Source organism: Myotis nattereri (assembly GCF_964212035.1).
Source record: "Myotis nattereri genome assembly, chromosome: 6".
NCBI classification, from domain to species: Eukaryota; Metazoa; Chordata; class Mammalia; order Chiroptera; family Vespertilionidae; genus Myotis; species Myotis nattereri.
In genome coordinates this window covers 9,996,092-10,284,449 of record NC_138081.1, presented here as the reverse complement: position 1 = coordinate 10,284,449, position 288,358 = coordinate 9,996,092, and the positions used below count along the sequence as shown (strand labels likewise).

General features: G+C 45.5%; 5 protein-coding genes and 1 pseudogene across 12 annotated transcripts; 3 read left to right on the top strand and 3 right to left on the bottom strand.

The window, feature by feature from the left end:
- Positions 1–3,589: 3,589 nt before the first annotated feature.
- On the top strand, positions 3,590–20,507 carry CCDC167 (coiled-coil domain containing 167). The gene is made up of 4 exons (XM_081094436.1): positions 3,590–3,674; positions 18,556–18,650; positions 18,818–18,870; positions 20,183–20,507. Exons 1-4 carry the CDS (start codon positions 3,591–3,593, stop codon positions 20,284–20,286), a joined length of 336 nt encoding a protein of 111 aa, XP_080950562.1. The 5' UTR covers position 3,590; the 3' UTR covers positions 20,287–20,507.
- A 1,544-nt stretch (positions 20,508–22,051) lies between these two features.
- Positions 22,052–86,095, bottom strand: CMTR1 (cap methyltransferase 1; the record flags this gene model as incomplete). Of its 3 annotated transcripts, none has more annotated exons than XM_081094477.1 (24): positions 22,052–23,419; positions 24,127–24,235; positions 24,789–24,901; positions 25,778–25,825; positions 27,221–27,289; positions 28,087–28,178; positions 28,809–28,931; positions 30,047–30,178; positions 31,108–31,176; positions 31,660–31,717; positions 32,455–32,511; positions 37,484–37,663; positions 38,337–38,469; positions 38,790–38,886; positions 40,859–40,977; positions 41,976–42,174; positions 48,442–48,514; positions 48,623–48,717; positions 50,069–50,140; positions 52,361–52,453; positions 55,229–55,387; positions 65,714–65,856; positions 83,588–83,725; positions 85,943–86,093. In XM_081094477.1, the coding sequence occupies 23 exons, from the start codon at positions 83,718–83,720 to the stop codon at positions 23,287–23,289; spliced, it is 2,499 nt and encodes an 832-aa protein (XP_080950603.1). In that variant the 3' UTR covers positions 22,052–23,286. The 3 variants fall into 3 exon arrangements, 2 of the variants coding, with proteins under 2 accessions (XP_080950603.1, XP_080950602.1); XR_013996177.1 differs by having other exon boundaries at positions 22,054–23,419; positions 27,444–28,178; positions 85,943–86,095; XM_081094476.1 differs by lacking the exon at positions 85,943–86,093 and having other exon boundaries at positions 83,588–83,735.
- Positions 86,096–127,795: 41,700 nt separating this feature from the next.
- On the bottom strand, positions 127,796–176,196 carry RNF8 (ring finger protein 8; the record flags this gene model as incomplete). Of its 4 annotated transcripts, XM_081093815.1 has the most annotated exons (11): positions 127,796–128,270; positions 138,357–138,561; positions 140,658–140,765; positions 142,763–142,852; positions 145,066–145,128; positions 147,796–148,536; positions 160,217–160,345; positions 170,215–170,283; positions 172,989–173,096; positions 173,221–173,332; positions 175,910–176,196. In XM_081093815.1, 9 exons carry the CDS (start codon positions 173,061–173,063, stop codon positions 128,254–128,256), a joined length of 1,497 nt encoding a protein of 498 aa, XP_080949941.1. In that variant the 3' UTR covers positions 127,796–128,253. The 4 variants fall into 4 exon arrangements, with proteins under 4 accessions (XP_080949941.1, XP_080949938.1, XP_080949939.1 ...); XM_081093812.1 differs by lacking the exons at positions 170,215–170,283; positions 172,989–173,096; positions 173,221–173,332; positions 175,910–176,196 and adding exons at positions 131,507–131,663; positions 168,535–168,726; XM_081093813.1 differs by lacking the exons at positions 170,215–170,283; positions 172,989–173,096; positions 173,221–173,332; positions 175,910–176,196 and adding an exon at positions 168,535–168,726.
- A 1,622-nt stretch (positions 176,197–177,818) lies between these two features.
- TBC1D22B (TBC1 domain family member 22B) lies at positions 177,819–253,482 on the bottom strand (the record flags this gene model as incomplete). 2 transcript variants are annotated; one of them, XM_081093917.1, is made up of 14 exons in its annotated part: positions 177,824–179,750; positions 179,876–179,942; positions 191,415–191,510; positions 191,781–191,908; positions 194,713–194,788; positions 195,190–195,296; positions 214,071–214,185; positions 218,480–218,545; positions 219,876–220,004; positions 221,352–221,422; positions 221,939–222,118; positions 224,771–225,075; positions 234,335–234,391; positions 253,279–253,334. In XM_081093917.1, the coding sequence occupies 14 exons, from the start codon at positions 253,332–253,334 to the stop codon at positions 179,569–179,571; spliced, it is 1,635 nt and encodes a 544-aa protein (XP_080950043.1). In that variant the 3' UTR covers positions 177,824–179,568. The 2 variants fall into 2 exon arrangements, with proteins under 2 accessions (XP_080950042.1, XP_080950043.1); XM_081093916.1 differs by lacking the exon at positions 179,876–179,942 and having other exon boundaries at positions 177,819–179,750; positions 253,279–253,482.
- Positions 253,483–268,505: 15,023 nt separating this feature from the next.
- On the top strand, positions 268,506–269,969 carry TMEM217 (transmembrane protein 217; the record flags this gene model as incomplete). The annotated part of the gene is made up of 1 exon (XM_081093524.1): positions 268,506–269,969. The coding sequence occupies exon 1, from the start codon at positions 269,400–269,402 to the stop codon at positions 269,967–269,969; it is 570 nt and encodes a 189-aa protein (XP_080949650.1). The 5' UTR covers positions 268,506–269,399.
- Positions 269,970–282,155: 12,186 nt separating this feature from the next.
- LOC308521565 (RING1 and YY1-binding protein-like) lies at positions 282,156–283,015 on the top strand (annotated as a pseudogene). Its single transcript has 2 exons — positions 282,156–282,232; positions 282,376–283,015. The product of its transcript is annotated as an RING1 and YY1-binding protein-like (transcript).
- The last annotated feature ends 5,343 nt before the right edge of the window (positions 283,016–288,358 follow it).

The following is a 288,358-nucleotide window of genomic DNA, read 5'->3' as shown; positions in this document are numbered from 1 at the left end:
AAACATAAAAATCACCAAGACATAAAACTGATCCAAGCAAGCCATAAAGACACTGCCTTTGCCTCAGAACTTGGACTATAATCTGCTGCCCTGGAACAAAATTCAGACATAAATCAGCCTCCACTATATTTTAACCACCTACAAAATTCTTCACTTCTTGCACGAAATGTTTCTGACAGTGAATGATCCCACTCTCCCCACTCCTGCTCTGAGAAGGAGCCCTCAGGGTGGCAGTGGGGGTCAAGGTCTGGATCCCACCGGTCAGGCAGGCCCAGGATGGGCCAAGGGATGGAATAACTGACCCAAGGGTCTTCATGACGGGTGCGCCAGGGCTGTGGCTAGCCTGCACAGTGCTGTAGTTGAAAAGGGAGACTCCTGTAGGCATGGGAAACCCTCTGGGTTCCCACCTGGGATGCTCTCTCCCCCCCCCCCCCCCCCGTCTGCACCTGATCCAATCTCGATTATCCTTCAGGCCTCAACAAAACCCGCAGCATTCTCTTTTTCCTGAGCTCCTAATTCATCCACAGTAAGTACAGACAGCTGGCATTTAATTATATGATGTCTGGTATTCACTATTTCATGTTGTCAGTCTGTCTCTCTAACTAGATTGAAGATATCTTGAGAGTAATGATTGTTCTTATTTTATATGTTTACCTTATAGCCAACAAGGGTGCTTTATGTCTGGGCACTTCAGAAATAACAAAGTCATCAAAAACAGAATTTGAGGGTGTCGAAGCCGACGAGTTCTGCCCCCATGCGTCCATTTCACAGACAAGGAAATGGAGAGCCAAAGAGACGTGGCCCACCCAGGAATAAACCCAGTTCTGTCTGCCAATGTAGTGCTGGCTCTACTTCCCATAAACACTTCACCCTAAAACTCCTAAATAGAAAGTTCAGAACCACAGCTCACTAAAGAACAAAGACAGACAGACAAACAGACAGCTGGGCCACAGTAATCCATCTGTGCGCGGGCAGAATTTCCAGCACAAAGCCAGGCCGAGCTGCAGCAGGCTCAGCAAACAGTCCTCGTGGAAATCAAAGCCGGTCACTGTATGTACTGGGATGAAAGGACCTCTGCAGGTTACCTGGGCTCTTTCAGCTTCCCCCGGCACCACAGGAGTCAGCACCGTCCGCCACGTCTGGGCACAGGAAACCCATGACTGATGGTCTCAGCAGGAGGGACCAGTAGAGGTGGAAAGGGCATCTCCTTTCTAGGGAGAGACACTGTGTATGTTGGGGGCTGCCTTTTGCCGTGAACTAAGAGCCCTTGATAGCAGGAAACAACCCAAGCATTTGTCCCTAACTCCTAACAACAGCTACTGTACCGTAGTGTCAAAGCCGATAGAAACCAATATCAAAACAATAATCAAAATAAGAATGACGACAATTGCCAAGCGAAACCCTATCATGAAAAACTGGCAGCGGGCCCATCCGTCCTGCTGAATCTCCCCTGGTGACTCACAAGCCACAGCACTGGCCGTTTAGTGGTCCTCACAGCAGCCTACAAGCCTGGCCCCTCAGCTTTGCTCTACAGACCTGGGAGCTGAGGCTCAGCCAACTTAAGTACCTGGCCCCCAATCCACCACTGCAAGTGGTAGAGCTGGGGTTGGAATCCAGGTCAGACTCATTCCACAGCCCCCCTCCCCCTCCCCGCTTTCACACAACCCACTAGGGTTCTCATTCCAGTCCCATTTCAAGTATTGGTCCCATTATGAGAACCAGGGAACGAGCCTGATTTGGAAAATCTGAGGCTCTTGAGGGAGAAGGATGACAGCTCACCCGCTGTTTCACGGGGAACGGGGGAGAAAGACAAAGCACTGACAGGAAGCTCACCACACCGCCGTGGCTTTTTTGTGGTGCCAAACACATGCGGAAGGAACCACTTCTAAAAGAACACAGTGTTTTCCCTCCTCTTCTCGCCTCCCCTGGGCCCGAGCCTGTGATAATTGGGAAGCACGGAGTCTGGTTTTTCTGGGGTTGGAACCAATGCTGTGAAGAGTGTTCCGACAATAAATGCTGTTGATTGACAGTTGATAGACAACGATCTTGAGGAAGTTTCTCCTGTGCTGGATGTTAAACTAAGCTCTGCACTAAACAACTGCTCAGCAGCCTGCTGACTGTTCAGAGAGAATTTACTATGATTTTCCTCTGTGGGCCTCAGGCAGGCGGCCAGCGGAGATGAGATCTCAGGTCGCCTCCAGCACCATCACTCAACAACTATATCAGGATGAGAACACAGACCTGGACACATTCACACACCGAACCCACAGGCTCCCCCAGAAAGATAACTGGTCAGAAAATAAGGAGCTTCGATTCCGGCCTCATATTCTTTGACCCAATAATTCCACTTCTACACATTTATCTTAAAAATTTCAGAAAGACAGAGCGATGTGTGCAAAGATGTTTCCTTAGCATTATTGGGAGGTGAGTCCAACGCAAGAATGGCGGCATTCTCTTGGTGGCATTTGCCACCCTCACAAATAGTGATTTCGAGGACAGAGGGAAATGACAGTGTTTTACAAACTGCAGCTCAATATCCATTAATGGGTCATGAAAAAAACTTAATAGGTCTCCTGCCACCAACTTTTAAAAATATATATATATAAAATAGGCTAGAATAGAACATGTGAGCGTGCACTGCGGGTGGTAAAGGTGTTTGTTTATTGCAGCGGTTCTCAGCCTGTGGGTCGCGACCCCTTTGGGGGTCGAACGACCCTTTCACAGGGGTCGCCTAAGACCATCGGAAAACACATATATAATTACATATTGTTTTTGTGATTCATCACTATGCTTTAATTATGTTCAATTTGTAACAATGAAATTGGGGGTCACCACAACATGAGGAACTGTATTAAAGGGTCGGCATTAGGAAGGTTGAGAACCACTGGCTTATCGGGAACGTTGGTGGCAGTTTCAGGGGTAGCTGGGCCGAGGGACAGAAGCGCATTTGTACCAGGGGGCAGTCAGAACATTGCAAAGCGCTGGGTCTGCAGTGTCTGTGCAAGAGGGTGACAACAGAATGGAACACCCGGCCGACAGGAAGCCTGGGGGGATGCACAGAAACGTGGTGTTAGGAGGGGCAGGACGAAGGTTTTCCGTGATGTGTGTGAGCAAAATAACACCAGACAAAAAGGAGGAATAACAACAGCAGGTCGTGATCAGATCCCAAAAGGCCAAGGAACTCAAGAGAGGGCTTCTGGAGCAGCGGTGCCTCAGGATGGGCCGTGAAGGTTGCACAGGATTTAAATGGGGGGGGGGGGGTGCAGGCTGGCCTCAAAGTGTGCAGGGCGGTCACTAAGGGGATGACGGGCAGGAAGAAGAGGTGGGAAAGGCCTCTCGGTGCCCTAAAGGGGCTTTGAATGTGGAAGGCCGGGGGCAGCTCTGCCTGCGGCAATTGCCCCCACGCCATCTACCCGCCCCCCCCCCCGCCCCAGGCTAAGGCCAAACTAGAGGTTGCCCCGCACAAACATGGCGGCGGCGCGCTGGCCACGCCCCTCAACAAGATGGCGCCCGCCTGGAGCCCCACCTCCCGCCGCCTTGGTGGCCAATGAGGGGGGAGCACGAGTGCTTGCGCATGCGTGGTGCTGCGAATGGGCGCGTCCAATGATGACTGGGGGATCCCGGCGAGCAGCATGACTAAAAAGAAGCGGGAGAACCTGGGCGTCGCTCTGGAGGTGAGGGTAGGACGCTGGATGAAGCGGGGTGGGCCACGTCCTTCGTTGTCTCTCCCCGCGGCGGGTGGTGGGTCGGCCCGGTGCAGGTTGGAGGAGGGGCCTAGGGAGGCGTGAGGGTAAGGGCGCCGCGAGCTTGGGAGACGCAAGGGTCTTGGGAGGCCCCTGTGGGTACCGGGCGCTGAGGAGCCTGAGGAAGGAACCGGATGCTGGAGAGCCGGGTAGGGGGTGGGGGGCAGCAGAGATGGGAGCCGGGGGAGGGGATTCCGGAGGGAAGAGACGCGGAGGTAACCGGGGCCCTGAAGGGGGCGGGACAGGGAATGAGGTCCTGCAGGGAGACCTTCATTGAGGACCCAGAGGGGCGCGCACAGAGGGGTCGAGGCCTGCAGGTGAGGAACCCCTCCAGGTTAGGGAGCCCACACGGTCTCGTGTGTCAGTAGTGGCTTAACTTTGCTGCGATGGGACATTTTCCCTCTGGGGCCTGAAGCCTGTAATGAAACTTGCCTTGGGAACCTGCGGGAACTTGTAGAGGATCGTGGAGTGGCGGTGTCCCCAAATGGCTTACAAATAACTTGCTGCGCCCTGGCGGGTCGTTCAGTTGCCGGGAGAGTCCTCTCCTACAACAGAAGGTGTGGGTTCCGTCAGGGCCTGTCATGGGAGGCGCTCTCTCTGTCTCTCTCTCTCTCTCTCTGTCTCTCTCTCATTCTCAAATAAGTTTTTAAAATCCTCAGGTGAGGATTTAAAAAATAAAAATAGATGCATATGGATATAGCAGCAGCTACGTGCTACTTCGTTTGCATCCTCAGTTCATCCTCAGGACAAGCCTGTGAGATTTTTAAAGACGAGGAAACTGAGGGTTCGAGGAGAGCCTAGTTGAAGCGTTGGAGGAGCTGAGAATCAGGTGATTTCTCTTCTAGTGCATCTTGTTGCTGATGCGTTATAGTCCCTCAGGTCACCTCCCAGAGCTACAGTCCCTCAGGTCACCTCCCACAGGTTACAGTCCCTCAGGTCACCTCCCAGCGGTTACAGTCCCCTCAGGTCACCTCCCAGCACTACAGTCCCTCAGGTCACCTCCCAGCGGTTACAGTCCCTCAGGTCACCTCCCAGCGGTTACAGTCCCTCAGGTCACCTCCCAGCGGTTACAGTCCCTCAGGTCACCTCCCAGTGGTTACAGTCCCTCAGGTCACCTCCCAGCGGTTACAGTCCCTCAGGTCACCTCCCAGTGGTTACAGTCCCTCAGGTCACCTCCCAGCGGTTACAGTCCCTCAGGTCACCTCCCAGCACTACAGTCCCTCAGGTCACCTCCCAGCGGTTACAGTCCCTCAGGTCACCTCCCAGCGGTTACAGTCCCTTAGGTCACCTCCCAGCACTACAGTCCCTCAGGTCACCTCCCAGTGGTTACAGTCCCTCAGGTCACCTCCCAGCGGTTACAGTCCCTCAGGTCACCTCCCAGCGGTTACAGTCCCTCAGGTCACCTCCCAGTGGTTACAGTCCCTCAGGTCACCTCCCAGTGGTTACAGTCCCTCAGGTCACCTCCCAGCACTACAGTCCCTCAGGTCACCTCCCAGTGGTTACAGTCCCTCAGGTCACCTCCCAGCGGTTACAGTCCCCTCAGGTCACCTCCCACAGGTTACAGTCCCTCAGGTCACCTCCCAGCGGTTACAGTCCCCTCAGGTCACCTCCCAGCACTACAGTCCCTCAGGTCACCTCCCAGCGGTTACAGTCCCTCAGGTCACCTCCCAGCGGTTACAGTCCCCTCAGGTCACCTCCCAGCGGTTACAGTCCCTCAGGTCACCTCCCAAAGGCTACAGTCCCTCAGGTCACCTCCCAGCGGTTCCATCCTTGATTGGGCACCTTGGGAAGCAACCAGTCGATGTTCCTGTCTCACAGCGCTCTCTCTCTCTCTCTCTCTCTCTCTCTCTCTCTCAGAATCAATTAAGAAAACATGTTCTCCAGTTAGGATTAAAAAACAGAGAGGGTAATAGTATTCTTGAGCTTCCTATCAGTTCAGTGCTTCTCACAGTTAAGGCTGCATTAAGAATCATTTGTAGAGTTTTTTACGATGGAGGGTTGAATTCTCCCCTGCCTGGAGTAATTCAGTAGGACGTGTGTGTGTGTGTGTGTTTTGGGGGGTTGGGGAGTGGTATTTTTAACAAATAATTTGATTTTTTCTATTGATTGATTGAGAGAGAGAGAAACATTGATTTGTTGTTCCACTTATTTATACAATCATTGGTTGATTGTTGTGTGTACCCGGACTGGGGGAACCCACAACCTTGGAATATTGGGACGATGCTCTAACTAAATGAGCTACCCGGCCAGGGCCAAGTCAGATGCTTTCAACAAGCTACACACACCGTGCTGAAGCAGGAGGTTTTAGTACCACCTCTTGAGAAACATCAGCCTACTTGGTAGAAAAAAAAAAAAAGGTTGATAGAAATAGGTATCTCCTTCTGAAAGAGAGTAATAGATGGTCAAATGAGAAGGCACTGTGTAGTGGGACGAGAATAGACTTTATAGTCTGTGTTAGGACATGGTAAGCTGCTATAACAGGAACCCCCAAAATCAGTGGTTTTAAGAACAAGAAAAGTTTTTTTTCTAACATGCTAGAGCAGGGATGGGCAGACATTGTTTCTAAGGTTCAGATAGTAAGTATTTTAGGCTTTGTGGGCCATATGGTCTCTGTTGCAACTACAGTTGATCCTCATTATTCATGGAGTCTGTATTTGTGAATTTGCCTACTTGTTAAAAAGTATTTGTAACCCCCAAATCAATACTTAGAGTGCTTTTGCAGTAAGTCACAGACAAACTCAAAGCAGTAAAAAAGTTGAGCACTGGCTGGTGGTGTTCAGTGATTACAGCATCCATCCACGCACCAAAGGGTCACGGGTTCAATTTCTGGTCAAGGGCATACACCTGGGTTTTAAGTTCGATCCCCAGCCCCAGTCAGGTCAGGTGCTGAAAGCAACCAATCAATGTGTCTCTCACATCGATGTTTCTCTTCCTCCCTCCCTTCCACTCTCCCATGCTGTTCCTCCCACTCTCTCTAAAAACAGTGGAAAAAGTATCCTTAGGTGAGGATTAACAATAAAAAATTGTGGTCACTGGAGGCCTACAGATCCCACTAAGTTTGTACAAGGTAGTATTCTGCCTTCTTATTTTTAGTTATTTTTCTTTTTTAAAAATATATTTTTATTGATTTCAGAGAGGAAGGGAGAGAGAGATAGAAACATCACTGATGAGAGAGATCCCACACTGGGAATTTAGCCCACAGCCCAGGCATGTGCCCTGATTGGGGATCAAAACATGACCTCCTGGTTCATAGGTTGATGCTCAACCTCTGAGCAACACCAGCCAGGCCTTATTTCAGTTCTTATATAGTAAACAGGTGTCCTTTTTCTGGTCTATTTAGTGCCACATTTTTTATAATTTTGTGCTTCTTGCTGGTGATTTTGCTGTTTAAAATGCCCTCAAGTGTAGTGCTGTCTAGTTTTCCAATGTGCAAGAAGGCTTCATGCGCCTTACAGGTAACATGTGTGTGTTATTTTGTTCAGGTCTGAGTTACAGTATTATTGACTGTGTGTTCAATGTTAATGAATCAAGAATGTATATGACAGTAGGTCTTTTTAAACAGAAATACACACAAAACAAGGTTTTTTATTGATCCATTGATAATAATGATGTGACCAGAGGCTCACAGGGACCTAACCTGGTTCAGTATTTGCTTATTCATTTTTGGTAGCAGCTTTATAGAACGTAACTACCACAAATAACATGCATCAACTACACTCAGATAGGCTGTCTTAGCACAAAACCAGCCATAGACAGTATATAAATTAATGGGTGTGACTATGTTCCAATAAAACTTTATTTACAGAACAGGTCCACAGGCTATAGTTGGCCAACCCCTGGTATAGAGTTCTAGGACAGTAGTGGTTCCGCTGTATTCCTTCCATCTTGTGGCTCTGCCTTCCCCTAGGTCCTTGTTGTAACCTCATGAATGAAACCAGGCCACACCCACTGGCTGAGAAAGAGAGAATGGAGAAGCACACCAGCTATCTTAAGAGTCCTGGGCCTAAAGTGCCCATTTTCCATTGGCCAAAATGCAAGCTAAGAAGCGAGGCCTCACCTAACTGCAGGGGCAGGCTGGGAAATACATTCATCAGTTAGGAGGCCACATGCCCAACTACAGCCTGATTGCAATGGAAGAAGGAGCTAGTGTGTTTTAGTGCAGCGGTCACCAACCTTTCGGACCTCACGGACCACCAGTGGTCCACGGACCACTGGTTGGCGACCACTGTTTTAGTGGACATTCCACAGTCTACACCAGGGGTGGGCAAACTTTTTGACTCGAGGGCCACAATGGGTTCTTAAACTGGACCGGAGGGCCGGAACAAAAGCATGGATGGAGTGTTTGTGTGAACTAATATAAATTCAAAGTAAACATCATTACATAAAAGGGTACGGTCTTTTTTTTTTTAGTTTTATTCATTTCAAATGGGCCGGGTCTGGCCCGCGGGCCGTAGTTTGCCCATGGCTGGTCTACACAGATTGCAACTTACCTCACAGTGTGGTTTTGTGGATTAAATGAGGAAATCTATTTAAAGTGCCTAATAGATGCTTGGCAGTGTTATCCTATATAATAAAAGGCTAATATGCAAATCAACTGAACAGTGGAACAACCGGTTGCTATGATGCGAACTGACCAACAGGTGGCAGACTCTCAATGCAGGAGCTGCCCCCTGGTGGTCAGTGTGCTCCCACAGTGGGGAGCACTACTCAGCCAGAAGCCGGGCTCACAGCTGGCAAGCGCAGCAGCGATGATGGGAGCCTCTTCCGCCTTCGTGGCAGTTGGACATCCCCTGAGGGCTCCCGGACTACGAGAGGGCACAGGCAGGGCTGAGGTCCGCCCCCCCTCCCCCCCCCCGCCCCCCAGTGCATGAATTTTGTGCACCAGGCCTCTAGTTATCAATAAGCAGTGTTCTGTATTAGCAGCCTTTGTGGTTCTTGTGGGTGTTTTTTATCATGACTAAGTCAACCCCCTTGTTTGGACTTTAGTTTTCTCATCTGTAACTTCACCAGGGTTTACAGACTCACTATGGTCAAATACAGATGACAGATGTCTTTTGTTTGGCTGACATGGTTTTAAAAATGCTTTGAATTTGGGGTGGGTGGGGGGAGATCTAATACCACCTTATACCAGTCACATTTGCCAATATTTTTTTTTTACCTGTCAATACCAATATACTAGTAGATATTTACATTTGCCATCTTGATCTCTAAGGTTACTTTTTGCTTGGATATTCTAACATTTGAGATCTGTAACTGTGCACCTTAGAAAAAGCTTGGCATCTGACTGTCTCCTCCCCTCATTCGTCCATTGCCCCCGGCGGGTCTGAGTATTGAATGTGCACTGATGCTCAGTAGCAGTAGATATTGTCCTCATTAAAAGTTGTGTGCTTAGAGCCAATGAAGTGGTGATTTAATCAGAAATGTTTGTTAATCTGACCAGGGCAATAAAACCCCCACAAGTGAGTGAGCTCAGCACCTGCAAACAGTCCCCACTTGTTGTAATGAAGCAATTACTGAGCGGGCAGCACTCACCCCGAGGGCTGGCTCGGGCCAACTGTATGGGGCAGTCACCTTGCAGGACAACCCATGCACCTCCTTGCCTCCCCCACTCATGGCTACTCATGAGACGCTTTTATCCAACTCATTTGCCACCTTGTGAGATTTCAGAGTTGGAAAAAACTGGCTATGCGTTTTAACTTCTGAGAGTTCATTCTGAAGAGCAAGAAAGAATTACAGTTCAGATGAGAAATCACCATTCTCTGGTACTGATTTTAATGCTGTGTGGGAGGAGGGGGGAGTTGTATTTCAGTCAAAACTGATAGGTGGGTTCTGGCTGAGGGAAAGGTTGCATTTCAGTATAAAGTGATAGGACTTTGGCTGGTGTCAAACCTGTTTGTTTTTAAACCTCTGGTAGAGATGAGCTGTTACTTGGTCCTTGTGCTTTTCTTTCAAAACTGGACCCTTCAGCTTAATGTCTGTAGATGTTTTAGCAGACAGCTGTCTTAACAGATGTGCAGTGTCTTAGTTGACATCTTAAAGGAGATACTTGGTTGGATCTGTTCCCTAATACAAAAACATATCAGTTTGTAAAGCTTTTGGCTACAGGTTACAGAAAACTGACCTCAAGTGACCAAACCAGGACGGGAATGTCCGACCTGAGGGCCGGATGAGGCCCATGAAATCATTTGGTCTGGTCCGGCCAAGGCATTAGGGGTGAGTTAATTAAATGTTTGACCAAATAAAGCAGGCTAATTTTTAAGTTGATAATTTTGAATGGCCCACAAATGATGTTTATATATCCAGTGACCCTTGGCCTAAACAAATAGGAGTATACTTCTCCCCCCACCCCCCCAAAACAGAAAATTTGGAGATTGGTGGCATTGGTTCTAAAGCGCAGCTATGTCAGGGCTGGTATTTCTGCTTTCTCTTAGCTGTTTCTTCGTAGTCACAAGATAGCTGCCCAAATTCCATTCATCATATCCAACTTCAAATAAAGAAGAAGGAGAAAGGAACTACAACACTCTTTGTGCCTTTTATAAGCAAAGCGTAAGCCCTCCCCAGAGTCTCTTAGCAGACTCTGGGACATCTTATTGGCCAGAACTGGGTCAGGACCACTCCTAGCTGCAGTGAGGCTGGTAAACATCTGTTGATCTTTTCTCACTTCTGTAATGGAGTCAGACAAAGAAGGGGGTTCGTAATCGATGCTGTGTTGGCCAACTAATAGTATCTGCTGTAGGGAATAAAAGTTAATGGTAGTCGTTTAGAATTTACTGGAATCCTTATCAGAAAAAGAGGCCCAGATCAGTGACAATTAAGTTGAGGTGGTAGGTTGAGAGGAGAAAATGGCCTAGACAGGATGAGCGCCAGCGGAAAGGAGCCTTGACACTTACAATTATCTGTTTCATGTCAGTCCCGCTGTAAGCTCCCTGAGGGGAGGAGGGGCGGAAGCATTGAGAGTGGATGAAGGCAGCCTCGGCTCTGGAGCTGACAGAGCCGACCAGTTTTCTGAGACAAGGGCTACAAGCAATAAATATCTACCCAATTGGCTTGAGTGGCTGGAGGAGGCACTTGAACCCGTGTCTCTGATACCTGGGCCTATCTGAGTGGTTTGCTGGTCAGAGGTTAGGAGGCCACAGTGGAGCAGGCAGTTGGGTACTGCCCAGCCAGGGGCTGAAAGGCTGGCAACATGTGGAGACTGTTCAAGGGCCGCTGCCCATTAAATGAGCCTCACCTGCTGCCAGGCACAAGCGACAGGTCAGCAGCGAGCAGGTGATTTCTCTCGGCAGCCTGTGTCTGGCTCCGCTCCACTTGACGGGGGTCAGGAGACTAAAACCTCATTACCTAACACGGCTGGATGTCAGCATGTGTGGAGTGGCTGTTTGCCAGCATCTTAATTAATGAATTCATAAGGCGCGGGGTAGATGCCAGTTCTTGAAAAATGCTTTCAGCCTTTCAGCGATGAAGAAGCTTTTGCTAATTTATCAAAAAATATATTTGGGGAAAGAAGAGAAAACAAACTCCAAACAACGTTCTGGCCAGGGACAGATGAAGGCTGCAGGCAGAGCGTGGCATCTCTCCTGGCAACTGCTCGGCACACGAAGGTCTCGGGGTGTCTTGGGGCTGCGTGGGCTTCAGCAGGGACCCTCGCGTTCCTGACCCAGGGCCAGGGTGACTCTCGAGAGAAACAAGCCCCTGGGCACTCTGCTTCTCCTGAAAATTGTTCATTGATTAAAATTTGGAAAGGTTACCTGTCTTCATTGGCTCAGCCCCGGAGAGGAGCTTCTCACAGGGCCTGATCTTTGGGGAGCCATGGGTGGAGGATTTTCTGCCCCCACAGAGCCCTAGGAGCCTCCTCCACAGGAAAACACCCCTTAAGTAATGCCAGAGTAATCAGCCCTTTGAGGGTTGAAGCCACTCACCGGAAAAACTGAGGCCCCAGATGGAAAGCCCAGGGCTCTTGCCAGAGACCATCTGGGCAGGTGGTGCGGCTCCTTTGCCGGATATAATAAACACCCGGGGCCTCCGGACTGAAATGGGGGGATCTCCAGAACCCAGTTCCCAGGCTGCGGGGCTGGAGCTGGGACAGCTCACACCACTCAGCTGTGAATTAACTCGTGAAAAGAAAGACTTTGATGCCTATGGGGAAGGAAGGGCACATCAGGCCCACAGCCCACCTTTTCCTTCTCCAAACAGGGTCTGTTTTTGTTGTTTTTAAGTTGAATTTATTGGGGTGACATTGGTTAAGAAAACCATACAGGTTTCAAGCGTACAACTCGGTAAAACATCGCACACTGGACGGGGTGGGAGAGGTGGAAGTGGGCACACTGGGTCTGTTTTTGTGGATTTGGGAAGGCGCTTGGGCAGTTTACACAGTTTCGGGGAGGGTGCCTGGGGTGCTGCAGCCGGCAGGTGGAGGGTAATTGCCTTCATGAGGGCAGATGCTCGGCTCCCATCTCAGCGTCTCCCAGCAAATGGATCTCAGTCAGGTTCTTCCCTCACGGAACGTAGCTGTTATGTGGATAGAGACCAGCAAAGCCCTGGACACGTTTACTCAGAGAATCTGTGGAGGCCAGATCGCAAGCTTGGGTGGACTTGGACCAGGACCTGGAATGGTTTCCACAGAGCCCTTCTTTGTCATGAATGTTTTCACGAGGGGTTTTAAAGGAGCATGAGTTCTGGAGCAGAAAAACTCAGATTCCTGACCCCACTTCTGCCACTTCCCAATCACATAACCTTGGGCTGGTTGCTTAAAATCTCTGTGCCGGGTGTTAGCTTCTCTCTACAATGGGGGCAGTCCCTTCCTTGTAGAGTTGATGTTGACCTTGGGTAGCATATATGAAGCTGCCCACAAACTGGCCCAGGGTGTAAGGAGTGGAGGCTGCACCCAGGAGCTAAGAGTGGCTCAGGGCTTTCTTGATGTAGGCTGGTAGCTAGCAGCCTGGACTCGGACTGCCTGGCTCTCCGTGGACTGGCTGTGTGAGCCTGGCAGATTCCTTCATCTCCATGGCCTGAGTTTCCTCAGCTGCAAATGTGGATACAAATAACACTGCTCATTCAGGGTTATTGTGAGCATCCCACGAGGGGATCAAGAGGCGCCTGCTGCCGTGGTGCCTCTCCTGGGCTGTGTGGTTTAGTTTGTGCGGACCGTTGGCCTCCATGAGGCAGCTTTGACTCCTTCTGTGCCGTCGAGACACACAAAACTTGGTGATTTGAGTTGGGCTCAGATACCCCAGCACCATGGTTTTTAGTAGATCTTGGTGCCCAGCAAGGACCTGGCCAGGCAGGTGCAGGATGTGCCCTGTAACCACTGCCTGGCTCCTGGGGTGAACTCATTCCCAGCCACTTTTCTCACTCACCGGTTGGGAGCTCCCGAGAGCAAGGCCAGCAAGACCGGAAATGACTTCCTGAACTAGAAAGCAGTGGCCAGTGCCAAGCCCTGAGGGTGCCTCTGCCCTTTCCCAGAAGAAAGCTGGGCCCTAAACAGTGGCAACTTAGGGAGCGGGCAGGGAGCCCCTCCCAGAGTGTCAAGATGATCAGGGGAGCACCAGTTAGCCACCTTCAAGAGGGGAAGCTTCCATAATGGTGCCACAGCCTCTGGCTCATTCTTGTCAGCAGAATAAAAGCTGCATGCCAGGCCCTGGTGGCAGCCAGGCCTGGAGCTGGCCCCGTGGAGCCTGACCCGACCAGTGTGCTGGGCAGTTTGTGTGTGAGCTGGCACTCATGTTTCTTGCCCCCAAAAAGGTCTCATTGAGGACTTTAATTCCAGGAGGCTCCATACTCCTGAAAAGATGCCTCACGGGGATTTGAGACGAATTTTACAGTTTCTCTTAACACAGTGGTTTTATAGCATATAGGACCCCAGGGAGACTTCCCTAAAGCTCTGAGAATAAGGTGTTATTCCCCAAGTCAGGTGGCAGAGGGGATTTTGCTTAGCTGCTGGGGGTTACTAAGCTGTCATCAGAGCGCCTTGGAGCTGCATCTGAAGGAGGGGCCTCGAAGGCCACCGGGAGCATCGCTGCCCCTGAGGACTGAAAATGAACAGCCCTTTCTCTCCTTGGCATCTGCCAGCAGGAGCAATGGCCGCACTTGCCTGGGGTCATGGCCCATGGTGACCTTGACTGCTGGACTGACTTCAGATCTTAACATTCTTCTGCAGGAAGCATCCCTGCGTCTGTGGAGGATCCTTGGCCTCATACTTCTCGCTGCGCCTGCCCCTCTGCTCACTCTCAAAGCCACCCGCCAGGCACCCCGTCCTCAGCCTGTGCTTGGATAGGAAGGCAGTGGTTCTCTGGCAGAATTACTCGTGGGCCTTTCCCATACACTACAGACTTCCTGGCTCCTGGCTCCAGGCCTCCTCTAGATGGTCAGCTCCCTCCTCCTTGAGGAATGCTCCTTCCCACTTCCTACCGTATTGACCTCGTTTTCCCTCACATTACAGACTTACCCACCAGGACACCCTGCATACTCACCACTGACTGCTTGGTCCTTTAACTGCTTGCATATGAGTTTCCACAACACCTACCGGGCACAGTTTGCAAACTTATAGGGAGCTCACACCACTGCCTTTTTTACTTCCTTGGGTTCCTTTGCAGCCATGCTGCACCTGCTGTCATCTCAGTGACTTAAAGTGTTCATTTTCCTGTATAAAAACGGGCACTTGGTCTTCTGAATATAAACGTAATGTATGGACACTTCTTAATGTTATTGTACATCGGGTGCCCCCCGGACTGTCTGAATGAGTTCCCTGTCTCAGTCCCCTCCTTGGCTGTAACCACTTTGCCTGTGACAGTCATAGCCAGCATTGCTACCCACCTACAGCGCCAGGAAAATCCCAGCACTGGAGCCAGTCTTGGGCCGCCACACTCCTCCTGCTAATTATCCTGCTATCCAGCATGTGTCCTGGGAGTCTCCATGGCCTCCAGAGTGTAACTCTCCCCACTAGTGTTGGTTGGATCTCTTATGATGGAGCCTCTTTCTGCCTTAGTCCTGGGGCTTCGCATTCCTGCTCCCAGCTTAGCTGGGTGCCAGGACCCATAGAGCCATGGTGTGGGTGAACCGAGGCTCCCCCTGCCATTCCATGCCTCCCCAGAGTGCCCAGACCACATGAGTCTGTTTTGCCCTTAGCACTGCTGTAGGCCTGTCTTCCTTGGGTTCCACCAGGCCCAGCCTCTACAACCTGGTGCTGGCTCCAGGGCCCCAGCCCAGCTTCTCCCCAGGCCAGTCACGAAGTTCTGAGTATGCATGTCCTGAGCCAGCTGGATGGGCTGGCCTGTGGAGGCCTTGCTGTCCTGGTGGCCTACCCTGCAGTCTCCACCCCTGAACTCCACCCTGACTCAGAGGATGGCCATATCCAGCCAGAGGGGTTCCTCTTCCCACTGCTACTGGCCAGTGGCCAGGGCAGATTTGTCCACCAGCCCCACACACATCCAGCTCCTTCTCTTACTCTTGCCACAAATTAACTTTCTTTTTATTCCCCAAAGATCCAGTGAAAACTTCTCTGATGATAATGGTAGCAAATACTTCCTGAACTACTGTGTGCGTTGAGTACTGTTCAAGCACCTTACATGTATTGCCTCACATCGTCCTCACATCCTTGGGAATATGAAACATGATCTTTGTTCTGCAAAGATAGGATTAAGGAATATGGCATGTGAGTGACAAGCTGAGGCACCTGGGTGCAGGCCCCACGCCATGTGACCACACTTTTCAGGAGCCACAATTTCAGGTTTCTAGGCACTTGGGCTTCCAACTGCTTGCCCAGCTTTGACTCTTAGGTTTCTAGAATCTTCTTGCCATTTGTCTCCTTATTCTGGTCCTAACCCCTGTGTCTTCTCTCCTGAGCCTTGCTATCTTCTCTGTTGCCTTCAGCCTGCCGGCAGAGTGAAAGCTAAGGACTGCAGATTTGCAGGGACTCTGCAAAGAGCATAATCCACGTGCGTGTCATTGAGAGTTGACTGAAAATCTAACTAGGGTCTTCTTTAAGGCCCACTTTCTGAGTCTTCTCCCCCACTTCTGGGCCCATCTTGTCAGCTCTACTCTGTAGCCACCACTCCTGACCCCAGTCACAACTAAATTATGCATCCTGACCCTCCCTCCCAGCCTCCTCTGCAGCCAGAGGTCACGTGGAATCTCTGCACCCATTATTACAGCTGCTCGAGAGCCAGCTTCTGCTTCAGCAAGTGCTGCAGGGGTTTGCCAGCAGAGTCACCTTCTGCGGATGGGTTAGCGGCCTTCTAAGAGCCAGCCAGCTGCCTGGCAGCCTCAGCCTCCCCCCACTCAGCCCACATCCAGCAGCTGGGTTACAAAGAAGGGGAACTTGCTATTTAGAAGGGAGTCAGAAAGAGCTGTCAGCAGGACATAAATATTCATAGAGGGAGGTTAGAACTTGAGTCCCTAAAACCTTGATTTGTGTTAGTCTGTTTAAGCCTCATTAAAAAGTAGTAAATGAAAGTGGGGATATTCAGTGGAACTGCAGAGAAATTGGGCTTTTTCAGATAAAGGCCTCCGACTGCCAGCTCCACAGGCCCTGCCCGGAGCACAGCGGCAGATTGGCTTGGCCACTTGCAGCTTGCCAACCTCAATTTAAAGATTTTGCTTAGCATGAGTTCCTGGCCTTGCTCCGGGCCAGTTAGTGCTTGTTTGGATACCTGATAGCCTTCTAGAAGTGTTTAGGGATGGAAATCCCCAAACTTTTCCTTCCCAGAATGACATGCAAACCACGGCCTGGCCCAAGGGGTGGCAGGGAGAAATCTAACCAAGGGCTAATACTGCACCAGGTGATCCACAAAGGCCCTATCTGTGCGCATGACAGTCGCTTCTCCTAACTTCTCCCAGCTTCTTCGGGCACAAGTGGAGGCTTTCAGCGACCATTGCTACATGAGGCCTGAATCCATCCCAGCTCCTGGGCCCAGCCATGCCCAACCCTACTCCAGGGCTACAAAGACTGCAGTGGGCCAGGCCTGTGGTCACAAAGGAGACAAATGGCCAACATGCTTCTAGGGCAGGAGCTACAACGTCAGCCCTAGGGGCCAAGCAGGCACATATATGAGTGCAGTGGGTCCATCTGGGCCAGACTTGAACCCCAAACTCCAAGTTTACACCCTCTGCCCTCGGGGCTCCCAGCATTTGGGAAGATGAGGTTTGTACACACGAAGTTGGAATGACAGGACATGCTCAGCCTCATGAGAGGACTATTTGCTGGGGGCAGGAGGCAGTACCCCTCCAGCAGAGGCCTCATGGAGGAGGTAGAGCTTCAGGAATTAAGCTTTGTGTAGGACCCAGCATGGAACTTGGTGTTCTGATTGAGGTTTCTACACCATGGAATGGAAACAGCAAATCTCAGGGTCCTGAGGGGCTGGGCTCTGTGTGTTGGGGGTGCTGCTATCAAGACCAGGCCTCCAGCTCTGGTTCCACTGACGGTCGGCATCAGCCGTGGCTGTTCCTGGAGCCTGGCTCCCCAGAGCTCATCTCCCTACAGCGCCTATTCTAGGATGGCCTTTGGCCTTCCCAGGCACAGGCCCTGTCTCCTGGTTGGGGCTGTTTCCCAGGACAACCGTCCCTTTGGTGCCCATTAGCAGAGAAATGACACAATTAACCAGGCAATTAACTCAACCCGATGCAGTCGCTCCCTCCCACAGGACCCTGTTTCCGGAGGCAGAGTTGGCAGCAGGCTGGGCTGCAGGAAAGGGGATAGATGGTGCATCGTCTGTGCCAGGCACTGGGATGAGGGAAATGGCTGACCCAGGATGGGTGCTGGCCAGGGAGAGGGGCAGAAGGCCTAGGGACTTAAGTGCAACTCTGACACTGGCCTGACCACGGGCCTGGGACTTGGATTCGTACTTGTGATCATTGGTCCCGCCTCTTCAGGGGCCACTCTAAAAGGGACTGGAGCAGGGAATTGACTAAGACCGCTAAGAGGGGAGGAGTGTTTCGCTCTGACTCCTCAGAGAATTCTGTTTGGGGGCCCTTTCTCCCATTTGTGAAATAGAGGTCATAGTTGCTATCCTTCCCAGGGATGTGGTGAGAATGAGTTAAGTCAGATGGAAAATTGAGCATTACCGGGCCCTCTGAACCTTCCCATCTAGGCTCCTGTCAGCAGGGCACTGGTTCAAGACGAGCAAGCAGGTCCCAGGCCCAGAGAGGTGGCCATTTAGACAGACATCTGAGGACAGATGGGCACAGATGAGCTTTCAAGGCCAAATGCATACCAGGACCCAGGGTTTATTTTATCAAGTGTACATCTCTGAAATTATAACCAAAACAAATAGGAAAACTGATAACTTTGGCAACCAACCTTTCAGAAGCAATTTCGCCCCACAGGTTACAGCTACCTTGATGATGGGCAATACTTTGCCTCAAGAACCCAATCAGAAAGAAATAGAAGTTTTTGAGCTGCATTTTCTTACACTCAATACTTTGTATTGGTTCTCATGGTAAAATATATATTCTTACAACTTAGACTAGCTGAACATCAGTGGGAAAATACCTCTGGTTCTGCCCCTCGGTTTCTACCACCCACCCCTCACGTGCGTGGGGTGCTTTGGAGAGGCCGAGCCTACCCAGAGCATCTCGTTTCATTCCAGGATACCCTTGCGTGGCTGGCGTCTGCCATGTTCAGGGCGGCTGTGAGGCCCTGAGCAACACCCCCAGCCATTTCCAGTGGGGCTCAGGCTTTACCACATGGAGGCCGAGGACAGCATAATAGAAATGTTAGGGATGACAGGGCTTCCTCCTCCCCATCCCAGAACCCTGCCTATTTTGGAAGTTGGAAGGCTCTGCTGCCCTCTCCAGCGGCTGGTGTGCTGTGTTTCAGATCGATGGGCTGGAGGAGAAGCTGTTGCAATGTCGGAGGGACCTGGAGGCGGTGAACTCCAGGCTCTATGGGGCGGAGCTGAGCCCAGAGGCCAGGTAATGCTCCTGCCCCACCTCCCGCCCTTCTTCAGCCCCTCATATCTAACCTGGGCCCCGCCACCTACCACAGAGACCTTGGCCCTTGTCCAACTTGCCCTGGAATGCCAGCTGCCCCTAGGGTGGGAAGGAAAAGGCTTGAGCCACAAAACTCCTTCCCCTCACAGGAAGTCTCTGGAGAAGGAGAAAAACAGCCTGATGAACAAAGCCTCCAACTATGGTAAGAAAGTCCCCTTTTGTAACTAGCCCCACCCTCCAGTCCCAGGGTCAGGAGGGACAGACAGCCCAGGGAGCCCATGAGGTGACAGGGATCCAGGGGGCTCTTCAGGGGGGGTCAGCCCCCAGGAGACTATAGGAACCCACTATCAGCCCAGCAGCCTGGGAGAAGAGCAGGTCTGTTCCTATGTTCCAAGGGAGATAGAGAGGCCTGTGAGTCTGTTCTTCCTGGGACGAAGGGGTATGACAGTAGCCAGGCCCAGAAAAGATTCTCACATCCACCCAGACTTGGGAGGGCTGTTTTCCCTGTCCCCCAGCCCCCACCCCACCCCCTTACCCCCCCCCCCCCCCCAAGGAAAACCCTGTGATGGGAGTCAGGGCCTTGGGGACCTTGAAGGAGGATGAACTTGGGTGCCCTGAAGGGCTACTGGAGTGGAGCAATGCTGCCACCTTCTGGGTGCTGGGGGCACAGCTGGGTAGAACCCTGGCAGGGCACTGAGCTAGAGGGAGGGCAGCTGCTGGGCCCACCACCACCCCTTCCACCCTCCTGCCCCTGCCTGCTGATCCGCAGAGGCTCATCCAACTTATCTGTTCTGTTCTCCCTGAGGGGCCAAACCTGGCCTAGAACCAGCTCAGAACAGGACACATGGCAGGGAACCTTCCAAAGGGACCGATTTTGAAGAAACACTCCGTGTGTGCAGTGCATGTGCACACACCCCTGCCTGAGCCTGGGCTCAGTCTGGCCTGCCCAGAGCTGGTCTGCAGGATCTCCCTGCTCCCTCTCACAGGCAGAGGCGGGACATCAGTGCCCCCCACCCTAGCAATTTTCACACAAAATCACAGCGTCGCCACTGAGACGGTGTGGCTGCAGAGGACTGGCTTCTGCCAGAGGTGAGCCCGACTACCTCACGGCAAACTGCCTCCTCTTCGTGTCCCTCGTTTGTTGGCTGGGCGCCCAGCAGAGGGCACGGAGCCGCCCAGTGACAAGTGGAGGGACTCACTGGTGACGCCATGCCACCACATAGCTTGGCTTTCATGTGGCCTTTTGGTGACCCTCACACATTCCGTCCTCACCTTCACCTGCATGTGAAGAGAAATGGTTGAGGAGCATTGTGTTGGGGCTTTTGGAGGCTGGGTGGGATCTGTAGCCAAAAGGCTGTGAGGATCAAGGACAGAGTCCTTTCCATGGATAAGGAAGTGGCCAGCAGGGAACAGCTCGGCCCTCAGCAGTGTGTGTACCCACTTGTGGGAGAGGCAGAGGCAGCGGAGAATAGCAGATGGGCCTAAACGACCTGTCCAACACCGTTTCCTCCCAGAGAAGGAGCTCAAGTTGCTTCGGCAGGAGAACCGGAAGAACATGCTGCTCTCCGTGGCCATCTTCATCCTCCTGAGCCTCATCTACGCCTACTGGCCTATGTGAGCCTGCGGTTTCTCCAGTCAACAGCCCAGTCACAGCCAAGCAGGCCCTTTAGGACTCAAGAGGACCAAGGTACAAGGGGCATTTCTACCCCACCAGACACTGAGCAGGGCTTCCTGCTGGCTCCGCCCCTCCTGCCTCCGCTCCTGGTCTCCAGGACTGTGCAGGCTCCTCCCTTAGCCCAAGGGAGAGGCAATAAAGAACACCCAGGCGGCTGTGTGCTGAGTAAATGTCACGTCTGACTGCGGCTGGGGGGGCGGGGGAGGGGGGCGGCGGCACTCAGGAACCAAGGAAGAAGAGATGTTCAAGGCAAAGCTCTTGGCTTAGAACTCAGAAGGGGGGTTGTGAATGTGAGCCCTCAACTTAAGTAGGGAATAAAGACAGCAGGAAGCACTCCCCAAGCCTGAACGACACTGAGAGCCATTTCCAGGGCTTGGGCATCGTGCCATGTGCCCACCACCCCCACCAAACACGTTGTCATGCCCTGCCTGCACTTATGGCAGGAAAAAGGTAGCCTGTGCAGCGAAGGGCAACTGGGGACTGGAAGTGGTCGCTTGGCAGTCCTACGGAGGCAAGGAGTTAATCCGTCTTGAAGAGGCAGCCAGGCTGGCGAGGTCTGGCGGAGTGAGTGGGCTACAAGAGCCATGGTAATGACCAGACTGACTTATGGTGACAGTGGGCAGTAAATCAGGCGGGGTCTGCTGGGAGGAGCGGTAGAGGTGGGGCCGACAGGATGGGGAGGCCGGAGCCGCCAACACAGACATCACACGCTGCCTCTGAGCACATCCCCCAGCCCTAGTCCCAGCACAGGGCCCAGGATGCCGGGGAGGCTGGAGCAAGGCAGACAGGACAGGGCAACCAAAAGGGTGAAGGGCTTAGGAGCCGAGACCGCCCCAATTAGGTAAGTAAAACATGGGAAGGAGCTGCCCTGGGAGCTCAGGAAAGGACCAGGAGGCTAGGGCGAAGGAGCCAGGTAAAGTGCAGGCAGGCTCTAGGGCAGCCGTTCTCAACCTGTGGGTCGCGACCCCTTTGGCGGCCGAACGACCCTTTCACAGGGGTCGCCTAAGACCATCCTGCATATCAGATATTTACATGACGATTCATAACAGTAGCAACATTACAGTCATGAAGTAGCAACGAAAATTATAGTTGGGTCACAACATGAGGAACTGTATTTAAAGAGCCAGAAGGTTGAGAACCACTGGTCTAGAGGAAACCAGCAGTGATGGGACTGGGGAAGGAACTAGCCTGGACCGGAGTGGGAGGTGCCCTCAGCACCTGCGTGTCTCCCACCCCAAGCACAGCCCCCAGTGCAGGCACATGAAGGAGGGATGCTGGCTGGGGGTTGGCACAATCCTCTCTCCCTCCCTCCTTCCTCTGGTCTAGTGGTACTAATTGGTCTGACACCTCTGTTATTTTAGTCACAGACTGATCCTGGATTGTCACAGTATCACCAGAGTGAGCTGTGTGATTTATGTAAGGGGGAAGGTGCCTCCCTACCCTGCTGGGCTGTAGGTTCATTCATCCTCCCATCCTGGCTTCTAACAGAAGCTGCATAATTTGCCGACTTCCTTGGGCCGCTCTCTGGCAGCAAGTAGCAGCTCTGAGAGCCCTGAGCTTGGACGAGGCTCCGATTAAACAAGCCCTCTCTTCTTCCAGCACAACTTCCTCCCCTTCGCCTTCAGCCCAAGCTGTTTTATCGAAGCCAGTCCCAGACCAAACACGGAGGACAACCAGCAGCAGCCCCAGCACAGAGCCACACAGGCATTAAAAATATGTTTATCTTTAATGATCCAAGATTTTGCAAGACACACATATACCCACAACTGGGTGGAAATACAACATTTTAGCAGTGCTGCTGCCAACCTGGGGGTCGGGGAAGGGGGGGGAAGCACGAGAGCTGGGTACTGGCTGGAGACACACCCTCACCGCAGGGTGGAGCCAATTCCAACCTGACAGGGAGCCTCAGTGCCCTATCTCCATGGAAACCAGTCTAGCACTGGGAGGGGGCCCTCTGGAGCCTGTATGAACGTCTCTGGCGGGTATTTCCCATTAAAAACCACCACCAGTGCCATCCCTACCCAAAGCTACTGCCCGGCTTCCCCCTCAGCCAACACCACAGAATGGCAAAAGTGACTGTACCCCCTACGGGTAAGAAGGGAAGGGTAGCAAGGTGGCTGAGGCAAATGAAGTACCCTCTGTTGCAGTGGGGCCACTGCTGCTGGGGCACAGAAAAAGGCAGGGCTCCGAGGGTGCTTCCTCCCCTTCTAGAGCTGCCCAAGATTTGGGTCAAAAGGGGATGGGGCCCAGGAAGGCTCTACCACCCCAGGAGGCAGTCACATCCACTACCAGACAGTGCGACCTGCATCCTGGTGTGGTGTCCCGGCCTGCGGGACTGTCAGAGGCCTAGGCTGAGAACTCCAGGGAAGACCAAGGCAGTGGGGGGACAAGACAAGAAAATCTTCTCCAACTTGGCATCAAAACAGAGCAAGTTCAGAGAAACACAACCTTGATTTGTACAGCAGGTGCTCCTGGCCAGCCCCCGACAGTGGCCTCACCCACTAAGGGTTGGCCCAGTAAAAAGTTGGGCAAAGCTGGGGCAGGGCCACCCTCAGGGCAGTCACAGAACTCAGAAAAGTGAGTCTATAGGATACAGGAGAGAACAGAGCCAAAGCCCTGCTGCTCTGACACGTCCTCCGCAGCCCCACGGACCCTGGGCCCTGACCGCACACCACGTAGGAGCAGCGTCTTCCAGGCCGAGTCCTCGCAGGGGAGACAGTTCCCAGGCAGGTCTCCGGGGAGGAAAGTCTGAAAGGTGTCCCAGAAGGAACATGTGAGTGTCCTCTGATGGCCCCCGACTAAGCTCTTCAGGGGAGATGGAGAGGAGACCATCCACCCCTCATGGCCAGGCTGTGCTCTCCTGTCCCTTTCGAGAGGGGCCCAGGTAGAGCACCCTAACTCTGAACAGCAGGGCGGTCAGTAGGAGTGGGCGTCCCCGGGTCCTCAGGCGCTGTGCGTCTGGATGAAGGAGAGGACATCCTCCTTGGATAGCTTGTCCGGGTCCTGGGGCTTCTGGGAGTCATGTACACGGATGCCATCCCCCCACTCCCAGAAAAGCCGGCCATAGTAGCAGATGCTGGGAAGGAAGGAAATCAGAGGGCTGTAGCCAGAGAGCAGGACCAAGAGATTACCACCCACCCCTGGCAACTGGTTTAGGGGATGAACTTAAGTGGGGAGGCCCTCACCCAGGACCCCAACCATCACAGCAGGTCCTGGCATCACTATTAACGATGCCACTTGAGGGTCTTCCTTCTGGCAGCCAAAACCCCAGAAAGCTCCCACTCCTCACTTCCTAGGAAACCACATTTTCCCAATAAACAGCTGCTGCTGCTGTTAGCATCCATCGGAATGGCTGCTTAAACCTACAATCAACAACCTGGCAAATGGACACTGGGTCCCGACAAGGACAGTTGGGACCCGGAGTTACGAGAGGCAGGGCTGTGGGCACTCAGCGTGTTCGCACCACCAGGACAGTGTCAGCAAGTCAGGGAAGCAGTAGCTGCTCCATGGGGCAGGTGCCCTAAGTGGGATCCTTCCCGGAACCCAGGACCCCCAACCATCCAGCAGGTCCTGGCATCCCTCTCCTCTCTCTGAGCTTACTGCCCAAGCCCAGCCACGCCCTGGAGAGGCCGCCCTCCACACCCCTGTAGAGAGGAGTCTGGTCCTTGCTCAGAGGAGCCCCTGCATTGGCAGCAGTTGGTCCTAGTACCTGGGCTGTGCCCCAAAGGACTGGCTGGCATCCTGGCAGCAGTGCGGGGGACTGCTGAGGGGCAGGCTACTTACTGAAATGGGGCAATGGCGTCTGCAGGGAGCTCAAAGGTAGAGCTCTTGGTTTTCTTGTTGTAGAAGAACTTCCTCTTAAAGCTTTTGCTGAATGCCATTGTCCAGGGCTCTGAGGAGAAGAAGAAGAGCCCAGGAAGGACACAGTGACCAAGGGGACAGGGCAGCCAATGCAGGGTGTGCCCTCCTTCACTCTGTTCTTCCTTCCCTCCCCAAAGTGCAGGCAGAGACCAGCCTGTGAGGACGCAGCCCTCGTCTCCAGAGGACAACTAAGAGGCTTAACCAGCCCCCCCAGGCCTGCTAACCTGCACCAGGGCAACATCTGTGGGACCCCAGCAGAGGCCCTGAAGACGGGGGTTCTACAGGGCACGCAAATGGCCAAGCCGGACTTTCTGGATCTGCCAGAACACCCCCTTCCTGCCATGAGGACACCACATGTATATACGAGTTGGGCTCTCTTCCCAGCCCAAACCTAACCCCAGGACCCACCACAGAACAGAAGAGGCTCAGGGCACACAATCCCCCGCCCGCCCCCATGTACCTCAAAGAAATGCCAGCCTGGCTGCTACCCACATTCATAGGGAACCCCTAGCTCTGGCATAGGCAGGACCTGGGCCAATCACCCTGAGGGAGGCGGGGACAGAAAACAGTCGCTCATCACCCACCGTTCACTGTCCTGACGATGTAGAGACCAGTGGGCACGAAGTGCCTGTCGTCCCGCCCTGTGTAGCTGAGCTTTGGGGTGCCGCTGGAGCCCTTGATGATCTTCATCTCCAACCTGGTTCCCAAGCAGGCATGCGGGCAGGAAATGGAGTGTGTGCATGAGAGAGAGGAAGCCCTAGCCATAGTTTCTTGCTATCGTCAAAATCACACCAACCACAATAGTTTATCTTAGTTCAACTAGGAAACTGAGGCAGAGACATGAGTGAATTGCTCCAAGCCACACAAGTGAGTCCAGTGCTGGGTTCGGAGCTCAGGCTTAGGCGCTGAACTCCCAACTAAGCAAAGGCAGGTGGGAAGGGACAGATGCCCCCAACAGATTGCTGTTGCTGGAGTTTCAGGGTGACACCACTAAGGATAAGATCTGACACCACGGTTGCCACTGGTCTACTGACTACCACCCATAACATCACTGAGGCCAGTACAGAGTTAATGCAAGAGCACTGAGAGCTGAGGCTAGAGCAGGTGCACGTCCAGGATGTGACCCACAGGTCTGAGCTATCCTTCCCACCTCCCCCCACCACCCCCTCCCCACCTTCCGCAACTAAAAATCCAAGGAAGCAGTTATGCCTCCCTCCCCTCCAGGCTCCATCTCTCTGTCAGCACCAGGAGCTGGGATTTATGGTGTTTCAAGCAGCTTGCTGCTCTGCCCTCACAGGGACAATCGTAACTATTACAGCAGCAATGAGCCCGTATTTCTGCCTGACACACACCCACCTGCTCCCCTCCTGACAGGGTGCTGAATCAGCTCTCAGCCGGGCTCCTGGCTGCAGTGCAGCCACGCTGCCCGGAGGCAAGGCAGGCGGGGTAAAGGCAGGCTGCCAGGGCCAACTCACCACCCACCCGATCTCCACAAAAGACAGCAAATCCTGGCCACTGCCATGCGCCCACCTCAACTCCCCAAATCCTCAGCTACCCTGCTGGAGTCACTCACCGGACAAAAATCTTCTCCATTTCCTCCAGCCTGTACACCTCCTTCACCCTGAGGGCAGAGGGATGGAGAGAGGACAAAGGCTTCCTGGGGGGTCATTCTTGTCCAGCAGCAGCTGATAGGCAGGAGGCTGTGCCTGTCCTTGCCCTCTGCCTCAGGCCCTGCACCACCAACCCTTCAAAAACATGCCCCCCACCCCCCCACCCCCAGCGTGGCACACTGCTATCCTACACAGACAAACACTAGCTTTCAGAGCTGCCCAGCATCCTCTGGGGCCCACCCCAGGGCAACTGGGGAGTGCAACTATGGTTATGGAAGGCGGGAGAGAGTGGAAGGGGCGGGCAGGCCAAGAGGTCTCTGCCCGCATCCCACCCCAGCTCGTCATTACCATTACAGAGGCTGGACACCAAGGTGCCGGCGCTAGCCCACATCTGACCACATGGGATTTAGGCCTTCCTGGAGCAGTTACTCCCCAATAGTCCTCACAGGCCCGTTACACAGGGGGCAGGGGGGCTCCTACCCGGGTGCACGACTCCTGGAGAGCTGTTTGATGCCCAGCTCTCCACCTCTGGGGACCCTTGAACGCACCCTGGGAACTGCCCCTGGGGAAGGTCCCCAGAGACCCAGCAGCCAGGCCGCAAGCAGCAGAGGCAGGGTCCCTGGGAGCTGCCCCTCAGGACCAGGCAGATAGGACAGGGCGAGCACAGGAAGAAACCGCTTTTAGACTTTCCGAGGACATCTATAAAGTGCATTCTCAGTCCTGGATTTAATTTTAAGTGAATTCATATTAAAAATAATGATTTTGATAAAGTATAAATAGACATCTCAGTCTCTAATCAGATGAAGTCCCAGAGGAAACAACTTCAGACCCTGGCCCAGCAATGGAAAGCCGGTCTCCATCGTCTGCTCCCTCAGGACCCTGGGGCTCTCACACGGCCCAACAAGGCAGCGCACCCTGGCCTTGTTCCCAAGCAGTAAGGGTCCCACTCCTTCAAACCATCCTTCTCTTTTTCACGTTCAAAACTCCCATTCTTTCTGGGCCCTTTTCTCACTGGAAAAGAGTGAAAAGGCCAGGTGATATGCTAATGCTACCCGTGTGAATGAATGCGTGACTCTCAGAGGTGTGAGCTCGCAGAAGCACGAGTGTCCAGCGTCGACATAAATGAGGACAGAGCATCGTCGCAAATGAGGACATCTCAGCCCTCGGCAGGAATCTTGTGGAGGTTCACTCACTGTGACCGGCAGGATGGGGAGTTACTCTCGGGTGAAGGAGCCACCTATCTAGCACCCCCAAACAAAGCACTCATCAAGGGCAGTCTGATCGCTAACACCAACCTCGTCTGGTCCCGACACTGGGCCCTCCCATCCCCTTCAGGACAGGGAAGGAGGCACTGGCCAGAAAGAAGCAGTAAGGAAAGGGTTTGGGGAGGAGGGAGATATGCTTACCTGATGGGATTCATGTCAGGCCGACTAGGCTTGGAAACAGCTTTCACAAACTTCTCAGCAAGCTGAATTCTACAATCCAAACACTCACTCAGACCCAAGCCCGGTGCCTCCAGCCAGACCCCACCCAAGGGCATTTTCACGGCTCCAGGCTCCAATGGACAACACTCCTGAATCTGCAGCAAACTGCTCCAAGAGGCAGCTCTCATGTCCCCTGGGAACTCACCCTGCCCCTGTCCACTGACGTCTGTCTGCACGCCCTCTCCCTCTCTCTGGATTCTGATCTCTAATCTCGCTACATCTTGGTTGGTTCCCTGAAGTGTGTCCTCAGCTGCGCCCAGGCACTGCCTCCAGAACTTCTATGTCATCTGTACTGGACATGTCCGTTCTATCACCACAACGACAGGTGCCAGATGAACCAACTCAGAGTGACATCAGCATCCTGGTGCAAGACGTCGCTGCTTTTTGTCCCTCCTTTCAACAAAAGTGCTTCTGGAGTGGTGGGCTCCTGATGAACTGGCTTCAGTGGGACCACCACACATAAGACATGTTCTTAGAGAAGATCCTTCTCCCCATAAGGTTACCCTCTTATTCAACCTGAACACAAATCTCTCCTGTGATCTGAACAGCTGTAGCAAAACAGGAGTGTGCGTATCTACGAGCAGCAAGGCCCAAGCCCTAGCAAACTCTGAAGTGCCAGCACCAATTCTCACCCTGCCCTTGGAACCAGCCCATGGGTGGAGGAAGGGAACTCTAAGGATGCCCTTAAGCAGAGAAGGCCTGGTGAAGGGCCAAGGCCTGGAGACTGCTGCCACAGAGGACCCCTGGCCCACCCCCCCTCCTCCCCTCCCCCAGGGCCCAGGTCAGACCGCTGGTTAAAGTGCTGCTCCCGCACGTCACTGCCATTCAGCACGAGGACATCGAGGATGTGGATGGCACTGATCTTCCGCTGGGCCTTCCCCTAGAAGGACAAGTACACTGCCCACCTTGCCAGGCATCGGCCAAGGGGCCCACTCCGCCCACCACTGTACCTACAGCCGGGGAAGGGTAGGGCTCTAAACACAGGGTATTTCTTTTGCCTCCCTCCCAGCTGATTCTCAGCCCGGACTGGTGAGGCTCCTGAGCACAGAGAGCTGAGGCTCTGGGTGATGACGCCCATGCATCTCAAACCGGTGAGGCTGCCACCATGGTGCTCCAGCCAAGGGCCTACCTTCCCACCCTTGTCAACTGTTCCCACGGACTGTTCTGAAAGTCACCCATCTGCTGTAACATCCAAAGCTCGTGGGAAAGTTGCTTCTTTCCGAAGGATTCCCTGGTTAAAAACTAAATCAGCAGCTAAAAAATACCCAGCAGGCCCACCAGGCCTCGATGCAGAGATGACCAAGGTTTCCTCCTTCGCACACGGAGACTGTGGCCCTTCCTACCTGAACATACCACGCCAGCTGCTTCGGGGGAAGGAGTAATCAGCAGGCCTTCCCCGGCCCTGGGTGGGACAGTCAAGCACAACATACACTATAGCCCCGCTAACTTGGGAGAAAGGCCAGGCTCAGCTGCGCCAGGGCCAGGACACATGAGCAGAACCACCTCTGACCTCCCCTTTCAGCTCATGGACAATCTCCACAGAGAGCAGGGTGTCCCGGGGCAGCTCTGTCTTCAGGTCCAGCTTGACCCAGCGGTCTGACTGGCGGCCGTCCCACGTGTAGATCTGTGACTTCTACGGGTAGAGAGAAAGGGCTGGGTCAGGCAACCATGGAGATTGAAGGATGAGAGGATCGGTTCTAAAAGGGCTTTTAGTTGGTGGCTACAGCTGATGTCAGAAGAAAATGTCTAGATCAGTGGGTTGTACTTCAGTGATAAGACACTGTGTCGTCCTCCACAGCCTCAGTACTGGTGTACAGACCCAGGGCACCATTCAAAAGGCCTAAGTCCATGATTAGTGACCCTCAAGAAAGATCTGGCTTAGTGTATATGTCTGAGGTAGGTTTGGTAAAGGGTCCAGACAGCAGAGGGGAGAAAAGAAAGTAACAGAAAAAAAGGTAAAGTGTGAGAGGACATAGAGAAAGTAAGTGAGGAAGGAGAGAGAAAATTATATAGAAAGATAAGTCGGAGTGGAAAGACAGCAAGGATGACTTGACCCATCAAGTAACATACAGAACTGCCAAAGATTTCCCTCAGCTCACCATAGATTTCCCTGCTCACACCTGAGGGAAATCCAAGGCCCCAGGTAAGTCCAGGTAGTGTCTTTGCAAGAAGAGATGACATGGGGTGGTGGTGGTGTTGCAAAGAAACGACTACATAGCCCTGGCCAGTTTGGCTCAATGGATAGAGCATTGGCCCGTGAACTGAAGGGTCCTGGGTACGATTCCGGTCAAGGGCACATACCCTGGTCAGGGTTTATAGAAGGCAAACAATTGATGTGTCTCTCTCATGGATGTTTCTGTCTTTCCTCCTCCCTCCCACTCTCTCTAAAAATCAATGGAAAAATATCCTCAGGTGCAGATAAACACAAAAAAAGTAAGAATTACATAGGCTCAAGCCAGATGGGCCTGCTGACCATCCTACTAGCTCAGGAAGCTCCATATGACAAGGCAAGAGGCAGTGTTCCCATTAGCAATGCAGAGATGAATAAGCAAATACATACATAAATGAAAGAATGAATGAAAACAGCTAACTCAGGAAAAAAGGAAGTGAAGTTTCATGAACTAGCTTCCCTGGGTTAAAGCCCAAGTTCCTTGGTACCAAGAGAACATGCACTGAGTGGCAGGCAGCTGTCCAGATTCCCAGAGGCAAGTCCCTGCCCTCGCTGGGCAGGAAGCCCGCTGCACTTACCCCCAGGCCCAGGAGGAACTTCTGCTCACTGCCAGACACCATGCAGCGGTAATCGAGCACTGGGCGGATCTTCTCCAAAGTTTTGGAGGTGAGCAGCGTGGGCTTATAGCTGAAGATGTCGATCTCAGTGCCCTGCAGCCCCGGGTCAGAGAAAACACGGCTGGGTTGGGGGAAGGGACAGGTGCTCAGTACGGGTGTGGGTGCCTGTACAGGAGTGGGGCAGGCTGGGAAGGTGAGGGGCAGGAAGCACATGCTCTCTGAAACATCCCTTCCACCCCAGCTCTCCCTAACCAAGCACTAACTGCGATTCCATCTGCCTGGAGTGTTCCTTTAGGACCGGTTAGGGGAGGCTGGGAAAGGAAACCACACCAAGTCTCCAAGTACAGACGGGTTTACCTGAGCTACAAGGAAACGTCACCAGAATATAAGTCACCCTTTCAATAAAGCTGAAGGCAAGGACTTGCCAGCATTCAATTTGAGAGCAAATAAGTGATCTCTCTGGCCCATTCAGAAAAACGGACACATGCTATTCTTTTGAGGCCATCTTCAACCTCATTCTCGAAACCAGTGCAATGGCCCATGACCTGGGCCAGATTCAAATGAAACCCAGGGAAGAGCCGGAAGGCGGGTGGTAGAAAAAAAGGCAGAATTCCAAGGACCAGGTCATCAGAAACAGGACAGGGAGCCTAGGGTTAGGCCAGACCCATTACAGAGCTCTCCTGGCAGCCCCTCCGCGCTCTGCCCAGCTCCTCTGCCCCAGTTCAACCCATAATTCATTTCTCCTCTGCAGGCAAATCTCACGGGACCCTATATTTGCCAGCACCATCGCCTGGTCGGCAGGAATGCTGAGCACAACATATCTCAGGACAAGAATCTTCAAGGAGCCTGATGGATTTTCGGGGACTCAACACACTACACCCCAGGTTCCCACTCATCCCAGCCCCCGGAGCCAGTGGTGCCTGCATAGCCCTCTGGAAGCCAGGCATCTGGGGTCTCAGTGAGACCTCCCACATCTAGAGTCAGGCCTCTCTGACTTTATTTTCATCAGACACCAAACTTACCTGGATCAGCTCAAAGAACTTAGACTTCGGGTCCGAGGAGGAAGGAGCCACACGCGCCTGGTCCGGGATCTGAAAACAGGCAGCAGAGAGCTTTGGTTTTCAAATGGACTTTTGACCAAGCCTGTGTTAGTCTACGTGAGTGAGGGGGTAGGTCAGACTGGGGAAGAGCAGACGGCATGTAGCACAGGAGGCTAGAAAGAAGGGGCGGAGGTGGGTAATGCAGTCACCGCTCCCTTTCAGGCCCTGTGGTAGCACACGCCATGTGCCACTTCCCTTTCTCTGGGGCTATGGTCACGGTTGCTACACAGAGCCACCAGCGGCAAAATGAGGCCTGTTCACACACCACCTGTGTCCTTTATGACCCAGCTGTAGGGCCCGACTGGCAGTGAAAGGCCCAAGGAGGTAACACCCAGCAATGCTGAGACTGCCAGCTCTGGAATGCTGTGCGGGTAGGCAGACATTTTCATGGGGCGATTGGGAATCAAACCTATTCTTCTTTATAGCTTCCCTGCCCTGGAGCACCCCCCTGGGGACTGGGGTCAAGATGCTCACCCCCCAAAGACGGAGGCACTGTTTCCGGATCTCTGCCTGCCGAGGCTCACTCAGGGTCCTGGGAAAATGAAGCCAGCAAGTGATTGGAACTGCGTGAGGTACAGGTGTGCCTCCTGTGCGCCCCTCAGAAGCCCAGAGAGGAGCCCATGAACGAATGTGTGCACACGCACGGAGGCCACGCTGCCGTCAGCCCAGATGCCTGTCACACTCACGTGGCTCTGCCTCTTGCAGATGGGAGCTCAGATGTACAACATGGACAACCTCCTCTTAACACCACGAAGGGAAAGGAGGAGGCCACCCTCCTGACCTCTGGCTGCCAGGGTCCCTCACACCCTTCCTCCAGTGACCAGCGCTCCATTTTGGCTCCTCCTCTGCTCACACAGGCCAGTGAGTCCATCCCAGTGGACATCACTAGGCCTCAGAAAGCTGAATCAGCTTATGCTTGCCCCTGCCAGAGGTCTTCCCTAACCAGCCCACCTTTCCTCTCTGACCACTCTTTATTCTGGGTCTCCTGAGTTATGTACTCTACACCCGCTGATACACTGTTAATAACTTCTGCATCCTTTTCCTAGGACACTCCCACCTTCCCAAAGACATCATAAAGTCTCTGAGGACAAGTTCGTGACAGATGCTTCTCTAGCATCCTTCACAGGCCACAGCCGAGTAGGAGATAAAAGAGCACATATTTTTCATTTCATTTGTTGAAATGAAATAAACAAAGAGCTCAGGGGGAGGAGCAAAACCGAGAGCGCTTCCCTTGGAGTAGATGAATCCTGTAAAGGGGGCAGGACTCACGTGTCTTGAACAAAGGCATGGATTTTGGCCAGAGCTTTGATCTGCAGACTACAGTGGCTAGAAGAAAAAAAATCTTGATCTCAGAGGATTACCAAGAGATAGCCAAAAGACATCAGGACAGAGACGTTTAGCAGGAACATTAACCATCTATATTTGGGGGAGGGGCTAGAGAGTTAAAGAGGAACCCCTCAACCGCACGCCAAAATACAGTTACATGGGAGAAATGAGTTCAACCCTTCATACAATCAAACCCCAAGTCCTGCTAAAAGCAAGGTTTTGATCCCATCCTTACTAACGTGAAAGTGGTGAACTGATTCCAAATAAAGCAACAACAAAGCCCAGGCCCAGTTTACAGACTAACTGACTCAACCCACCTACACTAACAGCTGCCCTTTCTACTCTAGTTTCCACTGTTCTTTTACATACACTTTCTGACATTTTAAAAAAAAAAGTACGAGACGTGATAAAGCCAGAAAGTCTGACCCATTGGCAAGAGGGAAAACAGTTCAATAGAACAAGACCCAGAGATGGTTCAAATGTTGAAATTACCAGACAGGGCCTTTAAAATAACTGAAAACCATGTCAAAAAGATCTACTGGGAAAGGTATATAACATTAATAAGAAGATGGAGAATATCAGCAGAAATATAGAAACTATATTTTTAAAAAGGAAATAAGGGCTGGCCAGGTCTTTCAGTTGGCTGAAGCGTTGTCCCGTACATCAAAAGGTTGCGGGTTTAATTCCAGGTCAGGGCACATTCAATCCCTCAGTTGTGGAGCATACAGGAGGCAACTAATTGATGTTTCTCTCTTTTTCTTTCTCTCTCTCTCTCTCTTTCCCCTTCCTCTCTCTAAATCAGTAACATATCCTTGAGTGAGGATATAAAGAAAAGCAAAAAAAATAATAATAATAACAGACATGAAATATATATTAGAGATAAAGAATGATTTTGATGGGCTCATCAGCAGACTGAACACTGTAGAGGAAAGAATCAGTGAACATGAGGGAAGACAGAAACTCAAACGGAAACATAAAAAGATAGAAAAGTGAAAACTATAATAGCTCTGTGGACAATAACAAGCAGTTTAACATAAATATTAACTGAAATCTCAGAGGAGAGGAAAGAATAGGACAAAAATATTAAGTTAATAGCTAAGAATTTCTCCAAATTGATAAAGAAATCAATCTTTAGACTCAAGGTAAAAACCCTAAGCAGAATCCATACAAAACGCACACAACACATATAATCCCATCATGGTCAACATGCTCGAAACAAAGTTCATCCTGAATGCGATCAGAAGAGAACGGACACTGACATACAGGCACACAATGGTAAGAAAAATGGCTGACTTCTCATCAGAAGACAAGGAAAGCAGAGAACAGTATCTTTAAAGCGCTGGGGGGGAAACATTGCCAACTTTGAAATCTGTATCTAATGAAAATATCCTCAAAAAGTGAAAGGGAAATCAAACATCAAAAGACAAAAGCTGAAGGAATTAGTCTCCAGCAGACCCATTCTACAAAAACAGACTAAAAGGCTCCTCTCCAGCCCGGCCTGGGACCTGGTCGGGGCGCATGCAGGAGACAACCAATCGATGTGTTTCTCTCACACTGATGTTTCTCTCTGTCTTTCTCTCTCTCTTCCACTCTCTAAAAAATAAATGGAAAAATATCTGCGGGTGAGGATTAATAACAACAATACAAAAAAAAAATAGACTGAAAGAACTTCTTTAGGGTGAAAAAAAACGATTCCAAATAGAAACCTGGTTCTGCAGGAAGGAATGAAGAACACCAGAATGGGTAAATATGTTAGTAAATATCAAGGAACCTTTAAAAATAATTAGATGTACAAATATAAGAGCCGTGTTATCTTTAAATCTCTTTAAAAGATTATATACTGTTTAAAAAAATAATGGCAATGTAAAATATGGTTTTCTATAAAACCAAAGCACAAAGGAAGGAAAACTGTAAATGCATGTTTACTGTGGTATGGTTTTTACATTGTTCATGAAGCAGAATACTTTTTGAAGATAAACTATGATAAATTAAAGATGCACACTGTGATCTCTAGAGTTAACAACTAAAACATTACACACAAAAGGCATAAAAAGAAAAAATCCAAGGAGATAAAAAGAATTACTACAAAAAAAATACTGAATTCACTCCCCCAAAAAGGAAGGAAGGAACAGAGAAACAAGTAAAAGGCAGGATAAACAGGAATCAAACAACCAAGACAGAGGGTTTAAACCCAAACAAAGCAATGACTACTGTCCCTGAAATGCATTAAACACCCTTTAAAAGGTAGAAACTGTCACAATGGACAAAAAGGTAAGACTCAACCATATGTTATTTACAAACACAAAGACAAGCTGAAAAGAAAAGAACATAAAAAGATGAACCATGTAAATACTGAGCAAAAGAAAGCTGATGTGGCTCTACTGATATCACAAAGTAGACTTCAAAACAAAGAGTATACTACAAATAAAGAAGGACATTTCATAACGACAAGAGGTTAATTTATTAAGACAGAATAATCTTAAGTGTGCATGTGCCTACTAATAACAAAGATCCCAAATATATGAAGCAAAAACTAGCAAAACTAAAGAAATAGACAAATCAGCCCTAACCGGTTTGGCTCAGTGGATAGAGCGTCAGCCTGCGGACTGAAGGGTCCCCAGGTTCGATTCCAGTCAAGGGCATGTACCTTGGTTGCAGGCACATCCCCAATAGGGAGTGTGCAAGAGGCAGCCAAAACGATGTTTCTCTCTTATCGATGTTTCTAACTCTCTATTCCTCTCCCTCTCCCTTCCTCTCTGTAAAAAAATCCATAAAATATATATTTTTTAAAAAAGAAATAGACAAATCATAATTGAACAATCATAACTGAAGACTTTAACAGCCCTCTTTAAGCTACTGACAGAATAAGAAGTGAAATATCAGTTTAAGATGTAGAAGATTTGAAAATCACTATGAACCAACTTGACCAAATTAACATTCAAAAAACACTATACTCAACAACAGCAGATGGAATATTCACCAAGACAGATAATATGATAGGCCATAAAAAAAGCCTCAATAAATTTCAAAGGATGAAAACCATATTGAGTATATTCTGAGTACAATGGGACAAAATCTAATAGGTATCTTGGAAATCCCAAAATATCTATAGATATTAAATTTCACGTATCTCATAATCCATATATCAAATAACAAGGGAAATTTTAAAAATATTTTGAACTGTACAATGATGAAAAAAGATATCATACCAAAATGTGGGAGCTAAGCAGTCCTTAAAAGAAATTTTAATATGGTTACATTTAAATGCTATACATAAGTGATTAATTAAATAGAATAAAAGAAAATTATTAATTCCTTTATTCTTCTTACTTTTGGGGCTTATTTTGCTCTTCTTTTTCTAGCTACTTTGATTTTAGACTCTTTCTTTTAATATATTTATGTATTAATATATACATAAATATACATTTATACTATTAATAATAGTATAAAGAGAAATTTATTTCATTTAAATATACATATATATTTAAACCACTTAAGAACGTCAAAAGAATACAGATTTAGAGACTGATATCCTTTATAAACATAGACACAAAAATCATTAATAAAAAAATTAGTAAATCAAATGTAGCATTATATGACTAACTCGAGTTTATGCAAAAATGCAAGAATTGGTGCGGCCAGCATGGCTCAGTGGTTAAGCGTCAACCTATGAAGCAGGAAGTCATGGTTCGATTCCCAGTCAGGCCATTTGCTCGGGTTGTGGGCTCGATCCCCAGTGTGGGGCGTGCAGGAGGCAGCTGATCAATGATTCTCTCTCATCATTGATGCTTCCATCTCTCTCCCTCTCTCCTTTCCTCTCTGAAATTAATAAGAATATGTTTTAAAAATAAAATAAAATAAATGCAACATTTGTTTGCCATCTGAAAATCACCAATGTAATTCACTGTAAATGAAAGAAAAAAATAATTTCTACAGATACATAAAAATATCTGACAAACATCTATTCATGATAAAAACTTCAACAGACAAAGAATAGAAGAAAACTTGGACAATCTGATCAAAGGCAACTACAAAAAACCTAAGCTAACATCATACTTAATGGTTAAACATTTTACACTTAAAATCAAGAACAAGGGTAGGATATTTGTTCTCATCACTTCATCATCATACTGGAGGAGCCAGTAAGTGCAATGAGGCAAGAAAAGAACAGAATTACCATTAGGATCCAGCAATTCCACTTTTGGTATTTCTCCAAAAGAATTGAAACCAGGATACTGAAAAGGTATCAGCACCCCATGTTCACCATAGCAATATTCACAACAGCCAAGATGTGGAAACAATCTAAATGTCCATTAACAGATAAATGGATAAAATTACCCTATTTGCCCTCCCCCGAAGAAACTACTACTGACTCATTGCTGCTATATAACTCTCCAAGCTACTTCAAAAAACTTTTTTCTAATGCTTGCCACCTAGAAAACTGAGCCAACTGTCACAACTTTACAGTATTACCACTAGTGAGATGGAGGAAAATAATTAAACAAGGTTAAAAACAAAAAACACCAGCATTCAGATCACCCATCTGGGGAACTCATGAACTGGCAAAAACTTTGGTACCAGAACCTCCAAAGCATGTTGTATCTTACGTTCCAGCCTCCTCTTGCCTCCAACAAGGCAGTAACCATGATGGCCTTTTACAAACAGAAGCAATTAAAGGGAAATTACTGCTGCCTCAGGGACACAGAGCTGTTAGATTTCACTACCATACCATCAGGCTCCCATGGGCATGGCTATGGCAGCCAGGCTCCCACCAGCCACCCTTTTGACAGGGCACGGGAGCAGGATGAGGGTCCCCAAGGTATTCTTAAGTCCTAGGGAGCCCTAGAACAAGCAGACCAATCCCAGTTACCCATTTTTCAGGGTTGACACATGATACCAAGAGCCAATCATTTTAGTCCTTCATTCTCTGATCTTCCTGGTGGTACCAGCAAAAAACACCTGGTTTGCTTACCTTTCATTGGACCGTATCATGTAGTCGGTAAATTCATGGTCTCCCTTGATCACCTCCAAGGGAACCACAAGGCTGACATCGGAGTCGGTGTTCCGCAGCTGGTTGAGTTTAATATTGACTGAGAAGAGGTACTCGCGCACGTCATCTATGCCCACCTTCAGGCCCTTGCACACCACATACCTGGCAGGAGAAACCCTGTCACTCCACTGAGCAGGCGCCTCCCTGCCAATCTTCCTCCTCTCCAAGCCCCTTGCTGAGTCATGAAGCTCAACAGCCTTAAGTCTATTGCACAAAGAACAGCACAGACTCTGTGCTGCACAAGTTCACCTCAAGTTCTTCCTTTTTCTGTTGGGCTGTATTTCCTACTCTTTACGACAGTGGTTCCCAACTGCCCTCTGCCAGGCTGGAGGGGTCGAACTTAACAGACTCATCCATTAGACTCTAATTGATGTTTAACAAGCCACCAACAATTCAGATTGGCCACATCTCTCATATTGTGCATGGGCACTGTGTCCCACCTGGGATGCCAACAGAGCTCCTGACTGGTGACCCCCCTGCCCTGACCCAACCCATGTCTCTCCAGGTTTCCTTCTACTGACCACCTTCTCCCTCCTGGGCAAGCCAAGGATCCCCCACATAAGGTTGGTGAACAGGCTGTGGAGAAGGAGGCAGAGGCTGACTGGCATATCACAGGGCCGGTAAGATCCAAATCCTGACCGCCCTTGACTCTAATCACTTCTTTAAAGCCAAGGTTTTTAATGTAGCTTGAGTGGCCATGCCAGAGAGATGTACCAGGTCTTGTGTTCTGACATTTAGCCAACTAGTCTGATGAAAATGGAGAGGAAAACCTCACCTCTCTGAGTTGGCAGGACGGCTGGTAATCGGCTTAAAGAGACATACTCGTTCAAAGCAGCAGTACAGCAGGTAGATAAGCCCCACGCTGAATGGTGTGAACAGGTCGAAGGTTTTACAGATGAAGTGACCTCCTGGATTACAGAGGAAACAACAAGAGCAGTCAGTGGTTCTAGTCCAGGAGGTGGGTGAGGTAATCTCAGGGAGTAAATATGACCAAGTCAGGGACTTGGAACCTGGGTCCATTGAAAGTCAGAGGCAACTTAAGGGGGAGACTGAGCTTTAAAGGGGACTTGGAGGATTCTATAGCACTTTCTTCCCTAAATTCCTCATTCAGCTACCTGTCACCTGACATAGAACTTTTTTTTAACTTCCAAGCCAACTCTTATGCATGCTCTTATCCAGCAGGGCCTCTAGTGGGTCCCGGGGTGGGGAGACAGCAGAGGAGTGTCACCTGTCCGGACAACAGAAAGCGCCATGAGGAACTGGCAGAGCAGCAGCTGCTTGCTGAGGATCTCCTGCAGGTTCTCCTGGCCCTCCACGGAGAAGCCCTGAAATGGAGCACAAGGATCGGGGTGGGAACCAGAGTGATGAAGACTGAAAGGCATCCCTACCTCATCTTCATGATTTCTTCAAGTGTTTTCATTGCTCTCCACCCCCTGACTGATAGAGACACAGCTCGGCATTTGAATTACTTTGGCCCGGTCACATGGCTCATTGCAAATAGGACCCAGGCCTGACGACTGGACCAGTGCCATTTCCAGGGGGTGGAACCAACTCTACTTTTCCAAGAAGATGGTCCAAAAAATTATAAAACTCGTTTAAGAATCCAAGGGAAGAGTAAGACAGAACAAAGGCAAAACACTGGCTAGTCACAGGCCAACTGCAGGACAGGAAACGGAAAGCTCGGTGAGTCTGACGAGGCCTGGGAAGCACGTACGGCATGAATGCTCTGCCTGGGCTCACTCAGCCTCTGTACTGACCGCTGGACAGGCCCTTTTGGTGACAGGAGAAAAGTCAGCAAAACTCTGACAGACAGTGACCTCTCTTTCTCTGCTGATGAAGGATTTTCTTACAAAACCCATTCTCCTGTCCCAAGACCATGAAGCCTCTACTTCTAGCTGGCAGGATCTCTGGCCAGGGTGTTTGTTTAAAGAATGCAAGTACTTTGCTATTCCTGGAGTGGTTTCCCTCCCTGTGAGAGCCCAGCAGGGAGCAGAGAGCCAAGCTCAGAGCAAGGAAAGGAGGCCAGGGGCTGGGGGCCTGGGATAGGGCAGATCTTTAAATGGGCACAGTTTCAATTCTGCAAAATGAAAACACTCTGAATATCTGTTTCAGGACAATGTTAATTTATTTAACCCTACTGAACTGTACACTTAAGAATGGCTGAGCTGTTCAATCTAAGTTAGGTGTTTTTTACCATAATAATAATAATAATAATAATAATAATAAGTAAATGAGGCTGTCATCTGTGAAGTTGGCCCCAGCAAGGCCAGGTCTCCCTGACTCAGTCCTAGGAAGGTAATAGCTAAGTGACCCAAAATAAAAAATGTTGAGCAATGTATTCCAAATTTATAGATGCTCCTCAAAATGCATGCCTGTTTATGGGATAAATAAAAAAAAGAAAACACATAAAAACCCAGCCCAGGTCACCAGCCTACAGTGCCAAAGCAGAAAGACAATCCCTGAGTTGCCCCTCTAGCTGCCAGAGTGCAACAGCTGCCTCCCACACACTATCAGACCCCTGCAGCTGCTCACCCGGAGCAGCCCCCCACCTCCCCGCCCCCGCCCCAGCCTGTCTATGTTGTTCCCTGCTGTGCACAATGCTTTCAGACTCTATGCTGACATCCTGCACATTCCTTCACCTTCACACAGCCAATACTTGAAAGGCCACCCAACTTGCTCCAGAGCTTTCTCTCAACTCTAGCCATGTGACCCTGGAGCAACTGCCACATTCTCTGTCCTTCCTCTAGGCCAAGCGGTGGCTCACTCAGGAAAGACTATCTGCCACGTCACCCACTAGGTGGGAACGCTGCAGTGGGCTCCCCTCAGTGCCTCCAGCAGCTGCCCAAGGAACAAGGCTCCTTGAATATTCACTTTAGCCCAGCCACTGGCAGCCTCCAGTGGGTCCCCCGAGCTGCTGCCTTTGTTAATGTGGTCATCTATCGCCCATCCCCAGGCCTCTGCCAGGAGCAGCGCCCAGGTGACAAATGATGGAAATGTGCTTCCCAGTTAGTTCTGCGTAGTTCGTCTCCTTTGCTGTGTCTCACAGCCGACCGAGACCCTTTGAAGAAATGAGCTGAGAAGGGCCACCTCCTCCATGTAAACATCCCGCCTTGGCAAAGTCGTCATTGAAAATATGTACAAAAAAATAAAACTTACATCATAAATCCCCTACTACCTGAACAGTGAGCTAGCACCTCCAAGGGCAGTTAAAAGGCGAATAAAACAAAACAAATGCAATTCTCAAGCCTCTAAGGAGACAAACCCCTAAAGCACAGCCTTTGGAAAACGGTCACCTACCCCATCGGCCATCAGGAAGTGGACACCCTTTCGATCTGTGTTATCCAGGACAAAATTCCGAAAAGCAGTGATGTTCTCTGGGCGGGTGATGTCTCCATCTCCATCGATCCCACCCTCGCCTGTAGGACACAAGATCCAATTAACCTCATCGGGACTGTGCATTCCAAGAGCAGGGACATGAGCTCTCTGCGGCTGTGAAAAAGGTACCAAGTGGGCCTTGAGTTCCAGGAGAAAAGCCCCTGTGAGGAGCAGCTCCCCGCAGGACCCCCCTGCAAAGCTGCCTTACAGTGATGGACAGGAGGCAGACACGGGGCCCTGCTGTATGGAATAAAGCAGAGATGACAAGGAGTTAACCAGCCAAAAGTCATCAACTGAACAGAGAGCCTTCCTCCTCAAGCCCAAAGTTGTGTTTAAAGCACCTACATTTCAGAACCAATTTTGACTTTATTTTGGCTAATCCTCACCTGAAGGTATCTTTTCCCATTGATTTTCAGAGAGTGGGAAGGAGTGGGGGAGAGAAACATGGTCAAGAGAGACACACATTCAATTGGTTGCCTCCTGCATGCGCCCCAACCAGGGCCGGTGATTGAACCTGCAACCCAGGTACGTCCCCTTGACTGGGAATCGAACCCAAGACCCTTTGGTCCGCAGGTCGATGCTCTAACCATTTAGCAACACAGGCCAGGGCCCAATATTGTCCTTTTACTAAGGACTGTTAAAAAAGGACTTGGGATCTGGTGCCAATCACAACAATCAAGCTAGGGTGGGTGAGGGGACTGCTGAAGGGCAGCTGAGCTGTCTGTTATCAGTACTTTTCACACCCCCACACAAGGCTGGTATGTCAATGACCCTGACAGTTCTCGGCCAGAGATCAGGCAATTTCATTATCTCCTGTCATCAGAGAAGAAAGGAGGAATGCATATGGCCTGGATGCAAGTGTAACCTGTACCCCACAGGCCTAGGCACAAAGGGACAGACTAGGGGGAACCAAGATCTTCATGACATGGACTGGGAGACCTGGGAAAGAAAACATGGCAAGTGGATAATAGCTGCTTCTGACCTACGTCTCCACAGAGGGCTGTCCCATAGTCCCGAGTGCCCTCCTCTGTGTCCCTACCGTAATAAGGTTCAAAGAGTTCACTGGAGGCCGAGTAGAAGTCCTCCAGCTTAAAGTCATTCGGGCCCTTCAGAGTCATGCCAAAGCCCTTCGCGTGCCACTTCTTCCTCCACAGCACATACTCCGAGAAGCCACCGGGGCCTGCACAGACGTCAGCAAAGTACAGAAGCTCTGCTTCCCGGTCCTTCACCAGTGGTCTCTGCAAAGGCCAGGGGAGGACAGGAGAAGGGGAAAAAGATGGCTCAATGGCAGGAAGGAGAAGGCGGGGAGTGAAATCAGCCCTTCCCCAAGCACAACGCAGAGTCCCCGCCAGGCCACACACCCAGCAAGTGTGTCTGGGACCATCACCCCACCCCAAAATACCCGGATGCCTTGCACACCACCAGGCCTAGCTCAGACTCCTAATGAAAACATCTTAATGGGCACCTGGGTGTGCACTTTTTGTTTCTCATCATCTTCACCATATCCTGCCTTACACGAGTCCTTGAGCAGAATAGACGCTACATCCCCCCATTACAGACAGGGGGAAAAGTCACAAAGCGTGCTGCTCCCAGCCATCTGCAACAAAGCTAATCAGAGTCCAGTCAGCCTGACTGCTAGACTCAGGTCTTCCTGTCCAACCCAGCGTGGGGAGCCCTGCCGCCCCCCATCTCAGCCACAGTGCCCATCTCTCCAGACCACCATGTCCACTTCCCTGCTCCCTCCCCATCCTCCTCGGCACTCCCTTTTTTACAATTAACTTTTTATTTTGGAATATTTTTAGATTTACAGAAAAGTTGCAAAGACAGAATTCTCATATACCCTTCACCCAGTTTCCAGTTTTTCTAATACCTTACATTGTCAAAACTAAGAAGCCAACACGTACACTGCTATTCACTAAGCTCCAGGCAGGATGCCGATTTCACTAGAGTCCTTGTTCTGTTCCAGGATCCAATGCAAAATACCACAGTGCATTTAGTATACACCCCTTTCTCCTTCTCTACATCCCTTTCTTCTCCTGCCTTTGCCTCTCTGCTAGCCAGAGGCCTGGGACAGTGCACAGCTGGGAGTTGACAAAAGAGAGAAAAGGAGACACCAGAGTGCAGCTTCCAGGCAGCCCTCGGAGCACCCACCCACCTCAGGAATAACTATATTACAATAATCATTTGAATTTGTATTGGATTATAATTTTGGCCACCTGAGTAGCTTTAACTCTTATTAATATAAAATTCATCCTGAGCCCTAGCTGGTTTCAGTGAGTGGATAGAGTGTTGGCCTACGGACTGAAGGGTCCCAGGTTGTGGGCTCTATCCCCAGTTGGGGGCATGGAGGAGGCAGCCAATCAATGATTCTCTCTCATCATTGATGTTTCTATCTCTCTCTCCCTCTCCCTTACTCCCTGAAATCAATAAAAATATATTAAGAAAATAAATAAATAAAATTCATGCTGAACGAAGCATGGACCTGTATTGTGTGTTTACACTTCCTTTTAGACACCTGGGCCCTAGATGGTGAATTTTACTTGCCCAGACCCTCCACAGCAGAGAGGAGGTACCATCTATACCAGTGACAAGAGGCTGAACTCTAGAGTGGGTGGCAGGAGGACACTGATGACCATCAGCAGGGAGGGGCTCAGGCGGCTCAGCCTTTGCTCGCTACAAGCTGCCATGGCTGGGTGCTTGTCCAGAGCTCTGCAACTGCTAGATCCAGACCAGAAAGCTTTAGGGAAAAGTTATAAGAGAGAAATGGAAAACTAATGTGCACAACCCAGTCCATTTCTAGGTGACAAGGGCCTTCCCTCTGAGGATGGCTATCTAGCTTTATCAAAACAGTGAAAAAAAGTTTTTGGAAAAAATAGCTTGAGCTAAAAATAAACATTGTCACAAGCCCAGGCAGGCATGCTGGGATGCATCAATTCTTTCTCTCCTCCCCCACCACTCTACCCCAGCATTCTTTGTTCCTGAGCTATCAATTGTTTATATATTTGGATTTTATTTATTTGCACACAAAAAAAGGCCAAATGGCATTTGCCAAGAACATTATTTTAGCACTTTCCTGACAGCGAGGTAGTAATGAGGCAGGGGTCACAAGCTGAAGGCCTGCAAGGATGGAAAATGGGAAACTAAGGTTCCTCACTGCGGGGTGTTGCCCCAGCCCCCAGCCCAGGCTCCAGCCTCTCCAATGAGCCACTGGCCCAAAGGAAAACTAGGGGAAGGAAGAGGAATGAATCAATAAAAGCATCTCACCTTTAACGAGGACATAAATATGATCTCATTTTGTGATTTCAAGACATGTGGCCCTCACAGGCCACAGCCAGATCTTTCCATAGAAAGGACAGCTGGGGTTCTCACCTCTTCCACCTACTGGCTGTGCAGTCAATGGCAAGCACACAATTTATGTCTTTAAGCTCAAGCTTCCTCAACTATAAACTGGAACTAATATGGGTTATTTCTCTCTTTTTTTTTAATCCTCATCCAAGGATGTTTTTATTGATTTGAGAAAGAGAGCGAGAAAGAGAGAAACACAGATGAAAGAAACACTGACCGGCTGCCTACTGTACATGTCCTAATTGGAGATTGAACCCGCAACGTAGGTATGTGCCCTGACTAGGAATCAAATCCGCAACCTTTTGGTGTATGGGACGATGCTCCAACTAACTGAGCCACCAGGCCAGGGCTGTAGGTTATTTCCTAAGAGCGTTGCAGGGTTAAATAAATTACCACCCATCAAAAACCTTATAAACTGTAAAATACTAAACAAACCTAAGTTATCAATTCAGCTAGATCAACTATCATGGAGTCAGAACTTTGTCCTTTTCCATCTTTTTCTCTTCCCAATGCCTCAGTGGGCACTTTGTACATGCTAATTTCCTCTAAGACAGCACAGAAACTTAAGGATCTACATTCAGTTTTTGTCTCTTGTTACACTTCAAAACATGTTTTCTTACTTCAACAATATCCCCAGGCACACAAATTCCTAACATAAAGATAGATAGATATATATAAGAGCCAGGGGCCGTCACATCCGAAATAACCAAATGGAGGACCGAACAGGCTGAGTGGGGTGACCAGGCTGGCAGAGGGGTTAGTGAGGGACAACCAAACGACTGAACAGCAGGCTGCATGGGGCGACTAGGCCAGCAGGGAGGTTAGTAAGGGATGACCAAATGACTAAACAGCAGGCTGTGTGGGGCGACCAGGCCGGCAGGGGGGACAGTAAGGGGCAACCAGGCTGACGGGGTAGCAGTTAGGGGTAACCAGGCTGGGGGAGGGGGGGTGGCCAGTAAGGGAGGACCATGCTGGTGGGGGGGGGGGCAATTAGGAGCAACCATGCAAAAGGGGGGGGCATTTGGGGGAGACCAGGTTGGTGGGGGGGACAGTTGGGAGCGACCAGGCCAGCGGGGGGGAGGAGGGGCAGTTAGGGGCGATCAGGTTGGCAGGTAGAGGTGGTTAGGGGTGATCGGGCTGGCAGGGGGGCCAGTAAGGGGCGACCAGGCAGGCAGGCGAGCAGTTAGGAGCCAGCTGTCCTGGAATGTGAGAGGGATGTCCAACTGCCAGTTTAGGCCTGATCCCCAGGATCGATCGGGCCTAAACCAGCAGTCAGACAGCCCCCAAGAGGTCCCGGATTGGAGAGGGTGCAGGCTGGGCTGAGGGAAGCCCCGCCCCCGCTGTGCACAAATTTCGTGCACCAGGCCTCTAGTCCTATATAATAAAAGGCTAATATGCAAATTGACCGAAAGGTGGAATGACCAGTTGCTATGATACGCACTGACCACCAGGGGACAGATGCTCAGCCTGAAGCCAGGCTTACAGCTGGGGAGCACAGCAGCGGTGGCGGGAACCTCTCCCGCCTCCGCGGTAGTCGGACATCCCTTGAGGGCTCCCGGACTGGGAGAGGACGCAGCCCAGGCTTAGATATCACCCCCCGGGCCCCCAGTGCACGAATTTCATGCACCGGACCTCTAATGGTTTATAATAAGACTTCTAGATACCCAAAGAATCTAAATTCCCTTCTTTCCCTAGTCTCTTCCAATTCTTGCTTACAATTTCTTGATTTCCCTACCCTAGTCTCTTTTCAACTTTTACCACAACCTGAAGAACCAGAAGCACATGGGAAAACCTGAGTCGTGTTCCCCTCCCACTTTCTACCTCTAACCTAGCCACCCCACCCCAAGCTTCAAGTTCTGCATCCACGCTCGTATTCTACAGCCAGCCTAATCCAAGAGCCAGAGACCCTAGCAAACCTGGTGTGTGCCCAGAGCTTCAGCCACTCCCATCTCTCCTGGGAGCTGCTCTAGCACATTTCTGCTCACCTGAAAAGCATGCTAAGCCTGCTGGCCTTGGCTGTCACTCTGGTCCTCAGGGGAAAACAGAGAGCCAAAGAGAGAAGAAAACTCTAGAGGCTGGAGAAATCACCTTTTACAGTGGAATGCAGAGAAACGCCTCAGAAAGGGGAATTCTCCATGGCCACTAACAATCAATTCAGGTCAAGAAGCTGCCTCAAGCGTTACAGACTCGGCTGCCTTTTCCTATGTAACTAACATCTCCACCCTCCACCGAATGGTACAACCTGGTGCCTTCTTCATTTGCCTGACAGCAAAAGACAACAACCAGACACTAGCTGCTGGAGGCGTTTTCATTCAAAAGCCCCAAATGATGCTGTGACTTCCCATCAACTTGACAGAGCTCTTCTGCTAGGCAGGGGTTTAAAATCATTTGGAACTCAGAAAATTAAATCAACATTATATCAACCTAATTTTCTCAAGATACTAATTCCAAGAGCCCCTTTGTGCTGCCTGCTGGTACTAGGAAATGGGGAGGGAGACAGGGGAGAGAGAAATGACTAAAGGCTGGAGGGGTCTAAATGCCAGTTTTGCCAGCAGAGAAAGCAGTGATGCAGGTGGAGCTGAAACATTAAGAACTTGGAAAGGAAATTTTTTCGGTGACTGGATAGTCAGAAGGCCTAATGGAAGGAGGGTGAGTGAAGCAGAAACAGGCAAAGAGAACTAACTTTCTAGAACTGGGTAAAAATGCTTTGAAACCCTGACAGTAACGCTAAAATGAAATTTCCTTTATTTTTTCTCTGTCATCATGGAGGGTCTGTGTTCAGAGAAATGAGATGCAGCAGAGTAGAAAATCATCTTGCTTTACCATTTCTTGAGAAGGGCCAAAGCCTGATAAGTATGATCCCACACAAAGCTTGTTCCAAGAGGCAGGAAGGGAAAGTGGCCACATCAGAACTCACAGATCTGAGAGCTGGAACAACTCTTTTTTAAAAAATATATATTTTACTGATTTTTTTACAGAGAGAAAGGGAGAGTGATAGAAACATCAATGAGAGAGAAACACCGATCAGCTGCCTCCTGTATACCCCCTACTGGGGATGTGCCTGCAACCAAGGTACATGCCCTTGACCGGAATCGAACCTGGGACCCCTTAGTCCGCAGACCGATGCTCTACCCACTGAGCCAAACCGGGTAGGGCTGGCACAACTCTTAAGAGCCATTTGGTCCTACCCTGGCCCTCTTGCAGGTTAGCAGGGCTAATTTCAGAGATGAGGCAGCTGAGACCCAAAGAAGGCGTGTATTTAAGTGACAACTCCTGCAATGTAAGTGGTACACTCCCTGCCGGCCTCACTGAACAACACAGCCATGACATGCTGATTTTAAATGGACCAATGGAAGGATAGGATGCCCACATGTCATTCAACTCTCAACTATTTCCCAGAGTACTCTCCTCTCATAACAGAAACACCACCCAAATCAGATGATGTCACAATTCCAAATTGGGAAATAAACTCACTGTAAGTTCTGTACACTCACCCTTCTACTCTACCTCATCCATGGTAAAAAGGCAGGCTAAAGCCCCTGGTGGCAACTGGTCTCCACACATCAATGAGCACAGAAAGGCTTTATAAAATCCCAGCCCTACACCCCTACCAGCTCTCAACTCCACCAGAATGTCCAGAACCTAAAAGCGCCATGGGGAAAGGGATCACATCTATCTCATTCAAAATTATATTCCTAGTGCGTAGCACTGTGCCTGGCACAAATAGGGGCTGGATAAATACATGCTTACCGAAAGCAGTAGGGGCCCATGCTCTAACTCATGGCCTCATCTCCCTATTCTCCAGGCCTTTAGATGCCACAGCTGCTGATTTGGCCCAGGAATGTCCCTTCTCCACTGCTTCCAGCCCTGCCACCTTCTCTGGGAGTGCACAACAGGACCTGCAGCATCGGGGGCTGAGCCTTTGGGCCTGCAGCCCTAGAGACAATGCTTTTTGGGACACTCTTAGGACCACAGGGACACACTGTGGGGCCCTTTCTCAGGAGCTCAAAGCAAAATATCTAACATAAAATGCATCTCTAACATAAATGCAACTCTAACACATAGCAGCTATAATTACATTGCACAAATGGCAATTTCTGAGCCAATGAAGCTTAAGCCCATTTAACACTATGAATTCAGAAGCAGAAACTTGTTCTCACCCCATAAGAGTCCCGTGGATTTGTAAAAATGCGATCAAACACAAAATCCATATTGGCCATCTTCATTGCCGCCCTGCAACAAAGACAGACAGAGCTCAACTCAGTACCAGACACAGAAAGCTGAAGTTCAAAGAAAAGGCAGAGGGTCATGTCAGGGGAGGGGAGGGAAAAGTCAGCAAACCTGTTCAGGAAGAAGACTCCTCGGATCATCTCGTAGGGATTGGCGCGGGTCCGAGCTCGCCGCATCTCCTCCCCATCCAGGACATCAAACACACTCTGCCCAGAGAGAATCAGAGCCTCGAGGTGAGCATCATCCGCTGGCAAGGGGCAGGGCTCTTCAGAGCCTGAGGAGCCCAACGAACAGCGTCCAAAGAGAAGGCTCCTGCTGTATCCCAGCTCTAAAATGACCGGCTGTGTGACCCTAGACAAGTTGCTCAATCACTCTGACCCCCAACTATATCGCCTGTAAAATGGTACACAATAAATGTAAGCACGTCCCTCACACATGGTCAGTGGTTAATAAATCACCGCCATGGTTAAGCACAGGGCCACCTCCTGGCATTGCTAATCCTCATAGCAAATCTCTTTGTCCACTCCAGCAGCGACTTCCCAAGGGACTGGAGTCTGATACCAAGGCTCTCTCGACAGGGGCTCATTGAGAGAGGGCAAACAAGCCAAGACCAGGCCTCCTGATGGCAGCTACCACATAGTAGGGATCCATGCTCCCTTCTCCAAATTCCTCTCTGATTTAAAAAAACAAACAGCCTCACTTCACAAGAGCACCAGTCACTACAAAGATATTCCCAACCCTCTGCTTGTCAAAAAGGTAAGCTCTGAGGCCAGGTGGCTCAGTTGGTTGGAGAGTCATCCGTACACCATAAGGTTGCGGGTTTAATTCCCGGTCAGGGCACATGCAGGAAGCAGCCAATCAATGTTCCTCTCCATATCGCGCGCGCTCGCTCGCTCTCTCTCTCTCTCTTTCTGTCTCTCTCAAATCAATTTTTAAAAATCAATAAAAATAAGTAAGCTCTGAGGCCTTGCTGCTTCTCCAACCCATTTCCTCCTCAGTTTCCTTGGCTCTTTCTGTCCCGAGCAATACACTTCCTGGCCCAAAACTCAGGCCTCAAGGTATCAAGGGAAGGCTACTCATCCAGCACGTTAGGAGCCTCCCCCCAGCATTTCATTTAATTCTCACAGCAACCCTACAAAGTATTTTCTCCCTATCTTATAGATGAGGACACTCAACTCAGCGAACCTAAAGCAACTGGCCCAAGGTCACACAGCAAAAAAAGTTGCAAAACTAGGATTTGAATTCAGGTCTATCTAATGCTAAAGAATGATTTCAAACCTTTCATTATATCAGCCAACCCCCCAGGATTATAATGAACCAACCCACTGAGGTTAAGTGGATCCTTTCCTGGCTACTGACCACAGGGACACCACAACACTACAAAGCAGAGCAGTCACCAGGAAAAAGGACACCTTGGAGAAATGTACAAGCTGCACAGCGGACCACCAGGAAAATAACAGCTAAACTTCAGCCCCCACAAGTGACTCAAAGAACTGGAAAAGCCCAGACAGCCCTTTACACACAGTTTTCAACTCCAGCTCTAGCCACAGGCCTTACCTTACAGTGCAGCACGCTGTGAAGCAGGTCTTCCCCACAAAACTCTGTTTCATCTTCAATAATCATCTTCCTCTACAGGGAGAAGAAAACAGTCAGTAATGACCATGTGTGACTGCACTTGGGGGGATGAATGGAGAAACTAGGGTTCCAAATGAGTAGCGAAGGGGCTTGAGTTCCTGCCAAAAAACATCAATCTCTGAGGAGCAGGAACTTGTGAGAAAATCCTAAATCCTCTGGCGAAACCCCAGGTGGCTATGAGACGAAGCAGCCCCTTGGGTACTCTGACTAGAGCACCATATGGATACAAGACTCATGAATGCCGAGGCTGAGAAAAGCAAACAGGAGGAGACATTCAAGCTGTCTGTCCCTAGGGCATGGAGGCAGAAGGATGGGGACTACCCCAAGTGACAGAAGCCTGTCTTTCAACGGGTAAGCCTCTTGCTCTGTGATGAGTATGAATGCACGACACTAGGCACTGACCTGGCAGCGCCACAGAAAACAAGGGCTCAAGAGAGCCTCCCAGCAACCCTGTGATGGTGGCTGTCAAGTCCAACATCATGTCTGAGTGAGGCCACTTCTACACCATCGGTGCTCAAGCTTGGTGTTCTCAGGTTTTACACTTTTCAAAACCACTGAGGACCTCAAAGAGCTTTTATTTATGTGGGAGACATATAGATATATACATCGAGGTTTATTAAAACTAAAAAAATTTTAAAATATTAATTGAATATAAAAAAACAATGTTAATAAAAATAACGCATTTTTATGAAAAATAACTATATTTCCAAAAATAATTTAGTGAGAAAAATGGCACTGTTTTCCAGTTTTGCAAATTTCCTAATATTTGGCCAAGCCTGTGTAGCTCAGTGGTTGAGCACTGACAAGGAGGTCACAGTTCAATTCCTGGTCGGGGCATATACCTGGGTTATGGGTTCAATCTCCAATGGGGGGGGGTGGGGGGGGTTGCATCATTGATGTTTTTATCTCTCTCTGAAATTAATAAATATATGTATTTTTAAAAACTTTCTAAATAGCTGGCTTAAAGAGACTACACCAAGATTCTCCTTTATATTCAGTTGGTTGTGAAATTATCTCATAGGCTCTGGAAAACTCTACTGGGCACTTTGTGAAAGAATGAGAGTGAAAAAACTTTCAGTATCATTACAAAAATAACTAACTTTGTAGACCCCCTGGAAGTGTCTTGGAGATCCCTGGGAGCCCCTATACTTTGAGAACTACTCTCTAGATCAGTGGTCTGTGAGGTCCAAAAGGTTGGTGACTGCTACTCTAGACCACACTGATTTAGTAGCTATCTACTTTATTCTTACAATTTTCCAGGGGATATTAGACAAATTCCCTCTGTAACAACTCCCTCATTACTTTCTGAGGACAGGTACAGTGTCTTTTCATCTACCTGGAACAATGCCCAGCTGTAACCAGTGAGGAAGATAAAAGTTGTGCATTTTGTGTTGTCTTGCAAGCTAAATGACTAGGGGAAAAAAACCTCTCTGCCATATGTCCCAGGGGCATATCTATAAAGCCATTAACACACCATCTTAACACACAGTTTTATTCCTGCCAGAATGGTCAGATTCACATTTTTCACATCTATACTAATAAAAGGGTAATATGCTAATTAGACTGGATAGACCGGACATCCTTCCAGACAAAGCCGCAGGGCTGCGAGGGCCGAGGGCCAACAGCGCAGGAGAGGCAGCGGCCGCAGCTCCTTTCGCAGAGGTGGCTACACGGTTCCGGTCCCAGTGCTGCCCCTTCCGCAGAGGCAGCCACAGAGATAGCAGCGCAGGCCTGGTCCCGGTGCCACGCCTCCACAGAGGCTGGACTGGGTGCAACCTGTTGTGCCTCAACCTCCCACAGACCCTCCCCCAGCTGGCCTGGCCCCAGATCGCCCCCCACCCACCAGTGGGCAGGGGGCGGGGCCAGTGCTAAGAAGCGAGGACCAAGGGCAAGCACTGCGGCAGCCAGCAGTGGCAGCAGCAGCAGGGTGATCAGGGAGGCGCCTTCCCCTGATCGGCCCAGTCGCCTCCCACAGAAGGAGGCCAGACTTTGGCTTAGGCCTGCTCCCCAGGGGGCCTAAGCTGTCAATAGGACATCCCCTGAGGGCTCCCGAACTGTGAGAGGGGGCAGGCCAGGCTGAGAGACCACCCCCAGTGCAGGAATTTTCATGAACCAGGCCTCTAGTGTATAAACACATACATACCAACTCGAAGAAGAGGAAAAGTCAGGAGATAAGTGCCAACAATTTTAGGGTACATTTTCCTGAAATCCTACCTTTCCCACAACCATCCAATCGCTCATTTCCTCAGTGTCGGGAATTTCGGTGGTACATTCTGGGAACCATGACACCTGCTCACAGGCACTAGGCTACAAACAAAAGAGAGGCAATTAAGTCAGGTAAGACAGGCCCTCAGAGCTATGCCCCATCTCACCAGGGCTTCCCCAAAACAATAAGAAGGACTCAGACAGAGTGGAAAGAGTCCGGGAAGCTGAGGCCAAAGGGAGCTGTTAGACATGAAAATTGAGAGCTGGAATTCTCAAGTTTAACTTCTGAAGGCCAGGTCCAATTCTGGTTTCAGTCCCTAGAAACTTCCCAAACCTTCAAAGTATCCTTCATTTGTTTCAATATTTTTTATGAATACCATTATGGACACTGAGTTAAAAAAGACATAGTCCTTGTCCCAAGAGGCAATGGGGATACAGAGCAGTGGGGATAAGAGACGTGTCTCTGATAGGTAATCACATCAGGAAGACACTAAGCAATGAATCTCACCTCCTGATGCCTTTCAAAGTGTTACAAAATAAATAGGATTTCCCACCCATTCATTCAAGATAGGGCAGAAACTAGCACCTCTAATGAACTACTTCCTCATAATTTCCTTATCAAGCCCAAACAGTGGTTTTCACCCTGCTATCCATTAGGGTCATCTGCAGTCCTTTTAAAAAGTTCTGGTGCCTGGGGCCTACCCACAGAATATATGATTCTGTTGATCTGAGGTGGGAACTGGGTATAATTGCATTGTTAGAAGTCCCCAAATGATTCTAATGTGCAGCCAGGGCTACGTTCACTGGGCTAGAGAGACATGGATTATGAAACTTTAACAGGTGGCTAACCTGCATGGCAGCTTTACACATTCCCTCCTGAGCAAGAGTGGAGAAGAGACTCACCATTGCAAATTGAAGCAATATGGTTAAAGGTAATATTACATGCTCTGAAAGGCATAAAATGGTATCACAATGCAAGGTCTGAAGGGCAAGCCAACCACCATCAACAGAGAAAAGATTAAAAGAAAAATTACTGAAGCCTTTTGTCAATGAATCAGGCAGTGAATCATGACTTCTCTCCTTGGTCAAATCCATCACCTTTAAGCATACTTGGTTGTGATTTATATTATAAACTCTTTTTTAAAAAAAGCAACTTATGCCCAGCCAGTGTGGCTCAATAGTTGAGCGTTGATCTAGGAACCAGGTGGTCACGGTTTGATTCCTGGTCAGGGCACACGCCCAGGTTGTGGGTTCAATCCCCAGTAGGGGATGTGCAGGAGGCAGCCAGTCAATGATTCTTATCATTGATGTTTCCATCTTTCTCTCCCTTTCCCTTCCTCTCTGAAATCAATAAAAATATATATTTTTAAAAAAAGCAACTCATACATACTTTGGATACCCCTATAGAGATAAAAAGAATATTCAATCTCCCCATGGAAGTCTAAATATAATAAGGCTACCTGCAAAGTGCACTTTGTCTGAAGCTTCCAACTTTACACTCTCCCTCCATCCTGGCTACAGAAGTCACTAAGCACCTTCCTGTAGTGACTCTAGGAACGGGAGTCACCTCAGGCCACCCAGACTCATCTGCCTTAAAAAGGTGACCACCATCTAACAGTTAAGCCACATTCTTAACCAAAAGATACGGCATCTTTTGTAAGAGAAAAACTGAATTATGGTAGATGATAATTAGAACACCCTTGTCTCAAAAAGGAATTTCAATGGCCTGTCTCCATTAAAAGCAGAAATTTTATGGGCAAATTTCATATCTCAAGTTTAGCAGTTAGTTCTAATTCTGTTCCACTGAGAGAATTGGGGCTTTTTACTTGTTTTCACACAAATGAGGACACAGAAAGCACCAAGAATTTCTGAGGTAAAAACCTACATCTAGCACCCAATTACAAATATTTACCCTATTCTGCACTGTCTCATCTGCTATTCTGCTGGTCTCGTCTCCTTCCAACTACAAGGCAACACAGCAGGACCACATCAGAACCCATTAGCTCTTGGCTTGTCAGCTTCTTACGCTGAAGCCTTATTAGGCTTTTATCATGCACAGGTTGATGGGAGATTTTCCTGAACTGAAGCATCAGAGAGACAAATAAAATATCAATTTTCCAGAGCTCAGAACCACATCTGAAGCTAAATTACAGCAACTATGTAGAAGATTAGACATTTGTTTTCTATTTCCTCTAGTTTCAACTCCATAATGGTAATATTACATCATTATTTTTAGGGGCTTTTATTGTACCTACTTCAAATCCTTTGTGGAATAAGGTAGGACATAAATAAATGAATAAAAATAAAATCACAACATTATCTGTACCATGAAAAGGAATGAGTCTCTTTGGGTATTCAGGGTAAAACAAACAGGTACCCAAGTAGGTAAGCAGACTAAATCCACAATGAAAAAGCCATATGGCATAAACAAACACCTACTTAGAGGTTCAAGGACCTTACATGGCACCTAATCCAATCACTCATACAATGGGAAAGTGGGTCCTCAATCGGCCACTTGAACCGTTTCAGCAGAGGAGGCTCACTACCTTGTGAAGTATCTTAGTCACTAGTGAAAAGCTGTATTAAGGTTCTTTGTGGAGGCAAACCGTGCCTTCCAGTATCTTCCACCCATTGGTCTTAGATAGTCCTATACGAAGCAACAGGAAACAAATCCACATCCTATCATTCCCCCTCCCCCAGACTTGTTTTCCATTTTGGACATCCCCAGAACATTCCATGTAAGAAACTAGTTCAACCCTCACTAACCACCCTGATCAAACTGCCTCTGGAGACTTCTAGTGTGTCAATGTGACAACTTATAGGCATGCACCCAAAAACTCAAGTGGCTTTCTGCCTTCTCCTCCCCACACCAGTTACCTCGGGCTCATCTCGCCAGTCCACATTCAACTCCTGTTCAAAGCCTTGCAACGTCAGACCCAAGCCTCTTCGACCTTTCTGATTAGAGGCCTCAACGATGTCCTTCCGACCCTGGCTGTATTTACCCAATCCTTCACCTTCCCTGAAGCCCATCTTGGCCTGAAAGAGAGAAATGATGGTGCATTTATATAAACAAATAGATAAAATGGAGCATTTTATACAGACATTTATGTAGCCCTTATCATGTGCCAGACATTCTGCTAGACCCTAAGAAATATAAAAAAGTAAGGCCTCGCCCAGCTAGTAAGGCTCAGTGGTAGAGTGTCGACCCATGAACCAGGAGATCAATGGTTCAAATCCTGGTCAAGGCACATGCCCAGGTTGTGGGCTCAATCCCCAGTAGGGGGCATAAAGGAGGCAGCCAACCCATGATTCTCTCTCACCATTGATGTTTCTATCTCTCTCTTCCTCTCAATTCCTCTTTCTAAAGTCAATTTAAAAAAAAAAGATTTTTAAAAGTAAGGCCTAAAGTTTTCCTTCTAGCCTAATAAAGAAAAGAAGCATAAATAAAAAACAAACTGCAGTTTAACTGTGGGTCCAATGGCTATCTCTTTTGGAGGTGAAAGTCTAGGGCAGCCAGAAGTTGGATAAATAAGAAGGGACCTCACAGCTGTACTTAAAAGTACCAAGGGTACCTAATGAATGTCATTGGACATTTGTACAACTTACCCTTCCAGCTAATGTGTCTGATTAAGTGAGATCTACAGTAGAGTTGATAAAAGAGAACATAATTTAAAATGAAACTTCTTCAGATTCTTGCTAAAAGATATAGCTGTTTAGAAGTTTTTGGTTTGGTCTTGTTTTGACTTGTTTTGTTCTGTCAGCACCTGTGTAACAGTTGGCATGATGTGGTCAGGGTTGAGCCTCACAGTCAGCAAGCCTGAGGACTGAGCCCTCCCATGAAAAGGTCACCAGTAATCAAGACCCAAATATAACAAAAGAACCCACACAACACACACAAGGGACATTCTTGAAGCAACCTGCTCAGAAGATGAAGGAAACTACACGACTGGGTTCCACATGATGCCAACTACAAAAAGGACACCTCACCAAGACTGGGAGTCATAGCAGTCCCATCCAATACACAAAACAAACACACACAAAAAAACAGCAAAAATGGGGAAACCAAGAAACAATAAAAATAGGGAAACAAGAAACAGGCCCCAAATGGAAGAACAGGAACAATTTGCAGGGAAAAAGAGCTAAATGAAATGGAGGCAAGAAATATATCAGAAACAGAGTTCAAAGTAATGGTTTTAAGACTGCTCAACAGCCCTGGCTGGTGTGGCTCAGTTGGAGTATCATCGTGTACACTGAAAGGCTGTGGGTTTGATTCCTGGTCAGGGCATATACCCAGGTTGTGGGTCAATCAACGTTTCTCCCTCACTCTCTCCCTCTCCCTTCCTCTCTCTCTAAAATCAATATAAACATACCTTCAGGTGAGGATTTAAGAGAGAGAGAGAGAGAGAGAATGCTCAATAGCAGGACATAGAAACCCTGAAAAACAACCAGTCAAAAATGAAGGATGGCATATCCCTAACTGACTTGGCTCAGTGGGTAGAGCATCGGACCACAGACTGAAGGGTCATGAGTTCAATTTTGGTCAAAGGCACGTACCTCGGCTGCAGGCTCAATCCACAGCCCTGGTCAAGGCACATGTGGTAGGCAACCAATCAATGTGTCTCTCTCACATCGATGTTTCTCTCTCCCTGTCTCTCCCCCTACCTTCCACTCTCTCTAAAAATCAATAGAAAAGAAATGTCCTCCGATGAGACTAAAACAATAATAAAAAGACATAGCTGAAATAAAGAACACACTGGAAGGAATAAACAGTACATTAGAGGAAGTGGAGGATCTAATAAGTAAATTAGAAGACAAGATAGAAAAAAAATTACTCAATCAGAGCAGCAAAAGCAAAAAAAGAATTTAAAAGCACGAGGATATATCCGGGACTGGCCTCTGCAGTGGCAGCGCGCGGCCTGGGCTTGCGCTTGCCTCCGCGCGCCCCCCGCCCTCCTCTATGAGGCAGATCCCCCAGCCTGGCTCAGCTCTGGCCCCGGCCTTTGGCTGGACTCCTACACAATTTATTTGATGTTTTATTTTGGTTTCCTCCACCCCCTCAATCTGTTGGGGAGCCCCTGCCCTTTACCCTGCTCCCTTGGCCAGCAGTGAGTGAGCCATGGCCTTGGTGAAGCTGCCTTCCTCTTCTCCCCTCACACTACAGCCCTTGTGGGGGAGATGGGGTGGGTGCTGCTTGTGGTTTAGGTTTTTGTTTTTGTTTTTTTTAAATTCTGGAATCAGCCGTGGATTCTGGCAAATGGTCCGTGTGCCCTCCCCCTGACTCATCCCTGGTCTGGTCCCTGTTCCTATAGCCCTTTATCCCAAACACCACCCCCACAGACTGGGGACCAGCTCCTTCCCCATGCCTATGTCTCTCCGCAAATCCCTTTAGCAGGAGAGGGAAGAGGAGGAGAGGAAAGGGGACCTGCCCACCCCCTCAGGCATCTGGGAGGGCCCTGCCACCATGGACTTCACCCTTTCCTGTGGGCTCTCACCCTGAGACATTTGTTAAAATCAAACCTGAATAAAAAAATGAAAAAAAATAAAAGCACGAGGATAGTTTAAGGGAACTTTGGGACAACATGAAATGTAACAACATTCATATCACCGGGGCACCAGAGGGAGAAGAAAGTGAGCAAGGGATAGAGAACCTGTTTGAAGAAATAATGACAGAAAAATTCCCTAATCTGGTGAAGGAAAAAGTCACACAGTTTCAGGAAGCACAAAGAGCCCCAATCAAGATGAACACAAAGAGACCCACACTAAGACAACATCATAATTAAAATGGCAAACATTAAAGACAATGAGTTATCAACTCACACCTGTCAAAATGGCTACCAACAACAAATGACAAGTGCTGGTGAGGATGTGGAGAAAAGGAACCTTAGAATACTGCTGGTGGAAACTCAGACTGGTGCAGCCATTGTGGAAAACAGTATGAAGTTTCCTCAAAAAATTAAATGTGGCCCTGGCTGGTTTGGCTCAGTGGATAGAGCGTCAGCCTGGGGATTGAAGGACTCTGTGGGGAGCCGCTATAGGGTTAAACCTCGGACTGACCTGTTGGAAAAGTCACAAACAAGTCCCAGCTTAGAGGGCACAGTCCTCTTAAGCATAATTAGGCTTGACTGTATGAGCTCCCTAGATCTTATCTGGGAAGCTAATGGGCTGAGGGAAGTGCAGCAAGAACAAGAACAAAAACAAGCGAAACTCACAAGAACAGTGTAAACAAGTGAAACTCACAAGAACAGTGTAACTTTCGTAACCACTACCTTGTTTACCTCTGACTATAAAATAAAGGCTCAGCTTGCCTCAGGATCTTTCTCTGTGGCCTCAGCCAGGCACAGGAAGATCCACGGAGACTAAAGAGAGCTAGAGAGTTCTGAATGCTGTCTCCGTGTAAAACATTCTTTGCCAACTCCGTCCACACCTTTGGGAACCCTGGACCCCCGGGGCTGGACCCCGGCATGATTCCAGATTCGATTCCGGTCAAGGGCACATGCCTGGGTTGTGGGCTCGATCCCCAGTTGGGGGCATGCAGGAGGCAGCCAATCAATGATTCTCATCATTGATGTTTCTCTCTCTCTCCCTCTCCCTTCCTCTCTGAAATCAATAAAAAAAAATACATTAAAAAATTAAATATGGAACTTCCATTTGACCTACTGATCCCACTTCTAAGAATATATCCTAAGAAATTCAAAACACCAATCATAAAGAACGTATGCACCCCTATATTCATAGCAGCACAATTTACAATAGCTAAAATCTGGAAACAGCCCAAGTGCCCATCCATAGATGAGTGTATAAAAAAGTTGTGGTATATTTACACCAATGAATACTATGCAGCAGTAAAAAAGAAGGATCTCTTACCCTTGGAGACAGCATGGAGGGACCTGAAGTGTATTATGCTAAGTGAAATAAGCCAGTCAGAGAAAGACAAGTATCACATGATCTCACTCATATGTGGAATCTAATGAAAAAAATAAACTGATGATAGAACCAGAGACACAGAAACATGGAACAGACTATCGAATCTCAGAGGGAACTCGGAGGGTAGGTGGGCGGGAAGAGATCATCCAAAGATATTGTATGCATATATGCATAACCCATGGACACAGACAATAGGGTGCTGAAGGTCTAGGGTAGGGAATGGGGCAGGCTGGAAGTGGTCAAAGGGGGGATATATATGTAATACTTTCAACAATAAAGATTTAATTTAAAAAAATAAATAAAGACAGAGATAATCTTATGGCAGCAAGGGAGAGACAGTCAGTTATCTACAAGGGAGCTCCCATAAGGCTGTCAGAAGATTTCTCAACAGAATCACAACAGGCCAGAAGGGAACAGCATGAAGTACTCAAAGTAATGAAAAGCAAGGATCTGAAACCAAGACTACTCTATTCAGCAAGGCTATTATTCAAAACTGAAAATGAGCCCAGCCAGTATGGCTATGTGGTTGAGCGTCAACACATGAACCAGGAGATTACAGTTCAATTCCCTGTCAGGGCACATGCCCGGATTGCAGGCGCAATCCCCAGTAGGAGTGTGCAGAAGGCAGCAGATTCTCTCTCATCATTGATGCTTCTCTCTCTCTCACTCTCCCTTCCGCTCTCTGAAATCAATAAAAACATATACGAAATGTATTTTTAAAGAAATGAAGAAATTGAAGGTGAAATAAAGAACTTCCCCAAAAATAAAAAGGCAAAAGGATTTTATTACCACCAAACCAGAACTGTAAGAAATGTTAAAAAGAGTGCTGTAAGAAGAAGAAATAGAGAGATAGAGGAGTAAAGAATAAAAATAGTAATAAATAAGTACCTATTAATAACAACATTACATGCAAATGGATTAAATGCTCCAATCAAAAGACATAGGTAGCTCAAAGAGTAAGAAAACATGTCCCATACATGTGCTGTCTACAAATAACCCACCTCACAACAAAAGACTCACACAGGATAAAAGTGAAAGGACAGAAAAAAAATTTCCAAGAGACAAAGAAGGTCACTACATAATACTAAAGGGATCTAACCAATAAGAGAATATAACCCTGGTAAATACATATGTACCTAATAAAGGAGCACGTAAATATATATAAAAAAATAAACTACTGGAAGACTTTAAGGGAGAGATTGACAGCAATACAGCCATAGTAGGGGATTTTAACACCCACTATTATCACTGGATAGATCTTTCAGACAAAAAAAAATCACAAGGAAACAGCGACCTTAAACAACACATTAGACAAAATGGATTTAATTGATATTTACAGAACATTTCACCCCAAAGCAGCAGAATATACATTCTTTTCAATATGCATGGAACATTCTCAAAGACAGACAACATGTCAGAACACAAAATAAGCCTTACAAGTTCAAGAAAACTGAAACTGTATCAAGCATCTTCTAGATCACAGTAGCATGAAACTAGAAATTAAATACAATAAAAGCACTTAAAAGCATTCAGACACATGGAGGCTAAATGTCTGTTATTAAATAATGAATGAGTTACCAATGAGATCAATGAAGAAATAAAAAAACTTCCTGGAAATAAATGATAATGAACACCCAAAATCTATGGGACATAGCAAAAGCAGTCCTAAGAGGAAAAGTTCATAGTATTACAGGCCTACCTAAAAAGAAACAAGAAACAATCTCAAATAAACAATCTAACCCTATAACTAAAATAATTAGAAAAAGAACAATAAGAAAAGCCTAGAGTGCCTGGCCATCGTGGCTCAGTTGGTTGAGCATCATCCCATGCACCAAGAGACTGTCAGTTTGATTCCTGGCTAGGGCACATGCCTGCATTGTGGGCTTGATACTCAGTAGGGGGCATGCAGGAGGCAGCCAACAAATCATTCTTTCTCATCAATGTTTCTCTCTCTCTCATTCTTCCTTCCTCTCTCTATAAAATCAATAAAAACTTATCTTTTTTTTAAAAAAAGCCCAGACCTAGAAGAAGGATAATAATAATAATAATTATTATTATTATTATTATTATAATAAAGATTAGAGTGGAAATAAATGACATAGAAACAAACAAAGAAACAATACAACCAACCAATGAAACCAAAAGCTGATTCTTTGAAAATATAAACAAGGTTGATTAACCTTTAGCCAGACTCATTAAGAAACAAAGACAAAGAACCCAAATAAATAAAATCAGAAATGAAGGAGGCAAAGTAAAAACTAACATCACATAAATACAAAGGACTGTAAGAACATACTATGAACAACTATATGTCAACAAATTGGAAAACCTGGGTGAAATGGACAAATTCCTACAAACATACAATCTCCCAAAACTCAATCAGGAATAACCAAAAAACCTGAATAGACCAATAACAACTACTGAAATTAAAGCAGTAATAAAAAAAACTTCAGTGGTTAGAGTGTCGTCCTGGCTGGGCACTGAAGGGTCTCAGGTTTGATTCCAGGGTAAAAGCACGTACCTGGTTGCAGGTTCCATCCCCATCCCCAGTTAGGGTAGGTGCAGGAGGCAACCAATCAATGTGTTTCTCTTCTAGATTGATGTCTGTCTCTGTCTGTCTCTCTCTCTCTACACACACACACACACACTCTGTCCCTCCCTAAAAATCTATGGAAAATATATCCTCAGGTGAGGATTTAAAAAAAAAAAAAAGAAGAAAAACTCCCAGCAAACAAATGCCCTGAACTGGATAGTTTTACAGGAGAATTTTACCGAACACTCAAAGAACTAACACCTATCCTCCTCAAACTATTCCAAAAAATTCAAGAGGAAGAAAGACTTCCAAGCTCTTTTTACAAGGCCAGCATTATCCTAATTCCAAAACCAGATGAAGACACTCCAAAGAAAGAAAATTACAGGCCAATATCCCTGACGAACATAGATACTAAAATCCTCAACAAAATATTAGCAAATAGGATCCAGCAGTACATTAAAAGATCATACACCACGACCAAGTGGGATTTATTCCAGGGATACAAGGCTGATATAAACATTCACAAATCAATAAATGTGATACATCACATAAACAAAATGAAGGATAAAAATCGTGTGATCATATCAATAGACACAGAAAAGGCAAATGACAAAATCCAGCACCCATTTATGATAAAAACTCTCAGCAAAGAGGGAATAAAGGGATCATACCTCAACATAATAAAGGCCATATATGAAAAACCTGCAGCCAACGTCATACTCAATGGGCAAAAACTAAAAGCATTTCCTTTAAGATCAGGAACAAGACAAGGATGTCCGCTTTCACGACTCTTATTCAACATAGTACTGGAAGTCCTAGCCACAGAGAAAAGACAAGAAGAAAAAGTAAAAGGCTTCCAAATAGGAAAGGAGGAAGTAAAACCATCATTCTTCACAGATGATGTGATACTGGACATAAAAAACCCTAAAGACTCCACCAAAAAACTACTAGATTTAATAAATGAATTTGGCAACATAGCAAGATACAACACTAACATCCAGAAATTAATGGCATTCTTACACATCAATAATAAACTCTCAGAAAGAGAAACTAAAAACAACACCCCTATTTATCACTGCAACAACAATAACAAAATAAGATACCTAGGAATAAACTTGACCAAGGAGGTAAAAGACCTTTACTCATAAAACTGTAGGATAACCCACTGGCAATGGGCAAGGAGACACCTGATGGGTGGTGTTGCTCTTATATCAATCAGGGGCAAAGCAGATATGCAGTCCTTAGTTCATCCTAGCTTGATGCCTGTCTTGCTGGCCAGAGCTGTTTCATGCCTGAGGCACATTAAAAAAAACAAAAAACAAAAAGAACAAACAAACCCTGTAGGACACTGGTAAAAGAAATACAGGAAGATACAAAGTAGTGGAAGCCTATACTGTGTTCATGGATAGGAAGAATTAACATCATTAAAATGTCATACTACCCAAAGCAATCTATAGATTCAACACATTCCCTATTAAAATACCTACGGCAGACCCCGAATAGCTGCAGCGATCCTGAGAAAAAAGAACAAAGTAGGTGGGATCTCAATAACAGATATCAAGCTGTATTACAAAGCCACTCTTCTCAAAACTGCCAGGTACTGGCACAAGAACAGACATATAGACCAATGGAACAGAATAGAGAACCCAGATATCGACCCAAACCACTATGCTCAATTAATATTCGACAAAGGAGGCATGAACATACAATGGAATCAAGACAGCCTCTTCAATAAATGGTGTTGGGAAATTTATATTTGGACAGATACATGCAAAAAAATTAAACTAGACCACCAACTTATACCATACACAAAAATAAACTAAAAATGGATAAAGGACTTAAACATAAGACAGGAAACCATAAAAATACCAGAGGAATCCATAGGCAGCAAAATCTCAGACATATGCCGAAGCAATTTTTTCACTGATACTGCTCCTAGGGCAATGGAAACTAAAGAGAAAATAAACAAATGGGACTACATCAAAATAAAAAGCTTTTGCGAGCAAAGGAAACGATCAACAAAACAACAAGAAAGCCCACTGCATGGGAGAACATATTTGCCAATGTTTTCACTGATAAGAGTTTAATCTCCAACATTTACAGGGAACTAATACAACTTAACAAATGGAAGATAAACAACCCAATCAAAAAATGGGCAATGGACCTAAATAGATACTTTTCGAAAGAAGACAGAAGAAAGGCCAAAAGACATATGAAAACATGTTCAAAGTCACTAATCATCTGAGAGATGCAAATCAAAACGACAATGAGATACCATCTCACACCTGTCAGAATGGCTATCATCAACAAATCAACAAACGACAAGTGCTGGGGAGAATGTGGAGAAAAATGAACCCTCGTGCACTGCTGGTGGGATTGCAGACTGGTGCAGCCACTGTGGAGAACAGTATGGTGTTTCCTCAAAAAACTAAAAATGTAACTCCCATTTGACCCAGTGATCCCTCTTCTAGCAATATATCCCAATAAACTAGAAACACCAATTAGAAAGGATATATGCACCCCTATGTTCATAGCAGCACAATTCACCACAGCTAAGATTTGGAAACAGCCTAAGTGCCCATCAGCAGATGAGTGGATTAAAAAACTGTGGTACATCTACACCAGGGGTCCTCAAACTACGGCCCACAGGCCACATGCAAATACAAATATTGTATTTGTTCCCATTTTGTTTTTTTACTTCAAAATAAGATATGTGCAGTGTGCATAGGAATTTGTTCATAGTTTTTTTTTAAAACTATAGTCCGGCCCTCCAATGGTCTGAGGGACAGTGAACTGGCCCCCTGTTTAAAAAGTTTGAGGACCCCTGATCTACACAATGGAATACTATGCTGCGGTAAAAAGGGAGTTCTTACCATTTGCAACAGCATGTATGAACTGGAGAGGATTATGCTAAGTGAAATAAGCCAGTCAGAGAAAGACAAATACCACATGATCTCACTCATTTGTGGAATATAATGAACAACATAAACTGATGAACAAAAACAGAGCCAGAGACAGAGAAGCATCAATCAGACCATCAAACCTTAGAGGGAAGGCAGGGGAGGGTGGGGGTAAGGAGGAGAGATCAACTAAAGGACTTATATGCAAGCATATAGGCCTAACCAATGGGCACAGACAACAGGGGGGTGAGGGCATGAGTGGGGGGATAGGGGGTAATGTGGGGATAAGGACACTTATGTAATAACTTAATCAATTAAAAAAAAAAAAAAAGCTGTACTACCCAAAGCCATCTATAGATTCAACACAATCCCTATTAAAATACTCATGGCATATCTCACAGATCTAGGACAACTATTCCAAAAATTTATATGGAACTCAAAAAGACCATGAATAGGCAAGGACAATGAGGGCCTGCAGAAGCCCAAATCAAAAGATCAACTGAAAAATTGCTTCATGCAAAACTGAGGTCTTGGAGGTACTATAAGCTCCTGAACAGAATCATTTTTTTAAATGTCACAAGTATCAGCTCATACTGACCTCTAGAGTTACTGGGCTCAATTATGTACCCCCAAAATCGAAGACCTAAATCTCAAACCCAAAGATCCTTATCTAATAAAAGAACTCAATCCTAAGAAGATTTGTGTCTATTTCCCCTGGAGGGCGATTAACAGCAGCAGGCCTGAGCAACCACTTCATATGGATGAACTCCAAGGCACTGGTTGCCAACAGGTGGTCCGTGAGGTCCGAAAGGTTGGCGTACACTGCTCCAATGTGAACAATACCTCTATTGAAAAGAGAGCCATACTCTACTAAATTTCAGTAGCTAAAAAGCAAAGGAAAAACTCACTCCCTAGCATTTCTTCTTTTCATACCAATCAATACAAATTCCCTCTCTCTCACAATTCTGGTGCAGCTTTAGAAACCCAACCCAAGTGCCAACATACCATAAGCTTCTGGGAGACGCTATTGTACATGGAATAGCGGGAAGAAGTTCCCTCCACAAGAGAGTCTGCTTTGAATGCATCATCAGAGCTGCGTTGCTTCCCCTCAGTCTCACTGTCAGACCCACTGAGGCTTGTGGTAGATACTAGAAAAGAAAGAAGAAAAATATTTAGGTGAATTTATGGCACAAAATCACCTCAAGAAGTCTAACTTCATTTATCTAACTAGTGTTTAATATATGCATTACCTTACACATATAAAGTTCATAAAATCACTCAGGGCCAAATGCATTCTCTACCTCTTAATGACTGTGTAATCTTGGGCAAGTACCAAAAATTCCTAATGGTACTTGACATACAATGGTGACTCGAAAATATGTTTTCCTTTCCCATCTTTTCAATATCTTTCCCTACCAACTAAGATGGTAATAACTTCCTCACAAGTAATTGGAAGCTGAAATAATGTATTTAAAGGACATTGCTAAATGTAAACTATATTTATTGAAGATATAATTGTCAGACTAAGAGTTTCTGATTGTTTAATCTCCTAGTTTCCTTTGTTTTCAGTCCTTCAAACTTATAGGTAAGAGGAAGATTCCTATACCACAACCTTCTTGCAAAAGGTCTCCAAGTAAGATACACCTCAGCAGCTGTCAGAGTGGTGGGTTATGTGACTCCTGGCCAAAAGCAGGAGGATCAACAGTCTATTCACTGTGACTGGCTCTTTCCCTCTCTTTTACAGAAATACTAGAGGCCCGGTGCACAAAAATCGTGCACTGGGGGGAGGGGGGGTTGCCCTCAGCCAGACCTGTGCCCTCTAGCACTCTGGGAGCCCTTGGGGGATGTCTGACCGACAGCTTAGGCCTGCTCCCCATGGGACATCCTTAGCGCTGCTGAGGAGGCAGGAAAGGCTCCTGCCACTGCCACTGTGCTTGCCAGCCGTGAGCCTGGCTTCTAGATGAGCAGCGCTCCCCCTGTGGCAGCACACTGACCACCAGGGTGCAGCTCCTGCATTGAGCATCTGCCCCCTGGTGGCCAGTGCGCACACAGCAATAGGTCGTTCCACCATTCGGTCGCATATTAGCCTTTTATTATATAGGATGGGTAGCAGAGTTTCAGTTTGAGAAGAAGAAAAGTTCTGATGGTTGCATGACAATGTGAATGCACTTAATGCCACTGAACTGTACATTTAGAAATGGTTAAAATGGTAAATTATATGTTATGTATGTTTTACCACAAAAAGTACAAGAACTAAATTAAAAATTCATTAGAGGGACTTAACAGGAGATTCTAAATGATAGAAAAAGCATCGGTGAAGTTGAATATAAATAAGTAGAAATTACGCAGTCTGAAGATTAAAGAAAAATACACAGTGCTCAGAGGTCTGTGGGACAGCATCAACATGCTAACATATATCTAATGGCTGTATCCAAAGGAGAGGAGAGAAAGAGAAAAGGACACACATTTAAAAAGAAATAATGGTCAAAAACTGATGAATCTATATAACCAAGAATGCAACAAACCTCAAGTAACATGAATACAAAGAGATCTGCACCTAGACACATCATTGTCTAAGTGCTGAAAGACAGAAAAATCTGAAAGCAGCAAGAGAAAAATGCATTACAGTTGGCTGACTTCTCATTTGAAACAATGGAGGCCAGAAGACAGTGGAATGACATACTCAATGTGCTGAATAAAAAATTCTAAACCAGCAAAACTGCCCTACAATAATGAAAGTAAAATACATTTCTAGATAAAGACAGATTTGTTGATATCAGGAAGTCATTTAGACTGAAAGGAAATAACATCAGAAAATGACTCAAATCCATGGGGAAAAAAGGAGGAGCACTAGAAATGGCAAATATGTGAGTTAATATGAAAGAACATATAAACATATTTTTTGCTCATTTCTTAACTATCTTAAAAATGTAAGATTATTATTTTACGGCAATTATTATAACATTGCATTACTGTGTGATATTACACACACACACACACACAGACACATATGTGTGGTAAAAACTTTGTGAAAAACTGTCAATGATATAAAAAACAGGAACCATTATTTCTAGGAAAGTATAGAAAGCCATCCAGTGTCATGTGCAACAATAGCCAGATACTTGGAAGGTTCAATTCTTGAGCAACTGCTGCTATAATCCGTATGTCTATCTGAGGACTAAAAGTCATTAAAGCCAGATAAAGTATGATTGTCTTGTTTTATAGTACACACTAGAGGCCCAGTGCAAGAAATTCAGGCACGGTTACGGTTCCTAGGGACTGCCGGCCGCTGCCTCCCTTCCACTGGCTGGTTGCCTGCCACCGCCCGCATGTCTAACCCCAGGTTAGTCAAACTCTCACCTGTGGGGACAATTTGCATATTAGCCTTTTATTATATAGAATATTTCTTGAATATTTTACTTAGCATACAAATTATTTTTCTGTAGGTTCATAAAAACAATCAAAAACCACTAAAAAGCAAGTTTCAAAAGTCACTTTGAGCATTAAAATAAATAACATTAGTGAGGTATAATGACCTAATGCTGCTATAACCATATACATACATACATACATTAGGGAAAAGTTTTCCTTCTTACTTACAATTGAATGTCAACCACTAATGCAGAAGAAATGATGGCATTAGAAATCCACCATTTAGTAGATATCATTAATAAAAATTGGTTCAAGCAAGAGTCATTGGATGCTAAAACTAGTTGGTAAAAGTTTGATGAGGCGCAAAACATTTACATAGTTTCAAACTGTTTGTTAATTGCAAAGGGAAAAATAGAAACTTTACAGCCTTGGCCAGGTGACTCGGTTGGAGCATCAGTTGGTTTGGTTCTCCATTAGGGCACATACCTGGGCTATGGACTGATGGATTCAATTCCTAGTCGGGGTGCCTACAGGAGGCAACAGATCAATCTCTCAATCTCTCTCTCTCTCTCTCTCTCTCTCTCTCTCTCTCTCTCTCTCTCTCTCTCCAGGAGGCAACTGATCAATATCTGTCTGTCTGTCTCTCTCTCTCTCTCTCCCTCCCTCCCTCCCTCCCTCTCTTCCTTCCTCTCTAAAAATCAATAAAGAAAAAACATATCCCTGGGTGAGGATTTAAAAAAAAAACAAAAACAGTTACTTCACAGCTGAGAAACTTGACAGACACACCCATAACAGAAATCAAAGTTACCATCACTACTGAGAGTACAAACTGACTTATGCTCCCACCTCATAAGAGGAACACAGTACCATGTCTATGTAACCTTGACAAAAGTACATAACTTCAATTTAATTAGGAGGAAACGATAGACAAATGCTGAGGAGCATTCTACAAAATAACTCTTTTAAAGTGTCAAAGTTATGAATGGCAAAGATTTAGGAAGTATTCCAGATTAAAGAAGACTAAAGAGATGTTACACAATTTGATTATGATACTGGATTGGTCCCTGGATGGACCACTTTTTCCAGTTTTGATGAGGTGTAATTAACAAAAAACTGTAAGATATTTAAGGTATATAACATGATGAATTGGTATGTGTACATTGTGAAGGGATTCCCCCTCATGAGCTAATTAACACATCTATCAACTCATGTATTTAGCTTTTTTGTGTGTGAGAACATCTAAATTCTACTCTCAGCAAATTACAATTATACAATACTAGTGGCCTGGTGCACGAAATCCGTGCACATTAAAAGGGAATTAATTAGAGGAAATATTTTGATATTGCTATTTGCCCTTTCTCTATAATAGAATTGTCAGAGATGAAAGAAAATTAGTAAAATGTATATGAAAATCTTCCTTCTGTCAGAGTCTAGGGCACGCTCTGGGACCCAGAGTCAAGTCCCTGCCCACCTGCGTGCACCTCAAAATCATGTGAGACCCAGACCTGGCTGGCCCCACCCCCATCAAGACCTGCCGGGGCAGGGGACACGGCTTGAGGTCCCCCATCAAGCCCCACCGGGTGGGGGGCGCAGCCTCAGGTCCCTGCTGATTGCTCGTTATGGGTTGTTATGGGAACCCTGCCTCCCTGTGGGCACAGCCACCTTGTGATGGTGTGATGGAGTGAGGATCAATTTGCATATTACCTCTTATTATCTAGGATAGAGTTGTTACCATGCTATAATTAGATCCTCAGACCTTATTCATTTTATAACTGACAGTTTGTACCGTTTTACTAATTAACCTCTCCCTATATCTCCCACCCCCCAGCCCCTGGCAATCACTTCTCTACTTTTTCTATGAGTTCAACTGTTTCTTGTTTCTTTTTCAGATTCCACATGAAGTATTTGCCTTTCTCTGTCTGCCTTATTTCTCGTAGCATAATGCCCTTTATATTTATCCATGTTGTTGCAAATCACAGGATTTCCTTCTTCTTTTAAGACTAAATAATAGTCATCTAAATACACACACACACACACACACACACACACACACACACACGAGGCCCAGTGCACGAATTCACACATGGGTGGGGCCTGGCCAGCCCAGCCTTGATCAGGGCAGGGCCTGTCGGGAAGAGATGGTGGAAGGTTGGCCAGCCAGCCTGCCCCAAATGGGGCCCAATCCAGGATGGGCCCGCTAAGGGGGAGGGGCCATAGGCAATTGGCCAGCGGGCCCCACCTCCAATTGGTGTTGAGGAAGTTGATCAGGGGCGGGGCCAGCCAGGGGGAGGGGCCACAGGCGGTAGCCGCTGGCCTTACTCCTGATCAGAGTTGGGGAGCCGATCAGTGGCAGAGCTGGCCTGGGGGAAGGGATGCGGGCCCATGGGGTGGTGGGGGCTGATTAGGGTGGGGTCAGCCAGGGGGAGTGGCTGTGGGCAGTGGGCCAGTCAGCTCCGCTCCCAACTGGTATTGGGGGCCCAATCAGGGGCAGGACCAGGCGTGGGGAAGGGCTGCGGGTAGTTGACTGGCCAGTCCCACCCCTGATTAGGAGGTGGGGCCAGCTGGGGGGAGGAGCTGCGGGCCGTTGGCCTGCCAGCCCTGCCCGATTGGACTGTGGGGGGCCGGCTGGGGGGGTTGGCTGCGAGCCAATGGGGTGTGGGGCCTATCGGGGGTGTGGCCAGCAATCGAGAGGGGCCACAGGTGGTTGGCTAGTTGGCCCCGCCCCTAATTGGGGTGGGAGGCCGATCTGGGTTGGGGCCAGGCAGGGGGAGGGGCTGTGGGGGGGGTGGCTGGCTGGCTGCCTCGCCCTTGATCGGCGTGGCAGAGGCCAATTGGGAGTGGGGCCAGCGGGGGGGCGGGGCCGCAGGAGGTTGCCAGCTTGCCCCACCCCCTGATTGGGCCAGTTCGCTGGCCACAGTGGGCGTAATAGCGACCGGTCGTTCTAGTCGTTACAGTATTCCGGTCACTGGCTTTTTATATACAGTAAGTCCTCGGGTTACGTCGAAGATCCATTCCTACAGCGCGACGTAATGTGGTTTTCGCCGTAAGTCGGAACCCACCTACATAAGCACCTACGTCACTCACATGGAGCAAATACACAGCAGTAATGAAGTGAAACAGTAAAAAAAAATTTAAAAGAAAGATAACAATTCCTGACCTTTACTTGTGGTAAATACATAATAAAAAATATAAGGCACATATGTACATATGTCGAATAAATAAATAAAAAACATAAAGCACGTATGTACATACATCGAAATGATGGAACATTTTTTTGTTATAAATAAATGGGAGATGGCAACGTAACCACGAAACGACGTACGTCAAGTCCGATGAAACCAGAGGACTGTCTGTATATAGATGAATTTCTTAACTTGAAAGCTATTTCAACCCAATGTAATTTTACCCAGATAAGGTCTTAGGCAAACCCACCCCAATTTGGAAATAGACTGTATCTCAAAATATTTTATTAAATTTATGCATATTCTTCCCAGCTGGTGTGGCTCAGTAGTTGAGTGTCAACCTATGAACCAGAGGTCACAGTTCAATTCCCGGTCAAGGAACATGCCTGGGTTTTGGGCTCAATCCCCAGGATGGGGTATGGAGGAGGAGGCCAATCAATGATTCTCATCACTGATGTTTCTCTCTTTCTTTCTCTCTTCCCCCGACCCATCCTTCCTCTCTGAAATCAATAATAAGATTTTTTTTTAAATTTTTAAAAATGTATGTATATTTCCATTAAAAATGGTATTAGGAAAAACCAAGATGGCGGCATAGGTAAACACCGGAGTTTGCTGCCTCGAACAACCACTTCAAAAATACAACTAAAAGACGGAACGGTCATCATCCAGAACCACAGGAAGGCTGACTGAGTGGAAGTTCTACAACTCGGCGGAAAGAGAAAAGCATACCGAGACTCAGAGGAGGCACAGTGCTGAAGTAAAATACTAAGGTGCGGAGTGCATGCGGAGTGGGCTGGCGGCTGAGGGTGTGGTTGTCGTTTTCAATCAGGAGGGAGTCTCAGGCTCTGAGCTCCAGTTCCGGCCAAGTCTCTAGGGACCCAGACTCATACAGGAGAAGCGGGACTGTCTGGCATCGCTCAGAACCCTTGGGCAGCTTTCTCTCCGTGGGGCTTGCAGCGATTACTGGGACACTGAGAAGCAGAGCCTCTGAGGGCAAGACTGAGAGCAGCGATAATTGCTAACCCCGCCCTGTTGATCCTGTGGGACCCGCCCCGCCCAAGCCCTGCAGGGAGACTTTTGCTGGATAGCCTCAGGCAAAGGCTAGATTAGCACCTCCCTAGAGATCCAGGAGCCAGGAAGCCCAGAGGTCAGAGTGGGACCATCCAGTTTGCAGCTCCGTGGAACCATAAAAGACACTCAGGGGGCAGACTCAGTGAGCACCAAAGCCCCATCGAAGCAAGTCTAGCCCCAGAGGGGTGTCTCCAGCACAGAAGTTCTCCCAATGCAGACACAGCTGATTCTCACAGCCAACTGGCCTGGAGGTCAATTCCTCACAGTGATAACTATAACAATCAAGGCTTAATTACAACAAGACTGTGCACAAAGCCCACAAGGGGGTGCACCAAGAGTGTCTACCTCAGGTAATTGGGACACTTAGCACAGAAAAGCACTCTATCGACACAGCGAAGCATAAAAAAATGCCGAGACAAAGAAACAGGACACAAACGACAGAATGGGAGGAAAGCAAACTGCTGGATATAGAGTTCAAAACCACATTTTTAAGGTCTTTAAAGAACTGTCTAGAAGCCGCCGATATATTTAATAAGGCCCTCGAAAAGACTGGTGAGACCGCCGATAAATGTAGTGAGATCCTCAAGAAATCTAATGAGACACTCGATGTTGTGATAAAGGACCAATTAGAAATTAAGCATACACTGACTGAAATAAAGAATATTATACAGACTCCCAACAGCAGACCAGAGGAGAGCAAGAATCAAGTCAAAGATTTGAAATGCGAAGATGCAAAAAACACCCAACCGGAAAAGCAAAATGAAAAAAGAATCCAAAAATACGAAGGTAGTGTAAGGAGCCTCTGGGACAGCCTCAAACGTACCAACATCCGAATTATAGGGGTGCCAGAAGAAGAGAGAGAGCAAGATATTGAAAACCTATTTGAAGAAATAATGACAGAAAGCTTCCCCTACCTGGTGAAAGAAATAGACTTCCAAGTCCAGGAAGCGCAGAGAACCCCAAACAAAAGGAATCCAAAGAGGACCACACCAAGACACATCATAATTAAAATGCCAAGACCAAAAGACAAAGAGAGAATCCTAAAAGCAGCAAGAGAAAGAAACTCAGTTACCTACAAGGGAATACCCATACGACTGTCAGCTGATTTCTCAACAGAAACTTTGCAGGCCAGAAGGGAGTGGCAAGAAATATTCAAAGTGATGAATAGCAAGAACCTACAACCAAGACTACTTTATCCAGCAAAGCTATCATTCAGAAGTGAAGGCCAGATAAAGAGCTTCACAGATAAGAAAAAGCTAAAGGAGTTCATCACCACCAAACCAGTATTATATGAAATGCTGAAAGGTATCCTTTAAGAAGAGGAAGAAGAAGAAAAAGGTAAAGATATAAATTATGAACAACAAATACACATCTATCAACAAGTGAATCTAAAAATCAAGTGAATAAATAATCTGATGAACAGTATGAACTGGTGATTGCAATAGAATCAGGGACATAGAAAGGGAATGGACTATTCTGGGGCGGGGGGGGGAGGGTGTGGGGTGAGGGAAGAGATTGGACAATAATCGTGCACCTATGGATAAGGACAGTGGGTGGGGAGTGAGGGCGGAGGGTGGGGTGGGAACCGGGTGGAGGGGAGTTATGGTGGGGAAAAAGAGTAACTAATGTAATAATCTGAATAAAGATTTAATAAAATAAATAAATAAATAAAATGAAAATAAATAAATAAAAATGGTATTAATTGCAAACAAGGAAAACTACAGAACAGGAAACGGGGGGGTTATTGAATCTGAACCCAAGGCTTGAGAAGTTATGTAATGCTCAACAGTATACACATCTCATTAATAAGTTACTATCCTTGAGAGAAGGTGAGGGGGAAGAAATTAACCAAAGAACTTAAATGCATACTAGAGGCGCAGCACACGAATTCATGCATGGGTGCTGTCCAGCCGGCCCGGCCTCAATCAGGATGGATCAGGGCTCGACCTGTCAGGAGGAGGAGATGGCGGGAGGTTGGCCGGCCGGCCGGCCCGCCCCATTATGGGTGGGTGTGGGGTGCCGATCAGGGGCCAGTGGCCTGGGGGAAGGGCCATGGGTGGTTGGCCAGTCGGCTTTTTATATACAGTAGGTCCTCTGTATCGGGGTGAGGGGGCCAATCTAGGGTAGGGCCAGCTGTGGGGGGAGGAACTGCGGGCCGATCAGGGTGGTGGGGACCCATTGGGGGCGTGGCTGGCTGGGGGGAGGGGCTGCAGGAGGTTGGCCACCAGCCCCGCCCCCTACTGGGGTAGGGGGTGTGATCAGGGGCAGGCCGGCTGGGGCGAGGGGCTTCAGGCCTATCGTGGTGGGACAGGCTCGGTTGGTGGGGGTGGGGGGGCGGGAGAGGGGGCATTTTGGCCGGCAGGCCCCACTCTTGATTGGAGTGGGAGAGTCCGATCAGGGGCAGGCCGGCAGAGGGGAGGGGCCACAAGGTTGGTCACTGGCCCCACCCCCTTATGGGGCCGTTTCGCTGGCCAAAGTGGGCGTCATAGCAACCGGTTGTTAGGTCATTATAGTCATTACAGTAGCTGCCTTTTTTATATATATAGATATGCATAACCCATGGACATAGACAATAGTGTGAAGGCAAGGGGGTGGGGGGACTCAATGGAGATAAAAAAGGGGGATATTTGTAAAACTTTCAACAATAGAGATAAATTTTTTAAAAAGAGAAAATAAATTTTTAAAAGGAATAAATTATTTTTCAGTTTATGTGTATTATTCTTTCAAACACCCATTAGTTAGAAGGATATAAATGCTTATTATTTAGACCTAAATTTTTAATAAACTGAAATGTTAGGTATTTCTTTTGGTGTAGGAGCAAGGTGAAAAAAGTTAGTGTGGCACTAAGGGTCCAAGACCCAAGAAAATTTGAGAAGCTCTGCTCTATGTATTGGAATAGATAGATCACCCAGACATTGTCAAATGAATAATAGAAAAGCGAGACCATATACATGGAATCCTACCTTCTGTGAACTGATCCATCCACTTCCCTATGAGAATACAAACTTGCTGAGGGTTGACATCTGAGAGGAGGGAAGCCTTCCCCAACACCCAGGCCTGATTCTCCCTTCCACCCTCTGGGCTCCAGCAGCCCCAGTATCACATCATCAGCACAGCACTCATCACATTGCCTGAGAGCCACTTATTTGGACAGGGTCACTGCTAAAGATCGGGAGCTGCGTCACAGTCAACTTTCTATCTCCCACACCTGGACTGAGGCTTTCAACTTAACAAAAATTAATTAAGTGCTCACTGTAGTGAATTTAAGTGACTCTCATCTTGTTGCCACCTTTGCTAAGCACCTACTGAGTGTACAGCTCTTTAAGATATTTCCTCTGGCCCTGGCCTAGTAGCTCAGTTGGTTAGACTATCATCCCCATATGTCAAGGTTGTGGGGTTTGATCCCTGGTCAGGACACATACAAAAATCAACCAGTGAATGCATAAATAAGCAGAACAACAAATCTCTCTCTTCCTTCCTCTCTCTAAAAATCAATCAATAAATAAAAATTTTAAAGTAAGTTATTTCCTTTTACACGACCTCGTACAAGTAGTCCAAGTACAAGTAATAAGAGTTCAGCCCTGAGAAGCATCATTACATTTGTTCAAACCCTAGAGTAAACAACACCAAGAGGGAACCCTAATATAAACTATGGGCTCTGAGTGAATGATGTGCCATTCGGTCGACCGCTCAACCAATCGCTATGACGTGCACTGACCACCAGGGGGCAGATACTTCTTGCTGCTGGGGTCCGGCCTATCGGGACTAGACGAGAAGGCCAGACATACCCTGGAGACCTCCCATGGCCCCTCCCTAGCCGACCAGCCCCCATCAACCCCGATCAGGACTAGACGAGATGGCCCAATTAGCCCTGATCACCCGCCAGACTGAGGGACCCCACCCATGCACAAATTCGTGCACCGGGCCTCTAGTCAATTATAACAGATGTCCATTCTGGTGAGGTATGTTGATAATGGGGAAAGCTATGCATGTGTAGAGATACCATTGTACTTTCAATTTTGCTGTGAACCTTAAACTGCTCTTAAAAAAAAAAAGTCTTTAAAAAAAATTTTTTTTTTAAGATAAAACACTAACAAAAAGTTTGAGCATGAGAATAGAATACCTATATCCTAAAAGAGAACTGGCTCCTACTAGATCAGGGGTGGGCAAACTTTTTGACTCGAGGGCCACAATGGGTTCTTAAACTGGACCAGAGGGCCGGAACAAAAGCATGGATGGAGTGTTTGTGTGAACTAATATAAATTCAAAGTAAACATCATTACATAAAAGGGTACGGGTCTTTTTTTTTTTTAGTTTTATTCATTTCAAACGGGCCGAATCCGGCCTGCAGGCCGTAGTTTGCCCACGGCTGTACTAGATCATAATATTTAGTAGCCTCCCCCTCACCACCACCCCAGTAGGCTGACATATGGAATCTGTCAGAGTCCAAAATATCGATATCCTTTAACAGATCAGACAACAAATTTGGTTCAGGACCTATTATACAAAAGGTCCATGCTACATACAACCAGGTACTATCCAAAAGTAACAATCCTACCCTAAGAGAGCCTAAAAATCTAATAGCTAAGATAAACATACATTTTTAATGATTTAACATTTTGCAAAAGAAAGAAAAAGCAGGTGAACATGTTTTTAAAAATCAGAATAAACTTAAAACCAAAATCCTGGCTCCTAAGCAGTCAGCAAAGAGGAGTTTTGGTTGAGAATGTCTGTGTATGAGAGGCACCAAATCTGCCCCTTCTCCTTAAGGTGGCTATCCAACTCCCTTAACAAGGAGCCAATTTGGTGTTGTTTTCGTGTGTGTTTGTTTCATTGATTTTAAAGGGGGGGGGGGGGGGGGGAGAAAGGGAGGGATAGAGGGAGGGAGAAATAGAAGGAGGGAGGGAGGGAAGGAGAAGGAGAAAGGGAGGGAAACATTAATTGGTTGCCTCTTGTATGTGCCCTGACTGGGGATTGAACCCACAACCTGGGTATGTGCCCTTACTGGGATGATGCTCCAACCAATTGAGCCAAACAGCCAGAGCAAGAGCCAACTTGTTTACATGGACCAATGCAGCACCACATCACAGAGTGCCAAAGTGCCACACTCAAAGAAAGACCCAGAACATTAACAGTGAGTAACCATGGAAACTGAGAAGTGAAATTTATTTTGTCTTGCACTTTTCTGCCTCTCTATGGGAGAAATAATACATTTGTTTGAAAATTAGGGTTATGCCTGGCTGGTATGGCTCAGGGGTTGAGCATCAACCCATGAACCAGGAGGTCACAGTTCAATTCCCGGTCAGAGAACATGCCCGGGTTGCTGGCTCCATCCCCAGTGGGGCGCATGTAGGAGGCAGCCAATCCATGATTCTCTCTCATCATTGATGTTTCTCTCTCTCTATCCCTCTCCCTTCCTCTCTGAAATCAATAAAAAAAAATTTAAATAAAGAAAATTAGGGTTAAAAAAAAATAAAACTGCCGAGACCGGTTTGGCTCAGTGGATAGAGCGTCAGCCTGCGGACTGAAAGGTCCCGGGTTCGATTCCGGTCGGGGGCATGTACCTGGGTTGCGGGCATATCCCCAGTGGGGGATGTGCAGGAGGCAGCTGGTCGATGTTTCGCTCTCATCGATGTTTCTAACTCTCTATCTCTCTCCCTTCCTCTCTGTAAAAAATCAATAAAATATAAAAAAAAAAAAAAATAAATAAAAAAAAAATAAAACTATTGAGAAATAAAGTACCATTCCAAGCCTTGGAAAGAGTTTGGTTCCTTTCCAGAGAAATCTTCAGAGGACATCAGACCTGAGGGAAAAGACCTCCTGAATGACTGGAGACTGAGTGTGGGCCTTCCATCTATTCTTCGCCTCTCTTCTGTAAGAGAATGCCCACATGCTACAGAACCACCCGTCCAAAGGTGCAGCTTCTCTTCACACAGCTGCTTCCCTGCCTTCCACCTGTACTACTTAGTGCAGAAAAAGGTGGGGCCACGAATGCGAGCAGCTCCCCACTCGGGCCCTATATTTTCCTTTGGGGCAGCCCAGGAATCCAGGGTCCTGACTCAACAGAAGCAATAACGTTAAATCAGTTATTATTCCTTTCACCGGTTGTCTAGGGATGCATAGGTCTATCTAGGCGAAGGTTAGGAACACCTGGCAGCCTCAAAGGAGAGTGTGCACTTGGTCCAGCTCTAGGGAGCTGCCAGGATGTCAGGTTTGCTTGTCCCATTAATGGGCATCTACCATCTAATGATAAATATCATTCCTGAGCATGCAGGGTTCCTGCCACTCTCAGATCTCAGAGAGAGCTCTTTTGTTTTCTTTGTCTTCATCACATTTTTGGACCAAATTGGCAGAAAGACCCTAATTTGGGTGGAGGTTCATCAGGCAAATCAGTGATGAGTCTGGTACAAAGATCTTTCCACTCCATTTCTCTTCCCTAGGTGTCACCTAACGTACAGCTGCCCTGTTCAGATTCTGAAAGTGGGGCTGATGGGAGCTAAAATACCATCCTACTAGATAGACATTTCTTTGTGAGGTCAAGAAGTATGATGGATGAACAGATAACCCTTATTTCTCTTTTATTTCATGTGGTATGTGAAGCCAATTCTTAGCCTGACAGGATTTAAGACAGAGTTCCCCAGATTGGTCCCAATGTCCACAGACTATTACAGCTACTACTCATTTTTACCCTGGGCCTTTGGAGCCACTCTTTTTAGATGAAAAAGAGACAATTGCCGTGGCTGCAGCAGAAACTAAAGAGGAGGTTTAGCCTCCCAAGACTGCTAAAAATTTAGCAAACACTGAACAGACACTCTTGTAATGAGGGTATAAATTAACGGGACTAATAAGTCAGTCTATTAAAATCATTAGTTTCATTAAGAATGTGCCAAAGCTGGGTGGCATCCCCATTTACCTCCCAGGAGCCCCTCTTCTAAAATCTATCGGAGAGCCCAAAACATTACTTAGAGTTTTCATTTACGATTTCTCTCTACCTGATGAAGGGCATTACTCTTAAGTCATTTTAAAGGAAGAGGCTTCCCAGCTACTGGGCAAATCTTTGATAAGGCAACAGAACAGTAGAGCAAACATGCCAAGATTAGAAATGACAGTGACAACACACAAAGAGGGGCAGATCCAAACACCAGTGGCCACGGTGAGCAGCACAAAGATACAGAAGAATAAATTATGGATTTTAATAAACATCCCATCCTGCCTAACACTGCTGTGGAATACACTCATTCCTGTTTAAAGACTCAATTTCTTCTTCATACCAGACAAATGGTAACTCATTAGAGCAATTTAAACAGGTACCGATAAAGGAAGTTTTTGATTAAGGTCATGAATCTGGACTGACAGGAAAGCAATGGTGTTTCAGGGAAAATAGCCTATTTAGGGAAGACTTAAGTCTGGTAGAGGGGAGGCACTGTTAGTGCCGTGCTGGGGAAGGACCCTGGCAGCTTCCAAGGCACATGCTGTGGGAGGGCCAAATGCACACACCTAAGGACCAGTTTCCCTGTGAGAAACAACCAAAAAGGCCCTGGCCGGTTTGCTCAGTGGATAGAGCATCGGCCTGTGGATGAAGGGTCCCAGGTTTGATTCTGGTCAAGGGCACATACCTCGGCTGCAGGCTCCTCCCCAGCCCAGGCCCTGGTCGGGGCTTGTGCAGGAGACAACCAATAGATGTATTTCTCTCATATCTATATTTGTCTCTGTCTTTCCCTCTTTCTAAAAAAACAAACATCAATGGAAAAATATCCTCAGGTGATGATTAAAAAAAATAACCGAAATGAACAAAATGACCTCCACCTGTCTCTCACTTCAAAAGGCTGTTATTTAATAGCAAATTTCCAAGAGTTTATTTAGGCTTCAAAGTACCTTTAAACTTCTCTTAAAATGTTCAAAATAATCACATGATGCCACAGTGGCCATGACAACATCCCTTTCTTCTTTACCCTGGTCAGATGATGTCAGTCTCGGACCTGGCAATACAGCTACCTTGTCAATAATGTAAAATAAACTGATTAAATTAAAAAGACCTATTAATGAGTCATCACACTGATCTAGCAGAAGCCACACAACCCGACTGGTGTGGCTCAGTGGTTGAGCATTGACCTATGAATCTGGAGGTCACAATTTGATTCCCAGTGAGGACTCATGCCCAGGCTACAGGCTGGATCCCCAATGTGGAGCATGCAGGAGGCAGCCGGTTAATGATTCTCTCTCATCACTGATGTTTCTATCTCTCTCCCTCTCTAAAATAAAAAATATGTATATTAAAAAAAAGAAGAAACAGCAGAACAAACAAGGCCCAGCAGACAGAAATAGTAACTACTGTTTTTTTTTTTGTTTTTCTAATTATACTCCCTAAAGAGCATTTTTCAATCACCCATTTGAACAGTATATGCAGGTTGAAATGGTTGGAACAAAAAGAAACACACCTGCTTTAATGCTATGACTTAATGGATATGTAGTTTCTGGTGAGACAGTAACTACCAGGGCACACTGTCCAGGGGATGGATGCCTTAGAGGAGCCAATGCAGAACAGAAATGATATAAATGCTCGTAAGTACTTAATGAAATGATCTTTTGTAGACTGGAAAGCAGGCAAAATGAAAGAGGCGAAGCATTTTAAGCTTCTTGGAAAAGATACTACTGTTGCCTTCTATCAATTTTATTCAGTAAATATTTACTGAGCATTTACTCCATGCCAAGCACAGGGTTGGGGGTGGGGGCGGGGGGGGGGGGGGGGGTCAAAGGAGCAATCTTGCTGAAGGCACTAGACTCTAGTCCTCAGAGTTTTTGTGTCGATGTGGAGCTGCCCCATCCGAAAATAAGTTGACCCAGGGAAATCTGGCATGTTTGCTTGCCTCTACCTCCTGCCTCATTTTCTGCAAATGAAAGGGACCAAATGGCCTATTGCCAGAAGCATACACAGTACTGGCCACCTCTAGACTTCCATTCTGCACACATGGCAGCAGCAGTCAATCCTGAGTCATACGGTGCTACTTGCAGAAAGGTTAAAGCTATTCGGTACAATTCAAGGGAGCCTGTGAGGGGGAGAGAGCTAATCTCAATTCACAGTCACATTTTTAAAAGCTTAAAATTTAAATCAGACTGGTTCCCTTGAAAGATCCTTAACCATATACACTTACCTTCCTCTACCTGGACATTGTGCTCTCCTTACTTCAGAGAGATGTTACTTGAGAGCAAATGTTCCCCAAGAGCCCCTTGGAACTAGATACTGCCACCACCGAAGTGTCATTTATTCCTCCAGGCATGCTCTCTCTCCTCATACCCCAGAGCCCTACCCAAGGAGACCCTCTACCTTCACCAAGCTGCTTAAAAATTGCAGGTGAGAACCAAAATTCCCTTTCCTCAATAGTCCCTAGAGCAAATGCACCAAGGTTTTTTACCTTCCTACTTAGTAAGCTGTTACATATAGCCTTTCTCACCTATCCTGGAACTCAACATGACAACGTTAAAGGCACACATATCTCCACACACAAGTTTATGAGTCTCTTATCCAGCCAGGACCACAGCCACACCAAATGCTTCATTAGCTGTGCCCACCTGCCAAGCTTCTCCTCTCTGGACCAGCTTCTCAGTACAGCTGATGAGTAACTGCCCTTCAATTAGCCTACCACTTACTAGTATGAATAAACTGAATTTTCTACCACCCTCAAAGGGTGCTTCACACCCTTACAGTTACCAATCTGTTACCAAATTTCATTTCAGTTTACCAGTGACCCAGCAGATGATCCAAAAGGCAAGACAGCTGGTTAAGTAGTGCCTCCCAAAAGGTTACGTCACCTAGTCTGGAACGGGACATTTGGAAATGGGATATTTGTAGATGTAATCAAGTTAAATGAGGTCATACTATATTAGGGTGGGCCCTGATGTCCTTAAAAGAGGGAAATTTGAACACAGAGACAGAGGCAGAGACTGGAATTATGCTCCTATAAGCCAAGGAACAGCAAGGACAGCCAGCAACTACCAGAAGATAGAAGAGGCAGAAAAGCATTCCCCACAAGAGCCTTAGGAGGGACTATGGCCTTGCTGACACCTTGATTTCGGACTTCTGGACCGTGAAGAATAAATTCCTGTTGATATAAGCCACCCGGTTTGTAATTTGTTACAGTAGTCATGGGAAATTAATATGGCTAGTAATTCTGGGTAAATGCAAATACAGCTACTTCTAATTGCTTGGTATTTGAGGCAAGCTCATAGATAAGCAGTTCTCAACCTGTGGGTCACGACCCCTTCGGGGGTTGAACGACCCTTTCACAGGGGTCGCCTAAGACCATCGGAAAACACATATATAATTACATATTGTTTTTGTGATTAATCACTATGCTTTAATTATGTTCAATTTATAACAATGAAAATACATCCTGCATATCAGATATTTACATTACGATTCGTAACAGTAGCAAAATTACAGTTATGAAGTAGCAACAAAAATAATTTTATGGTTGGGGGTCACTACAACATGAGGAACCCTATTAAAGGGTCGCGGCATTAGGAAGGTTGAGAACCACCGTCCTAGACACTTTACAATTTCTCACAGAAAGCATCTGTGTAAACTGTGAATGTCCATAACCCTAAGAAACAGGCAAAGCAAAATGTTACTTTCAGCTAAATGAGTGAAATCCTTTGAGCTTAATGTAAACAGTGAATACTGGCATGTTCCAATTCATTTGGGTATTTTGTTCACAACTGCTGAGGGAATTGAGAAAACAATGCAAAACCCTAAGGGGAATTAGGCCACAGTACTGCAGCAAGAGCCTCAGGATCATTAACAACTGTTAAAAGCACAAGATGAGCAAAGCACACCTGGTTTTACTGCCCTTTGCTTCACTGTGCTTCACAGATGTTGCGTTTTTGTTTTTTACAAATTGAAGGCAAGACGCTCTGTTTATGACTCACTATTGCGGTGATCTGAAACCAAACTCGCAGTATGTTCAAGGTATGCCTGTACTTACACCTGGTTTATGGCAGCAAAAGAGTGCCACCTGCTGAAGGACCAGCAACAAAACTACTGCACTTTGTAAAAATTCCAATTTTCTATTTAAAACAAAGTTCCCCACTCCTATTAGAAGAATGGCAGAAAGGAAGAGAGTCTACAGCCAACCTATCTCTGCAGAATTTGCCTAATTTTCCGCAAGGAGCACTGGACTGTAGTCTGCCCAATTTAGGCTCCGGGGACTCACATAACCAGATGACCAGTGGCCTCAGACCACACAGGCAAGCATACCTTTGGCTGCATGATTGATAGACGAGGGAGGTTCATCATCAGATGTAGAGCTGAGGCTCAGGGCAAGCTCTGCAACTCTTTTCTTCTGTTTCTTGATAGGGGCAGTGCACTCTGGATCATTTCTCCTCTTCATTGTTACTGCAACCATAAATCCAGACAAGACAGTCAGCTGCTCATGTCAGAGTCTCTAGGATCAGAGCAGGGATTCTAGAGTATAAATTATAAATGGGATGGGATTTGGCAACTCCAAACCACTTCCAGTGCCAGCACTTGAACAGCCTCTTCCTCAAAGAGGTCCAGTATGGATGCTAGCCAAGCTCGGGCTTTCAAAAATAGTCCTTAGTTTCACTGTAAAATGTGGTACTCACAGACTCAGAGGCCTCTGGGCCATTGATGTCAGATACCAAAAAGTCATGGGCCAACTCCACACACCACAGGGGGAAAAGCCTTGGGAAACTGTTATTCTATACTTTGATGCAACACTGGCCATGTGTAACAACAATGTATCCTGGAAATGTATTATGAAACTATTAACCAGTGACTATTAACCAATAATTTCCAAGGTGAACAGATCATCCCAGAATGATCGTTCTACCACTGTTACTATTTTACCCATATGATACACTGTTTCTTGTGTTGTTTTTGTTTTTTTTACTTCAGGATGTTTAAAAACATGAACAAAATTGGGAAAGGAATAGAAGCACCGGTTGACTTAGGACTGAGGAAATATGAGGGAGAAAGTTACTGGAACTGGATGTAGCCATAGGTTAAGACTCATGTACAAAAGTAGTAATTTTAAGAACAGAAACCCACCTCCACAGAAAAAGAAAAGAAAGAAAACAGGCAGGCACTATGCCACCATCATCCATGCCCATGAGTAGGTACATGAGGTAAGCATGAGAAAATAATAATAATAATAATAATAATAATAATAAGCCTTAGTGGGTTTGGCTCAGTGGATAGAGCCTCCCCCTGAGGACAGAAGGGTCCTGGGTTAGAGTCAGGTCAGGGGCAGGTACCACCACCTTGCAGGCTCCTCCCCCGCCCGGCCCTCCTGAGGCGCCAGCAGGAGGCAACCAATTCTCTCCCATTGATCTCTCTCTGTCTTTCCCTCTCTCTTCCACTCTCTCTAAAAAATCAATGGAAAAATATCCTCGGGTGAGGACTTTTTTAAAAAAAATGTGATGGAAGAGATTAAGAAGACCCTGACATCTTAAGAAATGAAGGAGTTAAAGAGCAACCAATACTAGAGAATACAGTGTGGTTTATACACAGCTGATTGGCCGTAACAGGACTCAGAAAAAGGACTCAACACAGAAGCCCACAGGGCTGCAATCCTTGGGGAAGAGGAGGTGCAGGGGCAAAAGAACAGACTTACAATAAAACCAAAAAAGATAACCAGTGATCCCGTCGACCTCACAAAAACCCGAAATCACATGTGTCCCTTATTTCCAGTTCAGAGATGAGCCCGTCAACCGAATGCATAACCTGATCCTTCCCAGGGAGGCAGCCTCTCTCCCGCCAGGCACAGGCAGGGGCCCTCCTGGGGTCGTAGGAAGAACAGACGACACTGAACAAACAGCAGGCAGGGCCAAGCTGAGCCACATTTCCCTTTAAACCTATCTTATATGCCCCCCTCCCGCCCCCCAAAAAAATCCATAAAAGCAAAAAATAAAAGGTCCCACTGGTCCTTAGTGCCTCTGGGGACGGAGCAGGGGAACTCCATGTGGACAGCGCTCGGGTGGGTGCAGAAACAGGCGAGCAAACAGCTGTGTGACGGAGGGTGCTGACGCTCTCTCCAATCCACCTTAGGCTGGCGCCTTCCGCAGCATCTCCTCCGCCCTCTCGCTTCTCCGCTGGAGAAGACGGCGGCCCACGACGGGAGGCCGCACAGCTTCCCGGTGCGCCGCTCCCGGGACCTACGCAGGCCCGAGGGCGCGCCGGCGGGGAACTTCCGAGGGGAAGGCCCGGCTCTACCCGCTGCCGCCCCCGGAGAGGGCTCCCAATCCCCGCTCCAGGCTGCTCCCCCTGGGCCTCGGGTTCGCTCCGCCGCCCCCGCTCACGGAGGGAAGAGACGCCCTCCCCTCTCCCCGGACCCGTGTCTCCACTGGAAGGTAACGTGAATGTGTGCGTGTGCGCGGAGACCAAGTCAGCGGCGGCTCCGCTCCGGGAGCTGGACGAGCGATGTGGGGGTGGGGGGAGGGAGGAGGGACGAGAGAAGGGGCGAGAAGGCGGCGGGGGTAGCCCGCGCGCGGGTGCGGGTGCGGGTGCGGGGCCGAGGCGGCGGTGGAGGGGAGGATGCTGAGCCCGCGCGCCCGCCCGCCCGCTGCCCCCGGGCCGCGCGCCGGCACTCACACGGAGGGGAGAGGGCGAGCTGCCAGGGAGCGGAGAGGGGGGTCAGGCCACCGCTGCCGCCGCCGCTACCGGGCCCGGCCCTGCTGCCGCCAGGACCGCCAGCTCCTCCCTCACTTTCGTTTCCCCGGCCAGTCCCGGAGCGCCGCCCCGCCGTCGCGCTCGGGTCCCGCCCTGCGGGCCGCGCCGCTTGATGACGTCACGCGGCCGCTCCCTTGCCCGGCCGGGTCCCGGCCCGGGGAAGACCTCGAGGGTTGCGGCCGCCCCGCCCCCGCCCGGCGGCCCAGGGAGCATGCGCGGGAGCCCGGCCAGGAGGGGATACGAAAGCAAAATAACCGAGCATCTTCTCTTCCGGCTCCGCCGCCGGAAAACAGATAAAAACTAAAAGGGCCGGGTGTCGTCACATCACCGCATCTCACTTCACCTTATTACATTCATTTTACAGATTAAGGAAAGTTGAACGAGGTGGCCGCTCCACTGGTTGAGGGCAGAAACCCAGGCTTCCTGTTGACGATGCATCCCCAGCATCCAGCGCACAGAACATCCTCCGCAGACGTTGAACAGAGGTCGGGAAGATGGAGGGAATACCGTCTTAGGGAATTTACCACGTGGACGCAGATGGCTTCCCCTTCCAAACCCGTCCTTCAATTTCCAGGCCAAAATGACTAAAAGTCTGCAGAACATCCCCAGTCACTTCACACCCAAAATGCAAATCCGACCTTATGTTTTCGCATAAGCCTACTCTGTTCCCAGGGAATAGCACCACCATTCATGCTGTTGGTCCAAACAGAAATCGGAGGAGGCCCCGTCTCATTTTTCAGTCTCCGATGTCTCCTTCATGGAGTTCACCTAATTACTTCTCAAATCTATCCATTCTTCTCCCACTCCGTTGCCACTACCCTCTCTCACTAGGATTTCTCCAATCATCTCCAACTCATTGTGCCTGTCTCCAGTCGGAATCTCTCTGGTGCATAAAACCAACGTGATTTTTAAAACATTTTTATTCTGATCTTGTTACAACTTGTCAATGATTAAAACCCATCAATAGCTGCCACTTCTCTGAGGATGAAGCTACTGGCGTTAAGATGGCTGCAAGCCCCTCTGATCCGACCCCTTCTGCAGCAGTGCCCTGTGCTCCTACTGGTCCCTTCCCTCTCCCTAGCCTGGTTTCGCTCAGTTTCTCCACCATGCCATGTCTATTAAGGGCTCCTTCCTCTGCCTGGATCACTCCTCCCCCTTCTTTGCTTGACTAATGTCTACTTATTAGTTTAATGTCCTCATGTCTGGAAATCTTTCCTGACCCCACAACTCTCGGCTGGGAGCTATGGAAGCACCTACCACAGTGTTGCTGCCTCATCTGCCTCAACCTCTCAGTTGTAAACTGGGTGCAGGAAAGGTTATATCTGTGTGTCTGTATTAAATCTTGAATACAGTGACTGATAGTAGGTGGGAAATAGACAATTACTGAATCTGTGGAAGTATGGAATATGAGTGAAGGTTAAGTGACATGCTCAAGGTCACAGCGAGAAAGTAGCAAATGAACATTTAAACCCAGGTCTCTGGTTCTAAAGCTGAGTGTTTCTCCCCTCTCACCAGGGTCCCGCACATGTGTTGTGCCTTGAACACCTTTGGGAATCTTATAAAGTTTATGTGTCCATTCTCCACATAATAAGTTGAAGGGCACAAAAGAAAATGCATAGGATGAGAAAGGAAATCAATTAGATTGAAACTAGAGGCCTGTTGCACGAAAAGATTCGTGCAATAGGCCTGCCCTTCCCCTGGCTGCCTGCACTGGTTTTCCTTTGGCATCAGGGAGCCAGACCTTCGCTCGGGCCAGAGCAGCTTTCAAAGCCTTCGCTGCTCCGGCCGGAGCCACCTTATGTCTTCGCTCTGCCGCTTCGCGCCTACATATTCAAATTAACCGCCATCTTTGTTGGCAGTTAATTTGTATATCTTGCTGATTAGCCAATGGGAAGCATAGCAAAGGTATGGTCAATTGCCCTGTTTGTCTATTATTAGATAGGATACAGTTAACATATCTAACATATTGTGTGATTTGTTTTTAATTTTAATGTAAAGCGTTAAATAATGAGGGAATACACTTAAAATATAGAAAAATTAAAATGTATTTTTTAATATACATGTGTGAATCCAATGAATAGTACTGTAACAACCAAACAAATATATGGGAGAAAGATAAACCTTGATTCCTACCCCACACCATATATAAAATTAACTCAAAATGGATCAAACCTAAAAATACAAAGCTCATAAAAGAAAACATAGGTGACTATAGTTAACAATACAGTATTGTGTATTTGGACATTTCTAAGAAAGTAAATCTTAAAATTCTTTATTACAAGATAAAAAATAGTAACTATATGAGGTAATGAATATTAACTAAACTTATGGTTAATCATTTCCCAATATATACATACTAGAGGCCCCGTGCACAAAATTCATGCATGGGTAGGGTCCCTAGGCCTGGCCGGCAATCAGGGCTGATGGGGTCTTCCAACTGCTGGCCAGGGCCTTCCTTCCGGCACACATCATAGGGAGCAATGGAACTCCTAGTCTCCCAGTCAAACTTTCGAGGGGACACTTTGCATATTAGCCTTTTACATATATAGATATCAAATCATTATGTTGTATACGTTAATACAATGTCAAATGTCAATTATATCTCAATAAAACAGGAAAAAAGTGAAAAAAGAGAATGTCAGAGAATAACTTTGCAGACTTGGAATAGACAAAGATTTTTTACACAGGACCCAGAAAGCATTAATCAATCAGGAGAAAAAATAAATAAAATAGACTCCATCAAAATGAAAGGCATCTGCTCATCAAAAGACACCAATAAGAAATTGAATAAGGGCCTGGCTGGCATGGCCCAGTGGTTGAGCATTGACCTATGAACCAGGAGGTCATGGTTCAATTTCTGGTCAGGGCACATGCCCAGATTGTGGGCTTGATCCCCAGTGTGGGGTATGCAGGAGGCAGCCGATCAATGATTCTCTCTCATCATTGATGTTTCTATCTCTCTCACCCGCTCCCTTCCTCTCTGAAATCAATAAAAAATATATTTTTTAAAAAAAAAGAAAAGAAATTTAATAGGCAAGCCACAGACTGAGAGAAAAATATAATATATATATATATATATATATATACACACACACACACACATATATATATGACAAATCACTTATACCCAAAAATATATAAAATACCCAATAATAAAAAGAAAAACAGCCCTGCCCAGTGTGCTCAATAGTTAGAGCATCACCCCTTGCACCAAGGGTCATGGGTTCGATTCCCAGGGAAGGGTGAGTACCTGGGTTTCAGGTTCAATCCCTGGCCCCTGTACATGCAGGAGGCAACTGATCCATGTCTCTCACATCTCTCTCTCTCTTTTTCCCTCTCTCTCCCCCCCTTCCACTCTCTTTGAAAATCAATAGAAAAAATATCCTCAGTTGAGGATTAACAAGCAAAAAACAAAAAACGAAGGAAAAACATAATTCTAAGTCCTGTCAAAATGGAGAAAACAGATTCCATCCCATTTCTCTCACTGAATGCAATTTAAACCTTAGTGAGAATGCATGGAACACCTATGTGAAGATTCTGAAAAGAAAATGGTAGCAGGATTACTGGGGATGGAAACTACAAGTCAAAAAACCACCAAATCAGGACTGAGTTCCCTAATTTTCCCCCCTCTGGTATCTCCCTGCCCAGACTGAAAGGCAGCTTGAAACCTAAAACTGTGCTACAGGCACAGATAGGAAGCTCCAGGAGAAGCGATAAAGGGCTCTATGGATCAGAGACGGGGTTTGGGGGAGGGGGACCCATGGTTTTTCTTGTGTTGTTTCTCCGATCACCTTCACCCCAGTCTTTAGGCAGTCACAAGGTAACCACGGTGTACATCCAGTCCATTAGAACCACAGCCCACAGAAGGCAGGGAGGAATGTGTGGCTTGACCTAACTGGGTCAGTTTCCTTTTAAAACAAACACACAGCCCCGACCGGTTTGGCTCAGTGTTTAGAGCGTCGGCCTGCGGATTGAAAGGTCCCGGGTTCGATTCCAGTCAAGGGCATGTACCTTGGTTGTGGGCACATCTCCCCTAGAGAGTGTGCAGGAGGCAGCTGATCAATGTTTCTCTCTCATCGATGTTTCTAACTATCCCTCTCCCTCTCTGTAAAAAAACGAATAAAAACAACAACACACAAACAAAACCCAGACCAAAAAAACAACATTCTCCATAGGATTTCATCAAGACCCAGAGTCACGTATGTTATATTCAAAATGTCCAAGATAAAATCTAAAATTACTCAATATACAAAGAATCAGGAAATGTTCAACGTTTTGCTTATAATTATTGTTCAATATTTTCTTAGTTTCAGGTGTACAGCATAGTGGTTAGACATTTATATAACTTACAAAGTGATCCCCCCAATAAGTCTAGTACTCACCTGACACCATATACAGTTATTACATTACTAGAGGCCCGGTGCACAAAAATTTGTGCACTCGGGGGGGAGGAGGGGTCCCTCAGTCCGGCCTGTGCCCTCTCACAGTCTGGGACCCCTCAGGAGATAACGACCTGCTGGCTTAGGCCTGCTCTCAGGTGGCAGAGGGCAGGCCCAATCCCTAGGTGCAGCCCCTGGTTGGGCTCAGAGCAGGGCCAATTGGGGAGTTGGGGCGCTGCCCCCTGTCATGCACAGAGTAGGGCGGATAGGGAGGTTGCGATGCCACCCTCAGTCATGCTCAGGGTAGGGCCGATTGGGGGGTTGGGGCACCACCCCCATCACACTCAAGGCAGGGTCGATGGGGAGGTTGCGGCGCCACCCCCTGTCACGCACAGAACAGGGCCCATCAGGGGGTTGGGGAGCTCCCCCCTGTCACGCACAGAGCAGGGCCGATCAGGGGGTTGAGGAGCTCCCCCCTGTCACTCACAGAGTAGGGCCAATAGGGGAGTTGGGGCACCGCCCCCTGTCACACACAGAGCAGGGCGGATCAGGGGGTTGGGGCGCTGCCCTCTATCACCCACAGAGCAGGGCCAATCAGGGGGTTTTGGGCGCCGCCACTGTCACACTCAGGGTAGGGCCAATGGGGAGGTTATGGCTCTACCACATCACACACAGAGCAGGGCCTGTGGGGTGGGGGTTTGGGCGCCGCTCTCTATCACCCACAGAGCAGGGCCGATCAGGGGGTTGGGGCACCGCCACTCTCACACTCAGGGCAGGACCGATGGAGAGGTTATGGCTCTACCCCGTCACACATAGAGCAGGGCCGATCAGGGGGTTGGGGCGCTGCCCCCGTCACACACAGAGCAGGGCCGATCAGGGGTTTGCGGCACCACACCCTGTCACACACAGAGCCTCAGGGCAATCAGGGGCTTGGGGAGCTCCCCCCTATCAGGCACAGAGCAGGGCTGATCAGGGGGTTGGGGCGCCTTCCCCTGTCACAAACAGAGCAGGGCGGGTAGGGAGGTTGTGGCCCCGCCCCCTGTCACACACAGAGCCGCAGGGCGATCAGGGGGTTTGGGCGCTGCCCCCTGTCACACTGATCCTGGTGCCGGGAGGCCTCTCAGCTCCGCTGATCCCGGTGCTGGGAGGCATATTACCCTTTTACTATATAGGATAGAGGCCTGGTGCATGGGTGGGGCTCACTGGTTTGCCCTGAAGGGTGTCCTGGATCACCAACTGCTCCTTTTTTTTTTTTATTCTGGGCCAGCTTTAGCTTTGAGGCTTGGCTCCAGCTCTTAGGCCTCCGCTGAAAGCAGGTTTCTGGCCTTTGTTTACCTTCTGTATTTGAAACAATGTTGCAATCCTGCTGGCTGAAGCCCTACAGACTAAAGCAGGTTTCTGGAGTTTTGTTTAGCTTCTATATTTGTTACATAGTTGCTTAGAGTTGCAGCTCAGAGGCCTGCAGCGGCAGGCAGGGAATGTTGGAGTCCTCCGTCACTGAAGCAAGCAAGCCTCATGTTCACTTTAAGCTGCCTGGCTGCCGGCCGCCATCTTGGCTGGCAGTTAATTTACATATTGCCCTGATTAGCCAATGGGAAGGGTAGTGGTCATACGCTCATTACCGTGTTTCTCTTTTATTAGATAGGATTGACCATACTTCCTAAGCCAGCCATGAGCAAACTACGGTCCGCGGGCCGGATACGGCCCGTTCAGTTGTTCTATCCGGCCCGCGGAGCCAAAAGAGCGGAGGGTTCTCTTGCTCTCCCCTCCGCTCCTTCACCAGCAGCAGTGTTAACATGTATTAGTTCACACAAACACTCCATCCATGCTTTTGTTCTTTATAAAAAAAATATATATATATACATATTTTTTAATTGACCTCAGAGAGGAAGGGAAAGGGAGACAGAGATAGAAACATCAATGATGAGAGAAAATCATCAATCGGCTGCCTCCTGCATGTCCCACACTGGGGATTGAGCCTGTAACCCGGGCATGTGCCCTGACCAGGAATTGAACTGTGACCTCCTGGATCATAGGTCGACACTCAACTACTGAGCCACATCAACCTGGCATTTGGTCCAATTTTTACTTGGGTTGTTTGTTATTTTATTGTTACATTCTAAGGGCTTGTATATTTGGATAACTCATTTATCAGATGTGTCTTTTGCAAATATTTTTCTCCCAGTCTTTGACTTGTCTTCTTATTCTCTTGACATTGTCTTTCACAGAGCAGAAGTTTTTAATTTTAATGATGTCTAGCATACAAATTATTTTTTTCACGGATCATACCTTTGGTGTTCTATCTAAGAAGTCATCACACCCAAGGTCAGCTAGGTTTTTTCCTATGTCCTCCTCTAGGAGTTTTATAGTTTGTGTTTTACACTGAGGTCTGTTATTCCTTTTTTGTGAAGAGTGAGTTCAATTTAGTGTAAGGTTGTGTCTAGACTAGTGTTTTTGAATGTGGATATCTAGTTATTCTAGTACCATTTGTTGAGAAAACTATCTTGGTTCCATTGTATTGACTTTGCTCCTTAGTCAAAGATCAGTTGACTGTATTTATGAGAGTCTACTTCCAGGCTCTCTGTTCTGTTCTACTGATCTGCTTGTCTATTCTTTTGCCAATACCACACTGTCTGGATCATTATAACTTTATAGTAAGTGTTGAAGTTGGGTGGTATCAGTCCTCCAACGTTGATAGTCTTCTTCAATAATGTGCTGATTATTCTGGGTCTTTTGTCTCTGCATATCAACATTAGAACCACTTTGTCTATATCCACAAAATAACTTGCTGGGATGTTGATTGGGATTGCATTAAATCTATAGATGAATTTGGGAAGAACTGACATCTTGACATCTTCCTATCCATAAATATAGAATGTCTCTCGATTTATTTATTTCATCTTTTATTTCACTCATCAAAGTTGTGTAGTTTTCCTCATGTAAATCTTATACACATACATATTTTGTTAGCTACATACCTAAGTATTGCATTTTTGTGAGTGCTAATGTAAATAGTATTGTTTTTCATTTCAAACTGCACTTGTTTACTGCTGATGTAGGAAAGTGATTGACTTTTATATATTGACCTTGTATCTTGCAAGAGATAAATGTTTTGATAACAGCTATTATACAACACAAACAAGAACAAAATCAAGTATTCCAATTTTTTTAAAAAATATATTTTATTGATTTTTTACAGAGAGGAAGGGAGAGGGATAGAGAGTTAGAAACATCAATGAGAGAGAAACATTGATCAGCTGCCTCCTGCACACTCCCTACTGGGGATGTGCCCGCAACCAAGGTACATGCCCTTGACTGGAATCAAACCTGAGACCCTTCAGTCCGCAGGCTGATGCTCTATCCACTGAGCCAAACTGGTCAGGGCAAGTATCCCAATTTTTAAATGGGCAAAAGACTTGAATAAACATTTTTCCAAAGAAGATATACAAATTGCCAAAAAGTATAAGGGCATATGTTCAACATCACAAATCATTACAGAAATGCAAATCCAAATGTCAATGGGATATCACTTTATACAATTAGGATGGCCACAAGTGTCGGTGATGGTGTAGAGAAATTGGAACCCTGGTGCACTGATGGTGGGAATATAAAAATGGTGCAGCCACTATGAAAACAGTATAAAGGTTTCTCAAAAAGTCAAACACAGAATTACCATATGATCCAGCAATTCCACATCTGGGTATATATTCAAGAATTGAAAGCAGAATTTCAAAGAGATATTTATACACCCATATTCAATGCAGCCTTATTCACAATAGCCAAGAGGCAGAAGCAACGCAAGTGTCCATCAATGGATGAATGTAAGATATATATATATATATATATATATATATATATATATATATATATATATATCACACACACAAACATACTAGCAGCCTGGTGCACGGATTCATGCACCGGTGGGGTCCCTCGGCCTGGCCTGTGCCCTCTCGCAATCCAGGACTCCTCAGGAGTTGTCAGACTACCGGTTACAGCCCAGTCCCTGCAGGCCAGGCCGAGGGACCCCACTGGTGCATGAATTCATGCACACCATGCACAGGGCCTCTAGTATGCATATAAGATCTTTGGTTAATCTCTTCCCGCCCTCCCCCTCCCCCCCGCCCCTCTGAGATCCATCAGTCTGTTCCATGTTTCCATGCCTGTGCGTTGAGCATCTGCCCCCTTGGTGGTCAGTGCATGTTCATAGCTACTGGTCAAACGGTCGAATGGTCAAACAGTCGCTTAGGCTTTTATATATATAAAAAATTCAGCTTTAAAAAAGAAGGAACTCTTTTAAGAATTGGATGAACCTTGAGACCATTATGCTAAGTGAAATAAGCCAGTCATAAAAAGACAAATACTGTCTCATTACACTTATATGAGGTATCTATAATAGTAAAAAGCATAAAAATAGAAAGTAGAATTGTATTTGCCAAGGACTGAGGAGAAGGAAATGGGGAGTTATTGTTCAATAGGCATATAGTTTCAGTGTTGCAAGATGAAAAGTGTCCAAAGATCTGTTACAAGAAAACATATAGTTAGCACTAATAAACTGTACACCTTAAAATAGATAAGATAGTGAATTTTATATTATCTGTTTTTTTACTATAATTGAAAAAAAAACAGCTAATAGAATCATAATCCAAGAAAGAGTAAAGACTTTTTAAATGAGTAGAAAGATAGTAAGTATCATCAGAGGGGGGAAAAAACATAAAAAGAACCAAATGGGAATTTTAGAATTGAAAAACACAGTTACCAAAAAAAAAAAAAATTCACTAGATGGGCTCAAGAGCAGAATGGAGATGACAGAAAGGAAAGTCACTGAACTTGAGGATAGATCAATGGAAAGTATCAAATATGAACAACAAAGAGTAAAAATGAGGGGGAAATTTAAACTTCAAGAATCTGTGGCGGGGGAGGTCTAACACTCACGTCATCAGAGTTTCAGAAGGAAAGAAGAAAGAGAAAATATTTGATGCAGATAAAACATTTAAAGAAATAATTGTTGAAAACTTCCAAAAGTTGGCAAAAGACATAAACTTAAAGTTCAGCCATCTCCAAAAAGGGGAAACACAAAGAAATCTATTCCCAAACCTATAATAACCAAACTAGAAACAAAACTGAAAACTAAAGACAAAGAAAGTATCTTGAAAACAGCTGGAGAAAAACTATGCACCCCATATAGTAGCCAGGAGCCATTAAAGAGGCAGATGACCTATGATTTTCTCTCCTTGAGTTTAGAATGACTGTTGATTTCCCATCAGGAATATCAGGAATTAAGAAAGAACAGTAAAAATGCTTAATATTTAGGTGAATAATTTTCTCTCTTAAGTCCTTTAAAATATATGTGACAGCTGACAGCAAAATATGTAACAATGTCTGATAGAATTTTCAATGTATGTAGATGTACTATATATGACAACTACAACAAATGGGGTAGGACAAAGGAACCTATAAGGTATTAAGATTTCTGCATTACACTTAAAGTTTCAAAATACTAATCCTAAATAGACTGTGAAAAGTTAAATATATATAATTTTACTGCACTTTGCTTTGTTGTGCTTCACATATGTGTTTTTTTACAAAGAAAAGGCAAGACCCTCCGCAAGCAATAAGATTATCCCTTGCTTAATTGTAGTGCTCTGGAACCAAACCTGCAAAACTCTGAGATATGCCTGTATTGCAATCCCTAGAGAGCAACTTCTTAGAAAAAAGATTTAGGGCCTGGCTGGTGTGGCTCAGTTGGTTGAGCATCGACCCATGCACCAAGAGGTCGCTGGTTTGATTCCAGGTCAGAGCACATGCCTGGACTATGGGCTCAATCCCTGGTAAGGGGTGTGCACCCCTCTCCTTGATGTTTCTATCTCTGTCTCCCTCTCCCTCCTTCTCTCTCTCAAATCAATTTTTTAAAAATATTTTATTGATTTTTTACAGAGAGGAAGGGAGAGGGATAGAGAGCTAGAAACATCAATGAGAGAGAAACATCGATCAGCTGCCTCCTGCACATCTCCCACTGGGGATGTGCCCGCAACCAAGGTACATGCCCTTGACTGGAATAGAACCTGGGACCCTTCAGTCCGCAGGCCAACGCTCTATTCACTGAGCCAAACCAGCCAGGGCTCAAATCAATTTTTAAAACAAGATTTAGGAATTCCAACTTCTAGAATGTGAGAGTAAAGACCTCTGTAATGCAGTTCTCCATAAAATCAATGAAAACATGGGCTAACTTGTCAAAAATCAACTTCTTTAGAACTCTGGAAATAAACCAAAGACTTCCAACAATCCAAGGAATGTCTCTTCAAGAAAAATGGTCTCAGTAAGATCAATGGGCTTTGTGGTATTTAACGTGCCTCAATCCTATCTCCTTATCACCAGGTCCCTGGTAGACTTGAAAACCAACAAACTTGCAACTATGTTAGCTAAAAAAAGCCAGTGGCCATTAAAGAGCACAAAACAAGCTTGAAGTTTCCCCAACCCCCTCCCCAAGACATGTCACTATTTGACCTGCCTGGAAGCTCCACTGAAAAGCTCCATTCTCAGAGCTTGTCTTTATTTTACCTGACTCCGAGGTCACTCTGAAAAAAGTCCTATTTGAAAGGCATTGCCGAAACTAATAAGTGGCAGCCGTTTAACACTGCAGCTGCGTGCAGCAGCATTAACAACTGGAGCTAACAAAGACCTTAAAAGAAATATCTGGGAATGAGTTGCCCATAGAAGTTTCTGAAGAGCCCTAAAATATTGCCAGGTATTTAGAAGGCCACATGCATGTGCAGGGCTATGTACATGCCCAGGAAAGACCTCAGAAGGCCCCATCTTTCACCTCTGACTGACTTTGAGGATCTATACAAGACAAAGGCAGAGTTGTAAACAGCCTCTCAGAGCATTGAAGCCATATCCCAACCTACAGAGTCTTGACAAAGGCTTGGAGATGTATTGGTTCAAGGCATCTAAGGAAATCCATCTAGTCACTAGCTGATCATTAAGCTAACCAAGCAGAAACTTCAGTGGCCATGCATGACAAAGAATATAGACTTTACAGAATTAGTTCAGGAAAATCACTAAAAAATAGCAACAAAAGCAAACTGTACTTGAATGTGTACTCTGCTGTTGTTGGATAAAATGTTCTACAGTTGTGCCCTGACTGGTTTGGCTCAGTGGATAGAGCACAGGACTGAAGGGTCCCAGGTTCGGTTCCGGTCAAGGGCACATCCCCAGTAGGAGGTGTGCAGGAGGCAGCTGATTGATGTTTCTCTCTCACTGATGTTTCTAGCTCTCTATCCCTCTCCCTTCCTCTCTGTAAAAAATCAATAAAATATATATTTTTAAAAATGTTCTACAATTGTCAATTAGATCTAGTTGATAGATAACATTGTTCAGTTTTTCTATATCCTTGCTGATTTTGGTCCACTGTTTGATTGATTACTGGAGGATGTCTTATATCCATGGTTTCCACATTATTTAAAATATTCAGTGTTCAACACACACAGAAATGATAAAGTATGCTCCATACATGGGAAGCAGTGAGGGGAACAGTCAATAGAAACTATGCCTGCAGAAGCCCAGAAGCTGAACCTAGTAGACAATGGTTTTAAATCAGCTATTATAATATGTTTAATGAACTAAAGAAAATGATATATGAAGAATTAAAAGAAAGTATGAGGACACTGTCTCACCTAATAGAGAATATCAACAAAAAAAATAGAAACTATTTTTAAATGAATCCAATAGAAATATTAAACTTGAAAAATATAACTGATCTGAAAATTTCACTCATTGGGGCTTGTTATGGACTGAATTGTGTGTTCCACAAAATTCACACGTTGAAGCCAAAATTCCCAATGTGACTGTATTTGGAGATAGGGCATTTAGGAGCTAATTAAGGTTAAATGGGAGAACCAAGATGGCGGCATAGGTAAACACCAGAGTTTGCTGCCTCGAACAACCACTTCAAAAATACAACTAAAAGACGGAACAGATATCACCCAGAACCACAGGAAGGCTGGCTGAGGGGAAATTCTTCAACTAGAAGGAAAGAGAACAGCATACCGAGGCTCAGAGGAGGCGCAGTGCGGAAAATACAAAGGTGCGGAGGTGCGCACGGAGTGGGCTGGTGGCTGAGGGCGCGGTTGTCGTTTTCAACCGGGAGGGAGGCTCAGGCTCTGAGCTCCAGTTCTGGGTGAGTCTAGGGACCCAGACTCAAACGGGAGAAGCGGGACTGTCTGGCATTAGTGAGAACGCGAGGGCAGCTTTCTCTCTGAGGTTTGCAGCGGTTGTTGGGACTCTGAGAGGCAGAGCCTCAGGAGACGGGACTGAGAGCAGCCATAACTGCTCCCTCTGCCTGCCCTGTTTGATCCCGTGGGAACCGCCCCGCCCAAGCCCTGCACAGAGCCATTTGCCGGATAGCCTCAGGCAAAGGCTAGATTAGCACCTCCCCAGAGGACAGAAGTTTTCCCACTGCAGACACAGCTGATTCTCACAGCCAGTTGGCCGGGAGGTCAAATCCCCCTCGTATTAACTACAACAATCAAGGCTTAACTACAACAAGACTGCGCACAAAGACCACTAAGGGGTGCACCAAGAAATCATAAAAAATGCGGAGACAAAGAAACAGAACAAAATTGTCCATGGAGGATATAGAGTTCAGAACCACACTTTTAAGGGCTCTCAAGAACTGTCTAGAAGCCGCCGATAAACTTAATGAGATCTACAAGAAATCTAATGAGACCCTCGATGCTATGATAAAGAACCAACTAGAAACTAAGCATACACGGACTGAAATAAAGAATATTATACAGACTCCCAACAGCAGACCAGAGGAGCGCAAGAATCAAGTCAAAGATTTGAAATGCGAACAAGCAAAAAACACCCAACCGGAAAAGCAAAATAAAAAAAGAATCCGAAAATATGAAGATAGTGTAAGGAGCCTCTGGGACAGCTTCAAGCGTACCAACATCAGAATTATAGGGGTGCCAGAAGATGAGAGAGAGCAAGATATTGAAAACCTATTTGAAGAAATAATGACAGAAAACTTCCCCCACCTGGTGAAAGAAATAGACTTCCAAGTCCAGGAAGCGCAGAGAACCCCAAACAAAAGGAATCCAAAGAGGACCACACCAAGACACATCATAATTAAAATGCCAAGAGCAAAAGACAAAGAGAGAATCCTAAAAGCAGCAAGAGAAAGAAACTCAGTTACCTACAAGGGAGTACCCATATGACTGTCAGCTGATTTCTCAACAGAAACTTTGCAGGCCAGAAGGGAGTGACAAGAAATATTCAAAGTGATGAATAGCAAGAACCTACAACCAAGATTACTTTATCCAGCAAAGCTATCATTCAGAATTGAAGGTCGGATAAAGAGCTTCACAGATAAGGAAAAGCTAAAGGAGTTCATCACCACCAAACCAGGATTATATGAAATGCTGAAAGGTATCCTTTAAGAAGAGGAGGAAGAAGAAAAAGGTAAAGATACAAATTATGAACAACAAATATACATCTATCAACAAGTGAATCTAAGAATCAAGTGAATGAATAATCTGATGAACAGAATGAACTGTTGATTATAATAGAATCAGGGACACAGAAAGGGAATGGACTGACTATTCTTGGGGGGGAAAGGGGTGTGGGAGATGTGGGAAGAGACTGGACAAAAATTGTGTACCTATGGTGGAGGACAGTGGGTGGGGAGTGAGGGTGGAGGGTGGGGTGGGAACTGGAAGGAGGGGAGTTATGGGGGGATAAAAAGAGGAACAAATGTAATAATCTGAACAATAAAGATTTAATTATAAAAAAATAAAGGTTAAATGGAGTCATAATGGACCTTCAATAAGATTAACAACTGACTTCTTATCAGAAATCATGGAAGTCAAATGGCAGTGGGATGCCATTCAAAGAGCTGAATGAAAAAAACCTGTCAACCAAAAATTCTATATCCAGAAAAACTAAGCTGGGGGGAGGGGATGCAATGAAAACAAACAAACTTCAGGGAGGGGTGCATGAAGGAAAAATTAAGACATTCCTAGATAAGCAAAATCAGAGAATTTGTCATCATCATACCTGCCTAACAAGAAATACTTCAAGGACAAGTGTTGGCAGGGATGTGGGGAAAGGAGGCCTCATACACTTTTGGGAATGCAGATTGGTGCAGCCACTATTGAAAACAGTAGGAAAGTTTTCAAAAAATTAAAAACGGAAATGACTTATGACCCAGTGATTCCACTTCTGGATGTATATTTTAAAAAACCCAAAACACTAACTCGAAATAATATATGCACCCCTATGTTTATTGCAATGTTATTTACAATGGCCAAGATAAAGAAGCAACCCAAGTGCCCGTCAATAGATGAGTGGATAGATAAGCTGTGGTACATTTACACAATGGAATACCACCTGGTCATAAAAAAGAATAAAATCTTACCATTTGAGACAGCATAAATAGACTAAAAAACTATGCTAAGTGAAATAAGCCAGACAGAGAAAGACAAATACTATATGATTTTACTGACATATGAAGTCTAAAGAGCAAAATGAATGAACAAAATAGAAACAGACTCATAGGTACAGAGATCAGACTGATGGTTGCCAGAAAGGGGGATTGGCGGGCTGGGTGAAAAAAGTGAAAGGATTAAGAAATACAGATTGGTAGCCTCAAAATAGCCATGGACATGTAAAATACAGCCTAGGGAATATAGTCAACAATCTATATATATAAAGAGGTAATATGCTAATTGGTCCTAACAGTGTCCCAGTCACGACCGGTCAACAGGCTGCACTTGCACAGGAGCTGGTGGATGGGGATGGGGACTTCCGCCCCCAGCGGAGTCCCACGCAGGCCTGCCCAGCGCTAACGTCATGCTGCCTGTGTGTGTCCCTGCCCGGCGCTGAGGTGAAGCTGCCTGCCTGCATCCCTGGCCAGGGACGTGACCCTGCCTGTGTCCCTGACCTGGAATGTGACGCTGCCTGCGTGCATCGCCGCCCAGCGCTGACGTGATGCTGCCTGTGTGCGTCCCTGGCCTGGGATGTGGCGTGCTGCCTGCGTGTGTCCCCGCCCAGCGCTGAGGTGAAGCTGATTAAAATATTTCCTCTAAAAAAGAGGAACAAATGTTATAATCTGAACAATAAAGATTTAATTTAAAAAAAAAAGAAAAAAATATTTCCTCTAATTAATTCCCTTTTAATGTGCATGAATTTTGTGCACCGGGCCACTAGTATTGTAATAATTATGTATGGTGCCAGGTGGATCCTTAAAATATCAGGGGGACCACTTTGTAAAGTATACAATTGTCTAACCACTATGTTGTACACCTGAAACAAATACAAAGTAACATTGAATGTAAAGGGAATAAAGTAAAACCTGTGGCCCAAGAAGAACAACAACAATAAAAGAAATACTGAAAAGAGTTCTTCAAGCTAAAGAAAGGACACTAGGCAGTACATGGAGTCCACACACAGAAATGTATAGCACCAGTAAATGTTCCCTCAAATTAACTTTGGGAATAGGCAAAAGAAAAAGAGTTGAAAATTACATTCTTGAAAATTACATTGCTTCTCATATTTGTCTCTGTTTCCTAATCAGAAAACCAAGTCAGAAGCAGCTGAGAAGACACATTGTTATTTCTTATTTTAAAATAAATCATGTTAATTTTAAAAGCTACTCAAAGAGATAGAGTCAAAAACTTACTAGATAAATTAAAATGGAATATTTTAAATTTTTATATAATCCAAAAAAGGCAGGAAAGAGGAAACAGATATTAAGAACAGAGAGAATAAGCAGAAAACAAAATAAAATGACAGACCTAAATCCAAACATAACAATAACTATATTAGATATCAATGCTCTAAGCACACTAATTAAGACAAAGCTTGTCAGAAAGGATTTTTAAAAATCAGGAACCATCCTGACTGGTGTTGCTCAGAGTTAGAGCATCTCCCCGTACACTGAAGGGTCTCGGGTGCAATTCTCAGTCAAGGGCATGTACCTACGTTGCAGAGGCAACCAACTGATGTGTCTCTCTCACATCGATGCTTCTATCTATCTATCTATCTCTTTCTCTTTCTCTCTCTTCCTCCCTCCCTTCCACTCTTTCTAAAAAATCAATGGAAAAAACATTCTCAGGTGATTAACAGAAATAACTAAAAATAAAAATAATAATAAAAATCAGGAACTAACTATAAACTGTCTGTAAAAACTCACCTAATAAAGGGGTGGGCAAAAGTAGGCTAAAAATAACAAGTAATAAAAGAATAAACAGTCTCACATACTCAGTATGATAAACGTACTTTTACCCACCTCTATAAAGGCATATATCAGTTAAAATTTAAATGATTAAAAAATGATATACACTGGCTGGTGTTGCTCAGTGGTTGAGTGTCGACCCATGAACCAGGAGGTCATGGTTTGATTCCTGGTCAGGGTACATGCGCGGGTTGCAGGCTCGATCTCCGGTGGGATCAAGGCAGCCGATTCGTTGATATTTCTATCTCTCTATCCCTCTCCCTTCCTCTCTCTCATATATATATATATATATATATATATATATATATATATAAAATCAATATATATATACACATATATATACATATATGTATATATATATATACACATACATTTAAAAAAATGATATACCAAGCTCATCAAAAGGAAGCTGAAAAGTCTACAATAATATCAGTCAAATCGATGTTAGAGGGAGGAAAATTTTCAGGGATAAAGAGAGACATTGTACAATAATAAAAGGATACATTCATCAAGAAGACATAACAGCTACTCTTACTTATATATGGAATCTAATGAACAAAATAAACTAATGGACAAAATAGGTCCAGCAGTGTGGATACATGGTACAGACTGACAGATCTCAGAAGGGAGGGGGATGGGGGGCAGGAAGAGATTAACCACAGAACTTCTATGCATATATGCATAACCCATGGACACAGACAATAGTGTGGTGAAGGCCTGAGGTGGGGCAGAGTCTGGGCTGAGGGGGACAAACGGGGAAGTATGGGGGGCATCTGTAATACTATCAACATTTTTTAAAAAGAAGACATAACATTCCTAACTATGTGTGAGCTTCAAAATAAAAGTGAAAACTGATAGAAACCAAAGGGAAAATGGACAGCTTCACAATTATAATCGGAGAGTTCAAAACTCATCTCTCAGTAACCAGTATAACAGTAGACAGAAAATCAGCTAGGATATAGACAAATTGAACAACATCATCAATCAATTGTATCTAATCGACGGTGCAGAACTCTTCACCCAGCAACAGCAAAATACACATACTTCTCAAATACACAGGTGCACCAAGATAGACCACATCCTGGATCATAAAACAAACATAACATATTTAAAATAATTGAAATAATACAAAATAAGTTCTCTGAGTATATGGCATTAAAGTAGAAATCAATTACAGAAATCTAATGAAAAAAATATCTCCAAATACTTGGAAATTATTGTAGTTATTCTAAATAATCCATGAGTCAGAAAGAAATCTCAATGGAAATTAGAGAATATTTTTAACAAAATCAAAATGAAAATACAACATGTCAAGATTTGTAGGATGCAACTACTTCATGCTTACAGGTAAATTTTATTGCATTACATGCTTCTATCAGAAAAGAAGAAAGGTCACAACTCAATAATCAAAGTTCTACCTTAAGAAACTAGCAAAGGAAGAGCAAATAAGTAAGCACAGGGAGGAAATAATAAAAATTAAAGCTCCAATGGTTACACTCTGTATAATTCCATCTCCATGACCTTCAGGAAAAGACAAAAGGGACAAAAGAATAAAAAGGTTTTTTTAAAAAAGGGACAAAGAATAGATCACTAATTGTTTGGAGTTAGGAATGGGGAGAAGGCCTGACCATAACACAAAACGGGATCCATGAGGGGTTGCTTAGGGTGATGGAACTGCTTTGTACCCTGATTGTGGTGGTGAGTAAATCACATATGTGTTAAAACTTATAGAACTGTACACCAAAGAGCCTATATGTGGTTAGCTATCAAGAACATGCAACTTAAACCATAGTGAGGTACCATTTCACATCCACTAAATTACATATACGGACAAAACCAAATGTTAATAAGGGTACAGAGCAGCCAGAACTCTCATACGTTGCTTGGAAATCATTGCGGTAGATTCTCATGAAATTAAACCATGCACCTTGTAGAGGAAAGACTATTCCATAGCATGGCCACTGCCTGAGAGCTGCCGGCCCTGCCAGCTCAATCCGGGCAGAACACAGATTGCTTAGATTGCTTCCCTAAGTTCCTTCAAAAACTGTCCAACCAACCCCTCCCTGAAACCCACAGCAGGCTGCGTTGTGGCGGTTTCTAGACCAGGCCCTCGGCCCACCCTGGCTAAGCATGATGGGCGTTGTCCCCTTATGCAGGGCAGGCCGTGCCTTATCCATCCTGCCCCATCCTATATAACCCTTTATCGCCTGCTGGGCAGTGCAGAGGATATCTATGGCATCTTGCCACTGCCTGGGACACGCCTCAGATGTAAGTTCCTTTAATCAACTCTTAATGTAACTATGGAGTTGTCAGCCTCTTCCTCTAGTCTCACAGCTCCCCCCAAATTTTCCCAACACAACTCTATGACCCAGCAGTTTCACCTTCACATATTTACAGGAGAAGTAAACGCATATGCACACAAAAGTCTTGCTCATGAATGCTCATAGCAGCTTTATTTATCGTCACCCCAAATACGGAACATGTGCAAAAACAGAAGCCAAGCATAGAAGCGCACATCTCTATGACTCCATTTACATAAGGTTCAAGAACCGTAAAAACTGACCTAAAGGGATTTCAGAAAAGTGACTAAAAAATGTGAGGGAACCTTCTGGGGTGCAGGAAATGTTTTGTATCTTGATTGATTTGGTGGTTGGTTGCCAGGTACATCCGTTGTCGAAATTCATGGAACTGTTCACTTAACATCTGTGATGCTGTGACTACAGAACCGGCTCAAGGCGGTCCTTCCTGTTTAACCGTGTGCCCAGCTGCTTTTCTGAGACAACAGACCAAAGTTGCAAGTCATGCCGCCCGAGCATGCCCAGGGAGAGAACTTTGACCTTCGGCTGCACCCGGAACCAAAGTCTCACCCTGACACACACACACACACACACACACACACACACACACACACACGGAACCAAAGGATCAGGACATAACTAGAACTTTAACACCGGAAATCTTTCAGAAGCAGAGGGTCTGTTGTCCAGAAAGATCCGGTGCCCTTACCATAATGACCAAGCCCCGAGGCCCTCCCATTACAACTTGCCCTGCAGCCCCTCTGCAAACCTGTTCCCTCGAACCCTTAAAAACTTGCCTGGCCTGGCTTGTGTTGTTGCAGAATTTACCAGGCGTCTGGAAATCACACAACGGGTACTCGGAAGATTCAGGAAAAACCCTTTATTCAAAGCAGGGGATTCAAAGATCCAAAGCCTGACAGATTGAGATTACTATATATATATTCCTAAATTCTTTGTTTCCTAACTTCCAGGCTTTCGCGGCAGGCTTTCGCAGCCCTACCTAAGTGAGTTAGAATCGGGAAGTAAGATTACATCTAAAGGCCTGGCCTGGGTGGAGTCAGTGACTCCCCTCTGGCTAAGCTGTTAAATTCTTAGTTTATGGCCATTGTAAACTGGGAGTATTGCCTAAGGAAGGGGCAGAGACTTAATTATAGGCTAACAAAAATGTGCATCAGAATACTGGTTATCGGCACAGATTCTGATTGCTAGCCCCCCCCCACACACACACACAAATTGTCTTATATTTCCCTTCAGTATGACTCAATGGTAGAGCGTCAACCTATGAACCAGGAGGTCACGGTTGTGGGCTCGTTCCCCAGTGTGGGGCATGCAGGAGGGCAGCTGATCAATGAATCTCTCGTCATTGATGTTTCTATCTCTCCCTCTCCTTTCCCCCTCTCTGAAATCAACAAAAATATATATATTTTTAAAAACTCGTCTGGAACCCTGTATCAGGGAGTTCAGGCTTTTGAGGACTAGCTTCCTGTTCTCTTGGGTGGCACTGTTCATAATAAAATGGCCAACATTTCTCCACTGCAATTCTCAGTGTTTACTGGTAGTGCTTGGCTCTGCTAGTGCCAGGTGGACAAACTCTTTCTGTTCCATAACAATTTCACTAGAAATAAAATTTACCTCAAAAACTTATCATATGTTTGAATAAAAAAAGTGAAAACGCTGTTATTTAGCATAAATAAGAACACCAAATTGAGTTGATCTTTTGACATGCATGTTTTGTTGGTTAACCAATTTTTTATTTTTATTTTGATGGTGAGAAGCATTGGTCAGAAAATCCCCATTCATGCATTCATAAAGTTCTGCTCTTGCAAATGGGATAAAGCTTCTAGAGTTCTTTTTTTTCTTTTTATTTTAGAGAGGAAGTGAGAAGGAGAGATAGAAACATCAATGATGATAGAGAATTATTGATTGGCTGCCTCCTGCACGCCCCCTACTGGGGATCGAGGTGTGCCCTTGACCAGAATCAAACCCTGGACCCTTCTACCCACAGGCTGATGCTCTACCCACTGAGCCAAACCAGGTAGGACTAGAGTTCTTTTTAATCAAGGAAAGAATGATCCTTCCTCAAGGAATATCAGCATTCTCCAAGTATATTGCGTTACAACCCCAATTGTATTTATTCGTTCTAAGATTAATGAATTAATCTTCAGTTAGGTCTACATCTTTAAATCAGAAAGAAATGAATGGCACATCTGTGCTTCAATTTAGAAGTCATCAAGATAGAAATAGCTTTTGAGACTCTCATAGCCAGTTAGCCTGGAGGTCAAATCACCCGCGGTATTGCCAACAACAATCAAGGCTTAACTACAACAAGACTGCGCACAAAGACCACTAGGGGGTGCACCAAGAAAAGATAAAAAAATGCGGAGACAAAGAAACAGGACGCAAATGTCAGAAATGGAAGATATAGAGCTCAAAACCACACTGTTAAGGTCTCTCAAGAACTGTCTAGAAGCTGCCGATAAACTTAGTGAGGCCCTCGAAAAGACTGGTGAGACCACCGATAAATGTAGTGAGATCCTCAAGAAATCTAATGAGACCCTCGATGTTGTGATAAAGAACCAACTTGAAATTAAGCATTCACTGACTGAAATAAAGAATATTGTACAGACACCCAACAGCAGACCAGAGGAGAGCAAGAATCAAGTCAAAGATTCGAAATGCGCAGAAGCAAAAAACACCCAACTGGAAAAGCAAAATGAAAAAAGAATCCGAAAATACGAAGATAGTGTAAGGAGCCTCTGGGACAGCTTCAAGCGTACCAACATCAGAATTATAGGGGTGCCAGAAGATGAGAGAGAGCAAGATATTGAAAACCTATTTGAAGAAATAATGACAGAAAACTTCCCCCACCTGGTGAAAGAAATAGACTTACAAGTCCAGGAAGCACAGAGAACCCCAAACAAAAGGAATCCAAAGAGGACCACACCAAGACACATCATAATTAAAATGCCGAGAGCAAAAGACAAAGAGAAAATCCTAAAAGCAGCAAGAGAAAGAAACTCAGTTACCTACAAGGGAATACCCATACGACTGTCAGCTGATTTCTCAACAGAAACTTTGCAGGCCAGAAGGGAATGGCAAGAAATATTCAAAGTGATGAATAGCAAGAACCTACAACCAAGATTACTTTATCCAGCAAAGCTATCATTCAGAACTGAAGGTCAGATAAAGAGCTTCACAGATAAGGAAAAGCTAAAGGAGTTCATCACCACCAAACCAGTATTATATGAAATGCTGAAAGGTATCCTTTAAGAAGAGGAAGAAGAAGAAAAAGGTAAAGATACAAATTATGAACAACAAACATGCATCTATCAACAAGTGAATCTAAGAATCAAGTGAACAAATAATCTGGTGATCATAATAGAATCAGGGACATAGAAAGGGAATGGACTGACTATTCTTGGGGGGGAAAGGGGTGTGGGAGATGCGGGAAGAGACTGGACAAGAATCGTGCACCTATGGATGAGGACAGTGGGTGGGGAGTGAGGGCGGAGGGTGGGGCGGGAACTGGGAGGAGGGGAGTTATGGGGGGAAAAAAGAGGAACAAATGTAATAATCTGAACAATAAAGATTTAATTTAAAAAAGAAATAGCTTTTGAAAGACTTCTGAAGTGTTCCAGAAATTTGCAGATTTTTTTCAAAGAAATAGAATTTTGCATTACAACTGCATCTTAGAAAATCATATCCTCCAGTTTTCCATCACTTAACCAAAATTTTTTTTAATTTTCAAAGAAGTATCTGTAATGTTGACTTCATAACATTAAACTGAAAGGTTTAACTCAGTATCATTGTTAAAAGTATATGCTAGGTAAGCCAATACAGGGATAAAGTTCCTTTTCTCATAATGTCTCGAGTGGATTTTCCTTCCTTTCTTTCTTTTTAAAATTTCAGTTAAAGTAAAACTTCTGCCTTAGTTTGAGAAGGTGTTTGAAGGCAAATCTACATGAAGGCAAACGAACTCCTCCGTGGTGGAGTAGGAATTCATATGTGATTCTTGTTATCTTTACAAAAACTTGAAAAATGCATTTGAGCCCTAACCGGTTTGGCTCAGTGGATAGAGCATCAGCCTGCGGACTCAAGGGTCCCAGGTTCGATTCCGGTCAAGGGCATGTACCTTGGTTTCAGGCACATCCCAGTAGGAGATGTGCAGGAGGCAGCTGATCGATGTTTCTCTCTCATCGATGTTTCTAATTCTCTATTCCTCTCCCTTCCTCTCTGTAAAAAATCAATAAAATATATTTAAAAAAAGAAAAGAAAAATGCATTTGAGTCAAGATCTGCTCTGATGAAGCTGATGACATTCACGGCTGTTGACAAAACTTCCTTTCCTTCCAGGGCTATAGAAGAGCCTGCTGTCAGTGTGAAGAGTGTCCATGTGAAGTTTCCTTTTTCATGAAGTAGCAGGACTAGATGAGGTACCAAGCACCTCAGTGGCTCCCTCAAGTACAAAATATGACAGTTTTCTTTGGCAAAAAATAGTGTTACCATTTCCAAAATATCCACAGCCTTTGTAGTTTCCCAAATGACTCATGAAATAAGAATTCTTCCTTGATGGCATCAGCGTGTGTACAGGAAAAGGAGGGAGCCTGCGACATTGACAGAGGGGTGGAGAGACACATCTTATTTAGGTGCCCTTTCAGGCCGGGCAGATGTGAGATGCTCACCATCATACGCAGTTCACATTCATTTACACACACACACACACACACACACACACACACACACACACACCACGCTGGCTTTTGTGTTCCATCGCATTCAATAATGCAAGCAAAACAATATAACACATGGTTTTCACCATTTGTCCTATTCTTTGACATTTCACTTTAAATTGTGTTTATAAAAAGACACAAAATAAAGCTGAAATAAAACATTTGATTCCATTTACTTATTTTAAATAGTTTCAGACTTATAGAAAAGTTGAAAAAATAATGCCAAGAATTCCCATATACCTTTTGACTAGGTTCCCCAATTGTTAATATTTTACCCCATTCACTTTATCATCTTCTCTCTCTGCATACACAGAATCTCTATATATACATAGTTCTTTCTGTTATCATTTCATGCATGCACACATATATGTTCCTCTCTCCGTATAAATACATATTGCTTTTATGAACCACTTGAAAGTATAGTGTAGGCATAATACCTCTTTATTCCTAAATACTAAAGTGTTTTATAAGAACAAAGGATAGTCTCGTACTTAACCACAGGGTAATTATCAAAATCAAGAAGTTAACATTGCGCCCTAACCGGTTTGACTCAGTGGTTAGAGCGTCGACTTGTAAACTGAAAGGTCCCAGGTTCGATTCCGGTCAAGGGCATGTACCTTGGTTGCGGGCACATCCCCAGTAGGAGGTGTGTAGGGGGCAGCTGATCGATGTTTCTAACTCTCTATCCCTCTCCCTTCCTCTCTGTAAAAAATCAATAAAATATATTTTTTTAAAAAAGAAGTTAACATTGATATACTTTAATCTGCAGACCTTATTTATATTTCACCAATTGTCCCATGTCCTTTGTAGTAAATAATTTTTGGATGAATAGATAAATAAAATGTGATATATCACATTGGCAAAAAGTAGGTTTACAGTTGTGGGTATGTGAAACACTGAATTTATTCATGTATTATTATTTTTTGTTTATTGTATTATTTTCATACAAACAACTGTAAACCTACTTTAGCCTCACCCTGTATATGTGTATATCTATATATATAAAAAGCCAGCCACCAGAACGCTGTAATGACCGGAACAACCGGTCACTATGATGTCCATTGCAGCCAGCGAACCAGCCGATTGGGGGTGGGGCCAGCTAGCTGGCCAACCTCCTGCAGCCCCTCCCCCTTGCCAGCTCTGCTCCCAATCAGCCCTTCCCACCCCGATCAAGGGTGGGGTGGCCAGCCAGCCAACTGCCTGTGGCCCCTCCCCCACCATGCCAATCAGCCCACAACCCCTCTTCCCAGCCGGCCCCAACCCCGATCGCCCCCCCTTACCCCAATTAGGGGGTGGGGCTGGCCGGCCAACTTCCTGCAGCCTCTCCCCCCACCCAGCCCCATCCCAGTTCAGACCCCCCACTCCAATCAGGGGCAGGGCCGCCTGTGGCCCCTCCCCCCAGCTGACGCCGCCCCTGATTGCCCCCACCACCCCGATTGGCCCAGGGTCCCTCCTCTCAGCCAGCTCCGCCCCCCCATCAGACCCCCCCACTTTGATCAGGGGCAAGGCTGGTAGCTACCACCTGCGGCCCCTCCCCCCTGCTGGCCCAGCCCCTGATCGCCCGTCCAACACCAATTGGGGGCAGAGCTGGCCGACCCACCACCCACAGCCTCTCCCCATGGCTGGCCTCACCCCCAATCAGCCCCCCAGCCCAATCAGGGGTGGGGCACATCAGCCAATCGCCCACAGCCCCAAACCCCCAGCCAGCGCGGCCCTGATTTGGCCCTGATTGGGCCCTGATCATGGCAGACACTGACCAACCTCCCACCATCTCCTCCTTCCAACAGGCCCACCCCGATCCGCCCTGATTGGGGCTGGGCCAGCCAAACCCCACCCATGCACAAATTTGTGACTGGGCCTCTAGTGTATGTATACACACAGACACACACACATATACATATATGTATATATATACTAGAGGCCCGGTGCACAAAAATTTGTGCACTCGGGGGGAAGGGGGGCCCCTCAGCCTGGCCTGTGCCCTCTCGCAGTCTGGGACCCCTGAGGAGATAACGCCCTGCTGGCTTAGGCCTGCTCCCGGGTGGCAGAGGGCAGGCCCAATCCCTAGGTGCAGCCCCTGGTTGGGCTCAGGGCAGGGCCGATTGGGGAGTTGGGGCGCCGCCCCCTGTCATGCACAGAGCAGGGTCAATGGGGAGGTTGCGATGCCACCCCCAGTCACACTCAGGGTAGGGCTGATTGGGGGGTTGGGGCACCGCCCCCTGTCACACTCAAGGCAGGATCAATGGGGAGGTTGCAGCGCCACCCCCTGCCACGAACAGAGCAGGGCCAATCCGGGGGTTGGGGCGCTGCCCCCTGTCACGCACAGAGCAGGGCCGATCAGGGGGTTGAGGAGCTCCCCCCTGTCACTCAGAGAGTAGGGCTGATAGGGGAGTTGGGGCACCATCCCCTGTCACACACAGAGCAGGGCGGATCAGGGGGTTGGGATGCCACCACTCTCACACTCAGGGCAGGGCCGATGGGGAGGTTATGGCTCTATCCCATCACACACAGAGCAGGGCCCGTGTGTGTGTGTGGGGGGGGGGGGGCGTTGGGGCGCCGCACCCTGTCACACACAGAGCCGCAGGGCGATCAGGGGGTTTGGGTGCTGCCCCCTGTCACACTGATTTCAATGCCGGGAGGCCTCTCGGCTCCGCTGATCCTGGTGCTGGGAGGCATATTACCCTTTTACTATATAGGATAGAGGCCTGGTGCATGGGTGGGGCTGGCTGGTTTGCCCTGAAGGGTGTTCTGGATCAGGGTGGGGGTCCCCACTGGGGTGCCTGGCCAGCCTGGGTAAGGGGATGATGGCTATTTGCAGCTGGTCACACACCATTCAGGGTGGGGGTCCCCACTGGGGTGCCTGGCCAGTCTGGGTGAGGGGCTGAGGGCTGTTTGCAGCTGGTCACACACCCTTTAGGGTGGGGGTCCCCACTGGGGTGCGTGGCCAGTCTGGGTGAGGGGCTGAGGGCTGTTTTCAGGCTGGCGGGTGACGGAAGCTCCCAACCACTCCTTTTTTTCTTTTTTTTTAATTCTGGGCCAGCTTTAGCTCTGAGGCTCCAGCTCTTAGGCCTCCGCTACTGAAAGTAGGTAATCGAAACAATGTATAACTCCAGCTCTGACTCCAGCTTTGAGATCCCAGCTCGCTGAAAGCTGGTTTCTGGGGTTTTTTTTAGCTTCTATATTTGTTAAAATGTTTCAAACTGCAGGCTCAGAGGCCGGCAAGGCAGGCGGGGAACGTTGGAATCCTCCGTCACTGAAGCAAGCAAGCCTCATGTTAGTTTCAAGCTGCCTGGCTGCCGGCCGCCATCTTGGCTGACAGTTAATTTGCATATCTCCCTGATTAGCCAATGGGAAGGGTAGCGGTCGTACGCCAATTACCATGTTTCTCTTTTATTAGATTAGATATTTAGATGACTATTATTCAGTCTTAAAAAAAAGAAGGCAATCCTGTGATTTGCAACAACATGGGTAAATCTGAAGGGCATTATGCTAAGAGAAATAAGCCAGACAGAGACAGGCAATACTGCATGTGGAATCTGAAAAAAAAAAAAGAGAGTTGAATTCATAGAAAGAGTAGAGAAGTGATTGCCAGGGGCTGGGGGGCGGGAGATACGGGGAGAGGTTAATTAGGAAAAGGGTACAAATTGTTAGTTATAAAATGAATAAGGTCTGAGGATCTAATTATAGCATGGTAACAGCTCTATATTGTATAATTGAATTTGCTGAGAGTAGAATTTAGATGTTCTCACACACAAAAAAGCTAAATACATGAGTTGATGGATGTGTTAATTAGCTCATGAGGGGGAATCCCTTCACTATGTACATGTATATATATCAAATCATCATGTTATATATTTTAAATATCTTACAGTTTTATTTGTTAATTACACCTCATTAAAACTGGAAAAAGTGTCTGGTCCATCCAGGGACCAATCCAGTGTCATAATCAAATTATGTAACGTCTCTTTAGTCTTCTTTAATCTGGAATAGTTCCTAAATCTATGCCATTCATAACTTGGACACTATAAAAGAGTTATTTTGTAGAATGCTCCTCAGTTGGCATTTGTCTATCGTTTCCTCCTAATTAAATTGAAGTTATGTACCTTTGTCAAGGTTACATAGCATGATACTGTGTCCCTCTTATGAGGTGGGAGCATAAGTCAATTTGTACTCTCAGTAGTGATAGTAACTTTGATTTCTGTTATGGATGTGTCTGTCAAGTTTCTCAGCTTGAAGTAACTTTTTTTAAAAAATCCTCACCCAAGAATATGTTTTTCTTTATTGGTTTTTAGAGAGAAAGGAAGAGAGGGAAAGGGAGAGAGAGAGAAAGAGAAACATTGATCTGTTGCCTCCTGTAGGTGCCCTGACTGGGAATTGAATCCATCAGTACATAGCTCAGGTATGTGCCCTAATGGAGAACCAAACCAACTGATGCTCCAATCAACTGAGTCACCTGGCCAGGGCTGTAAAATTTCTATTTTTCCCTTTGCAATTAACAAATAGTTTGAAACTATGTAAATGTTTTGCGCCTCATCAAACTTCTACCAACTAGTTTTAGCATCCAATGATGACTCTTGCCTGCACCAATTTTTATTAATGATATCTACTAAATGGTGGATTTCTAATGCCATCATTCCTTCTGCATTAGTGGTTGGCATTCAAGTATAAGTAAGAAGGAAAAATTATCCTGTATGTATGTATGTATGTATGTATGTATGTATGTATATGGTTATAGCAGCATTAGGTCATTATACCTCACTAATGTTATTTATTTTAATGCTCAAAGTGACTTTTGAAACTTGCTTTTTAGTGGTTTTCAATTGTTTTTATGAACCTACAGAAAAATAATTTGTATGCTTAATAAAATATTCAAAAAATATCCTATATAAAAAAAGGCTAATATGCAAATTTTCCCCGCAGGCGGGAGTTTGACCGACCTGGAGTCAGACATGCATTGACCACCAGGGGGAGGTGGCAGGCAACCAGCCAAGGGAAGGGAGGCCCCAGCTGGCGGCCAGCAGCGGCTAGGGACTCTACCCATGCATGAATTTCATGCACTGGGCCTCTAGTGTGTACTATAAAACAAGACAAGTCTTATACTTTATCTGGCTTTATCACATTTAATGACTTTTAGTCCTCAGATAGACATATGGATTATAGCAGCAGTAGTTCAAGAATTGAACCTTCCAAGTATCTGGCTATTGTTGCACATGACACTGAATGGCTTTCTATACTTTCCTAGAAATAATGGTTCCTGTTTTTTATATCATTGACAGTTTTTCACAAAGTTTTTACCACACATATATATGTGTGTGTGTAATATCACACAGTAATTCAATGTTACAATAATTGCTTTATAATAATAATCTTACATTTTTAAGATAGTTAAGAAATGAGAAAAAATATGTTTATACATTCTTTCATATTAACTCACATATTTGCCATTTCTAGTGCTCCTCCTTTCTCCCCATGGGTTTGAGTCATTTTCTGGCGTTATTTCCTTTCAGTCTAAATGACTTTCTGATATCAACAAATCTGTCTTTATCTAGAAATGTATTTTACTTTCATTATTGTAGGGCAGTTTTGCTGGTTTAGAATTTTTTATTCAGCACATAGAGTATGTCATTCCACTGTCTTCTGGCCTCCATTGTTTCAAATGAGAAGTCAGCCAACTGTAATGCATTTTTCTCTTGCTGCTTTCAGATTTTTCTGTCTTTCAGCACTTAGACAATGATGTGTCTAGGTGCAGATCTCTTTGTATTCATGTTACTTGAGGTTTGTTGCATTCTTGGTTATATAGATTCATCAGTTTTTGACCATTATTTCTTTTTAAATGTGTGTCCTTTTCTCTTTCTCTCCTCTCCTTTGGATACAGCCATTAGATATATGTTAGTATGTTGATGCTGTCCCACAGACCTCTGAGCACTGTGTATTTTTCTTTAATCTTCAGACTGCATAATTTCTACTTATTTATATTCAAGTTCACCGATTCTTTTTTGTATCATTTAGAATCTCCTGTTAAGTCCCGCTAATGAATTTTTAATTTAGTTCTTGTACTTTTTGTGGTAAAACATACATAACATATAATTTACCATTTTAATCATTTCTAAATGTACAGTTCAGTGGCATTAAGCGCATTCACATTGTCATGCAACCATCAGAACTTTTCTTCTTCTCAAACTGAAACTCTGCTACCCATCCCATATAATAAAAGGCTAATATGCAAATCAACCAAATGGTGGAACGACCGATTGCTATGATGAGCACTAACCACCAGGGGGCAGATGCTCAACGCAGGAGCTGCCCCCTTGTGGTCAGTGGGCTCCTACAGTGGGAGCGCTGCTCAGCCAGAAGCGGGACTCATGGCTGGTGAGTATAGTGGTGGTGGCGGGAGTCTCTCCTGCCTCCATGGCAGCGCTAAGGATGTTGGATTGCTAGCTTAGGCCGGAGGGCTCCCAAACTGTGAGAGGGCGCAGGACAGGCTGAGGGACTCCCCACCCCAAAGTGCACAGATTTCGTGCACTGGGCCTCTAGTTAAATAATTAACTCCTCATTCTACACTCTCCTCAGTGCTTGAAACCACCATTCTACTTTCTCTCTCTATGAATTTGCCAATCTAGGTACCTCAAATAAGTGGAATCAAAAATATTTGTCCTTTTGTGACTGGATCTCTTTGCTTAGCATAATATCTTCAAGGCTCATTTTTGTTTTACCAAGTGTCATAATTTCCTTTCTTTTTAAGGTTGAATAATAATCCATTGAATGTATATATCACATTTTGTTTATCCATTAATCCATCAATGGGCACTTGGGTTGCTTTCACGTTTTGATTACAATGAACAGGCTTCTGTGAAAATATGTGTTCAAGTATCTGTTCATGTCCCTGCTTTCAGTTCTTTTGGGTCTTCATCCAGAAGTGGAATTACTAGATCATACGATAATTGTATGTTTAATACTTTTAGTAGCTGCCATAGTGTTTTCCATAGCACCTGTGTCATTTTAAATCCCTAGCACCAATGCACAAATGTTCCAATTTCTCCACATCCTCATTAACACCTGTTATTTTCTGGGGGATTATATGTGTGTTCCCATAATAGCCATCTGAATGGGTGTAAAGTGATATTTCAACTCCATTGTTTTTGTTTACATTTCCCTAATGGTTAGTGAAGTTCCGAATCTTTTCATGTGCTTATTAGCCATATATGGGTCTTCTTTGGAGAAATGTCCATTTAAGTCCTTTGCCTATTTTCTTTCTTTCTTTTTTTTTTTTTTAAACAGAGAATGGAGGGGAGAGGGAGAGACTCAGAGAGAGAAAAATCACAGTGAGAGAGACACATCGACTGGTTGCCTCCCACAGGCACCCTGACTAGGGCTGGGGATTGAGGCTGCAACCTAGGTATGTGCCCTTGACTGGAATCGAACCCGTGACCCTTCAGTCCACAGGCCGACGCTCTAACTACTGAGCCAAACCAGCTAGGGCTCTTTTGTCCATTTTTAATTTGGGTTGTTTGTTTTTTTGTCCTTGGGTTGTATGGGGTTGTTTATATATTCTGGGTGTTAATTCTTTACCAGATATATGATTTAAAAATGTTTTCTCCCATTCCATAAGTTGCCTTTTCACTCTGTTGATAGTATGCTTTGATGTACTAAAGGTTTTAATTTTAATAAAGTCTAATAAGTATATATTTATCTTTTGTTGCTTGTGTTTTTGGTGTCATATCCAACAAAATCATTGCTAAATTCAATGTCAAGAAGATTCTCCCCTACAGTTTCTTCTAAGAGTTTAATAGTTTTAGGCTCTTATATTTAGGTGTTGAATCCATTTTGAGCCAGTTTTTGCAGCTGGTGTAAGGTATGGATCCAACTTTATATTTTGAATATGGATATCCAGTTTTCCCAACACCGTTTGTTGAAAAGACTGTCCTTTCCCCATTGAATGGTATTTTGCGTCTTTGTCAAAATTCATTTGGCCATTGGTTTGCAACTTGGCCTCTCCCAGGCACCTCCAAGCCCAGCACAAGTAGCAGGTTGCTGCTTGTAGCTCATGCCCGGTGGCTCTGAGCAGGGCACTGGCAGTGGCTGATCTTGGCCTGCACCTTCCTGGAGGCCACGGAGCCAGCACACCTGGTGGACAGTTTCAGATCATGTCAGAGCACCATCCAACCACATCCAAGAGCGAGACATTCCAGGACCGAACTCATCAAGCACCAGAGCCCCACTGAAGTGAGTCCTGTTCCATGGGGTTGGCCCCTGCATAACAGCTCTTCTGCTGTGGTCACAGCCAGTTCTTGCAGCTGGTCCCTGCAGCCAATCAGCCTGTGAATAAACCCCTCCCATTGACGTGCCAACAACAAAGAGGCTCAACTACAACAGAAGAGTGCACACAGCCCACACTGGGAGGAGGGGGGCAGTTTGCGATTGAAAATATAATTCGCCCTGGCCGGTTTGGCTCAGTGGATAGAGCGTCGGCCTGCGGACTGAAGGGTCCCGGGTTCGATTCTGGTCAAGGGCATGTACCTTGGTTGTGGGCACATCCCCAGTGGGGGTGTGCAGGAGGCAGCTGAGCGATGTTTCTCTCTCATCGATGTTTCTACCTCTCTACCCTTCTCCCTTCCTCTCTGTGAAAAATCAATAAAATATATTTTAAAAAAGAAAAAAAGAAAATATAATTCAAGGGTCAACTGTACTGTATTGTTTTATATATATTTATTATTAATTATTTTACTTAAATTTATTGGGGATATTCTTGAACTTCAGAATATCCTTCGGTCCTTTTTTTTTTTTTTACTATTTCTTTCTCCTTATTGAGAATCTCTATTGTTGATTCACTGTAAACATAATTTCTTTGAGTTCTTTGAACATAATTAAAATAGACCTTTTAAAGTTTTTGTCTGCTAAATTCAATATCTGTGGTCACTCAGAGTCTATTTATATTGACTGATTTTTTCCTCTTGAGTATTTCTTTGTGTATCTTGTAATTTTGTTGTTGTTGAGAAATTCAACATGCTAGATAATATCTTGCTTCAACTCTGGATTCTAATTCCATCTCTCCAAAGGTTACTTACTGTTACTGCAATTTTTTATTTATTATTTCTCTGCTTAATAACTCGTCTGGGCTAAATCCATGAAATCTGCCTCTTCTGCACTATGCAACTGCTGATGTCTCTGTTCTGCTTTGTTATTTTTTATTCTTATTTTTATTTCTTGTCCCTTGTCTGCGTAGCTTAGTGGTTACCCACTGATCAGAGGTTGTGATCAACCACCTGAAGCCAGTAAGTCTTCTGTCCTCTATTGGTAGATCTACTGTATGTCTGGGTTGAGGAGTACGTTCAACATTGAGGCCATTTTCAAGCTTTATCCAGCTTTCACTTCTCATTGATCCTTTGAATCTCCTCTGCACATAACATAACCTCAGATTGTCAGGAGTGTGGCACTGACCTGAGCCCTCTCTGGTCTCCTCTGGGGATGTATGTAGTCTCTGTCCAGAACGTGCATGCCCCAACCGAGACTACAACCTCAAGCTAGTAGAGCCATTGGTCCCTCTCACTTGTCTGCCTCTGAGGTTGTCACTGTCCGCTGCTCCAATCTGGGTGAGCTCCCCTTGGTCCCAGCACAGGAGTTGCTGATTCTGATTGCCCCCAAATTTAGAACCTCTGTATCAAATAAGCAAAGGAGTGTGGTGGAGCAGCCACGGGCCACACCACCACAGATTCCCATCATTCTTACCTGAAGCTCAGCGTTTTTTTTAAGCATAAATGCTTCTCAAATTATTGTATGAATCTGTTTGGTTTCTGGGGAACTGAAATGGTTATTTTTGCCAATTTTTCACTTGTCAACTATTACTTTTGTCGCTAGTTTCTTTCTGGGGAAAGGCAATGCCGTTCTCTTTACTTGGTCATACCTGGGCGTCCTGCCTTCAGTTTTCTTATTTTAAATGCTCATTATTTTCCAAGGAAAAATAATATACAAATACTACCTGCACAACATGTTGTTTGTTCATGCCTTTACTTCAAAACATGGACAATGTACAAAAAGGGAGTTCAAGGGGAAAAGTCAAAGACAGAACCTCTGCTACTCACAGAACTTGTAACTCTATTATAATGTTCTTATCATGTGTTATCAATAATGTTATCCTATATAATAAAAAGCTAATATGCAAATTGTCCCCTCAACCAGGAGTTAGACCAGGGGGTGGGGCCAGCCAGCCAACTGTCTGCAGCCCCTCCCCCTGGCTGGCCCCACCCCTAATCGCCCCCCCCCCCCCAATCAGGGGTGGGGTTGGCTGGCCAAATGCCCTTGGGCCCTCCCCTTGGCTGGTTCGGCCCAGGTTAGGGCGGGTCGGCCGGAACCACCTGTGCATGACGAATTCGTGCACCAGCCTTTAGTGTTAAATAACATCCTGTGATAGTTAACACAACCATTAGACATGTTTGAAGCTGCCTAGTCCACCCTTCTGGACTGCACACTTGTTCATGTTACAAAAGGTCAAGCTGCCTAATGGAGAGAATAATTCTCATTTGGACTGTTGGTTTACAAAACTTGAACCAACAATGGAAACAACTCAGCCTCTTTTGTTTGTTTGATCAATAAAAATTTTTTGATAGAAATTCCTGGAAAGCCACAAAGATAACTGAGTTATCAATGTGAGAAACACATCAATTACTAAGTGCAGAGTTGCCCAATGGTTAGCCAGTTACATCACACAAATGTAAGTAGATGGAAGACTGTAGTTATATATTATTTATTAGTAGTGGATCTAGTGATACTGTAATTCTGAAGTAATTATGAGTAGGAATAATATTTTGAAATATCTATAGCAACTTTAATGTGATATGAAAATAGCTTTGGTTTCTATTGGTTGCCCACAGTATTATCTATTGCTGCGTAACAAATTGCCCCAAAATTTAGTAGCTTAAAACAATGCTTATTATCTCAGTTTCTGAGGGTCAGGAATCTGGAAGCAGCTTATCTCAATGGTACTGACTCAAGGTCTCTCATGAGGTTGCAGTCAAGCTGTTGGCCAGGACTACAATCATCTAAAGCAGTGGTTCTCAACCTTCCTAATGCCACGACCCTTTAATACAGTTCCTCATGTTGTGGTGACCCCCAATTTCATTGTTACAAATTGAACATAATTAAAGCATAGTGATTAATCACAAAAACAGTATGTAATTATATATGTGTTTTCCGATGGTCTTAGGCGACCCCTGTAAAAGGGTCGTTTGACACCCAAAGGGGTCGCGACCCACGGGTTGAGAACTGCTGATCTAAAGGCTTGACTGAGCTGGAAGATCCACTTCCAATCTCACTCATGTGGTTTTTGGCAGAAGCCTCACTTACTTGATGAACCTGATTTCATTCTGGATGGCAATTTGCCAAGTGAAAACCTATAATCCCAGCCTCCCTTGCTAGGTGTTACCATATACTATGTTCTGGCTCCTGAGGTATAAGTAGAAGTTGTCAGAGCTTCTGGGAAGTTTTAGAATTTCCCAGATAGTTGCTGACTTGGATTATTAGGCAACCACTAAGGATGGTAAAGGAAAAAGAAAGAACCCAAGTTTTTAATAATGGAGCCTCCATTCAGCTTCTTGAAAGGAGAAGGGCTTTTTTCAGGGCCCTGGATTAGCCTAACCCAGTGATGGCGAACCTATGACACGCGTGTCAGAGGTGACACGCGAACTCATTTTTTTGGTTGATTTTTGTTAAATGGCATTTAAATATATAAAAGAAATATCAAAAATATAAATCTTTGTTTTACTATGGTTGCAAATATCAAAAAATTTCTATATGTGACACGGCACCAGAGTTAAGTTAGGGTTTTTCAAAATGCTGACACGCTGAGCTCAAAAGGTTCGCCATCACTGGCCTAACCTAATTCTAATGTGCATACATTATTTCATTTCATCCTAACAAAAACCCTGGGAGGAAAGATTTTATTATCTTTTTTTTCTGGAAATGAAGTTAGAAGATAGATTAGTTGACTTGCCCAAGCTCATATGGATGGTAACATAGAGCAGGAATTCAAACTCAGGTTTGTCTGACTCCCCAGCCAATGCTCATGACCTCTAGACTACAGGGTTATTTTGCAGTGTGGGCAATCTAAGTTCTCTGCACTATCAATCTACACATATAAAAGCCTAAGCAACTGTTACGACCGGTCACTATGATGTGCACTGACCACCAGGGGGCAGAAGCTCAACACAGGAGCTGGCCCCTGGTGGTCAGTGCACTCCCACAGCCAACTTCCCACAGTCGGCCAACCTCCTGTGGTCCCTCCCCCTGACCAGCTGGCCCTGATTGGCCCTGATCGGGACCCGCCAGCCAACCTCCCACGGTCCCTCCCCCCAGACTGGGCAAAATGGCTCCAAACGCTGGCCAGGCCAAGGGATCCCACCTGTGCACGAATTCGTGCACTGGGCCTCTAGTAATGTTAATATGTGCCAGGCACTATGCTACAGTTTCATTTAATATTCACAACTTCCATGAGGTAAGTGTTGTTATCCCCATTTTACAGATGAGAAAATTGAGGTTTAGAATTTTTTAAAATATTTTTTTAATGACTTCAGAGAGGAAAGGAGAGGGAGAGAGAAGTAGAAACATCAATGATGGGAGAGAATCATTGACTGGCTGCCTCCTGCACACCCCTACTGGGGATCGAGCCCACAACCTGGGCATATGTCCTTACCAGGAATCGAACAGTGACCTCCTGGTCACTTAACCACTGAACCATGCCGGCCGGGCAAGGTTTAGAAATTTTAGATCATTTGGCTTAAGCAGAGACATAGGTGGCCGAGACATAATCTAACATATATTTCAGAAAACTACATTATCAGGTGTGAAAAATGGATTAGAGAGGGAAAGAGCAATGAGCAGGGGTTATTTAGAGAGCTATTGAAAGGTTTTGGGAAGAGGGAAGGCCTGGAAACCTGTGCGTTCTGTCCAAGACCTGGGTTTCAAGATGTGTGGTATGTATGTTCTGAGGGAGCTCCGTGTGAGCCAGGTCACCTGCAAGAGGGTGCGGTTCAGCAAGTACTTCTCTCCCTCCTCCCTAATATTTCAGGGAGATCCTTCCATTCCCTCTTGTCTCTCACCTCCTTTAGCTTCAGGAACATTCACTGTCCCAGGCTTACCCTGAGTTTGTGAAAGGAAGAGAATGAGTTGAAGAGGTGACAAACCCATTTGCTTTAGAATGTCCTGAAAACCTGACCAGTCCCACCCATCACCAAGTTAGGTGTGGTCCCTAACTTGGTTTCTGAGGTCAATATTCACCTCAGAAAACCGTGACTGTCTCCCTGGGCTGGCGTGTCACCTGAGGATCCCTCAGTGGTCTAGGGCTCCTGGTGCCGGCCGGCATACACAGGACTCACGGGGAACTTCGGGGCCTATCCTCCAGGCTGAGGGCCCAAACTGCCTCAGGGATGCGTTGAAGGCCCTGGTGGGAGCTGGGTAGAGGCCCAGGAGAGTTGATCTCCAGAGAGCTGGTCCCTACATCCTAAGGGGAGGTAGACTGAGAAGGCTCTGGCACCCAGGCTCTGGAGGTGTGAAATGAGGCTCTATATCTTGGTGTGGCCTGGAGTTTGTGAATGTGAGGACACACTGGCGAACCACTCCCACAGAATCTAATAAAACCTTTGTGGGAAGCTTTTGACCTTTTGACCCCTTACTAGAAAGGAGGTTCACAATACCTTTTTTGTTTTGTTAGGTGCCATACCCTAAACACCTAGAATAGTGCCTAGTAAAGAATGGGCATCCAAAAACTATTGCTGAATTGAATTTATGTGAAACATCCAGAATTCAGAATTTGGCTGCTATATGACAAAAAATTCACAGCAGATGAAAGTATTCACAGAACTGAAGGGAAGTGGACAGCAGGGATAGTGGGTCTGGAAATTGGATCTGAATTGGGAATCTGGGTTATACTGCTTGGAGATTAACGAACTCCCATAACCCATCGTGGGTACTGTTTGGGGATGCTGCAAAGGAATTATAGCATCTGCGTATTTATTGACCACCTACTACAGGCCCAGCCCTTCGGATTCATATGCGCTTCTAAACTGCAGAATTACCCAGCTGGTGATGCTCAATGGTTGAGCGCTGACCTATGAACCAGATCACGGTTTGATTCCCAGTCAGGGCACATGCCTGGGTTGTGGGCTTGATCCCCAGTGGGGGAGGAGGGGCGTGCAGGAGGCCCAATGATTCTCTCTCATCCTTGACGTTTCTATTTCTCTCTCCCTCTCCCTTCCTCTCTGAAATCAATAAAACTATATTTTAAAAAACAAACTGAAGAATCAAGTAAATAAATAAAAATAAATAAACCGCAGAATCAGCAGCACAAAGCAGCTCATTATTTTCCATCAACACCAGAACCCATCTTCTCCCCAGGAGCCCCTACTTCTATTGCTTCAATCCCCATTTATGGAAAAATCAGGAAGGGTTGGCCACATGGGAAGTTTTCTTTCTTTGAAAGAAGCTAATTAGAGTTCAGAAGAGCAATCCCTTGGGCCACTGTAACCAATAGCAGCAAGCTGCTCAAGACAGGTTAACAAGCCTGCATTTCTGGGCAAGGGACAGTCATTCCAGGATTCTCCTAATCTTCTTAGGTTAGGACCACCATGCAAGTTCCTTCTCTTAAACCTAGAGTTCCAGCGAGTGCCTAGGTTATCCTTAGATACGCAGTGGGAAGGTTCTCGGCAGTCAGGCTGTCAAAAGCAAACAGGCAGTTGGAGAGAGCTGCCATCCCAGGCACTTGCAGCTATGGTGACTGCCATTGTTCAGAGGTGGAAAAAGTAGTGAAAGAGAAGGGCTGGAGATAATGAGCGGATGTGGGTCTTTCTATAAAAAAAACACAGCAGCTTCCAATCAGAAGAACAGAGGATGAGTATCCAGCTACCCAACCCACAAAGGGCAAAGTCCCTGCCCTGGCAGAGTCTGATTGCTGGGATGAAGCTCGCCTAGAGGCAGAGCGGAGCGGGCCTTTCTAGGTTAACGTAATCAGATGGATATGGGACACCTGCCACTCACTGCAAAGTGCTTCACAGAGCGTGCTGGCTGCATTCATCTGCTTAATAAAGGCAGAATCTGAAACAAACCCTCCTTAGCCAGTTTCTCAGAGCCCTGTGGTAGAGAACATGCCTCTAATTAGAGCCCTCTGCACAGTGGTGGGGCTCAGCTATACTGTGGTTTGGTGCTGCAAGGCAGAAGTTACCATGTATTTTTCTAGGCAAGCAAAATGTAGATGATGTTTAATATCAGAAATCTCTCCAGGGAAAGAACATACTGTAGCTCAGAGAAATAATGCAAAAGTTTGAGTTAATTTTTGGTTTGAGTCTTTTAAAAATAGAACACTCAGGTTTGGTTTGTGAGCAGTGCAGTAACTGGAAGAATTATTTGGGCTTTCACAATAGCACACCAGAGTATTTCAGACGTCGTAAAGAAACTGAGACTCAGAGAGGCTGAGTAACTTGCCCAATGTCACACAGTTACAAATGGCAGGGCTGGAATTCAAGCTCGAGCCTGAAATCCGGGCATGGGCCCGGACTGGGAATCGAACCGGCAAGCCTTTGGCGCATGGGACGATGCCCAAGCCACCGAGCCACCCTGGCCAGGGCAGGAGCTCACTAGTAACCCGTGTGCTCGCTGGGGAGGAATGTGGTGTTCCGAAGGGGGAGGTTGCCAGGCACTGTGTCCAGGCGTCCAGGGAGAGGATGGTCAGCCTGAGATCAGCCTGCCGACGGCTTTCAGGCCAGGTCCCGTGTTTCTTCTTTGAGATCTTCCCTCTAGTGATGTGTGTCTGAGGGTGCTGACTATGACTGTCCTGTGAGGAGTGGATGCATGGTCCTCAGTGTGGGTGTCCTGAGGTCGTGTCCGTCACCACAGGACCTTGGAGGGTGGCCACCATCACCATGGGGGGCAAGGAGACAAGTGTGAGGACCTCAAAGTGGGATATGTATGTAAATATGTAGAGAATAAACAGTTACGCAAGAGCCAGTCCACCTTATAAATACAGAGCTCGTGTGTTCACAGCTGTGTTTTCTAGCACCCAACATAATTTCAGGGGCAATGAAACATATTTTAAAGTTAATTTTCTCAAGCCCATCTCTTGTCAAAAAGTAAATGGCTATTCATACAAAGTGGCGGCTGCGCTCTTTTTCTTGGATGCTGGGGAGCAGATCAATTTTACCTGGGACAATGGGTTTTATAAAATTGGGAGCCTAACCAATTTCATTCTTATTTCAATGCAGATTGTTGGGCCTTCAGTGGAAGTAGTTACATTATAGACTATTATGGAACCAGACTTACAAGACTATTACTAACAAACATTTAGAGAAAGTTACATCTGTGAATCTTTTTTCAAAGAAACAGACGGAGGCGCATTGATTTTAAGAGAGAGCTCCCAGCATGTGGGCTTCCAGATTTTCCTTCTTTACTTTATGGGTTCTATGTATATTTGTTGTTGTTATTTTTGTTGTTTTACTTAAAAGGATATATTCTGAGATTTATTTAATAGAACTTTCTTGGGAGCTGTATGAAAAAAAGAGAGTTTGAAGCAACCTAGATCACAAACAGACTGGAAAAACAGTTATGGTGCAAACACATAATGGGATGATTGGCAGCGGAAACAAAGACAGAGGAAGTTCTCAGGTACTGACAGGGAGTCATTGCCAAAAGCAAGGTAAGAATAATGTGTAGCTTATGATCAGTTGTGCAGAGGAAGAGGCCACACATGCGTGTCTGCCTATGGAGAGACGTCTCTGGAGGACACGCGGGGAAGTGGGAACTCGGCCTCTGTGCAGGGAAGTGGTCCTGGGGGCAGACGGGCAGGCTTTTCATTCTGGGTTCTCTTGTACTTTCCATTTCAAACCATGTGACCACAGCATCCATTCAAAAGTGTGTATCTGGGGAGCATTTGCGATCTTGCTCCCTGGCATTTGTCAGTTTGGCTTAAATAAACTCTTATAAAAATTAAAAAGTCTATCTCTACTCTTTTAAAAGTGATTATGATACGTGAACTTTTGCCCCATACACTGAAAGGAGGCAGGTTCGGTTCCCGGTCAGGGCACATACCCAAGTTTCGGGTTCAATCCCCAACAGGAGGCAACTGATTAATGTTTCTCTCTCACAATGATGTGTTTTTTTTTTCTCTCTCCCTTCCCCTCTCTAAATCAATTAAAAAAAGAATAAGTCAACATTTATATATGCCCATGCAATCACATAAACAAAATACATGTATAGGATAAATAGGAGGTTATCACATCAAGATGGTAATAATCTTTCTTTCTCTTCCCTGTTTCTCCAGAATTTTTACAATGTGGTTACGATGGATATTTTTGTAGTATTGTTTTCTGTTTATTTACTTCTTCCTTGACTAAACCAGTAATCAATCAGTACAAACGGCGAGACAGGCGGAATTGAAGACGAGGGACTCCAGCATCCCAATTCACAGTATACTCAACAAAGGAAAAAACCTACCAGCCTAAAAAATTGTCCAGTCAATAGCTTCCAATCCTTTATGAAAACTACAAAGAACGATTCTCCAGGTAGACATAAAACGGTAAAGGAGAATCCCTCTCCACCCAGAAGCAAATCACAGCCTGACATAACGCAGTTCACAATACTAATAGCTCCTTGCTTCTAACGACTACTCTTCAACTTCCTGTACTGTCCCTCATTCTCATCACTGGTAACCAAGGATACCACAGGTTTTCCCAAGCTTCTAGCTCCCAAATTTCAAACTAGTTTTCTTTCTGCTTAGGAGGTAGCGAGAGAGATGACTTCTACTTTTGTTTAAATGCACACACATAAAAGCATTACCCGTGTTTTCTGACACAATAAAATAGACTTGGAAACTACTTCCAAATCCCAGCTGAAGAAGGGAAGCCACCCGTCCCGAAGCCAGGGAAGCAGGGCCCCAGCTCTGGAAGGAAAAGGAAACGCAACAGTCAGGGCTTCCCAGAGCCCATCTGCGATGGCCATGACCTTGGGCCCGGCTCCTTGGGCTGACATTCGCCGAGTCTATCATCTGATACAGTCACTTTCTTGGTTGCAATTTGTGAGCTGCTAGTGTTTACCTATGAGACTGTCTGGGAGCTGGAAGGGAAGGGAGATAAATACACCAAAGCCCAGCTGAGCAACTGTTAAGTTTTACATTTTATTTCCAGGAAACAACATCTTGTTTTCACAAAGAGGGGTGCCATCCTCTCAAACAGAGGCCGCCTTAGCGTCAGGGGCAGCCACGGGGGTACATTCAAGCTGTCCGGAACAAGGTCAGCAGAGGCACCAAAACAGTAACAAAACAACAACAAATTTAAAAAAGCAAACGGAACTACATAACCATTCAACACGCAGTGAGGCAGAGTCTGTTGAGTACCCGGAAGCCGTAGGGCGGTGGGTACGGGGTGCTTCAGGTGACGGGGCAGCGGGCTGGCCAGCATGGGAGGCTCCTGACGGACGAGTTCTTACTTAGACTTTGTCCCACGTGGTTCTCCCGCGCTCTGTCCCGGTGCAGCCCAAGACAGTCCACAGAGGATCCTTGAGACCACGTCGCGCTCCGTTGCCTGGCAGTCTTACAAAGGCCCCCGCAGCAGTCTTCACAACAATCTCTGTGCTTTGGAGGGAAAGAGAAGAGAAATAAAGACGAGCTGCATGGGCCTTCTCTGGCCTCCCCACTGCCACCCTCCATCTCTTCCCCACAGACCAGCCCCTGCAAAGAGAAACAGGTCAGATCATATCCCTCTGCTCAAAGTCCGCTCCTCACTTCCCCCAGAGTAAGAGCAACGTCAAGGGCCTTCCGAAGGCCTATCAGGCCCACCCGACCTGCCTCCTGCCCATGTCCTGCCCCCTTCCCCCTCCTCCGTCACTCACTCTACTGTAGCCAGCTGGGCTCCTTACCGTTCGTCCTACACTCCAAGCAACCCCAAGCGCACTCCCCTTCTAGCCCCTCCCTGTGGGACCCTCTCCCCCAATGCAGCGGCCACTTCCCACAGAGCTTTACTGAAATGCTACCTTCTTGGTGACGCCTTCCTTGATGACTCCAGCAAAACTGCCGAAGCTCTCCCATCACTCCCGAGCCTGCTGTTCTCCACAGTACTAATTTACTAGATTTTCACTCCTCTTTCTATCTCTTGCACCTGGAACAGTGCCTGGCACCAAGCTGGCCCTCAGTAAATATCTGCTGAAGGAAAGAGGGACTTGCATCCACAGTGACTGGAGGGAGAGGCGGGAGTTCCCACGCCCAGGAGGGAGGGGCCGGAGGGGCTATTTGCTGGCCTCCGGTCTTTTCCCATAACTTCTGCCTCCTCGTGGAGAAGCGGGAATCCTGGCCTACCCCAAGGGCACAAGACAGCCACCAAGGAAACCCCCCTTCCCTGAGACTGAGGTCCGGAACACTTTGGTAGGAGGACTGCAAGGGTTGTAAAAGTTACTTTTCTCCCGCTTCGGGGCAGCCTTTGAGGTGGCAGGCCTTGGGACGGGCAGCCTTGGAGAGCTGCGAGAACCATGCACGTCCCTTCCTCTCAGCTAAGGGCCTCCCCGACAGCTCACTGAAAAATGCAGAAGCCACCGGAAAGAAATGCTCTTGACTCCCTCAAGCACATTTCCTTGCCTGTCCTCCCACACTGCCCCTTCTCTCTAGGAAACAGGACGTACCCTCCTACTTTTAAAGACTACTTCCTCCCTCTGGCTCTGCATTCCCTCCCTCCCCGCCTTCGTAGGAACCGTCCAGTCCCGTCCGCTGTCCCGGCTCCCCAGCATCTCCTCTCCAGGCTCGCTCCAACCAGCAGGTGAACATGCTAAAATCTCTCATGTCTTCAAAAATTCCTTTACCCTGACGTCCTTCCCAGCATGGCCTTCTCTAGGTAGCTCCCCACACTTGTAGCCAAATGTTTTGAAGAACTTGTTCATCCTACTCTTGTCTACTTTAGCCCATACTCATTCTACTCAATGCAAACTGGCTGCTGACCCGCCAGCGCCCCCCACGCCTGCTCTGTCCAAAGGGCACTTTTCCGTCCTTATCTTCTCAGCCGCAGCCTCACTGCCCACCCCTCAGCTCGTGACCACTCGTAAATGTGCATTCACTGGGGAACACTCTCCTAGGCCTGAGACCACACACAGACAGATACAACCCGTCCTCAGTTTACAAATTGAGGGGCAAGAGCACACTAACAAATACAATTTCAGTATTGTAAGTACTTGAAGTAAATAAATAGCGAGATGTCTAGAATGTAATAAGGGCTAAGGGTGGGGTCAGGAAGGCTCAAAGCACACCACTCCGATGGCCTGTCCCACACGCCCCCTTTCCCACCTCTGGCCACTCACCGTCTGCCCTGCACACTCCTCTTCCGCCACCCGCACCTGCAATGCTGGCATTGCTCCGGGCCGGGACCTGACCCTGGGCTCTGACCCAGACAAGATCCCCAAATCTAGACTCTTCTGGGCTCCAGGTCCACATATTTAAATGCCCTCAGGCACTCTCAACTCACTTTGGTCTAAACAACTTTAGTCTAAAACTAAACTCACCTCCCTGACAACCTGCACCTTATTTCAGCAAATGCACCATCATCGCCCCGCTGCCAGGCAGAAACCGGAGTGATCCGCAACTCTGAGCTCCTTCGTTCCTCACAGCAAACCAGCTCCACAAACCTGTAGATTCCACCCTCTGACCCACTGCTCAAGTCCAGCCACTCGCTGCATCCCCACTGCTACTTCTCTGGCCCAGGCATCATCCTTGGCCAGAGCTGCTGCCTCTGGTCTTGTTCCCATCCCCATGTGTCATCTTCACTGCACCCCATTAACCTATCCAGAAAAGTGTAACATGGACAGTCACAGCTCCACCCAAAACCTTCTGTAGTTCTCCCACGGCCCCCAGTCTAAGTCCTGCGGACAGGCTAGGGGACCCTTCACGGTCCACCAGCCTCCATGCTAAATCCTCTCTAGCACCCTGCCGTCCCGCCCTCAGCACCCCTTGCTTTCTTGCTCTTAGCCCCTTTACCGGTGATATACACCCATCCCCCTTTCACTTCCCTTCACTTCTCTGCTGTCCCTGAGCCTCTGCCTAACACCATTCATCTCTCTTCTAATAGCGTTACTACAACCGGCCAGGCCCTGCATCTGGATGAAAGCTCTGCTCCACCAGGCAGGCTGCAGCGCCCACCCACTTCCATTCCAGCACCTGACAGTAGGTACTAAGAAAAAGGAAGGGTCCAGAGGAAGGAAGTGAAGAGCAGTTTCTTTGGGGTTGGTTCTGGTTCAGGTTTCATGGGCCAAAAGTAAAAAAAAAAAAAGGTCCAAACTCCCCAGGTAGAAAAGCAGGAGGCTGTTCAAGCCGGAGCCTGGGCCAGAAGCAGGAGCATGCCTGGTCTTACCAGACGTCACAGGAGCCACATCAACAGGCACTGGACAGGATACAGTGCGGCTGATGCAGAGATGCCTCCTGGTGACGGACTTAACCCTATGGGGTTCCATGAGGGAAGGACGAGGAGGAAACGGTGTCCCTGACGGGTTCATGGGCATCTAGAACACCCGATGATCGGAGTGTGCTCTAAAAACAAGTTAAGCATTGGGACCAAGGAAGGCCCCAGGAGGAGCTGCTCGGGTAATGACAGACGCTACATTCACACAAGTGGTCTCCCACAATAAGAGGCTCCTGGAAGCCTGTCTGAAAAGCCAATTGAAAGGTGCACGTTAGCGGGAAGAGAGGATCCACTTTTTAGAGCCAAAATAACTGTTTTATCGTTACAGAAAACAAAACCAAAAAGGCCAGGAGGAACTTCTGCTGTGGAAACAGCAACGAGTGAGGTGAAGCCCCTCCTGCTGGACCCCCGCCGCCCGGAGCTGCTCACTTACTTCTCCTGAAGCTCTAGGTGTGCTCAGGTTCCTCCCCTGGGCCCTTCTCTCCGGCTGGTGGGCAAGCCTTGGCCAGCAAGCACTGGTCTTGCCCTCAGTACAACGTGGTGGTGGTGGTGGTGGTGCTGGTGGGCGGTGCTCACCAGAGTTCCTGACTCTGCAGGCAGGTAAGCAAAGGTCAGCTGGTCTCTTCTCTAGCACGAGGCGTGGTTCCCTCAAACCCAGCCAGGCACGCATTTGGGGTGCACCGACGGATCATTATGCCTGGCGGAAGGCCCATCCCCTAAGCTGTGAAAGCTTGTCCGGGGGCCTGCGGTGAGGTGGCAGCTTCGGTGAAGGAGAGAAGACACTCCTCCACAGAGCACTGGTCGGAACAGGCTTCACCTCCCGATGGAAGGAGGCCATCCAGAAACCTCAAGGACTACAGAGTCAACAAGAAATGTGAGGTTCGGAGACTCTGATGGTCACGCCATATATTCCAATTCATATCTTAGAAGCTGACTTCTAAGATCACAGTACCTTCGCCACTGGGCGAACAGTTCCTATGCTGCCCTTGTCCCTTCCACCTGTGCAATCATTTTTAAAAAAATATTTTTATTGATTTCAGAGAGGAAGGAAGAGGGAGAGAGAGATAGAAACATCAATGATGAGAATCATTATCAGCTGTCTCCTACACACCCCACACTGAGGATCAAGCCTGCAACCCGTGACTGAATCGAACCGTGACTTCCTGGTTCATAGGTCTATGCTCAACCACTGAGCCAAGCCGGCCAGGCTCCAGCTGTGCAATGTGAGATGCCAATAAGGGCGACGAGCGAGACACCACTTAAGGGAAAAGGAAAGACCAATAGGAGACAAAAGAGGAGGAGAAGGGAAGGAAGAAAGGAGGGGCAGCAAAAGAAACCATCAACAACATGAAAAAGGAACCCATTATACTCACCAATAATACATTTGATAAGAGGTTAATCTCCAAAATATATAAAGGACGTATACAACTCAACACCAGAAAGACAAACAATCTAACTTAAAAAATGGGCAAATGGCCTGAATAGACACTTTTCCAAAAGAGGACATACAGATGGCTGAGACATGAAAAAAACGTTCAAAGTCACTGATCATCAGAGAAATGCAAATTAAAACAACGAGGTGTCACCTCACACCTGTCAGAATGGCTACCATTAATAGTATATACACCGAGTGGCCAGATTATTATGACCACCTGACGTTTGTAGGCAAATTAGCTATAATTTCGCGTTGAAGTTGCTAGAGGGCCAGACCATTATAAACAGGGAAGCAGGTTGTTTACCACGACAGAAGTGATTTTTTTCCTGAACATATGGGTAAACAACGCAATTTAATGGCCTTTGAATGTGAGATATGTATTATGATGAGTGGCCAGATTATTATGACCACCCATCAGTACTTCGTTGGGCCACCTTTCGCCTTCAATACTGTGGCAATTCTTCTTGGCATTGACTCCACGAGATGTTGAAAGGTGATGCGAGGAATCTGACACCATGCCTGATGAATAGCACTCTCCGGTTCTGTGAGATTTGATGGTTGTGGAACCAGCTGCCTGATGGCTTTTAACTTTGTCCCACAAATGCTCAATTGGATTGAGATCTGGTGATTGTGGGGGCCACCTAAGCAAGGTAAAGTCTCCCTCATGTTCTTGAAACCACTCCTGCACAATACGAGCACCGTGGCATGGCACATTGTCTTGTTGGAAGAAGCCATCTCCATTGGGATACGCCATCAACATGATAGGATGAACTTGGTCAGCAACGATACTTAGGTACGTTGTGCTATTCAGACGTTGTTCCACATGAATTAAAGGGCCCAAATCATGCCAGGAAAACATGCCCCAAACCATAACACTGCCCCCACCAGCTTGAAGGGTTGTACTCATGCATGTAGGGTGCATGCTTTCATGCTGTTTCCACTCTGCCATCTTCATGATGCAACTGGAAACATGATTAATCGGACCATATGACTTTTTCCCCAATGCTCGACTGTCCAATCCTTGTGTTCCTGTGCGAATTGGAGACGTTTTATCTTGGTGACTGCAGACAGCAAAGGTGTTCGAACAGGCCTTTGGCTTCCATATCCCATACGATGCAGTGTATGGCTAATTTGCCTACAAACATCAGGTGGTCATAATAATCTGGCCACTCACATTCAAATATATTCCCTGTTCAAAGGCTGTTAAATTGTGTTGTTTACCCATATCTTCAGAAAAAAATCACTTCTACTGTCGTGGTAAACAACCTGCTTCCCTATTTATAATGGTCTGGCCCTCTAGCAACTTCAGCGCAAAATTATAGCTAATTTGCCTATAAATGTCAGGTGGTCATAATAATCTGGCCACTCAGTGTATATCGACAAACAAGTGCTGGCGAGGATGTGGAGAAAAGGGAACACCAGTGCACTATTGGTGGGAATGCAGACTGCTGCAGCCACTGTGGAAAACAGTATGGCATTGCCTTAAAAAATTAAAAATGGAACTGCTTTTTGACCTAGTGATCCACTTTGGGAATATATTCTAAGAATCCTGAAACACTAACCAGAAAGAATATATGCTTCACAGCAGCACTGTTTACAATGGCCATGATCTGGAAACAGTCCAAGTGCCCATCAGCAGATGAGCAGATAAAAAAGCTGTAGTACTTTTACGTAATGGCATACCACACAGTTGTAAAAACAGAAGGATCTGTTATCCTTTGAGACAGCATGGATGGACCTGGAGAGTGTTATGCTAAGTGAAACAAGTCAGTCAGAGAAAGACAAATACCATAGGATGTTACTTATATGTGGAACCTAATGAACAAAATAAAATGACAAACAAAATAGAACCACAAGCATGGATACATGGAACAGTCTGACAGCTGTCAGAGGGGAGTGGGGAGTTGGATGAAAGAAGATGAAAGGATTAGCCAAAACCATATATGTATAACCCACAGACACAGTCAACAGTGTGGTGATGGCCAGAGGGAAGGGGATGCGGGGGCTGGGTAGAGGGGGGACGAGGGGGATATGTGGGGACATCTGGATTAGTGTCAACAATAAAAAAAAGAAGAAGAAGAAAGCCCTGGCTGGGTGGCTTTCTTCTCCCTCTCTACAACCCCTCCCTGTTCCTCTCTCTCTAAAAATCAATAAAAATGTATCCTCAGGAGAAGAATAAAAAAAAATATCTCAATTTAGAAAAATATATACAAAAGGAGGGGCAAAAAATGGAGGGTGGTTTTGGACTATAAAGAAAAAAACTTCTAGAAATAAGCCTGCCAATTTTCTATCCCATGACAACTCTGTAAAAGATAAATTTGTAGAGTCCAGTGTTATACACTATTTGGATGCATGCAGGTGGATACCCCACCCCACACTACCCTTGCTGAGAGCTACTGTCCCTTAGACCAGTGATGGCGAACCTATGACACGCGTGTCAGAGGTGACACACGAACTCATTTTTTTGGTTGATTTTTCTTTGTTAAATGGCATTTAAATATATAAAATAAATATCAAAAATATAAATCTTTGTTTTACTATGGTTGCAAATACCAAAAGATTTCTGTGTGATACGGCACCAGAGTTAAGTTAGGGTTTTTCAAATGCTGACACGCCAAGCTCCAAAGGTTCGCCATCACTGCCCTAGGAGCAGGACTGGGTGCATTAAAAGTCCTTGCCAACAAGTCTTCTCTCTGGATGAGTCAACTTGCCAGACACTCTTACTCTGCCATTTCCCACACAGGCCTTCACTGGGCTCTCTCAGCAAGGGGCAATGGCAATATCAGGGACAGCCTTCCAGGTGGGCAGGCAGGCACTCTCTTCAGAGACTGCCAGTTTCTTGCGTCCCGTGCCGGGACCATGCTCAGCTAGCTGCAGGAAGTGGGCCAGGACTGACCTGGGCTGATCTTCCTAGAGACCCTCAACCTCTGGATTCGGGAAAGCTGTGGTTCATGAACCTCTGTCCCCACCTCAGCACACCTGAAGGCCATGGCGCTCTCACTAGTATTATAGTATCAAGGGAGCTGGGGAATGTGGTTTGAAAAAGCCCCTGGACTGGAAATCACTGTCCTAAAGGACCAACAGGGTTTTATTTCTAGAAAATTTGCTTTCTTCTTTTCTGAGCCCAACCCAGAGAAACTGCTGGGGAAAGCTAAAAGTGGGGATGTTAACACTCTGGTCAAGCAACAAACATGGAAGGAGGACAGAACAACGGGATGGGAGCCTCCACAGGGGGTAAACGTCTTCCCTGCAGGCAAACCTCCCGTTAGCGTCCTGCTGAGTTACAATTACTCCTGTGCTAGCACTTACTGATGCTCCTGATCTGCCTCAGCCACAGAGCACCCTTTCTTCACCTTAGCATTCTCCGTCTCTCCTCTATAATCTGGCCACCCAGAGTTTACAAGGGACCAATGGCTCGTCAGTCAAGAGGCACTGCGCCTCCCATGGGACACTTCACCAGCCAGGGAGGCCCAGGTGGGATGAGCCCCATACGGCCAGAGAGGCGGGTCTCCCTCTCTGAACTCGTGCTGAGAGCAACCCCTGCAGGAGGAAAGAGCCCGCCAGTGTCAGTACTCCGACAACGACAGGCTTGCCAACCCTGGCTCCCAGAGCCTAAGTGTGGTCTTTTTTAAATTCCCATGCACTGGGGATTACACCAGCTTTCTGTTGGCTAGGAAGGTTGGTATTTGAAATGAGACCTTCGCTCAGTCCCACACCGCAGACCAGTGCAGCTGCGGATGCTCTGGCGCATTTCCCTAACCAGGTCTCAGAACTTCTGCCTATCTCTAGAGGAAGCCTCAAAGCTGCGCTCACTGTGATAACTGCGAGGCCGATCGGCTTATGGTGCAGCTCCACGTGTTACCAAAAAGGCAGAGACACCCTCTTTATCCTTGGAGAGAAAAGGGAGTTGGGTATTCTCTCCCTTTCCAGTGCTGCATGAAGCCATCTACCGAGCCTGAACTTTCGAGAGGAAACCTAGTCAATGGGCTGGATGAAGAAAGTATTGGGTGTCTCCCCCGCCCCGACAGGCCCAGCACACTTCAGCTCAAAGGCTGAGCCTGGTCAGCGCGGGGTGCCCGGGTCACTGCTCCCGCCGAAAGGAAAGAGGAAAGCGAACAGAAGGCACTCGCAATGCCCCAGGAGACCCGCTGCTCGGCACCATGAAGACATTCTACCTGGTGTGGACATGAGGGGCACTGCTAGGAACAAGCCATGCTTCTCAAACCTCTGTGCTCTGCTTGTGCTGAGTCCTCTGCTTGGAAAGCTGCCCCTTAGGGAACCTTTAACTCATTCAAAAGGCACTTCTTCTGTGAAGCTTTGCCCGCATTCTGCCTGCCCAGGCCGACGTGAGTGCCTCTTCCCGCAGTTTCCCAGTGCCCTGCTGTGGACCTTGTCATGCTACCTGTGTCCCTCTCCACCTCCCCCACCGACCGTGAGTGCCGAGGCTGAGACAGTGCCTCTGGGACCATTGCATCCTGGCCCATAGTACAGTGCTCCTGTGCCTGCTATGGAAGGAGGGAGGTGCAGAGGAGGAACGATGGGATTCTGCCAGAATCAATGGCTCCTGGGAGGTAAAAAACTACTTCTGGGGGCTTAAAATGGGGCGCAGGTCAGAATATCTTCTCTGAGTGTAACAGGCTCAACAACACTCCTGTTCAGCACCCCCAGGCCTGTGACTGCCTCTGCTGTAGCTGACCACCTGAGGGCGTCTCATGTCACAGCTGCTCCAAAATCAGCATCAGATTTCTGGCCCAACTCAAAGTGGCTGCTCCCTGCGGGAGGGCTGGGAGAAAGGAAGCAATGGGCGAAGACCCTATTGCTAGCTGTGTGGCTTTTATGCCTTCAGCTTCTCTGAACTTAGGGGAAGGTACATCCGAAGGCACACGTGAATAGGGATTACCATGGCCAGGTGGTGGGAAGCACCTGGAATGGCAGCAAGCTTCTGGCTCTTGTCTGATAGGCCTTTATGTGCAGCCGATTGCTATCACAGCACTTTGGCTCTGCAGCTTTCTCACAAGGCAGTGCTACACTGATTATTAAAGGGACTTAGTGATAATCAAGTCCGCCGCGCTTCTGTGCACTCATCACGGCACGATAACCAACCTTCTCATCCATTAAGTCCCTTGTGCTTTGCCCCGGGACATGTTCTTTCGCCAAAGGCCGTTCAAGTCTTAAGCAGAGCAGCTCTGCAACCCTCAGCAGAGCAGGCAGCAGGGGTGATGAGGTCATTTGTTAAATAAGAGGAGTTCACAATGGAAGCATGGTTCGTTAGAGAAATTCACCCACCGCTTCCCCATTCCCTTTATCCAAATTCCCTCCAACTGGGAGACTTGTTGGTAAACATATTAGCAACCCCATTAACATGGCAGGATTAAACTTACCTGCCTCTGGTTTAACATTATGCCCAATCTGTGTAATTAAGCTGTGACTATCACAGAGAGAACCTGTATATGTGTTTCCTTCAGGCATTCAAGTTGTGAATCTCTGACTTGTACACATCCAATTTATAATTGACTGTATACCCAACCCAAGGGTTTACAACACCTGGACAGAACTAAACTGTCTTGAACAACAGCACCATCTAGTGATCAAAACAGCAAACTGACTGATCATGTGTTTCTAATCACATCTTCTTTTACCCCTACAACCAAGGCACATACAATAAGCCTCCCCCTTTCCCGCTGCTCAAGTAAGGGAGTTAATGCTACTTCAACTCTTTCTCAAACATTATCTTTAACTCCTTTTACTTTTCTCCCTTTCTTCCACATCTTCTTCATCTAACTCTCTTCCCCAACCAGTTTTAAGTCCTTCATTGAGGGCACTCACCTTCTTGTACATAATCACTCACCTTTTCGTCTCTTAATTAAGTCAGTTCGTCGTTCTTTTACTTCCGAACTCAGATTATCTACCATTTTACTAATGCAATTGTCCAGAACCAGGGAGGGGGTTTTGGACTTGATGTCCTTCCGACAAATGGGACATTCTACCTTCCTCTTCATCCATTCATTGATACAATAGGAGCAGAAACTGTGGGCACAGTTCAAGGTGACAGCCTGCAATGGGAATGTGAACACACATCAGGTTTACTTTCCCAGGGTGGGTGTGATCTCAAAGCTAAGCAAGACCAAGTGGATTTTCAACCACAATCTTTTCTAGAGAGCTTACAAAAGGTACCAGAACCATTTTGGGGGCTGGAAAATTTTTTAAAGTATGTTTTTATTGATTTTATAGAGGAAGGAAGGGAGAGGGAGAGAGAGACATCAACATCGATAGGCTGCCTTCTATTGGGAACTGAGCCCACAACCAGGGCATGTGCCCCGACAGGGAACTGAATCAGTGACCTCTTGGAGCATGGGTCGACCTCAACCACTGAGCAACCCCGGCTGGTCAGGGGATGGGAAATTTTAAGCTTCAAGTTAGATGATTTATTTTCTTTCTCAAAGTTAAATTCATAGACTCAGGCCCCAGGTGGCTGATTTGTCTGTCTTGTTCCACCAACTTAGGCCACTGCCAACATGGGTTAGCTGCCTTGCAAACAAACGTCATTGGACACAGGAAGAACTAGTAAGCGTGTGAATGTTTGGTACAAGCACATCACTAATTCTCTTATGGAAAACAAATGTGTGTCTTGCTAATGGGGAATTAGAACCTCAATTTTAATATAGAAAGGGGAGTACATACAGAAAATTCAGCATATAGGATGGTAGGAGTCCTCCTCTCTATTCAAAAGAAACCAAAAAAGTAAAATACACGTAAAGGCAACTAAAAAGGCTGAAGAAAAAGGGAAAAATACAAAAACTATAATGGGCTCCCTGCCAGTGCCTGACCCTGAGTGAATGAGCCTGTGAAGAGGGAGGAAGCAGAGGGGCCCTGTCATTGGAGGGGTTTCACTGAGACTAGTGGTCCCATCTCCGCCGTGCTTTTCATTCCCAAGAATATAAAGCATTATCTTCATTGCTCCTGTTTATGTACGTTTCCTATGACACAACTTTTCCGAGGCTCAAAAGTCTTCATCCCCCTTTTAGGATGGCAGTGGAAAATGACACAGAAATAATGTATGTTTCAAACGCCAAGTTGGCCCAAAAGCCAACTAGGAGACAATCTGTTTACTAGAGGAGGTAAATTCTTATAAACAGCACTGAAAGCCTGCCTGATTAAAAGGAAACCTCTTTCCAAAACTGACTTTAAGAGGTGACCAGGAGAAAAGGTCAGGCAATATGCAGTACACAAAACACAGGCCATGATGTCCGTCTGGTTGTCTGTGCAGAAGCCCCAGCTTGGCTAACCCAGCCCCTGTTCCAAGCCCCCTTTCCTGTCTTCCCCTGGTACAGTCTATAAACCAAATCAAATGACTAGAAATTATGGGGAAATTTATGACCTGAAGTCAAAGTGGATCCAGAGCAAAGAAACAGGTCTGCTCAGAAGAGAGTTTTTAGGAGGCTGGTAGACTCAACCTCATAAAGACCACCAGAAAAAAGGAAGCAGGGCCAGTATGTGACTTCCTCTGTAAAGGAAGCTGAAAAGCACTGTCATTTAACAACTCGAATTTAAACTTGTGGCATAAGAAGAACTGGTCACAAATGGTACAATTTGCAAAAATAAGAGTCTGTGCAAAAATATGACAGGTAACTAATGATAACGTAGGAGAGAGCTGTTCCTTTTTCACAAGGCCTCAGAGTCCCTGAGACATGTTCCACATGTGCTGAATTCCCAGTGCCCACACATCAATGACATGACCGCCCTGTCTAAAGGCTGTGCTGCACGCCCACTCTCAGTACGGCGCCCATTCATGGTGAGGAGTAGCTTTATTTTGCAGCTTTATTCTGACTCTTCAAAAACTAATGCCATATGGCTCTGTTTTTTCCCCAACAACAGAGAGAAAGGCTGTTTTGCAGCTAAAAATATTGATTATATCAAGTAAATACTCAAGAACAAATGAAACAGGAAAAGGGACAGGAAAGTTAAAGAAGACTACAAGAATAATAAGAAGTGGCCACCTCTAGACATCACTTTGCAGTCAGATAGCTACAGGAAGTTCCTGCAAGAAAAAGCTCTTCCCAATGTTTCCCTACAGCAGCAGCAGCCTGTGCCGCTGAGCTCCCAGGCTCGGGAGAGTGGCAGGTGCGCGGGAGCCACTGTTCATAATTACCTCAATAAAGTATTCTGAACAGATAATACACTGTAGTTCGTTCTCTAGCACGTCATTCATGTGGCTAAGAACTTCCTCCTTCTGTGCTTGCACCTTCTCCTTCTCTTCCTGCAAAGACACAACCAACCCCACCCGTCATTCGGGAGGACCAACGAGAATGCAAAACAGGACAGGGAGCAGGGCTAATCATCTGGAATAGGATCCAGAAGGATTCTAAATTAAAAATTCATTCTGGCGGATCAACACAGAGAATAAAGCATTTCCCAGGGGGTACTGTTTCTCAGAACTGGTTTCTAATAGGGGGTGCTGTCTTCCTTTCTTTCCTCTTTCCGATTTTTCAGTATTTGTATTGTAGTTTCTGTCTCCTTCCCTAAATTAACCAAATGAGAAGAACTGAAGGCAGTATACTAACCCCACCAACACCCAAGGCCAGAAGGAGGCATTCAGAATCCCACAGTGAACTGCAGTTCAGAGGGGATATAATATAAAATTATCCCCCAAACTGAAAACTCACTGGACAAAACAGAAGACATAAAGAACAGTCCACAGAGGCAGGAAGTTTGCATTAGTGTATAAGGTCCCTTGTGCTCTGTATCACTGCCTCTTCTATAAAATAGGGATGATCTCTATGTTTCCTGGAGGCTGGAAGGGTGTCAGGCCACGCCTGCAAGGCCTGCAGTCCAGTTTCCCTGCGCTTTCCCCAAGAGGTCAACCCGCTGTGGACAATCTTTTTAGGGAGCATCCTAGGCGTGTGCCCTTGAAGCAGTCATTTATTTAAGTTGGCACCTCATCCCCCAAAAAGGAAGTATCAGGAGCCTCTGAGAGAGGAAGTGATATTTAGGGAATATAATTGATTCATTTGTCATCTTTTTTTTTAAAAAAAAAAAATATATTTTTTACTGATTCCAGAGAGAGGAAGGGAGAAGGAGATAGAAACATCGAGAGAGAAACATTATCAATCGACTGCCTCCTGCACACCACGTACTGGGGATGGAGCCCCTAACCTGGACATGTGCCCCGATGGGGAATCGGGGAATCGAACCGTGACCTTTTGGTTCACAGGTTGACACTCAACCACTGAGTTACACTGGCCAGGCTCATTTTTCATCTTTTATTTTCTCTTCTAATCAAAGCAAGACTGCTTATGACAGGGAAGAAGGTCTGGGCCCATTTCTAACTGGAGTCAAGTTCCCTGAACACTATGAATTGCTGGGTTTAAAAAGATGGTTGGTTTCTTGGAGGCTGGGAAAGAAGGTACTCTGTGACTAACAGAGGATAAGGCTATGAGTCCAAGTGACGAGAATCTCCTCCTTCTGTGCTCTGCTCCAGGGCTGTCTGTGCGGAGGGGCAGCTGTGAGATGCAGCCGGGCTCAGGCAGTAATTCGGGGTCAGAGGCTACAAACTGATGGCCTGTGGACTGGATCCAGCCTACAGATTGGTTTAGTTTGGCCATTAAAAAACAAAACAAAAAAACTGAACTTACTGCCAATGTTTGAAAATTGGGATATTTTATGTGAACATTTGGATTTCCCTCTTGTGTGGAAAACTCAGATCTGACAACACTGGGCTCGCATTTCTGGATGGCAACAACTGGCTGCAGCAGAGCTGCTCTTAGGGGGGAGGTGGGGGCAAAGGCTCCTTTCCCGTGCGCCTCGTCCTCACTGGACACTACTCACTTCCATTACAAGTCTGATCTCGGTGGGCACTTGAGTTAATAACACCTAACTTACGAGTTCTACTGATTTGATGTGGGAAATAATTACATAAATGCATGAGGACGAACTCCTTTTAACTTTGACTACAGAACCCCTTAGCCTGTGTCAGTGGGACACACTGAGGGAGCATCTACCCTAGACAATGGATTAGACTGCAGCAAGTGAGTCTTATCCGTAGCATTTCGCTTCTGAACGAGGGAAGGAAACAGATGTTGTCTTATAGGCAGACCCTTCTATAGGCCTGAGTAATTTTACAGATTATTTCCCCTGAGGCTGGGAAAAGCCACATACTCTCTTCTCTCACCATTCACCATAGCAACCCTTGCACGGTTGAAAATGCTGAGTTGCATGTACTAACCAAATTCTAAACCTTCATCTTCTTTCTAGTACCTTGGTCTGCTCCAATTCTTTGTTCTTGGCTTGAATGATTGCTTCAAAGTCCTTCTTGCTGCGGTTTAGCTCTTCCATTAGAGCCTGATGCTGCAGAAACATAGCAGATACACACTCAAGACGAGCTTCACGGCATCCCTCCTTTTAGCCACACACACCTCCACCCCCCCCACCCCCACCCCCCACCCCCCGGTCAGTGGCGTTAGTTCAAGGGATCAATGGATTGGCAATTTCAAATTAATGCCTTTGTTCCTTCAGGACACTTACCTGCTGCTGTTTTGGGGGAAGGGAGCAAACAGGGAGGGAGGCCATGAAACCTATTAATCCCTCTGGAAATAGCCCAGCCTCCATGGCTGTCCAGATCAACTGAGGAACTGCCTTGCAGGGAGTCTGATTCTGCAGGTGTTGCTGGGGGTCCAGAATGTGCGTTTTTATAAAAGCCGCCCAAGTGATTCTAAAAACCAACGCTCAAGAACTAATAAGTAACTCTGAGGCTACCCAGCACTGGGAGTGAGCTTTTAAGAAATAATCAGGGAGAAATGGGATTCGGGGATTTCATTTTCATTGAAATAAAAAAGGCCTTTAACCTACTTATTCTACATATCACACGACTCCCGCACAAGACAGTCCCGCCTAACCCTGCCCGCATTTTCTGGAACCCGGCAGCCCAAGAGCTAACAGCTTGTTCATGGGGGCTACCTGCCTGGATGGGTGCCAAGAGGATCCACTTCTATGAAACCTGATTTCTGAACGCCCTGTGCTTAAGTGTAGCTTATACTTTAAATCGTTCCTCACATCCTTTTTTAAAAGAAGGTGGAGTAAAGGTAAGTACTTCTAAAAAGATACTACTCAAGAAAGAAACTTTAAAATGTGTGATCTCCTGAGAAAAGCAGTTACTTCAGAAGGCCTGGGTATTCATTCATTTTGACCACTAATTAGATGTGCTGTAACCCTCTCATCTACAAAATGGGAAAACCGGTACCTCTCCCATATCGGTGTTAATAATAAAACAACAGGTAAGAAAGCATTCAGAAAAGTTGTAAACTTTATGTAAATCCAGTTGTTATAATCATCTGGTAAATGAAAAAGAACAGTTTCAGAAGAACCAACATGTTTCAGTTGAGAGAGAGAGCTATGTCCCCCAGGCATGCTGGTGCAGAGCCATGACCTAGAAGTATCCCATTTGAGGCTAATGAGTGGAGACTGGGCCGGCACCTCATGCTGAATGACAGTGTTTTCCTCCGTCTCAGGAGAGGGTGAGGAGTTGGGGGTGTGGAGTATGCAGTGATCCCTCAGAGACTTCCAAGCAGCAGAACCTTACTCTTTTCCAATCAATTTCAAAACAGTATCTGAATATTAATTTAATAATGCTCTACATGGAAAGCATGCCTACCCTCTCACCCTAGAAAATAAACAAACTTAGAAAATAAAATTCCAAACAAATTGAATTTTCACCTAGTTCTTCCCAAAGCTGTTTGTGCATCTCTCAAGGAATCAAGGCAGGCACCTCCCAAGCTTTTAATAGCATGTGACTGTTAGCACTGCAAGAAGGTTGGAGGTAGGTGTGCAATAAAAGAGCTGTAAGGATCAATTATCCTAAACAAACTCTAATGCGATCACTCACTTTTCTCAAGGAGATGAACCATCCACTAACCCGACTAAACTTGCATCAAACTACTCATTTTAACACATAAAGGATAGAAGACAAAGCAGGTTTTAAAGATGCAAAAAAAATTTATAAAAATAATCAGATGAGAAAAGTAGTCAAGTTAAATAAAATAAATTACAAGCTATCTTTTAGGAGAATTTTGCTCCTGTGAGCCCTGCCTTTTCAGTAAATCAGTATGTTTTGCTGACTGTTAAACTGCACATTCTCGACCTGACCTAAAATGCTTAATTGGAACATTCTCGAATGGGTTCTGGACAGCTTCAGCTTGGGATCCATGACTGAATGGAGGCCTTGCAGGCCTTGGTGGTGGCGAAGGCATGGCTCACGATTCCCCTCTGCTGCCCTCACCTTTCTGGAGGTGCAGCACTTCCCCAGAGCCTCCTAATGGAGCTACAGGCTCCATTCCGTCTTCACCAGAGCAGCTTCTGCTCAGATGAAGATGTGAGTTTCCATGCTGAGGTCTGGCATGTCTGTGAGGCTCCAGTCTCCGACCTGATGGTGTGAGCAGCTGTCACCTGCTCTATCTAGACTGCAGGTGCTGCAGAGGTGTGCGCTAAGCAGCAGAGGCCGCCAGTGGCCATGCGAAGCCTGGCTGCCCCCACTCCACAGCCCACAATGGCAAGAGCTAAGTTACCTCCTGCAGAGCCTGGGCCAGCTGTTGCTTCAGGTCCTCTTCTCCTTGCTCTTTCTCCAAACCCTGCAAAACCAAAAACCAAATGGAAGGTTTCCTGGCAGAGAGGGAAACAAGCAACAAAATCCAGCAACAAGCAGAGCAGACCAGCTAGCACGAGCATCTGGAAGCAACAGGGGGCAGGAAGCAGGTGGAAAATTTCCCATTTTACTCAAGCTGTTGGCAGCAAGGGATCTAAGAAGAGTTAACTGCTTAAATACTGCTCGCCTCAGGGCTGTCACTTGTAAGCCACCACTCAGGCTGTTGTGGAGAAAATACTCTGGATTAATTTCCCACAAATGTGGTGACTCCCCAAAGGATGTTAACTGAAAGGTTCTGAGTTGCCAACTCTCTAAGCACCATCCCCAGGCCGGCACTCATAGGTTCCTCCCTTTGATTCTGGGCACCTCCATCTCTCACAGAGTCTCTGCCACTTCCAGCCTTGCCTGAACTTAGGCTGTATTTCCTCTGTCACCCCCTGGACAGGGTGCCCTCCACATCATCATTACTCTATGACCAGCACATTCCACAGAACCTCTGGGCCATTCCCTCCTTAAAGAATTATCTATCCATCTAATATGCCAACTTGAAATTATTCTCTAATTTAAATATACTGACTTAAAACTGTTATGATTATTTTATAGGTATGACACATTTATTAAGCATCTTTATAACCATTTGAACCCAAGCAGAGTACCAGGCAACACGTGTGCTTAAAAAAAAAAAAGCATTGGTGTGAAGCAGGAAGGGTTAAACAAACTTCTGAACAAGTAGTCGGGTAGAATAAATCCCTAGGGCTTGTGACAAAGGGAAATCCAACCCAATAAATAAAGGACTAGATCAGGGGTGGGCAAACTTTTTGACTCGAGGGCCACAATGGGTTCTTAAACTGGACTGGAGGGCCGGAACAAAAGCATGGATGGAGTGTTTGTGTGAACTAATATAAATTCAAAGTAAACATCATTACATAAAAGGGTACGGTCTTTTTTTTTTTTTAGTTTTATTCATTTCAAACGGGCCAGATCCGGCCCGTGGGCCGTAGTTTGCCCACGGCTGGACTAGATACTATGAGCCATTTATATGTGAGCTTCTCATACCTTGAGAAAATTTCTTAACCAGTCCTTTTGGCTTTTCATTACCATTTTGGTGTGGAAAAAGATTTTACAGCTATTCCTTCAAGCATGCCCAGAGCAGCCACAAATATTAATAGTCACTCTCATTCCTGAACTCATTAGCCCTTAAAGAGAGTTCTGCTGCAGGAATGGCGGCATATAGCACATATCTATATATATAAAAGCTAAGCGACGGGAATGACCAGTCGCTATGATGTGCACTGCGGCCAGCCAACTGGCCCAATCGGGGAGGGGCCAGCCGGCCAACCTCCCATGGCCCCTCCCCCCAGCCAGCCCTGCCCCCAATCAGCCCTCCACACCCTGATTGGGGTGGGGCCAGCCGGTCAACCTCCTGCAGCCTTTCCTACTGGCCACCCCCACCCCGATGGGGTCGAGGCTGGCCAGCCAACCTCCTGCAGCTCCTTCTCACGGGGCGGCCCCAATTGGCCCCAATTGGGGCGGGCCGGCTGGACCCCACCCGTGCACAAATTTGTGCACTGGGCCTCTAGTGTAAAGATAAACCTCCCTCTGTCAATTTCAAGAACTTAGTCCAGGATGCAAAAGGGAAGCAAAAAGGTACACATAGCAGTGTGTCCCCTGGAAAGACGTAGTTAATCCATGGCCTCAGCTAATCTACCAGTACTAGGGGACAAGAGATTAGAATGAAACTGATAAACTGTTCAGAGATAAGAGAACACTGCTGGTTGTTCCTTGCCCTGAACAAAGTAAACACAAGATAAAAGCATAGTCACAGCAATCCTCACTGGTCTGTCTTAGTTCTAGTCAACAGTGGGGAATTCTTGACATTTAATATTACCTGAGCAAGTGGGTGGGAATAAACCTGTGGAACTGATTTTTGAGCAAGGACCAGCTCTAGCCTAGAAGCCTTTTGCAACAGCTTGTCATCTCAGAAAATGACTCGGGGATGACACATTTGGCCTTATCTTGACACAGCTGAGCGAGTCTTTATTTTACCTTCTTGCTAAAGGCACTGTGGAAGGTGGCTTATCACTCAACCCAACAACTGCATCATGGTGGACCTGTTTCCTCCCACGCTGGCTGCTCAGGATGGAGAGAAAGCATTTTTTGCCTCCCACTTCCTAGGTTCGGTACAGAGCTAACAAGCTAACAGGTACATCAAGGGCAGAGTAACCAGCTGGCCTATACCTGCCTTGGGACTGACTTGGCTTTGATCACAGATTAAAAAAAAACAACCCAAAAGTCATGAGGACAACTATTGGTTTAAATGGAGAGTGCTGTGGTTTTGTGGCATCTTGACCTTCATCCAATCCCCTGAATTTACCTTAGTTCTGGAATGCCTCATCTTTACATCCCGAGATCAGTTACACCCTGGGGCTGGCTCTGCTAGTCTCCTTCCCCCATCTTGGTACCCAGCTCTGGTTCTTGACCTGATCATCACACTGAAGCCTTAACCTCTGACTCACCCCCTTCTCTTACCTCAAAGTTTCCTGTTCCCATTCCTTCTCCTGTCCCTGGCGCTCAGCATTAGGTCCCTGGTCCAGGGCTCACCACGGCCTGCCCACCCTGAGGGGCACCCTGGCGCCTCCCCCCTGTGTGGTACCTGGAGACACTGCTGCTCTTCCGCGAAAGTCTTCTCTAGCTGCTCCACTCTGGCCTCCTGCTGGGCCTGCTCTGCACAAAGCTGCGACTGTAAGTCCTGCAGTTCCTGCTCCATTTGCACAATATTCTTTGAGTCCCCTTTTTGGGTCTGCTTTTTCTCATTCAGAACAGCTACTTGCTTTTCCTGCATCTGTGTTTTGAGCTTCAGAATCCTAGACATGGTCACCTTGAACAGCTCTAAGCGGCTCTGAGATACTGACTGGTTTGAGGCTTTCCGCTTGTGATGATGCAGCGCCAGGACTTTGGTGGGGCCAGAGAAAACATGAGCCCCTGAGACGTTCTCACTTGGCTCAAGAGAAGTCAGCTGAGGTTCCACATGTTCAGAGGGTCCACTGGCCAGTTCACCTTTCCCACGTGACCTCAGTGGCTGACCAGGTTCACTAGACACTTTATTCATTTTGAATTTCAAGTGTGAGGGGCCTTCAGCTTCAGGACCCTCTAATTCATCCAAACTACATTTCCTTTTAGTTCTCAAGCCCTTGTTTTTCCCCAATATCTGATCATTCGTTGGGGCAAGATATGGACACATCTTCTCCCAGTCTTCTTCAGTAACTTCATATTCATACTCTGCACTCTCCTTATTTTCCAGAGGCACCCCAAGCTGAACGCGGTCTCCCATATGGAGAGAATAGACCTCTAAAGGCTCTAGACGTACTCTGTTCAGCCAAACGCCATTCAGACTCTGGGAAAAGGAAAAGAAAGACAAAATAAGCTTCACGATTTTCCTCCTCTTAATGGAATGTCTCCCCTGCTGCTACAAAACCTTCAGCCTTTTCAGAAGGAAAACCCTTGAGAACAAATAGAAAAGAAAGGTTCATAAACCACCGTCCTTAGAAACAGCATTCTTCACACAGGACTCTGGCTTTTTACCTGTACTTCACATTCATGCCTCCATAGAGAACGGCCTGTGTAACAGGCGGGAATCCCCTTACTACCGGTGGATGAATTACTCAAATAAATGCAGTAGCATTGAAAGAAACGGAAATGTAATAGCTCCTATTGACCCAGGACTGAAAAATCGGCTATTAGTAAAGAAAGTGGCATCTAATGATAAAGCTCAAAAGGAAAGTCTTGACCAGGAAAGCCCAGCAAGCGCCGTCTCTGCATGTGCCCCCTGAACACACTGGTGAGTGAGCAGAGCACTTTCCAGGACACATAAATAAAAAAAAAAAAGAGTGCCAACACTTGTCCTGGGGTCAAACCGCAGGTGAGACCTGACCCACTTAATAGCACGAGAGGTCCAGGGGCATAGTGGTGAAGAGCTGGAGCTCTGGACTCGGACAGATGTGGGCTCTTAACCTGCTGGGCTTGTTAGCTGCACGGCCTTTGGCAATTTACTTCAACAGTTTTGTCTGGAATATAGGGCTGGTATAGTACCTACCTCATATGATTCCTGTGAGGAATAAATCAGAAAATATATGTAAAACATTTAGCACAGTGACTCACATATAAATGCTTTATGGTTGTAACTAAATCAGAGTTCAGAGTTAAGAGCATGGACCCTGGAGTCAGAATGCCTAAGTTTGTGATCTGGCTCCATCACTTAACAACTGTGGGACTTGGGCAAGTTTCTTAACCTCTCTAAGCCTCAGTTACCACATCTATAAAACAGAACATAATAATAGTCTCTCCCTCATGGTGTTTGTGTGGATTTAATGAGATAACATATGTAATATACTTAGAAAAGTGTCTGGCACATGGTAAGCATTATATAAGTGCTCTCTACTATTATTTTGATCTGGCTTGATTTATCAACAATCACTTCCATTCTATGCTCAGGATCTTGCAAGGTAAATATACGAAGTGCAAAATTGGAAGACATGAAAATGTTTAGCAGCTGATAGTAGAAAGCAAAACACAAGGGCACATAAAAGCACAGCCTATAAATGCAATGGGATATTATGTGAAGCTGGGTTAGCTAAGAGATGCCTAATGGTAATGAAGAATTTAGAGTTTAAAGAAACAAGTGGGCACTTTAACCCAGATCAAGGACTTAACTTTGGGGGACAGGCCAGAGATGAAGCTCACAGCTGAATTGGTACTAAGATTTATGTTTGTGTTGGTAACTACAGTAACCTACTTTTAGCTACAACAATTACCTGTTTAACCCAAATATGAGAGGTGGGGGCTTGACCACAAGGTACAGAAGATGAAAGGCAATAGAGATCGGATCTCAGCTCTGTTCTGGTATTAGGCCCTTATTTCTGGCTTTATATCATTTGGCTCAAGCAGAAAGAGGGCAAGAAAGCAGAGCACAGCTATAGATACATATATACAGAAAGACCGGCTTTCACCCACTGCCTGGGGTCTAACCTGGCTTATCTGGCTAACCTTCTCCCAACCTTTCTATTCATATTCAGCCTGAGAAACTATGAATGAGGACTGATGAGTTCTGCTGACAATACATGAGAAAATAACACAGGAGGGGGATGGAGGTAGAAGAATTTATTTTAAAAGCTTTATATCAGGAGGGCAGGAGTGGCTGGGGAGAGGTCAATGGGGGAAAAAGGAGACATATGTAATACTTTCAACAATAAATAATTTAAATTAAAAAAGTTTTATATATATATATTTTATTTTTTTATTGATTTTTTTTTGCAGAGAGGAAGGGAGAGGGATAGAGAATTAGAAACATCGATGAGAGAGAAACATCGAACAGCTGCCTCCTGCACACCTCCTACTGGGGATGTGCCCGCAACCAAGGTACATGCCCTTGACCAGAATCGAACCTGGGACCTTTCAGTCCGCAGGCAGATAGATGCTCTATCCACTGAACCAAACCGGTTAGGGCAATTAAAAAAATTTTATTATCAAAATAGATTATACTTAGGAAAAAGGTTTCAGGAAAAGTAGTGTGACACAGAAGGCTACCTAATGCCAAGGTATAGACATTTAAGAAAAACCTCAAAGGCAAAGATAAGATTAAATAAAGAATGAAGGTCACAGAAGCAGCCCCAAACTAGAGAGAACAGGGAGTCGCTAAAAAGCTGGGGAAAACTTTCAAGACATATTGCAGCCTTCCACTAGATCCTCTGCATTAAATTGCCTCCTTCAGAGCCCTTTAGGCCTGGAAAATAAGTTCTCACATTTCCCCATCACATTTTATCCTCAGATCCTTCTATATTTACCCATTCATCACTTCCTGGTGACACCTAGTGGTATAATTGGGACCACAGCCCTGAGTCAGGTCTGTTCACAAGGTGACTATAGAAAAGGATGAAAATACCATAGCTATATAAGAACAATCAATACTGCCCAGATTATAACCTCAAATACAATGGTTTAAATAAAATAACTCTGTTCAAGCCTTTCTTTTTTAAAAAAAATATATTTGTTTATTGATCTAAGAGAGGAAGGGAGAGGGAGGAAGAGATAGAAACATCAATGATGAGAGAGAATCATTGATCGGTTTCCCTCTGCATGGCCCCCACTGGGGACCAAGCCCGCAACCCAGGCATGTGCCCTTGGCCGGAATCGAACCCGGGACCTTTCAGTCCGCAGGCCGACGCTCTATCCACTGAGCCAAACCGGCTAGGGCCAAGCCTTTCTTAATGTAGGTTTTCATAATCACCAGTTTGAACAATGTCAGTAGCAGCAAAGTGATAACAACAACAAAAGCCTGCCTAATGTCTCTTTGCCATCAGTGGGAAAAGGTGGGATAGCACACACCCCTGTACAATAATCACTTCACCTGATGCTCAACCTCTGCCCAGTGTTTTTAGTCAGTTGTTGGTGAGTGAAACCCAAAGTCAAAAGGCAATGTTCTCTGGAGTTTTCCAGATGATTTATGGAGCTCAGTGATTCTCAACCCTGACTATTCAGTGAAATCACCTGGAAATGTCTGAAACAAATAGCAATACCTGAGTCTCACCCTCAGACTGAGTTAACAGTCTGAGGCTAGAACCGGGCATCAGTTTATATACAAATACATAGTCTATAATTGGGTCAAGTCATAGAGCCCCTTTCCAGGCGACCCCTCCCCAACTCCTATTCAACTACTCATCTGTTTTCTGCCCTACCTTTTCCAGAATGTTGTATAAATGGAATCACACTGTATGTATCCTTTTTGAGTCTGGCTTCTTTCACTTAGCACAATGACTTTGAGACTTGCCAATGTTGTTGCATTAACAATAGTTGGGTATTTTTTATTGCTGACTAGTATTCCAGACATGGGTGTACAAGTTTGTTTATCCATTCCCTAGTTGTTTTCCCCGTTTTTGATAATTAAACAAAGCTACTACAAACATTCACACACACGTTTCTTTGAGAACATTAAGTTTTCATTAATTTAGGGTAAATACCAAAAAACAGAATCACTGGTAAGTGTATGTTTAGCTGCAGGAAACTGCCAGACTATTTTTCAAAGTGACAGTACCATTTTGTATTCACACATGCAGTGCTTACGATTCCATGTTCACCAGCACTTGGCACTGTTTTATTTCAGCAATTCTAATTGGTATGTATCAGTCAATATTTCTAATGCTTCACTGAAACATAACATACAACCAGAAAAGTGCACAAACAAGAAATGTACAACTAGATGACTAACCACAATGTGAACATCTCAGTGTAACTACCACAAAGTTAAAAAACAAACAAAATACCCTAACTCACATCGATCAGCATCCCAGAATCATCCTTGTGTCTTCTCTAGTCACTAAGTCTCCTTTTACCCCCATCAGGTGACTGCTAGACTGGCGTAACGTCACACATTAATTTTGCTGGTTTTGACATTAAATAAATGCCATTACATAATATATATTCTTTGGTGTCTGTCTTCTTTCACTCCATTCTATGTCTGTAAGATTTATCTGTGTTGTTGGATATAGTAGCAGTTCATTCACATTCATTACAGTATGGTGTTTCATTGTAAGAATATTCCATAGTTTATTACTCCATTATGCTATTGATGGACATCTGGGCTATTTCCCTGTTCCCTGTGACTAAATATACTGTCACAGGGTATATATAAGTGCAACTTTAATAAATAATGCCAAATAATTTTCCAAAATAGTTGTACCAACTTACACTTCTACCCAGACAACTTTTGCTCCACACCCTTGCCAATCAATACCTGGCACATTCAGTATTAATTTTAGCCGCTCTGGTGGGTGTGTAGTGCTAGTCCATCCTGGTTTTAATTTGCATTTCCCTGATCATGAATGAGGCTGAACAACTTTTTTTTTTTTTTTTTTTACAGAGGAAGGGAGAGGGATAGAGAGCTAGAAACATCGATGAGAGAGAAACATCGATCAGCTGCCTCTTGCACACCCCCTACTGGGGATGTGCCCACAACCAAGGAACATGCCCTTGACCGGAATCGAACCTGGAACCCTTCACTCCGCAGGCCGACGCTCTATCCACTGAGCCAAACTGGTTAGGGCGAGGCTCAACAACTTTTGATGGATGTTGAACATTTGGATACAATATTTTGTGAAGTGCCTGGCTCCTGTCCATTTAAAAAACTGGGTTATCTTTCTTTTTCTTAACAATTTGGAGTCCTGTAAATATCCAATTATAAGTCCTTCATCAGTTATGTGTAGCAAATATCTTCCACTCTGAGCTTGTCTTTACTCTCCTATTGGTGTCTTTTGATGAACAGAAGTTCGTAATTTTAATGTGATACCATCAGTATTTTTTTATAAGTACCCAGGGAAGGACAAAAAAAAAAGTAGTGAGAACCACTACTCTAGTTGCTGGAAGACCAAGCAGCAAGGCGTGTTCACACAGTATAACTCACCAGAGACTTTAAATGCCAGAACCTACAGAAGGACCAAAGCAGGAACCACTAAGTAGCAGATGAACAGCAATGTGATAGGAGGGGAAGAATGGGAAAGGCTCAAATGGGAAAGGCTCAAACGATATGCCCGCGTCTCTAGGACTAGAGATAAGCAAACCCACCAAAGCATTTCAGATTGTGACTTTGAAATCACAAATTTTCTGAAACAGCTGGATACCAATACATAGGATGAGCTATCTGAAGAGCTACGAAATTAACTGAAATTTATATAACTACAACCATCCACATGTTTCATGTGCAAGATAAGCAATCCTCCAAGGTTGTTTTTTTTTTCTAACTTAATTTTAAACTAAAATTGATATTGTTGCAATTTTTGTAACTGTACTTAAGCTTTCCCTGTCTGGCCATTCCAGCATATAAGAGAGATCATTTTTTTGAAGATAGAATGTAGTTCTGAGTTTTGAATTACTAACAATATCTACATCTTAAAAGGACTTGGCAAAAGATTTCAGATGTAATATAACAATAATATCCTGCACCTAAAATTCAAATCCTTCATCAGGAGAAGGCTGATAAGGCTTCCTGCCAAAAAGAAAAGAAGCATGTTAAGAGTGGGGGAGGGGGAAGTGAGGAGAGGGGCTTACTGATAAGAATAGTTGCTCCATCAAAAACAACCAGTCATTGCTTTTTTTCAAAACTCAGTTACCTCACCAACTGCATCAAAGCTAAGATGCTTAAACCAGAAAACATTTGGAAGAATCAGGCGCCCACCTTCCCTCTATCTTCTCTATCTGAGACCTGAGAGAGGAACCTTATGATTACAGCCCTAGAAGAAACGGTACAAAACAAACTGGAGAGCAACCCGGGGAGCACTGTCATATCTGTTGCTGTCACAGGCTGCCTCTATGTCCCTGAGGTTGATGTTCAAGGAACATTAAAATCAGTCAGCTGGTGGCTTCCCAACCCCTCAAAATCTGCTATCCCATCAATGGAACTCATCTGTGTGGTACATAATCAAGGAAAGCAGCAGCAGACAACCATCTCTATAATACTGTAACTCTGTTACTCAAACACCCAACTCTGATTAGGAAAACTTCTTTCCCCAAGGATTAAGTTTTGATATAAGCTACTGTAGGGACTTTAAAACTTTGCAGCTATGTCAGAGATATGCATTATTATTATTATTATTATTATTATTTTAAATCACGCAGCCAGGATAGCAAACTGCTGTGTCCTCCACTACTATTCGAAAACGGGGCATAGCAGAGACTTATTTGAGTTTGAGCCCTGGTTTATTCACTCAACCAGTTATGTAGACGGCCTTGAGCAAATCAATTTCTCTCTCTGGGCCTCAAATCTATCTGTCCCCAGAAGGGGTTAAACTGTATCATCTCTAAGCTCCCCTTTTCAGTGCCAATTTCTTTTCTCACAGTGCCTTGCCAAGAGTGCTGAACCAATTAGCATTTATACAGCCTCTCCTTCAACACAGTGCCAACTCAACTTAACCCAGTGCAAGAAGGTACTTTCTCCAACAGCTAACTCTAGCAGTTTTATGCATGAAAAAGGAGGCTGCTGGGCAGGTCTGCAAGACACCTGTGATATTGTGAATTATAAGCAGCCGCATATATTTGGACTTCACCCCCATTTCTAGAACAGAGCTTCAGAAACCCTTGGAATTTCCTAAGCAGTGATAAGAGATCAAGGTGTCTTTTGTTATGTTAATGAGATGACTTTGGGACTGACTGTCCCTAGGTCACCTAAGAATGAGGGATAATTCCAGGGAGGCTGGAACTTTAATTCCCACCCCTGGATCTCTTGGGAGGGGAGGGCTGGAGGTTGAAGTCATCACTAGTGGCCAGTGATTTAATCAATCATGCCTCTGTAATGAAGCTTCCATTACCCTGCCCCAAAAAAGGACAGGTTCTGAGGGTTGGTGAACACATGGAGGTGCTGGAGAATGGTGTACCCAGACAGGCATGAAAGTTCCACGCCCCTTCCCACACAGCTTGCCCTAACACATCTCTTCCAAATGGATGTTCATCTATATCCCTTATCATATCCTTTTTTTAAAAAATCTTTTTATTTTTCGATTACAGTTTTTCAATTACAATATTTATATTAGTTCCAGGTGATCATCCCGATAAATCGTACCCATCTGACACCATACACAGTTATTAGAACATTATTGACTATATTCCCTATGATGTACTTTATATCCTCGTGACTATTCTGTAAAAATCTACTTGTACTTCTTAATCCCTTCACCTTTCATCCATCCCCCAACCCTGCTATCAGGCAACCATCAAAATGTTCTCTGTATCTATGAGTCTGTTTCTGTTCAGCTTGTTCATTTATTTTATTTTTTAGATTCAATTGTTGATAGGTATATATATTTATTGCCATTTTACTGTTCATATTTTTTATCTTTTTCTTCTTAAAGACAGACCCTTTAACATTTCTAGTTTGGTGGTGGTGAACTCCTTTAGCCTTTTCTTATCTGGGAAGCTCTTTATATGTCCGATTCTAAACAATAGTTTTGCTGGGTAATCTTGGTTGTAGGTCCTTGCTTTTCACCACTTTAACCCTTTTCGGTCCAACCTCAAGGCCAACTCAACAGACCAGGTGCTAGAAGCAGGTCCAACGTCGAGCAATAAGAACATTAAGAAGTTCAACATTCAATCCTGTCAATTAATTTGGACCAGACTGTTTGAATTCCAAAAATAACATTGGACCGCAAAGGGTTAATATTTCTTGCCATTCCCTTCTGGCCTGCAATGTTTCTGTTGAGAAATCAGCTGAAGTCTTATGGAAGCTCTCTTGTAGGTAACTAACTGCTTTTCTCTCGCTGCTTTTAAAATTCTCTGTCTTTAACCTTTGGCATTTTAATGATGATGTGTCTTGGTGTGGGCCTCTTTGGGTTTATCCAGTTTGTGATTCTGCACTTCCTAGTCTTATGTGTCTATTTCCTTCAATAGGTTGGGACATTTTCTGCCATTATTTTTTCAAACAGGTTTTCAACTTCTTGCTCTCTCTCTTCTCCTTCTGACACCCCCATGATGAGAATGTTGGTATGCTTGAAGTCGTCCCAAAACCTCCTTACACTATCCTTATTTATTTTGGATTCTTTTTTTTTTTTTTTTTTTTTTTTGCTGCTCTGATTGGGTGTTTTCTGAGTCACAAAGCACCGCACCCTGGCTGGTTTGGCTCAGTGGATAGAGCACTGGCCTGTGGACTGAAGGGTCCTGAGTTTGATTCTGGTCAAGGGCACATGCCTGGGTTGTGGGCTTGATCCCCAGTAGGGGGCATGCAGGAGGCAGCCAATCAATGGTTCTCTCTCATCATTGATGTTTCTCTCTCTCTCTCTCCCTCTCCCTTCCTCTCTGAAATCAATAAAAATACATTAAAAACAAAACAAAAACAAATTACTGTTTTGATTCTTGGCTTCATGTACTCTACTGTTGATTCCCTGTAAATTATTCTTCGTTTCAGTTAGTGTATCCTTCACTTATGACTGTTCATTTTATGGTTTCTATGTCCTTTTTTTATGTTGTTGAAGTTCTCTTTAAGTTCCTCTACTCTTCCCCTAAGTTCATTGAGCATCCCTATAACCAGTGTTTTGAACTCTGCATCTAAGAGATTGCTTGTCTCCATTTTGTTTAGTACTTTTTCTGGAGTTCTGTTCTGTTTTTTTCACTTGGAACAAATTTTGTTTCCTCATTTTGGCAGTCACCCTGTGTTTGTTTCTATGAATTAGGTAGAGGTGCTATGTCTCCCAGGCTTGGTAGAGGCCTAATGTAATAAGTGTCCTGTAGGAACCAGTGCTACAGCTTCCCTGTTTACACAAGCTGGGCACTCCAGGTGCACTTGTGTGGGCTGTGTACATCCTCCTGTTGTAGTTAAGCCTTGATTGCTGTTGGCACATCAATGAGAGGGATTTACCTCCAGGCTGATTGACTGCAAGAACTGGCTGTGACCACCACTACAGATCAGCTGTGCAGAGGCCTACCCTTCAGAGCAGGACTTATTTCAGCAGGGCTCTGGTGCTCACTAAGTCCACCCCTTGAGTATGCTGTTGTGGAGGTACTTTGAGGTGATCTGAGGTTGTCCACTGGGTACGCTGGCTCTGGGGCTTCCTGGGAGGTGCAGGCCAAGGTCAGGGGCCACCCAGGATGAGCTACAAAGAGATCTTCAGATGGCTGCTACTTGTGCTGGGCTTGGAGGTGCCCAGGAGAGGCCAAGCTATGAACATAAGCATGTGCCAAGACAGGCCATTCATATAGAAAAGCCATTGGAAAGAGCTTGGGTGGTGGGGAAGGGTCTCAGGGAATCACAGGATGGGGAAGACGGGAAGCAGTGACAGCGAGTTGATGGAGACTCAGCTATAGCTCTGTTGGGGTAAAGCTCAGAAAAGGAACAAAGGCCTCTGCCAGCACTTCTGTCTAGGAGAAAGCTGCCCTTCCAGCTCTTGCCCTGATGACAGTTCAGTTCCTCCCTGTATGTCCCTGGTGCCTTTCAAGCTGTTGCCCCAGCACTGGAGCTCAGAGCAAGTGAGTCTGAGTAAATCCACGCACAATCTCTTTAAGCAGAGCTGCCTGGGACTCCAGCAACCTCCAAATCACTTAGTCACAATGCCTGCTGGTTCTTACAGCCAGAAGTTGTGGGGACTTCTCTTCCTGGTACTGGAATCCTGGACTAAGGGCATGGTATGGGGCTGGGACCCCTTGCTCCTCAGGGGAGACTTCTGCGGCTGAGATATCCCTCCCGATTTTTATCCACCACGCACAGGTATGGGACCAGCCAGTCCCACAGCTGGATGTGACTTCTTCTATCTTTAGTTGTAGGACTCTCATTCAGCTAGATTTCAGGCAGTTCTGAATGATGGTTGTTCTGTAGTTTAGTGTAATTTTGATGTGGTTGTGGAAGGATATAGGTACTGTGCCTACTTACGCACCACCTTAACAGGAAACCCTCCTATCTGTATATATAAAAGGCTAGTATGCAAAGTGTCCCCTCGGGAGTTCGACTGGGCGCTCAATCGCTCGCTATGATGTGCGCTGACCACCAGGGGGCGGCATGGAACATGGTGGGCAACCAGCGGCGGTGGCAGCGCGCTGAGGGAGTGAGGGAAGGAGGAGGCGAGGAGGTGGGGAGGCAGGGAACCTGATCGGCCCTGATTGCTGGCCAGGCCTAGGGATACTACCCATGCACAAATTTCATGCACCAGGCCTCTAGTCCTTTTATAATAAACTGGTAAATATAAATAAATGTTTCTGTGAGTCGCTCTAGCTAATTAATTGAATCAATAGGAGAAGGAGGTCTTCAGAACCTCTGATTTATAGCCAGTTGGTCAGAAGCACAAGTAACAACCTGGACTTGCAACTGGTATCTGAAGCTCAAGGAAGGGGTCCTTGGAACCTCCAATCTATATCTAGCTGATCGGAAGCTGGGCTCTCAATTGGAATCCAAGGTGGAGGATGGTCTTGTAGAGCTGAGCCCTTTACCTATGGATTTGATGCCACCCTCAGGTAGACAGTGTCAGAATTGGAGGACATCCAGCTGGTGTCCCCAGCATTGCTTGATGGTGTGGGGATAATCCTCTCCACATGTAGGAATTAATTTCAGAACCATTTAATTTCATCTAATTTTTGTTACTCCTCACCCAGGGATTCTTTCCCATTGATTTTTAAAGAGTGGACGGGAGGGGGAGAGACAGAGAGAGAGAGACATCGATGTGAGGGAGACACACCAACTGGTTGTCTCCTGCATGTGCCCAACCAGACCCAGGAATCGAACCGCAGCTGATACATGCCCTCGACCAGAACTGAACTTGGGACCCTTCAGTCCATAGGACGATGATTTAGTCACTGAGCCAAACCAGCTAGGGATTCAGAACCATTTTAATATGCTTCCTTCTAACAGTTATCTTTAAAATTCTTCTAACCAGAGCAGTGTAAAATGGTCTAAAGATATTTTATACTTCTTAATCCTTACTGTCTACATTAAAATTTCTCTCACCTCTATTCCTAAGTGCTTATGTATTTGTATTTTAGGTATTTCCTAATTTTTGAGCTTTATACATACTTCACCTCCCTTAGAATTCACGCTTTTCAAAAATTTAAAGCAGAAAAACCCTTTATTCAAAGGAAATCTTCCTCAGAACAATAATGCATAAAACAGGTTTAAAAAGGAGGGAGACAGTTTGCTCTGATGGAAAGGTGTGGGGAGAGGAAGGAGCTGGGTGTAGGAAGCTCAGCTCTGCCCTCCTCCCCATGCCCTGAATACAGGTACACTCCAGAATCTTCACTAGATTCCCTTCAAGTGACAAAGGGCCAATTCCCTCAATAACTTAGTCTAGTTTCTGGAGCAAACCTACTGCCGCAATTCAGGTGTTCCTTTCAGAGTAACTAACTTCAAGTCCTTTGAAATTACTTTGACATAATCTAATCTCTGGCAGCATACAGAAGTGGTTGTCTCTGGGGAAGACAACTGGGTGGTTAGGGGAGATGATATATTTTTGAATCTTGAAATTTTATACCATGTATCACCTGTACAAAAAAAAAAGCAATTTAAAAATGAACAAAAAGCCAATGAAAACCATTAGGCATCGGTGGACCCCTGTTACCTTGTTGTCCATGATTGTCCACTGGCCCTCCGCGCTCTGCTTCAAAACACAGTGGTTTCGGGAAATCATCAGAGGGCAGAGTTTTGATACCAGCTGGTATGTGACACCAAATCCTCGGCCTAAAGTCACCTAGGAAGACAACAACAATATGAGAGACACCATCAGCCATTGTGCTGAAAAGGGAGGTCCTTTTGACAATCTTGTCGACCAGTGGTGCACACATGTCCTGACATGAAACCAGACTCCCATGAAACCCACACAGCTCATCAGCCATCCTCCTTCAGCTGCCATGGGAGCCACGAGGTAGAAAAAGGCAAGAAGCTGTGACAAGAAGAGACAGCTGAATGCATTTACTCATGGAATGTCAGGGTTGGTAGGGCTCTGAAAAGTCATAAGATGGAGAAATTCTTTCTATACACCCTCACCAACTAGTCTTAAACACTGCCAAGAACTGCAGCCTCTATACAAGACAATCTGTCCAATTTCTTAAGGGCTCAGACTTGGCATCTTTCTCATTATAAATTCCATCCATTGGCCCTGGCTCTGCCATGGGCACTATCAGAAAATCTCCAATTCCCCTCCCACATGACAGCTATCGTGCCTGTCAAGCCTTTTCTTTTGTTGGACCTACGTTACTTCAACCTAACTCTCACGGTGTAGGTTTGAGTCTCTTTGCTATCTTAATGGTATATTTTTATTCCTGGATGCCATAATAAGAAAAATAAACTTAATTTCTATTACACAGTCGAATTCAAGTATCACTTTCCAAGTTCTAAATATCATCACTGGATAAACTGCATCAGCTTTCATAGCAGATCTATCACACAAAGTACCCCCAGGCTTAGGAATGATTAAATTTCTTGGTCTGACCCTCCCCCAAGAATTACATGCAAAGTCACATCTCTTCTGTCCTATACTTGACTAGTTGGTAAATCTGGATTCACATGAAGGACCTTACATTGATTCCTATTAAACTTCATCTTGTTAGTTCAACCTATCACAGGAGCTTGTCAAGACCTTTATGAATTTTTAACCTGCCATCTGATAAACTCAATATTCCTCTCACCAAACGAATATGATGCCTATGTACTTTCATTCAAGACACAAATAGAAGAGAGAGAACCAAGATGGTGGCATAGGTAAACACCTGTACTTGCTGCCTCCCACAAGCATATCAAAATTACAACTAAAATACAGCACAACTATCATCCAGAACCGCGGGAAAGCTGGCTGAGTGGAAGTCCTACATAGCGAATTACTGGTAAAGAAGAAAGCGCACTGAGACTGGTAGGAGGTGCGGAGGCAAGGAGGCGTTGACAGGCTGGCACCCAGTGTGCCGCTTTTTTAATCAGGAGGGAGATACAAGCTCCAGCTAGCTCTGAGCTCCAGTGCCGGGCGAGACTTTGGGGGACCCAGACACATATGTGGAGAAACTGGACTGTCTGGCATCGGGGCAGGAATGCAGGGGCGGCTTTCTTCCAGACAGAGGTGCTCACAACGGAACATTGTTCCTCCCCAGTGCAGGGCTGACTGGCAGCCATTGCTGTTTGCTCTGACCCATCCAATTTACAATCCTATCAAAGCTGTGCGCAGAGGCTTTTGCATATGAATGGCTGGTCCTTTCTCAGCCTAAAACCTGTCAAACTACAGCTGGGTCAGGGAGCCCCAAAGCTTCCAAAAGAAGGCCCAAGGCCTGGCAGCAGCAGCCTGCCTTGCTTCACAGCTGTGCCTCATCTGGGCACTTCCAAACCCCATACAAAGAGGAGGAATCTGCAGATCTTTCTTTAGTTCCTGCTGGGTGGCCCCAGGCAGTGGCTGACTTTGCACCTCCTTGGAGATCCAAGAGCCAGTGTACCCAGTGGTCAGTGTGAGACCATACCAGATTACAACTCGTCACATCCATAAGTAACACACTCAGGGGGCAGACTCAGTGAGCACCAAAGCCCCACTGAAGCAAGTCCTGACCCACAGGGGTGTCTCCTGCACATTGTAGACACAGCTGGTCCTCCCAGCCAATTGGCCTGGAGGTCAATTCCTCCCAGTGATACCAACAGCAATCAAGGCTCAACTACAACAAGACTGTGCACACAGCCCACAAAAGGGTGCACCAAGAGTGTCCACCTCAGGTGACTGGGGTGGCTGAGCCACTGGGTCCTATAGGACACCTACTACACAAGGCCACTCTATCAATTCAAGGAGACTTAGCAGCTACCCAATACACAGAAACAAACGCAGGGAAGCAGCCAAAATGCGAAGACAGAGAAATGTGTCACAAATGAAAGAAATTGAAGAAAGCATACTACTGAATATAGAGTTCAAGACTACAGTTATGAGGTTAACTCAAGAATCTTCTAGAAACTTCTGAAGAACTTAGTGAGACCTTTAAGGATCTTGGTGAGAATGCCAAAAAAATGGAAAAGGACCAGTCAGAAATTAAGCATACACTGACTGAAATAAAGAATAATATACAGAGGTTCAACAGTAGAGTAGAGGATCCCAAGAATCAAGTCAAAGATCTGAAATACAAGGAAGCAAAAAGCACCCAACTGGAAGAGCAAAAAGAAAAAAGAATCCAAAAATATGAAGATAGTGTAAGGAGCCTCTGGGACAACTTCAAGCATACCAACATCCGAATTATGGGGGTGCCAGAAGAAGAGAGAGAGCAAGATATTGAAAACCTATTTGAACTGAAGGTCAGAAAAAGAGCTTCACAGACAAGAAAAAGCTAAAGGAGTTTATCACCACCAAACCAGTATTATATGAAATGCTGAAGGGTATTCTTTAAGAAGAGGAAGAAGAAAAAGGTAAAGATAAAAAATTATGAACAAAGTGACAACAATTACATATCTATCCACAAGTGAATCTAAAAATCAAATGAATAAAAAATCTGATGAACAGAATAAACTGGTAACAGAATCAGGGGCATGGAAATGGAGTGGACTTACAATTTTCGGGGAGAAGGGGATGTGGGGGTGTGCAGGAAGAGATGAGACAAAGATCTTATATGCATGTATGCAGTACCTATGGATGCAGACAGTGGGGTGGTGAGGGCCTGGGGTGGGGTGGGAACCGGGTGGAGGGGAGCTATGGGGGGGGGGGGGGGAAAGAGGGACATCTGTAATAATCTGAACAATAAAGATTAAAAAAAAAAAAAGACACAGATAGAAGATTGAAAGAGGACGTAGTCAAAGACAAAGCTCTCAGGAATGCCTAGTAAACATTCTACCACACGTTCTGGATATACCCTTCAACCAGTTGTAATTCAACCAGAGTCTCTGTATCAAGTCCATACTTTCCATCTTATCCCAAGGACAGCATGAGAGCCCCTGGAAAAGGTTGCAAAGGGCCCCAACTGACATCTACCATACTTTCCAGAGGGACCAGTCTAGTTCATAATAACCCTGTTGAGGAAGAAAATGCAATTTTTCTGAGGTCCAGATCTTGGAATTTCCTGCTTGTTCTTGGAGCACAAACCACCTCTTTAATGACCCATACCACAACCTTACCTGGGAACATTACACCAAATGATCTGTGGTTTTCTAGAAGCTGCCCGCTTGGCTCTTTTTGAAAATCTTTCAGGATCATGCCTGTCCTCCTCAGTCCCTCAAAGAGTAAATGACTTTCCTTGCTCCATCTTTTCTTCCCCACAGACTTTCACCTCAGCAACTGACACTATCATCCAATCAGCACTTAGCCCAAAACTCAGGAGCTATCTGATTCTTCTCTGTCCCTCATTCCCACATTCAAATCATCGGCAAATTCTACTAGTTGTAATTTAGTATGTCCTATATCTCTTCATTTCTATCTCTATGGCCACTATCTTAGTCAAAACAACCTGGCTTCCTCCAGTTTTTGCTTTTGCATTAGTCCTCTTTTTTTAAAAAAAAAATATATTTTATTTATTTTTTACAGAGAGGAAGGGAGAGGGATAGAGAGTTAGAAACATCAATGGGAGAGAAACATCAATCAGCTGCCTCTTGCACACTCCCTACTGGGGATGTGCCCGCAACCCAGGTACATACCCTTGACCGGAATCGAACCTGGGACCTTTCAGTTCGCAGGTCGACGCTCTATCCACTGAGCCAAACCAGCTAGGGCTGCACTAGTCCTCTTAAACTTTATTCTTCAAACAGCAGCTGGGGGTAATGTAAAAACTTTATATCAGAGCATTTCCTCTCTTTCCTTAAAAGTCTCCAAACTTCCTTCCATAGCCCATGCGGTCCCGAATGCCCTAATCCCCTCTACCTCTTTAGTCTTATCTCATACCATGATCAGAAACACTCACTGCTACCTTTTCACTTGTCAGGCTCTGCTTAGAACACTCTTCTCTCAGACATTTATATGGGCTCCTTCTCATCTTTCAATTTTCAGCTCCCTGGAGGCCTACCCTAATTACCCTATCTAAAGTTGCTGCCTGTTGCCTACCCACCTCCATCCTACTCCATTGCATTCCTTTAGGTTATTAGCATGCATTTATCACAATCCAAAACTAACTTGCTCGTTTTATTTATTTCTGTCTCCATATTACTAGAATATAAATTTCATGAGCCGAGACCATATCTGTCTTGTGTACCACTGCATTTCTGTACCTGACATGGTGCTCAGTAAATGTCTGCGAATGAATGTAATAAAGAGATCTTGCTTATGCGTCCTCCCAGATTCTAAAATGGGTGCTTTTTAGGTCAGAAGTTGGAAAGTGGGTTATTACCACTGGAAACTATAGAGCAACAAGCAGCCAGGAACTCTTAAAATCTGACTTGTTGCTCTTAAATATTTTGTGGTGACCACTTCTACCGAAACCATAAGTCCAAAGTTTTGCAGTTCTTTGATGGTTTGTTAGAAATTACATTAATTGGCGTGGCTGTGGTGGCTCAGTGGTTGAGCACTGACCTATGAACCAGGAGGTTATGGTTTGATTCCTGGTTGGGGGACATGCTTGGGTTGCGGGCTCAATTTCCAGTGTGGGGCATATAGGAGGCAGCTGATCAATGACTCTCATCATTGATGTTTCCATCTCTCTCCCTCTCATTCCTCTCTGAAATCAATAAAAGAGATATTTTTTAAAAAATCCATTAATTATAGAAGTTCCTCTGAATTAATATATGTATATATCCTTTAAAAATTGAGTATTTAAGGATTTATCGTCAACCATATTCAGTACGAATTCCCATTTAGGAAGCTTTATTTCTAATAAAGGAAGTATTCCATATTCCATTTTAATACTTGAGGGGAGAACCATATTGCCATTGTAAATAGCCTGGAAAAAGTAATACAGAAAAGGGAGATGAGTGTCCTTTTTCTGAAATTGCCTCCTACAGACTCTGGATCTAGAAAAGGAAGGACACAGTATTTTTTTTCTTTTTAATCCTCACCTGAAGGTATGTTTCCACAGATTTTTAGAGAGTGGAAGAGAGAAGGAAAGACAGAGAAACATCGACTGGTTGCCTTCTGCATGCGCCCTGACCAGGGGCCAGGGAGGGGAGGAGTCTGCAACCGAGTAACAAGGTACCTGCCCTTGACCAGAATCAAACCCAGGACCCTTTGGTCTGCAGGCCATGCTCTATCCACTGAGCTACACCAGCTAGGGTGGAAACACTCTTTTTGGTCCTTCTCTTCACTGGCCCTAAAATTTACATTAGTAAACCAAGGCCCAGCAGCCTGCAGTGAGCTTATCTGGATATCTCGGCATCAGTTGTTAACACAGAACTTAATTTCCTGTGGGAACTGAGCGCCAACAAACTACCAGCTCCTATGCTGGGGTTGTTTCTATTTGCTGTACAACAGTTTTGCAAAGCTTTGGACTGACTGAGACCATTGGTCTACAAGATTATCTTGTCCTTACCCACCTTCACCAGTCCTATCCCTTTCCTCCTGGGAATGGCTCCTACTGTTTACCAGATGACCAGCATGTATTCTAGAACCATCCTCTCTTTCCCTTTTCCAACCCTCTCAGTGCACAAGAGTGGAAGAGAGAGGGAAAGACAGAGAGAAACACAAGAAAGAACAAGGAAAAAATGAAGATACGATGACTTTCTCCAAAGGCCTACATACTAATATGACCAGAAAACTAGATAATTTGCAATAAATCTAACTTGTTTTTTCAAAAAAATGCCCTGGTTTAAGAAATTTAAAGACATACATTCAGGCAGGCAATTTACTACAGTATTCCCTACAGTGAAATGAGAGGAACTTTGTTTTATCATTTGAGCTGAGAAATCTGAGACTATGAAGTGAACTAGGAAGGCAGGAAATGGACCTTACACAGCTGTTATCATTAAATGATGCCAGCATACCTCTTAAAGCCACGTGCACATCAGCTTGTGCTATGGTTTGGGACTATTTCAGTAAGTAAGACTTCATCTCCTGGCTTTCACTCAGGCCTCTCTTCATACATACTGCCGGCTATGCTCCACCTACTTCCCAAGACACCCCAACCTTGAACACATCCAGGCTGGCAGGCCTCTCCCCCACGCAGGACTGCGAGACAGCCAACCCTCCTACGCGCTTTCGTTTTCACCATTCACTCTGGCCTCTGTGGGCCTCTCCTCAGAGCAGCCACCCCACACAAAATTATCCAACAGTTTAAAATATGGGTAGGAATGCTTTTTAGTTCTTTTGCCCTGGCTGCAGGTGTTTTAATTCTCTCTGTCTTCCTCTCCTCATCAAGACTCCCAGTATTACCAAGCTATTCAGAAGTAATAAATTAATCCACAGCAATTTAATCTGAAGAATGAGTTAACACTTGACCTCTGAGTACTTTATGCAGCGGTTCTCAACCTGTGGGTCGCGACCCCTTTGGCGGTCGAACGACCCTTTCACAGGGGTCGCCTAAGACCATCCTGCATATCAGATATTTGCATTACAATTCATAACAGTAGCAACATTACAGTTATGAAGTAGCAACGACAATAATTTTATGGTTGGGTCACCACATGAGGAACTGTATTTAAAGGGCCAGAAGGTTGAGAACCACTGCACAGAGTTGTGTGTGGGAGCCTAGTACATGTGTAGGGCTCAGATTGGGTAATTATGTGAAAGCCCCAACCCTATGCAAATATAGTTATTATTCAGGTGTTGGGATCTTCATTTGTGAAACTTCCCAAAGGCGCAGGATTTTGGAAAGGGCAGTGTGGGGAAAGGGAAATGTGCATTCTCTAAAAGAATGAATGCCTAACGTGGATTCTGGGTAATGACACCTGGAGAGAAGAGGGATGGGGGGCAGAAGTGTCTTCCCGATGTTCTCCAAACCACAGCATACAAGGAACCCTTTAGAACCCCTAACCCAGCAGCATTTAAGGCTGGACCTGAATCCCTGCTCTGAATTGAGGAGCCATTGCTCCAAGACAGCACTAAACAATCCTCCTCTTGGCACTCGATCATCCATGCCTGCCTCATGTTCTCAGGCTGCTGCACTGTGCACAGTATAAACTCCTTTTTCCTTGTTCAGCCACAGACTCCTTGAGAGCAGAGCCCTTATTGTTTGGCTCCTTTATAAGACACCACACAGAGTAAGCACTCAGTAAGTACCTGGAGGGCCGAGTTGAGACCATATAGTTGGTAGGAAAATCTAATTAAACATCACACATATGATGAAAGACTGCTTTGTCTTCCCTACAAATTGTTCCGAGACCCAAAGGTTCCATTCCGACAGCGGGTCCCGCCACGGCTCCCTCCTCCCGCACCCTCGCCCTCCGTAGAACCCCACATTCCAAACGGCCTCCAGGAGGAGCGCCCGCCTCCCCTCGGGGATTTCTGCCTTTATGGCCGCACCGGGGAACGGCATCAGAGCCTCGGCTGTTCCCAATCCCGGCCTGACCCAGCTCGGGGGTCCCGTCGGCAGCACCGAGCTCGCCGGAGAAACGTGGCCCGCGCCCATTCCCCTTAGGAGTTAGAAAAGAAGGCTTTTTCACATTAAGTTTGAGCAATTTGACTCAAAACTCGCAACTGTTTTCAAATAAACTAGAGAAAGTTCACGATCTCCGCGCAAGTTGGGCTCACGGTTCCGGGGCCCGCGCCGGGCTCCGCGCGACCCAAACTGGGGCTGCCCGTCTTCCCCCCCCGCCCCCCCCCCCAAATCGCCTCCTTCCCCCAAAGCCAGCGGGTCCTCACGTCCTCTGCACCCACCTGCCCGCCTCCTCCCGGCTGGCTCCCGGCTCGCCTCCGGCCCTTTCCCCTTCGGGGTCCCCACTTTCCCCTCAGTCGCCGCCCGGCGCACGCACCCAGCCCGGTCTCCCCACCAGCCCTGCGCGCCTCTCCCCGCCCGCTCCCACCTCTTCCCATTCATCCGCGGCTCCCTGCGCTCCCCGCAGCCCGCGCACCTCGCTCCCGTCCTCCAGCAGCAGCCACTCGGCGTCCATGCCCACGCGCCGCAGGCACCAGCTGCGGCCCCCGGGGCGCTCCCGCCGAGCCCGGGAGCCGGGGTCCCCCATGGCCATCGGCCCCGGCTCGCCGTCAGCACTCAGCCAGCCCCCGGCCGGGTTCCGGCCGCCTCGCCGCTTCTCTGACAACATAGCCACACAACAGACAGAAGCAATCGCTCTGCGCTCGCGATGGGCGCGAACTCCCCTCCCGCCCGCGCCCCGCCCGCGCCCCGCCCCTGCCCCGCCGCCGCCGCCGCCGCCGCCGCCGCCGCCGCCAGCGGAGCCACTGCGCCTGCGCGGGAGGATGGCCGACTCCCGCAAGTGCCCCGCGAGTGCTGCGGGGGTATTGGGTCACCTAACTCTGGAGGCGCACCCGCCTCGCCCTTTCTAGTACCATCCCCCCTGTTCTAGCCGCACTGAACTGGAACCTCTTCTCACCTTTCCTTTCTCTCTCTTTTTAAAAAATATATATTTTTATTGATTTCAGAGCGGAAGGGAGAGGGAAAGAGAAACATCAACCATTAGAGCCCCTACTGGGGATCCAGCAGCAACCTGGGCATGTGCCCTTGGTCGGAATCAACTCGGACCCTTCAGTCCGCAGGCCAATGCTCTATCCCCTGAGCCAAAGCGGCTGGGGCTTTTTTTTTTTTTTTTTTTTAACATTTTGCTTCATGATGATTTCCATAAAACTGTAACCAACTTTTAACGTTAAACTTGTGGTAATTTTAAAATGTTAAGTCTGTTCCTAAGTAGTATATATTTTACATGACTTCCTTTTACTACCGGATTTCTTCTTCTGTTTAAATAAAACTCACACTAGGCAAATCTATCCAGATTTCTGGCCAGTGTGGCTCAGTGGTTGGAGGTTAGCCAGCACGGGAAGGGTAGTGGGTTGATCCCGATCAAGGGCACATACCTGGGTTTCGTGTTTGATCCTGGCCCCGGTGGAGGCACAGGAGGCAACTCTTACATAACATTTCTCTCGACCTCTCTTCACCCCCATTCCCTTTCCTTCCACTCTCTAAAAATAAATGGAAAATATATATTTAAGGGAGAATTAGCAAAACAAAGTAAGAAATCACTTGAGGCTTAGGTGTGGGAGCCATGATGGAGTGCAAATAGACTTGAGAGAATCTTGGAAAGTGCTAGAAATTTTCTAAAACTGGATAGTAGTTATGATTGCACGGTTGTATACATTTACTAAAAAGTCACTGAAACATACATACACTTCCAATGGGTGAATTTTATGGTATGTAAATTATCCTTAATAAACCTGTTATTTTGTGTATGTGTGTGTGTGTTTTGTTAATCCTCACCTAAAGATATTTTTCAATTGATTTTTAGAGAGAGTGGAAGGGAGGGGGACAGAGAAACATCGATGGGAGAGACACATTGATTGGTTGCCTCCCACATGCGACCCTCTCCCATCCCACCAGCACTGGGGATTGAGCCTGCAGCCGAGGTACCTGCCCTTGACTGGACTCACGGCCCATCAGTTCGCAGGCCGATGCTCTATCCACTGAGCCAAACTGGCTAGGGCATAAAGCTGTTAATTGAAAAAACAAAAACAAAAAAGCCCTCAAAGTCCTTCCTTTGATTCTCCAATATAATGTGGTAACTGCTCCCTGTAGTGAGTACCTCTGATAATTCAATGTCTCCTCTGGCCTCTTCAATCTTCCAATACCTGGTTAATGATTTTCTTAAATTCTGTTGAGAGGAAAGACATATATTAAATAAATTATACAAAGTATAATAGTAAATAGCTAACATTTATTGACAGCTAAGTGCCAAGAACTGGACCAACCTCCCTACGTTATCTTATTTGCTTGCCACTCACAAACAATATGATAGTGGTTACAATTATAATTCCTATTTTAGGGATGGTGGGAAAAGAGGCACAGAGAGGTTTAGAAGTCTTCTCAAAATAAAAATTAAATGGTGGAGTAGGATTCCAATTGAAGTCTGTTTCCAGAACCTAATTTCCTAACCATGGCTACAACCATGGAGCTTGTTATCTGTGTGGCATTGTCAGATCAAGAATTTCAGCCTGTGATGTCGCAAAGGGTTAGGAAAATTGGTGGGTACCATAACTGCCCATCGGCTTGTCGGCTTGCTGCTCCTTAGCGCTGCCGCAGAGGTGGGAGAGGCTCCTGCCACTGCCGCTGTGTTTGCCAGCCGGCGCTCCCCCTGTGGGAGCACACTGATCACCAGGGGGCAGCTCCTGCACTGAGCGTCTGCCCCCTGGTGGTCAGTGCGTATCATAGCGACCGGTCATTCTGGCCATTCTGCCATAACGGTGGCTTAGGCTTTTATTATATAGATGGTATTAGAAACCAAGATCTGGGCACTAGGTATGCTTGCTGGTAATGGAAAGTTGTTGCTTCTAGGCTCTCTCAGCTGACAGAGCAAGGAAAAATATGTGTGAATGAATACTAACCCCTCTATATCCACATACCTATGAGTATTTATATGTATGTAATAACATACATACATATAAATACATACATACATATATACAGCTACCTATTTCAATGTGTAAGCGAAATGTATGCATACTGATGCTTTACAACTCTAACGCAGTACCAGCTGCCACCTGGATCATTCCAGTCATCTCCTTGCTTATCTGTAGCCTTGCACTCCAAGAGTGAACCTGGCTCTCACTATCGACCATTCATTTACTTAACTATCATTTCCAGGATACGTGTATAGTGGCTTCATAATTGTTAGCTCATACACCTGCAGGAAACATCTTTTAACAACTAGAGTGGACTGCTTATGGCAGGTCTTTTGACTTTAGTCTTACAGAGTTCACTCAATTCCAGAGTTACTTAAATAGGATTGGCACCTTTTCTCCCCACCCCTTTCAGAGAGATTATTTCATTGGTTAGAATCTGTTGTCAAAGTCCCCATTCTGTCTGGGATCTCTTGACCTCATAAATGATTTTTTAAAATTTAAGTACCGTTAAAGTTCTAATGTAAAGTTCTATAAGTTTTGGCAAAAGGCATAGTGTCACACATACACTATCATAGAGGATAGTTTCCAAGCCCTACAAAAATCCCTTGTGCTTCACCTATTCAACTCCACTCCCACCCCACTCCCACATCTTGCTTGTTTTATTTAACAATGTATCTTGGAGCACTCCATAGCAGTGTATACATATATTCCTGCTTCCTCTTTATAGTTGTAGCTACTCAATGGTGTGGATGTGCCATTGTTTCTTCAACCAGTCCCTTATTGATAAACAGTTCGGTTCTTTCCAGTCTTTTGCTATGGTAAATAGTTCTACAATGAATTAGTAGGTACCATTTTGAGTACCTATTACATGTTTTTTAAATATTATTTTAATCCTTACTACCATCTTGCAAGATATCCCCATTTACCTAGGAGGAACCTGAGACTACTGGGTTGCCTAAGATGTCCTTACCATGAGCTTCTTAACGGTTATGTCTTGTTTTCTGTTGTATTCCTGACATTTTTATTGAATGAATGAATGTAACTCAACTAGTAAATGGCAGTACAGGGGCTAAAGCCAGGGCTGTGAGCCTGGACCTACCTAGCCCCACAGGCAGCCTCATTACAATCTAGCCGTGGTCTCTAAGCTGGGATGGCCATACCTGGGAAAGAGAGCAGGATGCAGAAAATGAAGGTGTTACCTGTACCTGTGGATCTGACATGTCTCACTGCATGTACTCAATCAATGTTAACTGAACAGGTCTAAGGAATGTTAGAAAGAATGGGGAGATGGGGAAGGAAAATGACAAGAGGAGGAAGCAGAGGGCAAGAAGAAAAGGAAAGTGGGAGAAATATGGAAAGAAAATGTGGCAGATTATTTTCCAAGATGATTACAAGAATATCACCCATCCCACATGCTCTTACTCTCAAGTTGCAAGAATCTGAGTGAGTATGTGACTCAGAGGGGATGCTACGCCATCAAAGGTGATAGTTTCCACCGGGCCTTTTGGGGCTGCTCTTAGAACCCAGTCGCCATGAGGAAGCAGAAAGAATCACATGGAAGAGGCCACAGATAGATGTTCTGGCCAACAGCTCCAACTGAGGTCCCAACTTGATCCAGCATCAACTACCAGACATGGGAATGAAGGGGCCCCCGGGTGACACTCTGACCATGACTCACCACAGCCTTTGAACCTTCCAGCTGAGGCCCCAGACATTGTAGAGTAGATCCAAGTCATCCCTCTTGTGCCCTGAGTTCCTGACCCACAGAGCTGTGTTCAGCCATTGTCTGGGGACAGTTTGTTATGCACTAAAAAGAACTGGAACAGGAAAAGTGGGATGGGGGACCCTTGAACAGTCACTGGTTGTCTGCCGTAATGCTATGGTAATACTAGCTGCTGCGATATACAAACCCCAAATTTCAGTGACTTAACACAACAGAAGTTTATTTTTTACTCACGCAGTTATTCAGTGCAGTGTTTCTGGATGGGGGACAGCCTTCCATTAAATCATTCAGGAACTCAACTACTGTCATCTGTGGCTTCTCTATTGTCCAGAGCTCGGAGTCCTTTGCATCCAAAAAGCAAAACCGGGAAAAGGAACACCTACTTTTAAACTGTCTTGTCCCAGAAGTGACATATATATTCCTGCTGCTCACATTTTATTGGAGAGAACTGGTCACACAACCCCACCTCGATCCAAGGAAGGTCAGGGAATGTAGTCCCTGGCTGCTCAGCCAGTTCCCAGAGACAACTCTACATCATGGAAAAGGACGCATGGATTTTGGTGGTCAGTTAGCTGTCTCTGGAAGATGGCAGAAGTCAAGTTAAAGAATTAAAATGATGATCATGACAAAGCTTTCCCTTTCTCCCCCTCTCTCCCATTTCCTTTATCTCCTTGGAAAAAGATGGAGTACAAATGATCACATTTGCTCGCTGTGTGGTTTTGTGTGAGACCAGCCCTTAACCAAGTCAACAGTAAACTGGGGGCCACTGGAGCGTGGCAGTGAGTTGCATGGAGTCTGGAGCCTGGGCTCAAATCCTAGCTCTCCTACTTACTAGATATGAAACCTTGAGCCAGTTACTTGACCTCTCCAAGCCTGCTTCCCCATTTGTAAGATGAGGGTGATAAGGAGAGCACTTACCTTATAGGATTGTTTTGAGGATTCATTTGGTTAATTCTGTAAGATAGTCATGCGTGGTACATGGGGAGTACCCAGTAATTGTTAGCTACTGTTGTAGAAGAATGGGGTGTCCGCTTCTGCAGAAGCCTCCTCCTGGGGGTACAAACGCTATCTTCCTACTCTTTTCTATACTCTCTTGTCTAAGAGACACCAATACAGGATGTTTCCCTTGTTTAAATTGGTGAAAGTTATAAAGTAGAAATCCCTTCAATAAACTTTAAATTCTTTTATTACCTATCTCCAAGCAAGATGAGTTTTCCAAAATGTGTAACCAAACACATTTGGTGAACAAGGATGAATCCACTTTGGGGGCACAGCTCTGCCAACTGATTTGAAGTGTGATTTCCTATGTGAGGGTCAATAAAGAGGAGCTGTTTTTTTTTTCAAATTCAGGAACTTTTTCATTGTTTTCAAAAGATTGAGCAGAGAAGAAAGGGGTCTTGATGTAGCATCTCAAGCAAAGCCCTGTTGTTTCTCCCTAAGGACTTTCTTGAGATCACAGGATAAGTTTTCCATATATCACTGCATTTAGTCTCACCTTGGGGGTAGCGTGGGCAGCGAGGGCACAGGTGGCTTCCCTAGACTCAGGGTGATTGGGGGGAGCTAAGACCCAGCCTTACTGTGTGTGTGTGTGTGGTGGGGGGCGGGCAGGGGGGGAAGGTGAGGCTGATGGCTCCACATTCTCATTCACTCTACCTTTCCTCTTACTCATTTATTCCACCACTGTCTCTTTTCCACCCTCCCCCAAGTGTAAGACTTCTGCTGAAGGATTCAGGGAAAGATGTCTTTTATTTAACGGGAAATGTTTTAGAAAAACAGAAGCAGGTGAGGAGGGGAACAGGGACCATCTGCTTTGGACAGACTGTGCGCTGAGTAATATTTTATGTAAACATAGGACTTCAAGTATAAAGTCAGAAGATATTTCTGGCACCTTTAATCAAGTTTATGATATTTTGGAAGTACTTATAATGAGTCATCAAGTTTATTATATTCTGGAGGTATCTGTAATCAGTAATTAGGTGAATGTTTTAGAGGTACTTGAAATCAGTCCTGTATGAAACCACCTCGTTCCTTTGTGATCAGGGCCCTGTTTCTTTAAGCCAGCAGTTCTCAACCTGTGGGTCGCGACTTCTTTGGGGGTCAAATGACCCTTTCACAGGGGTTGCCTAAGACCATCGGAAAACACATATATAATTACATATTGTTTTTGTGATTAATCACTATGCTTTAATTATGTTCAATTTGAAATTGAACAATGAAATTGGGGGTCACCACAACATGAGGAACTGTATTAAAGGGTCACAGCATTAGGAAGGTTGAGAACCACTGCTTTAAGTACTCACATCCTTTAACTTGCTAAATATCAGTGTCCAGTTCAAATATTTATTACCCATCTGATTTAAAAAATATATGTATTTTCTACCATTCGGTTGATTTGCATATTAGGCTTTTGTTATATAGGATAGCCTGGTCAGTGTGGCTCAGTGATTGAGTGTTGACCTATGAGGTTCGATTCCTGGTCAGGGCACATGTTTGGGTTGAGGGCTTGATCCTTAGTGTGGGGCGTGCAGAAGGCAGCCAATCAATGATTCTTTCTAATCATTGATGTTTCTCTCTCTCCCTCCCTTTCCCTTCCTCTCTGAAATCAATAAAAATATATTTTTAAAAATGATGAACTGCACAATGACTATAAACTGTTCTGATTCTGTGTTAATTTCATCTTTCTCATCATGAGTCTAAAAGCCTCCTTTTGGTACCTATGGCAGCTTCCAAAACTGTCTCTGTATAGATGTAGATGTAACCAATGCTGACTCCATCTTTGTATGCCCCTTTTTTTTGAATTTCCACGTTCTGAACCTGACCTCGATAGTCTCAGCCAGGACCAAAGCCTTATGGTTAATGATTAGTTGTGTCCTATAAGCTTATACAATATAACCATAGAGATTCCTGTCAGTAAAAAGCCAGAATAAATATCAAAGTAGGTGCTGGTGTCAATTGGAAGCAGTTTACCATGATAAGACCAGGAGGTATGCTCCCTTAGTCTTGTGGCTCAATAGTAGTTCAGCTATACTATAAACATTTACTGTAACAACTGCCCAGCAGCGGTGATTACCTGCACAGACTGTGGGCCACCCTCCACACTGACCCACTCTTCCTGTAACTTATTCTACAAGTCCTGTTATAATCGATAGACTTGCCTGCCTCGTTTTCTGGTCTCAAGATACCTTCTCGGTCCGGTGGTCATTGTACCTCCGTCCCTTCGGACAGTCTCCAGCTGGGAACTGAGTGTCGGAAGTCCTAAGAAGAGATATCAAGGGCTCAGTTACTGGGGTTTAGCTTAGCTTCTGACTCCAATCCTTAAAGCTTTACAAAGATGCTGGACATGCAAAGTCCAACTCAAGACAAGCCGAATACTGTCAGCAAGAGGCTCTTGCCTCAGGAGCAAATGAGTTCACTATTTGAGTAATCTGTCACCATCCCTCCCCAGATGAATACAAGCCAAGGTGGGGCCTATTTAAGTAGGACTGTAGAGATTTAGATTACAGAAACATTAGGTCCACTGTAGGTCAGAGTATGCAAGAGTTAGTTTTTAAATTTTCATCAACTTTCTAATCATGACCAAACATATTTCAGAAAAATGCTTGACTTTCTACATAAATGAAAATCAGAATTTCGAATGAAGACTAATTCAGAATAGTTATTTTTTCTGGAACATTTAATGGCTTCAAGTCCAAACAATATCAAGTAGAAATACTGTCCATGTTTTATGATAATGGTTAAATTCCAAGGTTAACTGTAAGCAGTCACTTGAATTTCAAAGTCAGATACCCTTTATATGCTCATGGGAAAGCCTGGTCTCTATTTTCAACTCTCCTTATTAAGTTCTTATTGTAGATTGCTACCTGGATCCTGGTATCTGTTCTTCCCTTCCTCCATAGTAATAGAATTCTGATTTTGAGCCAGGTACATGGCTGCCTGACTGACTCATCCCCCAACCTCCCTTGCAACTAGGGGTGACCTATCGTGGGGTTGAATTTTGACCTGTGAGTCTTAAAAGGAGTTATTATGGGGTACCCTTCTGGAACCTTCCATAAACACTACTGGCACGTTTCCTATGTTTCTTTCGTTGTCCCTTCTTTACGCCATCCTGTCGCTTGGAAAGTGGATGCAGTAGCTAGAGTGTTAGTTGGTCATCTTTACCATGAAGACCGAGAGAAGTCCGGGTTCCTACAGGCTTTGTGAAACAGATTCATCCCATGACCCTGGGTTGCCTACTTTTGGACTTTTATGTGAGAGGTATTTCCATGTTGTGTAAGCCATTTATTTATTTTTTTAAATATATGTTTATGGACTTCAGAGAGGAAGGGAGAGGGAGAGATAGAAACATCAAAGATGAGAGAGAATCACCAATTGGCTGCCTCCTGCACAGCACCTACTGGGGATCAAGCCTGCAACCTGGGCATGTGCCCCGATGGGGAATCGAACTATGACCTCCTGGTTCATAGGTCGCCGCTCAACCACTGAGCCATATTGGCTGGGCTAAGTCAGTTATTTTTGGCTTTTGTTAGATATAGCTGAATTTAATCCAAATGACTAAAACCAAGAAACACTCTCAAATGAGCCCTAGGAAGAAGTTCCAGGTGAAGAAACCATTCCAATCTATACTGCAGACAAAGACGCAGCCAGCTGCCTTTCTGGAATCAGGTTACTAAGAGGAAAACCAACCAACAACCAAAAAAGAGAAACCTTAATGAAGGCCCTAAGTGGAGGGCCAGTCTTGGAACACAGTTTAGTTCTGAATGGTTTGGTGGGAAAACAGTTTGATGGACAAGTTAATTCCTTTCGGACAAGTTAATCCACGTAAAGTGCTTGTCCCCGTGTTTGGCACATGGCGAGGTGCTCTCTCAGACATTAGGAGCCACGTGACCACTCAGTCTGCTTCCAGTGTCCTTCCCCGAGGCGGGCGCAGTGGGCCTGCTGATGTCCCCTGCCTGCCTTACAGAAGGCTCATCCCCACACTTACTAGTATCAACAGGAAAAAAACCTAGAAAAGGGAGACTCCTTAGTTCCAGGTTACACAAATCCACGGGAGAAAAACCAGCAGCGGAGGAGGAAATCCACTCTTTATTTACAATTCTTTCACTTTACCCACAATTTCCCATACAAACATAAAAACTAAAAAAATAAAACCACCCCTTGGGAACGTAAGTGTCTTTCTTCAGTCCAGCTGAGGCTGGGCCCCGGGCCCGCTCTGCGGAGGAGACTGAGGCACACGGCGGGGAGGGCGCAGGGTTAGGAAGGATGCCTGAGAAACAGCTCCAGGTGAGAGACAAGACGCCTGTGGGTGGCTCTGCTGGCAGACACCAGGGTGTCACCCACTGGGACACGGCTTGGCTTCTCAAGAAGATGACAGCTGCGTGCCACCATCCCCCACTTCTCCACTACCAAACGCCAAACATCGAACGGGGTCACACATCTCGTGAGCTGGATGGGATGTGATCACAATGGTGGGGACACCAAATGCCTCCCTCTGAGAAGAGCCCAAACCCCAGGGACACACGGGAAACCCCTTTCCTTGGCACTGACAGTCAGTCACAGCTTCTGTCCTGAATACAATGCTGACTTACAGATGTAAAAACAAAAGCCCTCCCCCATTCCGGGGGAAAGGCAGGGGCTACAAACATGCAGAAGGGCTTCTGCCTCTGTGTCCTCTCTCTGGAGGGCTAGGGGTGAAGAGGGGGGAGCTCTGACTGAAGGCAGGAAGGGGCAGGGCAGAGGCTCCACCAGGGCCGGGGTGGGGAGTCAGGGGGGAGGAAAACAACTGAGACACTGAGGCTCAGCATGGCTGCCTCTGGTTCCACAGCAGCTCCATCTGCTCCGCACCGCCCCCCCTAGCAGATCCCACTCGCTTCCCGCCCGCCCAGGAGGGCATCCAGAAACCAACCTGCTGGCAACGTCACCTGCGCTGGTGACCCGGATTGCTTTCACAAGTTGATGCGCATTATAAATATAAAATCATATCTGCTACAAAGAGGACATATATTTGTACATCTTTACCCATATACATAATAACACAATTTACACATAATATCTTGGAGTGGGTCATCATGGAAAAGGCTTTGGAGAGGTAAGGAGACCCTCCTCCCTCCCTGCCCTGTCCTTCTCAAGGGACGCTTGCACACTTGGTCGCTGGGCCTTTCCCAGCTGGTGTGATGGGCTAGTCTGGACGAAGAAATTCAGACAGGCAACTAAATGTTGGGTGGGCATTCCCACGCATGAACACAAGCGCACGCTCACATACTAGTGAGAAAAGGAAAAATAAAACCCCTAGCCCTTGGGTACAGGCTCTTCCCAGTTATAAGCATCCGTGTCTCCTCCATCTGAGAACAATGGTCTTGAAGAGCTGCCCCTCACTGGCTCAGACCAGGGCAGCAGGTAAAGGGCTAGGAACCGTGGACAGGGGAGAGGGGCTAGGAGTATTTTGAAAACATAAGGCGTTTCTGACCTGTGATCAAATCAAACTACGTCACAAAAAGCAACAATATCAGTTGGGGCTGGGAGGCAAGAGACAGCCAGTCCATGGATGGTCAATGTAAGTTAAGACCCTGAGCCTTCCCCTTCGTTTCTCCAGTTTCTTTTAAAGGGGCAGACAACCCTGTACCTCTTTTTCAGTCCTCTCCCAGAGCTGGCCCATGCACGTGGCATGGAATACTGACAGCGGTCCAGGAGACCCATCCAGAGACATGGAGTGGTGGATAGGCACGCCAAAAAGTTAAGACCTGGGCGGCGGGTGTGAGCTTTTTACAGCAGGAGTGGTTCCTGGTCCAGTCCACGGCTCGCACAGTGGCCACAGTGATCAGATTGCCATCAGAGATGGGGGCAGTCTGGGTCCCCATGGGGAGATAGCACCTATCGACGGTAGTGATTGGGGGCGTCGGCGAACATGTACTTGAGCCTGTACGCCTCGGCGAGCAGCAGCCCGATCTCTTCGTTGCCCCAGTGTATCGTAGGTAGGTTTTGTAGCAGCATGAGGAGACCCTGAAATGCAAGAAAGGACTTTGCTCATCCCGGGACCACAGAGCAATGGACCCGTAGGTCCTGGACAGGTCCCTTTCTCTGTCCCGCATCCTGACAGGCAGGGCCTCCCTCCTCCCAAGCAGCACACGGCCCTCTGTCCCCAGGAAGCACTGAAAAGCCTCTGCTGATTTCCCAATCCACTAACACCTGTCTCTTTAAAAATATTATAAATAGAGAATGACAACAGTAAATATGGATATTTAAAAAAGAAAAATAATCACTCATCATCCAAACATCGCCCTAATTTTGAAGTATTCCTTTTCAGTCTTTTCACATGCATATTTCTTTAAATAGTTGTAATCATAATTAGGATTTCATGTGATTTCAGATAAATTTTTACCTATAATTATCAAGTTTTTCCATGCAGCCTTCAAAAATGATTACATTCAATATTAGTATTGTCGTGCGGCTATACTAATTTATGCAACCATTTCCCTTTTGTTAGTAACTTAATTTGCTTCCTTTAAAAGAAAAACAAAAACATTTACTAGTACTGGCGACTGCTACATATCCTTCTGCATGGACACTTTTCTCGCAATACAGTGTTACTTGCAATCACCCTATTCCTCGCCATGTTCTCCAAGACCATCCTCAACCTCCTGCTTAATTCTCACTGTTCCCATGTACAGGCCTCCTCCAGCCGGGACCATTCAGCCACGTCTGCTTGTGCTCCCTGGTTTAACTTATGTTGTTCCTTTCACTTGGAACACCTCTTCTTTTAAAACTCCACCCATCTAAACTCTATTAGTTTTCAAAGCACAGGTCCCTTAAACAGCTCCATGGAGACCGCTATTAAAGAGGACATTGGAATAAAAATGAATGTGAGATTTTAGGTTCTCTCGGTATTTAGTTACCTACGCTATTGCTGTTGCTTCAAGTTCTTTCTCTGTCTCTCTTTCTGAACTGGATATTCTTGTTATTTTTCTGATTATAAAAGTAATTGTAGCAAGACACAAACCCCAGAGCCATAAACTTACTGAGATTTGATTACATATAATTATAAAAACCATAATGTGTCAAGGCACCAAAAATAAAAATAAAGTATAAGAAACTAACTATAAGGAAATATGCATAACACCTGTAAGAGATGAAAAGTTAATACCCATAATCAAAGAGTGCCTACATATCAGTAAGAAAAAAGGGAAACAACCAAATAGACAAATGGCTGGGCGCAGCGACCAGGCAACGCAGGGAATGCTGATGGCCCACCCACAGGCTGTGGTGCCTTGGCAATGTTTTGTAGTGTAAAGGTCATGTCTGTCTTTATGAGGTTTCTTCTTTCAGCAACAGAAACTTAGCTGGCTTTATCATACTGTTCACGCATCACTGAAATGTATGGCCAATATGACTAAGTTCTGACTAATTCTGGGATCTGCCCTAAACTTTCCTTCTTTCTCCCCTTCCTAGAAAATGGATATAAATGCAGGAGTGGAAGCAGCCATCTCAGACCCTAAGGTTTTAGAGCCACGTGCTGAAGATGGTAGAGCAACAAGCCAGAAGAGTCAAAGAGAAGTAAACAACTATCTTGTTTTAAGCCACTGTTATTCTATGGTTTTGGTTACAGGACAGTTTAAATCATCTTAACAAATAGAGGCCGTGTGTAACAAAATCAGAAACACCCATGGTGTCTGATCCAGGACTCTATGTCTGGGTCCCTCTCCTCGGGAAATATTCACACTCCTGTATAAAGGTAGTCACTGCATCACGCTCCCAATAGCGGGAATGACACCAGAGAAGTGTCCTCCTTATGGGAATAGTTAGATAGACCGTGGCTATCCATATCATGAAATACAGGCAGCACCTGTAACAAATGAAGTAGGACTCCATGCACTAAGGTGAAAAATAGCTAAGACAGTTTTAGGAGGAAAAAAGAGGAAGTTGTAGGAAAATACGTATAATATAGAATCACTTAGGTAAATGGGAAAACATAATATATTTATAATTTATATATGTATATGAGTGTATAAAAACTTTAAAAAACCTATATTGGTGTATAAAAACTGTAGAGGGCTAGGCAGTTGCTTTTGGGGAAGTGAGACTTTCACTTTATCATTATACTTCTCTATCTTTTAAGCCCTTTGTTTTCAATTTTTACAATAAAGTCTTAATACACATTTTGTGGAAGTTTCGTTTAGTAAAAAGAAAAAAGCAGAAAATAAAATACCTATAACTTCATAATCAAAAGGAAGCTATTTTGCAATGTTTTGGCATATTTCCTTCCAGTCCTTTTTCTGCACATTTTACACAGTTGAAATAGCTCCTCTATGCAATGTTGAATCTATTTAGCGTTTATCATAAGCATTTCCTCTAATATTAAGAACTCCTTGTAGACATTCTCAATGGCCAAACAATTTTCCATGATGCAGATGTACCATCATTTATTCTACATCTTCCTGTTTTGAGCACTTGATTATTTCTGGTTTTTCACTATAATGAAATTATAATGAACAGCCTTATGCATAAAGCCATATTTTAGACTATTTTCTTGGGCTAAAAGTCCTAGGAATGAAATTACTATGTCAGAGGGCATGAATATTTTAAAAGTACTTAACACTCATCCAGAAAACGCATTCCAGAAAAACGCTCATTTCCCAGATCTCCACCAGCACTGAATACTATCATTAAAAAAACTTTGTTAATTGTAACTCCGTCCCCGAGATCTCCAAGCATGAGAATAAAACTTGAAGACTTAAGTCAAAATGGTGGTAAATCCACAGGAAGAACAAGAGAAAGCAATCAGCCTTTCTGCTTCTCTATCTGCCCATACTCTCCCGTCAACTTATTTTTTAAAATATTTTTAAAATTAATTTCAGAGAGGAAGGGAGAGGGGAGAGAGAAATAGAAACATCAATGATGAGAGAGAATCATTGATCTGCTGCCTCCTGCACGCCTGCCACTGGGGATCGAGCCCACAACCCAGGCATATGCCCTTGACCAGAATTGAACCTGGAACCCTTCAGTCTGCAGGCTGACACTCTATCCACTGAGCCAAACCAGCTAGGCCCAAACTTCTTTTCTTTAAATGTTGTCCTTGGAATATAATACCCTCCCCCATGAACTCCCTGACTCCCCTTTGACCCCTCTTCTGCTTCCTATGCCTTCCCCCAAAGGCCCCACCCAAACTCCTCAGGGAGTCAACTTTTATTCTAACTATAAGACTCTCTATTACAGAGGTCTTAACCCTTTCTGTACCTCAGACTCTGGCTACTTGGCGAAGCCTATCTTTAGCTGTATGGTAAAGCCATTTTCAGAATAATGGTTTTAAATACATAAAATGAAATACACAGAATCACATAGAAGACCAGTTAAATTGAAATATAGTTATCAAAATGTTTTGTTTTTTTACTAAAAAACGTTTTTATTTCAGAGAGGAAGGAAGAGGCAGAGAGAAATATAAACACTAATAATGAGAGAGAATCATCGATTGGCAGCCTCCTGCACACCGCCTGCCTCACCCCTCAAGGGATCAAGCCTGAAACCTGGGCTTGTGCCTGACCAGGAATTGAACCCTGACCTCCTGGTTCATAGGTTGATGCCCAACCACTGAGCCACACTGGCCGGGCTTATCAAATATTTTTAAAATAAATTTGTGATATTATAATGTATATACTTCATTAATATATTCTATAAGAAGATCTAATGGCAGATTAACTACTATAATTTCAAACTAGTAATAAACAATGTTATAATCAGTGACAAAGACAGGTACTACTAATATTACTGTGCTTTGTTGCCCACACTCATTATTGCAGGAAACACTAACTGAATTAGGGGTCACTGAAAAGAAAACTAATTATGTTCCATTCACATCCAGGGATCTCCTGACTTCTACGTGGGGACCCTATGTTAAGGTCCTTGTTCTTCTTGCCCTTCTCTTGGTCCACACCACAGCTAACAAGAACTCTTTTTTTTTTTTAAAATATATTTTATTGATTTTTTACAGAGAGGAAGGGAGAGAGAGAGAGAGCTAGAAACATCGATGAGAGAGAAACATCGATCAGCTGCCTCCTGCACATCTCCCACTGGGGATATGCCCGCAACCCAGGTACATGCCCTTGACTGGAATCGAACCTGGGACCTTTCAGTCCGCAGGCCGACGCTCTATCCACTGAGCCAAACCAGTTTCGGCAACAAGAACTCTTATACTTCCTTCCAGAGTCTAGTTTAACACTCAGGTTATTACTAAAATTAATTTTTTAAAATATTTTTTCATTGATTTCAGAGAGAGGAAGGGAGAAGAAAGAGAGAGAAACATCAATGATGAGAGGGAATCATTTTGATCGGCTGCCTCCTGCATAACCCCTACTGGGGATCAAGCCCACAACCTGGGCATGTGTCCTTGACTGGAATCGAACCTGGAACCCTTCAGTCCTCAGGCCGAAGCTCTATCCATTGAAACAAACCAGCTAGGACATTAATATTAATTTTTAACTTAATTCATTGGAAAAGTTTTTTATTGATTTTTGTTGGCATAGAATCTCATTCCCACTTTCAATCAACTCGCTGGGTGAGGCCATGTCGCTATTCTATTTCATTTTTATTTTTTAATAAATTTTTATTGATTTCAGAGAGAAAGGGAGAGGGAGAGAGAGATAGAAACATCAGTGATGAGAGAATCATTGATCAGCTGCCTCCTGCACGCCTCCCACTGAGGATTGAGCCTGCAACCCAGGCATATGCCTGTGACCAGAATCGAACCTGGAACCCTTCAGTCTGCAGACCGATGCTCTATCCACTGAGCCAAACCGGCTAGGACGCTATCCTATTTCTTGAGGACATACCTCACTGACTCCGAACCAGCCCTGAACTGAAGAAACGATATTTGCTTAGCCTCACCAGAACATAAGCACCAAGAGGCCTGGAGACTCAATGAGACCCTTAGGGCTTCAAGTGATCATCGCACTTGCCATCCAACCAGTGTAAGAGCTTAAGCGACTGCAGGAATTCTTAGAAACACATGGGTCCAAGCCTCATTCCCGGAGTTTTGGATTCTCAATACTTAGGATGGGACCCGGCAATGCACACTTTTCACAAACGTCTCCAATGATTCCAACAGGCAACCAGGTCTGGGGTTCCACTAGAGCAGCGGTTCTCAACCTGTGGGCCGCGACCCCTTTGGCGGTCCAATGACCCTTTCACAGGGGTCGCCTAAGACCATCCTGCATATCAAATATTTACATTACAATTCATAACAGTAGCAACATTACAGTTATGAAGTAGCAATGAAAATAATTTTATGGTTGGGTCACAACATGAGGAACTGTATTTAAAGGGCCAGAAGTTGAGAACCACTGCACTAGAGGTACTAAACAGCTCTTGATGGAATAAAAGCACACTTGAGATCCCAAGGAAGGAAACCCTAGATATCACAGAGAGTGACCTTTCATTAAATACATGAAGATAAATCCATAAAACAAAATACCCTGCAGCCACATTATTCATGTTTTCAAAATTTTTGGACAAGCATGTACTCATGTAATGTGTAAAAAATACAAATTTGGGGAAATGATGTTTATCTATACTTTTTGACATTCTAGAACGCCACTATATTTTGTAAAGTGGTAAATAGAGGTTACAGAACAAAGTATACAAAATGACTTAACAGTTATGTACATACAATATGTATTTACTCATATAGATTTGCATAATGAAATGTCTGGAAGGAAATATATCACCTTTGTGTGGTAAGATTTCAGGTACCTAATTTTTTTCTTTTTACATACTGGTATTTTTAATTTTTTATAGTGGTTACATACACATACAATTGATAAACAAAAGCAACCGATAAAGGGATGATCTTTCTAGAAAAGACTATTCTTTGCTGGGATAAGAGCTACCAGTAATTTCCAATTCTTCTAGCCGTGCTAGAAACCTTCCAGAAACCTGGAAATAATTCTACCCCTTATTCCTCCCTTCAGAGTCGTTTAACACTCCTCACCTCCCCCAAGGGCAGTGAGGCTTAGGTGTGAGGAACCATTCTGCCACCTGGTGGCCATGCCTAGGAATGCACCCCCATCGTAGTGCTGTAACAATGGGAAGGTGTTAATCACAAATCAGGTGCTTTTAGCTAGAGGTAGAGAAGAGGCACTGCCTGGGCTGGGAACCACTGAAGATTTGTTACAAAGCCAGCTAATGGGAGCACTAAGTATGACATGCTTAGATGAAACACTGGGCTTGTGAGAAGACAGCTTGTGGGGCAAGCAGCAGAGACGGTTCCAAATTAATGGAAAGGGGCAACGGCTTTCACAGAAAAAAAACTGAAAATGGTTGAAAAGTAGAAAAGGGTCTGGCTCAGGTACCTGCTGAAAACCCACAGATCACAAAGAAAAACAAATACAGCAGAGGAGTAATTTGAGCTGTATCTTGGCTGTGATGGGGAGAGGGGGTGACAATTAGGTAAGGAAGGGCCAAGGGAGAAGAAGGGATAGTAGGTAATAAGCAAAGAGACTTTGGTAAGGAAAAGGCACAGGGAAAACCCATTAGAGAATGCTCAATAGATGGAAGAACTGCAGATGAAGAGGGAGAAATCTAGGATAGTAATTGTTATAATGGTAGCACGTACTACATGCCGGGCATTTACCACATACCAGGCAGAGCCTGGATGCTTCACCTGTACTCTGTATTAACTTATTTCATCGTCACATACATTCTGAGATACACATTAGTCCATTTTACAGATGAGGAAATTGAGGCACAGAGGTTAAGGAACTTGCCCAGGGTCAGAGTAGTGGTGGGCTGGGATCTGAACGCAGGTAATCTGTGAATGAGAACTGGTGCTCATAACCACTATTCTACATATTGCTTGCTTTGGAGTGAGAGGGAACTGGGGCATAATGTAGGAGGAACAAAAAGAAAATAAGTCATAGCAGAGGCTGCTTGAAAGAAATCTGTAGTTGATTAATTTTACTCAGTGCTAAGAGCCAAGCACCACCAAAGATAGGATGTATAATAATTGACAGCAAAAGACCTCAAGGCCACATAACATATATACTGTTAAATAAGATTCTGTGGTAAGAATCACTTAACAATACTGGAACATACTTTGCAAACGTAAATGTATTCAGGCATGTAAATATACTTTCTTAGTCAAATAAGTAGTTTAAAACAAATCCTTCCTGTTTTGAAAACCAGTGAGGTAGCAAAACAATTCCCCTGGTTTCAATTTTCAAAAACGTGTCCTTTATGTAAACTTTGTGAGCCAAACTCATTCACTGGTTTCCCCAGCATCAGAGTACCTGGTAGTGCATCTGGCAAGTTTCCCCTCAGAGAACGCCATGGAGTCCCCCTCCAGGGCTTACTCTGTTTCCATCCTTTCTCACACTAGCCTCAGGGCTCTCTCTGAACCTTCTGGGCTGGATTCAAATGGGCAATTTACTGGATATCTGTTTGGGCAACATTCCACGATCCCAAACAGAAGTTCCTGCAGAAGTAATGGGTGGATGCCATCTGGTTCGAGGGATTTATTTACATTTAGTTGTTATTTAGGCCTGAAACATCCCTTGGGCTTAGCACTGTTTCATTTAATAACTCTGACCAGTGTCCTCCAAAAGACATTTTCAGAGTGGGAATCTCTCCAAGGTTTTCCATAAGATGAAAGCAAAGGATCCGAGGCCAGCTGCTACTTTGGTTTACAGTCATCAGCTGGGCCAAGGTGATCCTCGCCAGTTCCCGTTTTACAGAGTTGGAGGAATTTTGATGATTGGTCCTTGGAGTCCCCTTGAGATCAGTCCTGAGACACCTGCCCTGCCATCTCTGTGGGGGATCCTGCTCTTCTGGGCTCTCACAGATACTGTCCCGAGATGGCTTTTTAGACTGCAGGGTGAATAGTGGATGCAGTGTTACAGCCAAATCATTTCCGGGCTACCTGGAGGCTACTCTATTCTGTACAAATCTTTAAAAATATATAGATTAGGGATTTATGACAAAATACAAAGTGTTAGTTTCTCATTGTCACTGATTCAAGAAAACAGGGTGATGAGTCCTGGGTGCTGGGGACTAAAAGCCAGCTCTGGAGCTGACCAATAGGCACTTACTTACGACCTCCAACAAGCGGCCATTCTCGAGGGCAGCTCCACCCACCCCTTCTCCACTGCATGCTCAGAGGAATGGGTCCCAGGGCAATGTGCATCTGGAAACACCGGGGAAGAGACCCAAAAGTCTGACCTTGATGGGCCGTGATGACCTTGATGACCCTGTAGGACGGGCCAATAACGGTTGGCCATGCTGCAGTGAGGATGGTGGGCATGAAGGCTTCGGCCACTGTGATCCTGGCTTGCTCGCTTGAACGTGGACTTGCTCTACTACGTTCAGTCCTCCCAGTGCCAGTGGGGCCGTCATCAACGGAGCGAGTCAAACAGAAGACCTCGCACATGTGCCAAAGCTGCCGGGGGCCTGCTTGTTCTCTTCCCCATGGTCAGAGCCACTCTCCCTGCACCCTCGGGCACCTCCTCGCCAGCCCTGTTTGTTCACCCAGGACTAGCAGAGTCTGTTTACTCAAGTAAGTTAAAAAGCACTCAGACTTGGGTGCTAAACCCTGTCTCGCCTCACTGCTCCCAGACTCAGGAGAACACTGCAGGGAGCAGTGATAATGACAGTAAGCTGTTTGCAGGGCTATATGCGCAGCACAGCGTTCTACCCACGTCATGGCATTACTTTGTATAATCCTCATAATGGCCCTAGGAGACAGGTGCTTATCTCTTGTAGGTAAGAAAACTGAGGTACTGAACGCCAGTTTACTTAAGGTTGCGTACCCAGAAAAGCGGCAGAGCTAGGGTCTGACCCAAGTGGACCAGCCCCAGAGAAGGTTTGGTGCTGTTCTATCCACATAGCCCCCACCTTCTGGAGGAGGGCGGCTGCTTCCCGACGCCCTGCACTGGCCCCCTCCCAGCCGGGTCCCTCCCTGCTCTCTAAGAGTGACAAAGGGCTGGTCTGCTGAAACCGCCACAACTCCAACTTTTACCTCCGCAGTGACTTCATCTGGTTTTCTTTCGAGTCACTGCAGCTGTAGCCCTAAAACTTCCCTCCCAGGCTAGGCCCGCTGGCTCTCTGGGATGCCTGTATTCATCGACAGAGCTTCCTGGGCAGTGATTTCACTACTGGCAGCCTATTCTCTGCAGAGGTCACGGGCCAGGGTCTCACTATTTGACACAATGCTCGTGCGCTCTGCGCCATGCTTGTCTCCTGAAGGACACCTCCTGTCTATCCTAGCACAGTCACACCCACTTTTTTCTTTTATTATTCACAGAATTATAGAATTGTGGGGCTGGGAGAAACTGTGCAGATTATCCAGTTCCATCGCCTGTTCTATTTGGTCTAAAAGAAAGAGGTGGGACTCCTCTCAGCAGCAGACAAAAGCTCCATTGTTATTCTGAGGGTTGTTGCAGAAAGACCTCAGATCCATCAGATAATCGAATAGGCTACCCAGGAAAGAACATCTCTGCGTCTAACACAGTTTCGAAGTCATAGACTATTATCCTGTGCTCTGTCGATACTGTGAATCACTAGCAGCCGTTCCAGGAATCCCCTCCACCCCCCGGGCTAATCTGGGAAGCGCTTTTATCACATGTGACAAGGCCCTCTGAGCCTGGCTCATGATAACTCAATTAGATCCCCTGCTCCCGATACCCTGCTCCACTTCAACCACATTATCAAAATTGAGAGCTCACCCAGCACATGGCCACTGCAGCCCCTGGTGCTCATTCATCCCAGACGTCACATATGCTGCCTGCTGGCAGGAGCTGTGGCTCTTTATCAGCTGCCTGCAGCCTTGGCACCACGGCTGGCATCTACTCACAGACGCTGCTCTTTCCTTTTTCTTCCAAAGTCCTTTTGGGCAAGTCAGGTCCTGTCTTTCCATCTACCTGCTGGGCAGGTTTCTGCTCTTTAGCCACCTAATACCAATTAGAGTGGGCCTGCTCGGGGAGCACATGGCGACGCTCTGCTCTTGAGAACTCAACACCTTGGTTAGTAATTAGACCTTAGAAAAGCACTCAGCCCTCTCTGGCTTTCTTCCCTGCTTTTGGAAGAAATAGATGCCCATTTGGAAAAAAATCACCTTCTGTTCAGAGATGTACAAAGCAGAACAGTAAAAGCCCACTACTGTCCCCAGAGATAACGACCATGAGAACCTCCAGGCCTTTCTCTCCGCAGACCTCAGAGCCTGGCAATCTCTCATCAGTTCCCAAGCCTCTCAATGTATCCTATGCCCAAGCCTCTTGGAGCAGCTGCCAGCATCCCACCACCTCACATCTGCCCTGCACCCTCACCCAAGGCACCCTTCCCAAGGCTGCCCTCACTGGTCATTGCTCTCCCTCCTTGCTCCGCCCACCCCTTCTCCCTGGCCTCTTGGTGTAGGAGAGTGTGCGAAAGACCTGGTCCTCGTCTCTCCTCTGTCCACACTCACTTCCTTAGGGCTCGCTACCACCACCCTGGCTTTCAGGCCTTCTAGCCGAAGGCTGCTAAACATACATAGTACAGACTCATGGATTGATCTGTCTATCCTACATCTCCATCTGGATGTCTAACGGTAGTTAAAATTCAACATGCCCAAAACTGGACTCCAAATCTTCCTCCGTACACCTGCTCTCTGCCGCCTTCTCATAAACTGTGCAGTCAAACTGACTCACCCTTTCTGTTATGCTTTACACCTGATTCATCAGCAATCCCTGTTGGCTTTACTTGTGAAATATATCCAAGTTCTGGCCCCTTGTCACACTTTCACTGCCACCATCCAGGTCCACACCATCCTCATGTCTCACCTGGAGGACCACCATGGCCTCCTGGGTGGTCTCCTGCCCCCACCCTCGCCCATGCCCACAGTCGCATAGAAGCCAGATCGATCCCTTGAATGATCATGTCCCTTGTCTGCTCAAACACTCTTACGGCTCCCCTTCCGCTCAGAGAAAAAGCCATAGTCCTACAGTGTCTACAAAGTCCTCTGTGATCTGATCCCTTGTAAGTACCCTGGCCTCACCTATGCCGACTCTTCCCCTGGATCACTGTGCTCCGGCCCCTCCCCCAGTTCCTTCAACTGCAGGCATGCACTGCTTGAAGGCCTTTGCACTGGCTGTTCCCTCTGCCTGGATGCTCCTCCCCAGATGATCATATGGCTGGCTCCCTCCCCTTCCCAAGCCTTTGCTCAAATGTGACCTATCCTGACAACTTCACTTGAAATGGCAACCTACCCCTTCCCTGCTACCTAATAACCCCTTTATCCTGCTCTACATTAGAGATTTTGTCTTTTCACCTTCTAACATTCTTTCTAATTTACTCTGCTTGTGTTTGTTGTAAGTCTCTCCCAGCTAGTATGTAACTCCCTGAGAAGAGAGATGTCTGTCTGTTTTACTTTCCAGTGATTCCTATGCCTTCAGCAGTGCCTAGCACATGGCAGGCAGTGAACAAATGCCTGACGGGGCCTGAATGACGTCTCTTAGGCCTGCCCAGCAGGTCTGCAGCTGCCTTTCTGGCACTAAGACCCTTTCATACTGAAGGGCACTGGGCCCCTGTGACTGCTGCCAACTGGGAGAGGCATCCTCTTCCCAGCCAGGCACCTGCTGGGGCACCTTCCGCCTGTCCAGCCCCACTGACGGCCCAGCCCCAGCCCAGGCCGAGCGCCTGGCCACTCACCTGGAAGTCCTCCTCATCCAAGATCTCTTTTCTCCACTTGATCAAGAAAGCTGCACACACGTACAGGTGGAAGTGGGAGAACCCCTCTGGCTCAGACTGGGAAGGCAAAGAACAGAGTTAGGTCGCCAAGCCCTGACCAGGAGCGGCCAGTCCTCTCGGGCCCAGCCTGCCAGGTGGGAACGCGGCGCAGCACCCCTCTCGTGGCGGGGCAAACGGGCCGGAAGAGACTGCGCAGAGGCCCTGCCTGTGGGGCTCAGGCGGACACGAAGCGGAAAGGAGTGGGGACTCCTGCGCAGCTACACTGCACCCCAGGCCGGAGCGGGCGCCCGGGATAGTCTGGCGTGGAGGGAGGGGGTCGCTTCATACCTGGTACGTGTCCCACAGGCGGATGGTGCAGCGAAGGGGAAGCTCCCGCATAAGCAGGTTGTTCATCCAACGAAAGGCAAACTGTAGGTATTCCACCTCGTACCGCCTGAAGTGATTGTGTACCTGCTCTGAAACAGGAAGTGTCATCGCCCCGGGGCACAGCCTGGGGGGTCAGATCCTGGAAAAGTCCAGGAGCCTAGAAGGCAATTTCCATTTCTTTCCATCCCTCCCCCGGGAAGCCAGGCAGAGGGGCCACGCTGGCGTCCCACTGTGCTGTGTGTTTGGTTCCGCCGTCTCACACACAGCAGCACTGACAGTAACTCAGCACCACTGGCACAGCCCACAGTGACAGTCCAGGCGCCTTCTTCCCTCCCACGGCTGCTTGGGCCACAGGAGACACAGGGTTCACTTGGCTGCTTGACCTTATCACTCAGCAGAGGAGGCAGAAGGAAAGGAGCGGAGTCACCTTGGCCCCTCCTGCCAGCGAGGATTTCCTCCTCAGCCTCCCTGACAGATGGCAGCAGCAGGGACTTGGCCCTGCCAGTGAGAGAGGCTCGCTGACTCCCCTGGAGTTAAGTGATTCACCAGGAAGTGCTTCGGCACACTGCACAGAAGCCAGCGCCCCCCTCCCACCCCTTGGCGTCTGTGTGGTGTTCTGGAACAACCCCACAACAATCCTGATCCCTGTTTTCCACGACAGCCCTTCAAATAATACTTAATCGAATTTTGTTATATCACTATCCTCCTCAGTTTCCTAACCTATAAAATGGGGATGCTCACCCACACCTCAGAAAGTTTGGGAAACTTTCTAAGATAAAATGAGAAAATAGCCCTGGACGGTTTGGCTCAGTGGATAGAGCGTCGGCCTGCGGACTCAAGGGTCCCAGGTTCAATTCCGGTCAAGGGCATGTACCTTGGTTGCGGGCACATCCCCAGGGGGGAGTGTGCAGGAGGCGGCTGATCGATGTTTCTCTCTCATCGATGTTTCTAACTCTCTATCCCTCTCCCTTCCTCTCTGTAAAAAAAATCAATAAAATATATATATATAAAAAAATGAGAAAATAAAAGTGATTACAGTAGCACCTGGCATGTGATACTTAATACAACTTCTGAAAGAATAACTATTAACAATGGTTACTTCTGGTGGGTAGAATTTCAGGAAGGGGGAAGGTTTTTACTTTTCATTTTGTGTTTTCCTGAATTATTTAAATTTTTGTAATATTACTTCTATAATTGAAAGAATAAAGATATATGCACTTAAACATCCACTATCCCAATATACTATGCTTTTATTTATCATGTATGTGTGAGGAGAAAAAAAACAGGCCAGGGCAGACAGTGGCAGAAACCACGGCCTCTGTCAGCCGGCTCAGCACCCTACCCCTGCGACACGCGCCCTGCACCAGAATCCAGGTGAGGGATGCAAGAGACCCTCATGCGGGCCCCCCCATGGGGCTAACAGCTGGGTCCGGGCGCTCAGAGGAAAAGCATCCACACACGACGTAGAGGAAACTACTGTAAATAAGCTTGTGAGTGGGGAAGATTGAAATGCTGTCATAAAAAGAAGCTGAAGCCTGGCTAGTGTGGTTCAGTGGTTGAGCATCAACCCATGCACCAAGAGCTCACTGGTTGAATTCCTGGTCAGGGCACATGCCCAGGTTTCAGGCTTGATCCCCAGCAGGGGGAGTGCAGGAGGCAGCCAATCGAAGGTTTTTCTCTCTCTCCCTCTCTCTTCCACTCGCTCTTAAAAAAAATAAAAATAAAAATAGTCCTAGCCAGTTTGGCTCAGTGGATAGAGCATCGACCTGTGGACTAAAGGGTCCCAGGTTCGATTCTGGTCAAGGGCACATGCCAGGGTTGTGGGCTCAATCCCCAGTAGGGAATATGCAGGAGGCAGCTAATCAGTGATTCTCTCTCATTGATGTTTCTCTCTCTCTCTCCCTCTCCTTTCCTCTCTGAGATCAATAAAGATATATAAAAAAATAATAAACAAATAAATAAAAAATCAGTAACATTTACTTAAAAAAAAAAAGAAGGTGGAGTGGAACAAATCGGGAACCTGGGAAGAAGAGCGAAAGATACAGTTTCTTTCTGCCCTTGGACGCCCGGGGATTTTATTTGTTTATTATGTGGGGGGAAGGGCAATGCTTAGCTGAAGCAGCAAACCACGGCTGGGAAAACCAGGAAACACGCTCTATTAGCTGGTGTGTAACTAACTGGTGGCGCCCTAAAGAGCTCTGCACCTTGACGGGTGCCGCCGGTCCCACCTACAGGCCTCGCTGTGAGGCTCTCTGTGCTTCTGAACCCTAACTCTGACCTCTCCCTGGCCGCAGTTTCTTCATCAGTCAGAGCAGGGCTCCCCGAATCGCCTTTTAGCCCTCACATTCCATGACTCCCAGGCAGAATCAAGGACATTCTGCCTCAGGAAGAGCCACCCAAACAGGTCACGGGGCTGTGGGAGGGCCTGCTGGGGGGCAGCCAGGCCTGAGGGCCCATCACCACGTGGAGGGCAGGTCAGCCGACAGAGCTGCTGCTGAAAGCGAGGGGGACCCCGGTGGTTCCAGAGCAGAGGAGGGAGGCGACCAGACGCTTACGAAAGACGCAGCTGTGACAGAAGGTGTGTAAGAGGAGCGGTTTGGAGGAGGCATGGCTGGCGCAGAGCTAGGGCAATGGAGAAGAAAGGGTGACTTGAGGAGAGATGCGAAGGGAGAACTGAGAGAACTTGGTGACAGAGAACGAAGGAGAAAAAGAGTCTGAGGAAACAGCAGTTTCCACCCGCCTCGCTGCTGAGAGGCGGGAGGATGCTGGGCGCCAGCAGCACAGAGCGCACGGGAAAGGTTTACTTTGGGAAGGGGCTGAGGAGGGGACTCGCGCGTAATGCGCTGCGTCAGCCGCGGGCTGTGCTGTTGCGAGGGGGCTCCTCTGGACCTACCATCAATCCGGCTGACCAGCTCTTCCAGCGCCTTGACCTTCTTCTGGATCCCTGGTTGTGCGAAGGTGTAGTTATCCTGCCAATGACACAGAGCCCGGGATAAGCAGGACTCACACAGCTGTGCTGCCACCTCGAGTTCGCAGACACACACGTAAAGACACAAGCAGTGTTTCCAAAGCCGGTGCGGTGTTTGGGAGAACAGAGGGGTCTACAGAGCAGCAGTTTGGGGAGCCTAACAGAGCCCTGCTCTGCGGAGGCGAACATGGCCCAGGAGGCAGGAGCTTGCTCTGACGACAAAGCCAGGGCAACAGAGAGACTTTCTGAGACTCCAGGGGACGCCAGACGACTGCCTTTTGAACGCTGTAAAGCTAATGAAAGAGGCAGAGATGGGTGGACCAAAAAGAGGAGGCGCCGTGCTGGGTGGGGGGCTGACGCGGAAGAGCAGTAAGGAACCCACAGGCCCGCCGGACCCCCCACCTGGATGCCGTCCAGCAGCTTGCTCATGCACCAGAAGCTGTCGGCTTCAATGCTGCGCAGCACGTCCTGAGACAGATTGGTCACGTCGAAGTTCTCCACATCCTCTTCTGTAAAACAAAAGGTGGAGAGAGTCCAGAGGTCTTCTCTGAAAAATGGAGAGAGAAAGATAGAGTCTAGTATCTGCAATAGGACCTGGGGCCAGGGCGAGCCAGGAGAACCTGATGCCAAGGGACGGGCCTGCCCTCCTCCCCGGTGGGGTGGGCGGGGCCCAGGAGAGTTCCCAGGACCTCATTACAGCCCTCAACAGAACTTCTCACACCAAGTCCACTGGGTCCAAGCATCTTTCTCTTCCCCTGCACTTGTTCATTCAGTTTTAGAAAAAGATACTTAAGGCCTCATGTTCAATGAGCTATGGACCCAGACCCTGGACATGATCTAGAAAAATTACTTGATTTCAGAAATTGGTGAGCTGTCTGGTTCACTCATATGTAGTGAGAGCAGCTGGGATCAGACAGCCCCATAGTTCATTTTTAGTTTTAGTTTTTTTAAAAAATAAATTTTAAAAATATATATTTTTATTGATTTCCGAGAGAAAGGGGGAGAGAAAGAGACATAGAAACATCAATGATAAGGGATAATCGTTGATTGGCTGCCTCCTGCATACCCCCTACTGGGGACGGAACCCATAACCTGGGCATGTGCCCTGACCGGGAATCAAACCATGACTTCCTGGTACATAGGTTGATGCTCAATCACTGAGCCATGCCAGCTGGGCTTTAGTTTTTTGTTTTGTTTTGTTTTGTTTGTTTGTTTTTAAATATCTTTTCATGATTTTTAGAGAGAAAGGAAGGGAAAGAGGCCCTTGAGTTCTCCGCCAAAGATGGCTGCTTTCTTCAGACCCACAAGCCCTGTCTGGAAGTAGGACGTTCGCTGCAGCCCTGGCACTGCAGAGACACAGACATCTGACAGAACGTATCGGGATCCAGCCCTTCCACCTATGAGAATTACTACCCAGACCTACAACTGAACCTCCTGGAGACAACACGTAACAGCTCTCAGATTCTGCTCCTGTGTAAACAGCATTTAAAAAATACATATGCTTTCATTGATTTCAGAGAGAAAGGGAGAGGGAGAGACAGAAACATCAATGATGAGAGAGAATCATCGTTCAGCTGCCTCCTGCATGCCTCTTACTGGGGATGGAGCCTGCAACCCAGGCATGTGCTCTGACAGGGAATCGAACTATGACCTCCTGGTTCATGGGTCAACTCTCAACCACGGAGCCACACCAGTTGGGCTATAAAGAGCATTTTTAAATGGACATTAAAGACTATAGAAACCCTTTGGAAAGGGGAAGTGTTTTATCAGAAAAGCTATGACCCTGGAAACAACCTAGAAGTCCAACTTGAAGTGCAGACACATGTAAATATATGTTAATGCATTCAAAATGCTAACAACAGGGCGTGGCACACAGTAGGCATGATATAGTTTTAGATGTAGCTTAATAGGAATTTGTAATAACTTGGGAAAGCATGTCACTGTGTTGGGGAAAAAAGTAAGGTACAGAACTATGTATGGAATACTCTCAACTACTTACTGTATATACAATATTTGCATCTGCTGACACAGCACAGTGGAAACGCAAAATACATCACAAGGTTTACAGGATATATTCCCCAGGTGGGAAGGATAAAAGATTTTTAGTTTCGTTAAGTTGTATTAGACTTTTCAAAATTTCTATAATAAGCATAATTTTTATAGTCAGGAAAGAAAATAGATATATACATACTATTTTAGAAAAAAATACCTAACAATTGACTACACCTACCTTTTATCATAAAAAATAAGGAATAAAGATAGTTTTCTAAAACAACATAAAGCTTGCAGAAATGAAGACTTCAGATGATACATAAAGGTCCATTTGAGAAATCACATTGAGGAAAAAAAACCCTTCCAAGAAAGATCATCTTTCTTTTCCCCTAACTTAAGCCTTACTATACTTTTGGGGGTGGCCATCTATACACTATTAATTTAGTTAAATGGTCCTGGGCTCTGAGACCCAGCTCAGAATCTCCTGCCCTCTGCTCTGTGTTTCATCCCTAAGGCCTGGCGTGTGGCTGCGGGCAGTCTACTTCACTGTCCCACGTGTGCCTCTCTACTTTACGTGTCCGTTCCCCAGGGACAGGTATCCAGGTGCCTCCAACTCCCACTCCCACAAACACGCCCTGCCACCAGATGAGATCTGTGCTGGGCCCCGGTCCTGCCAGACCTCTGTCCAGGACCAGGCTCACAGCAGCGCAGAAGAGAGCGCCACTTTCTTTTTAGCGGGCGCAGTGCCCACGCTAACCATCCCAGACCTCCCTCTGTATGAGAGCGTTGTCAGACAAAGTGAAAGCCACAAGGAGGGCTCAGGGCAAAACCCTGCCACTGCTCACACACGTGCCCACAGGAGGATCGGTGCTGCCCGGGCATGTGAAGGTCTTTCCTGCCGCGGGCCTTCTACACTTGCAGAGCACTGAGCCGGAAATGTCACACGTAGCAGTGACCAGGAAGAAAGGCCTGGGCCCTGAGAACGATGGGGACATAACACCATATCAGCCCCGGCGACCTGTGGCTTTTTGTCAGACAGACTAGCACGTTGATTAAGAGTAGGGACTCTGGAGCCAGACTGTGCGGCTCAAACCCCGACTCCCGCACTCACTATCTGTGTGGCTCTGGGCAAACGACTTTACCTGCTGAGCCTTAGTTCCTCATCTGTTAAGGTGGTCTTTCCTACCAGTGTCATAGGATATTATCAGGATAAGTAAGTTAATATATAAAAATGCTAACAGTGCCTAGCATAAAATAAGCATTATGTAAATGTCAGCTTGTATTATTGTTATTAAATGAGGAATAAATAAATTCCTATCTGGTGTCAGCCTCAGTTTTTTTAAATTAAATTTATTGGGGTGATACTGGCTAATAAAATTATATAGGTTTCAAGTGTACAATTCTGGTACATTATCTGTATATTACACAGTGTGTCCACCGCCTGAAGTCAAATCTTCCATCACCATATATTTAACCCCCTTCCCTCGCCCCGTCCCCTTCCTTCTGGTAGCCATCATACTGCTGTCTGTGTCTATGAGTTTTTGTTTATTCATTTGTTGCTTTCAGAGCCTCAGTTATTTTGGATTCCTGTTAGTCACATCCAAACTTAACCTAATTCCAAAATGTACCTTAAAAATAAGTCAATTTTCAAAGTTTCCATTTCCACCCTTTGGTCTTAAGGAGAAGTGCTAACAACATGGGGTCTTACGGTGGCAAGATGCCACAACCGGTAACTGTGCCAATTCCAAACGTTTAGCTGTCTGTCCAGGAAGCAAGGGACCAACAGACAGACGCTGAGCCTTCTTAGGGGGTGTCGATTCGGGGCTGCTGTTTCCCCACACTCTGCCCTTGTGCCAGGCCTTCCCTTTAGCCCTTTGCTTTTGCAGGCAGTGGGACAGTTCACCAGCACTTCCGAGAGCAGGAAGAGTTTCGTTCTAGTGTGCTGCCTGCTGGGAGGATAAAATTCACACATTCAGTCAAAAACTGTGAGCTGAGCGCACCAGCAAAAAGCAGCAGCGGCAGGGAGGCCCAGCTCTCTGAAGGGCCTCACTCAGCATAAACAGTCTGTTCAGAAGGATCATTAGGCGTCCCACTTGAGGAAATTCAGCATCTAACTGAGCTGGACCGGGAAACCATGCCAGCAACGCAGTCTCGAATGAGGACGGTGTCTTCGGTTGTTAGAGACACAGGGCAGTCAGGGCTCAAACTGGTGGGAATGAGATTTTAAGGATTATTTTATGGCTATTTTAGGAGACAAAGCATCCAAATAGAGGAAACCGAAAGCTCCTTATAAAAATCAAATTGCCTACTGTGGACTTGCCAAGAACATGCCCATTTATTAGCTGATAAAGTGTACTTGAGTTCTGGCTCCTGTCAAATGTTTATTTTTCTGAGAACTCCAAGTCCTGGCCTAAAATCAGCCTCACATACGCCTCAAGAGCTCCTCAATAGCTTTGGGGGGAAAAGCTGGTTTTGCTTAAACTGATAAGAGGAACCTGTGCACTCACTGCTCTAGGCATTGCCCAGGAACCATCGGTGACCGGGCAACCCCCATGCCCACACTGTGGCTGCCGGGTCAGAAGATGCAGCCTGACTGGCGCAGGCCGGGTTCCGGCAGCCGACTGCAGACGGGGTCTCTTCCCCAGCCTCTGGCCTACCTGAGTCCTGTCTTTGTTTTTTCTAAACTAAACTCATTAGAATATCTCACATCTTTTCCGATCACAAAAGTAAACTGATTGAGAAAAGGAAAATGTAAATCTTTTTGGCCATCCATCTAAAGAATTTCATAAAACAGAAACATTTTTCATCCAAAAAAGTTTTAAGAAAAGTGTCAAGGAATTCATGCAGTTACCTGTACGCAATAATTTTTAAGTGGTTCAGCTGCCACAACAATGCAGGGCTAGGTATTATCTGTTTAGTACTTTCAGGCAGGTATGTGATGGCAGCGACCACGACAAGGTGCCATCACCAGCCTCAGTATGGAGAGGGCGAGGCCCTCAGCTAATGATGGGAAAGTCAAGCCACCGCAGAGGAAGGAGAGTGAGAAGAGCTGGTCTCTCCCAGGGATGGGGTCAGAGGAAAGACTTCTGAGGTTCCTACAGAGCAGAGACTAGAGCAGTGGTGGCGAACCTATGACACGCATGTCAGAGGTGACACGCAAACTCATTTTTTTGGTTGATTTTTCTTTGTTAAATGGCATTTAAATATATAAAATAAATATCAAAAATATAAATCTTTGTTTTACTATGGTTGCAAATATCAAAAAATTTCTATATGTGACACGGCACCAGAATTAAGTTAGGGTTTTTCAAAATGCTGACACACCGAGCTCAAAAGGTTCGCCATCACTGGACTAGAGGGAGGAGGCTCTGTTTCACGAAAATCATGTACCAAACTGTGTGAGAGATGAGCTATTGTAAAGACACAGAGAAGCAGCTGACCCTGGAGCCCCTCCTGATTCTGTGCCTGTCAAGCAGGGTAGTGGCTAAAAGCTGGACATGAACTCAGACTAACATACAGGCTCTGGGTATATACTACCAGTGTCATGACACCCTGAGTGAAATTAATTAAAAAAACAAAATACCACCAAATTTTCTCTATTTCTGTATTACTTTTACTCTTATTTAGCAACCGTGAGTGGCTGCTGGTTAACTGGGCCTCTTGGTGCTGCCTGTAGGATCCAGCCTACAACAGATATTTAGGTTGTTTACAATTTTTGTGCATATGAAATTATATGAGCCCAAACTCTGTGAGTATTCAGATCATGGGGGCAAGGAGAGCAGGTCCAGCACACACCTAACTTTCGAGGACCTGCCCAAAGATCACCCACTGGGCGCGTGTCACCGTGGTCCCTGAGGCCAAGGTCAGCTGCTCAGAGGCTCCTCATTAGGCTCCACCATCTTGAATGTGCTGGCTACCTCAATTTCTCCTCTGTCAGCTTCTCACTTATTCTTGGGGTTGGATGAGAGTGAACGCGCAAGTGAGGAAGCACGCACACGTCCCTCGTGCCACGCGCCAGGGAGAGCAGGCGAGTTCTCAGCCCAGAGACGACAAGCCGCAACTGACCTTGGAGTCCTCCCTCCTCCCTGATAGTAAATTCAGCACTGGGCATCCACTGCTCTCAAGGGCCAGCTGAAAGCAGCTCGTGCCGCACTCTGACTGGTTGTCTCCAGACACACGTCCACGGCTGGGAAGAGCCTCAAACAGCCCTCAACTGCCTGTCACATGGGAAGCTGCCTCAGCTGTGAAGGCAGGGCCAGCAGGCATCTTGAGGAAAGGGTTAGAGTCCCAAATAGGGTGAGCGCTAAAAAATTCAGCATCAGCTCCATCCCCCCAATAGCATTAAAATAGAGAATGACATATCCTCACTGTGTGATTCAATTATCAAGTTTAGAGATAGGCAAAACTGACTAAGGAAGTTACCCTTGCTGAGGCAGGTGGCGGGGGGGGGGGGGTGGTGGTGGTATTGGGGGCGGGGGGCTAGGTGGGAACCCGAGGTGACTTCTGCATGCTGGGAATGTTCCATGTCCTGATACGGGTGCTGGTTATTTATTGGAAATTTATCAAGCTGTGCATGTATGATACATGTACTTTAAAATATGTATGTTTTATCTCAATGTAAAGTTTACATTTAAAAACTTTTTTAATCCTCAACCCAGGACAGGCCTTTTTAAATTGATTTTAGAGATAGAGGAAGGGAGGAGACAAGGAGAGAGGAAGAGGGAGAGAAACATTGATGCAAGAGAGAAACATTGATTGGATGTCCCCCTCCCCCCGACAACCCAAGTATGCACCCAGACCAGGAATCAAACCCACGACCCCTCAGAGCACAGGATGACACTTCAAGCAACTGAGCCTCACTGGCCAGGTTAAAGTTCACATTTAAAAGAGGAAAAGGGAATGTCCTCGTAAGGCAATAATGAAACCCCACCATTAGTTTTTCCAGTTTTATCTTTGGCATCCACACCACATCAGGCAGGGAAGAACAGGACTGGCAGGGTGGGTACCACATGCAGAGTCGATGTGAGTGGAGAATGAGGCCTCCCACTGACTGAGAGCTGGGGCTGCAGGATAATCCACAGCCCAGGAGCACGACATGGCAGTATGTGGGGCATTTAATATTAACTTATTTCCTCTGAAATTTTGAGGTAACTATCAAAAATTAACTGGCTTGCCCCCTTGCCTCCTTCAGGGCTTTGCTCAAACATCCTCTTCGCAATGTGACCTGGCTCACCACTCTGTTTAAAACCTGCTCCCGTTCCACTCTTGCCAATGGCACACCTCTGTCCGTTCCAGCTTCATTTTCTCCGTAGCACCATCACAATCCAACTAACACCTATTTTTCTATTTGTTGTGTTTCTGTAGGAAAGGGATTTCTTTTTACGTGTAATTTACACACAGCCGACACATATAAGTGCACAGTTCTGTTCTGACACATGTAGGCTTCAGTGCAAACATGCCCCAATCCAAAGAGAGAACGCCGCCATCCCCCAGAGGGTTTCCGGGGCCTCTCCCAGGCAGTCTCCACCCGCCAAGCACTGTTCTGGTTTCCGCCGCCACAGATCCTTTAAACTCTATTTAAGTGAAATTATACAATGTGTACTTCCTTTGTTCAACATAATGGTTTGACGTGGTTTCTTCCATGTTGTTGCCTTTAATCAGTAGTTTGTCTTTCTTATTGCTAAGTACTTTTCCAATGTATGATTATCCATTTTCCTGTTAACAGATATTTAGGTTGTTTACAATTTTTGTCTATACGAATAAAGTTGCTGTGAATATTGTTGTACAGCCTTTAAGGATGATAAGCTTTCCTTTTCCTTGAATAAATAACTAGAAGTAAACGGCAGATTTTTGCCTACTTTGTTTATGGGCACACCCCCAGTGCCGACAGTGGCTGGCCCAGGATAGGTGCTCAATAAAAACTTGCTGAGGAGTGATGGCTCTCCATCGCCATCCCTCAGCAGGGAGAACTGGCTAACCTGCACAGTAGAGCATTGTATGTGATTCACTGCCCTCCAGTGGCCAAGCCCAGCAAAGCCATACCAATTCCTGGATATCTTGCAAAGTTCTCACAATCTTTTCATTCTCTCATTGCTCTAGATCTGTGGAATGCATATTTGGGAGACAAAGTGAAGGCACTGGGAATATAGAGATGTTTACAAATAGTCTCTGGCCTCGAAGAATCATACAGTCGGGTGGCAGAGGGCAGGAGGGAAACACAGACAGTAGCTTGCATTGTGGGAAGCGCTACAGTGAAATGTACAGGGTTACTATGGAGAGTGCCACTGGGGGAGGGGGCCAGGGGGAAGTCTCAGGACAGGCTTCCAGGAGGAAGGGGAGTCTTAAAGGAGCACAAGGATTAGCCTAACTGTGGTCAGCAAACCACGGCTCGCGAGCCACATGCGGCTCTTTGGCCCCTTGAGTGTGGCTCTTCCACAAAATACCATGTGCGGGCACGCATGTACAGTGCGATTGAAACTTTGTGGCCCATGCGCAGAAGTCGGTATTTTGTGGAAGAGCCGGTATTTTGTGGAAGAGCCACACTCAAGGGGCCAAAGAGCCGCATGTGGCTCGTGAGCTGCGGTTTGCCGAGCCGCAGTTTGCCGACCACTGGCCTAGGGGATAAAAGGATGGCGCAGAAGAAGGAATGATTTAAAATGTCAATGCAGGATTGCTGAGCTTCAGGGTGATGCAGGGCGTTGCTCGCCCAGGGCCTAGCACAACAGCTAGAGAACCTGGACATTTTCACCTGTAGGTGATGGGATGCTACTAGGGGCTTTAAGCCAGTGGTTCTCAACCTTCTGGCCCTTTAAATACAGTTCCTCATGTTGTGACCCAACCATAAAATTATTTTCGTTCTACTTCATAACTGTAATGTTGCTACTGTTATGAATTGTAATGTAAATATCTGATATGCAGGATGGTCTTAGGCGATCCCTGTGAAAGGGTCGTTCGACCGCCAAAGGGGTCGCAACCCACAGGTTGAGAACCACTGCTTTAAGCGGAGGGGCTACATGGGCAAGTATGTGCTTAAATGGTGTGGAAGATGGGTTTGAAGGGGATATAATTGGAGATGAGGAAACACACTTGACCATTTCAGCAGTCCAGGCCTGACCTAGACCAGTCATAGGATAAATGGAGAGGAAACAGCTTCCAGAAATATTGAGCACGTAAAATCATCAAAGCTTTGTAACTTACTGGATATGAAGAGTGAGAAAAAGGAATAATCAACACTCCTTAGCATTTCTGACTTAAGAGACAGGAAATGCTGCTGAGGGGAAGGGGTGGCTGGTATGGGGAGCAGAGGAGTCAGTCAAACACCGCATCTAGGAGCCAAGGGGAGGCAAGGCCTGCCAGCTGTCCACACACAACTGTCCCCCTTCCTCCTTGGTGACAGGACCCTAAGGGCACTGGCCACCTGGGATGCAGACTGTTTTCCAGCAGCACTGCAGACAGTTACAGACATGAGCCTAAGTTCGGATGAAAGAGACTTGAGCCCAAGCATCACGTACATCGGAAGTGTCCTTAAAGGGAAGGAGCAAGCCTTCCTCCCTTTCCTCCTCCACACCGGCCAGAACTCACAGCTACGCTGGGTCACGAGAAGGAAGCCATGCGCTGAGAATACAGAACAAGAGAAGGGAGCCTGGACCCCTGATGTCTGCGAGCAGCGTGCAAGCCCTGTACTAACCTCTTGACTTATAATGTGAGAGAAAGCAGCTTTTCTCTCCCGCTGAAGGTAGCCCTTCCTAGGTGGGCATCCACGACAAGGGGGACTGTCACGCAGGGAACCGGGTGCATGTGACAAGTAGGGGGGAGCCTGCCCTCGGGAGTTCCGGTGCCGTTGTGCTTCTCAACACCCTGAAATGCAAATGCTCCTGTGCGGCGTCAGGCAGAGAACAGGCGTTGCTCCACGCCGGTCCAGTTGCACCGAAAGAAATCACCAGGCTTGTCTCTTCCTTTGAAAACAGGACATGCCCTGAGCCCCTGTGTGATTTCCTCATATGTGTCACTTTAGTTGCTGTTAAGCAGCTTATTTCGGTGATGACCTCACTGTCAATTACATGTTAACTTACTATGTTCAGAGCTAGATCAATAATATCATCTAAGTCCAAAGGCTTATAGATTACAGACTAGAGGTACTCTGCAGTCTCAGGGATCATAGTCCAGAGATGGTATCTCCCCGGGGTGACCCTCTAGCACGGTCACCCTGGACCCTGACACGGGCTTATCCATAGAGGCCCCTTCTGTCTGAGAAGGAAGCTGCCTGAGGGTGAGGCTGGTATGGACAACTTCTCTATCAACTCAGAGGATGTCTGGATCTGTTCTCAACTATTTTACAGAAAACATGGCACAAAGCATGAAGCAAGTTCAGGTACTAATTTATGAAAGTGACAGGGAACAGATGGGGTAGGACGTAGGAGAGAGGCCAAATAACGTCCAGGAGGCAAGTGGGTCCCACAGCCTTATCAGGGCAGATCCTCCACGCGACAACTCAGGGAGATGGGCAGAGGGCTGAGGCTGCCAGGCTGCACAGGAGGCCGAGGGCAGCTGCCTGGCCTGATCCCTGAGCACAGCATACCCAGGCCTCCTGAATTAGGGAGCATCATATCGGAGAGGTCACAGCAAAATCTTTCCAGCGGCTGCCTCATGAGGATCCGGCACCATTAGAGAAGGGGATAAGAGAAGGATTATTACTCAGAGAAGAGAATTATTCTTGAAGGCCACAATGTTGTATCTGCTCCAAGAAAAGCCTTGAGGCTGTAGAAAAATCTATATGCTTTGTTTCTTTGAAACATAATTTATATCCATCAACTGATGAGCAGATAAAGCGTGGCATAGCCACACAATGAAATACTATTGAATACTAAAAAGGAATGAAGTACTGACAATGCTACAGTATGGATGAAACAAAAATATGCTAAGTGAACTATATTTAAATAAAGACTCCCGAACCTTCTGGTCATCTGACTTTGGGCAAGTATTTAACCTTTCTAATCCTTAGCTGGCTTATCTATAAAATGGGGATAATAGTACCTCCTTCACAGGATTATTGTGAGGACTAAATAAAATTATTAACAAGGCTTTAGCCCACACATGGTAAGCATTCACATGTAAATAAACAGCAGCTATTATAGTTTTGTTGTCCCCCCTCCAAGTAAAGATGGGTACCGACGGGAAAGGCTCAGAGGTGTTCTCCATGTACTAACTGTACTGACACTCGGAGCTTGGACATCTGGAGATGGCTGCGCCAGCCTTGCTAAGACTTCTAAGTGTCCACTCCTGATGTTTGATCCCCCTGCGTGCTCTGGAAGACTGTGTGTTTAAGAGGTGGCTGCTGCTCAGCAGAGTGTCTCACTAGATGCAAAGAATCACAGAGCTCAAGGAGCAAATCTCTCTATATATAAAAGACTAATATGCTAAGTGTCCGACCATCTGACTGGTCACTATGATGCACATTGACCACCAGGGGACAGATGCTCAACACAGGAGCTACTGAGCTGCAGTGACTTGGCAACGGCGGTTCTCAGGTGATGCACCCCAAAATCGAAGAGGAGGGAGCCTGATTCCTCGCGGGGCTGCATGATTCCACTTTCGGCTGTGGGTTATGTTGTTGCTGGGGCACTGTGGGCCCCAAATCTGGTTTACTGAACACTTGCGTTTGCATTCCACACCCTGTACGACAGCAACTTTGCAGAGTGCCCTCTTGTACTTCGGGACCCCTCGCGGGATGACGGAGAGCCGGTTTTGGCCCAATCCCCACAGGCCAGCCCAAGGGACTCCACTTGTCAGAGGGATCGCCCTCACTCTGCAGACACCAGACACCGGGGAGGGGCCATGGGAGGTTGGCTTCAGGGTGTGTCCAGCCACCTTCTAATTAATTTCCTTTCAATGTGCATGAATCCGTGCACTGGGTCACTAGTCTATATATATAAAACCCGAGCATGCAAATAGACCGAATGGCGGAACAACCGATCAACCAGTCACTATGACGTGTGCTGACCACCAGGGGGTGCACACGGAACATGGCAGGCGTGGGCAGCAGGCGGCAGAGTGCAGAACATGTAGGGTGGAACAACCCGCTACTGGCGCTGGCCCCAATTGCTCTGTGCCGTCAGTGGGTGTGAGTGGGGCTGGCACTGTCAGCATGTGGAAATGGCGTCGGTGGGAGCAGGGCTGCCAGCAGACAGAGGACCAGGGGGCTGCAGTGGGAGGGGCTGGGCAGGCGCAAGGAGGATGCTCCAGGACCCGACCCTGTGCCCACTGCAGCCTCGTGGCCTCATACACAGGCCCCTAGTTAATAGATAAAGCATTAACATTGCCCGAAATGCCAAGGCCTTTTGGGATTTGTCTGTCTGTACCTTACAAAAGAGAGTAAATACTACGTACTCTCTTTTCTTGAATTGCTTTTTTGTTGTTGTTAATCCTCACCAGAAAATATTTTTTCCACTGATTTTTAGAGAGAGTGGAAGGGAGGGAGGAAGGGAAAGTGGGAGGAAGAAAGAGAGAGATAAATATTGATATGAGAGAGATACATCGATTGGTTACCTCCTGTACGAGCCCCAATTGGAGTTGGGGATCGAACCGGCAACCAAGGTATGTGCCCTTGACTGGGTATTGAACCTGTGATCCTTCACTGCATGGGTTGGTGCTCTAACCACTGAGAAACTCCAGTAAAGACTGAAATATGTTTTTATTGCTCTTCAGAAAGAGAGGGGAAAGGAGAAAGAGAGGGAGAGAGAGAAACATACATTGGCTGCCTCCTGCACACCCCCTACTAGAGATCAAGCCTGCAACCCAGGCATATGTCCTCACCTGGGAATTGATCCAGGAACCTTTTGGTGCATGGGAACCAACCAACTGAGCCACACCAACCAGGGCACATGTACTCAGTTTTAAGGATAATGCCAAGAGCTGAACTTTTATCTACTAGGATACTAAATCCCTAACTTGTCCTTTAAAGACTAACTCAGAGCTTCCCCTTAGGTTTTCCTGTTGGAACTGCTGTGTAATGATTATGTTTAGAAGACACAGTCTGATAATAAAAGTAAACTAAACATTAAAAAAAATGCTAAGTGAAAGAAGCCAGACACAAAGACCACATACAATATCATTCCATTTTTATGAAATGTCCAGAATGGCAAATCCAGAGACACAGAGTAGGTTAGCAGTTGCCTAGGGGTAGAGGGAGATGGGGGCTTGGGGCTGATATCTCAGGGGTACAGGGTTTCTTTTTTGGGTGATATGCTAAAATTGAATGTGGTGATGGTTACACAACTCTATATGTATACTAAAAACTATTGAATTGTATACTTTAAGTGAGTGAGTTGTATGATATATGAATTACATCTCAATAAAGATGCTACCAAAAACCACCACAAAACTTAATTTATAAATTCACCACAACACCCATAAAAATTCTGAAGAGTTCCCTATCTCCTGAATTTGGCAAGTTGGTTTTAAAGTCCACCTTGAAGAAGAGCCAAGACAATTTTTTAGAAAGGGTGATGAAAGAGACTGGCCCTAGAATAATAACAAAATATATTATAAAGCTTGAAAATCCAAGCCACGAAGTACTTGCATAGAAATGGAGATAAATGGGAAAGAAATAAGTAGAACTATGTAATAAAGGAATTTATATTATATTATGAAGAGGGATTTCACATTAGTGAAGGGAAGGATGCACTATTTATAAATGGTGCTGAAAAAATGAACTATCCAGTTGGAACAGTAACTTTAAATCTCAATCCCCACCAAACAGGAAAATAAATTACTAATGAAATTTAAAACGCTAAATGTAAATCCAAACCCACAAGAGTGTGAAAACATAGAAGAGTATTTTTAGAATATTGGGGTGGGGAAGAAAGGACTTCCTAAGTAAGATACCAAATCCAAAAGCCATAAAGGAGGAGACATTTCCTCCTCGTCCTCCTCACGCTCTGCAATGACGGGTTTACTTGTTGTGGCCCCACCCTTACCCCCTATTGGAAGGAAGGCACCACAGGGCAGGGCCTAAGTCTGCCATCTTAGTCACTCCTATCCCCTGGCACAGAGTAGGAGCTCAAGAAATGCCTGTCAAATGGACTATATAAAAATTAGGAAGTTCTATATAAGGAGATACAATATATAAAGTTAAAAAACAAATGATGATCTGGGAGGAAAACAATATTAGGTTGAACCATATAAAATTCCTGTGCAGAACAGATAAAAAAAATGGTTGAATATTAGTAATTTTGTGTGGTTCAATCTAATATTTTTAAAGCACACCAGAATAAATATATCTAATCTATAAAAACCTGTTATAAAAGAAGACTAAAAATCTAATAGAAAAAATGGCTAAAAGATTTCAATAATCAGTTCACAAAGACACACACTAATACACATAAGATAAACAACCTCGCTGATGAGTAAGTAGAAATAAATCTGAAACATAAACCACGATATACGTTCCAGATTTGTGTAACACAATTCAACTAAGAGGCTCAGTTTTGCTAAAGATGTGAAGAAAAGTGCACTCAGCCCTAGCCAGGTTGGCTCAGTGGATAGAGCATCGGCCCGCAGACTGAAGGGTCCTGGGTTTGATTCTGGTCAAGAGCATATACCTTGGTTGCAGGCTCGATCCCGACGGTGCATGATGGAGGCAACAAATTAATGTGTCTTTCACACATTGATGTTTCTCTCTGTCTCTCCCTCCCTTCCACTCTCTCTAAAAATCAATGGGAAACCCAGATAGCCTGGCTCTGTGGTTGAGCATCAACCTATGAACCAGGAGCTCATGGTTCGATTCCCGGTCAGGGCATATGCCTGGGTTGCGGGCTCGATCCCCAGTGTGAGGTGTGTAGGAGGCAGCTATCAATGATTATCTCTCATCATTGATGTTTCTATCTCTCTCTCCCTCTCCCTTCCTCTCTGAAATAAATAAACTCAATAAAAATATATTTTTAAAAATAAAAATAAAAAGTATATTTAAAAAAATAAAAATCAATGGGAAAATATCCTCAGGTGAGGATTAACAAAAAAATAAAAATAAAAATAAAGAAAAGTGCACTCAAACATCAGTGGTTGGAATATAAACTGGTGTCAACCTTTTTGGAGTGAAATTTAGTAGTACCTATTTGGGATGCTCTTGGGACTAGCAATTTCACTTCTAGGGACTCTCCTTCAGATAAATATAGATTTTAACTCAAAAACACAGGGAAATATGTACAAGGATATTCATTGCAATGTTATTTATAACAGCTAAAAAGTGTAGATAATTTAAATGTCCTTCTATAGAAGAATTGTTAAATAAACTACAGTAAAGCCTTATTGTGAAAATAAATATAACTGCTAAAAATGATGAGGTGGGGTAGATCTATATGCACAGACTTGGAAAGGAAGCCAGGTTTGTGAATGAGAATAAGCAAGACAGAAAAATATGGATAGGTTGATCCCATTTTTCCAAATGCAACAACAAAGAAAATAGTACAAGCAGTTTATCCACACGCAGGAAAAGTTCTGGAAGAATGCACACCAATGATCACTAGTAGTAGTTATCTCTGGTGGGGGGAGGGTAATAACCTTTCTAAATTGTTTTGATTTTTTAATGAGCATATACTTCTTTTTTTCTTTTTTTATTGATTAAGGTATTACATATGTGTATGAGCATGTACTTCTACTACAATTTTTTTTTTTAAGGCAGAGAGCAATAAGAAATGCGCTTGCTACCTGCTTTCAAGCAGAGAATGGAGTAGAGGGAGCCATTAGAGGTCCAAGGACAAGTATCTGAAATGAGATACCACCGAGTCATATAAAGAGCACAGGTATTGAGGTCAAAAGACCTGGGTTTGAGTTCTAAACGCTCATTAAATCTCTGAACTTTGGATTTCCCACCTGTAAAATGGGCTGATACACCTACCTTAAAGATATATTGGATCCTGGCTGGGTGGCTCAGTTGGTTGGAATATTGTCCTGTACACCAAAATGTTATGGGTTTGATACCGCTTGCGGCACATATGGGAGGCAACTGATCAATGTTTCCCTTTTACATCAATGTCCTACTCTCTCCCCCCTCCCTTTCTCTCTAAAAATCAATAAGAAATAACAACAACAAAAATATTGATTTTTAAAAAGAGAGAGACTGGGGCCTAGTAGATGAAATCAGGTATGTCAAAGTACTTCGCAAATGGTAAAGTGCTTGAAAAATCAGGGTGCCATTCCTGGTTGGTAATGGCGAAGCCCCTCCCTAGGTATGGAAACTGGAAAAACAAGGGCCAACACTGCAGAATCCTAAGGGAAAGAGAGACGGATGGGAACAGATGAGATGTATCAACCAACTAGAATGTGTGGACCAGGTTTGGACTCTAATTCAAACTGTTAAATATATTTATGAGAATCAGGAAAATTTAAATACTGTTGTCTATGAGATTATATTAAGGAGTGATTATTACTTTTTAGATGTAATAATCGCATTATGGCTGTGGGTTTCTTTCATTATTATGTTCTAGAGATACATATGAAAATATTTATGGATGAAATATGATGCTTGATATTGAGATCAGCTCCCAAATAATTCACAAAGCTGAGGGGATGGAGAATGAACAGAGGTACAGATGATACAAGATGGGCTGTTGAAGTTGGGTAATAATTACATGGGGATTTGCACTATATTTTACCTACTTTTACATATGCTTAAAAAATAACATAGCTAAAATGTTTGTAAAAAATGAATGGGCCCCGCCTTCCTAGGTCTAGGAGAGGGGAATCGGAAGTGTGCTGCAGAGGCGAAACAGCTACAGAAGGCTTGCCACAGAAGCCCATGCTGCACTGCATAAACACGGTGGGTCAGCAGGGGGCGCTGACAAGCCAAATACCAACATCAGAATGCAGTCCTATCAAAGAATTGCAAGCAGCAACCAAAAAAATCCCATCAGTTGCATTGCTCTTAAAAAATTAAACACGCAGAATTAAGATACTTCCAATAGCTGACCTATTAATGTGAAGGGAAAATGAAAAGTCCTCTAGCAAAAGCTTTATTTAAACACTTCTGGTGGCTAAATTTTACTAGTCACGCTTCTGCTTAGGATCACCTGACAGAGTGGGCAAGAGTGACCTTCCACTCTGACTCCAGTTCTGCTCTGGTTGCTGCTAATTCAGGGGAACCAGAATGATGTCATTCTGTTGTCATACTTTTTTAAAAACTATTTATTAAATTGACTGGGGTGACAATCGTCAACATGAACATATAGGTTTCATGTGTGGATTTCTATGTTACAAGATCTGTATATTGTACCATGTGCCACCACCCAAAGTCAAATCTTCTCCTGTCCCCTCACATTAGGACTCCCTTTACCCCCTACCCCCTTCCTTCTGGCAACCACCATTCTGCTGTTTGTGTTCGTAAGTTTCAGTTTTGTTTGTTTTTTCCCCTGAAGTTTCAGTTTATATTCCACGTATGAGTGAAATCATATGGTTCTTAGCTTTTTCTGTCTGACCTTTTTCACTCATGTTGTCTTACAAAACACCATCCCTCTAAGTCCCTTTAGAAAACCCGAATAGGACAAATCAAGTGAGACATTTCTTAGCCCCTCCCATGTCAAGGGTCTCCACTCTAGTCCACTTCTCATTACCCTCCTGGCCCCTACAATGGTCTCCTCCAAAACCCACAATTACCCACCCCCTTCCCCCTTATTCCAAGTCTAAAAAAACAAAGTCCTAGTCCTAGCTCTGCCACAAATAAGAAAGCAGGGAATCTTACAACCCATCTGTGAGGTGAGCAGATTGGATGGATGGTTTTCTAAGAACCTTTTCAATGTCCTGATCCCCAATGAGCTTCTCTTTAACTAAAAGAACAAAGCATCAGGCCATGACAGATGGGTTTTCCTTTGAACCTCTAAGCACAAGTGACTAAGGAACCAAAAAGAGAGGAGCATCTTCAAATCCTTTCAAGACTGTGCCTGATTTAGGCCTGGCCAGGGGGGAGGCTTGGGCTGCAAGTAAACCTGACTGCCACCGTGACATCTAATCACTCTACCCAAAGTGACAGGACTCCAGTGGGGCCAGAGGTGGAGAAGGAAGGGAAGAAATCAAGGTGAGGTGCTCGCCTCAGTCCATTCCATTACCTCAGTGTGAGCTGGATTCTGGTGCTACAACCTTTCCCCTCTATGTGGACCCTACGTGTCCACATCCCGCTACTGAAAGATAGCATGTGGCCCTAACTAGTTTGGCTCAGTGGATAGAGTGTCGGCCTGTGAACTGAAGGGTCCTGGGTTTGATTCCGGTCAAGGGCACGTGCCTCAGTTGCAGGTTCCTGGCCCTGGTCCGGGGCATGCCAGAAGCAACCAATTGATGTGTTCCTCTCACATCCGTGTTTCTCTCTGTCCCTCTCTCTTCCACTCTCTTGAAAAATCAATGGGAAAAATATCCTCAGGTGAAGATGAAAAAAAAAAAATAGCATATTAACCAAAGTGGGAAGTCCTATATACAATCTAAAATTCTAGCTTTCATGGATGAGGGCCTGTGTTTCAAACAACTTCAAAATAACCCTAAAATGATTCCAATTAAATCATCAAACCATCTGTTTATGACAGAACATATCAATTTGGTCATTCTTGTGACAAAGCAGCTCTTTTAGGTGAGATTTGCACCCATTTCAAGAGAGAAATTTCAGGCTGCTATTGCCATTAAAATAGGCTTAGCTGTGGCCCTAGCCCAGCCGTGGGCAAACTATGGCCCACGGGCCGGATCCGGCCGTTTGAAATGAATAAAACTAAAAAAAAAAAGACCATACCCTTTTATGTAATGATGTTTACTTTGAATTTATATTAGTTCACACAAACACTCCATCCATGCTTTTGTTCCGGCCCTCCGGTCCAGTTTAAGAACCCATTGTGGCCCTCGAGTCAAAAAGTTTGCCCACCCCTGCCCTAGCCAGTTTTCTCAATGGTTAGAGCATCAGCCCACGAACTGAAGGGTCCTGGGTTCGATTCCTCTCAAGGGCACATACCTCGGTTGCAGGCTCCAGCCCCGGCCTCACACTCCAGTTGGGGTGTGTATGGGAGGTAACCAATTGATGTGTCTCTCTCACATTGATGCTTCTCTCTGTCTCTCCCCCACCCTTCCACTCTCTGAAAATCAATGGAAAAAAATATACTTGGGTGAGGATTAAACAACAACAAAAAACAGGCTTAGCTGTGTACTCTAAAGTCACTGTCCTTTCTCAGCAAGACATGCCTACTGGCTGCACTCGGGAAAACAAACACACCAAAGATGAGAAAGAACAATAGCTTGTTCAACTTGGTACTCATGCTTCTTACCCACATGTTCTGAGAGGAAGACGACAAAGAACGGAGTGACCAGGTCATTAATTCCCTGGACATACCCACTGGCAGGGTGTCGGATGGCCCAAATAAATAGAATTCTTTCGAAGATCTAGGAAAGAAAGAGACATGACTGTTAAACCATGGGGATACACTCCGTCCCTCCATTTACCTACCTCACAATTCATCCTACAGTTGCTGCAGAATTTTTAGGAAACTTTTTTAAATACCACAAGACGAAGTATAGAAATATACAAGGTTTCTATGACGCTAATTGTTTTTAAGTAGAGGTAGATACTTCTTGCCCTTTTGTCTTCTCAGTATCTAGTTACTGTGATATTAAATTGGGCAAAAAAAAAGGATGGTGACCCAACGGCTTAGATTAGAAAAAGGTTCGCAATGATGTCATTGATTCAGGATGTTGTTATTCAGAACGTCTAAGTTCTGATGCTTCTGGTAAATCCTTTTTGTCATTACAGGATGTAGATAGGAAATACCTTCTCTACCGCCCTCTCCTTTCTCCCCGCTGAGACAGAAAAAGATCTAGTGATAGATGATAAATGCAGGAAGTCACTTCATATATCAGGATGCAACCCAGACATTTGCTAGGGATAGGGAGTTAAATAAACCAAATTCTATGGATTCCTACAGCTGGGAATCTGAGAACAGAGAAATCAGCCACAGTCTCCATGGAAAAGCCTCTGGGGGTAAGCATATTAGCCACAAGAGGCCAGAGGCTTAGGATGGGAAGAAAGAAGAGATCTTTATGGTTCTGTCAGAGTCTGGCCCTATCCCACTCACTCAGCTACACTCCCCTCTGCTTCCATTAGGCCCCCTGAGCTTTCCCCGTCTTCTTTCAGCCTGCTAATACTCCCTGGCTTCATCCCACTGACCACAACTCCTAGGCTCGACATGGACTGTCCATGTCTCTACGAATCACATGGAGGGTGACAGAGGTGTCGGTGACGTACAGAGGGACAGGACACACTACAGGGCCTCCATAGCACATGGGCTTGCAGAGCCCTAAACAGTCGGCTCTGGGGGCAAATTGAAGAGGCCCTCTCAGAGGTCAGGCAGAGGGACAGACAGCTCCGAGGGAGAATGGTAAAAAGGAAACGGTTGTGTGGTTTGTAGTGGGTTAGCTAGTGGAGGAGAGAGGTAGAGCATCTGTAGGTACGTGCTGAGCCCACCCCGCAGCTGGCCGAGCTGAGACACTCCCACTGTCAACACTCCTGCACTCCCAGGGGTGAGAGCAGAGCCCGGTGTGGGAGGCGCTGGCCTCTCTGCCTCTGCTCTACTTGCCCACTTGCTCTCTGGGGCTGAGGGAAGGGCATAGTGTCCTCATTTGTGTTGGGCCCAATACTCTAGTGGGGGCCAACCTACATTCTTTCCCCTCTGCTGCTAAACGACCCTAGACACTGTAGGTCAAGCTAGACCCACCATGTTCAGGAAGATGCCAAGGGCAGTCTACCTCACTCTGTCTCCTCACACCTCCTGTGGCCTGTGTCTGTCTGGATGTCTCTGTTAACAGCTCCTCCAGGTTAGTCCTTCTGAAGGGCTAACCAGACCTGGACTCCACACTTCCAGCACCTTGTGAATACACAAATCCTGCTGAATGGCTTTAACACTGGCCAATCCTATAGTAAGGATGGGACGATGCAGACACACTCACCCTGTACCAGTGAAGATGTCAGAGGTGGAAACTGAACAGTATTCTGGTTACCACAGGAGACCATGGCATTTTCACTATGAAACAATTCTGGGATGATCTAGTTTTGCAGGGAGGAGAGGAGAGGCTAATCCCTGAAGGTTTTTCTTCACCTCTTCTACCAGTGTGGGTAATTCTGACTTATTCTAGTTAATGCTGATATGCCTTTTACTAGTAAGTTTGCAAAGCAAGTCTTTCAGTACTCAGGGTTACTCAGTTCTCTGCTCCCTAGTTAGCAGTTTACTCTATTTAAGAGGACTTGTCGGCTGGTGTGGCTCAGTGGTTGAGGTCAAACCATAAACCAGGAGGTCACAGTTTGATTCCTAGTCAGGGCACATCCCGGGTTGCAGGCTCCATCCCAGTAGGAAGTGTGTGGAAGGCAGCCGATAAATGATTCTCATCATTAATGTTTCTCTCTCTCTCCCTTCCTCTTTCTGAAATCAATAAAAACAAATTAAAAAGAAAAGAAAAAGAGGACTAAAGTCTGCTAGACAGAAAGGTGATTTGAGAAAAGTTGAAAAGACTACAGTTTGATTTTCCTTCTTTGAATTCAGGTTCCACTATTGGGAGAAGCCTTTTATACAAGCTACTTTCCCTGTCTCCAAGTTTAGAGTAAACATGCACAGGTAGAAGTATCTGAACGTCCCCAAGTCAAAACGGGGAATAAGCAGAGCTGATTTGTAGGAAACTGTACGGGAGACACAGAGGGATCCTGAATGGGTTTTTAGCTTCCTCTGAGCTCTTATGGGTAAAATAATGGTATCAACCTCAAAATCTTCTTGATGCTATTGGTAAGTCATGAGGGTTCCCCCAGTACATACCCAAAAGAGTATAAAACAGGTCCTGGCTGATTTAGCTCAGTGGTTAGAGTGTTGACCCACAGACCAAAAAGGTTGTGGGGTCGATTCCCGGTCAAGGGCATGTACCTCAGTTGCAGGTTCAATCCTTGGCCTTGGTTGGGGCACGTGTGGGAGGAAACCAATTGATGTGTCTCTCTCACATCAATGTTTCTCTGTCTCTTTCCCTCTTTCCTCCACTCCCTAAAAAAAACTAATGGGAAAAATATCCTGGGGTGAGGATTAAAAAAAAAAATTTAAAACAGGGACTCAGCCAGATATTTGCCTGCCCATGTTCATAGCAGCATTATGAACTGTCCACTGTAGATGAATGGATCAATAATATATGTTATATACATACTAGTATAATGAAATATTCATCCTTAAAAAGGAAGGAAGTTCTGGCACATGCTATAATATAGATGAACCTTGAAGATATCATGTGAAGTGAAATAAGCTAGACACCAAAGAACAAATATTACATGATCTCACTTATTACAGGTACTGAGAATAGTCAAATTCATGGAGAAAGAAAGTAGAATGGTGGCTGCTGGGGAATAGAGAGTTAGTTATTGTTTAACTAGAGGCCCAGTGCATGGATTCGGGCACCAGTGGGGTCCCTCAGCCTGGCCTGCATCCTCTTGCAATCTGGGACCCCTTGGGGGATGTCGGACTGCCACTTTCGGCCTGATACCTGTAAGCTAGGCCCATGGGGAGCAAGCCTAAGCAGGCAGTCAGACACCCTTAGAGCTGCCACGGTGGCAGGAGAGGCTCCCAACACCACCGCTGTGCTCTCCAACCGTAAGCTCAGCTCAGGGCTTCTGGCTGAGCAGCGCTCCCCCTGTGGGAGCACACTGACCACCAGGGGGCAGTTCCTGCGTTGAGCATCTGCCCCCTGGTGGTCAGTGCACATCATAGTGACCGGTCCTTATACCTTTCAGTCGATTTGCATATTAGCCTTTTATTATATAGGACTAGAGGCCTGGTGCATGAAATTCGTGCACTGGGGTTAGGGGGAGTATCCCTCAGCCCAGCCTGCACCCTCTCCAATTTGGGACCCCTCAGGGGATGTCCGACTGCCGGTTTGGGAAAATAAAAACTGGCAGTCAGACATCCCTCTCACAATCTGGGACTGCTCGCTCCCCAACTGCTCACCTGCCTGCCTGCCTGATTGCCTCCTAACAACTCCCCTGCCTGATCGATGCCTAACTGTTCCCCTGCCAGCCTGATTGCCCCCAACTGCCCTCCCCTGCCGGCCTGATCGCCCCCACCTGCCCTCCCCTGCCGGCCTGATCGCCCACAACTGCCCTCCCCTGCCGGCCGTCTTGTGGCAGCCATCTTTGACCACATGGGGGCAGCCATCTTGTGTGAGGGCATGATGGTCAATTTGCATATTACCTCTTCATTATATAGGATAGATGGGGACGGTTTCAGTTTGGGAAAATAAAAAGTTCTAGAGATGGATGGTGGTAATGGTTGTTTTGTTACGTATATTTACAATAATAAGAAAAATCAAAATCATTATCTCAGTTTGATAAAGCAGAACAAACACGAGACTAGGAACTCTCTCAGGCTTCACACCTGAGAGAACCCCCTGCTTTTTCATTCTGTCACCAGGTAGCCTCAAGACTGGAGGCAAGCCCTTTAAACTCTCAGCACTACTCAGCCCACAGGTGTGTTAGGAAGAGAACATGAGAATGCACAAGAAAGTGCTCTGAAGGGCTCCACATCTGCACACAGGTACACCACGTTAGCTGTAAACCTGCCATGGTTAGGAGAAGGCTCCAGCACCCATCCACACAGAACTGGGGCCGCAGAGATATGAGGGGAGAAGGGTTGAGAACGTTAAGTACTTCCCTCACCTCCTGTACAAGTGGTTGCTGGAACAATGGAATGAGAGGATTCGTCCTTGGAATGTCAATGTGGATCTGAAAAAGAGAAGCCGTGGCCAAACACAAATGCTACCTTATTCTTCTGAGATGTTATTTTCTTATAAGAACTAGTATCAAGGGAGTATGAGTGAGAGCACAATTTATCTTTAGAAAGAACTGACATACAAAAAAAGTCTAGTTAAACCAACCTGTCCATCTCAAATACGTTTCCATGATAGCAATAGCTTACTGAACAGTGAGGAAAACTCCCCCAACACCACTTATCACAAATAGCAATAGGCTTCACACTGAGAGAACCCCCTGCTTTTTCCTATTGCTCTGAGGTCTGTTTCACTTCTTTAATAGTTATGATCAAAATGTGGACCCTTCTTTCCAAATCTTAGTCATCAACAGTTTCCAGGAACTAAGTAAGAGCTCTGACGGCTGCAAAAACGTGCCAGGATAGGGGACCAAGAAGGACCTGCTCCTGAAGTTACAATGCAGAAGAGGGGGAACAGGGGGAGCTGCCCTTCAGTAACTGGCACTGCAAGTTCTGACTTCTGTTTCCAAAGAGGGCACTACAGTGGGTTTTGGCCTCAGTTTCCCCAGTGCCCAGTCTAACAACTGTAAGGACTGTGTTGGCAGCGGCAGAAGGTACTTCAGCTCTTAGGGCATGTTGTAGACAGCTGCCTCCCCCGTCTTTTCCCTCTTCTGCAACCACCAGACTGCTCTTCTCCCCCTCCCCCTTCCCATAAGCATGGGGACCACTGTGAGCAATGATGGAACGCTCCCTGCTAAGGCTGCTGATGGCGACAACTCCTACAGACAAACAGAGACATGGGTGCTAAACAGGCACTGCTATCACTGTCCAGGGGGACTGGGCCACTTCCGAGTGAACCCATCTTTCATCTTTGCCCCATAATCCTTACTACTGGCGTGAGGCCTGTGGAACAGCCACACTGGCCTCACCTGGGAGCTCATTAGAAGTGAAGGTCTCACCCCAGACCTACTGAATTAGAATCTGCATTTTATCATAACCCCTAAGTAGGATTTCACCAAAATCCTAGGTTATTTGTCTGCACATTAAAGTTTGAGAAGCACTGCCATCAGCCTGGGTGGGGTGAGGGAGTAGTGGTGGCGAGGGGAGATCTATTTAAAATGATTAAAACCAGAGCTACTGAATTAGAAGAAGGGAAAGCAGTTCTGGGAATAATTTTTCCCAGGCCCCCCTGCCCCCCATACCTACTCTGCATACCAGGAATAAATGTCATTCCTAAGCAGCACACCATAGCCTGAAGACTTGGAAAATCTGTACCCTGATAGCACTCCCAGAAGACACACCTTAAGATTATGACTAGTTAGCAAAGGCAGCCGGTGACAACTGTACCTGTCTGTAGGTATCCTGGTGATGTTCCTCATTTCGAGAGTCATAATACTGCTCAATGAAGCCAAAATATTCCTCCCGCTTCCTCTGCAAGGTCAGCTTCCTCCTCTCGGTATTGGCTGGGAGATAGCCCTGCAGACAGGACGGCTAGTCAGATGGGGACAGATGCTGGTTGGATGAATCCTTAATTTTTATTTTAGTCTGAGCAGTGACTTGGAAACTATCAGAGAAATGGAAGAAAAACTGGCACGAGAACAAGGGTGGATCCCTTTTTTGTTTCGGCCACCGTGTCTGCCTTCCCTCATCCAGTGAGACCCACATGTGGGCAGATGAGCCACGGCCAACGCTCCCAGGACTATTTACTCTTGTAGCCTGTGCTCTGCTGGTGAGCACCCAGGACTCCCAGAGCCAGCACAGAGACAGTGCATGTAGGTCAGGTGGGGGAACTGGACCCAAGCCAGGACCTCGAGGGCTATGTGTGTACAAGGCAACACCTCTGAGGATCACAGGGAGACGGTCGTGTCTACAGCAAATCTCAGCGACGTGCCATGTAAGTATGTGCCCGTTACCCATTCTTTTCCATGTAACATTCGGAATTACCAGCTTGGGAAGCTGAATGGAATCTGTGACATAGCAGCTGCAATGTCCAGACACAGGACTTATGGCAGCAGCCCGCTCCTAGCCCAAGCTCCAGGCCAGCTTCCATTCTTGTCTCTGGTCTAGATCCCACTTCCAATTCTTATACCTCCTGCTCTCCTTCCGTTCTCACCAATCTATTCTTCACAACTCTTGAACTTAATTAGAAATGGCAGAGGCAATGATTCAATGATTCATGGTTGCAAGGGGTGGGGAGCAGCCAGGAGGGAGACCCTTCCTATCCCAGACACTCATGCAATACATTCCACGGTGAATGCCTGGCAGGCAGGGACTGTGGCCGACTCATTTATGTATACCCTCCCGGCACCTGGCACCGTGCCTGGTGAACAGCAGGCCCTCAATAAATCCTTGCTAGAAGAATGAGTGAATTTTACGGGCTCAGGAAATCCAAGTGCTTCTGCAACAGTGCTGGCCAGTGTTCTGCCCTCAGAGAAAGTGGGACGACGCAGGCTGGGCAGGGAGGCCCTTTCACCAGCTCTTCTCGTCACACAGTGGGTGCCAACCACTGCGGCTATTCCTCCGGGGGGGTGAAGCACAGGGACCAGTGCTGGGACGACCGTGCCTCACTCTCTTCTTCCTTCCTCACGCTGAGAACATGAGACTGCGACTGTGGTAACCAATGTGTGGTCTTCTATGTGTGTTAAAATGAACTCTCCAGAATGTGTGTCTGCGTGCACAGATGCAGGCCTGCAGCCCACGTCCTGTCATCTCCAGCAGGACTAGAGAAGTCTAGGGAGTAAGATGGATGTGCCCACACTAACCTCATCAGGTAAGAAGGGCCGTGTGAGGCTCACACTTCTCTACACAGTGGGTAGAACTCACCGACAGGAGTCTCCAGGTTACAGGCCGAACCTCCCTGGGAACACCTGGCCAGCTACACTTCCTCAGTTCATCTGCAAACAGATAACAGCTCCTAGATTGAGCTCTTCCCACAAATGCTCTAAAACAAACCTCAGCCAGTACGGCCTGATGCCTCCCACCATTCAGGTAAGATGATCACCACCACCACCAGCTACTGACAAGCACCAGGGGGAAGCCCAAAACAACAGCCCTGAGCAGCAAAGTGCCAAGGACACACTCTATGGCAGGGATCCAGTCCGGGCTCAGAGGTTAGAGGGGAAGAGAAAGACCAGTGTGGATTTCCATAGAATTGCCTTGAGGTGGGAGAGACCGAAGCCAGAATAATTGCACTATGGTCTACAGGCCACAGAATCCAGTCCCACCTCATTTGGTCCCTAATTTCTAGTAACATACTTCTAACTTAATACCTGCATGTCACTGCAATGGGCACCAGATCAGGAGATGCTGGAAAAGTAAAAGAAGGAAGAATAAAGAGCAATAGCTTACAGGACTCTGAGAATCCCAGTCACCAAGAGGCCCTATCTTGCCCAGGGCTCAAGGGGACTCACCTAAGTCAGTGTTGTGGCTGGAGAGAAGCTGACGGAACTTTTCTAGGCGGGTTTTCTCCCGGACAGTCATCGGGGGTGCCCCAGATGCGTTCTGGTCTGAGATCCGGGCAACAAGGGGGATGATGGGTCGGAGAGGGAGTGACTGCTGTTTGTGGAGTGCATTCCTCAGGCATGAATCACCTGAGATAATTCGAAAGAGAAAGAGACGAGCTGTGTGAAGAGCATGGACTCTGAGTAACCTAACTGCTCAGTATGGTCTCCTCCACGAGCCTGAGCAGCACAGTTTGTGCGCCCGGGGTGCCCAGCTGAGGGGCAGCCGGGATGGAAACCCAGCTGTGCTCAACTCTTCCGCCCAGAGGATGGCTGTGTTTTTTATCATGTGTACAAGGCATCTTATATACTAATGGAGACGCGGATGCTGCAGCAACTTCAAGAACTTTTTTGGCAACCCCTGACGGCAAACTAATGTTTTCTTTCTTCCCCAACTTAGAACTCTTCTTGGTGCCTAATGATGAGTTTGGGGGCAACACGTGTTCACCTTCCGTTTCCACAGCACAGAGCACACAAGAAACGACCACACTATAAAGCACACTGCAATGCAAGGAGGTGGCTCTCCTGAAGCCCAGCCCCACACCGCTGCCCCAAGGGCTGGGAGGGTCGGTGTCCCTAGCCCAACTCTAACCTTTCTTGGCGCACCATGTGCCCTGCATGGGTGAGACGCTCTGGCCTGAAGCAACCCCACTTCCGGCGGCTGCAGTTCCTCTGTACTCCACGTCTCCCCAAATGAACCAGCATTTAATTCTGCTGTGATATGACTAAAGTGGCAAGAGCACAGCTCTAGCTGAACTCTTTGTCTGGTTCTAGACATTTCTACACCAGATGGTAAGTGGGAGAAACAAGCAGTATAGGAATAACGTTACTGAGTGCTTACTATGCATAAGGCTTCGTGCTGGTCACATTTACATATCTCTCCTTTGACCCTTACAGCATACAGCGGGAACTTACTCATTTATTACTAATCTACAGATGAAGAAACTGCAGCTCAGAGAGGTTAAGTAACTTACAAGGGAGAGCTGAGAGGCCGCCTCGATTTTTCTGACTCCAAAACCGTTATTTATTTTACTGCCCCAAACAAAACTTTATTTTAAACTCTGACTGAGCTTTCATGACTGGTTCACATTCTTTCTACATCAGGGCCTTATAAGTCACAATAAGCATTACTAGTAAAGAGTGACAACCAGCACAACTATCAGGTTTACAGAAACAAGTGCTGCAGGGTACTTGGCTCACAGCGCAGCGCTGAGGCCATGTGCACGTCTGGCAGCAGCGACTGACAGATGACAGTAGGAAGGAACCTCATAAAGGGAAGGCTCTAGGTCAGTGGTTCTCAACCTTCTGGCCCTTTAAATACAGTTCCTCATGTTGTGACCCAACCATAAAATTATTTTTGTTGCTACTTCATAACTGTCATGTTGCTACTGTTATGAATCGTAATGTAAATATCTGATATGCAGGATGGTCTTAGGCGACCTCTGTGAAAGGGTCGTTTGACCGCCAAAGGAGTCGTGACCCACAGGTTGAGAACCGCTGCTCTAGGTGGTCCTGGCTGCACAAAGGTAGCTCATTAGAGATCCTGGAGGGCTCTTCCTCACACTGGAGACCTTCAATCATGGTGCACAGATACTGTCTGTAGCTGTGGCCCCTGGCCAACCAACACTAAATGCCCGCCTGCACCTGGCACCGAAGGTTCAAGCTGGGGCCCGGATCAGCTACGGAAAGTGTTTGGGGAATGATTTTAAAGGCCTTCCCCCCTAATTTCATGAACACATGCTTAATCTGAAACTGTGAAAGAAGTTCTCTTAGGACCTGAGCCAGGACATGCTCCAGGGCTCTGCATTCTTCTACTTCCTTTTCACCCTTTACCAGTCAGCTGTTTTAACTTTCACTAAAATGACAGCACTTCCCTCTCCAGCTCAGAATAACTGGTGCCCATAAAACCCATTAGGGATACATTAAATACAGCAATGCACATTGCTGTATATCCAGTTTGGCTCAGTGGATAGAGTGTCGCCCAGAGGATTGAAGGGTCTCGGGTTCGAGTCCAGTCAAGGGCACGAACCTCGGTTGCAGGCTCGATCCCTGGTTGGGGGGAGTGTGGGAGGCAACCAATTGATGTGTCTCTCTCACATCAATGTTTCTCGCTCTCTCTGTCTTTCCCCTCCCTTCCATTCTCTAAAAATCAATGGGAAAATATCCTAGGGTGACGATTAACAAAAAAAGTGCACACTGAGAATCTCCCAATATCTGATAAAGCCACATCACCTCAACCAGCTACTGAAGCCTCCTGAAGAGACACAGAGGGGCATCTCCTCCTGCTCCCCAACCTGATGGGCAGGGAGCTGGGGCACAGGGCCTTCAGGAACAGGAGAGACAACCTATGCTAGTGGCTGCTCCCCACCGCTGAGGAGGCCAACCAATAGCAACAAACCTTTGTGGAATTCAGCGAACAGCCTTAAATACATTAGTCAATATTCTTCAACCTAACCAGGCCTAAAGCAATGCGAAGCAATCAAAGTTTCGGACCCCAGCACAGGAAAGAAAGAAGAGACTGGCAGGCAACTCCTGGGTGTCAGGAAGTGAAGCCCAGGTCACAGGGCCAGGCAGCCACCCAGGTGGGAGGACCAGGCTCACTGATGTCATACCTTAGGCTTGAGCTTGCTTATTTACCATCCAATGGAAAATCTGAGTGATTTCCTAAAGAAAAAATGTTTTTATTTAAAATGCACTCTGCTAAAAAAGTCGAGGCTATGGAGGTGAGCAGGATGGACTTACTGGAATTTCTGGACAGCTGGGCATCACTGCTGGACTTTATGACGTAGTTGGCAGGAATGTCGGATGTTGTTGACTGGGACCGTTCTGGTTTCACCCTCAGCTTGCTGTGGTTTTCTAGGACTTGAGCTGCAGTTGCCAAAGCAACCTTTGAGTTCAGAGTTTGGAAAGAAGGGGGGGAAAAGTCCTCTTCCTCATCATCGCCAATGTCCCAAGCATCACTGGTGTTCCGGGCAAACTCATGGAAACTGGAGGCCTTCTTATTCTTCAGGGGAACTGCATTGACTTTTGACCGTTCTTTAATGAAGCTTTAAGAAAGGAGACACTATTACCAAGGAATGGTCTGGCACATCTCACCACTTGCTTAAGGTACTATTAATAGTTTTACAAGCGATCTCATACACAATCATTACCTTCTTCAAACAAAAAAACACCCAAATCCATTCCTCATCTAGATGCATCTAGACGAGTCCAGTGTTGCAGCAGATGTAGCAAGACAGCAACACTCACCAGCTATTCCATGTGCTCCTCTATACTCTCCAGTCCCTTGGCACTTAGGTGAGGCCACATGACTAGCTCTGGCCAATGGGCTCAGGAGAGAAGTGAGCAGATCATTTCTAAGCCCAAGCATAAAAGAACGGGTGTGAGTTCTCCATAAACTTTCTTCTACCACAGTAACTGAGGAGGCTCCAGATGGTGGCGCCTCCCTCAGCCTAGACAGCAGCGTGAGTACTGCAGCACAGCCTGCCCTCCACTCCCACCCTAATCCACTAAACTTTGTGTGTCAATCCACCGAAATATTAGACTTAATCTGTTATGGCAACATAACCTAAACTACTCCTTAGAGTAGGACATAAACTACTGGTAGAATAAGTGAGGCAACTTTAGGTAGACCATAAATAGCATTAAACACTGAGTTCCAAAATGAACATGTGGTCCTTTTTTATTCTGTTAAAGTCCGTCTGCTGGCCGTGAGAAGATGGTCTCAGTTTGGTGCTAGTCTGTCTATAAGACTTTTTTTTTTTTTTAACAAAGTGAGGGCAGTTTCAGAACTGACATATTTGTAAGCAATAGGACCTAGCTTAGAATTTAATTAATAAGATTGTTTTAGTTTTTTTTAACAAATATATTTTTATTGATTTCAGAAAGGAAGGGAGAGGGAGAAAGAGAGAGAAACATCAATGATGAGAGAGAATCATTGATTGTCTGCCTCCTGCACACACCCCCCCCACGGGGGATCGAGCCTGCAACCCAGGCATGTTCCCTGACAGGAATCGAGCCGTGACCTCCTGGTTCATAGGTTGACACTCAACCACTAAGTCACACCTGGCTGGGCTAGTTTTTCACTGTTTATTTTTAAGGTTACTTTCTTTTTTTTGGAAAACGGTATTGGTTTTCCATTTATAGAAACGATAAGATTTTTTTAAAAATCTAATTATGTAAATAAATGAGTTTTTTTAATGTAAATAGTAATATAGAAAATGGTAAAAAGAAATCGTGATTTGGGGAACACTAGATTACCTCACTGAGAAAAGAGAGCCTAGCCCTAAGAGTCATGTGGGACATCCCTACTTCCCGGGACTTTTCCTCTGTCTGTCTCCTGCTTAAGGTCTGAGTGCCCTTATTCCAGATCCAGGGGACTGTGGTTGGGACATTTCTAACTCAATCTTACCTAGCATCCCTCATACCCCAAACAGGGAAGCAGAGTAAGGCCTTCTGTGCGTTTATACTGGGGGACTGGAATGCAATGGGTAGAAACATTAAAAAGTCTCCCTGCTTCCCCCAGGCAGGCAGGGAAACTAGAGTGAAACTCTGTGCCAGAGGAGCAGACATCCCCCACTTCCAGGTGTTTCTTCCTTTGGGTAGAGGTAGATGGTCTCATAACCCACCCCATCTCCCTAGATGAGACCAATATTTATTCTGAAAGATAATTGCTATTAACATTGATAAATAAGACAGGTAACACAGACAGTTCATAGGAATGTCCCTATTACTAACACCAAGGAAGGAGTAAGATATCACTGAGGCATTATCTGCAAATATTAGTCTTACACGGAGTAAAGGAAAATACATCACACAAATACAAGAGAGAACACATTACAAGCGGTAACAGCTCAAATGTGATAAAAACAAGATACCATGTTCCACCCACTAACTTAGCAAATATTTAAAAATGTATTCTCTTCAGCTGACCAGAGTGCAGTGAGGCCAGCTCTCTCACACTGCAGGTGGAGGTATATGTTGTACAACCTTTTGGAAAACAATCTGGGAACATATACATCATGAGCCTTAAAATGGTTCATCTCTAACCATAAGAATATAATCAGAAAGTCAACAAAAGTGACCTAAAACAGCTTATAATGGTGTTATTTATTTAATCCTTACCTAAGGAAATGTTTATTGATATTAGAGAGAGAGGAAGGGGGGAGAGGGAGAGAGAGAGAAACATTGATGTGATAGAGTAACATCAATAGGTTGCCTCCAATGAGGGATCGAACCCACAACCTTTTTGGTGTATGGGACTACTATCCAACCAACTGAGCCACCTGGCCAGGGTGGTATTATTTATTTTGGTTAAAAACTGCAAGTAAGATAAATATCTAGAAATTGGAAATGATGAAATAAATTATGATTCAGCTACCAGACGGAATGTATACTGCCAGTGAAAATCATATCTTGAAAACAATCTAAAGAAAGTAAAAATTGGAACCAAAATTATATATTTTTAATGGTCTCTTTATTAAAAAAAAAAAAAGTATATGCACAGAAAAGACCAGGAAGAAAACATCAAAATGCTAACAGTGAGTGCTTGCTTATCTCTTGGGTTATGGAATTATAGGTGATATTTAATTTCATTTTTATACTCCTCTGAATTATTCATGTTTTCTAAACTGAGCATATAATTTTTATTATTCAGTGGGAAATAAATGTTTTGTTGGCTTTCGTCAATCCCCAAAGTAATAATACTTATAAACCTACTAAATAAATAAGTGGAAATGAACGAGAGTCCAACTCAAAGAAACGGAGGCAATGCAGCGCAAATATCTGCATAGCAACAATCCACAGGAGCCCTGGCCGGGTGGCCCAGTTGGTTGGAGTGTTGTCCCATACGCCAAAAGGTTGCAGGTTCTATTCCCAGTCAGCGCACGTACCTAGGTTTCGGGTTCGATTTCTGGTTTGGGAGGCAACCGATTGATGTTTCTCTCTCATATCCATGTTTTCCTCTCACATTGATGTGTCTCTCTCAAATCAATGAAAACATATCCTCGAGGGAGGACTACAAAAGACAAATTTTAAAAAAAAATCTACTTGAGCCAGAAGGCAAATGACTCCTCTGCAGACCTTCTGAGGCTGCCTGCTCCAGCCTGCTGCTTCTCCTCTGTGCAAGGATCCAAGAGCCACATGCAGTACACACCGCAGAGGCTCCACTGTCAGGAACAGATGGGCAGATGTGTAAGAAAGTTCTGTCATCAATAAAGTACTGTATAGGAGTACGTGGCTATTATTGCTGCTTTCCTCCTTGGAGGCTAAGTGTACCTCAGGATTGCACATAACAAATCCAACAGCGTGATATGGAGCACTCTGGATCGAAGGTTAACTAACTACTGCTTTCTTTCTGTTTGATATTTCTGAAATACCTCTTGATATTTTGAGAATTCTTTAAGTAAATCATTGATTTAAGCAGCTGAATTTTAACTCAGGTCAAACAATTGTCTGGGTGCTAATAGTCTAACCTTGGGTGAAGCAGATGCACACTTGGACTAGATTACAATCTGCACCCAGAGATGGGCCGTGCTGAGGGCCAGGCTCTAACAGACACTGAGCTTCCTCTACAAACCAAGGAGGTCACTTAGCTGAGTGCTGGGAACATGCATGTTTGCTATATTTTCCTTTATACCTTTTTATACATTGAAAGTATTTCATTATATTTTTTGAAGCAGGTGAAGGTTCAATACAAGTGAACTAGATTAAAAATTGGAATTTGTGGAAATAAAGGCTTTGCAAATCGAAACAGGAAGGACCTATTCACACACAACAAAGAGGAAAGGCTGTCATTCCCTGTGAGAAAGACATGAGAGATTCAATGCAGACCGTTTGAGGCTGCTAGAAATTATTTTAGGTATACCTACCCCACAAAACCCAAAACTCAACTAACCAGTTAAAACACTCAGCTCTGTCCTGAGAACAGCGGCCTTTGTGGAGGAAGGGGTTGGTATCAGCTAGAGCGGTGGGAGTCTGAGGACAGAATGAAAGAGGAGAGCGAGAGTGAAGGTGCCAGGTGTACCACTGAGAGAAGCAGAAAACTCTGCAGACCAGGAATAATGATGGGAACATTTAAGGTTTTGAAGATTTCCCATATTTATTAATTTTGTTCTCTCCGGAGGGGATAAATTCACGCACACATAATGGTTAACATTTATGGGCTATTTACTAGGTGCTAGGTTCTGGGCTAATATTTACATATACTCATTTTCTTATTAAGTCTCATCCATCAGCCTATAAGTATTATTATTCCCACCCTATATAATAAAAGGATAATATGCAAATCGGCCAAAAGGTGGAACGATTGGTTGCTATGATGCGCACTGACCACCAGGGGGCAGATGCTCAATGCAGAAGCTGCCCTCTGGTAGTCAGTGCGCTCCCACAGTGGGAGCGTCACTCAGCCAGAAGCCGGGCTCATGGCTGGTGAGTGCAGCAGCAGTGGCAGGAGACTCTCCTGCCTCTGTGGCAGCACTAAGGACCCCTCGGGGGATGTCTGCCTGCTGGCTTAGAGGGAGCAGGCTGCAGGCCAAGCTAAGGGATGCCCCCCACCACCATCAAGTGCACGATTGTCATGCACCGGGCCTCTAGGTTACAGATAAGGAAACTGAGAACTGAGGCTGACTGAGGTCCTGGGCAGGCAGCAAAGTTTGGGCTCAAATCCAGGCCCACCTCACTGCAGAGCCTGCATGCTCTTGAACTACTCCACCTAGAAAAACGGGAGGGGAGAGTTAAGGCCTCGTGGGATCTGCAGCCTGGGAAGAGGAGTTGCCACGCAAACTGAGCACGTAACAGCATAGCTATCATATCTCCGAGTGTGCACAGCTGACGGCCCTAGCTCTCGTCTGGTAGGAATAACTAAACAGACTGTGCATGTCGGTAGCCAGAATGGATAGAAGTCAGTCACTTCTAGGGGTGTGGTCATTAGAGGAGAAATGTCTCTCTTCCCTTTAACTCCAGCAGTCCCAGTAAGAAATCAATCCAGGTAGTTCTAGCTTAGGGGTCTCATTTTAACATGTTCCCAACTAAGTTATACCTAGCCCAAGGTATAATAATGCCACAGTGTGTCTTGAAGTTTAACCAAGGTTATTTAAACAGAACTACATCAAAGTTACAACCGAACTGGCCTCAGATAGACATCTTCATCATACTGCCTCACAACTGTACCAAACTACAGTTTAAAAAGCATTTTCACAGATACTCATTTAATCCTCACAACTCTGTGAGCTGAGTCTTATTATTTCTGTTGTATGGATGAGGAAACTAAGGCTCCAAGTTATTTGCCCAAGATCAGTGGTTCTCACCCTTCCTAATGCCGCGACCCTTTAATTCAGTTCCTCATGTTGTGGTGACCCCCAATTTCATTGTTACAAATTGAACATAATTAAAGCATAGTGATTAGTCACAAAAACAATATGTAATTATATATGTGTTTTCCGATGGTCTTAGGGGACCCCTGTGAAAGGGTCGTTTGGTCGCGACCCACAGATCATGGAGTTAGTAAGTGGTAAAGAAAAAGCGATCCAAGTAGTGCGGGTGAAACTAAAAACACACAAAAACATCATAAATGGCACATCTGAGAGAAATGTAGTCGTCTGGTGAAGAATAACTTCTTCAATGGTAACACAAACACCTACAGATATTTTGAAAAGGACTGGCTATAGGTTATACCGGTTAGGAAACAAAAGTTCAACCATTCTGTAATTTGATTAATACTACACTGTTCTACTGATATGGCTGTTCACTCAAGAGAAATATGATACAAGTTTGTTTAAAAAAATAATGTTTGATATTGGTGAGGGATGTGAAGCAAGTGGGGAATTTACTAACAACCAAATGAATCCAGTCATCACAAGAGCTAGTGCGGCTCCGTGTGAACCAGCCTTATACTTGGAACAATGATATCGAGTCAGAAAACAATAAATTTAGAAGCTTGTCATGCCATCAAGTGGCCAATGGGGCCACTCTGCAATAACACTAGTTTTATATGAGCTATGAAAATTATTGCAGGCTATATTATCCCTAATGGTAATAATTTGGCAAACTGAAGTCAATACACACAGACGGGAATGTTACTTGCTCATGCAGTTTGGATGATTGAAGACCTAATGTAAAGGTTTTCTGCTGTGATGGCGATTAACCACCCAGCATCTAATGGCAGTCTGAAGTGGAATGATAGTCATATAGTGGGAAAAGTAATAAAAATGTCCCAACAAAGATACTAAAATAAGGGCAATAAATGTTTTATAATAATCTGGAATTGTAAAATGATCCAAACCTAGATGTTGTTCCATGCTGTAGACTATTAATATCAAACCACCACATGCATGAAAAGGGGACATGATTTATTCAGTGACAATTATATTCCTTCCAAATTGCAGAGCTAGGTGATTACCTCTATTGAAAGTATGAATGCAACTCTGCTGATCCGTTAAAACACTCATGGTTTTATATCACTAACCGGTGGAAACAAGAGTATATAAAGCTGGTCTTGGCAGTTTGGGATATGGTGATATTACTCAAGACCTATCTTAAGTACAGAATCAGAGAAAACACAGTTGATGACTGGTGCAGACAAGGTATGGTGACTTAAACCCAAGCATAAAGTGGGATAGTAGACTCCATTGCCTTATGTATGGGCAGACAGACAGATTCACATGTGGACCATGTGCTTATCATTATAAAATATGCTGGGCCTGGCCAATGTGGCTCAGTGGTTGAGTGTCGAACTACGAACCAGGAGATTACAGTTCGATTCACGGTCAGGGCACATGCCTGGGGCTGTGGGCTCGATACCCAGTGTGGAGCACACAGGAGGCAACCAATCAATGATTCTCTGTCATCACTGATGTTTCTATCTCTCTCCCTCTCCCTTCTTCCCTGAAATCAATAAAATTATATTTTTAAAAATAAAATAATAAAATAAAATATACTGGAATGGATCTCTTACTAATCAACAAATCCTGGCTGTGAACAAAACTGGCTGCAAGGAACTAAATTCTCAACTATGATGCTTAAGTGATAAAGACCACAATGTCAGGGCTGGTTGGTGTTTCCACAATTCGCTTGCTCTTTCCCTCCGGTTACAAATAGTTTCTGCATCTTAGTTTCACACTACCACAGTCAAAAGCAGGAAATGTGAGCAGAGGCATAAAGAGGCTTTCTTGACAAAATTATCTCTCTCTGATCAAAAGAAATCTTTCCAAGAACTCTCCCTCAGGAGACTTTCTTATGTCTCATTGGCCAGAGTCCATGAGATGAGGTCACCATAGACCAGTTATTGGGATTACCAGAAATTATTGTAAAAGACTAAAACTAATCCAGATGCCTGCTCTAAGTATGCTGTCACCTTATTAATAGCTGAATAAAATTATGGTTCTTAAAGAAGCAGGGCCAGGAGAGACTGTTGGGTAGGTAATCCACAGGGCCTGCTTTACTAGCCAAAGACCAGGTAGTCTGTTGGTGGTAAAACCAGGAAATAGAATTCATTCTACTTAATGGAAATATCACAGAAAACATGCTCTCAAGAGCTACTACAAGGTACACACTTAGAAACTGAAAGAAAAGTCCACTGTCTAAGTGAAGGATTACACTCTTTCATTCCATAAATGTTTACTCAGTGCCTACTATGTGCCACATGCTGCTGCTGGTCCGAAGTGTGAAGTGGTGAATGAAAAAAAAAAAAAAAAAAAAAAAAGCCCCTGCCCTCAAAGAGCTTACAGTCTAGTGGCTTCTGATATAAAGCTGTTTGTCTTACAGAAAAGAACAGCAGTCATACTTCCAACGTAAGACTGTACTTCTACATACTGGCCAAATTGCAAAACAACAAAAACAAAACATAACTAGGTTGAATTACGGAAAGTTCACCATACATTACACTGTTATTTTTAAAACATTAAAATATTGGTAATGTAGCCCTGGACACTGTGGTTTGGTTGGTTAGCGCATCATCCCGTACACCAAAAGGTAACGGGTTCAATTCCCAATAAGAGCACACAGCCAGGTTGCGGAACCTACGATGTTTCTCTCTCACATTGATGTTTCTCTCTCTCTCACTCTCCCTTCCTCTCCCTAGAAAATCAATAAAAAAATAAAATATTAGTAATGTAGAGTTGATATAGCACTATTTTTAGGTATTCAAAATACTTTAATGTACATTATCTTTACTTCCCCATTGACTGTGAAGGAAGAAAAGGTGGATATTATTACCCAGGCCCTGGAGGATGAGAACCTAGGTCTCCTGCAGCTCTCAGCTTTTACTACAAACTAATATTTATACTTAATGGAAATAATATTTATACTCATATTTAAGTATAGAGTACCACATTTATACTCAAAGATGGAGGCCAAAGTTCTTAGAAAATCTGAGAAGATGACCCATCTCCTCATTGTGGCCGAGTTGCCCATTAGAGAGATGCGTGATAAAGTAATATTTAGGGGTATGATATGCATCCATACATCTTGGATTTAGCTAGGGTCTCTACTGTGTTTGAAAATTATTTATTAGAATTTCAATATAGAAATAGTCTCTAGGGAGCTTTTAATTCTATTGTATGGTTGGGTTTCATTGAATGTGTCAAACAGAAAGAGGATGAGAAGAAAGCCAGCCCTACAGCTATATTCTTTGTGCCCTAATTCTCAGGGTACAAGTGCACAAAAGGTGGTAGACCTCTCTATGTTCAGAAGCCAGGAGCCCCAGAAACCAGATCTCTTGCTTGAAGGAGGTCCTCAATCATTCAATTTCAGGACAATATTTAATCAAAAAAGACTTTTTCACCAGAATAGAGAATCCAACATCAAATCCTACACAGGTTGTCTCAAAGATATGTATACACACTTCAATAGCTGATAGCTCAATTTTGAAAATGAAATGTATTTTATTTATTTTTTTAATTTAAATTCTCTATTGTTTAATGTATTACATAAGTCTCCTTCTCCCCCATTGACCTCTCCCCGGCCGCACCCAACCCTCATCCCACCCCCCACCCCCAATATGTGTCCATTGGTTATGCTCATAAATGTATTTTAATAAACTTCCTTTATCATTACTCAAAGTGTGTATATACATTTTTGGGGACATCCTAGATGTCTACTACCAATGTAGAAAATAAATCTTTTAAGTGCGTTAATTTCCCACTTAATAACGGACTGTTCAGAGGTAAAATTATTCATCTTCTGATCCAAAAGAGAGCAGAAGAGAAGCTAGAAAAGGTCAAAGTGAAAACTGTCGTTTCAACAAAGTAGGGGAGTGCTGGGGGGTGATGAAAGAAGTACTCAAATGAAAGGAAAAACAACTCGACTTACTTTTTGGTGAGCCGAGGGTCCAGAGGAGGGTGCTGTGCTCCATACACAGGCTGGATGCTAAAAGCAAGAAAAAGGAAGAGGCTGTCAGGACACTAAAAATGTTGGGTGAGTGTCATCTGCATCACCAAATTGGAAGGGACTTTGAGAAACAGGTCACCTCCAATAACTATATCCAATCCAGCCCCAAAAGATAGTAGCCTACTTTAAAAAAAAAAAAAAAAAGTCCTTACAACTTAACAAAAGGAAGACAAACAATCCAATTAAAAAATGGGCAAAGGACCTAAATAAACAATTCTCCAAAGAGGACATACAGATGACCAAGAGACATGAAAAAATGCTCAAAGTCACTGATCATCATAGAGATACAAATTAAAACAATAATGAGGTATCACCTCACACCAGTCAGAATGGCTACCATCAACAAATCAACAAATGACAAGTGTTGGCGAGGATGTGGAGAAAAGGGAACCCTAGTATACTGCTGGCGGGAATGCAGACTGGTGCAGCTGTTATGGAAAACAGTATAGAGTTTTCTCAAAAAATTAAATATGGAACTGCCTTTTGACCCAGTGATCCCACTTCTAGGAATATATCCTAAGAAACCTGAAACACCAATCAGAAAGAATGTATACATCCCTATGTTCATAGCAGCACAATTTACAATAGCTAAGATCTGGAAACAGCCTAAGTGCCCATCAGTAGATGAGTGGATAGAAAACTGTGGTGCATTTATACCATGGAAGGCTATGCAGCTGTAAAAAAGAAGAATCTCTTACCCTTTGAGACAGCATGGAGGGACCTGGAGAGTATCATGCTAAGTGAAAGAAGTCATCAGAGAAAGACAAGTATCACATGATCGCACTCATATGTGGAATCAAAGTAACAAAATAAACTGATGAACAGAGTGGATCCAGAGACATGGAAGCATGGAACAGAGTGTGGAATCTCGGAGAGAAGGCAGGGGAGGGTAGGTGGGTGGCAGGTAATCATCCAAAGGCCTTGTATGCATATATGCATAATCCATGGGCACAGGCAAAGGGTGGTGAAGGCCTGGGGCAGGGGCGGGCTAGTGGGGGTCAATGGTGGGGAAAAAGGGGACACATAATACTTTCAACAATAAAGAATTATTTTTTTTAAAAAGTCTTTGAGAATGTTCATCTTCCCTGGTGAGGTTTCAGTGCCTTACATATCTGATGTCAGGAAGTCCTATCTGTAAAAAAGGCAGCATGGAAAGATAATGGGCTTTGGTGTTAGAGAGACCAGAGTTCACGTGCCAGTTCTAGCATCCACTCTCTCTATAAACTTGCACTCAATTACTTGACCACTTTGAACATGTTTTCTCATCTGTAAAATGGAAATATCACCTACCCCAAAGGATCACTTGGGCTCAAGGACAATGAAGCAACACTAGATGTCAAGGGAAGGTGACCCAAGGAACTCTTGCATACATTGCTGGTGGGGGTATAAAGTAATACAACCCACTTCAAAAGACAATTTGGCCATATCTAGGAAGCATGTAATGTGCATACCTTAAGACCAGTATTTTCACGTCCAAATCTGTATCTTAAAAGAAATATATACATATGTGTATCAGGAGACATATATAAAACTATTCATAGCATTATGGCTCCTTTTAGTCCAAACTAGAATAACCCAAGAGTCCATCAACAGAGAAGTAACCTGTAGTATGTTCATACTAGAGGCCCAGTGCACGAATTTGTGCAAAGGTGGGGTCTGGCTGGCCCACCCCGATTGCAACCGATTGGGGTGGGCTGGCCGGGGGGATGGGACGTGGGCAGTTGGCTGGCTGACCCCGGCCCCTGGTCAAACTCCTGGTCGAAGGGACAATTTGCATATTAGCTTTTTATTATATAGGATAATAAAATACTACACAGCAACATAAATATAAGTAGGGCTGCAAAGTAACAATATGAATGATCTTACAAATGACATGTTGAGCAAAAAAGAAGCAAAAGATAAAAGAGTAAACAGAGTATAATTCTGTTTATATACAGTTCAAAAATTGGCAAAAATGACTTCACTTGTTTAGGGGTGCATCAATGGTGGTAACACCATAAAGAAAACAAAGAGTGGCTAACATAAAAGAATGTGGTTGTCTTGGGGGAAGTAGGGAGGTGTGACAGAGAACAGACACAAGAGGGCTTGTGGAGCTCACTTCTGGGGTCTTCATCAAGTTATAATACCACACAACTGTTTTATGTACTTTTCTGTAATAGTTCACACACAAAAAAAGAGACCCAAGAATAATTCTATATCAAGCCAAACTGCTGTTTAACCACAAAGGTGACAAAACATGTTTCCACATGTAAGAACTCAGGGAATATGGTTTCCTTGATTTCTTACTGAAGAAACTATTAGAGGAAAAACTTTATTAATGAGATAAATGTAGAACCTATGGCAAAACGACTAGTGGAACGCATTTAATTAATTTAACCTTAAGACTATATCTTAAATTTGAGGTTTTATGGTTGCAGAAGAGAATGTAACAAAAATACCAAACAACCCAATTAAAAAATGGGCAGCCCTAGCTGGTTTGGCTCAATGGATAGAGCGTCGGCCTGCAGACTGAAGGGTCCCAGGTTTGATTCCGGCCAAGGGCACATGCCTGGGTTGCAGGCTCAATCCCCAGTAGGGGGCGTGCAGGAGGCAGCCAACCAATGATTCTCTCTCATCATTGATGTTTCTATCACTCTCTCCCTCTCCCTTCCTCTCTAAAATCAATAAAATATGTATTTTTTAAAAATGGGCAGAGTTCCAGCCGGTATGGGTCAGTGGTTGAATGTCGACCTGTGAACCAGGAGGTCACGTTTTGACTGCCAGTCAGGGCACATGCATGGGTTGTGGGCTCAATTCTTAGTGGGGGGCATGCAGGAGGCAGCCAATCAATGATTCTCATCATTGATGTTTCTATCTCTCTCTCCCTCTCCCTTCTTCTCTGAAATCAATAAAAATATATTAACAACAAAAAAATGGGCAGAGGACCTGAACAGATACTTCTCCAAAGAGGACATATAGATGGCCAATAGACAGGAAAGATGCTCAATGTTACTAATCATCAGAGAAATGCAAATCAAAATCATACTCAGATATCACCTCACACCTGTCAGAATGGCTGACACCAATAAATCAACAAACAAGTGTTGTCGAAGATGTGGCGAAAAGGGAACCCTCAGGCACTGTTGATGGGAATGCAGATTGGTGCAGCCACTGTGGGAAACAGTATGGAGTTTCCTCAATAAATTAAAAATGGAACTGCCTTATGACCCAGTGATTCCACTTCTGGGTATATATATAAAGAAACCCAAAACACTAATTCAAAAAGATTACCAGTGTGGCTTAGTGGTAGAGTGTTGGCTGACACACCAAAGGGTCTTGGGTTCGATTCCCGGTCAAGGGCATGTACTTGGGTTGCAAGTTCAATCCCTGGCCCTGGTTGGGGCATGTGCAGGAGGCAATCAATTGATGTGTCTCTTTCACATCAATGTTTCTCTCTCTCTCTCTCTCTCTCTCCTCCCTTCTACTCTCTCTAAAAATCAATGGAAAAAATATATACAAAAGATATATGCATTGCAGCGTTATTTACAATAGACAAGATAGGAAAGCAACCCAAGTGCCCATCAATAGATGAGTGGATAAAAAAGTTATGGTACATATATACAATGGAATATTACTCTGCCATAAAAACAAATGAAATCTTACCATTTGCAACAGCATGGATGGACCTAGAGCAGTGGTTCTCAACCTTCCTAATGCTGCAACCCTTTAATACAGTTCCTCATGTTGTGGTGACCCCCAACCATAAAATTATTTTCGTTGCTACTTCATAACTGTAATTTTGCTACTGTTATGAATCATAATGTAAATATCTGATATGCAGGATGGTCTTAGGCGACTCCTGTAAAAGGGTCATTCGACCCCCAAAGGGGTCACGACCCACAGGTTAAGAACCGCTGCTCTAAAACATTCATTGAAAAAAGATGCAGAATTGTATGCATAATATGCCACTGTTCGTTTTTTAAATCCTCATCCAAGAATATGATTTTATTGACTTTTAGAGGGTGGAGAGAGAGAGGGAGAGAGGGAGAAAGAAAGAGAGGGAGAGAGGGGGAGTAGGAGAGAGAGGGAGAGAGAAGGAAACATCAATATGAGAGAGAAACATCAGTTGGTTGCCTCCTGTACTCACCCCAACCTGGAATCGAACCTGCAACCTTTTGGTGTACAGGACTACTGAACCAGCTGGCCAGGACATGCCACCATTTTTGTTTATTTTAATATTTTTTTATTGATTTTTAGAGAGGAAGGGAGAGGGAGAGAATCATTAATCAGCTGCTTCTTGCATATCCCCTACTGGGGATCAAGCCCACAACCTGGGCATGTGCCCTGACTGAGAATCAAACCATGACCTTCTGGTTATAGGTCACTGTTCAACCACTGAGCCACACCGCCAGGCCATGTCACCGTTTTTGTAAAAAAAACTTTAACATAAAGCGTATCCACATATTCACATAGAATTAGGTCTATGTACTTATAACGTATCTCTGAAAGGATACACAAGACAGCAGTAGCAACTGGTTTGGAAAGGAACTGGATGACTGGAGGACCCAGCGGCAAAGAGATTTAGTTTTTACTGCAAATCTTTTTGTACCTTTCTGAGTTAGTATCATTTACATGTATCACCTTTTTAAGAAATAAATTAAGCAATCTTAAGAGTATTGGGAGGTTTAAATGGGACAATGTGCAAAAAGCCCTTTTAACACAATTCCTGGCGGGTGATAATACTAGGAGGTAGTGAGGTTGATTTGCAAATGTTAAAATGCTACCCAGCACACACTCAGGGCCCAAGAAATGGTTTTCTATTTACCTCCCATTTTTGTAATTTATTCCTTACCCAACATTTAGAAAATAGAACAAGTTTGCCAGGTACCTTATTTGACATCACTGATGTGATCCTAATTGCTTTTAAATAAAAATGTAGCCAACTCAATCATTTTCATATTGATTTCTACTAAGATTCCAGAGGGAATGTTCTTGTGTACAAATCTTTAGTTATGAATACACTGGAGGCCCGATGCACAAAATTCACTCACTGGGGGTAGGAGGTAGGAGAGGGGAGTCCCTCAGCCCGGATTGTGAGAGGGTGCATACCAGGGCAAGGGACCCCACAGGTGCACGATCAGGGCAGGGGAGGGACACGGGAGGTTGGCCAGCCGGGACCGCAGGAGGGCTCTAGGGCGTGTCTGCCGGTCTTGCTCAGTCTCAATCACCAGACTAGAGCAGCAAGCTAATCTACCCTTGGAGCGTCTGCCCCCTGGTGGTCAGTGCAGGTAATAATGACTGGTCAACCGGTCGACTGTCTGCCCCTGGTGGTCAGTGCACGTCACAGTGAGTGGCTGAGCGGCCTTAGCATATCATTAGCATATTACGCTTTGATTGGTTGAATGGCCAACTGGATGACCAGACACTTAGCATATTAGGCTTTTATTATATAGGACTAGAGGCCCGTTGCACGAAGATTCGTGCAATAGGCCTTCTTTCCCCTGGCTGCAAAGGACCCAGACCTTCACTCTGGCCACCGCCTTCCACCTTTGCTCTGGACACAGTCTTTGCTGTGGCTGGAGCCTTCAGTCTTTGCTCCTCGCTCCGGCGGGAGTCTTCAGTCTCCAGCAAGAGCTGCTCCTGTAGCTCCTTCCGCCCCCCACCCTCCCCTTCATAGCTTGATCGCTGCTTCACCTGCAGACCTCGCCGATGGGCTCCTGGGTTCCAGGGGGCCGCCTTGCCTGCGGTCCGGCTTTCTGATCACGATCACAATCACGGGCCGCAGGCAAGGCAGCTCCTGGGTCCCGGGGGTCGCCTTGCTTGTGGCCCGGCTTTCCAATCATGATCACGGGCCACAGGCAAGGTGGCTCCTGGGTCCCAGGGTGCTGCCTTGCCTGTGGCCTGGCTTTCTGATCACGATCATGGCCACAGGCAAGGCGGTTGCTGGGTCCCGGGGGTCGCCTTGCCTGCGGCCTGGCTTTCCGGTGGCCCCTGGGATCGAACACAGGGGCCTGGATGGCAGCTCTCGGTGTCCCGCCCTGCCTGCAGTATGCAAATTAGCCACCATCTTTGTTGGCGGTTAATTTGCATACCACGCTGATTAGCCAATGGGAGGCGTAGCAATGGTACGGTCAATTACCATGTTTGTCTATTATTAGATAGGATTCCCTACCTTTTTAGCTATATAAATCTCTTCTCCTAAACTTTTCTGGACAGTTATTAAGTAGTCTATAAACAACCATTTCATATACTACTATAGAAATATAAACAATGCAACTTTAATGTGTTTACAGTTTCTTAGGCAGAGCAAAGGAGAGAGAAAATAAGAGGGATAAGAGAATAATGTGAAAGTTTGGCTTACAGAGAAAAGGCTTAGACAAAACAAAAATCAAAACAAACAAAACCACTACAAGAGCCACTGATTTGTATTTTAACATTTGCAAATACTCTAAGAGGAGTACACTTGAACTCTCCAAGTTCACGAGCCTCTTTGAAGTACAATATAAAGATCGGAGGATAAATTTCAAGAAGATGTCAACAGGCCAGTTAGGTTAGGTGACTGGGTAGAAAAAGAAGACCCCTTATTTTCAGATCCTTAGATCCTCTCCTAAAAAGAGTACTACCAGTTGCCAGTAATCTATGCAGAAAAAAAGCAATCCCTATTGCACAGGTTTATGGGCCAAAGACCATCAATTACTATGCTGAAAAGGAATTTAAAATCATAGTGGGCTGTTTTTTAAACATGTCAACCCAATGTGCTGGCACAGCCAGAAAGGCCATGATTGATGACAGACTTCATCAGCAAAGGTATCAGAGCCCAAACGAAATCTGTTAACATATTCTTGAACCAGTGTTATACCTCAAACATTTTGTATAATTAATTCGTTTATTTAATCTCAAAAAGGACAGGCAAGAAGTTAGAAAAGAAAAAGAAACTGAGGTGATCACAGAGATTAAATTAAGACAGACTAAAAGCCTGGCATTTATAATTCACCTGTACCATCCCTTCTTCTCCCAAATCCAAACTCAACTCTAGAGCAGGCTGGTCTCCACTCGACCTTCCAAACATACCTAAGTTACTAAATCAGGCTCTTCTCCCTACTCCCTTTTCAAAATTGTATCCATACTGAAACATTCCCTTCAAATTCCACAGTGCCCCCAACTCCCCTGACCAGGAGACGTTCTCTGACCCTACACCAGCATCCAATAACCCATGCCTTCTCTGGTTCCCTAAATACATAAATCAGGACTTATACTGCTTTTTAAAAATAAAAATTTTATTGTTGAGAGTATTACAGATGTCCCCCCTTTTTTTTCTCCCCCTTATCTCCCACCACCTGGTTCCTGCCCCGCCCCAGGCCTTTTACCACCTTATTGTCTGTGTTCATGGGCAATGCATATATGCACATAAGTTCTATGGTTAATCTCCTCCTGTCCTCACACCCCTCTTCCCTCTGAGATTCGTCAGTCTGTTCCATGTTTCCATGCCTCTGGTTCTATTTTATTCGTCCATTTACTGTGTTCATTAGATTCCACATATAAGTGAGATCATGTGATATTTGTCTTTTTCTGACTGGCTTTTTTTTACTTAGCGTAATACTCTCCAGGTCTCTCCATGCTGTTTCAAAGGGTAATAGATCCTTCTTTTTTAGAGCTGCATAGTATTCCACTATGTAAATGTACCACAGTTTTTTATCCATTCATTTATACTTGGGCTGTTTCCAGATCTTAGCTATTGTAAATGCACAAGAGCAGACATATATAGATTAATGGAAAAAATATAAACTATTTTAAAAAGAAACTAGATTTAGATCATAATACAAGGCTCTTTATGTTCAACACCTACATAAGAAATAAGGCATTATAGACTTAAAGCACCAGTAAGCCTTTCCCTTCCTTCCTAGGAAGCCATTTTATTGAATCTGGCTTTTTTCAGCCTCAGTTTTTGTTTTTACACTTTTATATTCTATGTATAGTATCTTTTGCATGTTTTAAAAACTAGATAAATGAGCCTGGCTGGCATGGCTCAGTGGTTGAATGTTAACCTATGAACCAGGAGGTCACTGTTCGATTCCCAGTCAGGACATATGTCCAGGTTGCGGGCTTGATCCCCAGTAGGGGGCATGCAGGAGGCAGCCAATCGATGATTCTCTCTCATCATTTGTTTCTTTTTTTTGGTTAATCCTCACCTGAGGATATTTTTCCATTGATTTTTAGGGAGAGTGAAAGGGAGGGGGAGAGAGAGAAGAATCAATGTAGGAGAGACACACTGATTGATTGCCTCCTGCACACATCCTGACTGGGGCCAGGGATCAAGCCTGCAACCGAGGTACATGCCCTTGACCAGAATCTAACCCAGGACCCTTCAGTCTGTGGGCTGACACTCTATCCACTGAGCCAAACAAGCCAGGGCAGTGTGTGCGTGCGTGCGTGTGTGTGTGTGTGTGTGTGTGTGTGTGTATTATTGTTCATTTTCTATCTCTCCCTCTCCCTTCCTCTCTGAAATCAATAAAAATATTTTTTAAAAAGAAAAAACTATACAAATGGCAGCACACTGTATATATGACTTATCTTGACTCTCAATCATAAATCCTACTTTATCTATTTATTTTTTTAAAATATATTTTATTGATATTTTACAGAGAGGAAGGGAAAGGGATAGAGAGTTAGAAACATTGATGAGAGAGAAACATCAATCAGCTGCCTCCTGCACACTCCCTACTGGGGATGTGTCCGCAACCAAGGTACATGCCCTCGACCAGAATTGAACCTGGGACCCTTGAGTCCACAGGCCGACGCTCTATCCACTGAGCCAAACCGGTTAGGGCCCAACTTTAAATATTACTTAATTTCATCACTAGCTGTCTGATCTCCCCAACACAAACTTAAAAAAAAAAAGCTCCAAAAAGTATAAAAACCATATAATTCACATTTTCAAACACAAATAAAAATACAGAGAAAACTATAACACACATCTATGAACCCATTACTGTGATTTAAACAAAGGTTAACATTTGTCACATTTCTTTTTAGTGTTCATCTCATCTTTCAGGAGAAGAAATACACATTTATTTATTTATTTATTTATTTATTTATTTATTTATAAATATGTTTTTAGCCCTGGCCGATGTGGCTCAGTTGTTTGGGTGTTGGCCTGTGCATTGTTCTGGTTTGACTCCGTCAGGGCACGTGCCTGGGTGGTGGTCTCGATCCCCAGTAGGGGGTGTGCAGGAGGCAGCTGAGGGATGTTTTACTCTCATCACATATAAGTGAGATAATGTGATATTTGTTTCATGTTTCTCTCTTTTCCTCTTCCTTCCTCTCTCTCTAGAAATCAATACAATTAAAAAAAATTTTATATTGATTTTAGAGAGATAAGAAGGGAGAGGGAGAGAGAGAAACATCAACTGGCTGCCTCCTGCACGCCCCCTACTAGGAATCAAGCCTGCAACCCAGGCATGATTGGAATGGAGCCTACAACCTCTTGGCGCATGGGACAATGCTCAACCAACTGAGCAACACTGGCCAGGGCCACATTTCTTTCTTTCTTACTTTTTTTAAAAAAAATATATATTTTATTGATTTTTTACAGAGAGGAAGGGAGAGGGATAGAGAGTTAGAAACATCGATGAGAGAGAAACATCGATCAGCTGCCTCCTGCACACCCCCAACTGGGGATGTGCCCGCAACCAAGGTACATGCCTTTGACCGGAATCGAACCTGGGACCCTTGAGTCTGCAGGCCAATGCTCTATCCACTGAGCCAAACCGGTTAGGGCACTTTTTATTTTATTTTTTATATTAAAGCATTAGAGAGATACTACTAAAGTCCCAATGGCAGTCCCCAGTCCCATTTCCCTTTCTCCCCATGAGATAACCACTATCCTAAAGTGGGTATGAAATCCTCCCCATCTGTTTTTACACTCTGACATATATTCATGTGTCCATAAACAACATACAACACTTCTTATGCTTTAAAACTTCACATAAGATTGCACACTGTATGTATTGTTCTACAGCTTGCTTTTCTCACTCAGCAATGAGTTTTCACCCAGCCCCACTTTTAAGTTTTTCTGACTGCAAAAGTAACACATGCTTAGTGGGAAAACCGGAAAGGCACTAATACACAGCATCCTCACAGGGGAAGCCATGTGCCAAGCCGATTTTCAGCTTCTAAAGAGCAGTGGTGGTGCATGTCTTTGTCTGTCCTCCCTCACCAACGGGCTGAGGGCGACACACGAGCAGGCACTTAACAAAACTTAATGAGTGAAGGTTGGAACTCGACAAAACCCAGGCCTCTGTTTTAAGCTAGACCTAAAAACTAGAGGCAAACATGTCACATCTCAGAGAAACCACATTGGCTAGAGTCAAAGAACGCCACAGGATATGCTGCAATGGAGACAAAGGAGCAAAAATCCCTGTTAAAACTCCGTCAATCCCTTTAATAAAACCAACACCACAGAATGTACTGGCCTACCTGGTTTAGGTAGTTGGAACAGTGCAAAAACTTGGTAGGAAAAATCAACAGGTGTTTGCTAGCACTAACAAATGAGTTAAAGCAAATATGGGAATAGAACTATCCAATTTGAAACCAAGTGTTGGCACCTGATTCAGGTTCACACACTCACTTGATCCAAGTCTTCCAGAAAGGGGGATCTACACTGTTTCAGTGATAATTTAGTATCTTCACTTACTTTATTAGTAAAACATACCCAGGCTAAGGACAGGTTGTAATGTGCCTGCCCAAACAGGCTTAGAACATTAACTGAGTTTACTATCAGATTATGAAAAAGTGACCAAGTGATAGAGAAGGCTCCTACATAATTCAAGTGACTAGACACTTTTCTCAACTTCATTTAACGCTAAAGAGTTCTTTGACTTTAACAAACACTTTTTTTTAGAGAGTGAAAGGGAAGGAGGGCGGTGTGTGTGTGTGTGTGTGTGTGTGTGTGTGTGTGGCGGGGCTGGCGGGGGGAGGGGGGAGGGAGAGGGAAAGAGACAGACATTGATGTGAGGGTCGGGACTGAACCTGTAATCCAGGTACATGCCCTTGACCGGGAATTGAACCTGCAACCCTTTGGTGCTCTATTCACTGGCCAGGGCCAAACACATTTTTTAAAATCCTCACCTAAGGGTATGTTGTAGTTTTTTAATTGATTAAAAACCAACAGAGAGGAAGGGGGAACTAGAGAGGGCACACCCCAACCGGGGATCAAACCCGAAACCTAGGTATGTGCCCCGACCAAGAATCGAACTTGCAACCTTTTGGTGTATGGGACAATGCTCCGCAACAAACACTTTTGCTTAAAAAGAGGGAGAAGCCCTTCCCAGAAAGATTGGAAATAAGAATATGGAATATGAGCCAGGCTCTGGCTCACACTTGTTCCAAGTCTCATCCGAATCTTTTCACTGGAAGTCCACACCCTTGGATTGGCTGAGGTGCTTTGACAGAGGGTGTCTTAATCTTAGCCAAGATGGAGGGAGGCGGAAGGGAAAACAGTAGTAAAGAGAGCATGAACCAGGTGTCAAGAAATCTGCAGTGTGATTTGTGGCAAGCCACCACCCCTCTCTGGCCTCAGCTTCCTCACCGGCTGTGGTCTTCAGAGTCAATGCTAAAATTTCATGACACTCAGATGTTCAGCAGCGCCAGCAAGTCACTACTTTCAAAAACAAAAGCCCACCACCAGCACCCCACTCTTACCTATGAATCGTGCTGGGTGTGAGTGGAGTGACATGAGTTGGAATTGGTAAGTTAAAACTTACCACTCAACTTCAGAACTGGTAAGGGCCTTACAGCTCACTTAATCCATACCTTTCATTTCATAAAGAAGACAATTAAAAGCATGAAGTTTTAAATTTAAATTTGCCCTAAAATTTGGCTTTTTCTCTAAGCCAAATCTTACCAGATTACCTAAGCCAGAAACCTGGGAAAGACACCTCCTTGGCCCCTCCTTTTCCCTCACTCCCCAAATCCAGCGATTTACCAAGGCTACAAGTAGGTATTTTCAATTTTGACCTCTACTCACCATTGCCCTAGTCCAGTGGTCGGCAAACTGCAGCTCGCAAGCCACATGCGGCTCTTTGGCCCCTTGAGTGTGGCTCTTCCACAAAATACCACGTGTTCAATCACGTGCACATACAGTGCGATTGAAACTTCGTGGCCCATGCACAGAAGTCGGTATTTTGTGCAAGAGCCACACTCAAGGGGCCAAAGAGCCGCATGTGGCTTGCGAGCCGCAGTTTTCCGACCACTGCCCTAGTCTAAGCCTCTCCCTTTACTGACTGCGGTAGCCCCCTAACTATATTCACTCTGATTCCCAGCAGAGGTGCAGTAGTGGGTGGAAGAGTCCGGGGGGGAGGGGGGGGAACTCACGTGTTTGGGAATGTGTAAGCGCATGTGGGAAGGGTAATTGTCCTAATAACTGCTGGGCCTTCCTGAGTTTAGTGGACAAGGGCCAGAGATGCTAAGCATCCTGTATTTCAATACAACACAGACTTAACCCACCCAAAACAGCAGCCGTGTGTCCCCACCCCTACCTGTTGAAAAACTGGTCCAAGCCATTTTTCTCAGGGCACCCGGAATGATATTTTTATAAATGCAAATCTGATCGTGTCTCAGCCCCCATCAACCTTCTAATGGCATCCCACTGCTCTTGGGATAAAGATCCAAGTCCATAATTTGGCCTATTTTTCCAACTATGAAGTTCCTGGAAGACTCGGAGAATTTGGATTTTATTCTAACTATAAATGAGAGGTGTGTAGAGAGCCAGAAGAGAATCAGGAAAACCAACTAGGAGGCGACAGCAATAGTCCAGGCAAGAGAGGACTCAGACTGATCCATGGCAGCAGGGGTACAAGTGGTGAGAACTACTCAGATTCGGAATATATCTGAAGAGCCAACAGGATTTGCCGATTAGTTGGATGTGGCAGAAAGGGAAAGAGAAGAATAAAGACATTAGGATTTTTGGTCTGAGGAACTTGGTGAATGTTGGGACCATTAAGTGAGATGGAAAGAATAGTTGGGGGCCGGGGGGAGAATAGCTTTGTGGGCACATGTGGAAATCGAGTTCTGTTTGGGCGTGTTAAGTGTGAGATGCGTTAACTGTTCAAGATCCATATGGCGAAAGCTTTCAGCACTAGAACTCAGGTTTCTTTCACTCAATTCAGGACTCTTTTCTCAGGGGTTCTTAAGTGCAGCTCCCAGATCAGCAGCAGCAGTCTCACTTGGGAAGCTCAACTTCTCAGGTCCCCCCTTACAACCTCTGAATTTGAAACTCTGGAAGTGAGGCCTGGCAATCTGTGTTTTAATGAGCTCTCCTGGGAACTCACTAAAGTTCGAGAACCTCTGCTCAGAACACCTGACACCACAACTGTCCCACAACAGGGTTCTCAGTGCCTCTATGAACCCTCTACCTAACTAACAAGAGGTTGGGGGTTTTCTACCTGGGATTCACTGGAGGCTCCGGATACACTACTGATCAAAGTTTTTCAATTCCAGTTTCAGAAACTAGAGCAAGGGGGAAAACAAATAAAAACAGGACATACTGTGATTACAACTACCTATAATAATAAAAGCATAATATGCAAACTGACCAAACGACCGAACAGCAGAACAATCATCCGGACGACTATGCTGTGACACACACTGGCGCCAGGCCAGCCAAGGCAGGCGCGATGCGATTGGTCAGGGGGCCCTGCCATCGCTCCACGATCGCCCCACAGAAGGAGGCCCAGGCTACCCTCTGCACAGCGATGGATCACAGAGCCCGGGCCCAGTGGGCGGGGCTTCCCTCTGCTGGGCAATCAATTGTGGAGCCCCACAAATGATTGGCCTACAGAGGGAGGCCCAGGCCACTGGCCAGTGACACTGTGGCCGTATGCAGGCCGGCTAGCAATCACCCTGCAGAGGGAGGCCCAGGCCAGCCAAGCAATCACACCACACGCCTTTCACCTGCAGAGGAAGCAACAGGTGGCGGGGGTGAGGGTGGGGGGTGGGAGAGGGGCAGCGCTGCATAGATGGCAAGCAGTGGCAGCGGCAGGGGCAGGGCCAGCTGCCGGCAGCTGGGGAAGAAAAGCCCCAATAGGCCTTGATCGCCAGCCAGGCCTAGGGACCCCACCCGAGGGGTACTGGATTGTGAGAGGGTGCAGGCAGGGCTGAGGGACAACCCCCATCCCTCTGCCCCATGCATGAATTTCATGCACCGGGCCTCTAGTCATTTTCATAACAGCTAATATTATTGAGTACTTCCTATGTACTTTCTATGCATTACCTCATTTAACCCTCATAATAGCCTTATGGGTTAAATACTTTATCCCCATTTTACGGATGAGAAGACTAGGCACAGAGAGATTAAGTAACTTAACCAAAGTCACACAGGTAGAAAGTAGCAGAGCTGGGATTTGAACTTGGGCAGTAATTTCTTTCTTTTTTTTTTTTTTTTTTTGACATAAACGTTGTGGGAGTTTAGGATGTACATGTATTGGCTTGATACATTTATATATTGTAATTGATTACCACTAAAATGTTAGCTAACACCTCTACCATGTCACATAATGATCATTTCTTTTTTGTGCCAAGAACAATTAAGATCTAGTCTCTTAGAAACTTCAAAGTTTTGTTGACTATAATCACTATGGTGTGTGTTAGAGCTCCAGGATTTATATATCTACTAACTGCAAGCTTCCACATAGTACATGCTGCCTCCTATCTTCCCAGGACTACTTGATATATTTAGAACACTGGGCTCCAAGGACACGACAATAGGGTGGTAAAGACCTGGGGGGTGGGGTAAGGGCTGGGAAGAGGGGGAAATGGGAGACATCTGTAAAACTATCAAGAATAATAATAATAATAAAAAGTACACTGGGCTCTTATGAATAACTCATAGAACTTAAAAAAGTGGCCAGGTGATTCAGTTAACTCAATTAGTTGGAGATTTGTCCCCTGCATCTAAAGGTTACGGATTGATTCCAGGTCAGGGCACATACCCAGGTTGCAGGTTCAATACCTGGTCAGGGCATATAAAGGCATATCAATAAAGGCATAATCTCAGGTGAAGATTAAAAAAATAAAAAAATGAAGTGGGCCCTAGCTGGTTTGGCTCAGTAGACAGAGCGTTGGCCTGTGGACTGAAGGGTCCCAAGTTCAATTCCGGTCAAGGGCACATGACTGGTTTGCAGGCTTGATCCCTAGTAGGGGGTGTGCAGGAGGCAGCCCATCAATGATTCTCTCTCATCATTGATGTTTCTCTCTCTCTCTCTCCCCCACTCCCTTCCTCTCTGAAACAAATATATATATATATTTAAAATAAAACAAAGAGAAGTTTAATTCTATCAAGTTACCATAAGACCCAGCAATTCCACACCTATATATACTTAACACATTGTGGATGGATCGCGAGAATTCTCGTGTTTTCTGTTCTAAGGCTTGTGGCCAATCATACTTTAAAAAAAATATTAACTCATAAGAACATGTAATAAATAACTTCAAAATGCAATGGGTACTTAATTTTAAAGTGTGCCTTTAACATTTATCTAAAACGTTTTGTACTCATTCAATAGAAACTTATCTGGCCCTAACCGGTTTGGCTCAGTGGATAGAGCGTCGGCCTGCAAACTGAAAGGTCCCAGGTTCGATTCCGGTAAAGGGCATGTACCTGAGGTTGCGGGCACATCCCTGGTGGGGAGTGTGCAGGAGGCAGCTGATCGATGTTTCTCTCTCATCGATGTTCCTAACTCTCTATCCCTCTCCCCCCTTCCTCTCTGTAAAAAATCAATAAAATATATATATTTTTAAAAAGAAACTTATCTGGCCACTGGGTAAAGCTAGCAATAAAACTACTGGTCCGCAATGTGTTAAAAGAGAAACATACATCCACACAAAAACGTGCACATGAATTTCATAGCATTATTCATAATAGCCAAAAAGTGAAAACAACCCAAATGTCCATTAACTGATGAATGGGTAAACAAAATGAGATATATTGTATAATGGAATATTATTTAGCCATAAAAAGGATGAGCCTTGAAAACATGCTTAATAAACATGCTTTATAAATCAAGAAAGGTCTATTACATTATTCCATTTATATGAAATGTCAAACAGAAAGATTCGTGGTTGCCAGGGGCAGGGGTTTGGGGGGTTGGGGTGTGGGAAGGGTATGAAGAGTGACTACTAATAGATATGGGGTTTCTTTTTGGGTGGTAAAAATGTTCTGAAATTAGTGATGATGGTTTTACAAAACCATCCATGAATTTTTATGGTATGTGAATTATATCTCAGTAAATGTTTTGAAAAAGGATGCTTAATTCATTGTGAACTTGGGCTATTTTACTAAATAAAATTCCTATTTGTTATCATTAAAGTTGCAAGATCTTAATCAGTGAAACTGAAAGTAACCTGCCTTCACTGAATTTTTACCTTTCAATTTGCAAAGAGGAGTATACTAGTTTCACTTCTAGGACGGACCTCGACCTATGTCATTTCACCACCGAGGAGAAAGTTTTTCTTCACGCAGACCGAAAGAGTACAAATGCAGAAATCCTATTCTTGAGAAAATGCCCTCATATTTTCCTTAAATCAAAGCACTTACTATCTCAAAGTAGTTTTCTCCCACAACCAGGGGCTCATGGGGCTTCCTTGCTAAAAGCACACAACTAAATAAAATTCCCCTTCAACAAGCAAGTACTAAAAACTATTATGAATTGTGGCAACATTTTAATGCCTTAAGATATACAATGAATATAACTACCTAGTACTGGGGTAAGGATCTGGGAAACATTCTTTTAAATGTTTACTTGCTCTGATAATAACAGTAATAGTAATAACTAGTATTTACTGAGCAACTATAATGTGCTAAATAAACACTGTCCCTGCTCTTTACAAATAGGATGTTTAATTTAGTCCTCACAGTAACCCTGAGGAAAGTACTTTTATCCTCTTTTCATAGATAAGGAACTGAGGCCTAGAGAGATTGAGCAAATCATCTGTCCCTGACTGTACAGGTAAGAGAGTCCAAATAATACCCCAAGTCTTTCTGAACTCAAATGGTCTCTCCTCTCCCTCTATATTCCTCTTCAAAATAAAAAGGAAGCCAGAAACTTGTAGAAACTGAAGAGAAACCCCCCTTCTAGCTTATAAAAGTAGTGCTTTGAAAAAGGTGACTGTTGGTATAGTAAAGAGGAAATATAGAAAACAAAAGACTGTTAATAACAACTAGCAGTCAATAGGCACGAAATAGCATTCCATGTCCCACATCTCATATACTACTTCCCGATTTAACAGTTTTCCCATTGATTCTGCTGATAGCCTTAGGATGTCACAACTTAATGATCTCACTATGGAAAACCCCAGAGAACAACAGTTAGTGAGGCTGGAGAGCTCACTAGATCAGGAAGGAAAAGGAATCAGTTGGCAGGAAGTGGTGTTTATCTAAAAACATAAAAGTCGCAGAAACCGGATTGTCTCAGTGGATAGAGCCTCAGCCAGGGGACTGAAAGGTCCCAGGTTCGATTCCGGTCAAGGGCATGTACCTGGGTTGCGGGCACATCCCCAGTAGGAGATGTGCAGGAGGCAGCTGATCGATGTTTCTCTCTCATCGATGTTTCTAACTCTCTATCTCTCTCCCTTCCTCTCTGTAAAAAATCAATAAAATATATTTTTAAAAAAAACACATGAAAGTCTTTAGCATTACTAGTAATATGAACACTGTAATTCCACAGCACTGTAATTTGAAGCTATCTCTTCATTCCTTTGTATTATTTTAATACTGTATTACTAAAAGCTGATTCCCACTCCATTCTCCATATGTCTAATAGGATCCTAAATAAAATAAGACTGCTATATAGCCACCACTGGCCTTCTTTACTCTTTTGCTATATTAAAAAAAAAAAAAAAGACCACAGTTCAAAGGATTATCTCAGAATCAATTAGGGAAGGTAGCAGGTGGGGCACAACATGAATTTCATCACCAAGTAGACTGTAGCTGGCAGAAATCTTGCATTCACAATTGAAACATACACTTGTCCTTACACTTCTCAGGACTCTGCCCAAAGCAAACTGAAACCGTAAACCAACTGCAGATTGATGGGTGTACAATTGCTAAGCATTTCAATACACACCAAATGGGGGTGGGGGTGTGGGGGTGGAAGTAGCTAAACAACTGAAGAATGAAAAAACTCAGTGCATGAAAAAAAATTTTTTTGCACAAAAAGAACATCATACAATGAATGCATGGGGGTAAGGACTCACATGGGGTTGAACGAATCCTTAGAAAATGCCAAAGAAATAACCTCGATTCTTGGGTCACCCTGCAATAATTCCTAATGGGAAAGGGCCAACTCAAGATGAAATAAGGTCAAGCTTGACCATTTTCCTCACTTTTCTACCCCCGCCCCCCCCCCGCCCCCCGCCGGCCCCAAGCTCCCAGCAGAACCTTGTGGGAGTCCAGCTAAACTGGGGGAGTCGGGAAGGGGCCATCCTCCTGCAAACAACCACCTGTGCGTGCGGAGACCCCCAAGAGGGAGTTGTGTTTAAAGTAAGAAGCGGCTCTGGGGATGGCCCTCCGGACCCAGGACGGACACTGGCTACTCACCCAACTCCACCGTCCTTCACGCCCGGATCAGCCACCTCCGGGCTGAGGGCAGCCCGTCCCGCGCGCCCTCCGCCCCCAGACCCGATCGGCTCCCGCCCCCAGCCAGCCCCAAAGTCCGCGGCCGGCTCCGGTGCCTGACAGCTGCCCTGCCACCACCAAGCAGCTCCAGCTCCCCCCGCCCCGGTGGCCAAAACAGCCTCCCGGGGTCGGAGGCGCCCCAGGCCCGCGGGATTGAGGGCTTGGGATCTGGAAGGGTTTGTCCGACCCCCTCTTCCACTCAGCGTCCTGGGCTCACCTCCCCGGCAGCTTGGCGCTCCTCTTCCAAAACTGCTTGCTATTCTCGGCAGCCATTGCTCGGGCCCAGGGAAGGCCTTCTAGGCGGGCCAGGGGGGTCCCCAGCGAGATGCCCCCAGGATCCCGCAATCGGAGGGCCAACCCAGGCCGCTTCCCCGCCGCCGGTCAACGGCTCCCTGCTCCTGGGGGCGCCATCTTGGATGTGGGCACCCCCCGACCCAGCGCCGCTGCCATTGGTGGGCTTCCGGGCCGTGGTCGGACGAACCAATCAGGAGCCAGAATCCTGTAGGCCGCTGAAGCCGGGGGGTGACGTCAGGGGCTGGGCACACAGGTGGACGGGAAGGCGGTGCTTGGCCAGCGGGGAGGCGGGGCTGAAAGTTCTCACCCCTGGAGCGGGGAAGAAGCAGGTAAAGGACCCAGGGAAGGAGGATGGGGTACTGCTTTCTTTTGAGGGGAATGGGGTCCTTGCATCTAGTATGTTTGGAAAGAGAGAGCACATGTATTATAGACATAAGTCTTGACCTAAAAGGTTATTAGCCTCCGCTTTGCCTTTTCCTTTGTACCCGGGATTTTTTGTTTGGTTGGTTGGTTGGTTGGATGGGGTGTGTGTGTGTTTGTGTGTTTGTTTGCTTGCTTGTTTGTTTGAAATCTGTGACGGAAGACCCATAAGGATCGATAGCCCGAGGTTGGTAACGGTTCACGTGAGTGACGGTTGGACCGTGAGCGTCTCTGTTGGTTGAACGCTCTTGAAGGCCTTGTGCCCTGAGTGGCATTCGAATGACCTACTGCCTGTTTCAACCAGTAACTGTCGCTTTCCGGCTGTGAGAACCAGATGCCGACAACCAATACACGGGAAATGTTCTTCGTTTATTCAGCCGATTCAGGCCACCAAGTGACGTTTCTCGCGAGGACGTCGTATATCTGTCTCCATGTCATGCATCACAAAGATTAAGGCTGTGTTCCCCCAAACACACTTAATTTCTCTTATTAACCTGTTATAAATCTTCCACTCTTGAACTTCAGTCCAGTTTTGACTCAGAATGAGATTTAATATTAGCATTTTGGGTCCTTTGAATGCCGTGACTGTGTTTTTTGCTCTTTCCCGTTTCTGTGGTTATAGGCCAGGGATGGGGGGGGGGGGGGGGGCAGGAAGCGCACCCATCCAGGGCAGTTTCTGTCCCAACGAAGGACTGCGGAGGGGCTTGTCCTCCCGCTGCTGACAGCTACCACGTGTCTGTCATATGTTGGAGGATCTTAAGGACCCCTGTCTAAAAAGGACCTTCTCTTATATGCCCTCCAATAACCTCTTTCTACATAGGCATTACCCCCCTCTTCCAGCTTCTTTTGCCCCCTAATTTCACCATCATGGGATTGTATGAAAAGGGTTTTTTGTTTTAGTTTTACTTCTTCTGGACCTTACATGTTTTTATAGACTTTCATCTCATCTCATCTCATCTCATCTCATCTCATCTCATCTCAGATAGTTACCTTTTATGGGCATTTAATCCTTTAAAACACACACACACACACACACACACACACACACACACACTTATCCTTTTAATCTTACCGTTTCATCATTTTAGCTGTCTTTCTTGAGCTGTTCTTTTTCTTGCAATGCAGTGACCAGCACTACACCCTGAACTCCAAGACGGGTTTTCTGAGGTTTTGTTGAAGCAGGTGTTTTGTCTTTATTCCTGGCATTTTGGGCTTTACAAAAGCTGATGATGTCTTGAAGGAATAATCTATAGCGACTTCTAGATTCCTTTCTTCCGTTGCACCTGGCAGTTCAGAGTTCATTATCTCAAAGGTGTCGTCAGAACTGTCTCCCGCCACGTGAGCTGTCCTACACTTGTCCGTGTGGCAAGTCACCCGTCACTTCCTGCCTCCTCACACAGCTTTGCAAATGTTCCAGAAGAGCTCCCCGTTGACTTGCTATTTCACATGTGGAAAGCAGAGTGTAATTTGTGTACCAAAAAATGCCTCACGGTATTCCCTTTTCTTAATGTTTTATGAAATGTTAAATAACGCAGATTCCCTGGGAACACTGTTAACAGTGTTCAACCCAAAGAAGCCCTATTATTCCTCTTCTTTGTTTTCGACATCTAAGCCAGTTTCCCATCCAAGATTTTAAAAAATCACTCCAGTCATCTAGCAGTGACTTAGTAAATAGACTTTATCAGGGAAGTTGAGATTGTTGTGACTTCTCTCACCACCACTATGACCACCCAAATCTAAACCAACCGATACCCTGACAGCAGCCTCCTATAGGCCTCCCTGCTTCCACTCCTGCCCTCTCAGTCTATTCCCCCACAGCAGCCAGATCACATCACTCCTCTAGGTGCAACACCTTGAAATGGCATAAAATCACACTTAGCATAAAATCCAAGCTCCTTAAAGACCCTATGTGATTAGGTTCCACTCTCTTCCTTGTTTAATCTGTGTGCTCCAACTGCACTTATTGGTCTTTTTGCTTTTCCTTAAACACTCCAAGCATTTTCCTACCTCAAGACCTTTGCATTAGCCATGTCTTCCTCTGCTTGGAATTCGACCAGGGGGCGGGGCTGGCAGGCCAACCTCCTGCATAGGCTCTGATCTATCTGGGGCGGGCCAACTGGACCCCACCCATGCACGAATTCATGCACAAATTCATGCACCAGGCCTCTAGTGAATGCATAAATAAGTGGAACAACAAAACAATCAATCTCTCTCTCCCTTCTCCCGTCCTCTCTCTTTAAAATCAATAATTTTTTAAAAAATGTAAAAACCACTCTTAGCTGACAGGCCATACAAAAACAGATTTGGCTCATAGGTGGCAGTTTGCCAACCCCTAAAGAATAAAGAATAAATAACATATAAAAACAAGGTTAAGAACCAAAAAAAATCTTATGGTACAATGAAAGTCCCTTTTTGCCTCTCCTTGATTCCCTTCCCCTCCTCTCTCTAGTGGAAACCACGATCCTGAGTTGTGTGCTTAACATTCTCATGCATGTTGTAGACTTTCACGACATATGTGCATATCCATAAACAACATGTTTTTCATGTTTTGAAACTTTAAAATAGCATCACACTGTACATATGCTTCAGCAACTGGCTTTCTTCACTCAGCATTCTGTTGATGCATGCAGCTTTAGTTTACTCAACTTAAATGCAATATAGTTTTCCAGTATGTGAATATTCTTCAATTGTTGTGCCCAGTTATTTTTATTTCCAACAGTGCTCAGTTAACATTCTTTTCCAATTACCATGCACAAAATCTCCTCTAATGCAGCCTTTTTCAAAATGCAATTTGTCAACTATTGGAGAATCGTATGAAATTTAAAGGCTGGTACCTTCAATGAAATAGGATAGACAGGAATAGAAAAGATCAGAGTGTTGTTGCATGCATGTGGATAGGAATAGTTCTGTAAAATGTTTGTTTCAACTTTATATACACATACATTTGTGTGTATGTGTTTCTGTGTATACTTGGTTGTAATTAAAGTGTATTTCTTAATAAGAGGTTTTGCTTTAAGGTGCCCTGGTTGGTTTGGTTTAGTGGATAGAGCATTAGCCTGCGAACTGAAGGACCCTGGGTTCGATTTTGGTCAAGGGCACATGCCTCAGTTGCAGGCTCAATCCCCCAAGTTTTAACCCTAATCAGTCTGCTGGAGGCTTTGAACAAAATTTTGTGTGTTGGCTCTTTAGAAAGGTGCCTATTTCTCTAGCAAACCTCTGTCTCCCTGACAGATAGAATCCTTGCTGATTTTCACAGCCAGATGTTAGGTGGGTGCTTCTTCTTAACTCTGGTGCTCTGGGCTGGGGAGCCTACCTTGAGACTCCCATACTTCTCAGGGGGAACCCCCTGCAGCTTTTCAGGCTGTGCAGTCATTTGGAACCTCAGCCACTGCCTGTGGGAACAGGGCCAGCCCTTTTTGCCCTTCTTACCAGTCTCAATGTGGCTTCTTCTGTAAATCCTTGGTTATAAGACCTCTCTTCAGTAAATCTTCAGTTGGTTATTCAGAATGATTGTTCTATAATTTAGTTGTAATTTCAGATTTGTCCTGGGAGGAGGTGAGTGTATCTTCCACCTACTTTGCCAATATCTTGGATGTCCTCATCCTCATGTTTTTCTTTATGCTTTTTCAGCTATGTTTGTAACCGTAAATAATATATTGTTTATATTAATATTATATTGTATCTATTCTTCTGTTGCTTGTTTCTTTTAAGCAACATTATGTGTAGAGATTTATCCATGTCAATGAGTGTAGCTATAGTTCACTCATTTTCACTGCTGTATAATACTCCATTTTCTAAATAGCACAGTTTATGCATGTTATTATTGATTGGCATTTAGTTGTTTCACATTTTGTGCTACTGTGAACTTGGCTGCTATGAACATTTGTATCCATGTCTCTGGCTAAGTGGACAAGTAGAAAGGTTTCCCTAGGTATTGTTGTGTTAGGAGTGGAATTGCTGGTCTGGAATGCATACATATATTAAACTTTGCAAAATAGAACCCACTTGTTTTTCAAAGTGGTTTTATTACTTCCTTCTTCCACCTGCTTGGGATGAGAGTTCCATTTTCATTTCCTAGAACGTGGTTTCAACAGTAAATAAAAATTGGGGAGTTGTTTCAAAGTCGGGCTGAACATGAGGCAGGAAAGTAGAAACTTTACTACCTGTTCAGTCACATATAAGTCTTTCTTTTTTCCTTCCTACTTTCCTTCCTTTCTTTCATAACTTTGTACATGATACTAATTCAAAACGTACAAATAAGTATATAGTAGGTTGAATGGTGATCACCCAAAATAAGATATGTCCACATTGAAATCCCTGAAACATGTGAATATTGCCTTATTTGGAAAAAGGGGTTTTGCGGATATACTGGTAGTTAAGAATTTTGATAAGAAATCATCCTGGTTTACTTAGTGGACCATAAATCCAATGATAAGTGTCCTTATAAGAGAGCAGACACAGACAGAAGAGGAGGAGGCAATGTGACCATGAGGACAGAGGGAGTGATGAAGCCACAAGCCAAGGAATGCCTGACGCCACCAGGACCCATGACCCTGCCAACACTTTCATTTTGGTATTCCTACTTCCGGAACTGTGAGAGATCAAATTTCTGTTGTTTTATGCCACCAAATTTGTGGCAATTTGTTGTAGCCGTTCTAGGAAACTAATATAAGATATAAAGAGAAAGTTGGTCTCCCTCCATCCCTGGCCCATAGCCACCCATGTTTCCTTCTCTGTTGCAATTCCTTGTGTGTCATCCTTCTAGAGAGATTCTTACAGAGCCCTTAATAATTGGCAGGGACACTCAAGGTGATTTTACAAATGAGGAGTCTAAAGCTCAGAGAGGAAGAAATTGCCCAAGGACCGTCAGGCAAGTCAACAATAAAGATGACCAGGAACCCAGGTTTCCCATCTCTTGGTTTTGTGCTCCTTTGAGATAAAAGAAGTCTCTAGGAGCAGATTTTGATATTAGGATAGGGAGAGAGAAGAGGAGGATACTGGGTAAATGAAAGAAGGGGAACACCTGGAGATGATAGAGGGGTATAAAAAGTGTTATGATTTCACTCCAGGTTGGCCTCAGTTCAGTAAAGCACTTCTCCAGGTCATTGACAGACTACCAGTAGAAATGAATGCTTCCATCCAACTACCTTTTATTGAGATTTTTGTATTCCAGGTACACACCCTTGATTTTGCAGACCTTGATTTCACAAACTTTGGATTTAATGGACAAAATTTCTGGTCCGTATTTCATATGTGAAAATTAATACCCTGTTAATTTTTAAATGCTTTTAACAAGATTTGCTTACAATTAAATTAACAGGGTTTTCTTGTTATTCATTCACTGTTATTTTTAACAAACTTTAGTGAATAGGCCATATGTTGGAAAAAGCAGTGTAATAATTTCACCAGCATACATAAATATTACATATCTACAATTATAGTATACATCTTTATTGAGGAGTCACTGCTTGTAAACAGTGTTTAGTGAATGATTAGCACGTGATAACACCGAATCGCACAGTAATTGGTTCTGTTGTCTTGTGGAGTGACTCTCTGCAGCAGTTTCAATATGTGTCCCCAATGTTGCGACATAGCTAAGCCACCCCTGCTGTGTGCACTTGTTTACTCTCCGTGACTGGTGAATGCATCCACTTACTAGACCTAGTCAACAAAAATTCAAAATTACAGTAAATACAGATGGAAAACTTTTCTGTGAAATTAAACTTTTCATACATACTTAATTTGAATTACACAAATGTGTCCACATAAGTAAAACCAGGTAAACTAATTTGTCAAATTTTTAACACCTACTGTACTATATAATGGAATTTCAGCTTTAACAGACACCCCAAACAGAAAACTGTCTGTTTGATTTGGCAATTGGGTTATTGTTGACCCAAATGGCTCGGTGGAGTCAGAAGCTGATGAAGAGTTGTGGTAGACTGGTTTATTCTCACATTTTCACTCCTTCTCGCCACATGACCTTGCAGTACATGAAGGGGATGGATTATATTTCCCTATTAGACGTCTGGCCAATGGAATGTGAGCAAAAGTGATGTTCCTTAAGGGGCATCACATTTCCACTCATTCTCTTGTACTCCTATTATTCACCATGAGAAGAACATACTCTGGTGGGAAGGAGGGGGCAGGAGGGAGGGAGGCTGCTGGTCCAAGGAGGACAAGAAAAGAGGGGAGCAGCCCTAACCGGTTTGGCTCAGCGGATAGAGCATCGGCCTGAGGACCGAAGGGTCCCGGGTTCGATTCCAGTCAAGGGCACATGTCTGGGGTTCGGGCTTCATCCCCAGTGGGGGGCGTGCAAGGAGGCAGCCGATACATGATTCTCTCTCAACATGGGTGTTTCTATCTCTCTCTCCCTCTCCCTTCCTATCTGAAATGAATAAATATATATATATATATTTTTAAAAAAGAAAAGGAAAGAGTGGAGCAGACGAATGCCCAATAGAAGCCTAGAAACAAGCCCAGCCATCCTGAAGCACGAGCAAGAAAAACAGATGCTTGTGGTTGTAAACCACTGAATTTTACATCATTAGTGTGGCAATAATTATTACAGAAGTGAAATAGAGGAGAAAAATGAGCTAGGAGTATTTAAGAAGCTTAGCTGTGAAGAGAATGAGAGACTAGCATATTCCTCTCCCTCCTCCCCCTCTTCCTCTTCCTCCTTGTTCTGTTTTGTTTTTGTAGCAGCTCATGACGTAAGTCCCTTTCCCATGTGTGGACAAGTCTCCACTGTATGAAACTGTGGGAAGCAGAGCCCACCTCCCAGTATTCTAGTTAAATATACCAGCTGCTTCCCCACTTTCCCACCCTCCCTTGTGAACTAAGTCATGTGCATGTGTCACAGGCTCTGCTAATAAAATCTGCCCCAAATCGGAATCAGGGGGAGCTTGTAATGCAAAGAAGCAGAAGCAGAAAAAAATCCATTCTTTTGGTGGACAGTGCCAGTCGTGGCAGCAACATCCAGGGTCTGGTAGTAAAAGGTCTCTCCGTAACCATGGCATCAAATGCCCATCAGTGGCAGTAACAATGTCTGCAGTAGCCCCGCTCTGTGGTGTGACGTTGGCTACTATCCTATAAGCAAAACCTCTGAATGTGGTGTGGTAGGATTGAGTGCATTAATGGCCTCAATTCTTCACTTCTCCCTACATCCATGTTATCTTGTCAGACCTTCCCATATTGACTCTGAACTCACCCTGTGACTTGTTCTGGTCAATGGATGTTAGCAAATATCCATTTATTTACACAAGCGAAGGTATGGAAACACTTGTGTGATTGGACTTGCTCTTTGTCTTAGTCCCTTTGGGCTGTCACAGCAAAATACTACTGACTGGGTGGCTTATAAACAACAGAAATTTATTTCTCATAGTTCTGGAGGCTGGAAGCCCAAGATCAGGATGTCATCATGGTTAGGTTCTCATTAAGCCTCTCTTCCAGCCCTAGCTGGTTTGGTTCAGTGGATAGAGCATCCGCCTGCAGACTGAAAGATCCGGGTTCAATTCTGGTCAAGGGCACATGCCCGGGTTTCAGGCTCAATCCCCAGTAGAGGGCATGCAGGAGGCAGCTGATCAATGATTTTCTCTCATCATTGATGTTTCTATCTCTCCCTCTCCCTTCCTCTCTGAAATCAATAAAAATATATTTTAAAAAATAAATAAGATAAAGGCTTTCTTCCATGTTGGAGACTGCTGACTTCTCACTGTATTCTCACATAGTGGAGGGAGCAGGAGATCTCTCTGGGACCTCTTTGATAACGACACTAATTTCATTCAGGGGGGCTCTGCCCTCATGACCTTCCCAAAGGCCCCACCCCCTAATGCCATCACCTTTGGTATTAAGTTTTCAACATCTGAATTTTGGCGAAACACGAATTCAATCTGTAGCACTCTCACTGCTGTCCTCCGCCATTGCCTTTAGAACATGTCTTGGCTAGCCTGTTGAATGATGAGAGTCATGTGGCAGAGTTATCCCAGCAGAGGCCATCCTAGTCAGCCAACCGCCAGATGAGCTTCAGATATATGGATGAGCTCAGCCAAAATCAACAGAGCTCTCTAGACAACCAGGAGTTGACCCCAGACACTCGAGTAAGTCCAGCTGAGATCAGCCCAGCTCAACGCAGCCCCACATAAGCTGAACCCCCAGACTTGTGAACTAAATACTGTTCATGTTAGATGCCACTGAGGTTTTTTTGTGGTTGTTTATGTGGCATTATTGTGGCAATCAATAACTAATATGTCTCTAGCCCTTTCCACAAGCCTATGAACTGCCTTTTCTGCTTAAGTCAGGCAGGAGTTGGTATCTGTTGCTTGCTCTAACAGAGAAAGATGGACTGGAAATTGGAAGAAAACAGGGTCATGGGAGAGATTGTTTGAGGTGGGAGAGACTTTAGCATGCGTATAGTCAGAGCACTGGAGGGAGTTCTGTTTGTTAGGATATAAGTGTGGCTGTAAAATAACAGTGTTTTAAACATAATAGAAGTTTACAGTTTTTCTCATGTAGAAGCTGAAGCTGGAGTAGCAGCTCTGCTCTGTGAAATTTTCAGGGGCCTGGGCTCCTTGTCTCTCTGCCCCATGATGTCCTTACCCAGTTGGTCCAACATGGCCCCCCACCACATCCACATTTTAGCCATCGGGATGAGGGCAAGGGAAGGTATGACTTTCTCCATAATCCTTGGTGGTTATATTTATTTCTTCCCCTTTCAACTCATCCTTAAAAATTGGTCACATGGCCACACTCAGTTCCAAGGAGTCTGGGAAAGGCAAACATTCTGGCGAACCACGTGTATATCTCACAGTTCTGCGTCTGTGGAAGAAGGGGCAAACAGATAATAGGAGTTCCTGCCATGTTAATGAAGCAGAAAGGACAGTTAACGGAACACGATCTCTATGGTAGACTTCAGTAGCCATTGCCTTCCTCCTATCTTGTTAAGGGGACTCGTTTTTTAGAGAGGTGAAGCAACTGTGTTCCCAGTCTGGGCATAAATCATGATTTGACTAAACCATATGGCAATCTACTCTGCTTTGCTGGGAACTTGCTTCCCCAGCCTCCCCTGCTGCTCTGGGTAGCCACATGGCCCAGTTCTAACCAATGAGTCCTGAGGGGAAGACTGCTGGGGGTTCTGGAAAAATGGTTTCTTTCCTGTGAAAGAGACAAACATGGAGGAGAGCTTCCTGGCACACTCCCACTTGGAATACTGGTGTGAGGCCAAGAGAATTACAGATGCCAACCTAGAGTCCGGATACCTTTTTGAGGATTCAAATGACATTGAGGGATGAGTAGGGGTGAGCTAGCTGGAGAAGGGGAGAGAAAAAGTTTGAGCAAGTGAGAACATTGTAGACATGAGAAGCAATGCTGAGAGACGCCCCAGGAGAGCTGGATCGGAGTCTGATCATGAGGACTTTGTACACATGTGATTTACTGTTACGATGACCTCATTCAGAATTGGAGCTGGTTTCCCTGCTTCTTGATTCACTACCAAAGCATGACAGGCATTTTCTCTTTGTAGGTTTAATAGGACTGCCCATCTCTTCCCCTTTATGGTTTTCCGATTACATTTAAGTGATTTATCCATTTTGAGTTTTGGACGATCTAGGCTCTTAAAGACAGGGGTCTAGATTATGTGGGTGAGTCGGGGGTGTTGACTTGAAAAGTTGGGGGAGAAGGAAATGGATCCCAACCCCTACAGCAAGTGGGGTTTTCCTGCTCTTGAGGGAATGGAGAGGTGTCTGGTTCTGCCCACGTTGGGACCTGTGTTTGACTCCCTCCCAGACCCTGGAGGGACAGGGTGTGTAATGGGTTAGCTGCAGGGGTTAACTGAGCTATAAACCATTGCCTTTGGAGCTAAGCTGTAGGACAACTGAGGCTTGGACATGAAGCTTCTCACAGTGTAACACTAACCCGAAGTTCAAACCCTTCCCTAGGATTCCAAGATTTGCTGAACTTGGGAGTTCTATGTGACTCCAGCAAGGGATAGAATTTCTCTCTAACTCCTTAAGGAAGCGGACTGAGTCAGGTCTTACTTTTTTTTTTTTTTTAAATAAACATGTCAAGGAAAAGGGTGTGAAAAGACATCATCAATTATCTTAGTAGCTTTCTTTTTATTTACATATATATATATATATATATATATATATATATATACATATATATATATATATTTATTGATTTTTTTTTTTTACAGAGAGGAAAGGAGAGGAATAGAGAGTTAGAAACATTGATGAGAGAGAAACATTGATCAGCTGCCTCCTGCACACTCCCTACTGGGTATGTGCCTGCAACCAAGGTACATGCCCTTGACTGGAATCGAACCTGGGACCCTTGAGTCCGCAGGCTGATGCTCTATCCACTGAGCCAAACTGGGGCGAGCATAGTAGCTTTCTTTTAAGTTGATGGATGTTTTATAAGAAAATGTAGAAGTTATGTCTCTAAGAACTCAAGCTTGTATATATACAGAATATCCACTTTCATTAAAAACAACAACAACTAATTAAATTGGCCTGATACTGCCAGGTTAGAAGGATCCAACCTCTGTTTTTCCTGGGGCTCCTCTGGCTCTCAGGGATGCCTCAGAATCCAGATGTAGAACCTAGTGTCAGGAACAGGACCAGCCACTCTTTCGTGGCCATCATGGGGGTGCTGACAGACATGACCTTTTGGTGCACAGGATGATTCTCAACCAACTGAGCCATACTAGCCAGGGCAGTATCAGTTATCATCTATACTAATAAAAGGATAATATGCTAATTAGACCAGGTCAACCGGACATCTGACTTCCTTCTGGACAAAGCCACGGTGGCAGGGGCCAAGGCAGAGGTGGTTAGGGGCGATCAGGCCGGCAGAGGAGCAGTTAGGGGGCAACCAGGCAGACAGAGGGGCAGTAAGGGGGCGACCAGGTTGGCAGGGGATGAGTTAGGGGTCAACCAGGCTGGCAGGGGACCAGTTAGGGGGTGACTAGGCTGGCAGAGGACCACTTATGGGGCGACCAGGTCAGCAGGGGGGCAATTAGGGGTGACCAAGAGGACAGGGGGGCAGTTAGGGGCGACCAGGCCAGCAGGGGACCAGTTAAGGAGTGATCAGGCTGGCAAGCAGAGACAGTTAGGGCGATTAGGCAGGCAGGTAGAGTGGTTAGGGGCGATCAGGCAGGCCAGCAGGGGACCAGTTAGCGGGCAATCAGGCCAGCAGTGTGGCAGTTAGGTGGCAACCATGTCAGCAGGGAACCAGTTAGTTGGCAATCAGGCTGGCAAGCAGAGGCAGTTAGGGGCGATCAGGCAGGCAGGCAAGCAGTTAGGAGACAGTCCTAGATTGCAAGAGGGATGTCTGACTGTCCCATAGGGATCGAGCCTAAACTGGCAGTCAGACATCCCCTAAGGGGTCCCGGATTGGAGAGGGTGCAGGCTTGACTGAGGGACCTCTCCCCCCGTGCACAAATTTCATGCACTGGGCCTCTAGTCTATAATAATAAGCCTATCTAATAATAGACAAACATGGTAATTAACCATACCTCCGACACGCTTCCCATTGGCTAATCAGGGTGATATGCAAATTAACTGCCAACCAAGATGGTGGCCAGCAGCCAGGCAGCTGAAGTGAACAGGAGGCTTGGTTGCCCCGGCAATGGAGGAAGCCAAGGTTCCCTGCCTGCCGCCTCCCGGCTCTGCGCTCCTGAAGCAACAGCTCCAAAAGATACAATGTTTCAATTATAGAAGCTAAAAGATGGCGGTTAATTTGCATACACCGGCTTTGAGTGAAGACTGAAGACAACATGGAAGCCAAGCACTACCAAAGGGAGCAAAGTAGAGGCCGCGCGGACACAGTAAAGGAGCCAAGGCTGCGGAGGTGGAAGGTGGGAGGCGGGAGGCAGGAGGCAGGAGGCGGGAGGCGGGAGGCGGGAGGTGGGAGGGGAAACCCAGGGGGAGTGGCTGGGGGCGGGTTGGGCAAACCCAGCTGCAGCACCTGGGGGCCAGTTGGGAAAACCCACCCAGCTGGAGCAGCTGGGGCGGGTTGGGAAAACCCACCCAGCCACAGTGGCTGAGGGCAGGTTGGGCAAACCTAGCCACAGTGGCTCGGGCTGATTGGGCAAACTCAGCCGCAGTGGCTGGGGGTGGGAGCAAAGCTCGTCTCAGCGGGTTTTGCTCCCTTCTCTGCTTTGCTCCAGCTGCAGGAAGCCCTATTCTTGCAGGAATGTTCCTGCAACGGGCCTCTAGTCCTATCTAATAATAGACAAACATGGTAATTAACCATACCTCTGACATGCTTCCCATTGGCTAATCAGCAGGATATGCAAATTAACTGCCAACCAAGATGGCGGCCGGCAGCCAGGCAGCTGAAGCAAACAGGAGGCTTGCTTGCTCCAATGATGGAGGAAGCCAAGGTTCCCCGCCTGCCGCTGCTGGCCCTTGAGCTGCAGTCTAAGAAACAATGTTGCAATTATAGAAGCTAAACAAACCCCAGAAACCTGCTTTCAGCCAGCTGGGCCTCAGAGCTGGAGTAGCAACAGTATTTCAATTATAGAAGCCAAACAAACCGAGGTCTCAGAGTTGGAGACAAGCCTCAGAGCTAAAGCCGCTCTCAGATCCAGTGACAGTCATAGAAGGTAAATAAATCCCAGAATAAAAAAAAGAAAAAGAAAAAAAGGAGAGGTTGGGAGTTTCAGTCACCCACCAGCCTGAAAATGGCCCTAACCCCTTCACCCAGACTGGCCAGGCACCCCAGTGGGGACCCCCACCCTGAAGGGGGTGTGACCAGCTGAAAACAGGCATCAGCCCCTCATGCAGGCTGGCCAGGAACCCAAGCAGGACCCACACCCTGATCCAGGACACCCTTCAGGGCAAACCAGCTGGTCCCCACCTGTGCACCAGGCCTCTATCCTATATAGTAAAAGGGTAATATGCAAACTGACCCTAACAGCAGGACTGGGAATGACTTGTCACTATGACACACACTGACCACAAGGGGGAAGACGCTCAATGCAGGAGCTGCCCTCTGGTGGTCAGGGCACTCTCACATGGGAGGAGCTCTGCTCAGCCACAAGCCAGGCTGATGGCTGCTAGTACAGCGGTGGTGGTGGGAACCTCTCCTGCCTCCTCAGCAGCACTAAGGATGTCCGACTGCAGTTTAGGCCTGCTCCCCGCTGGCAAGTGGACATCCCCTGAGGGCTGTTGTGCTGCCAGAGGGATGTCTGATTGCCATCTTAGGCCCAATCCCCCAGGGAGCGGGCCTAAGCCAGCAGGTGGTCATCCCCTGAGGGGTCCCAGACTGCGAGAGGGCACAGGCCGGGCTGAGGGACCTTTTCTCCCCTCTCCCTCCCTGAGTGCACACATTTTTGTGCACCGGGCCTCTAGTCTATAATAATAAAAGTGTAATATGCTAATTAAACTGGATGTTTTTCCAGACTATCTTCCAGATGAAGCCGGGGCTGTGAGGGAAGCCTGGGTCCCAGATGCCTGCTGGCGGCCGGAGGGAAGCCCGGGCCCTGGGCTTCCCAGGGGACCAGTTAAAAACAACAACTAATTAAATTGGCCTGATACTGCCAGGTTAGAAGGATACTTCTAACCTGGGAAGTATTGCCAGAGGGAAGGTGGTGCCGGCAGCTGGAGTAAGGAAAGCCTACTCTTGCATGAATTTTGTGCATCGGGCCTCTAGTTGTTTCATAATCTGGTATTCTTGCAGTTCTGCTTCTACTGTCTGTTATTTCTTCTGGTTCTCTCTTATAGCACTTTGTTCCTTGGGTGCTTGGTTATTTTTTTACTGCATATTAGTCATTGTCTCTGAAAAATGACTGATGGAGATTCTTAGGACCAACACAAAGGTGCATTCTTCTAGAAAGGATTTGAGTTTGCTTCTACCGGGTATTTAGAGATGCTTCTAGTTCAGGACTACTTTAAATTTATGACTTAAAAGTGTTGGGTTTTTTTATGTAATTTGGACTGCAAATCTGCCAAAAGAATAGCTATGGTAACAATGTCTTAAGAAGAGTTTTCCACCCCCCCCCCCCCATATATTCAGTATACTAAGTTAACTTTCCATGAAATCTATTGAGAGAAAGTTGTGGAGGCAAGTTTACTTCTGACTCATCTTTAGTCATAGGCCTTTGACTAAAAAGGGAAGGTCTTCTAATTGGCTCCCCTTCTTGGTGTGGACCCTGAGCTATGATTTCATTTCTTCTTACTCTACAAAACTTTCTCATAAGTGAAATGCAAGTTTTGCCTGATTGGCAAATATCCTCACAGCAAAATTAACTTTCATGCTTGTTTACTTATCCCAGTTCTTTTTTGTTGTTGTTTATATTTTTATTGGTTTCAGAGAGGAAGGGAGAGGCAGAGAGAGATAGAAACATCAATGATGAGAGAGCATCATGAATTGGCTGCCTCCTGCACGCCCCTTACTGGGGATCGAACCCACAATCTGGGCATGTACCCTGACCAGGAATCAAACTGTAACCTTCTGGTTCATAGGTCAATGATAAACCATTGAGCCATACTGGCCGGGCCCAGTTCTTAAACTCCGAAAGACTTTGGCCTCCGATCTCTTACCTCCTGCCCTGACAGCATTTCTGTGCTTCTGAGACTATTTTATCCAACATTTTTAGTTGTTTTTAGCAGTAAATTGTCCCCAATAATCTAACCAATCTGAAATCCCTCTAATTTTTCATTGATTTCTGTTTTATTTGTTTTCGTTGTCTTGTTTTTTGTTGTTCTTATTGTTGGTTTTCTCCCTAATGTCTTGAGTTCCAGCCGTGGGCAAACTACTGCCTGCGGGCCGGATCCAGCCTGTTTGAAATGAATAAAACTAAAAAAAAAAAGATCGTACCCTTTTATGTAATGATGTTTACTTTGAATTTATATTAGTTCACACAAACACTCCATCCATGCTTTTGTTCCGGTCCTCCGGTCCAGTTTAAGAACCCATTGTGGCCCTCGAGTCAAAAAGTTTGCCCACCCCTGAGTTAGACACTTAACTAATTATTGCTCTTTCTTTTCTACAGCTATTCTATCCTAAGGCTCTGAATTTCCCTAAAATTACACCTTACATTGTATTCCTTAAGTTTTGCTATGTAGTGGAGGAGTAATTGCTCAAAGCCACCTGTTTTCATCAATGTCTCACTAGTATCCCAGCAAGGATACTAGTCTGTCCTGATTTTTCTCCTGAGAGGAAAGGTCTGGACAAGTGCAGCCAATTTTCCCCATCAGGGAACAGCAATGTTCGCCCAAGGCAAAACTATCTTTTTTGGCTCTGTGTTTTCCAATCCTGGCTACATATGAAAATCACTAGGAAGTTTTGAAAAATGCTGGTATTTGGGTTTCACCAGAGAATGTTCTAATTGGTTTGGGGTAGCACCTGGTCCTGGGTACTTTTGATGATTCTAAGGTTGAGAAGCACTTCTCAAATTTACCTGCTCATTGCCGCCAGACTGCATCCTCCCTCCTCCCCACTCATACTCCAGTCAATTTTAAACCATCTCCAGTCTTCACAAAGTTGTTACTTCCTGGTTTCCATACTTCTCTTTGTTGTTTTTCCTTTGGGAAAAGAGGCAGAAACCCTGATAACTTGCCACACTGGCAAGAACCAGAATTCTCCCTTATATTGTTTGTCTTCACAGGAAGTCTCAACATGAAACCGAAACACTGGTGTGGGATGACCGCCAAAATGGGCACCGTGTTATCAGGGGTCTTTACCATCATAGCCACCGACATGTACCTCATCTTCGAACAGAAGTACATAAGGAGCAGCAATTGCACCGAGATTGACCCAGAGGACATGAGGATACATTCCCTCATAAGTCACTTCGTCGCCTGTTGGGGTTTCAATATCATTATCTTCCTGTCTTGCATCACCATCATCATCAGCTGCTTGCTCATATACTCAGTATATGCCCAGAAGTACAAGGGCATGGTGATCTACATCATCTGGATCTTTTTCTATGAAGCCCTGAACATTGTAATACAAATCCTCACCACCAATAACACGGGCATTGTAGAGGTTAGAGTCATGCGCTGGTTTGGCTTGGTGTCCCGTATATTCATGCACTGTTTCTGGATCTTCTTTGTCATGACTTATGCCCAGATAATCTACAAAAGTAATAGCCAGGGCACTATCATTTCCCACAGAAGACGGGTTTCTACAAGCAGCCGAGACTCCCCAAGGCGGAAATCAAAGATAATCAGCCATATCCGCCACTAGAATGAATGAATACCCTTGTCCCTGTTCTCTCTTGAGAGGCAGGTCTCCCAGGTTCTCGTGGTAGTTCTCTTCACTTTTCATCTATTCAGAAAGTAGAGACCCTACTGCCACTCTTTCTGGGGAATGTGCAGAGAAATGTGACTAGGGTCACACCTGGAACATCCTGTTCATTGAGGATGTTTAGTTAAAGGCCATTGTTATTTATCAAGCATCCTTGAGTGGCTCCTTCTTTTTCTTACCATCTTATTGGGCAACATGAAGAGGGCAAGGGAATGAAACAAAGCTGAATTGCAGTCTGTCAATCCGTTCATCTTGGTATGTCTTCATCAACCTTCAACCCATAGCTCTCTAATCTAACCCCGGGACAGGCAAATCTGTATTTATACCTCAGATTGTTGAAGCACAAAGGATACTGTTGTTGTCTTAGGGTGGCTTTGTGCCATTGTTTTTCTCCCTATGTTATTTAGATAAGTAGAAGAATAAAAATAGAAAATTGCTTTTCCTTTTCTGAGTCAAATTGGTCAAATAACACAAAAGACAATTACTTAAAAGGTAATTGTTAAACGTTTCTCTGCCTCCTACTGTGTCTGGATACTGTAGGAGGATGCAAAGTAAGATATGAGGCCTAACTTTGAGGATTTTGCAGGTTAGTGAGAGAAACTAAATTACTGTTTATGAATCAATTAGCCAACAGTATAAGACAGTACAAGATTACACATTATCATGGATGAACAAACTTCACTTTGTATTTAGGTTCAAAAACTGTCAGAAGCAGCTTAAGCCAGGATAGAAGACAAATTGAGCAAACTTCTACTTCAAACATTAGACATTATGTTGTGTTTGTTTTACTTAATAGCTTTCTTGAAGCATAATCTACAATAATAAAAACGTAATATGCTAATTAGACTGGACAGCTGAACGTCCTTCCGAACAAAGCCACAATGGCTGCAAGGGCTGAGGGCAGGCAGCCACAGTGGCCGGCAGTGGCAGCAGCGGCAAGGTGATGGGGCGACACCTTCCCCTGATGGGCTCGGTTGCCTCCCGCAGAGGGAGGCCAGACTACAGCTTAGGCCCACTCCCGCAGTAGGACATCCCCTAAGGGCTCCCAGACTATGAGAGGGGGCAGGCTGGGCTTAGGGACACCCCCCAGTGCACGAATTTTTGTGCACCAGGCCTCTAGTCCTATATAATAAAAGCCTAATATGCAAATTATTCCTTGGACCAGGAGTTTGACTGAAAGTTTGACTGGGAGTTCCACCAGGGGACGGGGCCGGCTGGCCAACTGCAGGAAGGGAGGCCCTGGCCAGCTGGAGGGAATGGAGGCCCTGAACCGCAGCGGCAGCAGGCAGCCAGGGGAAGGCACGTCCCAGCAGTCTGCCAGCAGTCACTAGGAACCGTACCGTGCATGAATTTTGTGCTGGAACTCTGGTTGACATATAATAACACAATGTTTAAAGTATATAATTGACATAAGTATATCCCAGTGAAACTGTCACTGCAATTGAGTTCATGAGCATAGGTATCACCTCCAGAAGTTTCCTCATAATCCCTGCCTCCCCCATCTATACTCCCCATTCCCACCACACAGCACTGATTTGCTATACATTAGTTTGCATTTTCTAGAATTTTACATAAGCAGATTCATAGAGTATTGCTTTTTTTTTTTTTTTTTTTGGTCTGGCTTCCTTCACTCAGCTTAATGCCTTTAAGGTTCATCCATAGCATGTGTATTAATAGTTCATTCTTTATTGCTGAGTAAGATGCCATGGCAGGGATGTATCACTGTGTATCCATTTGCCCATTGAAGGACATCTATTGGTTTGAAGTTTGGGGCAATTATGAATAAGAACCCTATAAACATTTGTGCACAGCCTTTGTATGGACTTATGATTTCATTTATCTCAAAACGGGAATTTTTTTCTAGAGCAGCTGTATCATTTTTATATTCCCAATGGCAGTATATGAGAATTCCAGTTCTTCCACATCCTTGCACAATAAGTTTTTTATTTTAGCCATTCTAATAAGTATATGGTGGTATTTCATTGTGGCTTTAACTTGTATTTCTCTAATGGTAAATGATGTTGAACATCTTTTTATGTACTTATCTGGCATTCTTATGTCTTTTTTATTTAAGTATTCAAATTTTTTGACCATTTTTTATTTCTTCTTATGCCCATTTTAAAAAATTTGGTTGTTTTTCTTAAGTTTGGGGAGTGGTTTTAAATATATATGTATATTTTTTTATTACTGACAGTATTTCACATTTTCCCTCCCTTTGCCCCCCTCCACCTAAGCCCATACCCCACTGGGGAGTTTTTTATATTTTCTGAATACAAGTCCTTTATCAGATATATGATTTGTAATTTTTTTTCATGTTGTGCCTTGTCTCTTCATTCATGTAACAGTATCTTTTGAGGGACAGAGAGTTTTAATTTCAATGAAGTCCAATTTATCAATTTGTTCTTTTATGGTTCACACTTTTGGTTATCATATTTAGGAAATCTTTGCCCAGGGTCAAGAAGGTTTTCTCTTATGTTTCCTCTAGAAGTCATAGCTTTAAGTTTTAAACTTGGATATATAATCCCTTTTGAGTTATTTTTTTATATATAGTGAGAGATGTAGATCAGAGATTATTTTTTTGCTCCTGGATATCTAATTGTTCCAACACTAATTCTTAAAAAAGATTATCCTTTTTAAAATATATTTTTTATTGATTTCAGAGAGGAAGGGAGAGGGAGAGAGAAAGAGAAACATCAATGATGAGAATCATTGATTGGCTGCTTCTTGCACGTCCCCTACTGGGGATTGAGCCCGCACCCCAGCATGTGCCCTTGACCAGAATCGAACCCGGGACCTTTCAGTCCCCAGGCCGCTGCCCTATCCACTGAGACAAACTAGCTAGGGCTAAAAATCTTGCATCTATGTTCATAGCGGGTATTTCTTCCCTTGTAATGTCTTCATTTGTTTTTGGTATCACAGTAATGCTTACTTCATAGAAAGGTGTATTTCTTCCTTTTCAATTTTTGTAAGAGTTGATGTTTAATTGGTATTTATTTCTTCCATAAATGTTTGGTAGGATTTTCAGCACTGAAGCCATCTGGACTTGGAATTTCTTTGTGGGACGTTTTAAACTACAAATTATTTTTTTGTTTTGTTAATCATCACCTGAGGATATTTTTCCCATTGACTTTTAGAGAGTGGAAGGGAGGGAGGAAGGGAAACAGGCAACATCTATGTGAGAGAGGGACATTGTTAAGTTACCTCCCGAATGCACTCCTGACTGGGGCTGGGGATCAAACCCAGGACCCTTTGGTGCATAGGTGAGTGCTCTAACCACTGTACACACCAGCCAGGGCTACAAATTAAATTTTAAAAATATATGGGATTATTGAGGTTATCTATTTCTTCTTGGTAAGCTTTAATAGTTTGTATCATCCATTTTATCTAAGTTGTCGAGTTTATTGCCATAAAGCTGTTCAAAATATTCTCTTATCTTTTTAATATCTATGGAACATGTAGAGAAATCACTGCTCTCATTCCTGATATTCATTTGTGTTTCTCTCTTTTTTTTCTGATAAGCCTGACTAGAGATTTATGATGCTTTAATGAAACCAATTTTTTGTTTCATTGATTTTATCTATTCTTTTTCTATTTTATGTCTCCATTGATTTCTACTCTAGTCTTTATTATTTTCTTCTTCTTACTTGGAGTTAAATTTGCTCTTTTTTTTAATACTTTCTTATGGTAGAAGCTAAGGTCATTGATTTAAGATCTTTTTTATAATTTTATTTTTTCCCATCATCATTTATTCCCCATATACCCTCTTCCACCTCCACTCACCTCCCTCCCCGCCACAATCACCTCTTATTTCTAATATGGGTACTTAGTGCTATAAAATTTCCTCTTAAGTGCTGCTTTAATGTCATCACACACATTTTGATATGTTGTTTTTTCATTTCTTAGGCAATTAAAAGTACTTTCTAATTTCCTCTTGAATTCTTCTTTGATCTATGAGTCATTTATGAATGTGCTACTTTGTTCCAATATTGAAGATTTTCCCAAAATCTTTCTGTTATTGATTTCTAACTTAATTTTAGTATGATCAGACTTTCCATGATTTAAATAACTTTAAATTTATTAAAAATAGTTTTATGGCCCTAGCTGGTTTGGCTCAGTGGATAGAGCAGAGCCCTGCAAACTGAAGGGTCCCAAGTTCAATTCCGGTCAAGGGAACATGCCCAGGTTGTGGGCTTGATCCCCAGTAGGGGGCGTGCAGGAGGCAGCTGATCCTTGATTCTATCTCATCATTGATGTTTCTATCTCTCTCTCCCTCTCCCTTTCTCTCTGAAATCAATAAAAAATGTATTTTAAAAAATAGTTTTATGGTTCAGAATATGTTCTATCTTGATAAATCTTCCACATACATCTAGAAAGAATATTTATTCTGCTATTGTTGGGTGCAGTGTTCTATAAATGTCAACTAGATTAAGTTAATTGATAGATCCTTCAAATCTAATATCTTTTCTAATTTTCTTTCCACTTATTCTATTAACTACTGAAAGAGAGGTATTGAAATCTCTGACTATAATTATGGATTTTTCTGCTTCTCTTTGTAATTATATCCCTTTTTGCTTCATGTATTTTGAAACTTTATAATGGGTGCATAAATGTTTCAGATTGTTACACCTTTCTGATGAATTAACCCATTTCTGATGAAATGACCTTCTGAGATTATTCTTTGCTCTGAAATTTTCTTTGTCTGATATCAATGCAGCCACTCCATAATTCTTTTGATTTGTGTTGACATGATATATGTTTTCCCATCTTTTTATCTTTAGCCAATTTATATTTTGATATTTAAAATAGGTTTTTTCTAGGCAGTATAAAGTTAGGGCTTGCTTTTTTTATTCAATCTAACAATCTCTTAATTGGAGTATTTTGATAATTTACATTTAGTGGTCCTTTATATATATACTAGAGGCCCAGTGCATGAGTTTGTGCACCAGTGGAGTCCCTCAGCCTGGCCTGTGGGATCAGGCTGAAAGCGGCTCTCTGACATCGCCTGTGGGGTCCCAGATTGTGAGAGGGCACAGGCCAGGCTGAGGGGCCCCACTGGTGCACTATCTGGGCCGGGGAGGGATGTGGGAGGGCTCCAGGGCATGTCCAGTCATCTTGCTCAGTCCCAATCGGCCAGACCCCAGCAGCAAGCTAACCTACCAGTTGAAGCGTGTGCCCCCTGGTGGTCAGTGCACGTCATAGTGAGCAGTTGAGCGGCCTTAGCATATCATTAGCATATTATGTTTTGATTGGTTGAACGGCTGACTGGACAACCGAACACTTAGCATATTAAGCTATTATTATATAGGATACATTTTTATTGATTTCAGAGAGGAAGAGAGAGGGAGAGATAGAAACATCAATGATGAGAGAGAATTATAGATTGGCTGCCTTCTGCACATTTCCTACTGGAGATTGAGCCTGCAACCCAGGCATGTGTCCTAAACCAGAATCAAACCCCAGACCTTGCAGTCCCCAGGCCGACACTCTATCCACTGAACCAAAACGGCTAGGGCTAGTGGTCCTTTTGTTATTTGTTTTCTATTTGTTCCATCTCTTCTTTGTTTTTTCCCCCTCTCTTTTTCCACTTTCTTTTGAATTAATTTAATATATTTTTTTAAATTAAATCTTTATTGTTCAGATTATTACAGTTGTTCCTCTTTTTTCCCCCCATAGCCCCCCTCCACCTGGTTCCTCTCCAACCCTCTGCCCTCACCCCCGACACCAGTGTCCTCATTCATAGGTGCACGATTTTTGTCCAGTCTCTTTCCGCATCCCCCACACCCCTTTCCCCCCAAGAATAGTCAGTCCACTTCCTTTCTATGCCCCTGATTCTATTATATTCACCAGTTTACTCTGTTCATCAGATTATTTATTCACTTGATTTATGGATTCACTTGTTGATGGATGTGTATTTGTTGTTCATAATTTGTATCTTTACCTTTTTCTTCTTCTTCCTCTTCTTAAAGGATACCTTTCAGCATTTCATATAATACTGGTTTGGTGGTGATGAACCCCTTTAGCTTTTCCTTATCTGTGAAGCTCTTTATCTGACCTTCAATTCTGAATGATAGCTTTGCTGGATAAAGTAATCTTGGTTGTAGGTTCTTGGTATTCATCACTTTGAATATTTCTTGCCACTCCCTTCTGGCGTGCATAGTTTCTGTTGAGAAATCAGCTGACAGTCGTATGGGTACTCCCTTGTAGGTAACTGATTGTTTTTCTCTTGCTGCTTTTAAGATTCTCTCTTTGTCTTTTGCTCTTGGCATTTTATTAATGATGTGTCTTGGTGTGGTCCTCTTTGGATTCCTTTTGTTTGGGGTTCTCTGCGCTTCCTGGACTTGTAAGTCTATTTCTTTCACCAGGTAGGGGAAGTTTTCTGTCATTATTTCTTCAAATAGGTTTTCAATATCTTGCTCTCTCTCTCCTTCTGGCACCCCTATAATTTGGATGTTGGTACGCTTGAAGTTGTCCCAGAGGCTCCTTACACTATCTTCGTATTTTTGGATTCTTTTTTCATTTTGCTTTTCCGGTTGGGTGTTTTTTGCTTCTTCGTATTTCAAATCTTTGACTTGATTCTTGTGATCCTCTGGTCTGCTGTTGGGAGTCTGTATAATATTCTTTATTTCAGTCAAGTGTATGCTTAATTTCTAGTTGGTCCTTTATCACAACATGAATGGTCTCATTAGATTTCTTGAGGGTCTCACTAAATTTATCGGCGGTTTCTAGAAAATTCTTGAAAAACCTTATAACCGTGGTTTTGAACTCTATATCCAGTCATTTGCTTTCCTCCATTTCTGTCATTTGTGACCTGTTTCTTTGTCTCGGCATTTTTTATGCTTCGCTGTGTTGATAGAGTGGCTTTCTGTGCTAAGTGTCCTATAGGGCCCAGTGGCTCAGCCTCCCCAGTCACCTGAGGTGGACACTCTTGGTGCACCCCCTTGTGGGCTTTGTGCACAGTCTTGTTGTAGTTAAGCCTTTATTGTTGTAGGTATCACTGGGAGGAATTGACCTCCCGGCCAATTGGCTGTGAGAATCAGCTGTGTCTACAGTGGGAGAACTTCTGTGCTGAAGACACCCTTCTGGGGCAAGACTTGCTTCAGTGGGGCTTTGGTGCTCACTGAGTCTGCCCCCTGAGTGTGTCCCTTATGGATCTGAGGCCTTGTAATTGGATGGTCCCACTCTGACCACTGGGTATACTGGTTCTTGGATCTAAGGAGGTGCTAATCTAGCCTCTGCCTGAGGCTACCCGGCAGAAGCCAGCTGTAAAGCAATGCAAGTTGCTGTGGAGCCTTGGGCCAGCTGCAGTTTATTAAGTAATTTTCAGATTACTAAGGGCCAGGCCTTTCATATGCAAAAGCCTCCATGCACAGTTTGGGCGGGGCGGGGTTCCAGGGGATCAACAGGGCGGGCGGAGCGAGCAGTATGGCTGCTCTCAGTCCTGCCCTTAGAGGCCCCGGCAATCACTGTGAGCACCTCTGAGAAAAGCTGCCCTCGAGTTTCAACTGATGCCAGACAGTCCCGTTTCTCCCGTATGAGTCTGGGTCCCCAGAGACTCGCCCGGAACTGGAGCTCAGAGCTTGAGACTCCCTCCAGATTGAAAAAGACAATTGTGTCCTCAGCCGCCAGCCCTCTCCGCATGCACCTCCACACCTTTGTATTTTACTTCCGCACCGCACCTCCTCTGAGTCTCAGTGTGCTTTTCTCTTTCCTTCTAGTTGTAGAACTTCCACTCAGCCAGCCTTCCTGTAGTTCTGGATGATGCCCATTCTTTTAGTTGTATTTTTGAAGTGGTTGTGTGAGGCAGCAATCTCTGGTGTTTACCTATGCTGCCATCTTCGTTTTCTCTAATTTAATATTTCTTATGGTTTCATTTTACCTCCTTTGTGACCTTATTATATATAACTAGGGACCTGGTGCACGATATTCGTGCACTGGGGAGTGTGGGAGTCCCTCAGCCCGACCTGCACTCTCTCCAATCTGGGAGCCTTCAGGGGAGCCCTCTCCAATCCAGGAGTTTTTGTCTTTGCAATCATATGAGCGAATTGTCTGAGACCCCAACTCAGTTTGGTTTGTTGCTCACAGAATAATAGGGGTGTTTTTTTTTCTTTGCTTCATTGGTGGAGATTTCCTGGAAGTTTTAGGATATCTTCCGTTTAATTTTTCCTAGACACTCTGATTTTACTTATGTCTCTCAACTTTGCTTTCCCTTCATCCCCCACTGCAACAGTAACTTGCTGCAGGCTCACTTTGCTCTAGTGTCTAGGACAGCCGTGGGCAAAGTACGGCCCGTGGGCCGGATTCGGCCCATTTGAAATGAATAAAACTAAAAAAAAAAAAAAAAAGACCGTACCCTTTTATGTAATGATGTCTACTTTGAATTTATATTAGTTCACACAAACACTCCATCCATGCTTTTGTTCCGGCCCTCTAGTCCAGTTTAAGAACCCATTGTGGCCCTCGAGTCAAAAAGTTTGCTCACCCCTGTTCTAGGAGATCCGTCTGTCACAGAACTACGATTCCCAGCATTCCTGATGCTCCCCGTACTCTGGGCTTCTGCTTCTGGTCCTGGGGCTACCACCAGGACTACTATTCCCAGAATTCCTGGTGCTCCCCAAGCTCTTGGTTTTCCCTTCCTGCTCTGTCTCTGTCCCACAGCCTCCCACTCTGCTAAGTCTTCCAAGCCGCCATCTCTCCCTCTCTGCTCTCCGTCTGGCAGCTTGGGGAGCCAAGTTCTTCAAGCTGCTCCACGCTCCGCCGGCTCTCCTGCTCTGCTCTCCACCCAGCAGCTTGGGGGGAGCGACTGAGGGAGCCAAATCTCCCCAAGCAGCCAGCTCTCTTGCTCTGCTCTCTGCCAGGTGCCTGTGTATGCAAATTAACCTGCCATCTTTGTTGGGTTAATTTGCATAATCATGCCTGATTGGCTGGTGAGCGCAGCGGAGGGACGATCAATTTACATGTTTCTCTTTTATTATATAGGATTCCTAGTGATTGTTTTAGAGTTGATAGTATGCATCTTTAACTTAACAGACTCTACCTTCAGATGATATTATGCCACTTCATATCCTGTTTGGTTTGTTGCTAACAGAATAATAGAGGCATTTTTTAAAATAAAAGCCTAATATGCTAAGTGTCCGGTCATCCAGTTGGCCATTCAACCAATCAGAGCATAATATGCTAAGGTCATTCAACTGCTTGCTATGTCATGCACTGACCACCAGGGGGAAGATGCTCTGACTAGTAGGTTAGCTTGCTGCTGGGGTCCTGCCAATCAGGACTGAGCAAAACAGGCCGGACATACTCTGGAGCCCTCCCGTGGTCCCTCCCAGGCTGGTCAACATCCCCACGTCCCTCCCCAGCACCAATTGTGCACTGGTGGGGTCCCTCGGCCTGGCCTTCACCCTCTCACAATCTGGGACACCTCGTGGAATGTTGGAGAGACGGTTGTGGCTCAACAGCAGAAAGACTGGTCACTATGACATGCACTGATCACCAGGGAGCAGACACTCAACACACGATCTGCCCCCTGGTGGTAAGTGCGCTCCCATGGGGGGAGCGCCGTTCAGCCAGAAGCTGGGCTCATGGCTGGCAAGTGCACTGGTGGTGGCAGAAGCCTCTCTCACCTCCGCGGAAGTGCTAAGGATATCTGACACCCCCTGAGGGCTTCCAGACTGTGAGAGGGCACAGGCTGGGCTGAGGGACCACCTTCCCCTCCCCCCGTAGAGTGCACAAATTTCATGCACCTGGCCTCTAGTATAGTATAAGAACCTTACAATAGTAAACTTCCAATATTCCTCACATATTTGTGCTATTGCTATCATATTTTGCTTTTATCCTATCTAATAATAGACAAACATGGTAATTAACCATACCTCCGCTACACTTCCCATTGGCTAATCAGCAGGCTATGCAAATTAACTGCCAAAAAAGATGGTGGCCAGGAGCCACGCAGCTGAAGTGAACATGAGGCTTGCTTGCTCCAGTGATGGAGGAAGCCAAGGTTCCCCGCCTGCCACGGCCCAGCTCTGAGCTCCGGATGCAACAATGTTGCAATTATAGAAGCTAAACAAACCCCAGATACCTGCTGTCAACCACAGCGGGCTCAGAGCTTAGAGGGCCAGTGATGGCAACAGAGTTTCAATTATAGAAGCTAAACAAACCCCAGATACCTGCTTTCAGCCAGCCACGGCCTCAGAGCTGGAGCCGGCTCTCAGCTCCAGTGACAGCTATAGAAGATAAATAAATCCCAGAATAAAAAAAAAAAGGAAAAAAAAAGAGGCTGGGAGCTTCAGTCGCCTGCCAGCCTGAAAACGGCCCTCAGCCCCTCACCAGGCTGGCCAGACACCCCAGTGGGGACCCCCACCCTGAAGGGGGCGTGACCAACTGAAAACAGCCATCAGCCCCTCACCCAGACTGGCCAGGCACCCAAGCGGGACCCCCACCCTGATCCGGGACACCCTTCAGGGCAAACCAGCCAGCCCCCACCTGTGCACCAGGCCTCTATCCTATATAGTAAAAGGGTAATATGCAAACTGACCCTAACAGCAGAAGGACTGGGAATGACTTGTCACTATGACACACACTGACCACCAGGGGGCAGACGCTCAATGCAGGAGCTGCCCTCTGGTGGTCAGGGCGCTCTCACGGGGGGAGCTCTGCTCAGCCACAAGCCAGGCTGATAGCTGCCAGTACAGCAGTGGTGGTGGGAGCCTCTCCTGCCTCCTCAGCAGCGCTAAGGATGTCTGACTGCAGCTTAGGTCTGCTCCCCGCTGGCAAATGGACATCCCCTGAGGGTTGTTGTGCTGCCAGAGGGATGTCTGATTGCCATCTTAGGCCCAATCCCCTGGGGAGCAGGCCTAAGCCAGCAAGTGGTCACCCCCTAGGGGTCCCAGACTTCGAAAGGGCACAGGCCTGGCTGAGGGACTCTCCCACCCCGCCCACAAATTTTTGTGCACCGGGCCTCTAGTATGTTATAAACCTTAACCTACATTGTTGTTTTTGCTTAAATTATCTTTTAAAGAGCTTTAAATGACAAGAAAAATATCAAATATTTGCCCGTATTTTACCATTTCCATGCTGTACAATCCTTTGTATAAATGCAGATTTTTAACTAATATCATTTTTCTTTTGCCTGAAGGACTTCCTTTAACATTTCTTGTAGTGTGAGTCTACTGATGATGAATTCTTTTGGCTTTTCTATGTATGAAAAGATTATTTCATTTTAATTTATAAAATTATAATGTTTTTAACTTTTTAATTATGGTAAAGTGTACATAACATAACAAAACTTACCATCATATCCATTTTTACGTGTGGAGTTTAGTAGTGTTATGCAATAGCTCTCCAGAACTATTTTCATCTGGCAAAACTGAAACTCTATACCAGTGGTTCCCAACCCTTTTTGGCCATGCCCCACCTAAGCATCTCTAAAATTCTGATGCTCCCCCCGCCCCCACATATAATTCTTATTATCAAAAAGAGAACTCCTATTCACGTGGAGGAAGCCTAAAAGGCCATTAACTTGGTCTAAACAAGCTTCCAAAGAATATGGTGTCCATGAAAGAGAAAAATAAGCCAGCCGCCACTTCTTCCGGACTCCGGCCCCGGCCTGCGTTCGGGTCACCGAGTCTGCCTGCTTCCTGCAAAGCCGGCCGGGGCCCAGCTCCGGAGCCGCCCACCATGGGAAGCCCCGCGGCCGCGGCCAGGAGGTGGCAGGGCAACAGTGGGGGCCGGTGTTGTGCCCAGATTTCAAGATCCCCAAGAAAACCACACCAGGGAGCCAGCCAGTCCGATGCAAAAGCAGAGGGTCCTTTATTTGAGCTAGCTCTCCTCCCCCTCCTGGCCGACGCAGCAACCGGAAGCAGAGTGTCCCCACCGTGGGAAAAGCAGGGTTTTAATAGGGGGTGGAGTGAGGGGAGGGGAGCTGACTGTGGGCCCTGCCGATTGGCCAGGCACAAGTCGGGTCTTGTTACACAGGATGTGGTCATCTCTATGGCGCGCATGTCCCTTGATTGTCATTGGTTAGTTTAAGAAGACTCCGGGCGTGGCCAGCAGAGGCCTGGGCTTCCGGGAAGAAGGTACTTTCCTGAGCACATGGTGGCTGCCTCAACATGGAGGGTACGGGGCAAGATGGAGGGCATAGCCCTCGCCCTTTCAGCCAGGTCCCTCTTCTGGTTCTGGAAAAGGATGGTTCTGGAAAAGGATGGGTGGGTGGTCGCCAGAGTGAAGTTTCCAGCCCAGGATTCCTGTGAAATTACCATGGCTCACCAGCGCCTGTGATGTGCTGTCTCCACTTCCTGCCCCGTCCCTTCCCTCCTCGCCCCTAGCCCCACTCCCCGCTCCTCTGCAGACAGAAGAGACAAACGAAACCTGCTGCAGACGAAGGCTTTTGGGATTGTAGCGTCTGCACCTTAGAAACAGCGTCGAAGCCTTTAAATGCAGCATCTGTGATGTGAGGAAAGGCACCTCCACCGGAAAACCTCGAATCAATTCTCAGCTGGTGGCACAGCAGGATGCCACCCCACCACCCCCGAAGAAGAAGAAGGAGAGTGTTGAAAAGCAAGACAAAGAGAAACCCGAGAAAGATAAGGAAATCAGTCCCAGTGTCACCAAGAAAAACACCAACAAGAAAACAAAACCAAAGTCCGATATTCTGAAAGACCCTCCTAGTGAGGCAAACAGCATACAGTCCGCCAATGCAACAACCAAGACCAGCGAGTCGAATCACACCTCAAGGCCCCGACTGAAAATGTGGACAGGAGCACTGCACAGCAGTTGGCAGTGACTGTGGGCATCGTCACCGTCATTATCACACTATCATTTTTTAAGGAAAAGACTCGCTCCTCCTCCATGTCCTCCTCCACAGTGACCTCCAGTGCAGGGTCAGAACAGCAGCACCAGAGCAACTCGGGGTCGGAGAGCATAGACAAGGGCTCTTTCCGCTCCTCCACTCCGAAGGGTCGTCCGCAGTGAACGACGAGTCTTTCTGAAATTGCACATGGAATTGTGAAAACTATGAATCAGGGTCTGAAATTCAAATCTCCACCTGCCCATGCTGCTGCACCTGGAGAACCTTCTGTGGACATCTACCTGTGAGTGATGCTGCCAGGATCATTTCTGCTTGCCGTGGGCATTTGGCCACCAAGGAATTTCGCACCCTGACGATTACTCTTGACACTTTTATGTATTTCATTGTTTTATATGATTTTCCTAACAATCATTTATAATTGGATGTGCTCCTGAATCTACTTTTTATAAAAAAAAAAAAAATCTGCTCTGCACAATTTTCCATGTACATTACAACTGGTTTTTGTTTTTGTTTTGTTGGGGTGGGCTGGGAGGGGGAGAGAACTTTTATTTATTGTGTTCACAAGCTCCATCCTCTCAGCATAGCCTTCTAAGTTTATTTCTTTCTTCCAGTTATACTATGTACTATCAGTTTTGATATAACCATATATAAATATAAAATTATATATAAAGGGTTATTTGAAACCAAAGAGAGAGAGAGAGAGAGAGAGAGAGAGAGAGAGAGAGAGAGAGAGAAATAAAAGACTGAAAGGACAGTTGAAGTACTGAGGAAGAAATCACTAAGAAATTGTTTAAAAAACAATAAGGGAGAAACCAAGATGGCGGCATAGGTAAACACCGGAAATTGCTGCTTCCCACAACAAATTCAAAAATACAACTAAAAGACAAAACGGACATCATCCAGAACTACAGGAAGGCTGGCTGAGTGGAAATTCTACAACTGGAGGAAAAGAGAAAAGCACACTGAGACTCAGAGGAGCTGCAGAAGTAAAGTGCAGAGGTATGGAGGCGGACGCGGCAAGGGCTGGCAACTGAGGACACGGCTGTCTTTCTGAATAGGGAGGGAGTCACAAGCCCCCGACTGCTCTGAACTCTGGTTCCGGGTGTGTCTCTGGGGACCCAGACTCATACGGGGAGAAACTGGACTGTCTGGAAGCCAGCAGAACTAGAGGGCGGCTTTCTCTCAAAGGTGCTTGCAGCGATTACCGGGACACTGAGACACGGCGCCCCTTAGGGCAGGGCTGAGGATCAGCCATAGCTGCTTGCTCCACCCTGTTGATTCCCTGAGACCCCGCCCCACCCCAGCTGTGACAGAGGCTTTTGCATATGAATGCCCTGGCCCTTTGCAGTCTGAGGATTACCTAACAAACTGCAATTGGGCCAGACAGACCCAGAACTTCCTAGAGAATGCCTAAAGCCCCACAGCAGCTTGCATTGCTTCACAGCTGGGCCTCATTTGGGCACCTCCAAACCCCAAACAAGAGAGGGGAATCTGCATATCTCTTCATAGCTTCTGCTGGGTAGCCTCAGGAAGAGGCTAAATTAGCACCTCCTTAGAGATCCAAGAGCCTGTGTACCCAGTGGTCAGAGTGGGACCCTCCAGATTACAACTCCTCAGATCCATAAGGGACATACTCAGGGGGCAGACTCAGTGAGCACCAAAGCCCCACTGAAGCAAGTCTTGCCCCAGAAGGGTGTCTTCAGCACAGAAGTTCTCCCATCGTAGACACAGCTGATTCTCACAGCCAATTAGCCTGGAGGTCAATTCCTCCCAGTGATACCTACAACAATAAAGGCTTAACTACAACAAGACTGTCCACAAAGCCCACAATGGGGTGCACCAAGAGTGTCCACCTCAGGTGACTGGGGAGGCTGAGCCACTGGGCCCTATAGGACACTTAGCACAGAAAGCCACTCTATCAACACAGCGAAGCATAAAAAATGTGTAGACAAAGAAACAGGTCACAAATGACAGAAATGGAGAAAAGCAAATGACTGGATATAGAGTTCAAAACCACGGTTATAAGGTTTTTCAAGAATTTTCTAGAAACCGCCAATAAATTTAGTGAGACCCTGGAGGATATGAAAAAAGACCAACTAGAAATTAAGCATACACTGACTGAAATAAAGAATAATATACAGAGATCCAACAGCAGACAAGAGGATCACAAGAATCAAGTCAAAGATTTGAAATACGAAGAAGCAAAAAATACTCAACCAGAAAAGTAAAAAGAAAAAGAATCCAAAAATATGAAGATAGTGTAAGGAGCCTCTGGGACAACTTCAAGTGCACCAACACCCGAATTATAGGGGTGCCAGAAGGAGAGAGAGAGCAAGATATTGAAAACCTATTTGAAGAAATAATGACAGAAAACTTCCCCTACCTGGTGAAAGAAATAGACTTACAAGTCCAGGAAGCACAGAGAACCCCAAACAAAAGGAATCCAAAGAGGACCACACCAAGACACATAATTAAAATGCCAAGAGCAAAAGACAAAGAGAGAATCTTAAAAGCAGCAAGAGAAAGAAATTCAGTTACCTACAAGGGAGTACCCATACGACTGTCAGCTGATTTCTCAACAGAAACTTTGCAGGCCAGAAGGGAATGGCAAGAAATATTCAAAGTGATGAATAGCAAGAACCTACAACCAAGATTACTTTATCCAGCAAAGCTATCATTCAGAATTGAAGGTCAAATAAAGAGCTTCACAGATAAGGAAAAGCTAAAGGAGTTCATCACCACCAAAACAGTATTATATGAAATGTTGAAAGGTATTCTTTAAGAAGAGGAGGAAGTAAAAGGTAAAGATAAAAATTATGAACAGCAAATACATATCTATCAACAAGTGAATCTAAAAACCATGTGAATAAAAAATCTGATGAACAGAGTAAACTGGTGAATATAATAGAACCAGGGGCATAGAAAGGGAGTGGACGGACAATTCTTGGGGGGAAAGGGGTGTGGGTGTGCACGAAGAGACTGGACAAAAATCGTACACGTATGGATGAGGACAGTTGGAGGGGCAAGGGCAGAGGGTGGAGTGGGAACTGGGTGGAGGAGAGCTATGGGGGGAAAAAAGAGGAACAAATGTAATAATCTGAACAATTAAGATTTAATTTAAAAAAACAATAATATGAAGTGATATGAAAAGATAGCAAAAAATTCACTGTTAATAAGTCATGCCCCGCTCAAAAATCAAATTGCCCCCCTGTGGGGCCTGTGCCCCACGTTGGGAACCACTACTCTATACCCATTAAACAGCAGCTCCCCATATGCTTCTCTCCCTGGTTCTTGGCAACTTCTGGAAGTCGGTCCATCCTTGCTGCTTGACAGTATCGCTGCAGGGAAGAAACATCTGTACAGCATATGTTTCAAGGGACCTGGCATACTGTTCTTACTATGTTTGCTCCCCTTCTTAGTGCTATGTGTTCTAACCAGGGCCACCTCCCCGAGAAAGGTTGTTTCCCCAGGTGAGGATGTTTCCCTGGAGTTAGGGATTAACAGGATTAAGGAAGGGAATAAATCAGTAAAAACCCTTAACTAAGTGCCAAGCAGGTAGTCAATCACCTTAACTAGGAACAATCATGCTTAAGCTACATAATCTTTACTTAGGCCATAGAATAGGATAATCTCCTTCAGTTACTTCCTTGCAGCTTAACAGTAGAGCAGTAGAGTAGTGACCTCGGAATGGAGATAGCAAACTAGCCCTAACCTTTGGAATAGAATGGATAGGATTAAAATCAACAGAACTTAGATGGAGATGGGATTTTTGGCAAAGGTCAGATAAGAAAATATGGACATGAAACAAGGCACTGTAGAAGGTCAAGAGAGGACCCAAAACATACCATGATGTGACTATAGAGGCATGCTTATAGGATCAAATGGTATAAATACAGATGTAACAGGAGAATAAAGAGATAACCTGGCTATGCTGATCATCTGAAGGCTGTCTCCATGTCCTTCATTCTTCGCTGACTCCGTCCACACCTTTGGGCACCCCTGGACCGCCGGGGCTGGACCTCGGCAGGCAACCAGCATTCTACTTTCTGTGTCTATGAATTGACTACTCTAGGAGCCTCATATATGTGGAATCAAACAGCATCTGTCTTTTTTCTGGTTTCTCTCACTTAGCATAATGTCCTAAAGGTTCATCCATGTTGTAGCATGGCTCAGAGTTTTTTTCCTTTTTAAGGCTGAGTAAGATTCCATTATATGTATATAACACATTTTGTTTATCCATTTACCTGCTGATGAATACTTGGGTTGCTTTCACCTTTTGGCTATGAATGTGGTTGTACAAATATCTCTTGGAGACCCTGCTTTCAATTCTTTTGGGTATATAGCCAGAAGTGGAGTTGCTGGATCATATGATAATTCTCTTTTTAAGTTTTTGAGGAACTGCCATACTGTTTTCAACTACAGCAGTACTATTTTACATTCTCAAAATTTCCAATTTCTCTACATCCTCCCTAGCATTATTATTTTTATAGTAGTCATCCTAGTAGGTGTGAGGTGGTACTGATTGTGTTTTTTTATTTTATTTCCCTAATGCTTACATCTTCTTTCAAGAAATGTCTATTCAAGTCCTTTGCCCATTTTTAAATCAGGTTGCTTTGTTGTTGCTGCATTGTAGGAGTTCTTCATATATTCTGAATATTAACCATTATCATATATTTGGTTTACAAATATTTTCTCCTGTTCTATGGGTTGCCTTTTCGCTTTATTGATTGTGCTCTTTGATGCACAGAAATTTTTAATTTTGATGTAGTCCAATTTAAATATTTGTTGTTATTGTTGTTTTTGGTGTCTTATCCAAGAATATCATTTCTAAATTCAATGCCATGAAGCTTTTCCTCTATTTTTTCTTCTAAGAGTTTTGTAGTTTTAACTCTTACTATAGGTCTTTGACTCATTTTTAGTTTATTTTTGTACGTAGTGTAAAGTAAATGTCTAACTTCATTCTTTTGCATGTGGATATCCAGTGTTCCTAGCATTGTTTGTTGAAAAGACTGTCTGTCGTTTTCCCCCATTGAATGGTCTTATCACCCTTGTTGAAAATTGTTTGATCATGTCTTAGTCTATGCAAGCTACTATACCAAAATACCAGGCTGGGTGGTTTAAACAAGAGACATTTATTTTCTCATGGTTCTGAAGGCTAGAACCAGGATCAAGGTGCCAGAAAAATTCAGTTTCTGGTGAGAGCTCTCATCCCAGGTTGCAAATGGCCGCCTTCTCTCTGTGTCCTCGCATGGCTCTTCTTCTGTGTGCATGTGAAGAGAGAAAGAGCTTTCCTGGTGTCTCTTCCTCTTCTTATGAGGACATAAATTCCATTGTATTAGAATCTCATCCTTATAACCTCATTTAAATGTTATGGCCTCCCTAAAGACCCTATCTCCAAATAGTCACATTGGGGATTAAGACATCAGCACATGCATTTTTGGGATACAATTTCATCCTTAATACCATATATGTAAGAATTTATATCTGAGCTCTCTGTTCTATTCCATGGTTCTTCTATATGCCT

Bases quoted from the DNA above. Each gene is read 5' to 3' on its own strand.
- CCDC167 (XM_081094436.1), top strand. From the start codon at position 3,591: ATGGGCGCGTCCAATGATGACTGGGGGATCCCGGCGAGCAGCATGACT. The intron at 18,651-18,817 runs GTAATGCTCCTG...TTCCCCTCACAG, and splicing joins GAGCTGAGCCCAGAGGCCAG to GAAGTCTCTGGAGAAGGAGA. The intron at 18,871-20,182 runs GTAAGAAAGTCC...GTTTCCTCCCAG, and splicing joins GAACAAAGCCTCCAACTATG to AGAAGGAGCTCAAGTTGCTT.